The sequence below is a fragment of the Perognathus longimembris genome, chromosome 5, assembly GCF_023159225.1.
Source record: "Perognathus longimembris pacificus isolate PPM17 chromosome 5, ASM2315922v1, whole genome shotgun sequence".
Lineage (NCBI taxonomy): Eukaryota > Metazoa > Chordata > Mammalia > Rodentia > Heteromyidae > Perognathus > Perognathus longimembris.
Window position 1 is genome coordinate 80,947,966 of NC_063165.1, and position 274,387 is coordinate 81,222,352.

The 274,387-nt window shown below is 44.4% G+C and overlaps 1 protein-coding gene across 1 annotated transcript; it reads right to left on the reverse strand.

Annotated features, from left to right (window-relative positions):
* Positions 1–36,532: 36,532 nt before the first annotated feature.
* Positions 36,533–152,969, reverse strand: Iqcj (IQ motif containing J). Its single transcript, XM_048345858.1, has 4 exons — positions 152,898–152,969; positions 48,778–48,842; positions 42,977–43,057; positions 36,533–36,776 (listed from the first exon to the last, which is right to left on the reverse strand). The coding sequence occupies exons 1-4, from the start codon at positions 152,904–152,906 to the stop codon at positions 36,533–36,535; spliced, it is 399 nt and encodes a 132-aa protein (XP_048201815.1). The 5' UTR covers positions 152,907–152,969.
* Between the last annotated feature and the right edge of the window lie 121,418 nt (positions 152,970–274,387).

A 274,387-nucleotide genomic window follows, 5' to 3' on the forward strand; every position in this document is an offset into this window, starting at 1 on the left:
AGAATAAAGGAACCACCTCTTGTCCTCCTACTGTATCCTCCAGGTTTGGGAAGCAGGCATCCCTCTTTGTCTGAGAAACTTTCTGACCACTAATTTGCTTCTTTTGCTTTTCTTTTCCTTCCTTGCCTCCCATTTCTACAGAGGCTATAAAACAGGATTCTATTTCTACCAGAGTCTCCTTGCACAATGTAGAACCATAAACCATGGAAGCAGAGTTATTAAAACCTCACGGGAAAATATATGAACAAAGTATCAGCCTGATTCATTATGAACAGTTATTATAAACAGTGGGATGGCTAGCAAATGACAGGAAAACGAATTTGCATTTGCAACAAAATTATGCCACACACATCTCCTGCAACTCCCTTTCCCTGATCCAGAGTATCACTGGAATTCGTTAACTGGAGAAACATTGCCAACATGGAAGGCTTTGGGGTCTGTGTCTGCTGGTCATGAGGGCTTGACTTCAAGTTTTTGCCAACAATCCAAGAACTGCCTAGGTTTCCAGGTGAATAGAAAGTCCTCTAGATACTCAAAGGAGAAATCACTAGGAATTTAATCCTCCCCCTCCCGCCGGCCGAGGAACCTCTGAGTATTTTGACTGGGCATTTCTATTTTCATTTGGCCAAGGAGGAAGAGGCCTGGTGGTATGGTCAAGGTGCACGTTTTTGCTACTCTACTTCTCTCCCTTCTATGGAGTCATCAGTCTAGCAATGCACTGCTTCAAGCAGGCAATTTTCTTTGTAAGCGTAATTTTAAATGTGATCCCTTTTTCCTTTATGGTCAAATGTTTCTTTTAAAGATACCTTTAAAGATATCCTTCAGAGCCAAGCACAATGGCTTAAGCCTGTAATCCCAGCTACTTGGTAGGCAGCGAAGAAGGATCACAGTGTGAGATGTCAGTTCAGGCATAAAAGTTAATGAGGTTCCCTCTGGAACCAGGTCGTTGTGCGGGCACTGGCCTGACATCCCCGCTATCCAGGAAGCACAGTGGCTGGGCCCCGTGGCATCTAGCTGTCACCCTAACAACACAGGGTAGCGCAGGCGGCCTGAGCAAAGAGTAAGACTCTGCCGTGAAAATGACCAATGGGAAGGGGGCTGGAGACATGGATCAAGTGGTAAAGCACCTCCCTGCCAAATGTGCAGCTCTGAGTCTAAACCCCAGCATTGACCAAAACAATTACAATTTAAAGTTTTTCTTTTCTATGCAAACATCTCCAAATCTCTACAATCATCTTAAAGGAGGAACTCGTGATCAGAAAACTGTTGTTGGGCTTTGCTGTAGGTGCAGGCTTGCGGGTTTGCTGAAGTGAAGCCATGCTTTCCGGGAAGCAAGTGGAAACAGCTGATGAAGGGTCAGGCGACACTGACTTGGTCAGATGTTCACTCTGAGTCCACCACTTCCATCCTGCTTCTCAGCTACCATTGAGTTGCCTGGGAGGTTTGATGAGCACAAATGACTTGAAAAGGAAATCAAAAGCTAGTAGAAGAATTAACTGGAAAAAAAGAAACTCACTGCTTTATACTCCAATCCTTAGGACAAGTCTTTGGGATGACTTCTTTACAGGCGAGTATTTACCTGAACAGAATGTGCTTCATTAAAAGAAGCAAAATATAGCTTTATGTTCAATGCCTCTGGAATTACATCTTCATTTCTCAGATTTCAACCGCCACATGGCACCCCAAGTCATACAGAAAGGTAGGGGGGTGGTAATAGCCCTGAGCACCCAAAGCATGCATGAGGGAGAGGGTGGTTTCATGAAATTGAGATAATCACCAATGGTTGGGTGTCCACTTTTGTGCCGGGTGCTTGGAATTGGTTGTATCTAAATCTGCAGAACCTTCCTGGATAAGAGGCCACCGTGTGTGTTTGTCAGATGGTGGAGGAAGAGTTGGTGCATCCCTGAAGGCCACACAGTTGGTAACAAGGAAAGTGTCAGCCAGCAGGCTGGCCTGCCCTGGGCACAGATATTCCGCTTCTAGCTTCCATAACAAAATGCCATGGGCCGGGATGGCTCCTAAGTGGCTTACTTCTCACAGTTCTGGAGGCTGGAAGTGTGAGAGCAGGGTGCCAGGGCCGGCTGGGTCTGGCATGGGTCCTCTTTTGATAAAGACTGCCAACATCTGGCTGTGTCCTTGCGTGGCGGCAGGGGTGAGAAGCAGCTCTCTCTCATGAGGACTCTGCTCTCTTCACCAAATCATCTCCCAACGGCCAACTTTCCAGCACCATCCTACTGGTGATCAGGTTGCGACACAAAACTTTTAGGGACCACAAGCACCCAGGCCATAGCACCCAGCAAACCCAGGCCTCTGTATCTGCGAGGCAACGTGTTGCAATGACAGTGTTAACAGCACCAGCCTGCAAAATGCTACAAGATTTAATTGGCTAACATTAAATATTGCTTGACAGGTTCAGATGGAGAGTAAATCATGGTTATAAAAAGACGAGGAAATGCTTTTATCATTAATTATACTAGAAACCAACACGGGGATGGAACTTTAACAAAAAATGAGCAACCAACTTCAAATCAAGTAGAAAATGAAGGCTTAATTTCAGAGAAAATACATGCTTATTCAATTAGACTTTAAATATCTACTGGATAAATGATCTGGCCTAGTTCTCAGCCATAATCCATAATTATATAAGCACACCCTAGAAAAGTGAGTGGGATTGCGTAGACATTTGTAAGAGGTATTTCATTTATTTAAGTACAGAGACTTCAAGTATTTTTGAGTTTAAATAATTATTTGTCTTCTGGTTAGTTCTTCTTAAATACTACAACTAAAGATTTTTCTGCTTCAACATTTGTAGCAATGGCCTTTACTACTTCCTACCAGTTTGAGTTTCAGAATAACGCATAATGAGTCCTTTGCCCCCGAAATGTGTTCATGCCTCGTATCACCCCTGCCCACAGGCCCGTGAACCGAGGACACACTCCTATCCGGGCACTCGTTTCCAGCTCACACTCAACAGTGCGAGCCTCAGGGAGCTCTTCTGACCTTACATGTGGTCTCAGAGACCAAATGAATCTCAATGACAACTGCACTTGGATCGAAAGAATGCAGATGAGTCTAGAACTAGTAAGTGACTCAATGGGGCCCTTTCTGTCCACGAGCCTCTGTGTGACTGCTCTAGGCAGTTCACCTCACTTCTCACCTAAGTTGCTGCCATTGTTGACATTAGTTTTAGGTTGCTTTTAACTGTAAAAAATAATCCATATCCTTAAAGACAGCCCAGCACAGATTTAAAAATATTGGTTAGGGCTTATTCATAGAACAACACGCATTCTAGCTTCATCTCCTTTGTTTCCGAAATCGAAATGTAAGGACAGCAGTAAAGACTTAGAGTGTGCAGAAACGTGTCGTTTCCCAAATGGTTTCCCAACCATTTACAATTAGGCTGCAACTCTAAAATGAGAAAGATCTATACATGGATGCAGAATGTACATGAATATATAAATATGAGTATACTCATATAATAAAGGTCATCTATCACCATATAATCTCCACTACATACACCTCAGAGTTCCTAAACAAAAAGACAATAGCACCAAGGGTTGGCAGGGACATGAACCAGCCCTCAAACACATTTCTGGCAGGGTACAATGTACTAGGAGCACACTAGAAAAGCATTGGATGGCATCTACTAAAGTTGAACATTGTTCCTAACTGAGCAGCTTTGCTGTGGGATTCACACACAATGGAAATGTGGTCATAGCCATGGAAAGACATCAACTGGATTATTTATAGTCGCACTGCCCCTCAGAGCTTAAACTGGAAATGTCCCAAAGTATCCATCAAGAACATCATGGATAAATAGACCCTAATACGTTTATACAAACACACACTTCCCTTAAAGTTAGTGTTATCCATTATAAGACATTGGACATAACTAATTGAAATAACAAGGATCAAGGCTGTTTAATTAACAAAGAAATTACTATTGTACATCACTAGAAATCCACATATCCGCTCAGATCTGGTGTGGGTTGGAGCAGTGGCTCAGGAATATTGCCAGATACCCAAGTTCTTTCTAGTTTTTGTTCTGCCTTCATGGCTGGCTTCCTTCTCAGATCAGAAACCATGGATCTGTGTGCTATAGCTAGACATAGCTATGTGTGAACTGTCTGCAATTAAATAAAATAACTATTCCTTAGAAGAAGAAAATGCACAAATTTCCCTCCCAGCTCATTCTAAAAGCCGCTGACATACTTCCAGGAGTGGCTCGAGAGATGGGATCCCTGAATTTGGAAGAGTGGCTTTCTAGAATGGAACAGATTATAGGCTACCAAGAGAGCTAAGGCAGCAGCTAACATGAAGACCACTTACTTAAATCCTACACAACGGACTTTGTCTGCCTGCTGAGAAGGAGAAACAGTGCTGTTCTCACACAGAACAAATTTACAGGGGGCAAAAAAGACATGTTTACAAATGATCACTTACCATCAAACCACTTTCTTCTATTGCATGGCAACCCTCTGCCCAGAATCAGAGAAAAAGATGTAACGTCGATCCCCAAACCAAATACCTCCTCTCTAGATCTCCATGGATTACCAAGAGGAAGAGTCCCTTCAGCCAAGTAGTCACAGATAACATCACACTGGGAAGCCAGTGTGTCCCCAACCTTTGACACCAGGCAGGAATTTCTTCCCCTGGCTGCCCCAAGCCCATGAGTTCAATGTTATCCCAAGAAAGCACCAGAAAACCTATGTCAAGGATATTCTGCAACAGGATTCTTCAGGGAGTTCAGGTAACAGAAGACAAGGTAATAAAGAGGAGACTTGGGAGGCATGGCAGGGAAATGCAGGTGGGATTCTAGATCAGATGCTGGAACAAGAAGAGACACTCATGGGTATATCATAGTAAAGTCTAGTAAAGTTTGTACTCTTAACTAACGAACTCCTCCTCTAACTTCTCCCCTTCCACCCCTCTCTCCTCTCCTGTCCCTTCCTCCTTCCCTCCCTTCCCCTCTCCCTCCTTCTCTCCCTCCTTCTTTCCTATGTTGAATGTGACATGAGGAGAAACTGAAAGAAGGATGACTAGGCACACAGGGTGCATACATTGGCCCGGTGGCCTGTGGCTCAGGGTACAGGTACACAAGGTGAACAGAGCATACGAGAACCTTCTGCACTATGATTTATGACTCTTCGCAGTATAACATTATTCTGGAATTAAAAGTTTAAAAATTTGACTATTCACATGGTGTTCTCCTATTACTACTTCAGGACTTAAAGTCTTCAGTAAAGATTACTAAACTTACATATTTCCCTGGTTTGCTAAGGCAGTGTCCTTTATGTCAGCAAAATGATGTGAAAAGTCATGATACCTAGGCACTAAACACAAAACAAAGGACCCGAGTTTGAAGAGGTGCCAGAAGCCCGTGAACAGCCTGAATCTCAACCAAGCCAAAGGTCTATGCTCTAACAATCCCGCTTGTTTTCCTTCCTTCCTTCCTTCCTTCCTTCCTTCCTTCCTTCCTTCCTTCCTTCCTTCTTTTCTTCCTTCCTTTCCTTTCTTCCTTCCTTCCTTCTTTACTTCCTTCTGTCCTTCCCTTCCTTCCTTTCCTTCCTCCCTTCCTTCCTTCCACCCTCCCTCCCTTTCTTCCTTCTGTCCTTCCCTTCCTTCCTCCCTTCCTCCCTCCCTCCCTTTCTCCCCTCCTCCTTCTCCCTTCCTTCCTTCCTTCCTTCCTTCCTTCCTTCCTTCCTTCCTTCCTTCCTTCCTTCCTTCCTTCCTTCCTTCCTTATCTTGCTTCAGAAGTAATTCTCTCAAACTCTTTTTGAGCTCATAAACCTTCTTCCATAATCCTTATAATCACTAATAAAGAGGCTTCTCTTTTCCTTAAGTCCATTGAATGCCTTTAATAATAAGAATATGGTAGAGGATTTTGCTAAGTAGCTTTAAGGTAGAATAATCTGAGCTACAAGAGCACAGATTTAATAGGTCCTTCCTATGCTACAAAAACTTCGGTGATTCCTCGAGAGGAATAACTGTGAACAGACAAGATGACATTTGTGACTGAAACTAAAGATAATGCGATCTTCTGCAAGGTAGGAAAAATGTCTTCTACCGAATATTCACTGTTTCACCTGCAGGAAATGTCTACCCATTCCACCAATTCTCACACGAGGAGCGGAGAGCTCACATTTCTGGTTCAGAGGTCTTTCAGTCCTAGGGAGCCACCTCTGAAGTTATGAAAAGAGGCTGGGCCATTCCAGAGAGGATAGCCTTAGAGCTATGCCCAGGGGTTCTGAGATTTCCCTCTGTGAGTGGAAGAATAAAAGGAGGGATGGATTTGCTGTGCATCCACCATAGCCTCTCTGGCCTCTCTCTCCCAGGTGGACATCCAGACCTCAGACCCGGGCATCCTTGCAGCCAGCTGGGGGGTTTTGTTTTGGTGCTGGTCCCACGGCTTGAACTCAGGGCCTGGGTACTGTGGCTGAGCTTCTTTTGCTTAAAGATAGCACTCTACCACTTGAGCCACAGCCCTACTTACAGCTTTTCCTGGTGGTTTGGTGGAGATAAGAATCTCACAGATGGTCCCGCCTGGGCCAGCGTCACACCATGACCCCCAGATCTCGGCCTTGTGAGTGGCTCGGAGGACAGGCATGAGCCCCAGGTGCCTGGGAGTTCTAATGGAGTTTAGGCCCTGGAATGCGTGAGGAGGTGACACGTGACACTTGCAGGCCTGGCCCATGAGCAGAGCTCGGCGCACCTTTCCCCTCTGGAGACGGGAGGTTATGCCCACTGCCTTGCTAGTCCTGAGTCTCAGAAGGGAGGCGGGTCTGCCGAGGTTTCTGGGCCGTGCCCTGGCCCCGTCAGTCACCATCCCCTCAGTCATCTATATTGGACTGCGGTGGGAACGAGAAGCATCTGTTGTCACTGGAATTCAGAGTTCTTTATTGTAGCTGTTAGCCCACCGTAGTACAGTATTCCTTCTGATTGTGGGAGGAGTGGCGTGACTTCCCCATCCGCTAAGAGGTATTTATTGTGTCTACACAGATCAAGGAGCAGGCGTGCAGTTGTGCGTACATGATTTTCCACCATTTCTTTGACTTTTTGCCTTGTTGTTTAAGCTGTGATTTTATTGTACTTGTGGTGGGTTTTTTTTTCTCCTGTTTTAAAAAAATGTTTTTGCTACTACCAGGACTTGAACTCAAGGTCTCTTAACTTGCTCAGCTTGCTTCCTAGGTGCGTGCCCTTATCACTTGAACCATACTTCCAGCCCTGCTTGGGGCTTCTTAGTTTGGAGATGGAGTATTACAGACTTTTCTGCCCAGGTTGGCCTGGAACTGTGATCCTCAGATTTCTGCCTCTTAGAGTTACTACGATTACAGGTGTGAGCCAGCAGTGTCCAGCTCAGATGTCATTTCCTCATCACAGGGATCAGGAAAAACACAAATGAGGATCCTAAAGAAGACAATGCGGAAATTCTTTCAGGGGCTTAGAACAAATTACTTTAATAGATGTTAAATAGCCTATTACAACATTTTCAGTCAGGACTCTGATTATTAAATATGACTACTAATAAAAGCGTGATGATGATAGTTTGAGATTAAAAAATCTACAAATAAGCTTATGAGTCTCATGAAAAATATGACTAGAAATGTGAATCACATATCATACCTTAGTAGCTGGGAATTTAAGATTGCTTTAGAAGCTATGCATAAAAAATAATTCCATGTGAATTTTTTCCATTAAAAAGAACTTCAAACTGATAAAAAAATACTTTATTGGAAAACTGGGGGTGATTCTTGATTTTCTGCATCATTAATTGCAAATAGATATTTCTTCACACTCTGTAGAGACAGTTTTAAGAAATCACTTTAACTTAGACTATTTTTCCACAAAAGGTTTAAAAAAATACAATGAAAAGGGAGTTTTAATGATTATGATGATGTTAAGGTTAATTAGAAATTAACCTTAAAATAGCATCTTTTAAAACAATTATAATGAAGAAACTTCTTTTTCAGGAAGGAAGTGTGGCAGTAGAGGAGGAGCTTTAGCAATTATAAAATCATCAAAATCAGCATGTCATGAAGAGGCGACGAAGGTACAGGTCAAAGATCCTCTTTCCAGATAACCCTCCATCTGAATCAAAGCCTGGCCATTTCCAAGGTGGGTCACATCTCTGTTTTAATTCTGTCATGCAAATGTTATTGACTTTATTCGAGTTACCACCTGAACCTCCGTTACTGAAATCTCTCTCACCTTAGCTCTAATGTATTATAAAAAATGCCACTCAGTGCTCAGGAGAATTAATCATGCGAGATGCCCAAGTTTTGCGGTAGCGTCTGTGCCCGCGACCTTATGCGAACCATGCTCTCCCACATCGAGTTTCTGTCTGAAATAGCTGATTTAAGCCTCTGACAGAGGGGCGCTGCGCCCACATCCATCGTGTTCTCATTTTATACAGTCTGTCCATAAAAACCCCAGGAGAAGAATGCACTGTCTGTCCATGAAAAATAACCCACCATCTGCGGCTTATAGAAACAACAGTAGAATTTTAAATACCTTGGAAAAGCAAGGCATGGCCATTTGCATGATTTTTTAAAAAAATTTAATCTTTTCTTTTGGCCAGCTCTCTGGCTGAAAGGCAACATTTAGATAAGATGAACAGAGGAGCACAGATAAAGATGTGTTATAATGAAGACGGGAGAACTGAGATTTTGGTCATTTTTCAAAAACAAAAGCTTCCAAATTTAAAATAATGAAGTAACATGGCTGCTGGAGTGGAGAGAGAAAGAGAGTCGCATTTTTAGACACAGCAGTAAATGTCATATATAATATACTACCGCAATATTCTTCAGTTTGACTATGGCTTTTTTATTCCTTGGTCCTATGTATCTCCTGCTGTTAACTATTCATTTTCCACCACTTTTATTCTCATCAGTAACTGCTGTGGTCAGGCAGAAAGACTCTCTTGGTTTAATTAAATGTCCTCTTAATATGAAGAAGCTCGGCAGGCAGACTCGGGCAGGCCTGAAGCACCAAACCAACCATTCAAGCAGGTCCCAACAAGCCCTGAGCACACACTGAACTCTGGATTTTATGTCTGCTTGAGTTGAAGACTCAGAAAAATGATTCTCTCTAATGTGTCTCCCAGTCTTGAGGCCCTATAGTACAACGTATTTCATACCACGGTAATTATGATCGAGTCTTGCTCCATGGAACTCAATCATGATGATTCTACACACAGGAAGTATATTAATTCTGCTTTCAGTCACACTGTGATCTGAACATCGTACCGTGGCCCTTAAAAGTCATCATCACCTAAATAAAATCTACTAGAGGTCGAAACATGCCAAGAATTTATCAGCTGTTTTTAGACAAAGACATAATGAAGTAGCTATCTTTAAAGTTTAATCATGTCCATGTTGGATGTATGAAAAGGAGATGCACAAAGCGGGAGAAGAGAAAAAGAGGTGCACAACCTCATAACCTGGGAGGTTACAAGACACCATCCATAAGTGAGCAAGAACTAAACTAACCAGGCTGTGCTGTCATCTTCAACGAGCATGATTGTGAATCCTTGACCAGGAAAAGGAATTGAATCTGAAAAGGAATTAAGTCTGTTAGGTTGAAACTGGGTAAATCAGGGGTGGGGGCAGAGCCTCAGGAGTTCATGATCAACGGGAAACGGCAGTCTGGACCATGACAGTCCTTGGAACTCAGGATCTTTAACTAGTCACCTGCATTTGTTTGGATTGACATATCCCTGGACTGCAGATCAACCTAAGTTTTCTTTTTCCATCGCTTGTTATTTATGGCATATGAACAATATAATTAAAAATTATTTTAAGTTAGTATAAAAAGTCTTCTACCGCAAAGTATCCATTTGTTGTTGCTGTTGTTGTTTTTAATTCTTCTCCATATTCCATTTCTTTCCCTCCTTGCCTCTACGTTGGTGACAGGTACTGTCTTAAACATTGGCAACAGTCTTTGATCTTTCAGTGACTATGAGAGCGATGTTTCTATTTTAAAGGGGAAACTGAGACTTCAGATGTAGCATCTTGCCGTAGGTTGCAAGGCCATTTGAAATATCCTGCAACTGAGTTTTGTTAGACTCCAATCTCAAGTCTGTCCCCTGGACCCTCTGCAACACGTTGCTGCCTTGACTATGAAGACTTTTATATTCTACTTTTACATTTTCACTTTGCTAAATAAACTTCCTCCTATATAGATTATTGGCTGCTCAAAAGTCATTTGAAGAAATGTATTATAATTTAACTGCTTCACTATTCCAGGATATTTATGTCTATCTCCTTTTTATGCTTATAGAAAGAATCAGGATTAAACACTTTTGTACCTAATTTATTTTTTTTGCCTTTAGAATTCATTCCTAAGGATAAACTCCCTGAAGTTGTATTATTGTGTCAAGGCATATAAACATAAAATATTTAATTATTTTAAACACATTTACATACCTTGCAGAGGTTTTATGGAACTTTTAATAAGGGGGATGAGAAATATTACATTCTTTCGACATTCCTGAGCTCTGGCTACATGCTGAGCTCTGAACTGCATGTTAAATATACTAAAATACCAGAAGATCAACTTCTACCCTTCTTAGTGCTTTATTCTACCGAGGTACAAAATTATTAATTTAAGTATGTATTTTCCGATCCATTAGACAGTTTGTCTTTCAGATGTATTTCCATTGAATTTGTACTTGGATATTTGTACTAAAACATCCCAAAGCCCTAAGTGACAGCAGCATGTTAGTTAATAGGAAATGGTTCGGCGACATGCAGTAGAAGAACTCTGGTTCCAAATTGACAGGACCCCATAAGTACAGCCAAATGCAAGTCCTACACCCCATGACTTTGCTCCTGGACTTGAGCTTTGCTCTCCTTGTGTTCTAGTAGAGTTCTGTATTTTGATATGCACACCAAGAGGTGACACGAAATGGATGTTGAGGTATCACAGTGCATGCTGGAAACCAAGGAGAGACTGCAGTTCTCAGCTATCACCGGTGCATGCAAATGGTTGGTGAAATCCATACTGGCCTAGGTGTTCCAACCCGGAGGGGGGAGCAAGGGGAGGGCGGGGAGAACAGTCAACAATTTCCAAATAACCCATGGCTGCAGGACATTACCTCACCCAACGTATATAGATTTTCCTCTAACAAACTGGCTGTAAAGCCAGCTACGCAGAACTATGAGGTAGGAAGATCTTAGTACAAGGGAGATTTAGGCAAAAATTACAAGACTCTACCTGCAAAATAACTAAAGCAAAAGGACTACACCAAGCATGGCTCAAATGGCAGTGTTTGCCTAGCAAGGAAGAGGCTCCAAGTTCTAAACACCAGTACCACAAACAACAACACAAAACAGACTCGGCCCACAGGATCTCTCTACATCTTGATTTGTTTAGCAGAAAAAGATGGAGATAAAAAATCACCTAACTCATAAAACTGTTGTGAGGATTGAAGAGTCTTAAGTGTATTGGGAGATGAAAGGAGGAAACAGAGGAAAGAGACCATAACAGGATGGATGGACGAGATTTCAGAGGAATCAGGATAGCACAGCCTCTGGGCGGTGCAAAGATGAGCTTCAGACCGGAAGAGGAAGGACGCTTCTTCAGAGAAGGGAGGGAAAGTAGTAAATGGGATTTAAATATAGGTAAATTGGCCGACATGAAATGGGAAAGCCAAGAAGTTCACCCCAACAGTCTCTGTTTTTCTCTGCAACGCTACATTAACAGTTATTATTTAAAAGCCGAGTTAGAGAGGTAGGTGGTCAGGGGCCATTAAAAACCCGAGGAATCTCTGGGAGGAGAGCCCTGTTGGGCAGTCCTGAGGACGCAGCTAGCTGCGTCCATGAGCTCCTCAACTCTGGAAACAGAAGGTGGGGAAGGTACCCAGGTGGACAGGTCGGGAATCAGAATCGAAATGGCAGGGCCACAGAAGTGAGGTGGGAGAGGGTGGTACCTCGAGAGGGGTGAGTTGAGGGGCATAGCGAGAGAAGCGGGGAGCCCAGGTGGCTCTAAAATGTGAAGGAACAGAAGGAGTCTGGTGCCTTTTGATCTCAGACTGCTCCACGAACAGCAGCAACAGAAGGCTGAGGGGAGGGAGGCAGGAGAGTGGAGTCTCAGCTGGCAGCAGAGGAATTTCAGAGGTGAGAATCTGGAGGGGAAATCTGGTGCTAATCAAGCCCTGGTGCATCCTGCCAGGTGACAAGACCAAATAATTTAATTTAGGAATCTAGACTAGACACAAAGTACATTTCTTGGGCAGCAAAAGATGGATCTGCAGGACTCATAAAGGAGGAAGTTATTCTCCCTTTGTAATTCCATCGAAAGTTCACAGTAATTAGAAATGTCAGTGAAGTCAGTAAATATTTCTCCAAGAAAATACATCTTGCTCCTTTAAAGGAACCCACACACACTTGATTGTAGTAGCAAGATCATGTGTTGATAAGAATACATTGTAAATCCTAAACTCACCTTATCAACTGCTAGATTTCCTCCCAGCCTTAGAAGCCTATGAGATTTTAATTAATCATGTCTGTAATATAAATTGTTTCTGTGAGTTGAAAGGGAGTATTTTTTGGCTATACCAGGGTTTGAACTCAGGACCTTGTGAGGACTAGACAGAAACTTATCTACATGAGCCGTATCCCTAAGCCATTTCTACTTCAGTTATTTTTCAGTGGGGTCTTGTGCTCTTTTGCCTAGGGAAGACTTCGAGAATGATCCTCCTACCAGTGCTATCCATAGAGATGGGATTACAGCTGCCTCAGCATGCTCAGTTTGTTTAGACTCCCCTCCCCCACCCCCAAACTGACCTCAATCCATAATCCTCCTATCTGTGCCTCCCAAGGAGCAGCAAATAAAGAGAAAAGCCACTACATCCATCCACCCCCGCCAACTGCCTCCTAATTGCTTGGAGCTGAGAATTTCTTACCCCCGAGCAGTGCTAGCCAATAGAACACAAGATAGAAGCAACTAATCATCTTGACATCACAAGCCTGGCTCTGCTCATTCCTCCTAGCAACCACCATGAAAGCCTACCAACAGCAGCTGGTGCACCGGAACAGCATTGTTTAAAATAAACACCCTTCCCAGTTGGCATTTGCACGTGATCTTCTCATTTCCAGAATTTAAGACGTACGTGTGAACATATCTTAAGAACACGCAAACCAAATGAAAATGAAAACTCCTTAGAAAGGTATGCAGGAGCAGTTGTGAGAAAAATGCTAACTTTGGAGTCTTTAAAACTCTCACTTCCAGCATGAGATGGCAGGAAATGTTTTTCTTTTTCTCCTTTCTCACTACGTTAACCCTGTTGTATGGAAATAAACCCTTGCTAAAATGCTAACTTCCCAAATCAGATTTGTGAGCTACCCTTTATCACTACCAGAAATTCCACTCTCAAGTAACAGAAAGTGTCTTCCCAACGACTTTCCAGATTTAGAATTCTCTGATTACCTCCAAAAAGTCATCCCATATCGTTCCTCAAGTACTTGGCAGATGACCTCTGTGCCAGGAACCAGAGATGCTGAGATAGAAGAACTGTCACAAGATTCTGCTGCCAGACTAAGCAGATTCCAGTACGGTGGATTTGTTACTTTTGTGACGGAATATGTGCCATAAAAATCTTAAAGGGAGGCTGTGTTCCGGCTGCTGATGTATGAGGTCTCAATTGTGGTCACGTGGCTCTGTGGACTTGGGCAGAAAGAACATATCATGGTGGTAGGGGTGTATGCTAGAGGAGGTTATTCACCTCATGGTGGACAGGAGGCAGAAAGAGAGCGACAGGGAAAAGACAGGGCCAGCCATGCCCTTCTGAGGCACACTTCCTGTGATCTACTTCCTGCAGCCTGACCCTAACTACTTCCTAACGTTTCCAGGGCCTCCCCAGGTAGCACCACTAGCTAGAGACCAAACTTTCAAAACGTCAGTCTGTTGGGGACATCGCTTATCCAAATTCTATGACATTGTATGGTTATTGACTGAGCAACTCAACACTTGGGGTTTTCATTCTGTCAACTGTGAGAGGATAAAGGAGTTAATTGACATAAAATACTTGGCATGGGACCTGACGTAAAGCAGAGCTATCTATGTATGTCTCGTGCTCACTGTGAGAGAGATGAAGTCAAAAGGTAGGTAAAATGTAAATAAAATAAAGGGGATAATATAAATCAAATAACATGTGGGGCACGTAATGTCTGACACATGAAAAGTAGCTTTCTATAAATGTATTATAATTATTAATCCAGGTTTTATAGGGCGAATGCATTATTTGTGTCATTTTTAAAAACTAAACGAGGGCTTGAGTTAATAACAGTAGGGAAGATGAGCCACTTAGTTTCTAATCCTGCTGGTAAACAAAAGTCAACTCTGACTAAATGGCTTAAATAAGAGAAATCTGTCTTGCGTTTCTGAGACCGGAAGTCCACTTTCCAGCCATCTCCAGGGTGAGATCAGCTGAGAACTTCTAGGGGTGAAAAAACAATCTGTTGTTGCTTCTCTCCTGCTTTCTGGTGATTTTCAGGCAACTCTTCTTTGGCTTGAGGAGGTATCACCCTCATTTCTGCTCCCCTGTTCGCTGGGTACATGGGGACACTGGAGCCCCAGGGGAGCCCTGGCCTGGTGCAGGAAGTATAATGGTGGTGGTGGGGGAGAGGAGAAAGCCTAATGCCTGCATGAAACTGCTGGTGGTGGCGTGCTCCATCCTGTTGGTGAGCAGACACAAGATTCTGCGTGCTTGGCATTACACAGTGGTCCTGTCTGGAGTCAAGATGAAGGCCTGCTTTTTTGTGGGCCTTGCCTTTACTACATCTTGGTATTCTGTCATCTACCTGGTGGAATGGGCCTACCTTTTGATCTTCAAAGCAAGACCATTATGGGCTGGGAATATGGCCTAGTGGTAAAGTGCTCACCTCATATACATGAAGCCCTGGGTTCGATTCCTCAGCACCACATAAACAGGAAAGGCCAGAAGGGGCGCTGTGGCTCAAGTGGTAGAGTGCTAGCCTTGAGCAAAAAGAAGCCAGGGACAGTGCTCAGGCCCTGAGTTCAAGTCCCAGGACTGGCAAAAAAAACCCACAAACAAACAAAACGACCAAAGCAAGACCATTAAAAGCAGAGGATGGAGGGAAACACGTCTCCAGTCCTCTTTCTCCACTCTCATGGTGTGGGCAGAATGGATTCTGATACGTGTGTGTGTGTGTGTGTGTGTGTGTGTGTGTTTGTGTGTGTATGTGTGTGTGTGTGTCTGTGTATGTGTGTCTGTCTGTCTGTCTCTATATCCAAGAATGTCTCTTTGATACAAATTTTGACCATATTGCATAAGGACTCATTTTCTACGTCTTCGTCTTAACTGCATTGTCTTCAAGGACCCTACTCCAAAGAAGTTCATATCTGCAGGGGTTGGGACTTTTGACACTTCTGGGAGTGCCATTCAATCCATACCGTTACCTAGGGAAGCAAATTGGAAGTTACTGGGACAGTAACGGGGACAGGTTCTAAGTGGGTGCTGGGTGAATAGATTTACCAAAGGGAAATCACCATGACACTTGTTAACGTGGCCCTCAGTAACCATGTGCTTCCAGCCTAAACTCTCAATGCAGAAAGGAAGCCACATGGAGGCCCTGGAAGCAAATAATTGCTTTTCTGGGTCTTCCAACTGCATGCTGGATTGTATGTGGAGGTTTGAAGACCCCCAGGGAGCTGGTGGCTGACACGAGGGCATGATTTTCTGGTGGGCGGCATGTGCACACAGTTTCCCGTGGGTGGCATGTGTGCACAATTGCCGGTGGGTGACACGTGCATGATTTCCAATGGGTGCCATATGCACATGACTTCTGCTGAGTGGCATGTGTGTACAATTTCTGGTGGGTGGCATGTGTGCATGATTTTGGGTGGGTGGCATGTGCGCACGATTTCTGGTGGGTAACACGTGCACACAGCTGCTGGTACGTGGCATGAGTCCACGACTTCTGGTGGGTGGCACGTGTACACAATCTGCTGCCAGGAAACTTGCAACAAGTAGTAACACTTCTGGATCTGTGTAGGCAACTCATGGTTTAAAGGAGTTATAAGAAGGGGTTTGGGAAGGAGCGGAGTGAGCCAAGACAGGATCTTCTGGAAGGCAGGACCATAAAGTGCTGGGAGAAAGGTTCCAACTTTTTCCGTCCTGTGGATCAACAGCACGAGTTGGGAATCGGCGAGGGAAATGAGGCACAGTTCTGTCTGGGTTTGCTCGTCTACTCAGTACACATGTCCAGATGTGTCCATGTGTCCCAGTCCTCCTCCAGACCGGGGCAGATACTCTCAAAGATGTGCGTGTATTGGGTAGAACTGGGTTTGAAGTCAGGGTCTTGTGCTGCCCTGGTCGGTGCTTTGCCACTTGAGGCAGTCTCCTGTAATTTTGGACTGATGTGCGAGGTAATTTTTGGTCCAATTTTTCACCTCCAAAATCTGAAAAGGGACCAACTTTTATAGTAGCTCACCTCACCATGTACTAGCTGTCTTCTTCCTTCCTCCTTTCTCAGAACACAGATTGCTCTTTATGGAGCTTGAGACAATGGAACAGAATTGCACAACCTGGTGCAGAAAGCAAACATGAGAATCTCTGAGCTTTCTGCTCATATTACTTTCTGCTCATATTTCTGCTCATATTACTTTACTCAAGGTTTTTCTGTAATTGATATGTACAGTCACATTATTGGTTATATAAGAAGAATGACGAAGCCAGGGGAGATTGTTGATTCTTATAATTCACCCAGGAGGATCAGAGCTCAAGGTCAGAACAGGAAAACATTACCAAACCACATCTCAACTAATAAAATTCCTGGTGTTATAGTGCATGCCTGTCATTCCAACGATGTGGGGAACATAAATAGAAGATCAGCCCAAGCAAAATAAAACGTAATACCATATTTAGAGACAACGTGGCTCAAGAAGTAGAATGTCTGCAAGTGAGTGCAAGGTCCTGAGTTCAAGACCCAGTACTGCCAGGGAAAAAGAATGACTATGTCTAAGTGAATTTCATGAAAATGATGTACTGGCTGTTATGTGTAAATATCACAAGACAAACACAGAGGTCAACACCAACCACATCTGTCTTCCAGCCCACAGGCCAGAAGGAAGGACAGGGTAGTGGCGACATGAGCAGACATAGTGAAGTGACTCTCAGGGCTGAGAGGTGGGAATTGGAAGTACACCTTCTCCTTCCGGAATCCTGGGGGTTGAATTCGAGGCCTGCCACTGGGGAGGCGACCCCTGGACTCGTTCCCTGCCTTCAGCCTCTTTTAGTTCACTTTTTTTTCCCCCGTAAGTCTTTGCATTAACCTTGCCTTAGCTAGCCTAAAAACCAAGATCTTCCTGCCTCAGCCTCCTGAATAGGTTAGATGACAGGCACGCACCACCGCTCGGAGGTAGAAATGGAAAAGGAGGCGCTTGAGAAAAGATCTGAAAGAGGCAAGAGAGAACAAGGTGCTGAGAATAATATTTTAGAGTGGTCAGATCCTACCAGTCATTTAAAATCAGAGACTACATGGAATGAGAACGGTTCCAGGAACAGTCGTAAACTCCCCACGGAAGTCCTTAGTCCTTCACCCGGCACTGATGTTGACCGAGAGTCATGAAAATCTGAGAAGGGGAGGACCCAGGGAAAACTGCCTTCCTCCCCGTGCCAGGGGTCTGGTTTCGATCCATCCTAGGATGCTTGGAGCGTGGGTTCCTGATGCTCACACAGCAGCTTGACGTCACGTACGAAATACTCCTGGCAACCAAGGAGTCGCGAGCAGCGATTGTCAGCCCAGCCTCCGTGTCCCTGAGACTGGCCTCTAGCTTGCAGGGACAGACAAAAGTGAGCACCTCACTTCCACTCCTTCTCATCTTTGAAAAGTCGAATTTTGATTCTCTATGAAGACTTTAAAATGTTCGGAGGAAAGGGTTTGAAAAATGACCACAAATACCCTTGGCAGGCACTGAATAATTTTTCAACTTTCTGCAGCCTATACAGACAATAACCAAATAAAATCATAAATCACGGCATGCCTCTTGCGAGTTTTGATGAAAGAAAAATGTCATCTCAAATCTCAACCAAAAGACGGGCTATAAATAAGTGTCAGCACGCTCTCCCACTACAGATTCTGAGGCCGTTTCCTGCACGAAAGGGGGTCTGTTTGCAGCTTCCCACGAATAGTTGGAGCTTGTAGCACTGAAACCCCACACCATCAACTGGGCCGTGTTCATACTTCTCTTGTGGATACAGAGGGGGGACCATACGCACATTGCTTCTGGTAAAAGGGGCTGACTCCATGTCTTTCTTCCACTGCTGAAAGGACTATTTGTGGGTCTGGCAAGCATGCCCTACTACAAAGACTTGGAGCTTCTTGAAGCTCTAAGGAACAATGAATCCTGCTTTCCTGGCACAGGAATTTGAGGACTAAGCCTGCCTCAAGCAAGGGCAAAACCCGTCTACCCCGGGGTGGGGGGGGGGGGGTTGATGCTCTGGGTCCTTTTCGTAGCTCTCTCAGATCTCCACAGATTAACTTCTTCCTTTCTTGGCTCTCTTTTGGAAAGCATTAGAATGAACAATTTTCTACCACATGACTAGAAAAACGCCCATAAAATTGAATAGAAGATTCATTTCAGTTGAGTAACCGGACTCTCTAGTTCACCAATGTGTTTAATAACCAATGTGTTTAATTTTCTGGGAATTTTTAAACATACAAAAGGAGACATTTCAGTAAGGCTCCATGTATCCATTATCCAGCTTCAATTACTATTAAGATTTGTCCATACTCCACCTTTCTCCCTTCCACCAACCATCTTCTCTCTCACTTTCTGGTTCTATTTCCTCTTTCCCTTCACCAATCATTTTAAAGTAAATCCTAAACATCAAGTCATTCACCCCTAAAATTCAATATGCATATCTAAAATAATATGGAAGTTTTCTTAAAAAATTATAGCCAAATCATAAGGTCATTATATTCCAACTATAAACAGTAATCTAATAATAAAGTGTTGTCTAATATCTAATCATACTCAAATTTTCCTTATTATTGCAACCAGTTTATTTGAGTCAGTGGCCAAACAAAGTCTCCACCTTCATTTGTCGGTTATTATACTCTTTGAATTTCATTGGTTATAGCACAGACCCCTTCTTTCTCTATTTTAATAATATTTTTTTTACTCCACTGAGTTAGCAAAGAACCCGAATCCATTGTCTCAAATATTATGCATTTTCAGTTTGTTCTGTTGAGTTCTCTATGAAGTCATTAAATACAATTTCTCACTGGACCTATTTTCCAGGAAATAGAAATTAGCCACAAAGCCTTGATTCGATTTGGAGAGGTCATGGGTAGCACTAGCACTCTGAACTAGATCAAGAGAATATAAATAACCTTAACTATGACAAAAGTAACAAATCGGTGAGTTCAGGAGATGACAGCCTGGAATTTCCTTTGTCTACCTACCTATCAACCTTGCAGCTGTAGTTTCCTCTATATATGGTTGTTTAGATCATAATCTATTATTGCCGCCATGTTGTGTAAGACCATGATTTTTCTAATTATATCATTTTTCCCATGTGCATTGTTTGGAACTTTGTAAAGAAATTCCTCTTATTTGCTAGATTTATTTGTCCAAAAATATAGAACATACCAGAATAAAGCAGGCCCTACACTTAAATCTTCCACATTAATGCCCTGTTTTGGAGTAATAAACTATGGCTCTACTGATGGTGTATAATTAGTTTGCTTTTTATAGCTCTTTGTTTCATAGTTTTTCTATGAATGCATAAGTTTATAGTTTTAATTCTGTTTCTAATCAGAGTATCCTTAGGTTCGGGCCAGAGGGATTTGTATTAGAGTGGATTTTAGAGTTTTCTCTCATGTGGTGAGCTTTGAATTGTCGTTGTGAAGATTCGGTTGGATGCCATGCATGGCACTTCCCTTTTTTCTTCCTCTTCATTTTCCTTCTGTTGGTAAAGCGGTACGTTTATCAAGCATGCGATGCTCTGACTGCTCTCGGAAATTAATTTCATGTATGAAGCTGTTTCTGACTCTACTGAGAGCCAGTGACTATTTCCATTCACGTTCTCACTTTCACATTGGAAAATTCTAGTTTATTAGTTGGATAGGCATCAGCACCAGGAAGTTAAGACACAGGATGGAGTGAGGTTGCCTTGTAGCTCCACCTGTTATGAGCCAGGTAACCAGAGAAAGTCATGTGACTTCTCTGAGACTGAGATGGTTCCCCTGTAAAATGAGAATAAAGTTCACCACTTCATGTAATTGTTGGAAAGATAAAAGCGTTGGCATCCATGAGGACTTGTAGTAGAGAATACAGCGAAGCTCTTTTTTCCTTGTTTCAGCTATTGTAATTGTTATAACTTAGTAATATGAAATGCAGTTGACTCTATTTAATCAAAATAATACAAAATTAAAATATGTGTTTGCCTCAAAATTCTCCTCTGAAGCATGAAATATAGTGAAAAAATGACTTTACATTCTATGACTCACGAATTCTACGCCTAGCCCAATTACAATTTATACAAGCGCCCTACAAAATGCATACTAAAATATTCAAGTCAATATCAAATTTTTTGATCCTCTCAAAATCAGAACAGAATAAAAATTCAAATGGGGAAAATTATAGCATCAACATTGGCAAAAGTGAAATGAATAAAAAAATGAAGTCCAATTTGTTGTTAAAATGTTACAAAACTGAATGTCACTATCAAAATGTAGTTTTTTGAAAGAGATGATTTAAAATATTGTTAAGGAAGACATAGAAACAAAAATTTGGGTTCCACGGTTCAGATTAGAATGATAAAGGCTGTTTATACATTAAGAAATAACAGGATAAGGGAAATGCTCAAGAGGAATGGCCTTTCCCTTCCTTTCTTTTGTGTTCCCAACTCCAGGCCAGCATCCAGCAAGGAGGAGTAGCTCCTCGGGAAATGGTCTATGAGTAGGTGAGCACTGACTCATAGTATTGCAGAACAAGGAATTCTTATGTGTATATACATATATATATACATATATACACACACAAATGTGTATATGTGTGTGTGCATAAAAAACAAAACAAAATGGAATCTGCTTTCATTGTGAGAGAGAGAGAGAGAGAGAGCAAAGGTGAGCAAGGTGACACTTGAAAGGCCTAGAAAGCTCTGGAAAACTTCTGTGACCACCAGCAGATGGAGTTTCTTGGGCACACATGGCCCTGGGTGGCACAGGAAATTGACATAACTCATGACTGTTGTGGCAAAGATTGCTTCCCTGGCCCCCTTTCCTGCTGGCACAAGGAAGCAGTGTGGCCCCCGTGTGAGGGGTGGGAGGGAAAAGCCATTTTCAGAGCGTGTTTTGCTTTCCTGTGGCCACCAGGGGCAGCTGGCACCGTTCCTCCTCACAAACACCAAATGTCATCTCTGGGGACAAGAATATCTCCAGCCCAGGAAAGCACAGCATTTAGCTGCTTGGTGCTAAAAATTTTTCAGGCAAAATTCCAAAAGCCCTCGATGCTAATGTCAAATTGACAAAGTGCCCAAAAACCTCTCTGGCATTCAAGTTTCACTCTTCATTGTCCCTTTCAGGGTAACAGCTTGTGAAGATAATCATGTGATCATGTCACCCTGGACTCCTGACATCTCCAAGCACCGTCTTGTTAAGCCTTGGTGTCCCTTTGAGCTCCATGGGGCTGAAGCCAACTTTCTCCTTTTGCTGATGAGCAAAGCCCCCAGGAGCTGGGTGGATGCCTGGGGAATGGCCAGGCGGACTTGCCACCGAGTCCTGGGTCTGAATGAAGTCCTCACACAAGGCTGGGCGTTGCAGGAAGATGCCTGAACGGCTCGGCTGGCATCAACAATGGCCAAAGCAAGACGCTGTGGGATGTTAGCTAGACTGGGGCAGGAATAGGTAAAAAGCGATCAAAACGCATCTGAGGAGGGTATGGAGGTTTCGGCTGGGCACAGCAGCAAGGTGTGATGTGGGCATTAAGCCAGGCCAGGCCTCACTAGACCTAATGGGGCAGTCAGCACAGTGGCCTGGCATTTTGTGTGTGTGTGTGTGTGTGTTTCGGTATGCACACTTATGAGCTACCTTTCCTCTCATTACAAAAGACATAATTATAGAAACCATGGCAAGGAACAGACTCTCCCTACTCCCTGACTAGAGCAGTAACTTCTCCTTCCAGAGAAGAACTGTGGTTGCAGCACAGTTAATGGCGTGGTCCTGTGAAGGAGAAGCAGTGGAGGATGGGATCATGGCCGCTAGATCTCCTATCTGGTGAAACCAGCCGTGCTTCAGCAGTGCTGTTGGGGGACAGAAACAAGCTTCTGATCCTTCCTCTCTTGTGTGTGAGGTCGAGTCTCGAGAGTTCCTGTCAATGCAGTGAGCTTTCCAGTCAGTTTCTAACCAGTTATTTTATAATCTGGGAAGTGTAGGGTCCAGTTCCGGAGTTTGCAACTGGGAAGATGGAAATCTGCCAATATTAAAGAGAGCGTAATATCAAGCAGGTCTAGGATCCTGAATAGAAGACCACTTAGAAATCCGTAAATTCTAGTATGTTACTTTCCTATACACTCCAGCATCTCCATGCTAGATGTAAAGAAGAGATCATTTGGTTTTTAAATTTTTTATCCATAAGTAGTTGTACAAAGATGTTTCAATTCAACACTGAGGAGATAAATTAGAACTCCTTTGCTATATTTTTCTTCTCTCACAGGTATGCATCTGTTTTCCCCCTGACTCCTGAGGTTTACAACAAAAGCTGTACATTTATTTTAGCTCATTTTCCAATTCCTCCCTTTCCTATTCATTGAATGCATGGGTTCAGGATGGATGGAAGAATCTTATCGGCTGCTGAACTCATGCCAGGCTGAATCGAGGTCTGATTTTTCAGAGATGGTATGTCCTCTTCATGTAAATGTTGGAACGGTGGAGTGCTTAGGGCCTTTGGTGTAACATTCGTGCATGCGTGCACACACACACACACACACGCCGCAATAGGGAATCACTCTCTCAGCATCTCCTACGTGGTCATATTGTTTGTACATGCGTGTATCTGATGATGGGAAAGTCACTGCTTCAGGAAGAAGCTTAACCTTACAGCTAATTCCAAGGGTCGAAAAAAACAACACAGAACATTCCAAGCCGGTGCCAGTGGCTCACGCCTGTCATCCTAGCTACTCAGAAGGCTAAGCTCTGAGGATCATGATTGGAAGCCAGCCCAAGCAGGAAAGTTTGTGAGACTCCAAGCTGAGGTTCAAGCCCCATGACCAGGACAAACACTAAACAACACAAAGCTGTGCATTTCTTCAGGTTTCTATAAAATGAAACCTGTGTCTCTTACTGATCATGAAGGAATTCCCTTGCTTGACAGTCAGAAACTCATTTTTAGCTCAGCCTTTGAATCCGAAAGGCTATCTGGGCTCAAGTGAGTTGTTTTCCCACTTATGAATAAATTGTCCTCATGTAGGAAGTAAAAAAATAGGAAAGAGATTATTTAAGATTATTGATTAAAAAAATAATGTTCATAACGAAACCTATTGATATGAGAGTATTTACTCCATGCTATTAGTTAACACTACTTTGGTAAGACGATTTAGCCAGACAAAAACATATTTATATTGATATTATTTTCTATCAAAAAACAAACAAACAAAAAATCATCCAAGTCTATCCCAATGCAAGGCCCGCGCTGGCATTCCCAGTAACCTGGAGCCGTTGCAAACACGGAGGGAGCTGGAGGACTTTCTCTACAGGCGCTGAAGCCTGGCAGCCATAGCTACCCGCTCCAAGACAGCATCTCAGAGAGAGGCCGCTGAGTCGTGGTGACACTGGAGTCTAAGTGGTGATGGAACTGGGCACCGTGCGACGCAGTGCGTCAACTCCATAGGTACAGACAACATGACGTCAGAAACCCAAGGAGAGGGGAGAGCTCAGAGTGTGGACAAAGGAGGCCCGGCAGAGACACCGCACAGCTGGAGTCTGATGCCCAGTCTTCATCCCCATGGCGGGCTGCCTATGCTTTGGACTCTCTGAGCTGGTGCTTATTGATGACGGGAAGGCAGATTCATGCAGAGGACCTGGGTTTTGAAAAGCAAATTAAAATGAGAAAAAAAAATCTGGTATTCAGACTAATTTCTTTTTGGAAAGTATCTCTGAACTCTTTTCAGTTCTGTTCCTGGAAGCAGTTCCATCTTTTCTAATAATATTGACTATAAATCAGCCCTCCCATGTTGCATTAATTACGTAAGATAAAGTAAAGATGTCTCTGATGAGTGTAATTGAGTTAGGGAAAGAGCAGTCAGCAACACGATGTTGTAACTAAGGATAAGGCTTGAGCAATGGTAATTCCAAAGTGAAAAGCCCAAAATATGAAAATTTTTTGAGTGGCAGTATCACATTATGAATAGAAAATTCCACAGCATGGAACTTCTGGTTTATGCACAAAATTATTAAAGATATTGTATAAAATCATCTCCTCGGGCTCTGGGCTTACGCTATATGAAAGCATCCATGAGTCCCATCCCATTCCTAGGAGACCTCCCTACATATATGCAACTATTTCAAAGTCAGGAAAAGTACAAAAGTCAGAACATCTCAGACCCGGAGCATTGCAGATCATGGATGCAAGGGTTGTAGAAAGCTCTATGGAGAAGTATTGAGGCAGGATGCGTCTCTGAAAAGCTCAGACACCACCTTGAGCATCCTATGGTCCACTGAACCTTGTCTGGGATGGGGGAGGGGGCATTCTAAACCGAACCTGCTGACAGGAACCACCTCCAGTGCCCCTTGCCATGCAACAATGTACCTGCTAGGGCCCATTGCAACCATCCGTCTCGCAGGATCTCCCCTGTAGGGAGCGCCATTAGGACAGCAGCAAGAGGTACTGCTGTAGAGGACGCCATGATGGAGACTCTTCCAACAGAGAACAGTCAGTGGGCTCTATGGATGCTAGGACCACCTACAAGGTCAACTTCTCTTTCTCAGTGCCAAAAAGGTGGAAGTGAGCAGTAAGATCGGCATTCATCACTTCTATATATCGAGCTACCCTGCAAAGGATCCCGACTTCAGAGGTTTTTCAACCGAGCAAACAAGCCCCTCAGTCTTCTGTGGCCAAAGGTTATGAAGCCTGCAAGGGTGGGAGGATCACACACACACACACACACACACACACACACACACACACACAAAGAGATCTCTGGGCATATTTTAACACTGGCAAGGAACACAAAATGTCAGTCAACTAAAGTTAAGATGGTTCACACACATCTGCTACCAACAGAATGTCGTTGAAAAAAAATAAAGCAAAACGAAAATGTGAAGATTTCATGGCCTTAGTGGCTTTGAATGTTTTCCTATTGTTCAGGTGACTTGTACTCTTCCAATAATGATTGAAAATCTATCAAACCAGAGGCCAACATATCTGTAAAGCAGCATCAATTTCTGGTGAAGCAAATACATGGAAAACCATATCTCAATTAAGAAATGAATATACTAGATAGTCATGCTTACAAATATATTAACAAGAGCTTGCAGAAAATTCAACAAATATAACATGCTACACTTCCGGTAATATCTAAGTGAACGATGTCCTTGAATGAAATGATAGAGAGAGAGAAATGTTGATAAGGATCGATTTCTGAATCTGGCCCCATCCCTCTGTCCCCATCCCAGGGTATGAAGCAGGTGCATAGTACAGAATGAGTCTTGTTTCTATGGATTACACGCTTGCAGTCTAGTCAGCAAGAATGACTTATCCAAAATCCTCAAGCAGAAAAGCATGGGTACAGCTGAGGAAGGAACAATCAAACTTTAAGTTTACAGAAGTACATTCAGTGTGTGAAAGACACTATGTGCCTGTAAAATTTCAAGCAGAATGATAAACTCTGGGAAAATAAAAGGAAAGGAACTGGAATTACCAGTCTACCTCTTATTCTTTTTATTTTTTAAGAAGCCGAGCTCTTTTAAATTTTGACATCAGTTGGGAAAATCATCATTTGATCTACTGAGCAAAGCTGACAAAAATGTATAATAAGATCTCAGTAATATAAAATTAAGTCACATCCTATAAAATTATACACTCTGTGCACTGTCAAAATGTAAATAGCATTTATCCAAAAATCAAATGCCAAATTACTGAGAAGTGAAGTGCTATGGCAATTGGCTTGAAAATTGCCCATAAAAGAAAGAATTGGCTATATTTGGATTAGAGGTTTTACAAAGTTAATTGCATTTACTAGTAATTTTTAAATAAGGGAAGAACTATTGGGGGAAATATATTTTATCTTATGATAATATAAAATGATTGATAAGATTTTAAAATAAAAGTTTCAGTGTAAATAAGTGTCCCAAGCTATGCTCTGAACTGGCCTGGAAAAGATAATTATTTCTTAAGTTATTTTTAAAGTGACACTTTGTTCTCTCAGATAAATTTGGGTAGTTAGTCAAAATATCTGCTGGGTCACCTGGGTAGTAATTCAAAGCAATCTCTCTACATTCACTGTGTTATCATCTTAATATCCTAGAACTACATAGTCCATGGTTTAAAAAAAAAGTGTAAAAGGTGATTTGAGAAAGGAACATTTAAAAATATTTTGGTCCAAAAGTTAAATCGGACTACTTTGAAACTAAGTAAATGCTTCTAATGATGCTACCTGACCTGCTTCTGCTGCCCACAGCTAAACATTTTGTCAAAGAATCTGTCTGCTCCATTTCCCAAGGCGTTTACTTTTATGCCAATAAATATAAAGGTTCATAAAAGCCCCTATGGGTCCCCACATTAGAACACCTAACAGTTGCTTTTTTTTTTTGGCAATTGAAAGTATAATCGACAAGAATTTGATTTCTCAAAATGAGAATGGACACGAAGTGCTTTACAAAGAGACGCATTTACAGAGAGCAACAGCGTATACATCTTAAACTATGTACATGTGTATCTGAAAATGTTATTTCCAAAGGAACTCATTTGTCCAACTGCCAGGAGACTCATTTTTGATTGATTTTTAAAAGCAAGCTTCTCAAAATTCAAAGCACCCAGCAGTCACTTACGAGTGAAGCCAAAACGAAAGCAATTTTAAAGTAATATATTTACACTCTCGAAAGCCGTATTTTAAATGGTTAATCCTGCCACTCTTCTAGCTTCAATGTAACCTGACTTGGAGATTTCTCTCCTCCTGGATTAACACGACAGGCTTACACTCCATAGCAGGCACTGGAAGAACTTACACTGTCGGAATGCTTGCCAGGGTCACGGTCCCAGGAGGTCACGGGCTGCCCGGAGCTGTCCATGGTGCTGCAGAAACACTCCGGCCCATTTGAGAGAACAGGGTGGTTTGCAGGAAGCCGCTTTGAAAGAAATCCTACAGGGGCGGCCCGTGTTAGCAGGTAGGATTACCTGAGAGTTTTCCACCCCACATACTACCAAGGAAACGCTTCATGCCTTCGACTCTCAGCCATGCTCAGGCAGCTCTGGGAGAAGAAATGTATTGGTGAGAAAAGGAAATAAAGTTGGCTGTTTTTTTCCCTTCTTTTTTGCTCGTGTTCTTCACAATGAAGACAGGAGAACAGAGGAGTCCAGGTAAAGTTCTTGATCTCAATATGTTAGTCAAACGCCACCAATCCACTTCCCCTTATCGTGGCATCTACTTTTTAAAGCGAATCATAAATTTTATTTTTTTAAGTAAAGCTAGGAATTCAACAATGTGCATATGCACGGGTCTGTCTCTCTCTAGCCCCAGGCTCCACTGCTGAAGATTCTCACAGCACAGATCAGGGTCTCCTGATTTGCACAGATTATCTCCTTCTGAGCCTGCAGGGAATAAAAAACCACATGACACCCAATGATGTCATCTCTGAAGCAGGTCACAGTGCCGCTGGATATAGATGAAGTCCTTCCATTAGGAACTTAGCTGAGAGACTTTCTTGAAAATCCGTTTGCATTAAATAGCTTGGTCTTCTACCCATTTACTTAACCCTATCAATACAGGAGCACATGGAGCAGATCAGTTCGTAGCTCCCCCGTGAGTGAGTCTCTGTTAAACTAGAATCTGTCTGGGTACAGCTTTAGGGGGAAAATAATTATAACGATGGCACAGCCATAGAATGCAAAGGAATTTCCCTTCCAGATGGGCTGTGGGAGCTCAGAAACGCCAACGTCTACGTTTAAAACACCTTTCCCAGATTTTAGCATGTGGAAAATGTCAATCCACAATGATTGCAAAATAAAAATGACGGCTACTGTGCTCCGGGATTCTAACAACATTTTGTGAAGTGGAATAAAACCAGTTTAGACACATAAAACAGTCTCACTAATGCCTTGCTTTCTCTGAAAGGATCTGAAGATGTTTTCAAAAGCTGACAGGAAACCTCATTATGTTCAGATGCTTTTAAAGCTCTGAATAAAATGACGAGTAATATTTTAGTTGTATTATAATTAATCTGCATACCTGGTTGACAACAGATACTGTGGTTAGGGACTACTGCAAAGAACGTGTTGAGAAACACCTGCTTCTATTCTGTGTGTCATCTTTCATCTTTCCCACACTTATGCGCCATAATTAACAATTTTCAATCATAATTGACACTCTGATCAGCTAATACTTAGATTGCTTACTGCTTCTCATAGCAACTAAGTAATTGTCATAGCTACAGTGAAGAATAATTTGAAACCTATCTAATTAGTGCTCATTGGATACATTTCTTCCACAGCTAAAACCCAAGTAGCCGACTACCAGTAACGTTGCTTAAAGAACATATTACTCTATCATACCCTGATCAAAAGCAAACCATAAATACAACGAAAAACAGAATGTCTGTACAACTGGTGTCACTGGACAGAGGGAAATCCATGAAACAAAGTGGAGACTGTTTTGGTATCAGGAAATATTTCCCCTCAGCTCCTCCCCAAACCACATCTACATAATGCCAAAACACACCACCAAGAGAAAACCAAACTCTTACATGTTTAGGTCATGTAAATTTCCAGAAGTACCAACACCAATAAAACCATTACTTTTCCAATTTCTAGCAGTTGGTCCTTTCTGTTAGACATCAACAATAATGAAGATGATCTGGGACTTTTTTTGTGCCAGTATTGGGGCTTGAACTCAGGGCTTTGGCTTTTTCACTCAAGGCTAGTGCACTACCACTTAAGCCATAGCTTCACTTCTAGCTTTTTGGTGGTTAGTTGGAGATAGGAGTCTCACAGACTTTTCTACCCTGGCTGGCTTCAAACCACAATCTTCAGATCTCAGTCTCCTGAGTAGCTGAGTCCAATTATCTTAAGAATTTCTACATACAAAATTCCAGGCTCCTTATCTCAGATATTTTGGAAATATCTGAGAATCTACACTTTATAGGTTTCTATATCCTTTTTTTTAAAAAAAAGTTCCCAAAGTAATTCTTATTTAGAAAATGCTGAAATTATTAATACATTATGTTTATAATATAAAAACTAAAGTAAAATCAATTATGATCCTTTTCAGGATAAAAAGCCAAACTACAGTCCTGTGAAGACACCCTCCTCCCACCACCTCCAGTTTGCACTGGAGGCACTTCCAGAAGACCCCTGCCCTGCAGCCTCTCCTCCCCCCTTCCCTCCCCCCTCCTCTCGGCTCCATGGAGTTGCTCAGATGGCAGGATTAGGCCAAGGAGGCCTCTGTGGTCCAGGGTCCATCTTCCTGCACAGGATTCACTTGGCCTGGCCCTGCATGTAAGGCTGGGCCTGTAACTTTCCCTGATCCATAAGCCAAAAGGCTTAATGTTGCCATAGTTAGAATTATACCCACCGATCCAACCTTGACAGGAAGTAGAGCTGAGATTTTAATCTCCTTTGACCTATTTCTCTTAAGAAGAAGGAAAAAAAAAAAGAGAAAATCTCCACCTTTTACTAGTGTTGTTTCATTGAATGAACTTGGAATATATATATATATATATATATATATGTATATATATATATAAATATACACACACACACACATACATGCCCTACCATACAGTTAATGTAAGAAGTTTCAGAGGTGAGCTTACTTATTAAAACTTTTACTTGCATAATAAAGCTCTATAATACAGCCCTATAAAAAAGAGGCATCATGTGTAAAACTTTAACTGGAAGTTTTATACAATGCATAATTCAACTCCTATTAATTTTGTTATTCAGACACTAAAGAAATTCCAGCTCTGGGAACTTTTTTCTTTCATAACGATTACAAGAGAATTTTGGCTCCCAAAGTGTATTCCATAGATAACCGTTCAATAAGGCATGAAGGATGAATCAAAGGAGCTTGGAAATGCAAAAACAGTATTCTTGCAGGTGTAAACTTTGCACTCACTTAATAAGAAGCTAAGAAGCCTTGGAACGAACAAGGTGATTTATTTCACCTCCCTGCCAATTACCATCTGTTAAAATTCTATAAAACGAATATGCCAGAAGCTGTATTCTAAGACATTCTGCTACAGCCGATAGCCATGCTAGCAGCTTGATTTTGTTAATAACAATTCTTGCTGCTTCTGTACAATGAGAGGAGTCAGGGCGTAGCTCTTAGACTCTGCTTTGGTTATAGGAAGAGCCTGTAATACCGGGCCAGTGGCATGGCTCTGGTGTTAAGGGAACCTACCTCACAAAATGAAGCCCTGAGTTCAAACTCCAGCACTGCCCATATAAATAGCAAAATTCTGTGCTTTTAGTGTCATCTGCTTTGGCTGGTCGTTGACTTCCGTGTGTTTGGCAGAGCCTGGCACACAGAGAACATCAGGTATTTGTAGAATGAGTGACTCAATGATGTGGGCTACTCCAGGATGGAAATCTCTGTCTTTCCTCATCAAACATGACTTGTTTATAAGAGGAAAGGGCAAAAGAGCCTCCGGCTTCCGAGCCTTCTAGAGAACACAGAAGCTGGTATGGACCCCACTCCAGCTTCCCAAATCCACATTCCACTTTGGTACATCATTGCACGCAGCATGCACTGCACAAGGCAGTGCTCAGCTCCTGGGAACCCCGGCTCTAACAACCGCTGACTGCCGGATGCTGCTTCCCAAAGCGGGTCACGCAGGCCAGGAGCCCAGGAAAACAAGAGTTATATGACATTTTATACACAAGTGTGCAAAAATCAGACAAAGAGGTGTTTTGATACAAAAATGGCTGCTTTCAACCCTGTCATATACATTTATATATTACTCATATAACTTCTGAAGCTTCAACAAAGAAAATACTTATTTGCTAAGACTTGGGGTTGTTGAGAAAGAGAGAAATTTATCGACACCTAGGTAGATACCCAGAAGTATTATATATAATATATATATATATATATATATATATATATATAGACTTTAATCTCAATTTTGAGACAAATAAGGTGACAAAATTTGTGCTACTTTGGGGTCTGAGAGGCAAACAGAGCACAAAGTTGGGTGCTGAAACATTAGAACTTAAGGGATATAAATTTATAACAGCTGGGCATAAGGCCGTAATTTGTTCCTGACCTGGAAAATCTGGGTTATTGAATTATTAAGTTGCACGAGGCTCTATAATTTTACAGCTTTCCAGCTTGCATTGGAAAGGGTCCTGAGGACTCCTCTTTCAGGGCCCAGCTTCCCACCAAAGAGGCCGTGACTGTGTAACAAGAGGCCATCGCTCTGCTCAGCAGATTCCTCCAGATGTGCTGTCAATTTGGGAGGTCGGCATCTCAGAAGGACCTTACAGACCGATGGAGATGGAACATTCTGGATGCTGGTGCCAAGTGTCATGTCTGGCTGCAGGGCAGGCCTGACTTCCAGTGGGTGGATTTGGACAAGTTCAGCAGATCGTACTCCATCCATCAACCAACATCCAGCCACTGTGCTGAAAGCCAGAGCCCCCCCCCCACCAAAACCACTCCTTCAACCAGAGTGGCTGCAGTTTTCTCCCCAGGCCGTAGGCTGGCCCAGATCCCTGCCCTGGAATGCTCTCAGAACTGTAATCCTGCGTGGGGGATGGGAAGGAGGCCAGGCCTTGGTGAGGGGCTGGAGCCAGTTATCCCGGTAGAGTGGGGGGTCCCCACACTTCTCAGCTCTGCAAGGAAGAAGAATGACCTGGCCTCCCCTCTCCACTCCCAGGAGAGACCTATTTGTCTTGCAGCAAAGGTGTAACTTTTACTTTTATGTGTTCATGGTTCTGAGGATTGAACCCACGGCCTTGCAGAAGCGAGGCAAGCGCTCCACCACCTAAGCCATCCCACAGACCAAACCACTTCCAGAGATAAGGTCTCGCTAACTTGGCCTAGGATGGCTTTGACCTCCTGATCTCCCCACCTCCACTTCGGCCATGGCTGGGAGTACCCTTAGGTACTACCATGCTTAGATTAGAACCAAAGCAGTTGTGTCTTCAGAAGTGGAAAATCAGGCTCTCGTGAGAGCGATAGGAAGACGAAAGCCTAAAGCATTCATTTTGGGGTACGCCCTCCAACTTCGGGGTATCAATACACCTATTTGTTCGGAGACACAGCGGACTGTGGGCACATCAGGGAATCACGACCAGGCACCGGGCCTCAGTCCCAATGGAGTGAACGTTCCACCCTCGCTCTCCCTGCTTCCTAAGGCAGCTTGAGCAAATGGAACTGAGGATTATCCAAAGCAGACACTGCTCTCATTTGTCGGGAAGCTCCAGTGTCCCAGGCTCTGAGGCACAAGTCAGGTACATTTCATAACATGATTCCATTCGACCTTCCTGCCACTGCCAGGCCACCTGGGGTGGGGGTTGGGAGGACAGTGGTGTCCAGTTGTGTATGGAGAAAGACCTCACTCCCACAGAAATTTGGCAGCACTGTTGTGTTTGTTTCGTGATCCTCGGGATCTCATGCTTGCGCGGCAAGTGAGCTATCCACTTGAGCTACATCCCTTACTCCTCCCCCGCCCCCACACTGACTTTTTAGGTAAATTTTATTCTCTGTCATTCTACCTGTGTCTTCTGCATAGCTGGGATCATAGGTATTCATCACAGCCCATGACTTCCTGGTTGAGATGGAGTCTTACTACCATTCTGCTCAAGCTAGCTTTCTGCTAGAATCCTCCCAATCTTTACTTCCCAAATAGCTGAGATTCCAGGCATGATCTACCATACCCAGCCAGTGGGGATGCTATATTGTCATGTCCTCTCACCAAGCCGAAATCTTAGTCCATGAGCCATAAAAAAAAGGGACAAGGGGAGTAAGTGGTATGGCCACAGAGGAAAATCACTGAGGCTAAATGAGAACTAGAAAATCCTTCAATGATTTCCAAGTGTTTCCTGGACTCATTGGCCAGGCTATGTGAGTGACTTCTGCAAAGAAGATTGGTCTCAGAGTTCACAGTTTCTGTTATATCTCATTTAAAAAATTATAAATCTCTCAGATTTGTGAACTAAATGTAAAGGATTTTCATCACCTGAAATTTATTTACAAGCAATTCATATTCTCCTCTACTGTCCTTTGTTTTATCACTATATAGATACACACACACATATATATATATATATACATATTTTTTTCTTTTAGTTTTTGCCAGCCCTGGGGCTTGAACTCAGGGCCTAGGTGCTGTCCTTGAGCGTCTTTGTGCTCTACTACTTGAGCTACAGTGCCTCTTCCAGCTTTTTTTTTTTTTTCCTGAATAATTTACTGGAGATAAGAGTCTCACAGACTTTCCTGCCCCTGCCGGCTTTGAACCACGGTCCTCAGATCTCAGCCTTCTTAGTAGCTAGGATGACAGGCGTGGGCCACCAGCGTCCAACTACTAATACTTTAAGGCAAACAGGTTAGCTGGTAAGGTAGAGACTTGCAAGTCTCCCTTCTTCATTCAAAATTCCAACGTTCAGTCATCGCGGGATGAATTAGAATATTCAGATCGCTCATATTGTTTAATTCGCTATTTCTAGATAGAAAGTGGTGAAACCGTCTCAGAAATGCACTGGCTGCTTGCTGCCCTTCAGCCGCTCGGTGCCTCCATGTGTCTTGCTCGCAAGGGCTAGAGTTCCAGGCAGAGGGCGGCGCGAAGCTAGGCCGCGGGGGCAGCCTGCGGAACGGGACTCATCTCTGCACATGGCCATTTCATCCCTGTAATGGGGGAATGGCAGTGCCTGCCTCCTTCATCCCACCACGGAGCGGATGGAAGGAGATGAAATCCCCAGCGAGTCCTGGTGTGGCTCTGCTCTGGTTCATGCGAGGATGAACCTGAGAGCTCAGATCACCAGCACGGAACCGTGGTTACGTGTTTCACTCTGCCCTCTGCCAGGAACTTAACCACTAAGCCAGGCCCGGACAACCAACACAACGCGCCACTCAGCGCAGGGACCCTGTGGAAGCAAGGCCTCCCAAGTGGCTAGGCCTGGACAGACAGGAGGGCAGGTGGACAGGAGGACGGGCGGTCATTTGAGGGCCTCTGGCAAGGCTGCAGAGCTCCCCAGGTGGTTGGCCTGATTCGATTCTAGAAGACTGACAAGTGCTCAAAGCAAGGAAACCCAGGTTCCGCATGCGAGACTACACGTGAGTCAGGCCCCCTGCCGTGATCGCGGCCTTGGAGTTGGATGCAAGCCTCCCTGTGGGAGATGAGCAGGTAACACCGGGTAGGTGTGTGGTGTCCAGCAGAGCGGAAAGCTTTACACAGCTGGCTTCCCATCCCTTCCAGACAAGCTCAGCCCCTGTGGGCCGGGGCTGGCGTCCTCCATGCCCAGAAACTTAAAGTCCACCTACTGGAAGACAGGGGAACCGAACCTTCCCCACTGGGGTTTCCTGGGAGATGAGTGAGCCCAATGGGCCTGGCTGGATGTTGAGGTGGGAGAGAATCACCGCCCCCCCCCCCCGTCCTTCAAGCACCTTTGTCCCCACGTGGATGTGAGGACGAATCTTCCTGAGTGGAGCCCCAGGAACGGGGACCCAAAGGGAATTGAAGGAGCTGAGCTGTCTGTAGCAACTTGCAACAACAGGTGCAGAGTTGATGAACATTGTGTCTTGGGTTTGGGCACAGTGGAGTCCCAGCCTCCCAGGAGGTGGAGGTAGGAGAATGGAGGTCAGCAAGCACACAAATGGGAGGTCTTAGCTCAACGAAACCAAAACCAAATAGAGTAGCTTCCTAGCAAGTTCAAAGTCCCCAGTTCGAATCCCAGCACCTCTCCCTCCCCTCTCCGATGGCATGAGCCAACGGGGAAAATGTGTGCTCACAGCCAAAGCACTCGAGTGCTGGAGTCCACGCGGGCAGCAGAGATGATGCAATTCTCCTAGGTCTCCCCTAAAGCCCAAACATCGAGTCCAAAGCACGGCTGAAAGCACCCGGTCCGATCGGGGGCCTGTTCAAAGGCAGTAAAGCCAAACTTTTAACTGGCTGGCAAAAAGATTTCTGAGGCTGAATTTCCATCCTTCAAATAGAATCTTCCAGGTCATTTAATCCGCACGTTCTGTTGGCATTTACAGCACGCTTCCTAAGCACCCGATTTGCAGTTTATTATTTTTTACTCACAAATCATGGACTACAAGCAAATGCCAAAAGCCCAGGCATTTTTCCAGCATGGCTCACATGCGCCCTCTAGTGCCAGGAGGTCTACGCAGCAGCCATGCCACCAAGAAATTGTCCATTCCTCCAATCAGTTAAAACAAAACAACAACAAAACCACCAAACAAACTTCTACAGGTATAAACACATGCTATTCCCCCTCCTCAAAAATGACATCCCTACATTAAAAAAATTAAAGAATATACAGTGTAACCATCAGAGCACACTTTACAATGTAACTTCTGCTGCTTGATCCCAAGGAGAACATACTATTCTGAACGTCCCAAAGCCGTTCAGCATTTCAGGGACTGTTTAAACATCAGCACCATAGCACACGCCACCAAATTCGACTTCAGAAGTGCCCGATGGCTGAATTCTCCCCAGCTTTGGTGTTTACTAACGTACGCATTTTCACCAGGTTCCTTTCTTCCTTCCCCATGTCACCCCAGGGCTCTGTAAGCGGTTGAGCCGAGGGTCACCGGGGCTGCGTTGTGCCGGTGAGATCCGTTTACCTTTCAGATCTTAGTAGCCAACGCTTCACAATCTTCATTCCCAGCTTCTCCTGAAGGAACAGCACCGTAGGCAGGGACCGTGCCGTGAGCACCCCACGATGCGCGTCCAGCAGCCGAGGAGGTGGCCCTTGGGTGGGGCCTTGTTCTCCTCAGCCCCTGCACACTGGGCCGCCCCCCACCCCAGCCTTGTGGACTGCTTATCTGACCCTGAGTGCTGACCCCTTTCTGTCCTTGTGAAAGGTCTCTCCCTAATTCCAACAAGTATGACAAGATCAGCCTCTCCCCCCACAAGCCACACGAGGCCCACAGGAGGCCCACAGGAGGCCCACAAAGCCTGGGTAAGGCCCACGCAAGGCCCACAGGGTCTGTCTACACAAGGCCCCCCCACAGCCTGCACGAGGCCCACGCGAGGCCTGTCTGAGGCCCACGCAAGCAGACTGCTGTAATGAACAGAACCAAAACCCTACCTGAGTCCCATAGGCCGGGCAACCGACAAAGGAGGAACCCAGGCTGGCTTCAAAGGCAATCGATCTCTCTAGACTTAATGGAGTCCCTTTGTGCTCACGAATCATCTCGGTGTGGAGGCAATAACCTCAAGAAGCAACCCCGCACCCGAGCCAGACCCGGGGGGAGGGGGAGGGGGGAGGGGGGAGGGAGCCCAGCACTCACGGGCGTGCTGCTGTCGGAGAAGGTGTTCATGCTGACTGAGCTGCTGAGCTTGTCCGAGGAGACGGAGGGCGGCGACGGGCTCCTCTTCTCCACAACATCTTGTCTCTGTAGGTGCTCCCGCCACGCCCGCTGAATGCTGCAAGAAACCAGCACACCTGTCACCCGTGCCCAGGCCCCAGGCTTGGCACAGCTCGGGACGAACTGGCCCTGAAGACAAGACAGGAAGTGTGAGCACGCGTGGAGTGCGGGCTAGGACGGCAGGAGGCTGGCGTCTCCCTCCATTCTACCACTGGACTCTGGTTTACTCTGCTGATCTTCACATGCCTCCCCTGGCCGACGCAGTCAGGAGAACTCCACTTGGTCCGCACCCACGAGCAAACCTTCCCGTCTCTCTTAAATGAGAATCATGAGCCAGCGGAAGGCTACGTATTCATTTGTCCCATCCAGGATCATCAAGGTGACAAGGTCAACTCTGGGCTCTGGACAGGGACTTCAGCCCACACCTGCGGGGCTGGCACTGGTTCAGACGTCCAGGTGAGGGTCAGGCATCCACCATGCAGTGACCTCTGGGTGACCTTGCTCTGGGAACAGGCATGAGATCACTGTGGGTATGGATTTTTACACTTGATAGGAGCAGGAAGTGTTTGGGGGAAGGGAGGGAGGGGAGGTGAGGAGGGGATGGGAGGAAAGGAGGGAGGAAGGGAAGGAGGGAGGGAGAAGGAAGCATCAAAAGAAGGAAAGTGCTAGGAATTACAAGGCTCAGGGAAAAGCCTAGAAGCTGCCATCAGAGACCAGACACTGCATTTTGCAGCCGAGAGGCTGGTTCCTTGAAGCGCTGGCAGGCTTGGCTCTCCTGCTAGACTGTGTCAGGAGTTGTGCAGTTTGTGCTGAATTGAGAAGAACGTTAAGGCCCTTCCCTCCGGAGTAAATAGATCTCAAACCCCACTGCAGGAGGCTCTGGCTCTGCATTGCATTGCATTGTACCACTGTTCAATTATGCAATGCTTGTTCTGACTTCTACGTTTTCTCATTGGCTTAAAGATCTTGCAAGTCCTGAAAGGTGCCCTACTGGGCTGATGCTGCCATTATTTCTTCCAGGACTATTTCATTAGAGGAAAGCAAACATTGGAAAGCTGTTAGTCAAGCGCATGGTCAGAGGTTTGGGGTCTCCTGGAGTCCAGCTAACAAGTTCTGCCCCTCAAGGCTGACACAAACACACACACACACACACACACACACACACACACACACACACACCATTCTTCCAGAGCTCCAAAAGTACACCACTGTAAATGAAATGAGAAGACATCAACACAGGCTTGTGTAAGACTGAGAGCCATTCTACTCTTCTCCTCTTATGAAGTTCCTGTGACGACACGGAACATAAAGAAAACTCAGTGGCCTTTTCAGTAGTTTTACACTGTGACCTCACTGAACACCAGGGGCGGTGTCACACTTTTAAAGAACCAAAAACAGTGTAGTGGGCAGTGGGAGACATGTAAAGCGGAACTTGCCTAAGCCAATCCCCTTTCCCTTCTTAGTTTTATGGAATCTGGAGATTGGTGTATCGATTTTCCTTCAGGCAGAGATGAAGAAAACAACCTTCTAAATGAGGAGAGAACACAGTATCTTTAACACCTCACCAAAGATGTGTTAAAAATATTTCTATACCCATCTGATTCCATAATTCAAGTTTTGCCTGTGTTTTAACATTTTCTGGTGGAGAGGGAGGGAAGTACTGGAGTTGGAATCCAGGGCTCTGTGCTTGCTAGCTGGGCACGCGACCACTTGAGCCACAGCTCCAGCTTTTAGCTCTGGTTGTTTTTGAGTTCAGGTCCTGTTGTTTTTTCTTTGTACAGGCTGACCTGGCCCTCAAGCCTCCTCTTTACCCCTGTCACCATAGCTTAGTGACAGGCATGCATCTGTCGAGATGGGGACGCGTCAACTTTCTTTTCTTTGATTGCCCGGGCTAGCCCAGAACCACGGCCCCTCCAGCTGCAGCATGCTACGTAGTGGCCTCGATGAGCCCAGGCCACACCCCCAGCTATTGGCGGGCGATGGGGCTTTCACAAACTTCCTATTTTGGCCTGGTCTGGCCTTGAACCATGAGCCTCCCAATCTCAGCCTCCCAAGTAGCCAATGGCCTGTGCCACAGACACCCTGAACGTTATTTTATTTTGGAAGACTTAATTTACAGCCATTGTCCAGATATATGGAAATAAATTTACTTCTATGTAATAGTTTATTTTTTTCTTTAACTTAAGATGAAACATCTTCTACCTACCCATTGTCTTTCACAGTTAAAGTCTTAAACACGGCAGGGCAAGATAGGCATTGAGTTAGCATTATGGTTAAAAATAACAGGTCTCATCTTGGGAGCAAAGCCTGTAATATACAGGCCTGGCTAGATATTGCACATTCAAACTATGCCTTAGTTTCCCCAAGCTGGACACTGTTTCAGCGACTCAGCCCAGGGACAAGAGCCACCTCCAGGGACGTGGAGAGAAGGGTCTGCCTGGTGCAAAGCTCACAGACTGAGCATTGGAAGGGAAAGTGGCTGCTAGAACCAGGCAAAAGGAGAAGAAGTTAATACTAGACAGATGAAACCAGCTGCTGTAGTAACGAAGAACTCGAAAATCATTGACACCGAGATGCATGTGTAAGGACCACAGCTCCCTTCCTGGACAGAGAGCTCGATGCACCCATGTTGCTGGATTTGCTTATCTTGTATTTGGAAAAAGTCTTTAAATAGCTTCATAACATCAAAGAACCATTAATGTGGGGCTGGGAGTGCTCGTTTAGCAAACACAAAGCCCTGGGTTTGATACCCACCACTGCCAAAGCAACAAAACCAAACAAGAACTAGCGACTTACACACAAAATCCACATTTCTGGTTATAGACAAAAATTTGAAAATTCTGGTCAGAGAATAATCTTTTCTAGGTTATATAGATTCATAATATCATGGCTTCATCATTTAAAAAATTAAGTAAAATGAAGTGATGCCAGCTATAAGGAAGCTAGCCTGAGTTGAAACTCCAGTATTGAAAAAATAATAATAAGCTAAGTCCTACCAATTAGTTTGCATGTCTAGCTCAGCCCCAGGAAGACTAGGTGTGTCACTGACTACCCGTTCAAATATAGACATTAAAGTCAAAGCCTAGGAGCCAGTTGCTCAGTATTGCTACCACTGAGGGGTCTTTGGAAATTTTCTACAGGTTTCTTCACCAATCCCAAGGACGAGAATGGGGGCAGCTTGGGTGGCTTGTGTATTAATAACACTTTTACTTCGGAAGAAGACACCTCAGAAATGAGGCACGTGGGTGGTCACTGCCTCTAAGCAAGAAGAGCCGTACTGAGATGCTACTAAACATTCAAACTGAAGTGTGTCCAACACGGCCAGCCCCAGGCCTTCACCTAAGTGAGGACTCGCTGCCCGCAGCGCCCCCTGGAGGTGATGTGGTGAAGACGAGACCCCATGAGGCTCTCTGGTCTCTATTGCTGGGGATGTGCTACGCATGCGATTGCAGGTGTGTTCTCTCAACACGGAGTTCCTCCACGAGCTTAAAGACAAAGATGCACTTGTGAGAAAGGGCGTCCACAATGGCAAATGTCCCTGCGGGTTTTACTTCTCATTTGCTGTGGCGTTAAGCAAAATGCTAACCAACTGGCCCACGTGGTTCTCATTCACAACAAGAGAGCCACAATGGCTTTGTAATGCTTGCAAGATGTGAAAGAAATAGCAAGCAAGTCAGCCCCACACGGGACACATAGATCCTACATAAATGATTGTAACACTGGAGAAAAGGCCAGACCGGTATGCTGGTGGCAAGCAAAAATCTCAGCTACTTGAGAGGAGGAGGTAGCACAATCGCTGTCTGAGGCTAACCTGGGCAAAAGCATGAGACCATACCTGGAAAAGAAACCAAAGCAAAAAGATCTGGAGCTGGGGCTCCTGTGGTGAGACTTGAGTGGAGCGACCCTGCCTAGCAAGCATGAAGACCAGAGCTCACCCCCTAGTGTGAGACAGAGACAGACAGAGAACCAAATGCTTCAGATATTCTGACTTAACACATGCATGGTATATACACTGATAGGATGTTCTGGATTTCTGAGGACCTCTGTTGGAACCCAAATGTTATTACTAAATGTTATTTAAGATGTTATTAAAATGTTAGGAGAGGTTCACTGGCTGGAAGTCTTCCCTGGACTTCCTTGTGGAGAGCTCGGGACAATCCTACAAGACAGAAGGGGCGTTCTCATTCTCCAGAGGATAACAAGGCCTGGAAGCCACCAGTGCTCCCTAGGCAGAGCAGGGATTCGAACCTGGATCACTCAAATTCCACACTCTGTACTCTCACCCATTCTTCTCTCACAGGTTCCAACAATTAAACTATGTACTAAAGTAGATTAGCATTGTGGCCAAACAAATGCAGTGTAACGAGGCTTTATTAAGAGATAGCAGCAAAGTTTAAGCAATTGTCTTCCTTCCCTAGAGTATTTTTTTTCTCTTTACAGAATCGAAATGTTGTCTCGTCACAAAATTAAAAATATTAATAAAAAAATCAAGAGGGGAAATGGTAGCATTTAATGAGCAGACTTAAAGGATGGTTTGCATTCAAACCACCAGCAAGTTATTCCGTCAAAAAGGAAAAAATCCACTTCTAAAGCCTAAGGAAAGAGATTGCCCACAGCTTTCAAGTGGTGGCCTGCACAGGGAAGTTCAGCTGAGCTCTTACCCCAGTACCAAGAGTGGCCACGCAGAGAAAGGCAACAGCTCCATGGAACTGGACAGCCTGGCCGTCATCCAGGCTCCCCTGCTGAGACGGGACAGCCTGGCCCCCACCCAGCCCACCCCAGCCTTGCCCTGCTGTGCTGTCCTTCTTCATACTGACTCGCACCAGCCCCGGCTCCTGAGATGAATAGGAGTTCCCCATTGTCGGGAAGCCTGGGTCACCTTGGTTCTCAGGCACAGGGTACAGGAGAGGGCACACCAGGAGAGGAGAGAAAGACTGGAAAGAGCAAAGGGAAGGGCATCGGCTTGCTACGCAGCTGCAGCAGTTGCCTCCTGTGTGGAGGGGTGGCATGCATTCTGCCATGGGAGTAACAAATTTAATAACCAGATTAGACAAAAGTCACTGAACTGGAGTGAATTCTCTGGTGGGACTCAGATTGCATTATTGGGCAAGATTAAGTTCTGCCTCCCTCATCCCCCTCCAGTGAGTGGAAATGGGGGTTGGAGTTATTAGAGGAGATAAGAAGCCATTTGTTTGCACCTCACTGAGCTGAGACTCCTCCATCAAACCAGCAGACATGAAATAATGCAATGCCAGTTATCCGAGTATGCTGGACTTGGGCTCCGAGACCTTTTCTTCTGCCTCTCTCCTCCATTCCTGCCCCTCGGCTTCCACGCATTGGAGGTGATGAAAGCTATTGAAAGGCCACCGCATTCTCCTAACTGAATTCCAGCAGCATTCAAATTGCATTCTAACTTTTCACATAGCAACTTTCCTTTCTGGTATTTTTTTTTTTTTCCACATTGAACCAGACCTTATCTTAATGAGAAAATCCCTCAGGATCCAGTGACCTGCTCTGTGAAGCTGACACACACTTACACAAAGGATTCCACAGCCTGATTCACACGTGCTCACAGGTGCAGCACCCAGATTCCTGTAAGGGAACTTCTTTTTTTTTTTTTTTTTTTGGCCAGTCCTGGGCCTTGGACTCAGGGCCTGAGCACTGTCCCTGGCTTCCTTTTGCTCAAGGCTAGCACTCTGCCACTTGAGCCACAGCGCCACTTCTGGCCGTTTTCTGTATATGTGGTGCTGGGGAATCGAACCCAGGGCCTCATGTATACAAGGCAAGCTCTCTTGCCACTAGGCCATATCCCCAGCCCCTGTAAGGGAACTTCTTAAGAGTGTTACAGACATAGAGACAGAGACACATACAGAGAAACAGAGACAGAGACAGAGAACACACAGACAGAGAACTAGAGAGACAGAGACCCAGAGACATGCCATCACTGGCAATTTGTTGTCTCTCTAAGCAGAATGAAACGGGGAGAAATCACAGTCATAAACCATTGTTAATTGTCTTTTCCCTACCGCGGGATATTTTCTTTGACGTTTGAGAGGCGGCAGTGAGGTGGTCCCTGCCCTGACCCACAGGTGGCGCTGTGGCTCCAGGCAGCTTAGTGCTGCTTGGACCCGGGGGAGGAACTGTATTGCTCTTAAGTGTGAGATTAAATTTTTTTTAATGTCTTAAGGAACTCCTACAGTCCAGATCCCCCACCCCACCCCAAAGCAATTATTTAACACTAACTTTATAATAACTTACATTTTCACCTTTGATTCCAAGGGCTGGAGGTTGAGGGGATATTTTTCAATATTATTCTCCACATCCATGGCCAGCTGGCGACTGGAAACAGAAATAACATCTCAGTCTCTCTGAAACCAGGAAATTAACATGGCTAGCAATCATACTGGTACATCATCTATTTGGGAAGAAGCTAATGTAGACTCAATTTTTATTTATTTGAATCTATTAACGGAATCCTAAAAATGTGTAGTAGATGACCACATATTAGAAAAAAAAATGTTGCTGTGCTTTTTACTTCTCTCCTTGGGCCTTGGTCAGAGCTAAGGCATGGAGAAAGACAAACTCGAACCCAGCCTCATTTCAGGTGGAGATGAAATAGCAGACTGGTTTGCACCTCATAATACCCCCAAGTGGTAAGTAGGAGTATCCTTTATTGAGCCCTCCTCTTTCCCCAGTCCCATCCCCATTCATTCCCAGTGGAGTCACTGCTGGTACCTTTCCTTCTCCATTCTAGAAGCTGTTCCCGGGTTCCCACTCTGAGCAAGACAGCTACTACTACCTCGTCACATCAGCTACTACTACCTGGGACTACAATGGCCAATGACAAGTTAGACTGGGGCTGGGTTTTAAAGAGTGGACTGGAAGTCGCAGGTTGAGAGTAAAAGGTGTTGATGAGGAAGTCAAGAAACAGGGAAGCAGAAATGGAAACATTCTAAGGCTATTTTTTAATTGTTTATTGTTTGTTGGTCCTGGGGCTTGAGCTCTGGGTCTGGGTGCTGTCCCTGAGTTCTTCAGCTCAAGGCTAACACTCCACTACTTGAGCCATAGTGCCACTTCTGGTTTTCTGGTAGTTCATTGGAGATAAGAGTCTCACAGAGTTTCCTGCCTGGGCTGGCTTTGAACTGTGATCCTCAGATCTCAGCCTCCTGAGTAGCTAAGATTACAGGTGTGAGCCACCAATGCCTGGCCCAAGGCTATTTTTTAGCCAGCTAAAAGTGACTGAGACAAGTGGATAATAAAAGTGAGTGGTAAAAGAAGATAAGTTTGGATGACCATAAGACTAATAGTCACTGGTTACAAAATGTGTACCAAACACTGTCATAGGTATTTTACATTTATTATTTCATTTAATTATTTCAGTAACTTTTTGTTGCTTTTGCTGTTGTGTAGCTCAGAAATCTGAGGCTCAGTGCTGGACAAACCGTAGCAAAACTTGTGCCTTGCGGCTTTCTCCCTGCAAGATACTGCTTAGAAGGTTGTTTCTAGCTCCTTAATCCTGTTATCTGCAGTGTGTGGAAGTCATATACTTTATATTCCAATCCAATACACACATGGTAGGGTGTGTGTGTGTGTGTGCGTGTGTGTGCGTGTGTGTGTGCGTGTGTGTGCGTGTGTGTGTGCGTGTGTGTATGTAACCAAAGTTTCAAGAAAAGTTATTTCTCCAATTGCATACTGATGCATTTCGATTCGATTTTGCAAGATTTTTCAAAAGCCAATGGGGACCTATCAAATTTAGTTAACAAAACATCAATGGATTGTGGCCTACGGCATGAAGAAAGAGCATTAGTACAGGAAACACAAAATATTGGAGCCAGGTGAGGTGGTAAATGGTATGTTTGAGGTGGCTTGCCACGGAGTAAGCAAGGACAGTGGAAGCTCATTAGAAAGCTGTTCAACTTGGCCAGGCAATGAGAACCAGAATTATGGTGGCAGTAAAGAAAAAGAAAAGATAAGCAAAAAGAAAAAAAAATGTCCAGAGCTGATTCATCAAAATCATGACTTTCCTCTGCAGAAAAAGGATTTAGCCAGCCAGGAGCCAGGGAAAATACGGTTGAGCAGATAAGTTCCTATGTCACCACTAGGTGGTGCCATGAGCCCAAGATCGCTTTGTGGGCCACCAGCCTGATGACTGGAGAGAATGTGTTTGGTATTCAGGGTTTGTTATTAAACCTCCCTTATTCTCTCATGCTACAAAGACATTTAATGTCACGAGTGGCGGGAATAAAACAAGGAATGGGGGGATGAAATGATGAAAACTCTTGACAGCCTACTGTGTTGATGATTTTACAGAATCCGAGACAAAGATGGGTACTGGATTAGCAACAGGTGTGGTTAGTGGTGTCAGAGAAAACACAGGGTCCTATGTGAGCATGGAAAGTCCATTTTTATGATCCTAGGGTCTTGTAGTTACAACAGCCTTCTAGAAGAATTCCTTAAGATTCTGTTAATTATAGCCCATTAATTACAAATGAGCAAATTGTCAACCGACATATATGTAAGTGTCTCATAGAACCTATCGTTACACAACGACCAGTAATAATGGTGTCATATATTGAAAAAGAGAATAATAAAACATTTGTATTATTGGGTTTGATAACTTGGAAGTATATGTTGAGCATTCCCAACCAATTCTATGCTTCCAATACCTGCTGGTTTAAACGGGCTATCATTACTCCATTCCATGAATGATTTGTTGTTTTTAATGATGTGATTATAGGTTAAGAGAACATGACCCTTGCCCATGTCTCCTACAAGAAATCCAGGCAGACTCAATAGTTACCAAAAAAAAAAAAAAATGGCTCTCAGCTTAAGGTCTTCCTCAAATCAATAGATGATTATCATAAACAATAGAGTCCTAAGTAGCCTCCTCATTAAGGGCCTTACTAATCTCTAATTTTGGACATGTGCCAAGCTTTAAATAGATTGTGTGTGTGTGTGTGTGTGTGTGTGTGTGTGTGTGTGTTCAATTGCACTCAGCTGGCCCTACCTATGGCCTCCCATAGCAATGGGCTTGATGTTTTCTCTCCCTTTACATTGTCTACCTCAACCTCCTGCTGAGCATTTAGAATAAATGTTCCAAGGGGGAATTACAGATCAGCTGCCATGACACCACGATCACTTAACGTACGGTTACTTCAGGGGATGGCGATCAGCACCTAAGTCAGCCATGGTGATAATGGAATGCCTAATATGCTCACTCTTAGCACAACCATTTTTCAATCAAATCTGACAGCTTTCAAGGACACAGCTCTGCCTAGAAGCAGACAAGAAATCCATGCAAACGGGTTAACCACTGATGCCGGTGTCCACTGCTTATTGTTCAGGACAAGCAGAAAAGGAAAGGCTTCTTTAAAGCCTTTGAAAAGAAGACACCGAAATTCATAGGTCGGTGAGCTCTGAGAGGAGGCCATGCCTACCCACCCCCCCCACCCCCGGGATTCCTCTCTATCAGGATTGGAGAAAAGAAGCATGCAAAACAGCCTTGCTCCTTTCCAGAAGCTTTTAGCCTCCCAAGGCCTTTGGATGTGGGTGGCCAGGGGAGGGAGGGGCGAAGCCACAAAGGAACCACTACCTTCCATGTGTCTTCCTGAGGGTGGGAGCGGGGTGGGGGTGGGGAGGTGTGGGGGAGGTGGTGCTGCTTGGGAAGACCCACAAAAAGCTGTGGTCACTTAGCAAGAAAAGAGAAGAAGACTCGGAGTTCATTTCCTACGGTAAAATCAATCATGAGAAAGCAATGGAGGCAGCATAAATAAATAAAGAAATGGATGGAGCCTCCCAGAGGTGCTGTGTGCTCAGAGAACACAGGTAAGGAACCCCCCACCCCCGCCCCTCTCCCCATCTGCACAGCTGGCTTTGAACTCTTAGAATCTCCTGAAGGCGTGGGGGGGAGGGGTCCTCTGCAGATACCATTCTGCTAGGCTTGGGGGGGCAAGCCACAAGCCGGGCACTTGCATGAAGCTGACAGAGGATGGTAAGAGCAGCAAAGATGGAGAGCTCTGATCGGGACCTAATGTCATCCCAACACTGACTCTGAGCCAGCTGAAACTCCTTCGGTATTCTTGTTTACCTAGTCCTGGTGCTGGGGATGTGGGATTAAGCTACTTGTTTACTTTTTATGACTTAACTGTACTTTCAACAGGTGCACAAAAGCCTAGAAATCATACATATCCATGCCCCATTCTCTCCCAGCCTCTGGTAACCAACCATCCGACTTTCCGATCTCTAGATTCCACCCATGAGTGGAATCACCTGCCACCTGTGCATGCCCGGCTTTGTTTCCTTAACGTGACATCCTCTAGTTTCACCCATGTTGTCACAAACCACAGTGCGTCATTCCTTTTGGTGGGTGAGTAGTATTCTAGTGTGTCAGGGCACTACATTTTCTTTTTCCATCCGTCAACACTTGGCTTGTTCCCGTGTCAGTTATTGTGCAGGCAGTGAGCACAGGAGTTGGTTTGTTCAATGGACTGACTCGTTTCTTGCGGGTCTAAGCCCAGGATGGGATTGCTGGATCCATGGTAGTTCTAGTTTTTATTTTTTGAGGAATCTCCTTAGTGTTTTCATAATGGCGGGAAGATGTTGTTCTTCTGTATGCTTATTATTGACCACAGGTATAATAGGAATAAATGAAATCCGTAGCCAACGCTGAAAGTCCATTTGATCAGAAGGCTGACTGTGACAGGTGGTGAGTTTGTAGAACCTCATGGAAGGAACAGGCCTCAGGAGTTGTGTGGCCCAAACCTGCCCAGGTGGAAAGGGAGGGGCAGCGTGGATTGCAAGGCCTGGGTTGCCTCCATTTTCTTATTTTCCATTTTAAGAAGGAACCGGGGGACCAGAGTCGTTGAATAATTTGCTCAGACCCACAGAGCTTGGGAAAGGCAGAAAGAGCCAGCCAAGGCCCGCCACTTCCAGAGATTTATGCTTTCATTGTCTTCATTCTTCTTGTAGGCTTCCAATATGCAGCCCAGACTGACCTCGAACTCGCCACCCTCCTGCCCTGGTGTTCCTAGGGCTGGGGCTCCAGGCATGCATCACCGTAACAAGCTCTGCTCATTTCTTCATTCACTTTGTTTTCGAGGAGGCTGGAGTTTTACAAAGGTGATCACTTTTCTGGGTTACAAGGCTGTTTGTTCATATATCCTACTCATTAGTCCTTCCTCTGCTTTGTAGAACCAGAATAGGTTTGTTTCTTTTCTACAGAAACATTCCTTCATATCTGTCATGCTTGCTCCTTTTGGGATTTTGTTTGTTTTCTGGCTACATGTTGTCTGTTTCTACAGTACTTAGCACAGTTGTAGAATGCTGCTGGTTTCCATTGCTTCCTCTGGTACCTTTAGGAAGGTCAACCTCCTCTTCTTCCACCTCCTCCTGCTCCTCCATCTTTTGGTGCAAGGGTGTGAACTCAAGGTCTCATGTTTATGTGACCTGCCTCTACCACTTGAATCATACCTCAAGCCCTGCTTTTTGCTGGTTTTGAAGTTGGAGTCTAGGAAACATTTCTATCTGAGCTGGCTTCATATTTCATTCTGTGGAGTAGGTAGGATTACAAGCATGAGCCACCCATGCTCAACTGCCATCTGCTTTTTAAGGGTGGTGCCCAGAGGCAAGCGTGGCCCCACACGAGCCTGTGACAAGGACTGAGACTGGGCAGTGGCAGACAGCGAGGACACTGGGGATTCCAAACCCAAGCCTGAGTTCTATCCTCACCCTCACTAGTTGAACTTATTTGGACAAGTTTCTGAAATCTCTCTGAACCTCTGCAACCATCTGCAACATGGAAACAGGAATGCTTGTATCAAAAGGCCGTAATCAGCATCCCTACAAGGAAAGGTTCGGACGTGTTAATGGTACAGAGTGCGCTGTAAGTCTTCAGTAGATGACGACCATTTTCTTCCCCTTACCGTCACAACGTAGGCCTATGTTTTCACTCTTGTCTCCTCTACTCTAAATTCTCTGTTGAGCAGCTAAACTTGAAGTATGGTTGATTTTTATGCAAGCTTTTCAGCCTAGCAAGTAATTTCCTTTAATATCTTACTTACTTTTCAAGCAAATATTTTCCATCATTAACTTGTTCTAAAGGGTTCTGTAATCTTTTCAGTTCTTCCTGTAAAAAAAAAAAAAGGGAAAGAAGTGTCTTAAAATCGGTACTTTGTACTTCTGGTAATGTTATTTGAGAATGATTATTAGCAAAATGAACATAGTTTTAAGAATTATGGACTTCACTGTGTTCTGTATTTAATGGAATAGATTATTTAGGGAGTGTTTCCTATTGTTGTCAAAAGTATTACTAAAGTGGTGATGCTGTTCAAAATATATTGTATTCATAAACTGCTTTGTTACATGGCAAGTCCTTTGTACAACTACTTAAATATAAGAATAAAATGTATTATTAACAGTATTGTTGGTTGGTTGATAGATAGGCGACTCTTGATAAACTTGCCTCTTGATAAATTCTTCTCTGGACCCCATCTGCTTACACACACACATTCACACACACACACACGGACACTCACACAGCCTTCCTTTGAATTCCAGTCACCCATATCCTTTATAATCCCATTTCTCTTATTACATGTTCCTGGTGGTGATACTGCCCATCTTATCAATTACAGAAGATTTAAATAAAGCTCACAGAACTTTGTTCCCAGACAGACCACAATTCTCTAAAGCCTCGTCACCAGAAACTGCTGAGGTGCCTCACAGAAGTCACAGTGAGAATTACAGTTGTGTCTTGCTCTATGAGCCAAAGATTTCTCTCACTTGCTTAAAACACTTTCAGCTGAGCTTGGGGGTTGTTTTTAGCCATTGAAAGAATTCTGAGAGGTGAATGTGAGACACGACCCAGACCTCCTGAACTCAAAATTCTAAGCTGAGCTGCAGAAGAATGAGTTTGCACACACACAGGTGGTTGCTTGTTTGGTTTGTCTATATAAAAACATTTTCCATAGAAAACAAATGGGTAACAAGAGGCAGTCTTCACGTCCTCTTTGTATACCATGAGACTTCTGTGTCAAATGTCAGTACAATAAATCTCAGCTCAAGAATACTTTTGTGTGTTTTGCAAGTTATTATTTTCTTGTAAGAGAATGTGTCTTGATCTATCCATCACACCACTGTTTCTTATTACATGTAAGAATGAAAATTAAGTTAATTTTAGAATTTAGTCAGAGGATATCTGTCCCTTTTGATATATGTGTATATGCCTTTTCATCAACAAAGGCCACGTATACGTCTTGCAGAAATTACTTACTTTGAGTTGGTAGTTAGGAGCTAAGCTAAATTAGACATTTATTTGCCATTTACTATTCTTTGCAGGCTGCATCTCTCACTTGACCTACTATATGACATGTGAACACCTTTATGTATTGTTATTTTAACTTTCTTTTACATGTATGGTTTGCACAGCAGGTGGAAGCAAATATTGCTAGCTAGAGTATAGATAAGTAGGTAGGATTGTAGACACAATATAGATAAAAGATAGATAATAAAATAATGATTAGATAATAGAATAACAGATGAGAGATAGATGGAGGAATGGAGGGATGGTTAGATGTTGGAGAGGGAGGGAAGGAGGTGGAGCCTTAAACGAAGCAGAGTCTTCATTTCTGTCTTCTTTCCCCCTCTTTCTCACCTACTCCTTTCTCATTTCCCATTAAGCCTCCAACAACATAATCAATAAATCCAAATTCTAAAACTGATTAGGCTTAAAGCCACTCTTCCGAGATAAAGCAACTAATTTTAGTGAGCTACTTTGCACATCATCCTATAAGGAATAATCTTGAGTGTTCTCAGAAAACAGAGTTGGATTTTTTAGGTTGCAAACGTTCCCTTTTTCACCTTCTACATTAAAACTGGTAGAGATTCAGCTCTCCGCACCCCCAGGCCCTGCCCGTGGCGGCTCCCCGGGCTGGGGCAGGGGTGGAGGGATTTGCACTGGGTGCCTGCACCTCGCCACACTTCCATCCTGGGAGCTCCAGTGGTGTGCTACTTTCTTCACACTGACTCTCCACGCTCTAGGAACTCATATTAAACATAAGGTCTGTGACTAACTCGAGCTTTCTGAGCAGCTGTTCCGATGAAAATTTGGAGGGCTGATTTCATCATTTGGTTATTTAAGCTAGCTATACAAAACACCCAGTTCAATTGGCCTGAAAGTTCTGGTTTTCTCAGAGACAAATAAGGAAATGGGCTAGCTCAGCGGGCTCACTGGGAGTTCCGCCATGGAGGAAGTTCTGTCTCACATGTTTTATCTCTAAATTTCCAAACAAACTGGTCTCTACCATGACTGGTTTTGCCCTCTGGTCCTATTTGTCTGTAGTTCCATGTTGAGCCAATGCCATTTTCCTGCTGGAAATCGTAAGCAGCTCCCTGTTGCTGTTACAATGGATTCCAGACTCTTCAGTCACGGTCGTGGGCAACATCCTGACTCTGCCTTGTGCCTCCTATCAGAGGCAGTGTCACACAAACCCAGAATCCACATGCTCTTTCATGGGGTGTCCAGTGACAACCTGTGCTTAGCATTCCCTAGGAAGACCATCTTTCCTCTGTGTACCTGTCTTCCCAACACAACAGGAAGACCGGGTACCTGCCCTGCTTCTTTAGCTCCCTATGGAGATCCCAGGTTTTCATTTCTGCCTTCCCTTAGGCTCCTAAAGGCCAAGGCCACCCATTTATTTACTCCCTGTTCCTGCTCCTCCCCCATGTAGGGTGTTTAAGAAGTGTCTGTTGCATGAGTGAATTCAGTGTGCTGAGTATGAGGAAAGGTAACAGCCTAATACCCACCCCACCCTCAACTCCTAAGAAGGTTTGTGGTGCAGGGGGATGGTTCTCTATCTCTTCTCCACTGTTATTGGGTCCCAGGAGCTCTACCTTGGGGCTTCACCTCCCAGACCCCTTTGATGTCATCGTCGGGGAGGATTTCAGCTGAAAGAGGCCTTGGATGAGCCAGAGAAGGTGGAAGAGAGAAGGTGGGAGGCTCAAGCTTTTATTTGAGCTCAGCTTTGCAGGGCTGAAGGCCATAGCTCCCTCCACCTCCAGGCTCCCAAATGAGAGTCCAGGTCATATGCTCATATTTGTTCTCTTCTCTTGCATTTGTAAGGCCTTTCCTTCCTTCTTCCTTTTCCTGAGGTAAAAATTCCCTTGCTTTGTCTTCCCCTCCTTCTCCTCCCCTTCCTTCTCTTCTATCTGCTTCTCCTGCTCCCCAGTTTCTCTTCCTTTTCTTCATCCAACTATTGGCCATCCTCAGGGCCTTCCAAACTCCCTGGGGCTCCCCACCCACAGGTTCCCACCTTTGTTGACAGTTGCTTCAATGTAAATCTCTTCAGTCACCCCTGAGTGTATGTGTGTCACCTCTCTCCACCAAGGACTCTGGCCAATGTGCCCCAAGGCTCTTCCATTGCTTTGGTTTTCCCTTGCTTTGCAATTCCTTTTCTATAATCCAACAAATTGAACAAATCACATGAATAATCATGTGAGTTGAAGGGAGTGTATGTCTAGATGCTGAGTGTCCCCTGCAGGAGAAGCTGTCCCACCTGAAGGCTCAGTGTGACTTGCCAATTATTAGGAGAGTCCCATGTTCTACTTCGTCTCTGTCTGTTTCAATATTTAGGCCCAGCCTCTTGGTGAAGTCCAAGTTGAACTACACTGGCACCACTCAGCATTCCATCTTCTCCCAGGTGATATCCGGTGACCCTGTGTGTGGAGTGGTAAACGAAGATGAGCCGCATTGCCAGGGCTGATGCTCCTGGAACAGCCCTGTCCCACGGTCCTGAGTCGCCTGAATGGTGGCCACCACATTGTGTCTATGTCTGTGCATCTGTGTGTCTGTGTGTCCCCTCTGCCTTTAATCCTGTAGGTTTTTCTCTTGTTATAACACTTGATGTGCCACTAATTCCTTGTTTGTACACAGGAACAGAAAGGAGGTAGAAATAAATGTTAAAGCTACGTTATTTTTAATGAAACACTTTAATAGGTAGTTTGGACATGATTTGTTGACGAGGTTTTTCTCTAAAACTAGAAGTGAAATGCCTGCTTTCTAACGATGTTCTGGCCTTGCTAATTCTGTACAATACTTTCCATGGAAAATAACCCATAACAGTCTCTGCCAGTCTGAACACTGCCAAGTTCATCTCGAGAACGAGTCAGCCCCTTGACATGATGATGCATTCTCTGCCTCTGCCTGCCTCTGTCTGTCTCTGTCTCTGTCTCTCCTGTCCCCTCTACTTCTGATGTCTAAACCAGCAGGATGTGTTCTTTGGACATGATTAAAATCAACATTGCTTTCCACGTAAAGAGCCCTTATGTCTAAATGCAATTGTTTTAACTTTTCCAGCTTCCACCTAGGCTGCTTGGCACGCCTCATCCCCACAGTACTTAAGTGAACTGGAAATGGGGACACAGTCGGTCATTCGTTTCACTGCACAGTTCTGGGTGGCAAAACTTGTGACATTCACATCAATCAGTTTTGCTGGGCAGGGGGAATCATTCCATATTAACCTAAGGGTAACTATTTAACAACGTGAAACGCTGATATTACTTCAGATGCTTTTGACTATTCAATCATTTGATTAAATATGAATAGGCCATCTCTCTTTCCTTACCACCCACCTTTTTAGAAATGGAAGTGTAATAAGTTCACTAAAAAGAGGTTACTAATGTTTGCATAATTTGAGAAAAGTGGAAGACATAAAATCTATACTAATTTTAGCTCTGCATCATTAAACATGAAATATTGATTATTGCTCTTTGTAACAGGATTGATGAAGCTAGCTGGACTGCTACGTCCACATAAAGCGATTCTGATGCTTTGCCCTCGGACCTCAGAGGCTGTAAATGACGGCCCTTGGTGACACCCCGGAGGCCACCATTCTGATCCACAGCCTTAGGAGATACATTTCCCAGATTAGATCCACAATGACCCAGCTGCACAGCCCAACACCAGAAAATTAAATTGGAGGGAGTCCAAACCTCTGTTGAAATAACTGTGTGAATTACAATGCTTCCACAGGCCTGGTTATAATGTAAATGTGCTTTACAATTTACTGCCATTTCCCTTCTCCCCCTGCTGTGTGTATATGGGCATTAATAGCCATCTCATATACTTAAAGGCAAAAAGGCATCAAAAATAAAAATGCAAGGTTCACAGGTGCTCCTTTAGAAAGGAAGAACTAAATCCATTATTTCTTTCGCCACTTTTGGCAAAACCGGTGTATGTTTAGTTTCTATATTATGCATTAATGTGTTTTTTTTATGGCTGGCAGACCTGTAAATTTCACACAGGGAAGTTACCTCATAGCTGAACAGGATTCTCTTTGAAGAGGGGAAAATGTCTAATAGGACCCCATAGCTCATTTAAAGGACTCATCCCGGTAACTTACGGACACATCAAGTAGATGTGAAGCAGTGGCATAGAAAGAGATTTGCCTGTTTCTGGCCTTTTGAGGACATATTTGTTCATATTTCACCAGTAATTATACTGTTAATTCTAGGTATTTTTTTGTTGTTAAGATGATGTACAAAGGGGTTACAATTACAGACTTAAGGTAGTAAGTACATTGCTTGTCGTATTTGCTACCCCCTTCCTCATTTTTCTCCCACCTTTCCTCCCTGCCAACACCCCTCTTATCCCTCCCTCTGCTTTCATCATTTTTTTAACCTTCCCAGTGGTGGACATCGTCATTCTAGTCTTCAATGCTTATGAACTCTATGAACATTAACAATAACACAATTTCTTCCAGGTTGGGTGAGGTGATATGTACATTTCTTTCCTTTTGCTTAGTAAAATCTGTTCCTCTTTTTCTCTCATTTCTTCCCTCCTCCCCACTGTCCTTGAGTTGCTTAGTTCACTTTCATCCGCGTCCATCGCAGCTGTTGGGCCCCCTCTACTGTATTTTTTCCACCCACTTTCCATTCATTCTGTGCCTTCCTCCCGGCTTTCCTCAGATGTGCTCATGTATACACCATATGTGAGGTAAAGAGTATAGGGTCCTCTAAATACCATGTAAGACCATAAATACCATATAAGAAGCGGTCCTTTGCTTCCTTATCTTTGGAGTTCTTTTCAGTCTGTATATTATTTTAGGTACATATGAAGAGTGCTTGGGTCTTACTTTTTGGTGCATTTCTCCCAAGACTGTCCTTTTTTTTTTTTTTTCCCCAGTCCTGGGCCTTGGACTCAGGGCCTGAGCACTGTCCCTGGCTTCTTCCCGCTCAAGGCTAGCACTCTGCCACTTGAGCCACAGCGCCACTTCTGGCCGTTTTCTGTATATGTGGTGCTGGGAAATCGAACCTAGGGCCTCGTATATCCGAGGCAGGCACTCTTGCCATTAGGTTATATCCCCAGCCCCAAGACTGTCCTTTTTTGGTCTCACGTGTATTGGTATCTTGGGTCCTGTTTGCTTTGTCATGTCTCTTTGCAATTTGATTCTGACACCCACATATCAAGGAAAGCATGTGCCGTTAGTCTCTCTGTTCTTGGCTTGTCTGGCTCAACATGATTTGTTAAGGACATTTTGATCCAAGGAGATTCAGGGGCTGAGACTGGGTGTCAGCAAGCTGAGCCAGGTTCAAGCTGGACCTCACTGGGCTGGTTCACAGTGGAGTCACCATTCACCACCTTGTACACAGTAAACGTGAGATGCAAGGATGACTATGAGAGTCCATTGTTCATTCTTGGTCAACCAACCAGACTATGCATAGATAGGGGAATACAAATGCCTTTGACTACTAAGTGCCAGGTACCAGAACTCATTGGAACAGATACCAGGGAACCACTGATTAAGTACAAACTTAGTCACAGGCAGTTAAGGCACCGTGCTTGGCCATCTTGGACCTGGGACCATTTTGGTGCCTGAGATTCTTCCAGAACAGATGGGAGTTCTGGAAAGACATTCCCATATGACATCACCCAAGCCACCCCTCCTCCCTTGTCTAAACAAGCACCTGCAAGCCACAGCCCAAAGCACCACACAAGCAGGTAGCCTGGTCTGTGTTTGAAAAATACCCTTCAGAATTAAATGCCTCCAGTTCATGTTCCTGGGTGACATACTGGGTGACATACTGTACAAGCTCAAGAACCTTTTCTATTTTCAGATCATATCTATTCTAGAATGAAGACTTGGCTCATCCCAGAGTTCACTACCACCAGTAAGTCTAGGATGTAAGACCTTGAAATCATACTTGAGCAATAATTTTCAGGTGATCATCACGATAACTTAAAGTTGATTAAGCTTAAAAGCAGATCAACCATGAAAAAAAAAAGTCAACCAAGATTGAAATACTAGGTGTGGTTATTTTTTCATTCCTTTTTTTTTTTTTTTTTGGGCCAGTCCTGGGCCTTGGACTCAGGGCCTGAGCACCATCCCTGGCTTCTTCCCGCTCAAGGCTAGCACTCTGCCACCTGAGCCACAGCGCCCCTTCTGGCCGTTTTCCATGTATGTGGTGCTGGGGAATCGAACCGAGAGCTTCATGTGTAGGAGGCAAGCACTCTTGCCACTAGGCCATATTCCCAGCCCATATTTTTTCATTCTTATATATTTCTGTTTCGCATTCTGAAAAAGCCAAGGAAAGAAAATCTTGAAGATTATGCTTCAAACCAAGAATCCGAATGTAAATAAGCACACACACCAGTGACTACATGTTTCTTGGAATGCAGACAGAATAGCAAAGTGGGTAAGGAAATCTACACACCAACTCCAGATTTCCTGTGCCCAAACCATGAGAAATCTCTAACCCGATTCTACATGCATTTCTTTGTAGTGTAGGAAACCGGTAAGATTAGATTTTTTTTTTTGCTTCGTTTTATTGGAAGTTGGCAGTCCTTAGTTCCCAGCAGTGCTGAGCAGTGAGAAAGTAGCCAGATGCATGCTGGGAAGAATTCCTTTGACACACTCTACGGCATCTTCCACCTGTGTCTCCTCCTTTCCCTTTCCTCTATTGCAACTCACTCTGCATCTTGTGGAAAAGGTCCATGTCAGCTACACAATTACAGTGGTCTACTTAACTGCCCCACAAAAAGCTAGAGGTGTAATTATTATTTCCTTTCTTTTCTTGGATAAGAAAACAGATGCAGAGAAAATCTATAGCCTGAATAGTCTTGCAGTAGGATTGAGATATGTCACCTGACCAGCCAGGTTCTAGCATCTGAATTCTATCCTCCTGGCTCTTCCCCACGAATGTCACGGGACGTGCAAAAGCATGAGTGCCCACAGCATCCCACCAATGGCACTCGTAAAGGAGACATGCGGTGTTCTACAAAGGACTCCATTTTATCAGAGGAGAAAAGACGAGCTTTCCGTAGTCCGGGAGCTATTGAAACTGGTTTACACATCTTGCAATGCCGATCAGAATACGGGTGAAATAAGCCTGACTCTCCTCCAAATGACAGTGGAGTCTGGAGGAAGCATGGCGTAGAGGCAGCAGAAGGTGGGTGGCCTCATGAGCTCACACGGCAGCAGCTCCTCACAGAATGGCCAGAATGGTGTGACCGCAGAAGGAGTGTGGGAAGGAGGATGAAAATGCCACTCAAGTGGAAGCATTAAGTTCCACGGTGGAGATTAGGGGCTTATTCAATAAGAATGGCATTCATTGGCAAACAAAGACTCATACACAAGGGAACAAAACATAGTGTGTACAAATCCTGTTGCATGATGAGTCATAATATCCTTACTCTGTGTGTGTGTGTGTGTGTGTGTGTGTGTGTGTGTGTGTGTGTGTGTGTATGCATTCATGCACTGGTACAAGAGCTTGAAATTAGGGCCCAAGTGCTGTCCCTTGAGTTTTTGTGCTCAGCACAGGCATTCAACAACTTAAGCCATACCCCCGCTTCTGGCTTTTTGCTTACTAGTTGGAGGTAAGACTCTCAGGGACTCTCACGCCTAGGCTGGCTTTGAATTGTGATCCTCAGGTCCCAGCTGCCTGAGTAGCTAGCATTACAGGGATGAGCCACTGATACCAGGTTGACACAACACCACTACTGTGGGTTACACCCTCTTCCTAGTCATGGGGTTCAGAGGACTTGCTATTTCTCCCATAGATTCATCCACTCCAAAGCAAGCATTAATTTTCCTGACTAGACAAATGCACATAGAGAAGGACATGACACTAGGTGTGCATAAAAGTAGCATTATTTTTCCAAATGAAGAAATTCTCAGCAGGATGACTTTACAGCAGAATATTCTGAAAGAATGTCTGAGTCTCAAAGAAGACATTAAACCTCAGTTGAACTCTCTGCTATTAAAACTACCATCACATCTTTTAGCCCTGCAACCTCTATGTGCTCAAGACATTGACATAAGTATTAGCTAAAAAATTAAGAATCAATATACATGCAAAGGGGACTGTGGTTTTCTAAGGGTGGGAGAGAGAAAGAGGAGAGAAGATGAAATAGGAATTTATTGAAATGAAACACAAAATAATGTCTCCCTGAACTTCTGGTTCCCCATTTGACTCCCTCTGTTCATACCACATTGCTTTCCTGACTAATGTTTACTCCTATTTAATATGGATTATTATGCTCCAGGTGTGTGAAGTCTTCAAATCAAGGTTCACACCCTAAATTCTCCAGTGCCTTCAGATTTCTCATTGACTTCTCAACAGTATCACGGTCCCAGTGGCACTGGAAAAGCTCTTCTGAAAATGCATTCCTTCATGGACAGAGTGTCTTATACCACTTTTCCCTTTGCTGGGTGGAAATCTATTAGCATTGTCTTTGAGGAACAATTCTAGCTAAATTCAGCATGGCAGCTCCGATGTATATACAGCCTTCATCTGGCTCACCTTTGTTGAGGTCCATGCTAGACCTAGCCATCAACTTTGAAGTGTGGAGGTGAGGAGACAGCCACCAAACCCCTAAAGACACAATCAGAAGCCATTTTTAAGACCTTCTTACCACTTACCCAGCTGTAACTTAAGCAAAACCTTATTGTATTCTGGGACATTCCCTCAGGAGAAAAAGTCCTAATATTCCACCCCACAAAATAATAAAAATGAGCACTATAGGTAAGAGGTCTCAAAAATATCAATATAAGTGGTTGTGAGCTTTTCTAGGTCTTGGAATCCAATTTCATAGTGTCTAAATAATTTATAGCAATTGCCAATTCATTAGATTATATTTCACCAGAGCCAAACCTACCTATGGATTTCTTTATGTCATTAAAACACACATTTTCTAGGAGAAGCATGGGATTTTCTGGGTTTGTCATTACCCACCAATTGAGAATGCATCCCACTACTTAAAGCTTGATCATTAGGATGTTTTCCCCTGTGACAGAAAGGAACATAAATGTAAGGACAATGTCCCAACTCATTGTCTCTGATTCCAAGGCTGTCTGGTATTGGCTGAAAGCAATTCACTGTATGTGTTGTGCACCCCTGCTCCCCAAAGAAAACCAAACCCAAAGATGCCAGGGCATAGCCACAACACAACACAGCACACCACATGCTCCATGCACACAAAACCCACAGAGCCTGGGGCAAGAGTGAGCTACTCTAGTCGTCATGCAAGTCAACAAGTAGATCAAAGCTTGTTCACATGGCCCTGTCTCCCGTATGTCTCCTCCATTCCTTCAGAGTCACACACACACACACACACACACACACACACACACACACACACTTGCTTCCTTCCTTTCTTTGTCTAGTTTCCTAACTCAGCAGTGTATCCTGAAATACCACTGTTTAGCTTGCTTATTTCTGAAACTGATTTTGGGATGACCAAAGACACACAGAAAGTTCCAGATACAGGCTGGTGGCATGCACCCATCAGTCCTCTGCCCCTATGTCAGCATTGTATAAGATGTAGCTATAACACAGCTGTATAAGATGTAATAATGTAATACTCTGATATCACACTTGTAATATATTGTTAATACACACATGGTCTCTGTTCCTAGTTCCTGGCACAAAGCTCCTAAAAACCTCGTCATTTCCTGGGTTGTAAGTATGATGACACCTTTTCCTCCTCGTTTCTTGCGTTAATGTTTGTTTTAGTTGAATCATAGCAGTTCGTAAACATTGCACTTATTTCTGGAAAGCTCGGTGACTTCAGTGTTTGACCTTCGTCCCTGGCTCCTGGCACCAGGCTTCTCAGAGCCTTGGGATCTGGGTGGTGGGTGGGAAGTTGGGGGGACGGCTCCCCAGGTTCCGGGAGGGGCTGCTTATTTCACTCCACAGCCAACACCAGCCACCAGTCAACGTAAGCAATGGGCCGTGACCCCCCACACCGTGGGCTCCAAGACCTGGAGAGCAGGTGGGGGGCCGGGGCGGGGGACCCCCGGAGGGCCTTGGAAGCCTCACACCTTCCCGCAATCCCTCCAACCGTGGGCGCCTCCCATGTGGCTGTTGCTGAGCTATATCCTTGACAGTAAAGCACCGAAATAGGAATTAGGTTACTCGGTGTATGGCCCTCCCGTTCTCCCCTTGACTGCTGAGTGGCAAACCATGGGGCGTGCAGACCCCTTGATGGTCCTCTGGTGGAGGAGCACCTGGCTCCAGTCCAGTTTCCAGCTGTTAGGATCACGTTTTATATGAACACAGCTCTTAGTTATTCTGAGATTGTCAGAGAGTACCTTCTGGGTTGTATGCTTAGCACAGTTTTATTTGAGAAGATATTAATAGACTCTTGTCCACGGTACCTGTATCATTTTACAGTCTCATCAGCAGGACAGGAATGAGCTTCCTCATCCGTCCTGCATCCTTTCCAGTTCTTTCCGGAACTGGTCCTTAAATCTCTGATTGCAGCAGCTATTGGAGCTCACTACTGAAATCTATTGGTTTGTGTGGGAGGAGGTATGTGTTGCATTTATCATTCATGCTAATCATTGTGTGTGTGCACGTGTGCGTGCGTCATACAGGGGCCTGAACTCAGCCTCACATCCTTGCACAGCTTGCTGGCATTCTACTACTTGGGCCACACCTCCACTTCCCACTTTTTGGTAGTTAATTGGAGGAGGAGTCTCATGGATTTGAACTGGGCTCCTCAGAGCTCAGCCTCCTGACTAGCTAGGATTGCAGGAGTAAGCCATCAGTACTTGGCTTACTTTCGCTCTGTCTTTTAACTATTTTTATTGTTATTATGAAGATGATATACAGATATTTTATTTCTTATACAAAATAACTTTATAAAGGGAATTTCTTGCCTCTGTCATGTGTTAATCGAATCCAACCTAGTAGTGCATCTTATTTTCCTTCACCAAATTTCAAAAGGACATTGTTGTCATTCCGTGTGTCCAATTCTTATTTTAAAACATCACTAGGAATTCATAAATATTTAACCAATGCAATTTTTCTTATTTTTTTTCTTCTTATCACACATGAGGCATTTCTACTAACTGTTGCTTTTCTTACTATAAAAACTCAAATCATCCCATTTGGGCACAGAGAGAGCTCTGCCAAGTTGTCTCCTGGGTCTTTAAAAAAATATTATCTTCCTTGGGTAGTTTTACAAAAGAGTTTCAAGTCAATATGCCAGTCTGTGAGGGTAATGCACTTGGCTAAAGTCACTCCTAAAGTCTTTCCAATAGGATTTTTTTTTTTTTTTTGGCCAGTCCTGGGCCTTGGACTCAGGGCCTGAGCACTGTCCCTGGCTTCTTTTTGCTCAAGGCTAGCACTCTGCCACTTGAGCCACAGCGCCGCTTCTGGCCGTTTTCTGTATACGTGGTGCTGGGGAATCGAACCTAGGGCCTCGTGTATCCGAGGCAGGCACTCTTGCCGCTAGGCTATATCCCCAGCCCTGCAATAGGATTTTTTGACACAAGGTCTCTGGCACCGTGTTGGCTGAGTCCAACAGAGTGACCAGGGCTTGCACACTTCCTCCCACAAACTCAGAATCAGTCAGATCTGAACTCCCTTACCCTCCCCCTGGCTCCTATTGGTGGGAAATGATCTCGGTATTTAGGTGGCTTTGAGTTTTAGAATGATTTTAGCATTTTTGTTTCCTTGTTTGGATAGTCTTCTTTAGAGCTGAACATATTGAATCTTCCTTGTGTTTAATGTATATGTGACATTTTCATCTCTAAACTTTCTCTTCACTTCTTTTTTAATTAACTCATTTTCCTCTTTCTGCTTTTGTCTTTTATTTCTTTTTACAGTATTATCTGTACTTTTTGACTCTTCAAGTTTAGATGATTCATTTCTTGAATCTTGAATTCTCTTTGGGCTCTGTCATTTCCTTGGCAGTGAATTTGAACGTAGGCTAAGCCCAAAAGATTGGAAGAGAGTATATGGAACTGAAATGAGTTTGAAAAAACATTTTTGAAGTCTGGCTTAAGGGGCTGAGACAGCAGGTGCTTGTTTTGAAACCTAAGAACATCTGGACCGTGGGAAAGAGGTAGAAAGCCCACAAGGGCTCCATATCCAAACCTCGACGGAGCCACTGGACACTGGGCAGGATGTCATGTGCCTTTTAAAGAAAAGCGTTTGTCTCTACTTAGAGGAAGTGGTTGTAATTTATAATGACTTACTTCTCTGCAGGAAAGCACTCGTGGGCAATCGCCTTCAGGCCATTCCCTCCACAGTCCTAAGACCACAGCAGAACCTTTCAAGAAGAGGTTTTCTGCAGAGTGTTTCTTAACCCTTTAAGGATTTTCATTAGGCACCTGTGCGGTCAGGAAAAGCAGCCTAAACCAGGACAGAGCATGTCCCATCATCAGCCTCAAGCACACGCACTATTTGATTCATCACCATTTTAACAAATGAAAAACTAAGACTCCAAATTGCCTGCCTAGCATCCAACAGAACAATAGGGATCTGAATCCAGTCCTGTTCTAACTTCACAATCATCCATTGCATTGCTTTCTGTTTGAGAAACACAAATCATACAGACCAATGGAACAGAATGTGGAACCTAGAAGCAACGCCACACATTGGCAGCCAGTCATCTTTACAGGGTGCTCAGAACACCTAGTGGATCCGGACAATCTTGTCAATAAATATGGCTGAGATTTATTGGATATCCACATGCAGAAGAATTAAACGAGATTTCTACATTGCAACTTACCAAAAAAGTACACTAAAAATCATTAAATATTTACACTTAAGATCTGAAACTATGGATCTACTAGAAGATAAGAGGGAAAGCCAGACACTGGTGACTCACTTGTAATTCCAGCTGCTCAAGAGGCTGAGACCCAGAAGTCTGTGGTTAGAAGTTAGGTCAGGCAGATGAATAGTCCATCTCCAAAAATAAGCAGCAAAATTGGACTGGAAGCATGACTCAAGTACTAAAGAGCCAGTTAAAAAAGCTGAGTGAGCAAACCCCAGTTCCACCGAAAAAGAAATGGATATTGAACTTAGCAGCTTTTTTTTAGAACCTTACCCCCCCCCAAAAAAAACCGTAAGAAACAAAAAGAAAATAATTCAAAGAGATAAAAATAGATGTGAGGAATTGCATTAAATTTAAAAGCTTTCACAAAACAAAGGAAACAACCAACAGCGTGTAGAGATATGGGAGAAAATATTTGCAAACTATATTACCTAACAAAGGGTACATAGCTAGAATGTATAAGGAACTTAGAAAGCCCAAGAGCAAAAAACCCCAACCCAATTGAAACATGAAGAACAGATCTAGTAGACATTTCTCCAAACGAAACATACAAGTGGCCAACAGGCACACGAAAAAAATAATTGCAGCATTACTAATTATCTGGGAGTTGCAACTAAAACTCACAAACAGCTAACATCTCACCCCAGTAAAAATGACTAATCCCAAGGATACTGAAGATGAAAGATGTTGACAAAGATGTTGACAAAGGGTAATCCTTGAATGCTGGTGAGGTACATGCAAAGGAGCACAGCCATTCTGGAAATCTGCATGGAGGCTTCTCCAAAAATGGGAAATCCAATGACCAGGTGACCAAGCAATTCTAGCCCTAGTAAAATATCCAAACAAAATGAAATCTGTACTTGGAAGAGACATCCACATCCCGTATTCATTGCATCCCTAGTCATACTATCCAAGAAATGGAAACAACCAAGTGTCCAACAACTGATAAATGGAAAGAGATACACTGACATGATGCACTACTATTCAGCCATCAGAATGAACATTTGCTATTTGTGATAATGTGTATGACATGCTGTATGATGTCGCACATAATGGAATCTAAGAGACTTAATCCCAAGGAAACTGAGAGTAGATGGTGGTCACCAGAGGCAGAGGAAGGGGCAGGAAGAAGAGGAAAGATTGGCCAGTAGACACCAAGTTAGATAACAGGGGTGGTTTGGTCTGGTGAGGTACTACTCCCAGTAGGATGAATGCAGATAAGAATAATGTACTTTACATTCCAGAAAACTAGAAGCCACAAAGTTTTCACCATAATGAAATGATATGTCAGGAGACATGTGTATATGGTGATTTAAACATGATGCACTGCACATATGCATTAAAACCTTTCAAACATCTTACTAATACGTGCGATTCTACAAGATACTGCCCTGGCTCTCCACCTCTTCTTAATCTGACACTAGTCTTGTTGCATTGGAGACCTACTTGAATGCCTCCAGTTATCCTTGATGGCCTCGTCAAAGGTCTTTTCTCCAGATGCAGCGATGTCCTGTGATGTTAGCGTTATAAGGCTTCAGCATGGGTGTTTGAAGGGGAAACAATTCAGTCCACAGTGGAGAACTGTGAGTTGACTCTACCACCCTCCTCCCGCGGTAGCCCGCTGCAGATGCTGCCCTTCCAGGTCCTACACAGCTAGAGTGAAAACTAAAAGGGCTTATCTAAGACTCTTCAGGGGAGCCACGGCATAGAAACCTGTGCTACAGAAGAATAGAGGCAGGCTGATTGCCTTCTAATGGAGGATTTTTTTTTATGCCTCAAACACATAAAGGGGAATATGAAAACTGCCAGGCTTCTGCAAAGATGACACTGAGTGTGCAGAACAGTATTGCACTGCAAAGTTTGTTTCCTCCACTCCCCCAGGGCCTTCATCAGGTGGGAAGTATTGATGCAGGCTTGGAGAGGAGGGGAAGACTGTGGCACCATTTCTTCCTGGGCCAGAAGTCATTTCTCAAGGATGGGTCCATGGGTTAGCGAACATGCACTGCCTTCAGGCCGGCCCTCCATAGTACTAAGACAGCAGCGTAAGTCCACAAAGCCAGAAGGAAAACATTAGAGTTTACAGCAGCAGAGAGATCTTCAATGCTTTAGCACAAACTTGGCTTGTTTCTTAATGGCTATGCATGCACCACCCTGGCACTTCCTATTGGTTGAGTGAGAACCCAGGGAATTATGGGAAGAGGAAGCATTTGAGCAGAACCCCACAGCATTGTGGGAATAAGAAGTATTTCTAAGAAGTGATCTGTCCCAGTGCTGATTCCGATTTCAACCCAAATTTGTTGGTCAAAAATATGAGAGCTGGGGGCTGGGAATGTAGCCAAGTGGTAGAGTGCTTGCCTAGCACACATGAAGCACTGGGTTCGATTCCTCAGCACCATAACCAGAAGTAGCGCTGTGGCTCAAGAGGTAGAGTGCTAGCCTTGAGCAAAAAGAAGCCAGGGACAGTGCTTAGGCCCTGAGTTCAAGCCCCAGGACTGGCAAAATAAATAAATAAACAAATAAATAAATAAATAAACAAATAAATAAATAAATAAGAGAGCCAGAAGTAGAGCTGTAGCTTAGAAAAAGCTCAGGGACATCACCCAGACTCTGAGTTCAAGCACCACAACCTACAAATAAACAAACAAACAAATAAATGAGCTGATTAAGCTCTTCAATTGGTCAAATGGAAGCTGCTACATCAATGACTGAATTCATGTTGTGGTGTGGACTGTCTTTGTAACTTCCATATATACCCTAAGTCAGGTTACTGACTTCTGTTGCTTTTAGGTCCCATTATTTTGTTGATAGAGATAACTCTGGGGTTTGTTTTGATAATGTTCCCCTGATGTTTTGTTGTCTTGTCAAACTGAACACGTGGTTAATGGGAAACAGATTGGGTGCTTCTATGTCCTCATTTATTGTGAAAGGAAGAAGAAATGCATGTATGCCTGCCAAGAAACAAGTCACAGGCTGCAGAAAAATGTCCTGCTGAACAGAAAATTAGACAACGGACAGGAAACAAAGGGCACTATAAAGGAAGTCTTTCAAGCCTGAATTAGGTTACTGACTAATAAGGATCCTGTAGGGAGTAGTGATGAAGGGGCTGGATGTTTATTAAAGAACCATCCATGCAAATTGCCCGACGGATGGTATTGCCAGCAGAGCCTTGAAGATCCTGGGATAAGGCAGGACCTAAGGGCAGCAGCCATTAAGCAATCTGGATGTGGAGGCATCTGCAAAGAAAGTAATTAAGAATTGTCCTTACCTGTATGTGTATCCAGAAGGAGATATAGCATTATTTATCAAAAGAAGGATATTTCGGCAAGTAAGCCTTAGGAAATTATATCTGGTGGGCAAATGGCTTAACAGGAAAGGTCTTTTGTTTGCTGTTCACCCCCAACAGTGTGATGTGTTCCTGAAGAGATGGGGGGGCAGGTATTGGGTACAGCCAGGGAAATGCCACAGAAGGGCTGGGGTTAGCCCATGCAGGACGTGGAAGGGCAGGAGACGTCCACGGGTGCTTGTCTGAGTCTCCTCCTCTTCCTCCTCCCCCTCCTCCCCTTCCTCCTCCAACTACCCCCTTCCTCCCTTTGCTTCTACTCCTCTTCTCTCTCTCTGCTCTCCTTTCTCTTCTCTCTCTCTCTTTCATATGCAAGAATTTATGCAATATACACATGTTTCCTTTTCTTTTCTAAAATTTTTCCCTCTTGGAAGGTGGGGGGAAAAAATCCTTCAGTTTCTCCAAGAACATTTGTAGCATTCATTTCCTTCGCAGTCAGTGAGACAGACACTTCCGAGCGACTAAGCCCTGAGAGCCTTTGCAGGCCAACCGCATTGCATGTGCCCTTTCCTGCGTGCAGCTCAGCCTTCCGTGGGCAGCAAAGACAAAAGGATTCCAACATTCTGGAGGAAGGAAGTGAGCCTCGTGGCGAGCTGTGCAGTGCAGTACACTGCCGGCATCCCAGAACATTCTTCGGGGGCAGCTACCCATCATCGCCTTGGAGGCATTTTACAAATCGCACAAGGAGACCCCTTTTCAACCCGTAGTCTGGCACAGTGATTGATGTGCACCTGTCATCCCAAGCTTCATAGGTGGGTAGGACTGGGAGAATCATGGTACCAGGCCAGCCCAGGCAGAAACGTCCCCCTGAATGGAGGCTGGATGCCCTGGCTTGTACCAGTGATCGTGGCAATAAAGAGAAAACTGAAGTAGGTGGATTAAATTCCTGAGTTGGGGGGGGGGTTGGCGGATAAAAGAACCCTTTCCTAAAATAATCAGTCAAAATCACGGCTGGAGGGCTGGTTCAGACGTATCACACCAGCCTCGCAAGCATTCAGCCTTGAGTTCAAACCTTAGTACTGCCAAAATTATGATGCCATTGATCATCATAATAAGCTAAATGAAATCTTTCGGGTGTTCAGTTTCAGACCTAGAAGAGGGTTACGGTTTTACCAACACTAACCCCCAAATACAACACCGTGCCATATTGAAATTTCTGTGCCGGAAGAGTTTTAACCAGCAGGGAAGACCTTTCCATGCTCCTGTGAACACCTCTCCAAACTCGAAGCCCTGCCACACCAGGGACAGCACATCGTGTGCTGAGCACACTCAAGTGCAGAGGCTGCCTTACTGCCTTACTGCCCTGGTCCTTAGGGACAGTGCTTGGCCTTGAACCCAGACACTCTGCATCCAACATCTCTGTTTACAATCGTCATAGTAGGCTGTCTGTCAGCATTTGTTCAGTGAATGAGACAGACGGGTGTTAGTAATCCACAAAAGGACTTCCACAATGACAGAGATGCGGGGACAGCCATGGCACAGTTACAGAACTATCATCTACAAGTCCTCCCTCAGCCCCATGCCTTTCATCATCCCTCACCTTATCTATGATCTAACTCAGCTCATGATTTTTATTTCAAATTCAGGCTATCAATGAAGTCTCCCAACAGTCACTCACCTACTCCACTTCAGAACCCTCAGAACCTACTTCCTCTACCCGTGAATCCCTCTGCCTCTCTCAGACCTTGCATGGTCTTCCCCTCTTTGCATCCTCCCTGGTTTGGGTTGAAATGTCACAACCATGGTCGCCGAATGCTCGCGAGCTTGGGCTGGTGATTGCCGATCTGGCTGCTTCCTCTCTCGGTAGAAGGAAGAAGGCACAGGGAAAACATGAGGCATTTTCTCCAAGAACCCAGGGAGGGGGGAGGCTGAGAGCAAAGGCTGAGCACAGCACAATTATTCTTGAGACAGCTCTGGCTTGAGGAATAATCTGGGTCCTTTTCTATCATCTGTCAGGAGCTCCCCAGAAGCACTAACGAAGGGCTCTTTCCCAGGGAAAGGTCTCTAGACTTGATGGTCCGTGAAGACTCAATGAGTTCATTTTTCCTCCCTTTCTAAGTTTCTCCACTCCCACTCCGGCAAATGCGCATTCATTATCTTGTCAAAACTGTGCTAAAGGATAAGTTTTAAAATAATGGTGCTCTGCTCCACAACCCTAATTGCCTCCCAACCATTGTATATTTGCTTTCTTAGCATGTGTACAAATGAAGGCAGATCTGGCTGCATTTTTTTCTCAACTGTTTAGCTGGGAATGCTTACAGGAAAAAAAAAATCAACATGGTTTCCAAGTGCCATGAAGGTTCAAGATAAAGTTAGTTATTACCCTTCTCCAGGATCTTATAAAGTTAGTTATTACCCTTCCCCAGGATCTTATAACTTCCCCCAAAATATATTTTCAGAAACAACATGCTAGGCTTGTTTTGCCATATTCCCCAAACAATGAATGCCCCTTCTCAACAGCTCTGGATAGATGACTGGAAAAGAAATTTTCTTTACAACTATCATTAGTGAGAGTATCAGGCTCACACCTGTAGTCCTGGCAGTTGAGCTCAGCTTAACTCCAGTGACACCAGTAGTCTTGAAACTCATCAATGGAACAGTCAAGTGGTTTTTCAGTCACCACTTTATTTATTTACATTTTTTTTCAGAATAGTGTACTGGACCTTTAGTTTTCTCTCTGATCGTTTTAGGGCACCTTGAATTCCTCCCTAGATCTTCAACTTCAAATGCCATAGCTTTTACCTTTCATATTTTATTAATAAGGAAAAAAAGTGATGAAAAATAAAACAATGAAGCCTTTGGACACAGTTTATTCTTGGCTACCCACAGGTGGATGTTGTAACCACCAGAGTTTTCCAGTAAGCTTTTGAAGGAAGAAAAAAATGATATAATATCAACTATGAGGTTAGCCATTTCACTTTATAGCCTGGAAGTAAAAAGGAGTTACAAAATAGAGCCTATAAATGATACCCTGTATAAACAGCTTCCCACCACTGCTGATGAAACCCAGGCTCTAAGACTCAGGCTTTCAACAACCATTATAGAATTTAGTAGAAGCCCTAATGGAACAATGACTCTTGGGTAATCATTTCCCAGAATCTTAGAAGAGAGCAAGACAGTGAAGCTAAAGTGTTAGGATTCAAAAATTGAGAGGGGGGAGGGGTAGATAATGGATGCCTCAAGAAATATGGAAATGATAAAAAAAAAACCGTGCAGGACTTTGAGAAAAGAAGCACAGCCTTTCTGACTTCAATTTTACTTAAACAAGCTAAGTAGGAAAAGTCACTCTGCAAATGTCAGTGTTCTGCCTCCCCCCAATACTTCGAAAGATCAACGGAGGATGAAATAAAAAAGCGCCACCATCATGGGTCTTTGATTGCTAGCCACAGAAATTGGCTGGCTAATTTAGAAGACAAGGAAGTAGGAGAAGGCAGTGAGCACAATTGGGGGCTGCTGGCTATGTTGCAACAGAAGGACACAAACTCAACTGAAAAACCTAAGACACAAAATGCCCTGTCTTGTGTTCCCCAGTGTGAACTTGGGTTTTCCTCACTCCCTAACCCTGAGTTGCAACGATATAGTCAGAACCATCACCCTGCAATGCCACCCTGCGAAGCCTGCGGCCTCCTCAGGAATTGTCCTTTGCCTGATGAGCTTGTGAGAAGAACAGAACGTACTGGTCACCTTACAGGTGTCCAGCGTTTACAGAAGAGAGGAGGAAAGGTCCTCAGACTCTAACAGAAGTTTCTGAACTCCTTGCTACAAACAAGCAGCCAGCAGAAAGGGATTTAGATAAATGACACGTTTCTGAGACGGCTAGATCTCCTAGCAGTTTATCAGGTATGGGTCAGAAAGGCAGTTAGAAATGGCAGCACCAATTAAAATCCCATTGGACCTTATCAAAAAGGCATCTGCGTTGCTTGTCTGTGGGCTCAGCTGCGATCATTGAGCTGAAAGGAAAGCTGAGTGAGGCTGTTCTCCCTCAAAAGGCACACACAGCAATCTGCAAAATTGAGCGATGCCTCCACTTAGCCCCAGAACAAGTGCGGTGATTGGGCTTTGAAGTTCGCTTTGCTTGCCTCCGTACTGCGGCAGTTGAGGTACAGGGTGGAAAGAGTCACTAGGGCCAAGGGGGACAGGGCCATTTGTCCTTGTCCTTCAACCTGGGCCTTGCCTGAAAAACTGGGAGGAAATCTCCAGTAGGCACGTGGCTCACATGGACTCGGATGGAAACTCTCTCCCGGAAGCAGGAACCCAGGAGTCTGCTGTTGAATCACATCTATCTCCACGTTTCTGTCTGCTTCCGTTTTGATAAACCATCTGGTCCTTTGTTTGCATGCTTAGGAAAGGATCTGATTTTTTACCTTCCTCGCAGCTTGCGGACTGGCAACTGTTCATGTTTTAGAACATTCCAGAAGGAAGCCAGAGGCTTACAGAAATAAGAATTAAGTTTTAGCCAGTACAGTCTTCAAGGTAATTTCACATGGCCACAAGTTTTGTCTATGACCCCAGGTCAGCTAAGAGTCAGTATCATTGGTTAGGCAGGGAGGGGGCTGGTATAGAGTCACCCACATCTCCTGGCTCCGCGTTCGGTGTGTAGTTCACGCTTCTGAAAGCCAGACTCCCTACTGAGTCAAACTGAATAGAAGCTCCATGAGAACAGATTGTCTTTGCCAGTCCCGCACTGAGTTACCATTGATGGGTGGGAGTTGAAAAGGAAAGAATGAAATAAAGAACCACTATAAATCATTTTAATGATCTCTTTTTGTGCCCTGTTCATTCCAGCGGTTTACTTTTGGATAATGTCTTTCTATGCTTCCAACTCTTGGCATTTTATAAGTTCCAAAGCAAAGGGCTTGAAAGTATCCGAAACTCATATTTTTAATAGTAGTGTTTCTAAATCTTCTCCCTCCCCCTCTTGTTTTCTTCCTTCCTTCATTTCCTTTTGGACTCTTTCCTTTCCTTTTTTTGCGATTCTGGGGTTCGAATTCAGGACCTCATGTCTGCTAGGCAAACATTCTACCACTTGAGCCGTGCCTCCATCCCCGAATCTTCACATGTTGAAAGAATTTTGGAGTAGCCTTAGTTGTGTGGAATTGCTAAGCCAGGCTAAGATGCTTTTCAGTTTTAGGAGGTGTATACCTCAAGAAGCACAAGTCCCTATGCAGTTATTGTGTGTGACTGCCCTTTCTCTCTTCACAAGAGGGAAGATTATTAGCCTTGTGATGGCTGGTCATTTCTCTCTCTTAGCTTTGACCTCATTCTTTCTTCTCTTTTTTATACTTGCCTCTCTTTCCGTATACATATCACACAAATGGACCCTAAGAGCCTTTTCATCAAAACACGGAACTCACACTATTTTTTTTTTCCTGTCAGTTGTGGGGCTTGAACTCAGGGCCTGGGTGCTGTCCCTGAATTCTTTTGCTCAAGGCTAGTGCTCTGCCATTTAAGCCACAGTGCCACTTCAGGTTTTGGGGTGGGTAATTGGAGATAGGAGTCTCACAGGGACTCTTCTACCCAGAGCTGGCTTAGAACTGTGATCCTCAGATCTCAGCCTCCTGAGTAATTAGGATTACAGGCGCGAGCCACCAGCTCCTAGTTTACCCCACGATTCTTAACCACATCTCTCACAACCCGACATGTCTCCCTCCCTCCGCTCAGCCAGGAAGGGGACCCCCACACACCTAAAGGCCTTCTCTATCTTTAGAAGTCATCAAGAATCATTAATGTTGCCTTTCTTGAGTGTAGTCTAGATGTGATGTGGAGCCAGTGGACAGATTGCCCTCCGGCCCCAGTACAGCCAGGGCCACGGCTCAGCCCAGGGCATTAGATCTTTAACCATGACTCTTACTCAAGCAAGGACACAGGGGTAGAAGATTCTGATTCAGTTAGTGATTGCCCCTCAACTACTCACCAAGCTCTCTGCTACAAAGTGGTGACTGGGGCTCTGACTTCCCTGGCTTCCAGTTTTCCCATCCATCCAGAGAGCCAGAATCCCTACTCTCCTCAATCAGTTTCCCCTTACGTGTGCCAGCTCAAGAGATTTCTGTAACCAACTCTGATTGATTCACGAAAAAAAATCCGGGGAGCAGATGTTTCTTGAGGTCACACTGCCTTACACAGAAAATAATATTTGGATAGTGGTCCAGACGGTGCCTGTAGCAGCTGAGGCTCTGTCCACTCACCTTCTATGGAGCAGGTGATCATGATTAGAACTTAGCTTTGCACTCCTAAACTATTCAATAATTATTCTGAGTGCTTTATAAATGTGATCTTTACTCTTAAAGTAATATTATGAAGAAATTACCAGGGCAGTGAAAGGGTAAATATATTGGGTAAAGCCACGCAGCTAGGAAGCACGTTGGACCTGGACAATCTGACTCTAGGATGTGTTCTCCAAGTGTCTAGCCTTCGCTGCCCAATGGGTTTTGATGTCCCTGCCTCCCAGTGCTGAAGACTACATTGAGGATGTGTCACAGAATGACTTCTTGATTCTATACTTAGTAGACTGAAGTCTCAGATTGGGAGAGACTGCCTGTAATTGTAGGAACCATGGACTCTGCGTACTCAGCATCAGGGACCCAGGAATTGTTTCCACATGACTGAACTTTTATCTCTTTCTGAAGGGCCTTCATCCCTCCCTTCAGTTCCAATGAATGTTTCTTGTAAGTTAGGCCCTCGGAGCCCATTTAATGAAGATACAAGATAGAGAAAATCATTCCGCGTCTTGACTTAGTAAATGTCACATCCATGGATAGCTCCACACAACTAGACCTGGAGATGGAAACCGGGGCCTCCAGGATGCTGAGCTTGTTTTCTGCTACCCAGCCACATGTCCAGCCCACAAACTGTCCCCCTCCCCAATAAGAAAAATGCCTTTTTAATTTTGTTTTCTAATCTAAGGACCAATATCTAAATATCAACGCCAATAGCTTTGCATTATTGTCCTAACATCAGTATGTCAACACACCCAGAGAAAGCGAGCACCCCCCAGTACACTTTTATCATTGCAGGGAGAATTAGATGCTGCATTGACTCTAGCTTGTGGCATGCTTTGCATGTACTAGATGCTCAGTAATGTGAGAGGCCATTATTTTCTCCTTTCTTTTTCCAGTTGTTTAGAGCCAGCGAAATTTGCCTTTGTGAGGAAATAGTGGTGCAGAAAAGAGCCTGGCACACAGGCTTTTCCACTTGATTAAATTTTCACAGTCCATCTAACTACCCCATAACTGCTAAGGAAACTTCTCCATTTCTGCCATACGTTCTTTGTTTAATAGGATAAAGCTCATTTCAGAGATTTCTAGAGAGCACTTTTCATTAGGATTTACAGGACCTACTTTTAAAATTCATGGCCACAGGGCATTTACAATTCAACCAAGGAGTCAGAGTACATGGAGGAAAAAACAGCATTCCCTAGACCACTGGCTGCAAACTAGAAAGTGTGTCACACACCAGCCCACGAGCTGGATTTGTTTGTGCTGCAACAGTAAAAAAATCTGACTTTGTGTCCAACATTTGAAACACCCTAAGATACCCCCATTGCATTTGGATTTCTGGCTTCTGGTGAGGAATAGAAAGTCGGTCCACTGTGCTGCAGGATAAAGAGTGTTGCTACTTCCATTATCTAGCACCAGAACACTCAGGTGCCTCAGTTTCTCTACTTCACTTAATGCTCACACTTAGCCAAGCTATAGGCAATTGAATTTGTGACACCTGTTGTGGAACCTGTGGCATTTGAGGTAAAACCAGGAATTTTACTTGCATAGCTCCCATTCCTTCAGGAGAAAAATCACATTACTTTCTCAGTTTCCTGATGTTCTATGCAAATCACTCTTGTATTAAAGGATATGTGTCTTGGCCACTGACCTAGGGTAGGCTCACATGCTGTGATTAGACCTGTATTTCAGCCTACTCTATATGGGTCAGAGACAGATACAAGAGAGAGCAAACAACCAAAAGCAAGGTCGATTGTTTAGAAGATGGAAAGGGTGTTTTGAGCTAGGACAGTGGCAATGGCAGTAAGAAATGAGAGGTGCAGGAGATTTACGGAATGATAATTAATAGGAAGCATAATCAATTGATTCAAATTTTATGTCTCCTTACTCTTCATCTCTTCCATGAAAAACTCACTGGACTTCCTATCACCTCCCACTTTGGTTGGCATCTATTTCCCCTAATTTTCTCTCTGCCTAATAGTCCAATAGCTTGCTTAAATACAAGTGCCAAAGGAAGTGGAGAAATCATGGATGAACCTCAAATTTCTTGTGGAAAGATGAGCCAAATGCCTTTCATGAAGACCAAGAATACAGGAAAATAGACGGCATTCATTTTCTTTTAGGACAATGGTGTACAGGAGAAGGCTGGAGAAAGGAAAACTGTTTTGTGTGACCCATGAGACTTAGCAGTGGAAGGAGAAGTTCAGGAAGTGGTGATATGGCTTGGGGCTCACGCACTTAGACTCAAGGACAAAAATGCCTGATTTTGCATTCTGGCCATATTACTTCTGAGCTATGTGACACTGGGTAAGTTACTTAACTTCCAAGTATTTTGATTTCCTCTGAAAAACAGGAATCTGTAACTGTACCTCATTTGTAATGGTAAAACAGGAATGAGCCAGGGGACCTGAGAAAGAGACATGAGCACTCACATATGTAGGCTATGAATATGTCCCCTTCAGATGACCCAAGGAGAGAAAAGAAAGCCAGCTCACAGCCTTGCTGTGCTGCAGAGCCACGTGGAGCCTAGAAGGTGGCTTTCAAATGCAATTGTATTCTGTAATCATATGGACAGCTTCAAGACAACTCCTGTCTCCCACCTCCACAGATGCTCCCTGAATGATTCTGGCAGGTGTTCCAAGTATTGGGAGTTTTAAAGGCTACTCAGGTGATCCCAATGTCCAGCTCATTTGGGGAGCCAAATTCCTAAAGAAGACACATATATGACCTAGGATTTCTCAGCTTTAAAATGATTTCTCAGTTTAAAAAAAATCTCCATAAAAATGGAGATTGAAATGTAAGTTCAAACAAGTCCTTTCTTATGCAATGGCTATGTGTCAAAGACACATTAGAAGAGACCATAAAAATAACAGCTTCCATTTACTAATCATGACAGCAGAATAAAGCAGTGATGAGAAGTTCAGAGTCTGGGCTTGCATCAAAGTCATGATTCTACCACTTACCTGTGTAAATCTGAGAAAGTTACTCATCTCTTGGTGCTTTGCCTTTCTGACCTGTTCCTACAGAGGGATAACTTGATATTTGACAACAGTATGCTTAGATGGTGTGTTGCTTGGATCACCCTTCAGGACCAAGAAACAGCCATTCTCCTACGCACCCGGTGTTGGCCAGGGATGTGTACACAGCGATCTCTTCCAGGAACTGATCTTGGCCGTGAGTGCTTCCTTAGCCAAAGCTGCTATCCTCCTGTCTACAGGCAGTCCATAGGCAATGGCTGGCCAAAAGCAAGCCCTTCTTACCTCAACTCTAGAGAATTCCGAAGGGCTTTTCTAGAAAAGTCCTTCTAGCTGCAGAGTTCCCAGCGGGTCTGGCTAAAGCCTTTGTTACAGGCAAGTGTGAAGCTCTGTCCAGTGCTCTTTGTCACTCTGTCACACTCATGGTTCACGAGACCACTCCTCACAAGTTCCCTGAATGCAGATGCCCACCTGAAAGTCTGATGGGGTGCATCCGGAGAAGCATGAGAAAGGAGCCTCCTCCCTCCCAACTTTTCCCTTGAAAGAATTGAAAGGAAGCTCGTCATCCCCGAAGCATGGAATTATTATCAAAAACAGACCGTCTAGGAGTATAAGTTGGTGGTAGAATGTGAGCTTAGCAGTCATGAGGCCTGGGTTCAATCCCAGGTACCAGAAGCAAATACATAAAGAAAAAATAATGAGGTCACGGAGATGATATATCTAAAGAAACCAAATACCCAAAGCTTTTCAAAAGAGTTCATCTACAGAGATACATTTGACAGCAAACACAGCCCCAAACTTCCAACCTTCCCTCAAGTGCAAACTTCATGCAAAGGGAAGATTTGCTTTTGTCTCTGGACTAACGGAAGCCCAGGATCATTCCTCTAGGGAGGAAGACCAGCTTCCCAAAGGAAATGATTTTCTGCGAACATGTACAATAGGGTTCTGGTGGCGTCAATGGTCTCCGGGACGGAGAAACGTACCAGAAGCCAACAAGAAGAGTGAGGAGATAGGAGTCTCTTATGTAGTCACTAAGTCCCTAATGGGGAGAGTGGGGGTGGGAGCTGTGTCCAGCTGCCTCTGTGTACTGAATAGAAATTTTAACCTTGGCCAAGGCATTTTCAGAATGGCTTTCTTCTAATAAGTAATGGAGATTTTTTTTTAAAATCTCCCTGTTTAAACACCGGCACTGCTATCTCCAGATGTTAGAAGTCAGCCTGGCATCACGACGTTCCACGATCTGCTTCTAGCAGCTGTCGTGTGTGTGTGCATGTGTGTGTGAGTGTGTACGCCAGTTGTGGGGCTGCAATTCAGCTCCAGACACTGTCCCTAAGCTCTTTCACTCAAGGCTAGCAGCGCTAGCACCTGGGCCACAGCTCCACTTCTGGCTATCCTCTGGTTCACTGGAGATGAGGAGTCTCCTGAATTCAGTGAGTATCTTGGGCAGGCTTGATCAGGAGGTTTAGGCCTCGGATGCTGCAGCTGCTTCTTTACCATAACTGACAACCGGAGGTGAGCGTGCGGAGAGACACCAGGCTCCTGCCTGAAGGAGGCAGGCTGAGGAGCCCACGGGCTGCCATCCCCCTCCTCCCCCCAGGACAGACAGGGCGGCCCCTGGATTCCCACCACTAAGTTTGCAAACGTGCAGAGTCTATAGGCTGAACTGCGGCCACAGGCTGAGCAGCCAGCGCAGGCCGGGCCAGGAGAGGAGCCGGGCTGGGCACTGAAGCAACAGGAAGGACCCGGACGCCCAAGAGCAGTGGATCCTATTTTCATTCAGAAGACACCAAAATGCAAGCGATCTCCCAGTGTTCGGCCCATACCAACATTTTCAAAGGAACCTCGGTGGATTTCTCTGAATTTCTCTGTCCTACAGAATGCTCTTCCCCTGTAGGCTTGCTTTTCATTCTTAGCAAGAGAAAAGAAGAAAGTAGCCACTGGACTGCAGAAAGCTTTACAAAGATGCCCAGGCCGACATTCTGTGTGTCCCTCGCCAGCAGCATGCAGGAAAGGGCTGCTTGGACCTGACTTGCTCCTTCAGATGGAGGAGTAAGAAATGGGCTTCTCTGTGGTTAGTTGACTTCACCTTGCTGGACAGGAAGAGCCAGCCTCTGAACAGTAGAAAGGAAGTCACGAGCCCCGACGGTAACGCTCATCTTCCTTACTCTTAGTTGAACGTGAGGCTGAGCACCATTTCTGCCATGGCCGTCTCCGCAGTAACACCCCAAGTGCGTGGGGCTGTCGGCCTGCTGTTGACTGCGGCTGCTATTTGTTGATTGCAAACATTGAACACCAGACACACCGGGATCCAAATGGCCTTCCACGATGTTTGGGTCTTGTGATGTCTTCTTGTCAAAGAAGCAACTCACAGAACTGCATGCAACTAGAAGTGCCATGTTGGGAAATGAATTTAATTACGGTTTGGGATCCTAATGGTTGGAATTCATATATGTAGATCTTGTCCGCCTTTTCGAACAATTCTTCTTTCCATATTCATTAGGCATCTACCATGGGGGGCGGGTAGCATGGACACCATGCTCGGTGCTGGGGATTACAACTGCACGGCCTGACCTAGATCCCTCAGATCCAGCACAAACCCCAAGTCCACCCCTCACTGACTCAACCTTCACTTGTCCCATTACGTCTGTCCCAGCTGTTTGATGGGAACAGGTAACTGTGGTGATTTTATATAGGTGTGCAAATTCTACCGTACTCTTCTCTTCAGAAGGTGTAATCTAGATGCTGGTAGCTCATGCCTGTAATCCTGGCTCCTCTGGAGGCTGAGATTTGAGGATCCTGGTTTGAAACCAGCCCAGGCAGAAAAATCGATGCGACTCTTATCTCCAGTTATCCATATAAAAGCCAGAAGCAGAGCTGTGGCTCAAGTGGTAGAGCACCAGCCTTGAACAAAAAAGCTAAGGGACAGAGACCAGGGAGGTACACCTCAGCAGGTGTCCTGAGAAGCACCGAGGGCCATGATTCTGTGATTTTGAAGTCAGTGGCTGAAGTGGGAACTTCTGAATTAGACAGGTAGTTCTATCACAGAAAAAATAGTGTTTCCCTCAGTGTTGGGACTCAGAGGGTGCCCTTCGGATGCAGTCTTGCAAACTCAAGTCTTGTGAATGGGCTGCTTTTCAGCCTGTTTAAGTGCCATTTCTACTCAGTAGGACGTGCCTTCCTACAGATATGAGCTGGAGACCATTTTATTCTCTGAGTTTGAACCAATATACCTGGTCACTACGGCAATTCCTCACATACATGTACCTAAGTTAAAAGGTCATTAAAGTGATGGGTTCTGCCATCAAGAAGCGTAGAATGTACTAGAAGTTCACCTGTGAAGAAATGTGCAAAAATAATTTCTCCTTTGCTTACTAAATGTACATTGACTTGAATCTCCTATATGTCTGAAACTATTCCAGCAATGGAGAACACAGCTGTTAAAAAGGCGAATGAAGTTAAACCAAATGAAAAAGTCATTGGTTTTCTCAAGTTTTCGTTCTAATGGAGGAACAAGAGAGAGATCACAGACAAGCAAACAGATCCCCAACTAAGATCATTAGGATATTGGGGTCAAGAAAATGGGCCAGGGGCCTGCATATGAATGAGGAGAGCGAATGTTTCACAAGAGGACACCCTGCCTACATTGTCATATAGAGCCAGACATTGTCTAACAACTAGCATCACTTGCATTACTTCACTAGCATTACTTGTTTGAGTAACATGGAAAGGTCAGAAGCAGGCTGAGAAAAGCAAGCTAGGGCTCAATAATGTCAGATGATGCTGGAGAGATAGGCAGGGGTGAATCACGTGTACTTCAAGCAAGCAAGGGACATGGCTTAATTTAGGCTTTACAAAGATCCCTTTATGCCACAGGGCAACCAGACTGTAAGAGACAATAAGGCAAATGGGAAACTCGGGGGGCCATCTGGACTTCTAGTGGGAACTGGAATTGAGTGGCATCTGTGAGGATGATAAGGAGAAGCACAATTCATCCCTGCACTCTATATTGATGTCAGCATCTTAATTAAAATGAGTGCATCTCTGAGGATTACAGGGTAAGGGCTGGAAAGTATTGTGGCCGACAAGCTAGTCGTAATGAGGTCTGCAAGGCAAGACTGAACCTTGACCACTAAATCCACTTTAATTATAGTGGCCAGTTTCCTGAAAGAATATTCCCAGTCCTACATTGGAGTGGAGAGAGTGGGCATCCTTGTCTCATTACTGATTTTAGAGGGAATGGTTTTTACTCTTTACTATTAAGTATAATGCTGGCTGTAGGTTTGTCATATACAGCCTTTGTCATAGTGAGGAATGTCCCATGGATTCCTAGCCTCTCCAGAGCTTTCGTCACAAAGGGGTGGTTGGATCTTGTCAAGTGCTTTTCCTGCATCTGTTGAGATGATTGTGTGGTTCTGGTCCTGAAATTAACTCCAAGAAAAGTAAACAAGAAGTATTTTTAGTTGTTCTTTTCATTTTCTTTTCCTGTTGTTTTGTTTGTTAGTTTGTATTTGGGAGGGTACGGGAGCACAGAAAAGGTGGAACAAAGAGTCAACAAATACAACAGTGGTACTCATTGGACACTACATGAAAATTAACTAGATCTCTTGTCGGTGGGAATGGAAGGGAAAGAGTGGGAGAGAGCAAGGGAAGGGGAGACATAGTTCAAAAAGAATTGTACTTATTACCTGGCTCTTGTAACTGTAACCCCTGTGTATATCACCTCTATAACAAGAATAAACATGAAAATAAATTGAAAATTAAAAAAAGATATTTCCACTTATGGAATTTGATTGCAATATTGTCTTTTAAAAAAATCAAACAATTCTCAATTCCTCTATGGAACCAGAATTGTTTTTCCTATAAATCCCATAAGTACTGCAGGCATGGTGATGAGCCATGGGTTTCCTTTCTAGGCTCCATCCCTCAGTAGAAGAAGGGAATGTGGACAGCCTCCTCTCAGCCTCAGGCTCCTCACTGAACAGGAACCTGCAAGGTTCTGCCTCACCTCTGAGGTCACTGGTGTCACTCAGAATCTGAGCAGGAGCTGTGATGGACCCAGGGGCTGCTGCTCAGGAGAAGCTGAGGTGAGCATCTCCAGGTAAGTGTGCAATTCTAGAAACGTTAGCCCCAACAAAGTCACGGTATCCTAAAGACCCGTGTGTACATATGTGGTAGGTATGCGTGTATGTACATGTGTATGTATGTATATGTGTGCTTATATTATAGATGCACATATAGTGAAGTTGTGTGGTTATAACTACAGTTATAAAATTGATAAACTCGGCCCATATATTTGAAAACTACAGTAAGAAAGTGGAAAACAATCCCATCATGGAAACGTGATACTCACCACTTTGTTTCATTTTCTGCACGTACTTTCTCATGGTTTTAATCATAGAGCACTTATGTAAATTTCAGTCAGAGTTCAGTCACCAACACTTGTTCATGCTGCTAAGAGCCATAGCTGTCATTTTAATGACTATTTCCTTATTTGGATGTATGGATTATATGGATGTGTTTGGATTAACAATCCCATGCTCATTTTTGTCTGTATTTATTTTGACTGCTATACCAATCAGTTCTGTGAACCTCAAAGCTTATATCTGTTTTCCAGATATAGCTTATTTTCTCCTGCAGATTTCCCTACATAGGATGGCTACATATAGACATGAGAGTGCTTGGGACCCTCATTCCTACTGCACTTTCTAAAAGTAGGGAGGCTTCATGACCTCATAGAAATGTTAGGGTTCATTATGTCTCTTCTCACACACCTTCAAATGGCCAAACTTAAAATGGTATCTCTCCTGGCGAGTGTTCTTCCTACACCAGAACCAGCACCAGCACTGTGTTAGTCATCAGGGTCTCTAGCCAGCCCCTGGTGTACTAATCAGACACCAGGGCTGGAATCAGACACGGTGGGGCAGGGGGAGGGGTAGTGCAGAGAGACAGGGAGCACTGAGGAAGGGATGGGGGGAACAAGCCCTCCAGGAGACCCAGCTACACATCCAGGTCTTGGAAGCAGAAAAGTCTAAGAGCAATGACGCTCACTTCAGCTGCAGCTAACAATCCGGTGTGTAGTTTCTGAAACCATTTGAGGTGGAGAAGAGACCATCTGATTGGATTGTCTGGTGGGGGAGGAGGCATCAGGACTCTTTCCTTACAGGATTCTCCGCATGCACAGCCCAGGTTGGAAGCAGGAATCTCCAGCAGTGCTGCTTGCATAGAAGACTTGAATCCAGCAGCACCTGGGAGCAAGTTAAATCTTTAGAACCCACCCCTAAGCCTCTGGAGGATGCAGAAATCTGTTTAACATGCGGATAAATGCTTGGATTTGAGAACAAGTCATCTAATAAGTTGCCTTGTTTAGATAGGATAGGGTCTCAGTGCACAAACACGCATGCAGCAAGGATTCAGCTATGTGTCCTATGTGGCTGTATCTATCTACCTAACATCTACCTATTTTTCATAGATCTATCTATTATTAAATCTATCACTCAGAATCCTCAGGGGAGTGGCTACCAAAATTCATGGGTTCTTAAGTTTGCTATGTATAATGGTATAGTATTTGAACATAACCCACTTGCATCCTGTTAGATACTGTAAACCATCCCTAGAGTAGCAGTAATAATACAGGGCTGTGTAAATAGTCATTATAGTCCTATGTTTAGAGAATAACAAGAAAAGTTTCCATGTTTGGTTCATATGTAACTAAGAAGTATTATTAATCTGCATTTGGTTGAACCCAAGATATGTGTGTTGTGTGCATATTATGAAGGTAACCTGAAATATGTCTCTACATATAAATATGTATATATGCATAAATATCTATTCATATAAATCTATATAAATACATATTTAAATAAAAATCCATATACATTTATATGGATTGATTTAAATAGAGACATTGGCCAATTTGCTGACAGGAGTATTGATTAGTGTATTTCGCTGTTGGTTTTATGTATTTCTTTAAGCTGAGGGCAACTAAACATTCTCCATAATCAATAACCTTCTGACTCCCACTGTAATAACAGCATTGATGATGGATATACATTGGCTGTTCTGATCTGTAGACATTTCTTTTAGCCTGTGGCCACCGAACCTTGAATGTGCTTGGTGTCCTCTGGTCTCAGAAGCTACGCAGGGGAAGCCTAGCTAGTACTTGGACTGGAGACTTCCGTTACAAAGGACTGGCTGATTACTAAATCACTAGCTTACAGAGAAGAAAAAAAGAAAAAGACAAAACTTTCCTAAACCATAAGGGCAGATCAGGAAAGATATTTAAATCTAATCATGAGGATGACTAAGGAAAACATTGCACCTTAATTAGCTGGGTGGGAATGGCAAGCTAATATTAGAGCTGAAAATGGCAGGTGACATCACCACTCTCTATTTAAATTGGGTTGTGAGCGAGGAACCCAAAACCCAAGATTGAGGACACGGCCAAGCTGTCCATGCACACGGGATACCTGAGGAGCTAAATCCATCACTTCCCTTGCCCACAGTGGTCAGAGGCCCCACCGTGGGCTCGGCGGTCTTCATCTGCTCAAGATCTGCTTGTTTTCGAAAGTTTAGTTTAATGCAATAAAAAGTATTTGAAAATAACAGCCTGGCCCAAACTAAATACCAGCGTGTTCCTACTCTTTCAGAATACCTCAGACAAGTCATTTACAGAAGTGTGCTGTGTGGGTGGGAAAGGGAGAAAACCTACTGATATCTTTTAAATATGTTATTGAGTTCCAGGGCTGAGGTGCAAAGGTTATTGATAAAGACCAATACTTTAAGCTAAGAACTTCATTTGTTGTAATGTACAGAGCGGTCCTGGCTTTGCACTCAGGACTTTGCGCTCGCTACGCAGGTTCTCCATAACTTGAGCCGTGCGTCCAGCCGTTTTGTCTCTGCTTCCTTGGGAGACTGGATCTCACTTTTTACTGGGGTCAGGCTGGGTTGTAATCTTCTACTTGTGCTTTCCTCTGTAGCTGGGATGACAGCCTTGTGCAATCACACCCAGCCTTTTCTGTGGAGTGATCTCCCAATCCTTACCCCACTCCCCAGGATGACCTGAAATTGCCAGCCTCCTTACCTCAACTTCTCAAGTAGTTAGGATTGCAGGCGTGAGCCACCAGCACCAGACCTCACCCATTTTCCATACACAGTACCATACTTCCTCATAGCCCTACGAGGTTTCAGTGAGCTGCAGCTTTCTATCAGCCACACAAGCCCACCTCTATTCTACAGGGTACTGCATTACTAAGATCAGGAATGTTAAATGCATATCCGCTCTATGATGCTCTCAACTTACAATGGATTCATTAACCAATCATGTAGTAGAGCCCAATTGAAACAGAAGTTACAAATCGGAACTTTGTGAACACAGCCCTACACTGAAAGCAGGAAGCTCTGGGTTCCAATTTCAGCTCCATCATGTACTACGACCTAGCTTCCTTATCAGAAAATGAAAATAAATTTTCCTTTGCCTTCCTGATAGGGTCACTATGGGAAAGAAGAGATAAGGAATGTGAAATCTCATGATACTAACAGCTAAAGTAATACAAACTCAATCCGGTGGATTCATGTGCTCAAATGGCAAGAGAAATTTGTGCTGGCATTCCAGCACAGAATGTCAGCAGAAGACAGCTGAAAGGAGGACCCAGGAGAAGAAATAGATATGGGCCAAAGACAAAATTGTCAATGTCTTTGTCAGACGAGAGACAGCCTTCCTATTCAAGGCCAACAGTCAGGGTGGGACACAGGGCATCGCCTCCCACAAGACTGAATCGCATGGCTAGGGGAGGGTTACGTTTCCAGCATCTGTCACTTTTTGCAATTTATTAAAGCCCACATCCCATAGTAACAAGGAGCCAGCCTTCCAGGGGGGTCATGTCCCAGGATCCCAGGAAGCCAAGTGTAGGGGAGCATACTACAATCACCAAGCTCTCCCCACACCTCCCTCTTGGCAGAACTGAGGCCCCAGTGGGTTTGGGGGTCAGCGATAGATGGACTAGAGGAGGTTTCTGTCAACTTTCCCTTTGCATAAAGCACCCCCTAGAGCTCCTGGGAGCCCCCTGCCCAGCCTCCACGCAGCTGCCAATCTGATCCTGACGGCCGCATATACCTAGTGCCAGAGTGTTGTGTTGTACTGTGAGGGAAAGGATTTCTGAATTCAGGAACTCATTCTCTCACTTCCCCGAGTACAGAGCCAATGTTACAGTTTAATTACAATCTAGTTCCCACAAAGAATCCACTTTCCTGAAGGACCTCATACGTGGACCGACATCAGTTTAACTCGAAGGACATCAAAAACAGGCAGCAAGAGTCCTTGTGTCAATGCATCTCAGAATAGCAAAGCCATGATTGAGAGCAGGCCAGGAATTCTAAGTGTATTTTTGCTACAAACCACGGTTAGCTTGACCCAGCTCTAAAATTGCGTCCTTCAAGATTGTGCCATCTTTGATCTGAGTCATAACAGGGAAGGAAATAGGAAATACATATATTTTTGCGAGTTGCACAAGTTCATTTACAAGTTTATCAGATAAAAAGTTAGCTAATTTTTCACATGCTTCTGATATTTAAAATGAAGATTTGTGTGGATTTTTTTCTGACACTGAAAATGGTTGCCTAGCAACCCCTTCCTTTGCGGCATGATTCTGCTATGATTTCCACCTGCTAGAGGGGGAAAAAAAAATCTATAAAATTATTCCTTTGCAAATCAGAAAAAGTAGGAAAATGAGCCAGTGATTCAAATGAATGCATGCTACATTTGCAAGATTGTAGACTTTCAAAGACACATATGCATTTACTTTAAAAATGTTACATTTTACAAAAATGTACCTTAACAAAGGTTGACAATAGCCCGGGCTTCCCAAATGCAGGCTGTTTCCATACAGTCCCATTGTAACAACGTACAGACTCAGCGTTGTGTTCCAACAGAAACGCAGCTGCCTGTGTTGAAGCATCGGGAAGAAACCCGGGTCCGTCTCTCCCACACCTCTCAATGACACAGGGTACCTGCGGCACTCCCATTGCTCGTGGTCTCAAGTGCAGTGTGTGCATTCAGAGGACACTATTCATTAGCCTGATGTGCAGCAAGAGGACTGACACTAATGCATTGCAGTACCATGCCGTGACCACACGTTATAATTAGGCCTGCAGACTCAATATTCAAGACATTTGTTTGGCTCATTAAGCAACTGGGCTTGAGGTATGCAGCCCTCACGGTGTAGCCCTCCTAGTTAAGGGGTCCAAGGATCCCTCCTAATTAAGGGGTCCAAGTAGCATGGCTGGTTAAGGTTACCAATTGCATATTCGCTGCCTCCATCTCCAGGACAGCCCTGAGTTCTTTGTTTTTTTTTTTTTTGTTTTCAGTATCCTTACCTAGATAGGATCAAATTAGGCTTAATGTGAGCCACTAAGAGGTAAGTGCAAATCTTGTGATGGTAAGACTTCTTCAAAAGGACCTCTTGCTCTCCTCCTCCTTTTCTTCGTGAGGGCTCATGACATGAGGCTGCACTGTTTGGCACTCTGGTAGCTACATTCCATCACAATGTCAAGGGACCAACATAAGGACAGCGAGAGTCAGATATGGGAGATGGCGGGTCTCGACGCACCTTACAAAACAGTGCTGGAACGTACAGGCGAGGTGGGTCTCCATGGCATCTAGGGTACCATTATGTGGAGATTTCCTAAGCCAGCCCTAATTAGAGTGGCACAGCTCACCTGAGGAGATAGCAAGTATAGGTTTCCTTGCAGTTTTTAAAACAGTAGTTCAAAGCAGTATGTCTGAACTTCAGTAATAAAGAAGACACAGCCACTCCCTACATAATGAACATCTGGTGGCTACATAGCCAGCTTTGTATGAGCAAGCTTGGTGGGCGGGGACGGAGAGTAAGAAGTCTGCTCTGAGACCTATAGAGGGAAGGTATTTCAACAAGGGACATTCCACCGTGTATGCAAATAGTATAGTGAGACCCCAGGGTACAATTAATTTCACTACTAAAACAAAAGACAAGGAGGAAATGCTGTAGTTTGGGTCACAAAGCAGGACCTTTGGAGTATTTTGATATAGACAATATGATGTGGATTGTGTGCCGTACTAATACATCACATTATGAGACCATCCACCATTAGTTTGTATAATCAGCATGATTTAAAGACTAATTCGTCATAAGAAAATTACATGTGTAGTTGTCATGCCATTTGTATTGAGACACAAATACACAGATCCTGTGACGTGGCCACTCACCCCTAGGGATTTATGCACATGTCTGCCTGCACAGGTGTCCAGAGGTATTCACCATGGCATTGTTTGTGGTATGGAAGGTTAAGAAATAGCCCAAAGGCCTGCCAGTAGGAAACCGACTCAGTGAACTGTGGTCCATTCACACAGGAATATGATTTCGATTTTTAAGAAGGAATAAGTTCTCTGCACTGAAGCAGAAACATTTTCAGAGTATGTAAAAAGAATACCACGCACACAAAAATGTGTACATAGCCTGCTACCTTGTGGGTAAGTAAAAAATTAGAATGTCTATTTGCATGTGAAGGGAGAAAGAAGACCCTATTAGAAGTGAATTGCCTATTGGTATGTGAAACCAGGGGAATCCTATAGATGTTAAACAAGAATGGAAAGGGATTTGCTCAATTTTGTCTTTATACACTCCTACATACACACACACATACACACACACACTATGTGTGTTTATATACATATATATATATATATATATCCAAAACATATTGAGGAGAAGGCCTCCTTCATTTTACCTTCTACAGAATAATAGGCTAAGATGATGTCATTGCTTACCATAGGTAAAAATGAACAGTTGCTTATCCACCAATACTGCCTAAGCCTTACCTCTGACGGGAAACATTATTAAACGTCAGCTTCTTTCTAAAGACAATAAAAGCAATCACCAGAAACATGTGGATGGAAGACAAAAGCAAGAAAGAGGAACTTCACACTCTGGGCCTTTAAAGAGAACCACTTACAAATACCTGTTTGTATCAACACTCCTCAGTGTCTACAATGGTTATAGTCAGTGATTGAAGCATGGTTGACGGTGGTTACCTGTGCGGGGATTGTGCCCAGAGGCCGATGGCACATGGCAGATCCCAGCCACTGAGCTAGCTAGCTAGCTCCCTGCACAACACTACGCTTGCCTTTCCTGTCTTCTCTACCGTTTCTGCCTCCCTCCCACTGGCCAGAGGGGCTCAGAGCCTGTGCATGAAGGGCAACGTTCCCCAAGCCACACCAAGGAAGGTCACCGTGTGGATAAAGCGCAGGAGCCCAGCAGAACCGACTTGGGGTGATCTGCCGCTGTGGAACACCGGGTCCACCAGTGCAGAGCCAGGTGTGGACTTAAGAACGGGAAGGCCCTCGGGCGGCTGCCTTCTGCTGTCCACCAGGGGAACTCGGTTATTTGTTACCCATCTCGCATTTCTGGTGTCTCCTGGCCTGTGGCTCCACCTGTTGTGCTTCCGTGGCCGACTGGGAGGGATGTCGGAAGGAGGCTTCCACGACACCTGCCCGGCTTCTTCAGCCGGGGTGATGGCCCAGGCTCCCGGGGCCCTGGCCCCTGAGACGCGGACGACGGACAGACGGACAGAGGGCAGAGGGAGCCGGGCCCAAGCGGGGAGGGGGGGACAGGAGACAGTGGTGGGAGGGCAGGGTCAGGGGTCACCAATGGGCCAGGGGGTACGGGGGGTGGGAGGGGTCGGGGCGCGGGTGGGTGGCCACACCGAGTCCGCAGTGCGAGGGGACCCCTTGCAGGACAGGGGGACCCCATGTAGGACTGGGGGACCCCATGTAGGACAGGGGGACCCCGTGCATGGCGAGGGGACCCCTGCAGGACAGGGGGACCCCATGCAGGACGAGGGGACCCCGTGCAGGGCAGATGGGAGCCCGTGCAGGACAGGGGGACCCCATGCAGGAGGAGGAGACCCCATGCAGGACGAGGGGACCACGTGCAGGAGGAGAGGACCCCATGCAGGGCGAGGGGACCCCATGCAGGTCCGGGGGTCCCCGCAGCTCGCGGGGCCCCGCGCTCCGCACGCACACCAGGGCTGGCCTGGCACGCGCGCTCGGAGCGCGGCCCTGGCGCGGGGCACCGTCCTCAGCCCCACGGCAGGCCCTGCCCTGCGGGGGCCCCAGCCCGCCCGGGGCTGCCCGGGTTCAAGCCCCACTTGCCCACCGCAGCCAGAGTCCACAAGGGACCCCGGGGAGTCGGCTGGTCCGGTGGGTGCGCCCCTGCTCTCTCTCTCTCTCTGCGTGTCGACCTGGAGAGGCCTGGGCACGCTCCACCCGCAGCCCGGGAGTGTGCAAGCGTGCAAGCTCGCTGACACGGCCCAGTGTGCAAGCGCGCAGCCCGGTGACGCGGCCCACCCAGAGCCACCCGAGAGAGCGAGCACGCGGGGCGAGCCGCCTCCACCCCCAGACGGCTCCACCTACAGAACGCCCGCAAGAAAATCAAAGCCGAAAGACCTGGATGCCGCCTGCCAAGGTGTGCAATGGCCACGGTTCGAGCCACCGCGGATATGAATAATTCACCAACAGCCCCAGACAAATGATCCTGGGATGAGACGAAGAGGAGGAGAACCACCCCCCACCCCCCCCAGCCCGCGGCGGCGGCTGCTGCTGTTATTAAAGCCGGGCTCACTCGGAGCACTGTGCTCTCTGGGGTTATTTCTGGTACAAATGATCAGTCAATAAGGCAGCATCTACCGGCTATGGGGCCCACGTGAGCTGAAAGAAAAGTCATCCTGGTCTTCTATTCCTTTTCTTTCTTTCTTTTACCTTGTGAATTATTAACTCGTGCAGGCTGGGTAGAAATTAAAAGTCAGCCAATTAGTCTTCATTTATTTGTTTTAATTATTTAGTGGGGCTCACGGGCTTCACTGGAAAATATACAGGAGGGTGAATCTTGGCCTAAATGTCTGCTCTTGCTGCGGAGAGGAGCCTCGGGAAGAAGTATTAAATAAATTAAATTAAAACCGTGCTTCTTCAGTGGCTTTGGGACGCCGAGATGGGCACGGTGCCCGAGCCTGGCTGGCGAGCTGCCAGTGTGAAGCACAGCCCGCTGAAGGCGTGGATGTTGGGCATTAGAATTCCCCTGAAGCTGAAATTGCATGCAACCTTTGACGAGAGCCATCTGAAATGAAGGCACTTAGGGGGGGGCTGGGGAATCCATCTCTTGCCATCACGTTTGGCTCTGCGTGTGTTAATAAAACCATTAGGTAGAGGGTTTTTGACAATGTCGAAAGGAATGACTTTGACAGTGGCGGAACCCGGGATGAAAGATGTCACTGCCATCAAGGACTAGCTAGCTCCCTGGGAGAGGTGAGCAGGATGGCTTGTCCCCACGTGATTCGCTGATGGGTGGCCGTGTCCTCCAAAGATGTCTGCATGTGGGAGACCAGACAGAATGAGCCCCCAGATAGAAACCTACGTCCTGAGGAGTCTCTTGAGAAGATCTCAAAGATGCACACACTTCCTGGCATAAGATAAACAAATGAAGAACTGATGCCAAAAGATTGCATCCGAAGTAGTCATTATTACTTAGGCCAAAAAAAACTAGTTTGTCGGTTTAATGCATTGTCTGTCTCAGAATACACACAGCGTAACAACTGTGGGGAACGATGAGGAAATAAGGTTGAGGAAGAAACAGACTGAGGAATAAGGGGCCTACAAAACACAAGGGGCCTACAACTCTGGCTGGAAGGTTCATAGCCAAAAATAAAGAGAAAACTGTGTTTAAGAGTCATGGGACCCGCAGAAAACACAGATCGGAAGTGAAAGTAAATAAGACAATATTGCTACGTTATCTACATGCCTGAAGCTACATGCTATTTTGCTGTTGGTGGTGGTGGTGGTGGGGCTTGAACTCAGGGTCTGGACATTGTCCCTGAGCACTTTTGTTCAAGGCTAGTACTTTACTACTTTGAACCAGACCTCTACTTCCAGTTTTCTGGTGGTTAATTGGATATAAGAGTCTCAGGAACTTTTCTGCTTTGAACCACAAATCTCAGATCTCAGCCTCCTTGAGTATCTAGGACTACAGGCATGTACCACTGGCCCCTAGCCTACATGCTACTTTTCACTCAACACATGAACACACTAGGACATATACAAATACTAGAAATGTATGCCTTTCAAGATGTAGCTTGCATTTATTTAAATTCACCAGAATGTCTGGTGAAACATTGCTTGTTGCATTTTACTCAGAAATTCTGATTCGATAGGTTTGGGGTGAAGCTCAATAATTTGCAATTCCAGTACCTGCAGACTCTACCATTGCTGCTGCTGTTTTAAAGATTACTTTCAGGCCACTGGTTTGAGTGAATTTCTTGGCAGAAAGCTAGTAATAAGGTTCCCAGTTCTATACTTCTCTCCTCCTAGTAATCATCCTTAGAATAACCTTGTCAGGCTCTTCCTGAGCTTTATGCATAAAAATTACATAGAAAGACAACCCAGAAAATTCATGTTACTTATGTCAGAATAACATAAACACTTGACCAAAAATTGAGCACCAGTAACAGTAAGTAGTATGCTATTTTCCTATCTGTAACCTGCCCTTTTCTCAAAGAAAGAAGATCTGAAAGTTTCAGTGAAATTTTTCAAGGCCATGGTCAGTTTCTAGGATGCTTTAGAATCTAGGTCAAGTTCAGTCCTTAAGTTCAAGTGTGACATGGAATTGATCCTCCACCCAGTCTTGTATTTTCTACTTTCATGTAACAGCACGCTAGATGACGACAGGAAGGGGAGGAGTGAAGACTGTAACTGAAAAGCAACATTCTGATCAATTCCATATAATATGCTGAAAATGACCTTGTATCTCCAAGACTCAGTTTGAATTCCAGGAACAAATTTAAAAATTCATTTCCCTTTGCACTGAATGAGTATGTCTGTCTCTGTCTCTGTCTCTCTCTCTTTCTCATCCGTAAATTAATAGAGCCTCGTTTTGACAGGAATGCTTGAATTTTGCAAAAATTTGCATAAATTTCACATTGACATATTAAAGGCAAATTACACAAATGTGAAAATGAATAAAATGTTCTCAAGGAGACATCCTGGCACTGAATAAGGAATGTGACTTAATTCATAGATGGTGAAAAACAAGGATATAGACTTGGTTCATTTAGCTTAATAACTGACATTGATTTTAATTATTCACGATAATTCATCAAAGTATATTTTAATAGTAATGCAGTCTTAAGCTGAACCCGCCTAAAAGCCCTCCACTATTTAATCCAGGTTGTGAAGGAATCACAAAGTTCTCAGCAAGAATGGTAGTTTAGGGCTGGGGATATAGCCTAGTGGCAAGAGTGCCTGCCTCGGATACACGAGGCCCTAGGTTCGATTCCCCAGCGCCACATATACAGAAAACGGCCAGAAGCGGCGCTGTGGCTCAAGTGGCAGAGTGCTAGCCTTGAGCAAAAAGAAGTCAGGGACAGTGCTCAGGCCCTGAGTCCAAGGCCCAGGACTGGCCAAAAAAAAAAAAGAATGGTAGTTTATAAATTAATGAAGTGAGAATTAGCACATTTCCTTCACATCTGAACGTTTGTTTTCATATTTAAAACTATGTCTTACACCATTACAATCCCTTTTAGACTCTAATTCCATGCTCTTGTGGAATATTTTTAGGTATACTTTTTCTTAGAAGATATTTTGTCCTGATTAATATAAAAACCTGAGACTCCTCAACGTTAAATGACTCGTCAGATATTAGACAGAGAGTAATACCAACATCAAACGAATGTGACACACTCTTGACTTTTGTCCTTTTCCATGGAAGGCTCCAATTCTGCATAAGGGTGGGGGAAGGGAACTGTATTTTAAAGTGAAATACTTCAACACTACTTCTTAATTCTTTGCTGAAACATAAAGCAAAACTTTGAGCGGTCAGTGGCTCAGGCCTGTAATCCTAGCTACTTGGGAGGCCAAGCTTGGGAGATTTGGGATTGGAGGCTGACCTAGGCAGGTCTGATGAGATCGGTGGGATCCAAGTTCCTGGCCAGCCAGGAAAAAAAGTAAGATCCAATCTCCAAAATAATAAGCAGAGCAAAAGAATAAAAAGCCCCAAAGCAAGGTGTGTGATTGAAGCACTAAAGCACCTGCCTAGCAAGAGCAAAGCCCTGGGTTCAAGACCCAGTACTGCCAAGGAAGTTGGAGGAGGAGGAGGAGGAAGGAAAGGAGGACAAAGAAAAAAGAGGAAGGAGGAATAAAGAAGGGAGAATGGGAAGGAGAAGCAGAAGAGGAGGGGGGAGGAGAAATAGGGGGGAGGAGGAGGAGTGGGGATGAACCCCAATGCCCATGGACAGAGAAGATCTGGAAAGGAGAGCCTGACACTGTGCCTCCTTGGTATTATTCTCTTATTGAGTTTGTGCTGCCCCTTTTTTTCCACTCTTCAATTTAGAGCATCACCAAATGTTTCCTCCTCAGGTTTTCCCAATCCCACCTCCATCTAAGCCAAGGACATGGCCTCCCCATACATCCACAAAGCTAAGCCACGAGTCCCCGTGTCCGCCAAGTCCAGCCAAGCTCTTAAAGGCCATGAGGCAATGGAAGAATGGAGAAGGTTTCCACAAATACCACCCAGCTCCCAGGCATGGAGAGGCTGTGCCCTTGTCCCAGCCCGATCACATTGTGCCTTTTCACGACTCTTCTCATCCTATCTCCCCCCCTACATCCATACCCACTCACCCTGTTGTGAATGTTTATCCAGTTGATGACGATTCACTTGATTTAGAGCCAGGTACTGGTGGCTCATGCTTCTAATCCTAGCTATTACTCAGGAGGCCGAGATCTGAGGATCACGGTTCAAAGCCAGCCTAGACAGGAAAGTCTGTGAGACTCTTATCTCCAATTAACCACCACACAACTGGAAGTGAAACTGTGGCTCAACGTGGTAGAGCACTAGCCTTGAGCAGAAAATGTTCAGGGACAGTGCCTAGGCCCTGAGTTCAAGCCCACACCCCCCCCCCCCACAATTCACTTAATTTATCATTGTTTAAAGCCTAGAGTGACAGGCAAGTAAAATCTGTTGAATTAAATAATTAAATGGGGGATAAAAGGCTTGTTTCAAATGAGAAAATAAAATGGATTGGTTCATTTACTTTTTCTCCAGTAAGAATTTCTACAAGTAGGGCTGGAATGTGGCCTAGTGGTAGAGTGCTTGCCTCATATACATGAAGCCCTGGGTTCGATTCCCCAGCACCACATATATAGAAAACGGCCAGAAGTGGCGCTGTGGTTCAAGTGGTAGAGTGCTAGCCTTGAGCAAAAAGAAGCCAGGGACAGTGCTCAGGCCCTGAGTCCAAGGCCCAGGACTGGCAAAAAAAAAAAAAAAGGAATTTCTACAAGTATTTCAGAAAACATATTTAATAAAATACAATAAGGGAATGCTTTTAAGGATCAACATGTTTCACAAAAGCTTCTTTTGCAATTTTGCAAATTTATATTGCAATTTACATTTGCAATTTATATTCATTATTCCTGTGGGAAAAATCTTTAGGAATTTTAAGGCCACTTGTGGTATTTTTTTATATTCATATAAAAAAAATACTTTCCAGTACTGGGATTTGAGCTCAGGGCCTTGCACAAAGGAGGTAGACATACTACCACTTGGTCCTTTTCTGCCTTAGTTACTTTTGAGGTGGCAGCTACTGTTTTCACACAAGCGGACTTCAGGCCCCAATCATTCTATCCACACCTCCCACACAGCGGCGATGGCAGACGCACCCTACCATGTCTGGTTTGTTGGTTGAGATGAGATTCTGGATAACATTTTCCCCAGTCAAAATCATGATCTTCCCAATCTCTGCCTCCTGAGCAGCTGGGATTACAGGACTGAGCCACCATGTCTGATCATTTGTCTCAAAGTACATATGGTTGGCTGTGATCACGGCCGATGAGTTAATGGTAAACAGATATTTGACTCCACTGGTGGGCGAGGGGTCACAGACACTTGGACAGATCTTGCCTTTTCCTGTTCTGACTCCTTCTCCATCAGCCCCCCAACACACGCTTTTCTGTCTCCTACTTTCTGCCTATATTGGTAGAGAATTGCCATAGCAACTGTGTGAAATAAATCAATTCAGTTCCTATTTCCTGGATGTTATAGCCTTGTTCAGAGGTCAAATTTCAAAAAAAAAGCAAAAGACCGAAAGCCCCTGACAGATGAAGGAGGCAGAATTTCCTGCGAACTGAATACAGCAGTGAAAGAAAGGAGAAGGTGATCTCATCGCTTGGAGCTCAGCGTGAGACAGAGGCAAAGAAAAAGAGGACTGGAGTGTGACCTGTGAGCAAAGCCAGAAGAAACAGTAGAAACCATTTCCGGGAATTTGAAGACAATGAAATGATGCAGCCGATTGCTTCACGACAGATAAGCACCTGTCCTGTAATGATTGATAAGAGCCACTGATCTATTTTCTCCTATAGGTACTGAGATTGTCTTTTCTACCCAAAGTACCAATATCTTACAATATCTGACCCATTTTGATTATGATTTTGAAGTGCAATAGAAAGTGTGTGTGTGACACAATACAACAATAAGGAAGAAAAGTAGATAAGTTTGAGGAATGAGGAATTTGCTGTAGCTCAATTGTTTAGACTTTTTATAAATAATGTGACCAGAGACTGGAGATTTGGTATTTCTGATGCTTATCGGTGAAATATCTTTCCAATAACATCTGGTCATTTCACTTAGAGGATTACTGTGGAATAGATACATGGCTGGCTGGCTGGATGGATGGACAGATGGACGGAAAGACAGAGTTACAGAGATAAAGATATATTCCCCTTGTCGTCTCAGCAGGGAAACGCGACCTCTAGTCCACACCTGTTCTACTAGCTGTTCTGCGCCCGCAAACCCGTCTACTGCGCATGCACACACCTGAGGCCTCTTTAGATCACTGAGGTAGGAATGGGTCTAAAAGCAAAGGGCCGGGGCTTGGACCAGTTCTAACGCAAGTGATAAAAACACAGGCTGCAGTGGGTCACCTCACCTGGAGAGTCCATGATCTTCCTATTTCCACTAAGTCTTACTGCGGCTTGCGTCCCCTGCAAAATTCGCACTGAGACTTAGTCCTTGGTGGATTGGTACTCAGAGATGGGCCCTCTGGGAAAGGGTCACTAAGGCCCAGGTACTCTCTTGGTTCTATTAACAGGAATGGAGTAAGATCTGACTCCAGGCTCTAGTATTCCTATACTGCCCAGTAAAACCAGTTGGATTAGTATTTCGAAGTAAACACTTTTCCCTGATTATGTGGAGGGAAGTATTTACATGTGGGGTTTCACCACCTTTTCTCCTTTTTCTGTTGTGGTTCCAAAAACATACATTTCGTTCTCAAGAAAATCCTGGCTATTACTGTATTACACCACTTTCTTGACTATCTGCTCCTATGTCGGCTCTCTTCATATTTCCTATTGCCTTGACCTGACTCCTCAATAGAAATGACTGGACAATTCAGCACAAAAATTTTTAATGCGACTTCTTCCATTTGGTACTTGTTCAAAAACTACACGGTACCTCGTGCCTTCATTTCCCATCTTGCTGAAGCGGGTGGCATGGAGGAGAAGGATGACACCGGAGTTCAACGAAGAGGTGGTCTTTGAGAATTCTCTACTTTACCAGTACTTACAAGATTTAGGACATACAGATTTTGAAATATGTTCTTTGTCACCAAAACCAGAAAAATGTACAACAGAAGGACAACAAAAGCCTCCTACAGAAGTCCCACCAAAACAAGGCATCCTGGTAAAACTGGCAGAATCCATCAAAAGTTGTATTTTTCCCCCCGCATTGCGGTAAAGAGGATGAGTTACTTCCCAAGTTGGATACTGGATTCCGACTCATTGAATACCATCCTGCAACAGGAAGTCCTGTTACAAGAGGATGTGGAGCTAGTTGAGCTACTTGATCCCAGTATCCTGTCAGCAGGGCAACCTCAACAACAGGAAAATGGACACCTTCCAACACTCTGCTCCCTAGCAACGCCTAATATTTGGTACTGCCCAGAAAACATCCTTTGGCTACTTACATGTAGAGTATTTTCAGAAGAAATCTATTATCATGCTCTTTATTGTAAATATATCATGAGTATCTCATGTAATTAGCATTGCAATAAAGTAATGATATGCCAGAGATTAAAGGGAAAAAATTGCCTCTCCAGGGCTGGGATGTAGCATAGTGGCAAAGTAGCAAGTGCAACGTCCTGGGTTTGATCCCCAGTACCAAAAAAGCAAAGACAAAAAAAAGCCTCTCCATAGTAAACACTATTTAAAATGAAACTGGAAAAAAAATCCAGTTTGGTTATTTTATACTTCCAACTTAGTATATTAGTTCCAAGTTTTACAACCCAACAAATGGTTAGAAATTAGCCAAATGAAATCTCTTATGACACTTGTACACATGGGAATATTGGCCATTTCTTTATATTTTATGTCTTAGGCACATTATAGTGACATCAAGGATAGGTTGGGACGTGGAGATAAGCAGTCAGCTACTGCTAGTTGGCTGGGAAGTATTTATAAGGAAAAAAATTGGTGAATGAAGCTCTACTAATATTAAGAAGGCTGAGTCCAGAGAATCATTGCAGTCTAGGATTACCAGACTCCAGTTAATTACTCTTCCATGGTTTCTTGTTTTCTCTGTGCTTTCGGTTGACTAAATGCTATTTGCCCTCATTAGTATGTTCATTATTCTTCCAACTTGTGGATGGTCTCTCTCTGGATGATATGGGTAATTGTCCTATATATTTATTTGGTCATACAATCTTTGAAATCCATTATGATTCACTATCCCTTCTTTCAGGCAACTTTCTTGAGTTGGTCTATATGTTGGTGTTGTATTTCACATATCCTTGAATACATTCTTCTACATTCCCTTCTTTCTTACATGTCTTTCACAATTCCATTCAAGTTTTCATGGCTTAAAAGAAGCATTTTAATCAATTAGATTTGTAATTGATGTGAAAGAAGAACAATATATACCTATTGTTACTTCACTTAATTGTTACTTGCAGTGCTAAAGTGCAAAGCTTGTTCAAATTATTTCACATAATAGCAATTTTTAATTAAATGACTTTATTCACAATAATTACTCACAAATTATTAGCTGTTTCTAAGTGAAAAATATTTGCTTGATGGAATATGTGCTTGTGCAAATAAGGTATGATTTTAGGCGTGAGGAAGTCATACTAGCTGAAATCATATTTTTACTTTTAAATCTGTAAATTAGAGTTTTAAATCTATAATTTTTGTAGGTTGACTTCATCCTTTTAAAAAAATTGTTTCAAATGGTAGTTATCTCTAATGTTCTTTACATAAAGTTATACCTATTTTGTTATTCTGGGCTTGAACTCAGGGCCCCTTACTCTTCAGTCACCTTATTTGGCCTACCATTGTGTAATTGCTGTATATTTTAAAACTATTTCACAATACTTTATTAAATATCATTTTTTGTCTTGCTCACAAAGAAGCTAGTATTTTATCTATTTTTTGTAAAACCAAATTAACTATTGGTTTTATTAATCAAAGCAGCTAATCTTTCCTTTCTTGTTTGATAACTATCATATTTTTGTTTCTCTTTTTCTAGGGATGTCTCAGTGCTATTTATCTTCATTAGTTTGCTCATTATGCTCCCCACTTGGTGGATTGTCTCTTCCTGGGTGATATGGGCAGTGGTTCTATTTGTTTATTTGGTTATATGAGCTTTGAAATTGTGGAAGACAGCCAAACTGCAAGTGACCCTAAAAAAATACGCTGTCCGTCTAGAAGATATGGCAGCAAATAGCCGAGCATTTACTAACCTTTTGAGGAAAGCATTATGTCTTATTCAAGAAACTGAAGTCATTTCCAAGGGCTTTACACTGTGAGTTCATTTTTTATTTTTTGTAAATGCTTCCTCTCTGCCACATAGTTTAAAGAAATTATTTACTCCCCATTTTTGTGTGTTGCATTTTAGGACAAAAAGAGTGATCCTTTGGCATTTATTAAAGTCTATTAACTAAAGGGATAAAGACATAGTTGTCATATGTAGCATAATCTACTTTAACAAATCAAAATATTAGGAAAATCATGATTATTTTCTATAAATGAGAAATAGAGATTGCTTGGCACTGAATTTAGCATGCAGTAGGTACTGAAATAAATGTTTATTCCTTTTATCCCCTATGAGATATCTTGTTTTCCCAGTTGAAGTGCTTGATATGTCTCACATGAATTCATTTTGAAAGGTCTCAACATGTTTTAATAATACTCTTTAGGCAAACATGACAAACATTATGGCATTGGTATTTTCAGAAATGTTTGATATTCCTGCTATATACTCACCAGTCTAGCTGTGTTTAAACTACAAATAAACATTTTTTTTACAATTAAAAAAAGCCCACTAAACGGTACTAAAGAGCACCCACAAAGTAGACCCACAGACCCTCTGTTGTACTCTGCTCACACTCTACCCCGCGAGCCACAGTTCTACTTCCAGTATTTTGCTGGTTAATTGGAGATAAAAAGTATCACAGACTTTCCTGCCTGGGCTGGCTTTGAACCATGGTCCTCAGAGCTCACCTTTCTGAACAGCGAGGATCACAGGCGTGAACCACTGGTGCCTGGAGAAAATTAACATTGGATGGGACACAATAGGCAACAAATCTTTGCTAGAACACCTTCATTTAAAACACGGGCCTCATGCTGAATCCCATACCTGACCCTGCCTGCCTTTGGAGCCACGATGGAGCTGTGGATGCTGGCTAAGTGTGCATTCACCAGCCGGGCTCATCCATGCCCACCTCTCCATCCACACTCGTCCACGCCCACCTTGTGGCCTGGTGGCTTCGGTAAGGGGAGCAGGCCCCCTCAGCAGCCCCCGCCCCCACTCCTTTGCAGCTTGGCTGTCCGAGCTCCCCAGCAAGCCCACAGGGCGGTATTCCTGCCCCCATCTTCACAGCCAGCCCCCAACCCCAGCTTCTGAGCAGCCCAGACTAGGGGCAAAGTAGAATTCAGCCCTTAGCAAAGCGCCCAGCCCAGATCTCATGACAGAAGACCGTTTGCTCCATTGGCAGTAAAGATCGGTGTGGATAACGACAGGCAGGGAGAAACTGCTTGACACCCGGGGAAAAGGTGGGGTGCAGCCAACTCATTCTGTCTCCCGGGAAAGGACTAACAAGACGCCTTTACAGAGTCTGCTGGTCGCTTCCAAGTGACATGGTTTTCACATATCGTTCTGTTTGAAAAAAAAATAAAAAATAGAAAGGAAAGTAATCCCCAAATAATCAATTCATTTTTAAAAATGTTGTTTCTTCAGGACCATCGTGTTGACAGACCTAATACAGGCGTCATAGGACTTCATCAATGCACAGGGGGAAATAGAAATTGAACACCCATACTTGGCCGAAATCAAGGAGGAAAATGTATTTCTTGGTTTCCTTTTTGTCTTCAGGAAGCAAAGTAAGTTACACATACTTAATGTAAGGTCCGTCCCTGGAGGGCTCCGTGCAGATGCCCCCACCTGGTTAAGTCTCCACCCAGTTACCCGGGTAACCCGCATACCTGGAGACAGTTACCTCCCCCTTCCCTGAGAGGTCACATCCTAATCCACCTGGCCACCCGCCCCCCCCAGATAAGGCAGGGCCAGGCAGGTCGCCCCCTCTCTCCAGCCATACATCACCTGGGCCACAGGCCAGAAATTCGGTAATAAACTTTCTCTCCTGCCTGATACCACGTGGAGTTCTCCTTTATCGGCTACCTACTTTAAAAACCTAACACTTAGATGTTAGTTTGGTTTCTTGGGGGAAATAGAAGTATCTATTTCCCATTGTCAAAGAGAAGATATTAATTGTTCAGTTCTGGGCCAAGTGAAAAATAGCTTCAGTCTTGGCTTCAGGATATCATTATTGGAGATAATTGCTTTTCATAAAAGAATCAATTTGATACCAAATTTTAACACTGATGCTCCTCAAAGAGCACTACAAATAAATCTGTAACCAAAATTAAATACCAAATTGCAAGCTAGGGGGATCAGTTCCACACACTAAAGGTAATGGAACCACCTGTAGAAACTAGACATCCCCTCCAGGTAAACCAACGCTTACAAAACATCAGCTCTGGAAGCCCTGTGGACACTGCTACCCACAAGGCCATGCGGCAGTCACGGTCTCTCCACTCAGGCCCAGGTCCAGCCCTGCCCAGAACCAGAGCTGCTGACACAGAACCTCTGTGTAACTCAATCGAGGAAGGTCTAAGCACACATGCAGAGCATTAAAGGTTTTGCTTGGGAAGAAATACAAGAGAAGTACAGACTTGTCATCTAGAAGAAGAGAGGCTTACATCCCATTTTCACTTGTACTAATCATAAACTCTCTCAGGCAGGCATTATAATCTTTCTAGATTTCATGGTTTTCTTTCACCTGTTAAAAAGCACAGTAACCCTTCTCTCCGCCCATGGATCATCTAGGCTACAGGCCAGCAGTTTGGGAATATATTTTTCTCTCCTGCTTGGAAAAAAAATAAAGGACAGTCACATAGACTCCAAAAGATTACTGTAAGGATAAAGAGTTTTAGCAGGAGGGCCACGTGACCAGGACATTTCTGAGAACATGGTGAAGGCCTTCTCTTCCTTTGCTGACTTCGACTGACTCCAACTGTCTCCGTAGACATATTCCCATTAACCTTTGGTCAGCAGGAAGAGGCGGATCCCCGGTCTCTGTGAACAGACTGGCCTCCAGCTGCTGTGTGGGGGCTGCCAGGCACAAACAGGTCAGCCAGCAGTGCAGCTGGAATGCAAATGAAAGCTATGCTAATTTGTTCTCCTCCCTGTCCTGGGGGGCAGACAGTCCATGAAAAGATGCTTATGGAATTAATCTCTAAATCCTGAAAAAGTCTAAAATGTGCCTTTAGTCTATATAAAGGACAATGGGAGAGAAACACAGAAATACATGTGATGCTAGGATGATAAATATCCTATGCTCCTTTGTTTTGCTCTATTTTTTTCTCTTTGCAGTCTTGTAGTTTTAACAACACTGTGTCCTTTTTAATATCAAGAGCATTAGAGAAGAAAAACAGACTTCTCAAAGCAGTCACTTGTTGCTGATCTGAGAATCATGTCATTTATAGAGCCATCCCTAATGAGCTCATCACTCAATCCAAAGAAATCAAGGAACTTAAGTAGGAAGGTTTAGAAAGTCAAAAATACAGAACAGATGGGGTTGTGGTATTATTTGATAAATGTGATTAAAGTGCTAAAGCACAGCTTCCGTTCTAGTTTTTTTTTTGTTGTTGTTTATGATTTTAAAAGACACCACTGTGCTATGATAAATGTGATGAAAATCTGAAAATTCAGGGCAAAAGTTGGGAAGACATAGCTTTAGTTTTTTTTCATAGACTGATAAATGAAGTACAAAGGTCAGATCACTGGCTGCGAAATATTCTTTAATATTCTTTGTAACCGTCACTCCTAAAGAAGTTTGAAGGTCACATCGATGGCTCTGTGTATTATTTTTCAACAATAAGGAAGGATTTTCTAAAGCTTACTGCATTTCTTAATACCAGTGGCTTCTGGCATGACCTCACACAGAAATAGTCTTTGTATTTTTGCTGTCAATTTGGACAGTGCTTAAGGCCCATGGCAGCTTGAGGGCTGTGGTAACAATATCAGAACTTAACTCACAGCCCTGCCCTGCTCTTTTTGGACAGAAGGAGTTGGTAGAGTTAGAATATTCGTGTACATATTGAAATCCTAACCACCAAAGTGATAGTTTAAGGAAGTGAGACCTCTGTGAAGTAGCTAGCGAGCTGTAAGGATGGAGCAACTGCGAGAGGTTGGTGCATTTTATAAAAGAGACGGTCTTCTTCCACGCTGGGCACAGTGAGAACCCCTATGGGCCTCTCATCAAACAGCAAAGTGTATTGTTCTTCGACTTCCCTGGATGAAGAATGGAGAGAAAGAAATATCTGGGTTTTATAAGCCACTCCAGTCTTCTGCTTCAGCTACAATAGGCACATGTTTACCCATAGAGTAGCACTCAAAGAGTCTCCAGAGGGGGCGCATTTAAAGCTTCACTAACGGAAGCCAGATGTGACCCCGAGGAGCACTCACCCCAAATTCCAGGGTCGTTTACTGCTCTGGTTTTGTGATTTCAGGTAGCACTGCATGATCTGCAGGATGTGAATCGTACCATCTGCCTTCTGAAGCTGTTCCAGGACAGGATTTCCTTATCCACGGAAAGATCTGATTCTGAGGTGTCATGGTAATGGGGAGGCTGGAGGTGCTCTTCCAGAGATGCTAACTCTAGTCAGGATGTCTAGGTTCAAATCCTCACTCCAGTCATATACTGGTACTATTACTATGAGCAATATACTTAATCATCGCTGTGTACCTTAGTTTTTCCTTCTGTAAATAAGGATAATAAAGGCACTTATTCTATTAGATTAAATAGGTTGAACTGACCTAAGTGTTTCAAAATTGCTTCTAGCAGTATCCAGAACATATTAAGAACATTTATTGAACATATGAATGTTCACTAGATGATGTTATTAACTTTTCCTTCAAAATTGTTAGCCATTAAGTTTGCCTGCCACGCATGAATGGCTGCCAAAAGCATGCATGTATTAGCAATGGCTGGCTAATCTCTCCTTCTCCCTGGCCACATAGACTACATTTCCCAGATCCCCCTGCATTTCAGTGAAAGTGACCACATGGACTACATCTCCCAGATTCCCTTGCATTTGAGTAAAAGTGGGAAGTGATAGTAGACAGTATCAATCCATGCTCTGCCTAGAAATCTTCGTGCACAGCCTTCCATGACCTTTCTCCTTCTGTGGCGTGATGCAGGTAAACACAGTAATAGGAGTCACCGATGACAAAGATGGTAGAACCACATTAAAAGGAGTCTGCATTCAGCCTCATGCCTCCAAGGGAGAGCTGCCTAACCTGGAACACATGAACTAACCTTTTGTATCAATAAGAAAGAAAATCTCACTGTGCTAAGCTCCCTTTACAGCAGCTAGCAGTATTACCTTAATCACAGTCCAATATCCCCTACCTGGGGATAAAGTCACTGTAGCCAGCAGTGCCTAGAGTATCGTTGGTCACAATTGGGGTTAGGCTGAAGCTAGATGCCAGGAGATTGTCACTGATGCAGAAAAGACTATCCACAAAGGAAACCAGGCCACAGGCAGATATTAAGTAAGCCTTGCAAGAAACCTGAAGTACAACAGATAAGCACAAAAATCTCAAAGTGTTGAGCTGAAAGATGGTGCAGTCAGCACAGCTGTTGAAAGAATAACCACAGTTCTAGTCCACTGGCTTTAGAGTGTTCCTAGAAAATAGTGTTCCTGCTCCCATTAGTACAAACTGCCCCAGGGGTAATTTCCTAGCCCGGACACTGGGTATTTTGACCCAAATATCTTCCCAAGTGACCCGGCTTCAGTGATGATATTTCTTATAATCTGGAGCTGATAGAGTGCTGGACTCCACATGTGCAAGTACAGTCTGTGTTGGATAACGAATAGAGACACCCTCTTACCCTGAAATCCTGAGCTTTCATTGCCTTGTAAAAGTAGTGTCCCCATTGCTTATAAAGATTTAAAGAAGAAGTGAACCATGCTATGGTAATTTTTACTAGTCTTCTGTACAAGCAGCATCTGAGAAAGGCAGGCTGGGTCTCAGTTTTGGGTTGTTTTTTTTTGAAGACATGCTAGCCATCTGGCTAGTACCATCTGCCCAAAGTTCTAGAATGAGAGAAAAGGACACTAAAGGAAGATGTATATTTTTATGTTTGTATCAATATGGTTCTGCTCACTTGGGGTTATCCCATGCCTTTCTAAGCACTGTCTAAATTTTCTAAACGCTTTATCAAAAATGTGAATTGATTCATGCTGATACATACACCCTTAGGATTCTCTGAACATTGTACAAACTGACAGGTGGATCTGCCAGGATCTTACCTCGTGATGTTCACCCTGCTGTAACGGTCTCTCCTGGTGCGGGGAGAGGACGTCTGATGGCGCACCATCCCCATACATACATTTGGGTATTATAAGACACTGCCTTACTAACAGACTCTATACATAGAGCTTCTCCCTGCTGATGGTGTGGAGGAAGCGGCCACCACGGGAGGCCAGCAGGACGAGGACTGCAGGCTGCCTCTGGGAAGCAAGGGCAGCTGCCAGCTATGCCTCATCAAGAAAACAAAGCCCTGGGTGCTACCATAGAGCCACGAGAATGTTACTTCCATTGAATGCTTAGTGAGTTCCTAAGTGATTCCCCCCAATTGAACCTCCAGATGAGAACACAGCAGATAGACACTGTCACAGCAGATGATAGACATTGTTACTGAAGATAGACATTGTCACTACAGATAGACATTGACATAGCAGATAGACACTGTCACAGCGGATAGCCACTGACTTTGCAATATGGAACACCAAACAGAGGAGCCATCAATCAGTTGCTCTGGCTCTTGACTCACAAAAGCTGTGGGATAATAAATGTGTTGTATATATCTGCTAAGTATGTGGCACTTAGTTCCACAACAATGGCTAAGAGACTCAGTGACAGCCCGTGGTTTCTGTGGTAGGAGGCCACTGTTGTAACATTATTCTGGTAATATTCACATGTGAACCCTATTCTAGAAAAGTATGAAGTGCCTCTACCCTTTCTCTGTCATCCTCCCAAACAGGGTAAAGGTTTAAGCAGTTGTTGTTGTTTGTTTGGGGGTACTGGGACTGAAGCCAGGGTCACATACAGTTAAGTGCATGCTGTACCCCAAACAGCACCTTGGCCTCCTCACAGGTTTGAGCCCCGCAAAGACGTCATGCATTTTCCTCTTGGAAGCCTCAGCCTACGCCACATGAGCAGTATCATTTACAACATGCATACAATTTTCTCCACAGGAAAAACAAAAATGAACATTTTCAGTTTCCAGTTTTACCTTGAAAATGAGGGGGCTCACGATCACATTGGGCTTAGAATGTCGGCGATTCTTTGGTAAGTGCCATATGCACTTGGAAACTGGTGAAAGGACACCATCACCATCCCACCCCCAAATGTTTTTCCACCATAATGAAATGTCCACAAATGCTAGATGGAAGAATTATTGAAGCCGATGTCATGCTAATTTAGGAGATGATTAATTAAATATTTATTAATCTTATTTCTGAAGGGTTCTCTAGGAATTTGGGAGTTAATGGTTTCTTATTCAGGCCTCAATCTGTTTAGTTTTCTCCTGAGAGCCTCCTGTGTCCTGGGCACTGTGCCAATAATTCCTAGCGGATAAAGGGGCCTGCTTTTTTATTGCATACTTCCCTTCCTGCTTTATTAAATGTATAATTTTCCACACAAGCAAATGTCATGCATAGGTCAAAGATAGCACCGTTTAAGATAAAGGAAAGGAGAAAGAAAGCACACAGACATGCAGGGGAAATGAAAACTGGAGATTACAGTTCTCAGAGCATGTTAACAAAAAGAAAAAAGATCTCTCTCTCTCTCTCACAGACACACAGACACACAGACACACAGACACACACACACACACACACACACACACACACAGAATTTTTTCTTTAATTTTAAACTGAAGATTCCATGAGAACATTGTCAAGCTTGTTTTTCTTTCCAAATGACACAGTAGAAATAACCATACTTCTCTCTCAGCATCCTACAAGTCAACCGCAACACATAGATGATGCCTTTGAATTCATTATCCCTAAAATCCAAGAAGACAACATCTTTCTGAATGAGCCAGTCAGTTCTGAGCTCTGAGCTTCCCTCAGCTGGCTGTGTCCAGTCATGACACTGACCTGAATTAGACCTTGAATGCTGGAAGCCAGATGGTTTTAGAGCACACACCTCATTATTGGTCAATTTTCTCCTGGAGATTATATAATAAAAAAAAATCATTCTGGCTGGGCATCAGTGGCTGATATCTATAATTCTAGCTATGCAAGAGACTAAGAAAAGATTGGGGGTCAGTTCAAAGTGAGGCCATAAATGGAGTCGAGGAGACCTCATTCCCCAAACAACTGTCAAACAAAACCTGGTCAGGTTGGTAGAGTACCAGATGTGAGTGAGTGAGTGTAATGTCCTTGAGTTCAAATCCAGCACCAGGGAAAAAAGTATGATTACAACAAGGATATAAAATTAATAGTGTCCACACAATCATTTAAAAGGGAGGAGAAAAACATTTAGCGAGCAAGGACTTCAAATGGCAGTGTTTATCCATGCCTAGATATTATAGGAAATATGTTTCTTTTTTTTCCCTTCAAATTGCATTTTTTTGTTTTACTTGGGGAGAAGAGATGGAGCAACTGCTGTTCTTTGTCTGCATTTGTTTGTGTACTTGCTTTTTTGTGGTTCCTAGAACAGAAATCAAGGCCTTGCACATGCTACACAAGCAAATCACATTTCTAAATCAACTAGAGATTTAAGGGCTGCACTGTGCAGAGAAAGGACACATGGATAAGTTTTAATTTGGGTCCCAGACCTTCAAAACAACAGCAGAATTCTCTCGACTGAAAAACAAGCTTTGCTGCTGAGCACAAAAGCTTCAGTACTTAGTGCAAAATGTATATAGTTTATGAAAAGATAAGGATGCTATGTTTCCAGGAAGAATTCAAAGACAGTGCAGTCTCTGTGGGGGTCAGACTGTGTGTTTGTGTGTGTGTGTGTGTGTGTGAAAGCAGATTTGGAGCAAGGCATGAGGAATAAAACAAAGTTATTCACCACATAAAGATAAAGCAAAGAAAGTCATATAGACAAATGAAGGCCTGAGAGTTCCTGCTTGTTATTCCATACTAGATCCAAGGTTAAATGATGTTCCTGTGTATTTAAACGAATCCCTTCACAACTGTGCCAGGTGGGGTCTTGGCACAGCTGAGTCAAAGGAACAGAGGTTAATGAAGGGGCACAGAGGTGAAGAGCGAGGCAAAGGAACAAAGGTTAATGAAGGGGTACGGTTAGTAAAGTACTAGCTATGAGCGAGTGAGTGTTAAGTCCTTGAGTTCAAATCCAGTACCAGAAAAAAAAATTTATGTCAGGAAGCCCAATTTAAGGCTAATAGGTATCCAGGAAAACCTAGAGAAAGAAGTTAATGGAATTGGCAACCTATTTAACAGAATATTAGCTGAGAATATCCCAAATGTCCAGACGGATAGGCCTATCCAGACACAAGAAGCATTTAGAACCCCAAACCGACCACACCAGAACAGGACATCCCACCAACACGTTGTGATCAAAACAGGATCAATAGAGACCAAGGAAAGAATCCTTAAAGCTGCCAAAGAGAAGAAAACAATCACATATAAAGGAAAACCAATCAGAATTACCCCCAGACTTCTCAACAGAGACCATGAAAGCAAGGAGAGCCTGGAATGAGGTATGCCACACCCTAAAGAAAAATAACTATCAACCAAGAATACTGTACCCAGATAAACTCTCATTCAGAGCCAAAGGTCAAATAAAAGTCTTCCACAGTAAGGAAAAACTGGAACAATATATCTCCACAAACCAGCTTTACAGAAAATCCTCAAGGATGTAGTACACATGGAAAATAATCGAGATCACAATACAGACAGAGAAATGAACCCTAAATAGAAAACCGGAATATTAGATCAAGAATAAGGAAGACAGGGCCTTTAACAAGATAGCTATAAAGAAAGGAACAAACGATCATCTCTCCATCTTAACTCTCAACATTAATGGACTTAATTCTCCAGTTAAACGACATAGGCTCATAAGTTGGATCAAAAATCAAGATCCATCTTTCTGCTGCCTCCAAGAGACACTTCTATCCAGCAAAAGCAAACATTTTCTAAAAGTGAAAGGCAGGAATAAAATCTACCAAGCAAATGGCCCATCAGCAGGCTGGAGTTGCAATCCTAGTATCAGATAAAATTGACTTCAAATTAAAAATGGTAAGAAGAGACAAAGAAGGTTACTACATACTAATAAAGGGATCTCTCCTACAGGAGGATAAAACCATCCTAAATATCTACACCCCCAAATACAGGAGCACCTACCTTCATCAAATAAACACTACTGACTCTAAAAACACTCATAGATCCAAACACATTGATAGTTGGAGACTTTAACGCTCCATTGTCACCTCTGGAAGATCAACATGGCAAAAACTGAACAAAGAAACCACAGAACTAACAACTGCATAGACTAACTAGACTTAACTGACATCTACAGAATATTCCATCCAGCAACACCAGAATACACATTCTTTTCAGCAGCACATGGAACATTCTCCAAAACAGATCACATCTTAGGGCACAAAGAAAATCTGTACAAATTCAGAAGTATCGAAATCATTCCCTGCATTCTCTCAGACCACAATGGAATAAAATTAGAGCTCAACGCAAACAGCCACCACAGAAAATCCTACAATTCATGGAGACTAAACAACACATTGCTTAACCACCAGTGGGTCATTGAAGAAATTAAAACAGAAATTCAAATGTTTATGGAATTAAACCAAGATGAGCATACAAAGTACCAGCTCCTTTGGGACACAGCAAAGGCAGTACTCAGAGGAGAATTTATATCCCTGAGTGCCTACATTAACAAACAGGAGAAACATCAATTCAACAACTTAAGGGAGCACCTTAAGCTCCTTGAAAGAGAGCAACAAGCCAAACCCCAAGCCAATAGACAGAAGCAAATAATTAAAATCAAGTCAGAATTAAATGACTTAGAATTTTTAAAAAGTTGAAAGAATCAACAAAACAAAGAGTTGGTTCTTTGAAAAAATTAACAAGATAGACAGACCCCTGGCAAACCTGACCAAAAAACGAAGGCAGAACACCCATATAAACAAGATCAAAGATGAAACAGGTAACATCACCACAGAAGCAACCAAAATTCAGAACAGAATAAGGGACTATTTTGCAAACCTTTACGCCAACAAATTCGAGAACCTGGAAGAAATGGATGATTTCCTAGCAAAAATTGGTATCCCCAAACTTAACCATGAAGATTTAAACCTTCTAAACATACCCATATCCAGCATTGAAATAGCAACTACAATAAGAGATCTCCTATCCAAGAAAAGCCCAGGTCCAGATGGATTCACAGCAGAATTCTACAAGGCCTTCAAAACAGAACTCCCACCAATATTGCTCAAATTCTTCAATGAAATTGAAAGAGAAAGCTCGCTACCAAACACATTCTATGATGCCAGTGTAACTCTCATCCCAAATCCAGGCAGGGACTCATCAAGGAAAGAAAACTATAGACCAATTTCCCTGATGAACATTGATGCAAAAAATGATCAACAAAATTCTGGCCAATTGACTTCAACAGGTCATCAAAACAATCATACACTATGACCAAACTGGATTCATCCCCAGTATGCAGAGCTGGTTCAATGTACGCAAGTCAGTCAATGGAATCCACCACATCAACCTGAGCAAGGTCAAGAATCACATGATTATTTCGCTAGGTGCAGAAAAAGCATATGACAAAATCCAGCACCCATTTATAATAAAAGTTTTGGAGAAACTAGGATTCCAGGGAACATTCTTGAATATAACAAGGTTTTCTACGACAAACCCACAGTGAACGTTACTCTTAATGTGGAAAAGCTAAAGCCATTTCCTCTGAAATCAGGAGCAAGACAAGGTTGTCCACTCTCCCCTCTCCTCTTCAACATAGTACTAGAATTCCTAGCCAGAGCAACAAGGCAAGAGGAAGTCATAAAGGGGATCCAAATAGGAAAAGATGAAGTCAAACTTTCTCTCTTTGCAGACAACATGATCCTGTATCTAAAGAACCCCATAGACTCTACTCCCAAGCTACTTGAGCTGATCCAAAACTTTGGCAAAGTAGCAGGATATAAAATAAACCCTCCTCAGGCCCTGAGCCCAGGTCCCAGGACAGGCCAAAAATAAATAAAATAAAATAAAATAAAATAAAAATAAACCCTCAAAAAATCAATGGCTTTTCTATATGCCAGTGACCTGAAGACTGAGGCCAAAATCAGGAAAGCAACTCTTTTGCAATAGCCTCAAAAAACATGAAATACCTAGGAATAACCTTAACCAAAAAAGTGAAAGACCTCTATGATGAGAACTTTAAAGGCATGAAAAACAAAATTAAGGCAGAACTAAGGAAATGGAAAAACCTCCCATGCTCCTGGATTGGGAGGATTAATATTGTCAAAATGGCAATATTACCAAAGGCTATCTACAAATTCAATGCAATACCCATTAATATCCCAACACCATTTTTAATGAAATAGAGGAAGCAATCCAGAAATTCATATGCAACAATAAAAGATGCGAATAGCAAAAACAATCCTAAGTAGAAAGAACAGTGTTGGAGGAATTACAATACCAAACTTCAAGCTGTATTACAAAGCTATAGTAATAAAAACAGCTTGGTATTGGCACAAGAACAGGCCGGAAGACCAGTGGAACAGAACTGAAGACCCAGAAATGAACCCGCAGAACTATGCCTACTCTACTTAATCTTTGATAAAAGGAGATAAAAAAAATAGGATGGAAGAAAGATAGTCTCTTTAACAAATGGTGCTGGCAAAACTGGTTCAACACCTGCAACAAATTAAAACTAGATCCTTATATATCACTCTGCACCAAAATCAGTTCCAAATGGATCAAAGACCTCGAAATAAAAACAGATACCCTGAAAACACTACAAGAAGAAGTAAGAGAAACACTTGGGCTCCTTGGCACAGGACAAAACTTCCTTAACAAAGGCCCAGAAATGCAACAAATAAAAAAAAAAAGGTTGGACAAATAGAACTGCATCAAACTGCAGAGCTTCTGCAGGGCAAAGGACATAGCTTGCAAGATAAACAGAAAGCCCACAGATTGGGAAAAGATCTTTAGTGGCCATACAATGGACAAAGGCCTCATATCTAAAATATATGCAGAACTAAAAAAATTAAGTTCCTCCAAAACAAAACCTCAAAGGACCAACAGCCCCCTCAACAAGTGGGCTAAAGACTTAAAAAGAGACTTCTCTGAAGAGGAAATGAGAATGGCCAAGAGACCATGAAAAAGTGCTCTACATCACTGGCCATAAAAGAAATGCAAATCAAAACAACATTGAGATTCCACCTCACCCCAGTCAGAATGTCCCTTATCAGGAAAACTAACAATAACAAATGTTGGAGGCCATGTGGCCAAAAGGGAACCCTACTTCATTGCTGGTGGGACTGGAAACTTGTTAAGCCACTCTGGAAAATGGTGTGGAGATTCCTCAGAAGGCTAAACATAGAGCTCCCCTATGACCCAGCAGCCCCACATTTGGGCATCTACCCAAAAGACCACAAACAAGAACAGACTAAAGCCACCAGCACAACAATGTTCATCGCAGCATAATTTGTCATCGCTAAAATATGGAACCAATCCAGATGGCCCTCAGTAGACCAATGGATCAGGAAAATGTGGTACATGTACACAATGGAATTTTATGTCTCTATCAGAAAGAATGACATTGCCCCATTCTTAAGGAAATGGAAGGACTTGGAAAAAATTATACTAAGTGAAGTGAGCCAGACCTAAAGAAACATGGACTCTATGGTTTCCCTCATAGGGAATAATTAGCACAGGTTTAGGCTAGTCACCGCAGAGGATCACAAGAACCCAATAGCTATACCTTTATGAACACATAAGATGATGCTAAGTGAAATGAACTCCATATTATGGAAACAACTGTTATATCACTGTTGTAATTACTTTCAACATGTGATGTGAAACCGTAACTTCTTTCATTGATGATCCTCTTGTATCCCCTTCCTCTGGTTGTACCCGCACTATCACTGTACCTCATATGAGTACCCTGGACACTGTATATACTGGTATTAGAACTAGGAAAGTGAAAGGGAATATCAAAATCGAGAGACAAAGGGTAAAAAGACAAACAACTCCAAAAGCAATACTTGCAAAACCATTTAGTGTAAACCAACTGAACAACTCATGGGGGGAGAGGGAAAGGGGGAGGGGGGAGGGAGGAGGGGGGAATGAGGGAGAAGGTAACAAAACGTATGAAACTGTAACCCCTTTGTACATCACTTTGACAATAAACAAGTAATTATTAAAACAAATAAGTTATGATTACAAAAGGAGATATAAAACTAATTGTGCTACACTACACAAAGGAAGAAGCAAAATTTAACCAGAAATGACAGTGTTTTGATATATGCCTATACATCATGGGAAATAGCTGGAGCTTAATGAAGGGATTCGGGGTGGAGAGCAGGTTCGGGGTGCAGTAAGGGATGTTGAGGGGCTCATACTGGCAATCCTGGAAACCACCACCAACCCTGAGATAATCCAGCATTTCTAGAGCCCAGTGGAAAGGGTGTCAGAAGCCTGAGTTCCAAGGGGATAGAATTCTTGCAGGGAGAGCCACTGAGACAGGGAGAGCACAAAATATCTTGACTTATTTTTCCACCTCACATTCACAAAGCCTTTGCTATTTACTGAATCTTCTACATATTTTATCTTATCTGTTTCCTATAAATAATCGTTGAGGGGAAAGAAAGATTTTAGCTTGGTTTTACGGAAACTTGAGTTAAGGATCAAAGAATCAATTAACACTTTTCTCCTTGAAGGCAGGTGATAATTAATTGCAGAAAGGAATATGACAATAAAGGATGGGGCTTGCTTGGTACAGAAGTTAGCAAAACAGAAAAGATTAAGTAAGAATATTTAAATGTTAATCCAAAGATTCTAGAAGATATTTATTATGAAAATCCTTATTAAGTTTAATCTTTCATTGTTAGTCTAAATTTTATACTTCCATGAGTATTTATAAGCAGAGACAAGAATTAACATCTAGCTACTTAAGAGTTGCATTTGAATGGAATAACTTTTTGTGTAATACCGGCAACTGAACTCAGTCCTTGTGCTTGTAAAACAAGAGTTCTATCACTTGAGCCATGCCCCCTGCTCTTTTCGGGTTGGTCATTTTTGTGGTTGAGATCTCAATTTAAGGTGGAGTAGAGGAATGAAGGAGGGGGGGGGTGAGGAACTCAGTCATATTGTCCCTTATTCCTCTCTACACCAAAGCCATAAATTCAAAATATTGAGGAGAGGGGTTGGGTTGGGAGTGATGAAGGAGAATGAGGAAAGGGGCAATATCACTCAAGTTGCATTGTACTTACACACTGCTCTATTGAATGGTAATTCCTTTGCAACTACTTACAGAAAAAAATATGTTGATTTATGACTGGGCCACCCTGGATGGGAATCCTCCTACTTGCGTTTCCCTGGGTCAGAGGGGATGAGGCCTGTACCACCACATCCCACCTTTGAGGGTGACGCAGTCTCCGGGACTTTAATGTCTAGCCTTGCCTGGCAACACAAGCTCTAATCTCTGCCTCCCAAGTAGCTAGGACTACAGGTGTGAGCCACCGTACCCTCCTTGAGTGGCTTCACTTCTAAAGACTATCACCCCCCTAAATCTATAGACTGGATCTTAAATACATGCTGTACAACTATTTCCCTTTCTCTAGCACTATAAGAACATAGGCTTTCAGTCTTTGCTGAATGGATTACTAAATTGTAACCAAAGTGGGATAATTTTTAGTACAAGTGATTTTGTGGAAATGTGGTTTTACTAATGAATAGACTAATGTATAGACTATACGGTGCTCAATTCCCGCTTCTGTATGATATCAGCACACACACAACCTTAATCAAATGTGGGTATTTTCAACAATTGCTTGACCTTTGTTCACTGTATATGGAGATGACACCAGCATTCACAGCATACAATACATGGTCTCTATGTGTGTGAAATTAATCCACGTCGGTGGAGCTACGATGTTTCAAACTCTAAGTGCCAGGCAAGGTGCAGGATGGGTTTCATCTCTTCCTGCAGCCCTGTGGGGCTGATGTCTTTCCATGCCCGTGTCACAGATGCAGACAATGTGTGCGCATACCCAGGCAGTGTGGCAGGAAGCACCCTTGTCCCTCGTCACTGGTTCATCGGAGACTGAGTCTCACAGATATTTCCACTGGCTTCAAACTGCATTTTTCCAGGTCTCAGCCTCTTTAATTGCTAGCATTAGAGACATGTGCCACTGTGATGTTTTGGAAGTAACCAAATTCTACAACAGGATAGCAGTTCCTGGAAGCTGGGGATGAGACGGGGAGGGAGCTGGCAGGAGGGAGTTGGCAACGCTAAGGATTCTGTGAGGGAATTCATCCGTGCTCGGATGGCAGTGGGGGATGGTGGTGGTCACATGATAAAATTGCACAGAGCTACGTACACACGGGAACATGTACGTACATGCATTATTTGCATGTTTGCACACACACACACACAGAAGCGGATGCACGTTGGTACAACCTGAGTCCAATCAGTAGACTTTGGTTCTTGTCAGTTTTCTGGTTGACTGTAGCCAAGATACATTCATGGGGTGCGGGGTGGAGCTCAGTGAAGGCCCACAGGACCTCTCTGTATTCATTTCCACAATCACATATGAATTTATATTACCTCAATACGAAGTCAAAAGTGTTAGTGTTTCTCTGTGCTGACACCTTCTTTATTCGGAAACAGTGCCTTCAAAGCAGCTGTCTGCACAGTGCACTTCCTTTGGGCTCTCTCTCTTCTCCCCAGGATTTTCTCCTGGGAAGTTCACAGCCTTTCTCCTTATACTGTGCCCAGGAACTCAGAATTTTACTGCACCTACAATTGAAGACGCACAGCCTGCTTACAATGGTGCTGGGGGAAATAAAGAAGTCTGCTTTGACTTAACCAGGGCCATCGTCTCTGAGAGCTATCATCTGACTCCATGGATTTGCACATGACACTGAGGGGGACCTGGCAGCTCTGTGGAGTTCACTCCCAGCTTCCTGATCGTTGAGTAACTACATGGAGACAGGCACGAGAAGAGTTGTGTCTGACCTCACAAACAAACACAGTTTCGTTAGAGACGAATGACAGCCCCCACTTCATGCTCAGGACAAAAATGTGTGACCCCAGTCAAGTTACTTCACATATCAGAAATCATTTCCGTCATCTACAAAATGGAAATGTTAGCGATTACACCAGAGACGCATGCTATTTTTCTCTTTCTCAACTTAATGGCAATAATATTGTATTATTTTTAAAACTTCAAGCAAATACGTTTTGTCATTGTTGAGCCTGAGTTGGTGCCTGAGAGGAGAGAGCAGATGATGTGTTCAAGGTATGTCCACCCCAGTAAGACAGATCTCACAGGAGGACGCGGGACAGGCAGGTGGAGATAAGATGAGCCAGGCAGGCTATGTCATGAAAACAGGAAGAAAAATGGCTCTCAAAAAACATTATAGGAGCCAGGCACTGGTGGTTCATGCCTGTTATCCTAGCTACTCAGGAGGCTGAGATCTGAGGATCACAGTTCAAAGCCAGCCCAGGCAGGAAAGTCTGCAAGACTCCTATCTCCAATGAAAGTACTCCGAAAAAGCTGGAAGTGGTGCTGTGGCTCAAGTGGTAGCGTGCTAGCTTTGAGCAAAAATTGATTCAGGGACAGCACCCAGGCCCTGAGTCCAAGCCCCAAGTCCAGAAAAAATAAAATAAAATAAAAAACATTGTAGGAACAAAAAGGTGGACTGTATTTGGGGGAGGAAAGGGAATGAGTGGTGGATTTAGGGCAGATCACTGGGGATAGGGGCTGGCCAGTGGGGGAAGGGCTGGCATGATTGTGAACAAGAACACAACAGTGGCAGCATTGGGGGCTCCTCCTGCCTAGGGACAAGACATGCAGGAGAGGGAGGTCCAGAGAAGAGGAGACGGACACAGAAGAATGTGGGGTTGGCCGGTGATGACACTTGAGAAGGGAATTTCAATAGACATTGCAAGAAAGGCATTTGGGAACTCTGTTTAACAAGCGAGGCAAACACCTATTTCTAACTTTCACTCCATCCTCAGGCAGATGAGAATATTCTTGTCTTTATTAGGTGAAATGACACCACCTGTCTAAAATTAATTCCTAGATTCTTATTCATTTTGAGGGTTTTTAGATAGACATATCTAAACCCATTCTAATCCCAGTTATTACTAATTTTCAGCCCTAAAATGTCCCTCAACGTCACAGCATCTCAAAGTTCTCTTGTGAATTTCCTATCTAGCAATCTTGTTCATTGTCCCATGAATTTTAACATAGGTATTGCCTGATAATAAAAACCAAACCACCTTGCTTGACTGTGGCTCATTCTAGTAAAATGAAATAAGAAAAAAAAATATAATCTGAGTAGCTTTAGAGGTTTATGAGGACAGGAGCTAGAAACAGCTATTTCAGATATTTTTTTCTCTCTCTACTGCCTTTTAACACACACTATAATAAAAGTGACTGGGGTCTCTTTTTAAATCGGCAGCAGTAATAATGTATGAGAGATCAGTGATGATCGTTTATCACATAAATAAGCACTGTGGAATCACAGAACTCCCAGATTAAATGAGAAGCATTTATTACATTTCTGCTTTGCTGCAAGATTTTGGTACACATTGCACAGAAATGCAAAGGCACCCCCACTGGTTTTTAATTAAGTGTCATTCCCACTGAGTTAATAAGCACACTATCAATATCGTGGCTTTCTTTTACCAATTTGATAAAGGTTCGTGCTACATTTTGTAATTACTGATAATAGATCTGATTTAAAAAAAAAAAAAAACCCTCTCGGGCTGGGGATATGGCCTAGTGGCAAGAGCGTTTGCCTCGTATACATGAGGCCCTGGGTTCAATTCCCCAGCACCACATATACAGAAAATGGCCAGAAGTGGTGCTGTGGCTCAAGTGGCAGAGTGCTAGCCTTGAGCAAAAAGAAGCCAGGGACAGTGCTCAGGCCCTGAGTCCAGGACCCAGGACTGGCCAAAAAAACAACAACAAAACAACAAAACCCTCTCGTTTCTACCCTCTTCTCAACCCACATTACTGAATGCATTCCATATACTGCCTTTTCATTTCTAGAGCTTTTCATTTCTAGAGCTTTACTGAACACAAGACACATGCAACTGGTACACGCCCAGAGAAGAACATGCAACTGGGAAGTTCATTCTAGAAACACAGATTGCTTTATGGCAAAAAAACAATTAAATAGGTAAAATAAATACTGCCTGGAATAAAAAGGTCTAGTGTCCTTGTGTGCGGTATTCACTGTAAATATGCATCAGTACAATATTCAGCATCATGAGGAGGCAGAGATTGGGTCCCTGGCCCAGGCTTTCCATACCTGATCAGTGGAGCCTGGGCCCATTTCCCTGTGTCTGGTGAAGGCTTTGTCCACTCAGTGAATGAGGAAGGCTGTAAGAGGCTTCACATAGCCATGGCTTGGATAAATCATATCCACTTGGCCATGACGCTCACCAACAGCCACCCCTGAAACATGCTTGCAACTGCCCTAGGATTTCCTGTGACCAAGCGGATGGAAGCATGTCCACATTGTGCCCATCTGCCTCACCCCTCTCCCCTCAATGTTGTGGCACAAGGGAGAGCCCGTGCCCAGGATGGCCATGACCACTCTAGAGGTCACCTCTCACTGGCCAGCCTGCCTATGTCAATCCCAGGTGTTTGACTTTCCCAGGGTGCTGGCCTTCACACAGGGTCAGCCAAGGCTAGGATCGGCGCAGGGCAAATTCAGTGGGGGACAGCTGGCCCCAGGCAGCTCGGAAACACTGTGGTCAAATATTATGAGGCAAGTCCTTTATGGCACGTGATAACAAATGTCAACACGTTTCTGCTGAGATCATCTCTATCCAGGGAGACAGAACGCCGGTGGTCTCCCAGGGTCTTCTCCAGTGCTGGCTACGTATCACCTAGAAAACACTCAGCCTTTCTACTCCACTTAATTCAGTTCAGTGACACTGGTGATTCATCTATTCAGAGCCTACTTTGCTCAGATTCACACACTGGGAATGCAAAGATGAATGAAACCCCACCACTCCCCCCAGGGGGTTTGTGATCTCGTGGGGACACATTCACAAATGCAGAATTTGACAATCACACGAGAAATGTGACTCCGGAGGGGTCAATGGGCGTGAGAGAGGCCAGACGCTCACTGAACGTCAGTTACACGCTCGCCAGGTGTTTTCACATCCGCCGCTTGGTTATTTTCTTCATGACGATCCTAAAAGGTAAGAATTACTGCCCCGGAGGTTCTGATGAGTAGGTTGATGTCCCCAGATGTGGAACATCTCCCAGGCCTTGACTTGGAACAACTGGACTCAATTTCTTCTCTTACTGATCACTCCCATTACTACCATTCACGCGTAGCCATCCATTCGCCAGTATCAACACCTTCTTATTAACGACAGTCCTTTCTTCGTGTACCAAGTTTCTGAGCTAGTGATCTCATCCAGGATGCCACGTGTCTTTTACTCATGACAATGCCACAGGCTCCTTTGAGCTACGCTATTTTCTCAGACACCCCTTAACAGCTTCCAGCAATGCTGGGGAGGAGTTTGTCAAGTGGCTCTCCAGTGTTTGATGATGTTCTCTGGACTGGTGCTCAGGGGAGGAAGTCCACGGAGGCGCAGCACCTCATTCGCATCCCCTTCTGTCGACATGACTTATTGCTGTGGATGCTGGCTTTGCCCGTCTAGCTGAAGGAGCATTTGTCAGAGTTACCCACCACAACGTATCATTTCTGTATGGTAGTGTATCTGTATTCCACTACTTGAAAGACATTTGCATGGGCAGCCCACACTCAAGGAGGGAGGAGCCCGTCTTTCAGTGCCTCGGTTGGCTCATCTGTGAAACTGGACAGGATCAAGACAAAATGAGCAGTGTAGGAATGTCCTGCTGAACAAGTCAACAAACGTAGAGCATCCCACATAGCCTTGGCCCTCGATAGATGAGCAACTCTTGTTGTCATCCATTTGTGTTTTCCTTTTAGATCATCTTCTCTGTGGAAATGCACATCATGGTGGTCATTCATCTACTTATTCATTCACTCAACAGACTTCTTTAGGGCATTTATTCCATGCCAAGCCTAGTGCCAAACCATGGTGCTTTAAAGAAGAGCAGAAGCAAACACAGAACCTCACAGCGCACAGGATAACCTAGAACAAAAGAGAGCTGCTAATCAGGGATCTTCCAAATGACTAAAACATACACTTGAGCCATGAAAAGTGCCAGCATGGAAAGTCTCCTAGGGCTCTGATGCATAGGAAAATGGAACCCAACAAAATAAAGATAGGTTGAGGTCTAAGTACGTAGGACCCTGAAGGCCACAAGGAGGCATGTGGACATCCTTCTGCAGAGGCTAGAAGAGGACAGGACTGACTTAAGCAGGGCTAACACAAATGCTCTCAAGGATCTGGACAAGAACCTACGTGGGGTTCTGGCTTTCATATGACTTGAAGTTCCTCCTCAGCCCACCGACTCAAGGATGGGCAGCCTGTGTCTTCCCAGAGGCCTCAGTGTCTCCTCCTCTCGGTCACAGCTGCCCTTCCTGCTACTTTCACATAGCCCAAGGCTGGACAGTTACGATGTAGGATCATCTAGGACTCTCTGGAGTTTGGTCCTTGAAGGTAGAGGTGTGGGGAAAGCCAGCCCTTAGCGCTTGGCCCCCAGGCCCTGGAGATGTTGTGTTTTACCCAGGATGTCTCCCATGTCATGACAAGCACCAAGTGCAAGCAGATGGACATCTCACCAGTGAAGCCCTTAACCACCATTACCATGCCACCATCCTCAGCCACCTGGACACTTGGCTGCTGGTCCTGGGAGCCCGAGCAGGCAGGAGTACCCAGGGTCTGCAGTCGGGGCTGCAAGGGAGAGGCCTCCATTCCAAATGGGAGATGTAAAGCCAGATCCTGTGGAGAAGACTGGGTCACTGGGACTCGAGTGCGGCTCCCTAGACCCGGGGACCCCAGGAAGACCCCTACCACTCAACTCTGACTTTCAGCAAGGGGGGATGCAAAAAATCGAGCAAAGAAAAATCTTACCCCAAACACAAAGATGTGCCACCTAGTGTTCATTTGATTTCAATTAGGTTTTCCAGAGCCACCCCCCCCCCCGCTCCTTGGGTAGCATTTATTTACCATCTGCCACATTTCTAATTCGCTATTTTGAAAGAAGGGGGCAATTTAGTGCTCTCATGGTCCCCAATTCAGTGAAGGACTGAAACAGAAGCTGTCTCCCTCTGAAAGTTCAAATAAAAGAAGAACCATTATGCTCACCATCACCCCCACCCATCTTGGTAGTAATTACCCATTCACCACAACCCTCTTCAAGATTTGAACTCTACTCAAGATGCAGAAAGATGAACAGACCGGAAAGAAAGGAAGCTTATTTATTTACTTTCCCAAGCCAAAGTGCCATTCTGCCACCCATGGACTTGAAGACAAATCTGACCAACTCCATTCCTCTCGCCAAACGAAATGGCCTTGCTAGACCAAGACACCCAGAAACCATCTGGATCTGTCTCCTGTATTTGCACTTATTTATTTATCACCTCAACACCACCGATGTTTAAAAAGGAAGCTTACAACAAAAACTCATACACCGCAAGGCAATTAACAGCAAAGTGAAGGCCAAGTATTAGAAACTTTATAGGCTTGAAGGAAACCAATTTTATCTGGAATCTGATCCAGGCATTGCTTTCCTGAGGCATTAGGGGGTGGCTCTGTCATAAGGGTGGGGCAATCAGAAATGGGATTAGCACCCCGATGAAAGGGGCCTGGAGGTCTCTATTTACCACATGAAGACACAGCACAACCCAGCTGTCAGCAGCCCAGAAGAGGGCACGCATCAGAACCCAATGGTGCTGGCTCCCTGACCCTGGCCTTGCAGCCCCCAGCGCTGAAGAAATTAAACTTCTATTCTTTATAAGCCACCAGCCCCTGCTACTTTGTTATAGCAACCTGAACTGACTAAGTCATAGGCTCAAGGCCTAACAGATACACGAGGACCTCAAACAAGATTTTGCCCATGGATATTCGGCAGAAATTATGTACCCCACTTCCAGGATTTGCCTGTGGACTCACGTATGCCATTCTTCATGCTTTATCGTTTTCTATCCATGTGCTGACTGGAAATGAGGCAGCAAAGATGATAGACCAAGCCAGAACAGAAGCTCCCCTCAAGATCGCCCTCCTTCCCGGCCCCAAATGGACATTGGACAAGAAGCAAACGTATATTCTAAGTTTGCTTGTCAGCTAACAGCCTGTCTCAGGAAGGCCGCTGAAAGGCTTTTTTCTGTCCCAGAGTGAAATGTCACCACAAAGTGAAAGTGGACAACGCTGGAGTCGTTTGAGCTGATTTTGTCCTATTACATGGCAGCCTTTCTCCAAAGTGCATGGCCTGGGAGACCTAAGCACCTGGCTTTGTCTGATTTCACTGCCAACTTGCTTCATCTTGAAGCTACAGGAACCGATTAGAGGAATGGAAGCTCAGGAAATGAGAATACTGGCCCTCCGTTTAGAACAGCAGAGAGCTTCCAGGTCTCCCGCTTTAACACAGGGCTCTGGATGACAACTGTCCCCAGGTGAAGAGTGCACAGGATCTCAGAACTTAGCCCGAAGAAACAACTTAAACCCACTGAGAAGCAAAAAGTCTTGTGTGAAATTAAACCTAGATTGCTGATAAGTGAGGAATACAAAGGGATGCTTCATACAGCAAAGAATGCCAGAAAAGACAGCATCCTGATTCGATGAACAAACCATCCTGACCCGCGACACACCCAGGGAACATGGACACTCTGCCTTCAAGCCACCGAACTCAGAGCAATGGCGTCAGCAAATTAACCAGTATCCACCTGCACAGGCTGCAACAGATTTCTTCTTCTCCTTCAATGTGAAGAGAAGGGAAAGACCATAATATTACCTTGACAGCTAGGAACAAAGCTGAAAAGAATAATAACTAGAATTGTGATCTGCTTTTCTGTTGTATCTAGTAATATTTGTGGTCAATACTTGCATCTGTTCTTAAAGTATCCTAGCCACTGAAGTTTTCAAAGTATAAAAAAGAGCTGAAGATTCTTCTTGGGGGAGGGGAGAGTGGGGAAATCTTCCTTCCAATTATAATCATCTTTCACCCTTTTCATTCCCTCAGGCTTCGTGGAGTTGGGTCACATTCTGTCTTCAAAGATCACCAAGTGAACAGCAGTTGCAAGTTGTCCATCCTGGGGAATTGTCAGGATATCACTTCCTCTCGCCACTGTTGGAAGGGCACAGCTATCTTTGAACTCAGTGCGCTTATTAAATGAGCATAAAGGCACTCAGAGGGCAATAAAATGCAATTCTTGAAGTAGAGTGTTCCCATGAGAATATTCATTGGTTTTCAGTGACAAATGCTGTCAGGCTGAGATGCAACTCTTCTTTTTTCCCCCTCCCCCTGCAGAGGAGAAACAGCCAGAGATTTTCTCTATGTCAGGCTGTGGGTCCCATCTATCATCTTCTTGCCTCTGTTTTCCTTCTCATAGTCCCAATTCAGTGAGGAACTTGCTTCAAATCAGAAGCCTATGGAGAAACTAGATTTTAATTTACAGACATGCTACAGCTAAATATTTTTGTTTTAGGACTATATTTCATAATAAAGATGGGAGCTTCAGGGCTTTTTATACCAAATGACAGCCATAAACATTTTATTTTCCTGACATGGTTTTTCCTTTTGCTTCTAATCAAACTCGAGCTCACCTATAACCCAGCAACCAAAGTTATTATAAGATTACATTCTCCTTTGTCCAATCTGCTTCCCAGCTCACTAGTAGCTCAAATTAATCACACATTACAGAGGATTTATTTACTTATTTTATTTTATTTGCCGGCCTGGGGCTTGAACTCAGGGTCTGAGCACTGTCCCTGGCTTCTTTTTGCTCAAGGCTAGCACTCTACCTCTTGAGCCACAGCGCCACTTCTGGCCATTTTCTATATATGTGGTGCTGGGGAATCGAACCGAGGGCTTCATGTATGCGAGGCAAGCGCTCTTGCCGCTAGGCCATATTCCCAGCCCCCAGAGGAATTTTTTAAATGGGCTATATCTGTAAAACAGTATCAGAGGCTGGGTGCTCGTGGCTCAAGCCTGTAATCCTAGCTACACGGGAGGCTGAGATCTGAGGATTATGGCTCAAGGCCAGCTTGGGCAGTGTGACTCTTATCTCTAATTAACCACTCAAAACCTGGAAGTGGTGCTGTAGCTCAAGTGGCAGAGCACTAGCCTTGAGCACAAAGAGGCTCAGGGATAGAGCCCAGACCCTGAGTTCAAGCCCCACAACCAACAACAACAACAACAAAAATCACACATTGATTTGGGCCTCTAGTTGACCGTTTCCGAAGTGACCCGTCTCACTCTGTAGGTAAAGGGCTGCTTGCCTGTTCGTCCTCCAGCTCTGCAGCTGCAACCCAGAAGAAGAACTACAGAAGCTAATCACTGTGTGCCACACGGAAGTCACTCAGACCAGCACCGGCACTGTCCTGAAGGACCATGGCTGTGGTGAGCATCACTGTATGTGAGCATCCTGCCTCACCCCGCCCCCCTTCCTCTCCCCAAGGCACCAACACTTCAAAGCTGCAAACGAGCTCCATCTCCGGCAGGGACTCCGCGCCAATGAACAGAACCCATGGCTCCAAAATCAGGGACTGGGAGAGACAGTTAACACACCTTAGGTTTCTTTCCAGCAGCCTTTGTCAGAGATAGTCAGGTTCTTTCTGAAGGGATATTTTTGTTCTATACAATCTAAGGTCTGGGAATGTGCTTTACTTTCATTTCTTTTCTTCCAAGGGTGTACAAGAAAAAGAAAAGACTTTACAGGGTCTCACAAGAAAGCTAAGTTTGTGTTTCAAGAATCAGGTTTGGGTGAATTCAAATGTTGGGACCGTTGTGGCCGATGTATAAGAAATTGAAACAAAAACAAAGTCCAATTTTCTAGGTGAGGCTAGGTAACACTGTAAGGCTGAAAAGTGAAAAATGGCGGGAATTTGTAGAGATTATAGACTCAAATTTCAGAGATGCAAGCTGTTGAAGACATCTCTAATGCCATGCTGGTCAAAGAAGGTAGAAACTTGCTCCCTTTTGCACATCAAGAATGTGGGAGAGGGGCTGGGAATATGGCCTACTGGCAAGAGTGCCTGCCTCGTATACATGAAGCCCTGGGTTCAATTCCTCAGCACCACATATATAGAAAACGGCCAGAAGTGGCGCTGTGGCTCACGTGGCAGAGTGCTAGCCTTGAGCAAAAAGAAGCCAGGGACAGTGCTCAGGCCCTGAGTTCAAGCTCCAGGGCTGGCAAAAAAAAAAAATGTGGGAGAAAGAGGGCAAGGAGCAGGTACTCTCCTCTCCTGATTAAGCATATATTGGGCACCCATGGGATACAGTACAGGGCACAAGCAACTCCCAGGTCACCAAGAGCTCTTCCAGAAAAATCAGCATCATAAGTATGACAGTAGTTCTCAAATTTGATTAATTGTATGGTTTGCTTTCCAATAATTAGGGGGGGGGGAACCCAGCCCAAGACACAAATGTTGCATTGCCTTAAAAAATTATGTTACTTAAATATGTGCAAATGTAAAACTAAGCCCCTTATGCTTATTATCCTTTGAAGCAACTCTCAAACTAGAACAAATTTTGGAATTAAGTGCAAATAAAAACTACAAAAACCAATTAGGTCCAATTAATATCATTACTTTAATGTGACAAATGGATGGATGTTTGCCAAAATGGAATCACTGCTGGGAATGGGACATGATGCTGACTGCTAAGGCCCAGTTCCGGGGGGCTGAGAGCCCCTCACTGTGGGAGGCTGATGCCATCTGGCCAGCTCCCCCTCTAACGAGGAATCTGGGACCCTTGGTACCAACCCAAGCCGGCTGTAATCCTAGGATAGTCCACAGGATGCTTAGATTAAGTCTCAAATGATTATTCAAACCAAAGCTCTTTTCAGAATCTCAGCGAAAACCCAAGACGATAGCCTCGGACCAGTTTGAGAAATACTGGTACATTTATTACTCAAACTTCAGGTTTCTTCTTTGTCATTCACAATCATATAACCCAAGAGCAGAAAGCGCGTTTACACTCTAATAGGCTGAACATGATTATCATTATAAGACAGCAGCGTTTTATTGGGACGTTTTGCATCATTTCAAATTACCGCATCGTTTTAAGACTTGAGCTCCATCCCACACCACAAATGGACTCTATTTATTTGCTGGTAAGACATGAGAGCACACACCCTCTGATTTCATAAAAAGCTTTGTTCTCCAGCTGAGAGTGCTAAAAGCATACATGAACGTCACAGCGGCATGGCAATTACATAGAGCTAGGGCCTCCGCCTCCAGAAGGCAATACTCCAAGACAAAGCAGGTGCAGCGCAGCCCAGACCAACATTTGAGATTATGCCTTACAGGGCCCCGTGATGCTCAACTCTGAGTCTCTTCTGAAGTCTTTCCTATGCTCCACGGTGTACCACGTCACGATCATGTTTCCTTTCATCACCATTGCAGATTGGATTATTTTTCCTTTGGTATTGGTTAGGTCCACCTGGGGAAAATGGCTCCTTCCCTTTGTTCTTCCTCGCTGTACATGTGGCCCTCCTACGAAATCCCCTCCCAGCACCTGTAACCATGGTAACTGGTGTTCTCAGGCAGGGGGAGGCCAAGGCTCTGACATCACTTCCACATCCTCTGATGTCTCTTTTGCATCTACTGCAGCCATCCCTCCTCCCCACCCTCTCCCTATCTAATCAATATCCATCATAAGTCCCCGTCCCCCCCCCCCATGTCAACATCTCATGTGTGGACCACAGCTTTGGGTCTCCTAAAAAACTCCCTTCTGCCTGAACAACCATGTGGGGGTCTCTTTTTGAGGTTCTCCTTTGGATGAACCTTACATATGGTGCCCAAACCCGGGAAGGCATAGTGTCAGCTGTTGCTGAACTTCCCTCCCCTTTGTGAAGGTCAGTCCCTCTACTGGTCCCTCTCCACGGACCTGAGCTGTGGCGGGAGCCCCACACCAGACCTCTCGCTGTTCCCATCGCTGACTACGAGTGACTCCTGGCCAGGTCTCTATGTGCCCTCCCGCCCTCTCTCTCTTTCTCTATCTTTCTCACACTCCACACCTACATCACTTGGCCTACTTCCTATGTCCCCAGAGACTCCTTTCTACATCCTCACCGGACTCCTATTCAAGGGCTCCATAATGCCTAATTTTTATTGCAACAATTCCTGCCAATACAGTGGTAAATGGCCACAGCACCTATTCAAGCTTTCTGTGCGCTCCTTGTTCATCCTTCTCCCTGTCTCTCTAATGTCTCCTCAATTCCAGCCAAAAGTCCTTTGGCTTGTGCCCTTGAGGGTGAAGACCCCTCTTTAGGTTTCTTCATGGAGGCTAGCCGTCCTGGATCAGCTCTCCTCTCTCTGTCTCTCTGTCTCTGTCTCTCTGTCTCTCTCTCTCTCTCTCACACACACCCTAACTCTCTCTCTCTCTCTGCTTTGCCCTTGAGAGTAAGGTGCAAGCTGGGCCCAGGGATGCTCCCCCCCTTCCAGGTTCCCTTTAGAAGCTAGCCATTCCTTCCTTTCACTTGTCTATCTGCTTTTTTGGCTGCTTATCTGCTTGCTTGCTTACTTACTCAATAAAGCTCTGCCTCATTTTCTCATCAGCTTCATGAGTTGTCCAAAAATTTGCCATCTTGGTCACATGGTGAGTATCCATGCGACTCCACCCTTCTAGCAAGTGTTCAAAGGTCAATTTGTATGCTGGTCTCTTTACCAAAATTGTTTTAAAAGTTTTCTGGCAACCAAGACTTACTGGCTCCACAAGCTAAAAGAAAATGAAAAGGGCAGGTTTAAACTCAAACCACAAAGCTCATCCGATTTGGGTGGGAACAAATGTGTCTAATGTCTGTTCCCAAGTGCGTAAGCCACCTTGGACACAGAGCTGACAATGGTTTCAATCTTAAGTAGTATCCTAAGGTACAATATTCAGTTAAAAAATAACTAGATTGCTTAATCAGTTGCTGTTTCGAAACTCTCATCATTTCTACTGTTGAGTTTTGTCATTACAGAGTCTAGCCTCTGCAGCATTTAGTCAGACCCATAGAGGGATAAATAACCCTTACAAGCATTTATTGGTCAAACTTAACTTCTATTCTTAACAAGTTCCAGGTAAGGCCTGCTTAAAAACTATTTCTATTGATCTCTTTGTTGCTTCACTTGGAAACATAAAAGGGGTTTGTGGCAAACTCATTTAATCTGCCGCACACCTTCCCCTCCAATGTGGGACAAAAGCCAGCAACAAGCAAAATCACCAAATGGGACATTATCCCAGCAAGAAGCAGACACTCCTGGGACAAAGCTTGTTCTGCAAATGAGAGTCCATCTATCCATAGACAGATAAGAGGGAATGGTTTCAGATCCTAAACGGAGTCACTTTGTGCTTGTCCTTTCAAAAATTCACCAGAGCCAGGAGGCCAAAAATTAAAAAAACAGTTAATAAACATGCCTATTGAGTGTTCATACCTGTCTTTCTTCTAACTGGACAGGAACTTATATTCTTGGCTTGGTCCCTGCTATTTCTACTTACAGTGAGTCTTGGACTCAGGATAGTTTGCTTTGGCACCTTTCTGTGTCTTCCATCCAAACTCTGTAATCCAGACATCTATGGTCCAGACATCTATAGTCCAGTTACAGAAATGATCAAGGCCTCCTACCACTCCAAGCCAGGCCCGGCTTCTGACTGGTTATCCTTAATCAGCCCACCATGCTCTCCCCTCTCCAGTCACCAGATGTTAGTCAGTTAGGAGTAGGGAGGGACAGGATCCACCAGTTCTAGAATCACCTGGAATGCAAGAGACAGGAACTAGCCAAGTCATCCAGTTTTTTCCTTTCCACCCTGAATGGATACGTCCCTTCTTTCTACCATTTATAGGCCCACTAATGTTTTTTTTTTCCTTATTGTTCAGCCCCTGCTTCGTAAGGCTACTTTCAGGTTTCATCCAAAGACACATAACCGTGTTCACCACCAAGGAACCATTACCGTTGCCTTCTCCGCCACCAGATGACATCTCCACCTTCTACCCCTAAGGTCGACGCCCCTTGTCAGCAGGAAGTAGCCAGAGAGAATCGTGCCCTTTAATAACTATCAAAAGTCTGGACTGTTAGGTACACTGGGGGAAAAACGGCCCTTTCCCTTCGTTCTCCCTCCATGTACACGTAGTCCTCCCTAGAAGTCGCCGCCTAGCACCTGTAACCCTGGTAACTGGAGCACTCACCCGTGGTCCTCCCTAGAGGTCCCGGCCTAGCACCTGTAACCCTGGTAACTGGAGCACTCAAGGGCAGTGGGAGGCCTGTTAGAGATGCAGCTGAGAAGTCACATGGAGCCCTGTCTGGCGGGCACTGAGCAGGGATGAGGATGCAGGTGGGAACAGAAAGCAGGGCCTACGGCCTCTGGGACGGATAGCCTGGGAAGAACCGTGATGACGCAGCCACCAGGGGAACAAAGCTGTGTGTGGGTTACCTTCGAGGAAATGCTTCCTGGAGCAATGATGCTCTTTGAAAATAGGAAAGGGAGTTTTCTGGAAAGAAGACAAAATGAGAGGTGGTAGGGAGGAAACAAGTTCAAAAGGAATACTAGGATGAGGAGAATCACAACCAGCCATCCCTCGCCGAGAAGCTCCCTGTTCAGGGCACTGCGCTGGATTCTGGTGTACTATTTCATTGACTCATTATGCCCGATTTTCCTTCCATTTTCTTAATTTTAAAAAGTGAACCTTGGAGAGGCTTGTCTGCTCCAGATCCTACAGATGACGGGCACGGCTGAGGTCAAACCAGCCCGCTTGTCTCGCCTCTCTGCTGCTAGGAAGGCTATAAATAGCAGGGGTGCTAAAGCACACAGTCACATAAAGAAAAGGAAGAATGTGGTTGCTACAACTCTGATTCTATGTGTAGTCACACACATATTCACTACTGTAAAAGCCTCTCGGGTCCAATGCTTTCCTCATTACCCATGTTAATCAGTATGACCTCAGTCCTGTGTTTCATCCTTCTTTTGCGTGTTTTTGTTCAAATACTGCCTTCCTAGGACATTTATCTGTAAACAAATTCACAGATCAGACCAAACCGTGTGTGTGTGTGTGTGTGTGTGCGTGCGTGTGTGTACTGAATACTAGGTCTTGAACTCGGGGCCTTATGCTCATATTCAGCTTTCTCTCATGTGTACCACTTGAGCCATGTCTCCAGTCCAGCATTTTACTGCTTAGTTAGAGATGGGATCTCATGGACTTTTCTGCCTGGGCATGGATTCTAACTTCAGTCTTTAGGTAACTAGGACTACAGGCTTACCATGCTGGCACCCAGTCAGGTTAGATCTCTTATCAACTTTTTTGTCCTAATCTTATGTTCATAACTCAGACACACAGACACACCCACACTCAGAGCAGCTCTACCAAAGATAAAGTCCAAGGCTGTTTCTAGAAACTAGAAAAATAATAAGGAATATAAATATGTCTTACCGGATAGGTAGAACATTTAACTGGCAAAGCAAAACAAAATAAGGGCAGCTACCCCATGCAATTTTAGATGGTACAATTTAAAATAGTCTACAACCTTATGAACCTTGAGGGATTTTATATGCTGTGTTTAAAAGTTGGCTTTTTGATGGTTAAAGTACAATTAATTCTCTCCTGAGTTGAGACAATGTTAATATGGTAAACTTTAGTAAGCCAAGAGTTAACTTTTGTGGACTGTGTAACAATTTCTTCCTCAAGTGAGCCTCACGGAGTAGATTTACATATTCAAATTGTTGGCACATAATCAAATTACCATCAGGGAAAAGCCTTGTGGGGCCGTTAATCCCTTCTTCCCTGCACAAGGAAAAATCCTAAGAAAACCAGCAGCAACGACTCAACTTTCCATCACCGTACTCAGGAAGTGCTAGGTGCAGGATGCCTTCAGCCCAGGCTCTTTTCAGCTCAAGGTCACCATGAGACAGGAGATCCCACATCTTGGGATTCTGGTGGGGGAAATCACAAGCTTTGTGCTTTTCATTGATACATTTTCCAGTTGTGAGGATTAAATTGGGTAATGTGCTCAGTGTAGAGCACAATCTTAGGACCCAGGGGCATTTGATAAGAACAGACCCAATCCTCATTCCCACATAAACCCAAATCACTCCTCATCCATCTGGAAGAGAGCGCCATTTTCCACTGTAGGAGTTTCTGAGACAGCTGAAGGCGAAAATATAAACAATACAACACAGGAGTTAATGATATAATTGTTTAATGTTTGGGAGACTTCAAAATAACTAAGTAGCAGCTGTGTGTCAGGCAGATGGAGATTGAATGCTACGTCCATCTCAAGGGACAAAAGCCACCAAGAAATGACTGGTGCAGTTTCTCAGCTAACAGAGCCATGGGAATTACTGATGGAGTCCTCCTTCCTACCTGCCTGCCTGCCTACCTTCCTGCCTTCCCTTCCTTCTCCTTCCTTCCCCCTGTCCTTCCTTCCTTTCTCATTCCCTCTATCATTCCTTTTTCTCCTCCTGCCTTCCTTCTTCCCTTCCTTCTATTCATCTTCCTCCTTCCTTTTATCCTTCCTTTAATCCTTCTACCCTTTCTTCTTCTTTCCTTTATTCCTTCCTTCCTTTTATCTCCCTCCTTCCCTTCCTCCCTCCCTCCCCTCCCTCCCTCCCTCCCTCCCTCCCTCCCTTTCTTCCTTCCTCTTTCAGGACTCAGTGTCAGTAACCAACACGAGTGGAAGTATTTTGACAGGCAACATCTCCTCACAACTAGGAGCAGTGTCCACACCCATTTTGGCTTCACTGATTTTTTCAGTATGTCTCGCGTTTGCCAGCAGTCTTCCTCCCGGCGGGCCGAGGCGAGTCAGGATACTGTGCTTGGCTTGTTTGCTGAGAAGGGAGTCTCATTCGCTTTGGGCCTGTGCTGGCTGCGGTCAGCGGTCCTCCGGCCTCCTGCCCCCGAGCAGGGTGATGGCAGGGATTCACTACCATGCCCGGCCACATCTTCGCTTCTGCCCTTTCTGTCCTTACGACCTTCTTTATGTTGAAAGAAGACCCCCCCCCCCATCTCAGGGCATTGAAGGCCCTAGAAGGCCAAAGCACCGCATTTGCTTTGGAAGCAAAACTATTCTAAATTTGAGCTTTTATATATTCTAGAGCTGTTGCCACACCTACAATGTTTTGTTCCTCAAGGTGGGACAAACCCTTCAGCTTTTATGGAATGAATAATTAACAAAACGTATGCAAACCAAGTAATCAATTTTAGTCATATTTTCAGTGTCCTTATTGCTGACAGCAAAGGGGAGCAGGGAAATTCAATCTCAATTTGTCAATATTTACAGTCTTGAGAGCAAGCCGTCACAATGGCAGTTCCTTGGGGCTCCTGGCAGGCCTTTTACGTTGTGTAAACTCTCTTTGCACTCACATAATCCAGAGATTAATGTCCCCTTCCTCCCCTGAATATTAAAATTCTTCTTATGCACCCTGGTGATTTTTTGAGACTATTTTTGCACCGACGACTCCCATTTTGGTGTCTTTATTCCCCTACTCAACACACTTCCCTTGTGCCCGAGCACAGTCATCTTCTTCCTGCTCACAATCAACAAAGCAGCACACCTTTGCGATCCCTGTGAACTAAATTCAGACATGACCACTCTTGTCACCCCTCTTCTAGAGTTCCCGGCTGTCATGAGTCAAACTGCTTTTTGTAAAGCATGCATCCACTTAGGGAGGGAAGGTCGGGTAAGGCACCTGGAATTTGCTCACACGGAGGGGGAAATCTAAAGGACGGATCCTAAGAGGTGCTGCTCGGGCAAGGAGCACAGAGTTCACCTCGGAATTGCAAAGATCTGCTGCTGCTTTAGAGGAACAGAAAGAAGCCAACATGGCCACAAGAGGATGGGTAAAGAGACATGGTGGCAAGGCCACGGAGGTAAGCAGGATCTCCCCGAGAACAGCAGCTAAGTAAGGCTTAGCGGGGTTACACAAACCACTCTGCGGCAGGGCGGCGATGACCTAGCCGCACACACGGACAGGTATTTAAACGTGCGGAGAGGAAAAGGTAGGGAAGTGAGAACTATAACAAGTCCAACACGCCTACAAATCTGAGCGCAGTGACCATCCATTTCACCAAGACCAGTGCATTATCATTCTCCTATCATGCACATTCAAGAGGATGAAGGACACGTGTGCTCACAAGAGAACGAGAGCAAAATAAATCGAGAGAGAGAGAGAGAGAGAGAGAGAGACATCCTCCATGATTGGCTGAGCAGTGTCCTATGACCTGGGAGCAGATGAGCTCGTTCTGAGTCTGGATTTAAAGGAAGGGGCAAAGGAATAACTAAATGAGTGGAGTGGAAGGAGGTCAGACACTAATCAGCAGGAATCTGAAGCTCACTTAGGCCAAGTGGAGAGAAGAGCGAAAGGACCATGCAGCTTGACGTCCTCTACAGACCCCAGCTTGCATTCGCTTTGATGACTTCTGAGCCATCCGTTTCCCACTCCTGCCCTGTCCCCAGCCAGACCCACAAGCCAAGAATCAGAGGTCAGAAGAAGGATCTCTTGGCTTTGCCAGCTCCGGATGAAACCAAAACACCCACATATGGGTAGATGTAATTTAAATAAATATTAAATTAAATCAGTGCAGGGTTCCCATTTCGAAACAGTGCACGAAAGTTACTGAGTCTTGGTCCTTCTCAAAAAAAAAAAAAATACATAGCCACTCGCAGTGTAAGCCTCGGAAATCATTAGAAATTTAAAATGCCTTTTCAAAAATAAAGAGAACCAAATGTCATTGCTGCCTCCCAAGCCACAACTTCATGACAAAACACCACAGACAGTGAGTAATTAAATGTCAGCAGGCGAGATTTCTGAGAAATTTCTATGAGAAATGAACTACATTATGGAAGTGCAAAACTCCGACAAAGAAAATCCAAAACTTGGTCTATAACTATTTCACCTCAAAGTGATGAGCTTCAGTTTGGATTTTTTTTTTTTTTTTAGTCCTAAAGAGCCCTAGAAGACATTTTTAGACAAAAAAAAAAGAATGCAGACCTAAGACACCTTTAAATCAAGTCATAAGCAATTAACTCCATTTTGTGTTTAATTAGTCAACAAGTACAAGACTGGAATATGACACATTCCAGGAAGTTTTATAAATGTCTATTAAATCAGTAAGGAAGTATGTCAGTTTGCCTACAAAATGTAAAATGAATATCATATGGATTTTCAGGAAGTATACAATGGAGCATTAATTTTAGGCTAACTTTAAAGTAATTTCCAGAACTGTTCAGAATAAGAGTAGATATTTTTCTCAGTGATATGAACCACAGACATACCTGAAACAAACCATTAATGTATAGTAGCTTGACCTTGGTGTAAGAATAAAAGCCAAGTTAGTATGGAGGCTAGTGCAAGACACAGAGCTGTTTGAAAATGCACTTTGGTATGAAACAAACAAGACTATAAAAGGAACTCCTGTGGAAGCACAAAATTATGAGACTTTTTAACATAAATGGTGTTAGATAAATGCACGATCAGGAAGGAAATTAAACATCACTGCCACTGGTTCTGATGGGGGCGGGCACTCACTGAAGGCAGAAGTGTCAGAAGTCAGAACCAGTTCATGCATTCAACAGAGTCAAACCTTTATGACTCTGCTTGTACATCTCCTGTCAAAGCTAATTATTTATTCTTTAAACGGTGGTACAAATTTCAAGCCATCAGTACAGTCGAATCATAGTATATAATTTGTGGCAGTTCCTAGAAATACCACAGGTGACTGACTACAGGCCCATCTGGACACATGCGACCAATGTGGAACATTTCTGTAGAAAAATGACTTCATCTTCAACCAGAGGCAAAACAGAAGCATAGCTCACAAGTTAACTGTTATTCTGTTCTGCTTAGCATTAGTTGCTATTCATTCCTGTTTTTGCTATACTTGCTCAATTTTTGAAATGATCCTTTCCAGAAATTTCAAATACATTTGTCTTTTTATCATTCTTCTCCCTGGGTGCTTAGAAGGATAAATACTATTATCAAGAATTGCTGTAAAAGGGGGAGGATACATTTTAATAGGATTATGATAACAGGATCTTCATCCATTGACTGTTGCAAGAAAGAAGGAAAGGAACATCTATAAGATTATAGACTTCGAAATAAAAGGTGGATTATCTTATTAGCTTAGCAACTGACATACAGCACTCCAAGTCAGGTTTCCTCTTTGTAAAAGGAGACATCACTGGTGAACGTGCATTGGACTGGTGACTGGCACAACATTCATGACAGAAAAACAGAAAGACAAAATGCAAAGAGCCGTTCTGCACATCTCACGCCAGCTGTGACTTTTTCCTGAATCTGAAAGGCAATCAAACTCGTCCACAGCTAGAAACATGCAGCTGCTGTATGCAAATAGGAGATGAATGAAATTGTATACCGAAGTGTGCTCGCATGCAGAGCTGGGTAGAAATATTGTTACTTTGACTGCAAAATAATCGAATGAGTTTAGCCTTTCCTAAATTTAAGACCAAAATGTTTAACGGAACATGAAGACATTAAGACAATGTCGATCCCAGGAATCTTTAGAGCTATGGTGGGTAAAGACTGAAGACAAGAAAAGCCAAAATCTAGAAAGATTCCCAATCCATAATCCAAGAGGGGCCGTGGCAGGGCTGCGAAGTCAGCTCTGAAGAGGCCGCTAGGTGGAACTGTGTTGGCAAAGGTGGGTTCCAGAGAAACGTCAGTGACCAGAGAAGCTGCCACCATCATAGAACACAGCAAGATAATGGTCCACACTCCCTGGCAGCTCGCGCCTCCCTGTGGGGCCACCAGGAGGCGCCACTCACTCAGAGAGCACCGCCCCCCTGCCCGCTGGTGCTCTTGATGCCATTGAGATTTCCTTGACTGTTTCCAGACTGGAAAAGGAAGCGGCTTCCCCGGCATTCATTCAGGGGTAAGAACATGGTCTATACACACTTACTATTTTCAATTCAGAGTCATGGGTAGGATTCTGAGTTTCCACTTGATGTCATGTTTGGGAATGTCGCCTTCATGTCCGTGTGCAAAGTTCCAAGATGTGAAGGAATGTTAAGAAGAGTTACATAATCAATTAGCAAGAAATCTGGGACTATGATAATAGCTGGGGAAGGGAGAGAGTTCAGAGAGGTAATAGTTTCTCCTCTGTGCGAAACATCCCTCGTTTGGATGCTGGATTTGGAGAGTAGGTAGGGGGGATTGAAAGCTCTAAAAGGTAGAGAAAGTGCTGGAAGCGTGAGGGTGAGGGTTTCATGGGAGGCAATTATTACTAAATGATGTGGAATTACAACCTATTGTAACTACTAGGAAAGGGCATAACAGTTGCATCAACTTGGTTCTGATAAAAATCCATTTATGGCTGAGCACTGGTGGCTCACACCTGTAATTCTAGCTCTTCAGGGTCGGAGACCTAGAGGACTGTGGTTCAAAACTACCATGGGAAAAAAAGTCTGAGATTCCGTCTCCAATGGACCAGCAAAATGCTAGACTGGAGGCACAGCCCACATGGTAGAGCACCCGATATGAGTAAAAGAGAAGAAAGCTGAGTGAGAGCGTGAGATACTGAGTTCAAACCTCAGTACATGTGCAACATACACACACACACGCACACACACACACGAGTTCATATTCTATAACAGAAACACTCTTAAAATACCATTCATTGATTGAGGTATGCAACATCAATTTTTTGTTTCCCAAAATACAGCTCTACGTAGTACATGTGTAACAGAAATCAAATGTCATTAGACACTTTCATTTCTTTTTCCTCTTCTAAAGATTCTGACATTCACAGGAATTTCCTGCCAACTCTCACCCCTCCGTGAACCATCCACCAACCCTCACTCCTGATGCCCCGAGGGTTCCACGTTGGAGATACAGCCCTTCCCGGGGTCCACACCTGGGTCTGGAATCAGAGAAGTGTTGGGGTTACATGTTCACTAAACCATCCAGTGAAAAATACAACCACCACCGTGCTTATATTACTCTATCAGGAAAGCATAGAATGAACATCTGAAGACCTGAAAACCAGAACTGCTTCTGAACAACTTATCCACCCTTTTCTATTACCCATAACCTCGGATACTTACTCTAATGTCTAATTGGTGTCACAGCTAATGTCTCATTCTTGTGTCACACAGCAGTTACTTTGAGTCAGTATTTGTAGATCCTGGCTGGACCTTCACAAGTGTCTCCGTTGTTGGTTGTGAGGGAGAACATGCTGTTATTAATAGGAGTGGCTGGGAGTATTGATTTTTGGGACACTACCAAGAAGATCTATGCAAAGGAGAAAACTCTGGGGTGTAAGCCGCAGGAGGCTCAGGCTCCTGCATCCTCCAAAGGGCAAAAGCCCTCCCCACTGCACCCACCCCCACCACAGCCAAGTTCCATTTGGAGGACAGGACACCACACAGCTTATTCTGGGTTTCAAAGAAGAGACATTTTATTAAAAAGTGGAGGAGTCAGATTTTAATAAAAAGATAAGAACTCTTCATACATACCATGTATTATTTAAAAAATTAGTTAATAAAAGGAGTTAGGAATGGGAATAGAAAAGCTCCTGACTTTTCTCTTTTCTATAATGATTAATCCCTGGGAAACTAATGAAGTAGATTCATTTTTTGACAAAGACTTGCTGGAAAGAAAGACATAAAGACCTAACTGGAAAATTGTTGTAAGATCTAATAAAATTGAAGGATCAGACAGGCCTCTGTGTTGGCCGACACCTGCTGGGTGTGACCGGAGGCTCTGAAGGACACAGCAGCTTCATACAAATCCAGGCATTTGCTCCATGGTGGCTGAACTGTGACAAAGGTAACAGGAGCCAAAGAAACAGATAAAAATGGGAGACAAAGTGTGGGCTCCCATTGAGGGATTTCAAACAATCTGCTGAAGCATAGAAAGAAATGTCCTCTTGAGTGATCGATACATTAAAGCTCTAAACCAACTGAATCAGACAGTAAACTCACTGGAAATGTAGTTATTTGAAAGCATGTTCTAGAAACTACGACCTAGCACCACTAAATATTCCTTCATGCACTTCCTAAGAGTAAGGATCCAGTACAAATGCCAGCAAAGAAAAATCAGTGCATCCAATGCTGTTTTTCTTACCGAGAGTCTATGTTTCAGTTGCTCAGGTTGTCTTTGAAATATTTCCTATGTCCTTCGCCACAATGGAGCAGCAAGAAGAATGGAGACTCTAGCGCTAGTCCACACGGTGCAGCTAGGCAGCGCAAGACGCGCGCATCGCTCTCTTTTGCCCATCTGCTGTTTTTCATGACATTGACTTCCGTAAAGACCCCATCCTCTTGCCTCCTAGAGCGTCTGATGTTCTGGGGGTGAAGAGTTGCTGCCTGAGATTGCGCGCTGATCTAACATTGGGGGTCCAGGGCGGCTCGCAGGCCATGCGGGCCTGGCCTTCCGAGAGCGTTAGGAAGCGGAAACGTCCCGTCCCCTTGCTCTTGCTGAGCTGGGCTGGGGAAGATGCTATTCTCTGGCTGGCCGGCTCCAGAGGCACTTTTCCTTTTAAGTCATCTGAGGGGCGACATCTGAACAGAACATGGGTGTTCTGCACCCTGACATGACTTTAGCATCCACAGATAGTCTGTGCTTCACTTACTTATTAGAAACCTTGAAGACGCGATGACCCGATTCCCTCGCTGTCTCTTCACCTATGAGCGGATAGTCTGTATTATGAACTGCTGCCTGTGCACCCCTCTTTCCTCCTCTTCCTTTGTCATTCCAGTGTGGATTCAGGGACTCAAAAACCTTCAATGAATTGTCCTCTTTGGGTGCCATTTTAGATGTTCAACTTGTCTCGAATGAAAGTCATTATGTACGCGTGTGCAAATAGCCTGGCTATCAGGCCCTGTCTTCTCACTAGTAGATAAGATGTGAATCTTTGTGGCTCCTCACTCTCCCCAGGGCAAATATGGAAATCCTGATTCCTAGGATGGGAGGTGAGGGTAAATCCTCACTGATCAATCAGGCTGGGGTCCTGGAAGGGAGCCCCAGGGTTCCCCTTCCAGCTTCTGCTCTGTGTAGGAACATGGGGGAGGGGGAACATGGGGGAGGAGGCTGTCACTCAGGACAAGGCCCGCCCCAGGACCCACTATTCGGTCTTAGGATATTTTTTTCTAGCAGTCCAAACCGACTAAGAGGCTCACCCTGGTATTTCCTAGTGTCTATTTGAATCATTTAACTATTCAGGAATATCCTTTCTAATCAATGCTATTATAGCAAAAACTTATAATGAATTATAAAGAAAGCAAGATGTAGCATATTCAGAAATACATGAGAAGGATTCAAAGTCACAGAAAGGTACAAGGCCTATGTGCACCTGATCATACAAAATGGTATTTATCAAAAAGAATTCCAAGATATGGAAACAAGAAGTGTTTTTTTTCTTTTAGCTGTTTTTATTTTCTTTCCTTTTTGTTCTGTCTGTTTTTTTATATGTCTTTGGGAGTGTAAGAGGCACAGAAATGGAGAGACAAAGGGTGAGCAAACACAGCAGTGGTACTCATTGCACACTAGGTTGAAAATGAATTATACAACTTGTGGGTGGGAGGGAAAAACTGAGAGAGTAAGGGAAAGAGGCAACATTGTCCAAAAAGAAATGTACTTTTTAACCTGACTTCTGTAACTGTAGCCCTTCTGTACATCACCTTTACAATAACAATAAGTGTTTTAATTCGACATTGAATTCCAGTGTGCCACCATTATTTGGTTAGATAATTTTGAAAGTTTTTCAACTGATACTTTCCCCAATACTTTAAGAAGTTGGGTTTTAGCTACCTCTACGGGAGTAGATAGAAATCAATCGAAGGAATCAGCGCAGTATGTGCGTGTACACACACACACACACACACACACACACACACACGCATTGCTCTTGGAAGCAGGTGAAGCTTTTGTTACAACCACATGGACCCACACAAGCTGATCCATTTCTCCCAGGTGGTTGATACAGAGAAAGGCAATCTGCAGACTTCCGGCACGCGGGCGACGTGGGTGCCGCTCTGCCCGCGAGGGGGGAGGGGATGCCATCCTTGTCCTGGGGGAAAGGGCAGCCACTGCGGGCTCGCTCGGGCCTGGCCGGCTGCCTGCACCCGGTCCGCTTACACCTGGGCTTCCTTCCCGTCCTCCGTCCGTCCATCGCCCCCGGGCCAGGCCCTCGCATGGGACGCCCTCCTTCCACGCATGCGACTTTTCAGCCCTGAGCAAGCCTCACATCCCCGCCTTGTCCACTGACTCCACGATCGGGGACCCCCGGACCAGCTCCACCCGCAGCTGTCCGCCTGCCTGCTTTCGAGAATCAGCAGCCCGGCCAGCTGCTCCCCTCCTGCACACACAGTCTGTGCGTTTCCCTGGGCCACACGTGAGTTCTAGACTTCTGAAACCAGAGGGGCATGGCAAAAAGAAAAGCTGACTACCTCAAGGTCACCCTACAACGCTGGGTCTGAATGGGGAAGCCTCCTCTGTCGTTTACATGCCCTTCTAATTTTTCTGTCAAGGCATGAAATCAGCATCTCCTGTACCCTTACTCTGACCTCTCCTCTCCTATTGGGAGTCAGGTAGACAAGTGTCTCCGGTCACCTGTGCAATAATAACAGGGGCCTCAATGTAGGCCTTGGTGAAAACTGAAGTAGAAACATATCTAAAGAGACTGCGTGATGTCTGGTGCTCAATGATAGAAGGTCAATTGTGTGTGTTCTTACTATTACTATTATTATGGCTTTACTCTCACTCCCTAGGAAATCTTGTAACAGATTTCTCTCATTTCATCCAGACAACCAACATCCCTTCATCCTACCATGTATTCTTTCTTCCTTCCAGAGGAAAAGATTTATTTAACATGGATTATAATAAAGTACCAGGAAGACTGTTTCCTTGAACTTTCCATCTATAAAACAAAGTTGCTGGTAAGTAGTGCTGTTAATTCATGTCAGGAGTAACTGAGGCCATAACTAGTTCTTGATGAATTAGTTATTACTGAATTTACAAGCATCACATACCTCTGCTATAGTTCATGGGGTATTTATTATAGATGCTTTTATTGATATTAATTGTTTACTCTTCTTGGCCAGGTTGTCTAAGACTTTCTATGGCACCCCTTACTTAGCCTACTAGAACAATAAATCATAGGTTTAGGAAAACATTTGTTGAGCTGTATTGATTATTTCAACTCAATTAATAAATTAGCTCAATGAAAACTGAATTGATTGGTTTTTCGCTCAAATCAATAAATTGCTTTATTGAATTAACTGTCTTGGCAGTCAGTATGCATCCCTCTATTTCAATTTTTGTTTTAATTGTGTTAATATAAGCATGAAAGCTAAATGGCTTGCTAAAATGAAAGTTCATACAATAGAAAAATAGCTTTCATCTTTTTAAATGCTCTCCAAGAAGACCCTTTTTTGTGATGAAAAACTGGGCTAATTCTAATAGGCAAGAGTTATTGGGCCCCTCTTCACATCCCACAAAATCTTACTTTACCTGCATTTTTGGGAAACACTACTTGAACATTTTGGTTACAAAAATAAGAATGTGGAATTCTATTAGAGAAAAGTGATGAGAATGGAAAGATTTGACAGACCAAACTGGAGAAAAAAAAATGTTTGTTTGTTGAGCCCGTTATATAAAAGTACAGCTTTCCAGAAAAGCAGCAGTATAGCTTTCTACCGCCGGAAAGCCTACAAGTGCACCATCACTGAATACAAAAAAGTAATCTCACAGTGTTTGGTGCAAAATTACAGTTCAGCCAAAACAGTCAGTGGTGATGTTCTATGACACCCCAGAGGGACTATCGTTAACCACAGTATAACATGTATTTCAGAGTACCTAGTGGAGAGGATGCTGACTATCTCACCATAAATAAAGGGTGAGCTTTTGAGGTGGTAGATATGCTAATCCCCTGGTATGATCATTACACAATGTATAAATATATAAAAAGGTAGCATTGCACCCCATAAATGCATACAGTTACTATATACCCATCAAAAATAAAATAAACACACAACACATCACCATCTCTGGTACGTGGGGCTACAGCAGTGTGGGTGGCCCCTTCCCGCCAGAAAACCTGGATTCGGGGTTCACCCTCCCCAGGCCAGGAGTGGACCCTGGCTAAGACACACAAGGGCTGGCACTTGGCTTAGGAAGGGGCCTGTGGTATGTTCTGGGCAGTGAGGCATGAAGGACAGTCCATAGGGAGTTTGTTGGGCTGGGGATATGGCCTAGTGGCAAGAGTCCTTGCCTTGTATACATGAGGCCCTGGGTTCGATTCCCCAGCACCACATATACAGAAAATGGCAAGAAGTGGCGCTGTGGCTCAAGTGGCAGAGTGCTAACCTTGAGCAAGAAGAAGCCAGGGACAGTGCTCAGGCCCTGAGTCCGAGGCCCAGGACTGGCCAAAAAAAAAAACAAAAAAAAAAAACCATAGGGAGTTTGTTTGACTCTTCAAACATAAAGGTATTTTGGGAAAGGGAGGGGCTCCACTTTCCCAGCTTTAGATGTCACATTATGAATATGTCATTTTCCAAACTTTTAAAGCCCCGCTGTTGCTCCGCTGTTAGTATAAAGGACACCTCCAAGCCCGCAAAGAGCATGCAGGACAGCAAGACGGAATGGACTGGCCCCTGAAGAAATCACACACTGCCTCCCAGACAGCCAGGAATCCTGCATCACGTGGCATTTTATTATCTAAAACAATGCACTTTGTTTCTCTGGCTAGGTTAGTGGACTCTATGTTTCTGGTCCTATGTTTCTGGTCCTAACTGATACAGTTTTACAGGGTTTCTAAGTCTGATTGACAAGCTGATTGTGTGTGTGTGTGTGTGTGTGTGTGTGTGTGTGTGTGTGTGTGTGTGTGTGTGTGTACTGGGGCTTGAGCTTAGGGCCTGGATGCTGTTCCTTAGCCTTCTCACTCAAGGATGGTGTTCTACCACTTGAGCCATGTTTCTACTTCCAGCTTTTTGCTACTTAATTTAGAGATTCGAGCCTCTCTGATTTGTCTACAACGGTTGGCTTCCGACTTTGATACTCAAGTCTCAGCCTCCTGAGCATCTAGGATTATAGGTATGAGGCTGATTTTTAAGAGGAGACCTTCAGTTTAACTGATTAAAATGTGTTCACATTTCCAATGAATATTCTAGGGAAAAAATAGTCAGGCTTATTGCTTATTGTGTACCCAATGAAGAAAGACAAAGGACAGATACCAATCCAGGAAAGTTAGGTTCAAACCCCAGCTACAGCTCCGTGGCATTCAGTGTGATGCTTTGTCTGGATTCCATTCCTGGGTTGTAAACACCCATGGTAATACAGGCCCTGCAGGTTGTAGGGAGCATTCAATGCAATAATGTAATAATAAAAGGCCTGTCAAATAGGGAACGGAATAAATGTTAGTTTCTTTTCCCCCTAATTAATCCTTTGTCAAGATGAAACACTAACTCAGTTTATTAGACCATTAATTCCTAGGCTTTCTTTGTAGCAGGGATTACTCTGGCGGCAAGGCTGGTGTCACCGGGACTAATTTCTGCTGAAAGGGTTGCACCCCTGTGGTCTCCCGTGTGAGTCCCGGGTTGGGGTCGAAGGGCTCAGGAAGGGCTCCTTCCAGCCCTGGAAAAGACGCCCTGACCCTAGCCACAGTGGAAGGGCTCTGCTCTCTTGATTGGCTTATTCTCCCACGTGACGAAGAATATGTGGTTTGCGGAGTGGGGTGGGCATTGCGTGGTTCATTCTTCACTCTTGGCATCACAGTGTGGGACTAGTGAACATATTCTACCTCTTACAATAAATATACTCACTTAAATAGACATCAATTTGATGGCTTGCTTATACTAAAAGCATGGGTAAAATAAGCGAAAGTGTAACTGGAAGATAATTGGACATAAAAATCTTGGAAAATGCATTTGGACCTTGGTCTAGAAGCCCTACTTCTAAGAATTGATGTTATAAAAAGAACCAAGTATCTGTACAATGATTTTTTTCAATAATTTTTGAGAAAGAAAACAATCTAAACACTGAAGATGAGAATTTTGGCTTAAGTCTTGGAATGTCTACCTAGTCGAATACTACACAAGCTTTGAAAATGAATTTAAAGAAAAGTATCTGCTGATGTGAAAATAGACAGGATACATGTTAGGGTTTATGAGAGGCCATATGCGTTATAGTTTTTGCCAACATAAATGTACTTATTACGTTTTGATAGCTACAGGACAAAATGGAAATAAACACTGCTTCTTCCTAAGGATTTTTGTCTTCTTCTATTCTGATTCCATGTGTTTTCTGTACTAAGCATAAGTTAGTTGTGTATTAAAGAAAACATTTTGTAAAACGCAAGAGAAGAATTGGCCAAATATTTTACACTAAGTCACAGTAGCATATAGATTTTCAAGCCTGGGCTTTCCAGATTTCCACCAACCTCTGACTGGAAGAAGTTGAAATCTTAGACGGGATCAGAAGAATCTCAGGGGCATGTTCTGAAGGAAGACTACATGCCGGGTGACGTGGCTCTTCTGACCTTTCATTGTCCTCAAGTACCCTGGAGTGTTCAGAAAGCTGGCGGGGGGGGGGGGGGGGGCGGGGGGGGCGCTGACAATCAAGGGCTGGAGCTTCTGCACTTAGGCTCCTCCTGGGCCCAGCTGTGCTCACAGGAAGTTTCTTTCTGTCGCCTCCTAGTGGACAAGGCTCTGGGTCTCCCCACCAGAGCCTGGTCTGCTGCCCTGGCCTGGACTCGGAATTCTTTCCGGTATTATTAGTCATCCCTATTGTTGCTGTTTTCTGTCGACCCTCTGCTCCACGGCATGCACTCTAGCTAGCACCACGTTGTTGCATTCCAGCCAACTCCTGAAGCGACCTGCATGATTAGAGCGGCCATGTTCTACACGCCAGCAGATTGCTCATCTGTGATGATGTTAGTGAGTCAACACGGGGGAAGCTGGGGTGTTCAGATAGTTCAGTATTTAAATGAGGAGCAGGTGTGGGTGGCTAGCCCAGCGTGAGGGCGACGCCAAGGCAGCCGCGAACCCATTTCACAGCTGTGGAGTGCGGGAGAACACTAGCGGCTCCGCCCTGAGTGGCTGGTGACGAGGACAGCCAGGAGGTCACCCCGGGACCTGTGTGTCCACTGAGTACTGGCCTGCTCTCACACAACCTCGGTAAACCTCAGAGCGCACTGGAGAAAATGAGCTTAGGAATAACTTGTGCTCAGTAGCACATCTGTGAGCATCAAACGAGACGGCGGCTGTGCAAGCATTTTCACCGCACGAAGCCCCATCACTGCTGCACGCCGACGACTTCGGCCCTCAGTAGCCCCTAGAGCAATGCAACTTTGCTATAGCATTTTGCAAAACATTGAGCAAGAGGCTGTAGAAATATAGAGAAAGCTTAATGTAAAAAAAAAAAAAAGTCCTGCGTGTATATGGGCTTAGAATTAATAAGTCCCGGGAAAAGCCATCAACTTAGTTTTCCCTTCTCCCATCTAATGCTTTTGATTTAATGTTTACTCTCTAAGTGCATGAACTTTTGAACAACAGGAATCGTTGCCACAGGACTTAAGACTCTCCTGTGGCTGGTTGTTAGAAAATCTCCTTCCTCATTTCACTTTCTGCTCCCTAGGAGCAAATTAAGAGCTTGGGAAGTGAGTTAATGCACATTCTGTTTTAACTTAACGCGGTAGTTGGCTCAAAGATTCGAAACTCCTGTGTCAAGGCCTGAGGATTTGGGGAACTAATCATTTTAAAAACAAATTATCATGGGATTCGGGAAGAAAGGGATTTCTCTTGACCCTGTTTTAAAATTATCATCTCTAGATGGTACAAGCAATGTACACTGGGGTTTAAAATTCAACAGTACAGCCAGATGCCAGTGAATCACGCCTGTAAATCCCAGCTACTCAGGAGGCTGAGATCTGAGGATCACAGTTCAAAGCCAGCCCCAGCAGGAAAATATGTGAAACTCTTATTTTCAATAAATTACCAAAAAGACAGAAGTTGAGCTGTGGCTCAAAGGGTTGAGTGCTATCCTTGAGTATAAGAAGCTCAGGGACAGTGCCCAGTCCCAGAGTTCAAGTCCCAGGACCAGCAAGGTGAAAGGCAACGCAATACATTCCCTCTTCCACATGGTTGATAAAAAAAATTACTGATTATGACTCATATCTACATTGACATCGTTTCTATGATTACGTAAGCAATATTTTACAAACACAGGCTGAGATCTGAAGGGTGATGGTTTGAGTACAGTCTGAGCAAACAGTTTATGAGACTTCCATCTCAGCTAGAAATCCATGGGCAGAGTAGTGCCGCCTACCATCCTGGCTAGGGTGGGAAGTGGAAACAAGAGGATCAAGGCCCAATATGGCTCAGACACACAGCAGGACTCTACCTCAAACATAACCAGAGCAAAAAGGGTAAGAATTTGTGGCTCAAGAGGTAGAGTGTCTACATAGCAAGCACAAAGCTCTGAATTCAAACCCTACTACTTCTTTAAGTATTTTTCCTCCGGATGGGTATTTTGCCACATGCAGATGTTTAATATGGCAAACAATGCTACATGCAGCAAATGCACTACTCAATTATGGGAATATTCTTAGAAGTAAAGAATTGACAGGCTAGAGGAGATGAGCATTTAAACAATTGAACGGCATTGCAAATTGCCATCCAGAGGTAGCCGGGCTAATTGGCTCTTCCCCACCAATTATGAGGTGCATACTATATCAGTGATTTATTGGATTAGAACAAGTGGTTGCAGATGGCACGGAATGATAATGCCCGTCCTCAGGGACACTGTGTATTCCTGGGCCTTTCACTCTAAGAAACAATGCTGAAGACAAGGGGATTCCATGGAGGAGACATGGATAGGCAAGGAGTATTTTCCGCAAGCTGAGCCCCAGTTGGGGCACACTATGCCCATTGTCATCTATTCCTCCCAACCACACAGCTGTAGGTAGAAAGGCACCGTTAGGATGCGCATCTGACAGCCAAGAAAACCCAAATCCAGAAGAGTAAGTTTCCCTCTGGCACCCCGCTGATGAGCCGTCGGCTCGCTGGGGTGGGGAGCTGGGTGCTCTCGACCTTGGAGGCCTGCGGCCTCTCTGCTCCTGAGGACGGGCTGAGGACAACGCACACGTCCTCTTATCCTCGGGGCAGCGAAGGATTCGGTTTCCCACTGTGCGTGTGGAGAGTTGCGGGGGGCAGACAGCACGTGTGGCCAGTGGGTCCCTGCGTGGTGCAGACCCCACTGCGCCGCGTTTGTCCAGAGCAGCGCAGGGTCACGGAGACGCACGGCCGGATGAGCAGGCCCTCCTGCGCTGACCTTGCCCAGCGTGCCTCGCCGGGCCTCCACCGCCGGGCCTCCACCGCCGGGCCTCCACCACCCCCTGAGTCCTGGGCAGGAGGAGCCTGCCAGGAGGGACCAAACCACATAGCTGTAGGACCCAGGAGAGGAGACGGGCACTCTCCTTTCTTCCTTCCATTAAGGTGAGCTCGAAGTGTCCAATTGGATGAACCGGAGGACAGACTTCCAGTCTCCCAGTCCCAAGTGTTCACTAAGCCCACTTAGACGAGTGGGCTAGCGAGGGGACTGAGTGCACGAGGTCCCTTCTGCCAAGACTTACTACTGCAGGACTACAGCCATATGCGTTTAACTTCAGCAGGCAGCCCAGTAGCAGTCCATGAAAACAGGGTGAGTGCCGGTCTTGAACTTGCTACTTCCGGGAAGTGAGAAGAGAAGGAGGAAAAAGGGCTATGAGAGTTCCAGGCTGGGAAGCCAAGCCAACTACTGCTCCTGCTCACACTCACTGTGCCTGCTGTGTCTGCTCACACTCTCTGAGAGACAGACAGACAGACAGGCAGGCAGGCAGAGACAAGACAGACAAGAGACAGAGAGAAAGTCCTTGAGTTTGAAGTTGGGGCTTGGGCTCTGTCCCTTAGCTTTTTCCACTCAAGGCTGGCACTCTCACACTTGAGCTATACCTCCCCTTCTGACTTACCGGTGGTTAACTGGAGAGAAGAATCTCACAGATTCCCCTTCCCTGGGCTGGCTTTCACCCACAATCCTCAGTCTTAGCCTCCCAAGTAATTGGGACTGCAAGCATGAGCCATCAGCTCCCAATAGTACCTACCTTATCAGACTCTCACAAAGATTAAGCACGTACACTGTAGCTGTCTACCCCGAATTGAAGGATTGAGCACAGAACCCCCAAATCCACATAGGAAGTCACACCTCCTTTCTCATTCCTGAGATTTCATTTATTTCTCATTTTGACCCCACAAAGGAAACACACTACATCTGTCTACAACTGAGAAGAAGATTTCTTGTCATCAACTTGTGAAAACCCCATGCTCTAGAAGCTAAGGTGTTGGGTTTTGCATTTCTGCAGCCTGAGTTTGGATTGGCTGTCTCTTCATAAAAGAGCAAATATGCAAGTAGGCAACATGTTTTCATAGCTTATTGGGCACAAGTCAGCATCTGCAGCTATTTAGTAGATGTTGTTTTATTACTGTATTTGCCTCTATTAGTGTGTATTTTCATGTGTATGTGTGTGTGTGTGCATGTGTTACGGCTACCACTGAGCTACACACTCAGCCCTAAAAGTTTTCTTTTTTTACTCTAAGAATGCTATGTCATGTTACCGCAACTTTCTTCATGAATTGGACAGTAAACTGTGACAGCCTAGACAAATATTTAAATTGTCCAGTTTTAAGAACAATTAAAATATTTGCCTTGAGAACCCCCACATCTCATTCCAAGTTTTCACAAAATGTATTATTCATTTCTGTACATGAAATGTACTTCAGCAACAAGGCTTTGCCATCATTTCCTTTTCATTAAAAATTTTGTTTGCAATTACATGTGACTACCTTACATGTTTTCACATTTGGAAAGATAGAGAACCTAATTTTTTTCATCAGAATGATTGGTGTAAATATGAGTCACATTTGTTTTCTATCTCTTATTTAAGAGATTAGAGTCAGAATCTCTCAATGACAGTAAATTTGAAACCCTGTAGCACGAGCTGTGCCTGAGGTGAAGAAGGAATGGAAGATGTAGCTGGTCATCACTCAGGGAAATATGCCACCTGCAGCCCTCTCTCGAACTCTTGGCATCTCTCAGTAAGAACCTTCTGTGACTCCAACTGCCTGTTCATCAGAATGGCTAGCTCAAAATAAATAAAATGAAGCTGGAGGGAACACGGAGGAAATTGGAGCCCTGTTACAGTGAGAGAGGGTATGGAAAATTGTAGAGTTGATATGGAAAGAATATAGAGTTGCTCAGAAAACCAATAAGCTTACTTTATGCTCCAGCTCTACCACTCCTGGCTATGTATATAAAGGAAATGAAGGAAGCACTCCTGTGAAATACCTGTGCCCTTGTGTGCGTGGTAGCACTATTCACAATGGCCAAGGTACCCATCAACAGATGAATAGTTGAAGAATAATATGGAGAATTCAACAAAGTACTGGACTCGACTCCGGAACCACGCCTGCTAGAGGCTGTGAAACACTGTCACTGGTGGATTGCTTCATCCACAGCTCTACTTACAAAGGACTATAACTAATAGTCATACTGGCTGTGTCATTTTTGTCCCTGAGAACAGGTACCACGGCAGCATCTGCATTGAACGCAGCTGAGAGGAAAGTAAACATGAGAGAGGAGGAAAGGAAATTGGGCAGGACTTTTTAATATAGTCCACCGAATAATATTCAACCATAAAGAAGGGTAAAAATTGCTTTCAGGAAAACGGACAGAACTGGAGATCTTCAGGTTCAGTAAGATAAAGTCAGATGCGGGACAAGCATCCCACGCTTTCTCTACAATGTGGAAGGTACAATTAAAATTAAAAAGCTTGCAAGCAGTGGAGAGATTGTAGGGAAAGGTAGGGACTGGAGAACGAATAGCGAAGGACAAGAAGGAAAGGAGAGTTGAGAGGATGGATACCATCAAAACGTGATATGTGCAGGCCTGGAAATGCCACTGCGAAACCCATGAATAGGTGCAATTAATATGCATAATTATCATAAAAGATGACTTCAAAAACAAGTCAACTGGCATCCGCTACAGAAGCTTCCAGTTATGAATGACTCTGCAGCCAGCTCTGTTCTTCCTAGGACCCCACCCAGGGACAAGGCTGAGCTGCTCAGCCTGGCCATTCCTCTCCAGGCCCTGGTGGCAGCCAGTCTTCCTGGGAGAGGACCCACTCACTGGGTTGTAGGAGACTTTGTCAGACCTCCATTTCCGGTCCCATCTTCCCTCCCATCTTTACTTCCCCGAAAACCATTCTCTCTACTGATGCTACCTTTGAACCTTTTTGTGGCACACACACACACACACACACACACACACACACAGCCACATGCAGTGAACAACGAATCGTAGCTGTCTGTAACTGCACTGGGGATGAGGGGATATGCTAAGGGATTGTGCCGTGCAGTGGTTTGAAGGTCTGGCTCTGGGATCCAAATCCTAACGGTTCCCCTTGCTCAACATGCAGCTGTAGATGCCCTTCACTCCTCACATCTCCCTGAAGAAAGCAGGGTCTGACCAGGAAGGCTGAGCTGTGGGAAATAAAGCATTTCTTTAGCGGAGGATCTGGCCCACAGCGAATGCTCACAAAACACGAGTTAAAAATACGTGCAGATTTTAAGCTGTTGCTGAAAGAACTGTTGATGCAAATAATTCCCCACCGTGTCTAATCAGTCAAATGAAGTCAAGAACATTTAAGACTCATTTGTTTTTGAATTTCATTTCCTATCACTTCCAATAGGGCTTCTCAGCTCCAAACAATGGTGCCACCCTCTTGGGCTGTGATTTGTTTCCGCCTCTCCACCCTAAATATCCATCATTTCCATTCACTGCTATTAGTCTTAGCTTGGCTGAGGGCTCTGCTTCTCCAAGGTTATCCTGACCGGCCTGTCCTCCTGGCGTAACTGGAGGTGTTCCTCTCTGCGGACCACCCCCTCAACCTGTGTCATTCTACAAACAAATACAACCTAGGAAAAGGAATGGAGTCTCAACCCACAGACAGCAAGGCATCTACCTGTTCATGGCAAAGGAGTGGGGCCAACTTCTCCAATTTCTGTAGCTTCGACCCCCAATCGTCCTACCCACCTTGGTTCCACACTAGGAGACAGTTTTACAATGTGATGCTCTAATAAAAGCTTAAAGCATGAATGTTTCCAGCTCTGGATGAATCGTAAGATTACAAATGATAGCTTTAATGTCATTCTTTGGGTGAGCCGGAAAACATGAAATGTTTGGTAGCACAGATAGTCATAAAGTGAAGAAATATAAGCAAGAGCACTGCAAATCTGTTTTAGCAAAGAAAGGCCTGGACTAGAACACGCCTAAAACCTGGCCTAGAATACATCTAAGAGCCAACAGGACACCATAATTAGGGACAGATGGCAAATGTGGCACTCTTTCCTTTTGACTGGATAGTGTCTACAGTATTTCCTGAAAAATAGTGTTGTCCTAAATCATATATGCTATGAAGACTCAGAAAAAATAAATTAAATTAAAACCCCTTCTTTATGCCTACGAAATGGACTTCAGACAACATAAACTTCAAAAGTCCAGGGAAAGTGTTTTGTCATGTTGTTAAGTGCAAGGAACATTTTTCTATACCTCAATATTTTATCTATGCATTATTGTATATTCTCACATCCACAGAAACGCTAGGACATGGTCACCCATCCTGTGTGTTCAACCTTGAAACCTTGGCAAAATATTTACAAAGCCAAGACTTCCTAGAAAACAACCTTAGGTGTATCTAAATATCTAAAGTAAAAAAAAAATCAGCTACATACAGAGCACTACATAACATTAATAGATTTTCAATGTTTCTTCATTTTATATACCCTTTCAAGGAGTTGTCTCTCTATATGATTAAAATGCATTTTATTGTGCTACTTTTAGTGATTGTGTCAGGGTTAATATAAGCAGCATTAAAAGTTACATAATTTTTAAAATAGGTAGTTATCTATGATCACATGTCTATCACAGACACGGTGTTAAAGCTTGAACAGTAAAATAAAAAGCCATTTCCACACTCTCTTTCCAGAGTGCTCACGTTATTGCCACTTCTCAATCATTCTCTCACAGAAGTTTACCTCTGCCCCACTACAAAGCAAACCAGCTGCTTCACAACCAATATCATGAAACCAAAAAAATCACAATTAGTCATTATAAAATAATTAGCCGATTTACTTCCACACACACAAGCATAACAGGATGGCATTAATACTAACCTAATCTGTTCCACTTAACAGGTTAATATTTAAGCTACTTCTATTTTCAAGTAGCAACCACCACTGTTCATTTAGAAAACCCACTTGTGAAAATCTAGTTTACTTAATTGCTTAGAAAGCTGCTACATCAACTGACTTCCTTGGTGACTTTTTTACTTGTTACCTCATTTCTCATCTTTTCAACAATTAGTAAGTATTGATCTGTAAAAGGACGAACACAACGCAAAATGGGGGGAAAAAAAAAACCTATGATCTGAAGACAGAGAAGTTTCTGCTTCCCGAGTGAGCAGCATGCAACACAAGTTGTTTTCCTGAGCACACCACGGATTAGAGACATCACATTTACAAATTCACATACACATCCTTCAAACTAAGCCTCTTAAATAAAATAAAGCAAGCATCTTTCCAGCTTCAGGATTTGAAACAGCAATTAAGGCTGAACTTTAAATCATTCATCTCTGTAACTAGAAGAGCAAGTCCCATCCATGTAAATCTCATCCAAGGAGACAAGAGATGCTGAATGTATTATTAATTGCTAGATAATTCCTTAATTTTAGAAGCTAGCTCACGCCCAATGCTGGCAAATAAATAATGTGATTTATGAGCAGGCGGCATCCTGCTCTTGCCTGGAGTTCAATAAGCACACATACACTGAATGTATGGTGTGAATGAGTTTCTTCTGAGCCAGGAGACAACATAGCAGGTACCAGCTACAGCGAAGCCACCCATCCACTTAGCATTCGAGCACGAGTATTTAAAATACCTAAATTCCTCTGGCTGCTGCAGCTAGTGTTCCCTGAGGTCTCTCCCAAGCTTGGCCACAACCCCATCGCCCCCGTCCCCCTGTGAATTGTAGGAAAGCAGCTGTCATGGGTAGAGATTCTCAAATAGCAGCAAAGTAACTCTTCTCTCCAAACTGTCAACACACACACACACACACACACACACACACAATCACTTTCTTTAAATGCATATATACAAAGGAGAGTTTTTTTAAATAGGTAGCTAAAACACGCTGTTTGCGTGGGTTTAAAAAGGCATTTTTCCTCTACTTGCTGCTGATGTGTTTACAGATCTGATTAGAAAACCTGCTTGAGCATAAAAAGTATTCTTTCAACAATATTCCTGTAGTGAAGTCTGCCTGCACAGACCTATATGCACATAAATAATATGTTTATGCATGCATGCTTGCCTTACCAAGGACACACACACACACACACACACACACACACACACACACACACACACACACACACACCTTGGCCAATAATTAAGCCACGCCATTCTCTGAGCCTCCTCTGACATTATTTTTGCATGCATGTTATTCCAAAGACAGATTGCTTTATAAATATCCTAAGCAACCGCATTCAATGCACACCCAAGTGGCATGTTTCGAGAAGCCAATACGTTACCAGCCGCATGTTGAAGTTTCGGGGAGCACCTGCAGGTAAGAGGAGCCGGAGAAGCAGCGGCAGTCAGGCGCTGTCCCTCGGAGGCACGGAGCTGGCTGCGTGTGTCCAGGAATGCGAAGCAAGTGGAAGCCTGGGAAGCTGAGTTGAGCTCACTCACTCTCGGCATCGGAGAGCCTCAAAGGGAGCAAAGAAAAAGGCAGCCCTCAGACGGCTAGATGAGAAACTTCTGGCACCTCTCCAGCTCGGGGATGAAGCCTCTGTAATTTGGAGATGCAGAGCAATAGGAAGGAAGAGACACTCGGATTGAAGGGTGAATTTGCTCAGCCGTGCAGAAATGGGCAGGTAACTGTCTGGAGCTCATTTGAAAGCAGCCATTCAGGAATGCGACTGGATTAAAAAAAAAAAAAAAAAAGGAACAGAAATCCTCATTTGAAAAAAAAATTTTTTTGCAAAAGGCTACTTCAGCCAGCTTCCCCAGACACATTTACAAACTTCAAATGGATCATTCCATACTTATTTGTTGCACATTTTATGAGTGCCAGTGCAGAGGTAAACTGGAAAATCTAATTCCTTTTATGTGTAAAACTGGATTTATGGCTTCTTTTTATAATGCACTTTAGACATATAAATACATAGATTTACTTACAGAGTTCGCAGCTCTTGTGTAAAAACCATTACTGTTCCGTCCAGATAAAATGCTAAAAGGCTCTGAGCACTGTTCTCTGGAAGTGGAGGGAAGATGTCTGAGTGCTGAAGCTGAGCTGAGCATTGATATTAAAATGCAGAGTTTGAACCAGAGAGGAGACAGGGGAACAGCCCTGAGCCGGCGCACCGAGAACTCAGAGCCCCATGGCCACACGTGGGCTTTGAGCAGGTGGCTCAAGCCTATCAATAGATGCAGAATTAAGGACAGGAAGGAAAAACGCGTTGGCAAATTAAGTTCCTAGGGACAATGGCAAGCTCACAATTCCACGTGGGTTCACCTTGTGCTGAAGAACTCCCCAAACGGCCCCGCTAGACAGCAGGTGGGCCGGCATGGCACACTGAAGAGCTGTACTCAAATGCAGTGAGTGAGAGGACATCAGCGTGAGCCATGTCCTTGTGGGGCTTCACTACCCGTCTAACCTTGCGAATGGCCGTCTGCCTAGCCTCGGTGGCAAGCAGGGTATTGACGGGAGGTAGGAGGTGAGGGGTGGAGATTTGTTTGATGCCACTCACCTTCGGGAGGCTGGGAGAAAACGTCTGCACGAGCGCGGGAGGAAGGAAATCTTCCCACGGCCACGCTTGCCCATTGTAAAGTCTAAGCGGAATCACTGACGGCCAGTGAAGCTCTTCATTACTTTAACTGCTGAGGTCAAGGGCAGCCCAGGGCGCGTGTTTCTTGATAGGGAGCCGATGGCCAGACCCCCAATCCCTCCGCAGGCTCCGTGAGCCCCTGCCCACCCCACCCTGCGCCCCAGCGCAGTCCGACCGGCCCAGGGCTTCTCTTATCTCTGCTCTGTGGGGTGCTTCCACTCACTTATCCTGAGTTGCACACCAGGTGTGCACACCAACACCATCCTTCCTCCGTCCTCACCGCGCTCCATGAGGGGCCCGGTGGATCCCACGCTCACCCCAGCCCTTCGTCCAGCTCCTGCCGTCGGGCTTGGCGTTGGCATCAGGAAAAGGAGCCGGCGCTGTGTGCTGGGCGAACCGCTCTCTGGGTGATCCTGACAGCTGTTCCCCCCTAGCCCAGATGTGAACGGCGACGGAGGACACCGACGCCCCGTGCTCTGCCCTCCGGCATGGAGCCAGCCACCCCGTGCCCCTGCCTTCCGACTGCACCACCCCACGCGGGACGAGGCCCGTCATTAACCAGCTTGACCCAAAGCCTGGCTCTACAGCTCCTGGATGGATTTGGAAGGCAACGCCGAGGGCTAAAAAAAAAGTCCAATCTTGCCAGGCGTTGGCGGCTCATACCTAGAATCCTAGCTACTCAGAAGGCCGAGATCAAAGGATTGTGGTTCAAAGCCAACCCAGGCAGAACCGTCCTTGAGATGTTTATCCCAATTAACCACCAAAAGACGGGAAATGGAGCTGTGGCTCATGTGGTAGAGTGCTAGCATTGAGAGGAAAAAGAAAGCCCAGGGATAGGGCCCAGACCCTGAGTTCAAGCTCCCCTCCACAGGCCACGCCCTGCATATGTAAACCACCTCCGGTATAACTCTTCCCCTCCTCCCCCAACAACAGATGCTTTCCCTTCCCTCTTGGTCTCTGTGAACAACATGGGCAAGCCTTGGCCTGGAAGCTAAGGACAAACAGGATCATTCAACTGCACACTGGGACAAAGAGACTCTAATAGTCACCAGGTACATCTGGGTCAGCCACATAAGTCCCTTCACACTCCTCTTTGGGTGAAGGAATAAGTGGTCTGCCTTATCAAGCGGTGTTGTGACGTCAAATCCCAACGCGCCCTGGTACCTCAGAAGTCACTGCACCACCATGCTGTAGCCATCATTTGTCTTGGCCATTAGCATGAGTTCCAGGAGGGCAAGGGCGGGGTGATGTCTCCTCCCTCTCATTCTCCTTGGAATATCACTGCCCTCCACAGACACCACGCTAGATTTTTCTGAGCACTACTCCAACCCAGTTCTGGACTAAGGTTTCAAGGACATGGCACGTGGACAACACAGCTGTGGCTCAGGTGCTCCTGTGGCTCACAGTCCAGTGAGGGAGATGAAAGGTAAATAGTGCCAAGGATAGCTCCGAAAGGTAAATGAATCCACTAATTGCTCAATCATCATCATCATCATAACGAGCCGGATAACTTCAAGGGCACACGTGGAAACAATTCTGTGACTGCTTGCTTTAATTGTCTTCCAACCTAGGGACGCCTGGCTGATGGGCTGGCCCTCATTAAGCGCAGATCTGTCCCCGGGAGCTGTCCTGTGAGTCCCCTCACACTAGGCCAGACAGCCCTTTGTCCTCACAATCCCCAACACCCCGCTGGCAGAAACGTTCTGGTTCCTGGCCTCCCTGCTTTACATCCAAGCTGTCTGAAATGCAATAACATGTTTTAAAGAGCAATCAGGATTTTAATTAAAGTTCCAGGATCCAGCCAAGGATATTTTTCTAGAAGAGAAGTGATATCTGTCTTTAGAGACAAAACATTTCATAACAGAGATCTCATATTCCATGGTGAAATGATGGTGACACAGGTTGTACCCTCACTCGAAATCAAAAGTGTGTGTGTGTGCTCACGCGCGCTCTGCATGTCCGTGTGCGTGTGTGTGCATGCACATTTAATGTTCATCCTGCTTAATGAGGACAGAGACAAGGAGACAAATGCACTCCACTTAAACCATTCAGATATTTAAGGCGGAGAGGTAATGGAACTGCGTAAGGGTCTGCCTCTTCGGGGTGGGAGATTACCTTTTGTTCTCCTTGATGATTCTCTTTTATTTAAAAGTCTTGGGCTTAGACTCCTAGAAAATAGCATTTGATAAAAATCCAAGACGCAAGGATGGGAGGGGGAAATCCGGAGAATGATGGGAGCGGTGACACTGATCAGAACATGTTGTACTCATACCAGGACTTATGGGATTATAACCTCTTTTGTACAACTACTTAGTAATTGATTTTATATATATATATATATATGTACACATATATATACATACACATATATGTATGTGTATACACACACACACACACCCATATATACATAAAATCTCACTTCTGTAAGTGCTGCTCGGCATAAGTCTACCACTTACCTAAATCCAGAATGACCCCGACCCGCCCACCGTTCCATGCCGTTCATTCTCAGCAGTCAGCAGATTGCCACCCCAGCCAAGGTTTCATCTCAGAGCTAGTGAGGGGGCAAGATGACCATCCCACCTACGAGTTTTAGCAACCCAGGGCTTGCAACATGGCCGTTCCTAGGTAAGTTCCTCTCGTGGAGCCACTGGGTGGTTCTAGAAAGTGAGTCTCGAAGTCACCCAGGTGTCCTGGCCACCTTGAGGCCACCGCCCGCGCGCAGCCCTGCGGGTCTCTCCCTGGCCCCCGCGTCCTACGAGATGGAGGAATGACGAGCCTGGAGCTGGCGGCCCACCGCGGGCAGAAGGGCTGGGAGCACGGGCGCCGTCCGCGGAGGCGGTGGCAGCAGAGGTTTGCTGGCGCAGATGCAGAAGGGCAGCCGGCCAGGGGTTCTCCCACGAAGCCCTTGCCAAGGAGCTGGCTGGCGCTGTGACCCGCGTCCTGCCGTGATGGAAACCGCTTCTCCCCACCCGAGGGACGCCATCTTAGGAGACGGGCATGGACGTCGCCACTCCAAGCCCTCCTTGTCCACGGAAGACGGTCTGATCCCCCTCTCCTCCACCCCGTCCGTTACCGGCTGCATCATCCCCAATGGAGCGCCTACTTCAACTCTAGCTGCTGGTAGCAGATCTAAATTCCACCCGGAAACATAAAGACATGCATGCACACCATTTGATATACTTTTTGATATGTCCTGCTTTAAGACAAACATGTTTTTATGTCGTCAAGTGACAATGGTTCATGTGAAGCGTACATTCAAGCCTGGAAGAGATTTAAGGGAGCGCCATGTCTGAGCACTTCCCACGGGACGGAGGCCTGGAAAGAGAGGGGCTTACCCATGATCAAGAAATGTCATTCCCAAGTGTACATAGTACACTGGGGGGGAGGGGGGAGAGGAGGACAGGTGCCAGGAAGAGGGGGGCAGTCATATAAAGGATCAGGTACCATCTAGAGCAGGGGACAAGCAGTGGGCACAGTCCCCATCATCTCAGTCTCCAGAGGTGCGGACGAGTCCAGGGTGGAACAGAACAGTAAACCTCCCCATTGGATCTGCAAAGGGGCAGCCTGCGTCACGCAAGGCGGCCTAACTGCCAGCCCCCTGCCCTGTTTCATTCACATAGCATTGTAGCAAAAGGGAACGTTGCCTACCGGACTTCCAGGAGTGCGTGCGTGTGCACCAGGACGAAGCAACAGGAAAAGGAGAGACAAGAAAGTGGGTGTCAGTGCAGCACGGTCATTGGCGGTGCGTTTCAAAGGAGCCCCGGGCTTCCAGAGAGCCTGCAGGTGGACTGGCCAAGGCCTTGCTCCAGTGAACTGAAACCGTGCCAAGTGGCCACTGCCAAGACTTGCCAAGGCGCGCAGCCTATAAGCAGCAACCGATGCCAATTAACCTTTGTGAACATGAAAAGTGAGTGGGAAGGTGGAGAAATTAACAAGAAGACAAACACAGATGTCAGATGCACACGTGTTACTGTAAATGTGCCATCACATGTGTTTGATTCCAGTATGCTCGCGCTGACTCTGATAAGCCCTCTTTTCTAAACACCAACGTTCATTAAAAAATAGGGGATGAGTCTATTTTTCCCTACAGCACACTGCTGAATCTCACACTTGCAGTGGGAACACAAATATTTATGGATGGTACCATATTGATGTCTCCTGCATGGCTGACGGCTCTGTAAATATATTGCATTCCTCCGTGTATCATTCAACTTCCTTAATTGAAGACTCACGCAAAATTAATTAAATTCATAAGTTATGAAGACATCTCTTCCCCTTTGGGGGAAAAGGGATGCACAGATATCGAAGGGACTGACAATATCCTTGAGCTCAGTCATGGGACAGCAGCGTCTGGCCTCTCGCCTCCAGAAAGGACCAGAAGAAACCTGCATTGTTGTTAAGATACCATGGGTAGCAATCGAAAACGAACCCAAAGGCCAAGACTTTCAAAGCCTTCAGACCAGTGAATATTTGACATTAATCTTAAATTCTCTGCTTAAATGGATAAGGAAAAGAAACTACACTTTAAAAATTAGCTTGTAGCGAGAACAAGCAGGGCATCGGTGGCACGTGCCTGTAATCCTAGCTACTCAGGAGGCTGAGATCTGAGGATCAGGACTAGAAGCTAGCCTGGGCAGAAAAGTCCCTGTGAGACTCTTATTAACCATTCAAAAACCAGAAATGGTGCTGTGGCTCAAAGTGGGAGAGTGCTAGCCTTAAGTGAAAGAGCTCAGGGACAGAGCCAAGGCCCTTGAGTTCAAGTACCACAACTGACCGAGAGAGAGAGAGAGAGAGAGAGAGAGAGAGAGAGAGAGAGAGAGAGAGAGAGCGCAAGAATAACAAGAGCAGCAACATCAAGACCTAAACAGGAATCCATTTATTCCAAGGGGTGGAGGTAGGGTAGCCATGGAAAAGGACCTGAAACTCAGAAAAGTTATGGGATTTAAAAATCTGGGGGGTTTTTGGCTGCCGCGTGATGAGGTAGAATGCAAAATAACATGAAATAAGTTAATAAGAATTGTCTCAGCGAAGATACACCCCACCTACCATACACACGTGTGCACACTCGACACACACAAACATATGTGCATACACATACATACACTCCTGCACCAACATACACATATACCACACACATGCATGCATACACACATACCACATACACACGCACACATTCATGCACACACATGCACACATACACACACACTACGTTGCATGAGTGTCATCTGAAGTGCTAGTGCATCTTTTCCTTTTAAAAAGAACAGTGTAATATTTCCTTGAAGTTCTGATGACAAGAGGCATTGTCGTAGGAATAGCAAGCAGGTAGATGGTGACAAGGTTGAAATGAACTGTTCCCAGGGTAATGGCAACACTCCAGCTGTTCATTCTTCCATCCACATGGCGGGGGGGGGGGGGGTAGGGGGGCGGGGGATGGGAGGGGGCAGGGACCATATTCGTCATATCACTAATGTGCTGGAGTTGAGTTTCATTCAGCCTCTTAATTTCCATATCTAAATTCTACTATATTCCACTATAAATACGACCTGCAAATAGACACTGGGCACAATAAATGCCGAGTAAGTAAAGATCGCTCACACCAAAGACTGCCATTCACGCTGATCCCAACAGAGTCCAACAGGCTGAGTCCTAAACTGTCAGGGCCCCTGGGAAGCCTCCCACCTGGGTGATGTCAATTTCAGGCAAGGATTCAGGGAAAGATTGGGGAACGGGAATGCATGCCCAGAATCAACCCCGTGAATCTAGAAAGAGAACCAAGGAATTGCAATTTATCAAAGTTTGGGAGCCATGTTAGAAGTAGATGGATGGGGCAGTCGGAAATATTGGATTATGCCGAACTTCTAAGTAAGGAAAGCATTTTCTTTACACTACTTTAATTTCTTTTTCTGTGAAGGTCAAGGAGACAGCCTCAGCTTGGCGCTAGTGCAGACTTACAGATCACTCATACCAGGAAATCCCCTCTGTGAACACAGCAAGAGCCAGGCTTTCATTGAAGGCCTTCCAAAGGCAAAGTGTCATGCGAGGATTTAAATATGGCTTTCTCTGTATTCTATTTGATTCTTTATGCATAGCATGTATGACTGTTTTCTCTCCTACTTATAGTATAATATGGTTTATTTATTTTTAATGAGGTTTGACTAGCATGCGGTAGTTCTATGAAGCTGGAGCTCACAATGTGTCCCAATCAAACTCACCCCTCTATTGCACTCCTTACGTCTCCCTTCGAAAACAATTGCAACCAGCGTCACGGTTTTCTTCTCCTACATACACACGAGCAACTTCAACCACGTTCATCCTCACTCACCCTCCCAGTTCTCTTCCCTCATCCAACACAACCTGTTTTGCACTCTGTCATTCCACTCTGGGTAGGTATTAATTGTTCCAAGAGACTTCATCATGGTGGTTCAGATGTGCATAGATGATATTTTGCTCAGAATAACTCTTTTGTCTGTTTTTTTCTTCCTCTGCCTCCCCCACTTCTTATTGATCAACAGCTTTCAGTGAGATTCCTTATGCCAACTTCATTCATCATTGCAACATATTTCAAAGTTATCCACCCTTCATCATTTTTCGTGCCTCTGTCCTCTTCCACTTCCTCTAAATAGTCATGAGAATTGTATTCCCCATTTACAGAAATACTTGTGTATTTATGTACACAAATACACACATGCACACATCCATGGAGAAGTACGTCCTTTAGGTCTAGCTTCCACAAATGCACAAAAACATGTGATATTTGTCCATGAGTGTTTGTCAACTTGTTGCAGTGTTTTGTTTCATTCTGCTTTAGAGGCCCATCTGAGAATAACGGGAGAAATGATCTCATTATTGAGATAACATCTTTGAAGTCAGAATGTAGGTATTATACAAGTTGATGCCACAGCTATAGATTTTTCTATTAAACCATTTGAAAGGATTGAAGCAAAAAGCCCAAATCCAACCCTGAGCTTTTGCCCTGGATGTTAATGTATTTTTCCAGGGATATCTCAGATAATTTCTTTTGAGAATGACAAGCACTTCCCTCATCTTCCCACATAGCCTGTGGTGCTAAGCTGGCTCCATGCACTAAGACTCCTTCCTGGGTGTCACTGCTATCCTGAAACATCAAAGTCTGCTCGAAATGCCCCAGGTACGATAAAGGTGTTAAGTTCTCAAACTTGCAGGTACGAGTAAGAGACATGAGAATTCCCATCTCATGAAAGCATCATTCCATACAGAAAAAGAAACAATAGGAAACCCTTGCCATAATGAAAAATAATGTCACATAGCACTAGAGAAGGCTGGATATTTTCTAATTTTTATAGAAATGATTTATAATGACTGAGCTTGTTAGAAAAGTAAATATCTTTACTGTCTCAGATATTAAGCTCATTTTAAAACAATGCCTTCTAAAGCAATGCCTTTGGAAGCTCACATGTCAACGAAGAGTATTTCCTTTCTTTCCTCAAATGAGACTGGGTGTTAAATCCATCCCATACTGATTTTGCTTCCATGAATTAAAATTGTAATCTGTCAGATCAATTCTTGCAGTACTAAGTAAGGAGAATGGAAAGAGGTATGGAACTGGTGAAGCCAGGCCAGGCAGACTCATCAAGGGCAGGAAGTAGGCCTGATGGGTCTAGCAGAAGACCAAAGGAAGCAGAGAAAGATTGGAGGCACTGTGAACTATGAACTTGAAAAATCTAGACCTTTCCTGCCCTTTTGGACAGAAATTAGGCAATTCCTGTACAAGACTAATTGAGATCCTGGCTGGTTGTAGGATGTTGCACAAGTTACTCACTTTGCCTTCAGTTTCTCCAACTGTATAAGCAAAGGAACTTCTCATGCTGGACCGCTCCATGAAGTCTCTTAACGTGAGTAGACACCCATGGACACAGTTGACCCTTCCATCCAGTCAGTCTCCTTTGTCATCTACCACCATGGCCCTACTAGGTTGCATAGTTTTGCTGAATTAATTATACTTGATTCATTCCTATTTCCAAAACCTCCAACAGTCCACAGCACACAGTGGGCCTTTGTGTTGGATGACTGAATATGCACGTGTTGTTACCGTGTAACTCAACACACCACAGCCCAAACCCTTGCAGCATGCAACCATGACAATTAAAAGGAGGGAAACCAGCGAAAGGGCTGAATTCATCCCAACAGCGCTTGAAGTTATTTTTTATGGAACTGAAAAATAAAACTAAATTAAAAACACATACTGTGCATCACAGAAAAAAAATAATAATGTAGAAGAAAGTGTAGGGGATGGCACAGAGCTTTAGCAACTGGTGCCAAGAGTTTCACAGCCAAATCTGATCTTTCATACACATACTGCAGAAGATAATTTTTTTCAATAACCTTCTCTTTTTCCCCCAACATTGCTAATTAACCTGATGAGAGACTTAGCCAAGCTGGCTAGTCCAATACAGAATTTGGATAGAAATTTGATGAGGGATATTATTTTCCAACAGCAGGCTGAGAGGCTTTCTGCCTACATGTTGAATAGTCTCTCTATTTTTATTATGCTGCCTCTGATTTCCAGAGACCAGTTCCAAAGACAACATAACACTGGGACTTAACACTTCAGAGCTATTCTGAAAGCTCATGCCAGATTTTTTTAATACATATATGCATAAATATGAATTCAACCTCATGATTCCAAAGCCTAAAGGAGGGCAGAATGAGATACAGTAATCATAAAGAATAGTCTGTATTATAATATATATATATATATGGACTGTTATATATTAGTTTTCTCTCCTCTTGGCCATATTCTTGATTAGTGATAGGGAGTGGAGAATTGTAAACCGTCCTTCCTCTAAAAGCCAATGGATGGCTTACTTTGCTGTTTCATTTTGTTTAAAGCTGAACAGAAATAGAAAAACAAAAACTCTCATTCCCCTCTTGGGAGCTAATTAGTGGGGAAACTTGCATGCTGAAAAAAAAATAATAAAGTCATCTGCAAGTACCACATACACTTCATTTGGAGCCATAATTTACCTCTCACATTTAAATTCATCAGACAGTTCTAAAAATGTGCCCATTTGTGGTGGTGGTGGCTGGAGATTAGCATGGTTTAGTAGCTGCTGAATGTGGCTTTCCAATTCAGTCTGCAAGAATTTTCAGCCGTGGTTAGGGTGATGGCAACAGAAAAAAATGGCTGCTTTCTCCTGCTTGTCCCCATTTGCTTCTAGAAAACAAGCTGCGAAGCTTTCACTCTACCGAGCAAGTCGACAGTCACTCAGAACATATCTTTCTCTTACACTGTTCCTGCCGTATGAATTAATTGGTCTCTGTATTAAACATGACTGGACAACAAAGGGGTAATAAAGCCCTTCATCTTGGCTTCCATCATGGAAAACAACAACAGTCTTGATACGAAGTTAAGAGCAGGTTGTTGGGTTTTGTTTGATTTGGGGGCTTGAACTCAGGGCCTGGGTGCTGTCCCAGTGCTTTTCTTGCTCAAGGCTAGCACTCCTATCACTTGAGCCACAGCTTCACCTACAGCTTTTTTTTAGTAGTTAATGAAAGGTTTATTAAAGGAGGTAGCTAATAAAGGAGAACACCACGCAGTATTCGGGCAGGAGAGAAAAGTGTATTCCCAAACTGCTGGCCTGTGGCCGAGGTGATGCCTGGCCCAGAGAGAAGGGCTGAACCATTGAAGAGCCATGCTTTATCTACGGCAGGGGCGGGGCGTGTAGCCCGATGGATTGGATGTGACCTCCGAGAAGGGGGAGGTAACTGCCTCCAGGTGTGCTAGTTACCTAGGTAATGCAAGGACTTAAACGGGGGTGGGGTAGGGGGTCTGCATGGAGCCCTCAGGGAGAGGACCTAACATTCCAGCCTTTTAATAGAAAAGGGCGAAGACTCTCTCTGGCTACTTCCTGCTGGCAAGGGGCATCAACATTAGGGGCAAAAGGCTGAAACGTGGCCCCTCCAGGAGAAGGCGAGCAGCAGCTGTCCCTTGGTGGTAGATGCAAGTCCTTGAATGAAGTCTCATGAGGCAGGAGCTGGACAATAAAGAAATACATTAAGAGAGTATGCAAAAGGCAAAAGGAAGGATTTAGGGCGGAAAATTAAAAATCGGATGACTTGGCTAGTTTGGCTAGTTCTTATACTTGTCTCCTGCATTCCAGGCTGTGCTGGAGTTGGTGGGAAATGTCCCTAGCTACTTCTGACATCTGGCAACTAGGTAGGGGAGAGTATGCTAGACTAGGCTGGATTGGAGACTATAAATTCCTGTCCAGTTAGAAGTTAGACAGGTATGAACATTAGGTGGACAAGCTACTATTTCTTGGTCCCCCAGCTCTGATTAACTTTGAAAGGGCAGGTGTAGAGTGACTGCACTTAGGATATGACATCATTCTCCTCCTAGTCCTCTCCATGGTCCCCTGTTCCTCTAACTGGCTGAGTCCCAGGCTTCTGGGTGCTTGTTGCTGGGATGGCTTGCCCAGTTGGCATTTACAGGGTTTGAACTCAAGGCCTGGACATTGTCACTGAGCACTTCTGCTCAAGGCTAGTGCTCTACAACTTTGAGTCATGGTGCCACGTTCAGTGTTTGGCTGGTTAATTAGAGATAAGTCTCTTGATCCATGCTTCCAGCCTGGTTCTTCATTGGTTAGTTGGGAGATGGAATTTTAGAGGGATTTTTTGGCCTGGGCTGGCTTTGAACTGCAATCAAAGGAGTCTTTGCCACAAAAGCCCTTCCCCCCCCCCCCCAGTTAAAGCAACAAGGAGACCAAGAGGACTAGAGTTTACCTGCACCTTGTCAAGAATTGACCGGCAAATACTTGCCAGAATTCTGCAATGGCAACACTCCATAGATGTGATGAGAGCTTTAGCACAGATTTAGTACAGCTGGATGGACATAAAGAATGACATGCTGGTTTTACATCAGTGTTTAAATCATACCTCACTTAATTACATACCAATTTTAATAAGCTTTATCTTAAAAGAATTGAAGATATACTCATACCATCTTCCCCCCTACACTGTTTCCTCAATTCCCATTTTCAAGCCTTTCTTCACTAACAAATGACTTGATTACAGTGCCAGATAGTAAGTTTATACAGACACAGACATGCACACCTATAACACACATACACACTGTGCACATAGGTTTAACAGCGCACGAAAATGAATTGGGGCCATAGACTTGGAATTCCAGCAGTAAATAACATTGTTTTGCCCAATATTTTAGAACCATGTGGTCAGTTAGGAAAACAAACACTTGCCCGCAAACAAAATTTTTCAGATTACAAAATGGAGAAGCCACGTTTTGATAAACCAATCCAGCTGAAGTGGGGTGCCATGGTGACTGGAGAGGGGCCAGGAGACAGGGCACAAACAGAAAACACATGGTGCTATTATGCCAAGATGGTACTGTTAAACTTAATACCCACCATGGTCCATGCTAGAGAGAATAGGCAACCTTTAGATATCTTTGCTGACAAAGCACATTGGACGGCAGCTTTGTTAGCAAAGCACATTGTCAGGATGGCATGACTGGGAGTTTTATAAAGCAAGCAATCAGGCAGCAGACAAGAGAGGGGCAGAGAGAGGAAGAAGGAGAGAGGAAGAGGAAGAGAAAGAGACACAGAGAAAGAGAGAGAGAGAGCAGAGAGCAGAGAGCTTGAATGTAAATGACTTTCGACTATTTACCGTTAGAGACAGAGAGAGAGAGAGGGGGGGGGGGCAAGCCTCCAAAGCCCCAGAGGTGACCAGGCCCTGAGTCTGGAACGTTCTCTTGCATGGCACCGGAGCAACAGGGAACCTGATCAGCAGTCTCACTCACCATAGCAGAGAAGTGGTGTGGACCTGGATGTGGAACCCGGTGAGGCTATGGGCGAAAAGTCGCGCATGGCGTCTCAGCAATTTGGTTCGCCGGAAAAGGGCCACCAGGACTGGGGACACTCCTCAGAAGAACAGAGAACAGCGAACAGAAGAACAGAGGGGAAATCTGCCTGTCCTGACTCAAAGCCCTTCCCGAGGTCATGGCAACCATATGTAAGGTCTATTCAATTATGTAGGCAATAAAGGAGAACACCACACGGTATTCAGGCAGGAGAGACAAGTTTATTCTGAACCGCGGGTCTGTGCCCTAGATGATGCATGGCGGGAGAGAAGGCCTGAGCCGCCGCCCGGCCCTGCCTTATCTAGGGTAGGGACAGGAGGTGTGGCCAGGTAGATTGGATGTGACTCAGAGAAGGAGTTGGTAACCATCTCCAGGTGTGCCAGCTACCTAGCTAATGCAGGTACTAGGCACAAACAGGTGAGTGGGCATCTGCATCGAGCCCTCCTGGGGGTGGACCTTACAGTTCATTAAAAGTAAGAGGCTAATGGGCTTTCCTGCCTGAGCTGGATTCGAGCTGTGATCTTCACATCTCAGCCTCTTGAGTAGGTAGGATTACAGGCATGTACCACAAGCATCCAGCTATTTTCTCAGTATTCAACATGACTTGATCTTTAAAATCTGGTAGATATAAAGGTAGCAATCTCCAAGTACATTGCAAGCAACCTTCAGTTTATAAATAGAAAGTTCATGTAAACACTATATTATGTAATTTGCAGATATGGTGAACAATTCATTGATTGGCTCCACAGAAATTTCAAATTGGCTTATATTTGAAGTGCTTCAGATATATCAATTACCTTTATGAGAAAAAAAAAAAACATTTGATGATTGTGATAAAGTCAACGTCAACCAAAGTTGACATACTCCCAAAGTTCGATGAATCACTGTATTAAATGAAAAGGCATCTCAAAATTTTTTCCAACAAATCTAGAAATGTCAATCTGGGTAGACATTTCTAAGAAGTGTTCTTATGAAAGAACTCTCATGGTGTAATTCCTACCAAGTGTAACTGGAAGAGGCAAGCACTTTCATTTTCCTAATTAACTTCATAATCAAGAAAGTGTCAGCTGGGTGCCAGGGACTCACGCCTGTAATCCCAGCTACTCAGAAGGGCAGTCTGAGGATTACAGTTCAAAGCCAGCCTGGGCAGGAAAACCCATGAAACTCTCATCTCCAATTAACAGCAAAAAGCTGGAAGTTGAGTTGTGGCTCAAATGGTAGTCAGCCTTGAGCAAAATAGCTTGGAGACAGTGCCCAGACCCTGAGTTCAAGCCCCAGGACTGGCACACACACACACACACACACACACACGCACGCACGCACGCGCACACACACACTCGGAAGACTAGTGTCATGCCTTCTGTTTTAATTCTACTATTCATTGTTTAAAAGCCATCACTCCTTCATCTAGCAGGAGATGTTTTCAAATAGCGATTTTTCCCTGAGGTCCTCAGCCCAAGGGATTTTCCTTTTCTTTCATTTTTCAAAGGGAAATTTGGGTGATATCAAATTCATTCTCCGTGTTGAGTCTCAAAATGGCAAGCATTTTCCAGAAAGGTGCCTGGAAATAATTAAGATCCTCAAAACCATTATTTCTGGGGGTCTCAAACTCCTGCCACTCAAACTTTTAATTATAAGCTGACATCTAATAAATCCAAATGTCAGGAAGCCACGGTAAGCACACTTGCCGTGAAGTTATACGGTGGACCTCACTTTATCAAAAACCTGCCTTGCCGATCACTTTTAATTAAATAAAAGTCAAGCCCTCCCACAGCAAGAATTACAATGAAAATCTGCTTGTCAGTGGAGCAGCTGTGTAAACGAGTTCTAAAATTAGTCATTTCTAAGCTGTGTTTTACAGCTTCGATGTGTCTTCCCTGGTCCATGTCCAGATGAGAAAATGAATTTCCTCAGAAGAACAAGCCAGTCACCTTGGGTTCCGTCCATTTTAATGGTGTCACAGCTAACTCAAATCTCTTAGCCCTGAGCAGTCTGAGCCCAGAGAGACATGATCAAACCAGCCCTTTCAGTAAGAATGTTTGCTTTAATCTAGATGGTGTTGACGGAAGAATGGTACTGTAATAAATTCACCCAGCCTCTTGCCCAGGGGATGTATAATCTAAACAAAACAAACAAGAATCTAATGAACAACTTGAGCTGGCAGGCAGGAGAATTTCAGACACCACACTTCCTGGGAAATTTATCCTCGGACAGTAGGAAGGACTTCTCCATTTCCCAGCCAGTCAGTGCTTTATCCTTCCTTTCACTCAAGAAGCAAGCCAATAGAACAAGTCACCAGAGGTGGCTTTTATCTGCATTGGTGTCTTGGATAAGTAAGAGAGAAAGGTGCGGCAGGGAGGAGGGCACTGGTAACCCAGGCCTGGAGGAGAGGAGACGAAAGGAAGGAGAGTGAATCTGGTATCGCCCTGGGGAACATTAACAAGAACGCGATTTATATTTCTGAGGGCATCCAAATCCATAAATAAATGTTCATTTCGCAATAAATACTTGCCTTCCTGTCTTGTCTTAGCACTATCTAACATTGCTAACGCCAGTGGCACCAGGCTTGGAGGGCGGGGTGGGGGAGGGTGGTACTAGGCATGGGGCGGGGAGGGGAAGCATGGCACTAGACCTTGAAGAATAAGAATCGCAAACCTTTTTTTCTTCTTTTTCAGTTCTACAGAAACACATATTCTAAGGCAGAGCATCGAAGATTATGAACTCATCTCCCCCCTGGGCAAGAGAATCAAAGAACAATAAAGAAGAGTGGAAGCAGCATATCAATAAAATAACATATTTTCGGGGTACAGTGGCTCACAGGAGGTAAACGTAGGAAGGAGCCAGCCTAGGCAAAAGTATGAGACCCTAGCTAAACACGAGCCAAAGCAAAGAGGTCTGGGATGTGGCTCAAGTGGTAAGTTCTTGTAAGAGCCTCGGTTCAAACCCCAATACCACCACGATAGTAATAGTAATAATAATAATGTTTTTCTAGGGCTGAAGCTGAAACTGGAGACTTCGACCTGGCCACTCAATTAAACCACAGCACACCTCTGAGCTCCCCAGACATTGTGTGGTTCCAGAGACTCTACGCGGTGCCTTTTGAGGAGTAGGGAATTACAGATCGGTCGTTTTGATATGACTGGTGATCCTTGGATACGAATTTGAAGATCTTCTCGCAAACAGGCGAGGTGTTTAATTTATTCTCTGAGTGGCCTGGAAGTGGTGAGCAGAGGCACGTCCACAATGGGTGAAGGTTGGGTTCATTCTCCCTGACCTGACCCTGGAACTAAGATGCCGGTCTCCTGTCTTCAGTGTTCCTGGCACCTGAACATCCGGCCTCCCACTGGAACCTGCACCCCTAGCTGTCCTGGATCTCCAACTTGCAGGAAGCAGGTGGTGGGATTTCCTGGGCCCCGTAATCGTGTGCATCCGTACTTCATAAGTCCCATCCTACAGAGTCGGGTTTAATATATCCCATTAGTTATGCTGCTCTATAAAACCCTGCCTAGTAACATGCCTCCTTTGCACCACGGTCTCCTCATCTGTAGAGTGTGACCATCACACATGTAAAATGCTTAGAGCAGTGGGTGTCGCAGAGCAAGCATTACTTTGTAGCTATTTTGTCACTGCGGTCATCACTAATAATTACTGACTGTTTTAGTTGTTTCTTCAGCATATACATAAAAAACATTTCTCTTGTGAAACTTATTTTTAATCATTAAGAACAACAGGTATGACTGTAAAAGTTTCATTAAAAACTATTTTGAGAATTACCTGATCCCTTCATAAAGACTTCAGGAGAATAAACTAAGAATTGAGCTCCATGTAACTACAACCTGCCCTAAAATGAATACTCTCCAACTACAGTCGAGATAGAAATGGCTTATGAGGTTCTGAGGTCCCAAACACTGAGAATATTCAAGATGAGTCTGGCTGCTCAACAGCACAGGCTGTCCCCAGGTTCTTTGTGTGACACAGGACTTGGCCAATGGCTTCCCACCTCACAACTAATGCTAAGAATCTGTGTGGCACAGTTCATGAGCTGGGTTCAAGCTCCACCTCTGCAAAAAGTAGGCGGAAGAGGATATGGAGGAGGAGATGAAGCAGGGGAGAGGAGGAGAGAGAGTCTACGTGAATGTCACTCGTAAGCAGGACATTCTCCTCCACATGACCGCATAGTCAGCTCTTCGCCCTGCTATGGGGAGCAGGGGGAGCAAATGTCATAGGAGACACTCAAAATTCACAATAGATGGGCATTGGTGGGTCATGCCTGTAGCTCTAGCTACTGAGGATTGTGGTTCAAGGCCAGCCCAGGTACGAAAGTCTGTGAGACTTACCTCCAATAAACTACCCCGAAAAAGCTGGAAGTGGCCCTGTGACTCAAGTGGAAGAGCACTAGCCTTGAGTACAAAGAGACTCAGGGACAGAGCTTAGGCCTCGAGTTCAAGCCACAGGACTGGCAAAAAAAAATAAATTAATTAAAAATAATTCACAAGTGCATAGGACTTACCAACATTCTCTAACCTTACAAACGTGAAACCATTCAAAGGGCTCCAGAACTTTGTAGGAAGAAAATGGTTTGAATATTTAATGTGCCTTGCAAGGTCTTTGTTGGACGAGATTAATGTGATTAAGAGGCAGTTTGTTTGTATTAAAGTATTTAAATGCTATGCATTTAATTTAAAACACATATCCTCACTTCCTCCCCGACGCAAAAGCGCACTGGGAATTATGCGAGCGTGTGTAATTTGTTAAATGCAAATCACAGTTTAAATATTCATATACCATATTTGCATTTGTTAAAATCGGAGGTTGTGGGTTTTTTTTTTTTCCCAAAGGGAGAGCATTCGAAGCAAAAGATCTAAAATACATTCTACTGAGAATCCTAAAGGAAAGGAATTAATATGTGGCATAGATTTCTACAGCTGCTGGCAAGACAACTAGAAAGCCATGCAGAGATTTGAAGTACGGAGTTCACACCAACAGTTGCCTCATGACCTTGAAGCCAAAGAAGACCTAGGGAGGAGTTAGGCCCACCCTTGTCCTTCATGAATCGAGAAACAGATCACCACGCTCCTACACTTTAATAGACGAAAGGGGAACTGACACCCGTTAGGCTCTGAGAAGCATGGCCACACCACTGAGATGTCCTCGGCCCTCTATCTCTTCCCTTGCCTCTCAGCCTGTATCTCTCTGATGCTTCATTGAGTAGACTCAGTAGATTCCAATGGCAGAAAATTCAAAGCCAATATCACCACTGATTGCCTAATAGATACGACAACGCTCAGTGCTGGCTTGAAATATAGTCTTCCATTGCTGGCAACAGTTGGAATTACAATCATTTTCTGGAAAGCAAGTGTGTATTCATATCTTTCCAGTAATTCCAAATTTAAGGAAATCCAAACACTATTAAAACTGTAAAAAAAAATTCTATTCACAGAAATCCATTATAGTACTATGTATCATAGCTGAAATTTGGAACTGGGTTAAATGTATGAAAAATGTAAGGGATGGCTGGGTACTGGTGGCTCATACCTGTAATCCTAGCGACTCAGGAGACTGAGATCTAAGGACGGTAGTTCAAAGTCAGCCTAGGCAGGAAGGTATGTGAGATTCCAGTTAACCACCTAAAAAAGCCAGAAGTAGAGCTGTGCTTCAAATGGTAGTATGCCAGCCCTCAACAAAAAATAATAAATAAATACTAAGGGACAGTGCCCAGGCCCTGAGTTTATGCTCAAGTTATAGCACCCCTTCCAAAAAGGAGAAAAGGATGATACTATAATCAAAATAGCAAGGACACAAAGAGGCCATAGAACTTGTGAAACTCAATAATGTAATAAAAATATGTTGGTTTGGCGTATTATCATCAAGGATGATTGGTTTTTTTTTTTTTGGCCAGTCCTGGGCCTTGGACTCAGGGCCTGAGCACTGTCCCTGGCTTCTTCCCGCTCAAGGCTAGCACTCTGCCACTTGAGCCACAGCGCCGCTTCTGTATATGTGGTGCTGGGGAATCAAACCTAGGGCCTCGTGTATCCGAGGCAGGCACTCTTGCCACTAGGCTATATCTCCAGCCCCCAAGGATGATTGGTTTGAGGAGCACATGGTCGCCCTGCACATAGCTGATGAGCACAAGCGGAGGCACATCGGCGTATGATTCCTCCTCTCTAAGGAATTCCCGGCAGTCCTTAGGCCACCTGGGAAACTTCACGATGACCAGGTCCTCACTCCGAAAATGTGTCAAAAGCTTAGCCAGCAGCACCTGACTAGGGGGTCCGGGATCCTGTTGAGGAACAGACATTCTTAATGAGACATTCCTGGTCTTCACAAGCCAGTGGGCGGGGCTCTTCCTGCTTCTAGACTGTTCTCCTTCCTTTAGGTGGACACCACATCACCCAGCAATGTAGCGAGACGAAAGAAGATGCAGTAGGTTTGCAGTACAGGAAGAATGCCTCCTATTTGTAGATTATGTGGACATCTACAAAGAACCCCTAAAAGAATCTACAGGCATAAGAATAGAGTTGAGCAATGAATCTGAATATAAGAAAAATATCTAAAAAAATGACTCGCCTTCATATGCAACATCAATAAAGAGGGAAAATACATTTAAAAAAAAAAGAGGAGACAAGGTCTTTCTATGTAGCTCAAGCTTTCCTTAAACGAGTGAGGCTTTACCTCTAGGATGCTGGGACTACTGGAGTGTACCACCCCACTGGGCACAGAAAAATGCTTTCTACACAGTGTTATAGTTCCCATATGAAGTAGCCCCTTCATGGCTTCCTTGGAGGTGACTGGATCACAAGGCTCTAAACTCACCTCAGGATTGGCCCACTGGTAGACTGATAGGTTGTTGTACTGCTGAGTGGTGATGGGAACTAGGAGGCGTGGCCGTGCTGGAGGAATTGGGTCTGTGACCATCATGAGGTGAGCAGCTCTGCTCCTCCACGTACCCTATGCCCTGATGGTCAGCCTGGGTTCAAGCCCCAAAGGGATGGGACCCCGTGGCCATGGGCTATCAAACCTCTGAAACTGTGGGTGAATGCATATCCTTCTCCTGTTGCTGCCTTTCTCAGGTGCAGGGCTACAAAACCAACGAACATATACAATATTAGTAAAAATGGAAAATGCCAAAAGAACACTGAATGATCTTTACAGCTAAGATACTCTCTCTGTGTGTCTGTGCTTGCTGGTACCGGGGCTTAAACTTGGGGCTGTGCACTCTTGCTTGGCTTTTTCACTCAACGCTAGCACTCTACCACTTGCGCCACTGCTTCACTTCTAGCATTGGAGATATGGACTGGCTTTGAACCATGATCCTCAGATCTCAGCCCCCTGAGTAGCTAGGCTGACAGCAGCATGAACTACCAGTACCTAGCTTGATACATTGATATTAATTGATAAAATAACAAGTTGACTAAGAGAGTCCGTGGAAGGCTGATGATTCGAGTAACTTGGACAGTTGTATGTTTTGCCTTTAAGAAAAACAATCATGGAATTGTGATTCCTCTGTACATCACCTTTATAATAACAATAAGGTAAATAATAATTTTTAAAAAGAAAAATACGTGGAGTTAGACAACCAACTCCTCAAGAAGTAGATGATGGAAACATTGTCCCACCATGTATTAAGGTCAATTGCTAAATAGTATCTCACTGACATAAATAGTACACTACCAGAGAGATAGATAAATTAACCAATGGGACAGATAACAAGAAGCTATCAACTATCTCAGATATGTGGAATTTTTATCCATGATGGAGGCAGCATGACAGGTCAGTATAGTAGATTTCCATATAGAAAAAAAAATGTGAGGTATATTTCATCTATTTCATATGCACAGGAAAAAAAAGTTATTTCTGAAATTTTTAACCTTAAATTTTTCAGAATAAACAGAATATCGTTATGATCCCAGTAGATAGAAGAATTTTATCATTGGATACAAAATAGTTCTAATCACTAAAGAAAAGATAGATAAATTTAACCACAGAAAGATTAATCACTTCTGTTCACCAAAAGACAAAAAGAGAGAGAAAAGTCACAAATGAGAGGATGTATTAGCAGCATTCACGAAGGAAAACTGATCATTTTAAAGAACTATGAGTTCAAGGGAAAAACGCAAAATTAAATATCCAAAAAGAAATAAACAGGCATTTCCCAGAAAAATAAAAGTGACAATATGTTTTAGTATGCCCTGTTATAGGGAGCAAGGATGAAGACCCACGCAGTGGATAATGAGTCATTGTTTATTAAGAAATCAGGCATTTCTAATGTTTGCTGAGCTGTGGAAAAACAGGAACACACATACCGCACTGTGAGCACTGTACAGTGAGTAGCCATTTTGGAGACACAAATTGGCATCATCTTATGAGGGTGGACTTTAATATCTGTCCTATGACATCACACTTCCAGGAATTCCTGCATATGTACACCTGCTACCTTGTGCAGAATTCTCCACAATCTAGCTCACAAAAGCAAACTACTGGGAACCACATAGGCCTCTGTGCCTAAGAAAGCATAGAACATGCCTCAGTGCATTTGCACATGAGCAAACTCACCGTGATGAGAAGGAACAAACCTTAACTTCCCAGCACAACATGAGAATGTCCCGGGAACCACTTCCAAGGCCACGCCCAGGCTCATGTTAGTTTGTATAATGTGCAACATCGGTTTTAGATCAAAAAAAAGAAGAAGAAAAAAGGGGCTGCGGGCAAATGCAAAACCCTGAGTTCAAACCCCAGTACCATCAAAGAAGGAGGAAGGGGAAGAAGAGGAGGAGGAAGGGGTGGAGGAAGAGGAGGAGGGGAGAGGGGGAGTGAGAGGAGAAAGAAGGAGTGGGAGGGAGATAAGGAGGGGGTAGGAAGAAGAGGAAAAGAAGGAGGAGGGGTAGGGAAGGAAAGGGAGGAAGGGAGGAGGAGGAGGGGGAGGAAGAAGAAAAAGAATTCAAAGTACACATAGAAAGCATAATAATATTGGTCATGCTCTCATTCCCAAGCAAGGAATTTGCTACATATTTCCAAACTTTGGTTTTATTTTACTTTATTACTTTGGTGGTACTGGAGTTTGAACTCGGGCAACATTGTTGACTGGCTGGTACTTAACACTGAGCCACACCTCCGGGCCTGGCTGTCAGTGGTTATGTTTAGGGTGGGGTCTTACGTCTCACTAGGGCATGTCCACTGACTGTCACTTTCCTGCAGTTGCTGGGATAATAGGCATGAGCCACCTACCGTGGCCAGCATCCTTCTCTCGAGAGCCTCCTAGACTTTTCTGTCTGGGCTGGCCTCAAACTACAGTCCTCCCAATCTCAGCCTCTCATGTATATAGCATTACAAACATAAAATCGTTTATACAAATGCTCCTTATACAAATAACCTATAAATAAGTATATTCAAATCCAGCAAAAATGAATTTATAAAACAGCATAACCAGCCGGCTGCCAGTGGCTCACACCTGTCATCCTAGCTACTCAGGAGGCTGAGATCTGAGAATCATGGTTCAAAGCCAACCCAGGCAGGAAAGCCCATGAGACTCTTATTTCCAAATAACCACCAAAAAACCTGGAAGTGGAGTTGTGGATCAAGTGGTAGAGTGCTGCTAGCCTTGGGCTGAAGAGCTCAGAGACAGTACCCAGGCCCAGAGTTCACGCCCCACAACTGACACAAATAAAATAATCTTCATGATCAACCATCACAATAAACCACCAATGGAAACTTGAGGGTTTCTTTCACTCACCTAGGCCTAAAAGGAAGTCTGTACTTACTACAGGCCATACAATAATAAGCAGACACCGCGCGCGTGTGTGTGTGCACGCATGGGCACTTGTGTGTGTGCAAACACACATATATTGGCAAGTAAAGCAAGACTGAAAGTTGAGTTCTCAAAGAAGTTGCTTAATCTCTTGGGAGATTAGAAAGATTTTATTTTAGAACGAAAATTGGCCTGATGTTTGGAAAGCTAAGCCAATTGCTTTTGAACCATTTCTCAAATGTAGGACTGGAAGGCAGCCTAAAGAAATGGCAGTTTTTCTTGTGGGTTAAGGCAAGTACCAAGGCTCTCATAATTAGGGCTGGCATGGTGCCCCTCAAGTCTGCTCCTCCCCATCTGTGCACTCTTTTGCTAGCCAATCTCTAACTCCTGGTTGAGAAAGATAACCATCCAAACTAATGATATTTTGAGGCATTGACTGCTGAATCAAATGGGTGAGAAAAATGAGGGTCCTATCCTTGGTTTTTGGTTTGGGGGAAGAGAGAAGATAAAAAGGCATGGGAAGACAAAAGATGGACTACTTGGTGATCACCAGAATAAGTGTGTCCTGCCTTTCTCTGAAAACAAATAAAAAAGCACATTCGTAGATAGATACACACAAAGACCTAGATGCCACAAAGCTACCATCCATCCATCCACCCATGTTTCCCTACCTCACCTGAGTTAGGAACATTTAAACAATCTTCCTATGGTGCCACTGGCGGGGGTCTCCAGCTCCATTTTGGCAGTTACCATTGTTGTACATCAATCTCTGCGATAACACAAATCCTTGGCTGAACTTGGTCCTTATGGGTTTACAAGGTGAGTGGAAAAATCTATACATGAAAGTGCAGATAGATGCTTGGGATTGAAAGCACAACTCTCATAAAATTAATATCGTCGGCACAGATCTAGAAATCACTGTGTGTGCTGAAAGCAGTGAATCTTTGAGCTTAACTGGAGCTCCCTGGCCTGAAGCCAGCCTCCTGTGTCTTCAACTGTGAAGGCAAATAAGAAAATTAAAGAACATGCATGAAGTCTTGGCACTGTGAATAATGAAAGACAATGTCTACAAGGTAAAAGGAACTTCGAGATTTTGTGTGGGCTGGCTCCTTTCTGGAGTAGCAGCCGCTGTAGTGGTGATCACCAGCCTTATGATGGTGCAATCGTTGGTTCATTCCTTTCCAGTGTCTTCCTTATTCCCTAAGACATCATCAACCTGTGGATCAACCCCCGCCCTCCATTGAAACCTAATCCAGAAACATCTATCTCACTCCACTGCCGCCGTAGACATCCTGGTACGAGACACCATCCTCTCTTGTTTCAGAAAACTAGCATGAGCCTGTACTCATCTTCCTACTTCCACCAGCATGAACACGTTCTATGTTCTAACTCTCCTAGGAAGCTTTCATGAGTATCCATGACCAAGACAGAAAACACACAATGAGGACTCGAACACTGGGTAAAACCATTCACTCAACCAGAACATGGCACTGGACAGCTTCAGCCCCTGCCCCCCACACCTGTATTTTCCTCTCCATTGAAAAAACATACTTTGAGGGAGGCATATCGTTATTATTATTATTTTCCTTCTAGTAACATTTTAATTGTCACAAGATTTCACAAAAAGAAAGACTAAGCAAGGAAATGGGTAGAGGGCTATTAATAAACCAGAGAGCATTCTAAACTGTCCTGAGTCCTCCACCCAAGTGGGAACAGGGTGAACATGCCCAGAGACATACTCCGTGTCCTCACAGTGCCTGCTACTCAAGCAGGGAAAGAGCTACATTCTCCCCAGGAGGCAGAAGGCAGAGCAGAGCTGGCACCAAGGCGACCCCACTAAACAAGATGGATTTCTTTGGCTGAAGGATAAGTCATCTGAAATCATGTCTGCAGCAGAAATATCCCTGCCACCGCCCCACCCCAGGGCTCCCACCAGATGCTGTAACTCTGAAGACTACCAATCACCTCATGATAGAATGAAGCGCCATGACCGGCCTACAGTAGCCGAGCTCAGGGCGTGGAGTACAGGAGAGCCCCCAAGGCTGAGGCCCAATGCTGTCTGGCCACAGGAGTGACAGTGCAGGCAGCAGCAGTGGGTTGGGAGGCAAGGAGACAGGCGGGAGGAAGGAAGCTCGGGGTCAGCCATGGGCCAGCTGCACTGTCAACATGTGTCCCCTTGCTGTGGCAGTTTACTTCCCCCCTCATGCCCAGTACCAACTTCCCTTCAACTCTTCTCCAGGAAGTCCTGCTGCCAAGCTGTCCTGTGAGTGAATCTGAGGAGGCCATTTGATACAAATAACCCCATGCTGCTGCCCACCCAAGGTGACCCTTCCGCTGAAAGAAGGACAGTTCATACAAGTGACTCCAGACCCACAGAAGGAATGGAGGGCAGATGGAAGCCCTTCCTGGGTATCACACAAGCCCCGCCCCTAGCTGTCTCCTATCAACAAATGGACGGGTCTGCACAATGTAAGCCAGGCCCAGAAGGACAAAGGAGGCATATTTTCTCTTGTATGTGGACCTTATTCAAAATACAACCTCCTAATGAAACACGCACAGCAGCCTCTGCTTCCATACACAGTTCAGTCAGCCACCCAATAGTGGAGTTGCATAGTGTAACCCCTTTGAACAATGAACAGTTTAACAAAATAAATAACAGAAACTGAAACAAGATTGTAAGGGGTGAGGGGCAGTGGAAGGAGGCGAAGGTGTGATAAAGAAGACCGGGAACAAACACAAACAGAACACTGGATGCACATACGTGATCCAGGAAGTGAGAAATGTGATAAGTATCTGAAAGGAACAGAAGGGATAGGGGAGAATGGTAGGTGAAGAAGCTGAACACTTGGAGGATCATGTTAAATTGTAACCTCCTTGGACAACCTTGTGAAGTTCATAGACTTAAATAAAATAGGGCTAGCACCTCTCTTGTTCCTAGACACATAAAATGCACCATATGTGTGGAATGAGTGAGGGAATGAATGAAGTAGCAGAGATCTGAGAGAGAAAGAAGTCTCCCTTGAAGAAGGGCAGCACCAGAGAGAGTGATGAGGTGTTGGAGCCCAGATGCCCTACAACTGGATGGATCGAGAAAATGTGGTCTTTGTACACAATGGCATATTATACAGCTGTAAAGAAGAATGAAAATAGGCCAGAGAACTAGGTAGATCTGAAGACGACCATATTAAGCAAGGTGAGACAAGTTCAGAAGGACAGAGGTTACATGTTTTCTCTCCTATGCAGACACAAGGCCTAAAAGATAAATATATACACACACGCAGAATGATACATGTATGTATATATCATGTATATATAATGTGCATGATGCTTGTACAACTCCCCTGGGCAGTGAATCAATGCTCATGAAAACAGGGCTCCCTGGAAGGATGAGTAGGAGTTGGGATAGGAAACCGTAGGAAGCAGAGTGTGCAGGCTGGCTGAGGACATCCTTCCCTGGCATGAATTAGCTGTAAGGTCAGAGCTGGACCTGGAGGGCCATTTTCTCCAATGACCCATCACCAATGCAATGCAGTGCAGCACAGGCCTGAAATGCACCCCCAGCCCTGCCCCCCCCCCACACCATGGAGGTTCCCCTTGTGAAATAAGAACATCCAAAGCCGTGTCTCCAGCCAACGTCTCCATGTGCCCAGGGACCCATGGTCAGTGCGCCCCCAGAATGTACATCCCTATTATGGGATGCCCCTCAATGGGATTCCTGAAGAAACACAAACTATTCACCTTCGGATATTTTAATTTTCTTAGAGCTGGCAGAGTGAAATTGTGACCACAGAGCTAACACGTCCCTACCTTTCTGAGCCTCCAGGAGGATGACACGGGAGTTTATTTTCCAATTAGAGGCCATCAAAAGAGCAGTTAACCTAAAAGGTAAAATATCTAGATCTCCTCTGTGACTTAATGACCTGGGATCCAGTTAAATAACAACCTGAGCTCCCATTCTCCCCAGCCACGCCCTGAAAGAGATCCCCAGAGACTCAAGCCCAGCACCTTCTCCTGACAGGAGTGGGGGAAATGTGGCCACTTCTGCTACTATTCACTAATCTTCAGGTAAACTGCTCTTTCTAGTAACTGCTTTGAAAAGCAACAAGGGCACTGTAATAATACCTTTTCCAGAGAATTTTCTGGTAGTAGTTCTCCCAAGGAGTGGGGACATGCTATCGGAGGCCCTGGAACTGACTCGTTTTCTGAATGACAGGTGTAGGTGAAGGAGACAGACAGCAGGGCCACCACCGGAGATTTGCAGCATCCTTGTTGTGGAAGCAAAAGCAGCACCTCACCTTCTTCAGGTGACAGCCACCTGGCCTTCTGCATGTCACTCGAGGAGGGACAGGGAAAGTGACTCCAACACCAACCTCACGTGTTCTGCTCTGTCGTGTATAAAAACGTCCTTTGTTCTCATCCGGCCATCTTGGGCCAGCATCATTGAACTTTGCTGCACCTAACAGCCTGGCTTACCCCCCTCCACCAGGCCAGTGATGGGTGGAGAGTCACACCCGCCCACCAGTCCGAATATTTGCGTCTGTCTCTTGATGGAGCAGCGCAGACCTACCATGTCGCTCCTGATGTGCCTAGCACCACGTCTATTGCTTTGGTTTGATTTGGATTTTAATGCCTAGAGGCTCCAGTCAGGCAACATCACCCTGTCATGTTCCGGGGTCTTTCAGCTCACCTCTGACTGGAGATGGCATTGTGACCTGAAATGGCGCCTGCTCATCTGTTCTTTGTAAACACTAGCGCTGTGGTACAAACGATTATTTAATCATTGTTAAGAATAGACTTATATTTATGTGTATTTCATATATTCGTTTATTTACTACTTATATTCAAATAGGTATATTTGGAGTTGCACACCCCTTTAACTGCCTGATAAGAGGACTCCATTTCTCAGCAAGAAGAAAAGAAGATACAAAAACACCGGAAATGTTGAACTTAGAATTTCTTTTCTAATTTATTTATTTCTTTATTGTCAAAGTGATGTACAGAGGAGTTACAGATTCATATGCAAGGCAGTGCATACACTTCTTATCCATCTTGTTACCTCCTCCCTCTCCCCTCCCCCCCGCCTTCCCCTCTGCCCATTTCCCTCCCCAACATGAGTTGTGCAGTTGGTTTATAGCATGTAGTTTTGTAAGTATTGCTGTTGCATTGGTTTGTCTTTTATCCTTTGTCTCTCCATTTTGATGTTTCCTTCCCTTCTGAGTTCCAATACACGTACATACAATGATTTTGGTACCCTGGGTATTATTATATATACATGTATTGAACTTAGAATTTTATGTTACTTTATTTCAGTACCAGTACTAGTCAGAATTTCAATAGTAGATATATCTATATGACCTTATGGTAGAATTACAGCTTCTCTTTTTTTCTTTTCTTTTTTGTCAATTAATAATATGTGACTTTCTAACACAAGCCTGCATTACATTGTATAATGCTTTAAAGCAAAGTAAAAAGGCTGGTTTAAAACCTTAGATTCTCACCTACCCAGATAAGTCCTGACTGGTGGCTTTGCCAACATGAAAATAATCCCTTGGATAATGCCACCCCCTGCCTGTCTCTGTTCCTTTCTTCCTTTCCTTACTGGGGCTTAGGAGTGAACAGCCTGCAAATAACTAAATATTAAAGTAATATTTGATCACTCAAATTACTCCAGCCAATCTAACCTTTTCAGGATTTTTAGTTGAAATGTATGCAGAGTCTCACCAATTCTGAGCATCAATACGGATCTCATTTAAATCATCTTGTGTTTCGGCTACAGCCAAAGCAATGACAACCCTGTAACTCCCTAAGGTGACATCAGAAGTGCACTGAACGACATATAATCGCCATCTCCCAAGAAGAGAATAAGCAGCCATTTATGAATGTAGGAAGACTAATGTGTCTATTAAAAGCAAAAATGTGAACTCCAGGTCTTCTCCCTGGGGAATGATTTCAATGCAGTTTTGCTAAATTAGCTGCAGGAGGGAAAAGTGAAAGGAAAGACTACCAATAGTCATACAAGACAGCACATCCTTTGTTGGAATAATTTATATGACACAGTTCTGGTTCCATGCAGGTAAATGAGGTTAAGCAACCTTTTTAAAGGTGTTACTCTATGTAGAGAGAAGCCTTTTTTTTCAAATCTCTATCTCCTTAGAAATGCTTTTAGTGTTCGTTCTATCATTAAAAGGGATAACTCATTTTGATAAAGTCAACCGTTGATGAAAATTAACTGTACTTTGAACGTGGGATGATTTTTCTAAACTCCAAGTGACATTAACCCTGCAAGCCAGCTTTAACAACCAACATGAAGCAACTTCTAATCTGTGACTTTACAGCTCAAGCACTTGGTGTCTCGAGACCTTCCCTTCTATTCTTTCTTGCTTTCCCAGTATCGAGGACACGTTATTATGCATTAGGTGCCATTTTTAAATATATGAAATATGTGTCCATCACTTTCCCACTTTGCTTAAATTCAAGCTCATTTCTGGCTGCTAAGTAACTACAAGCATCTACCAGAAGCACGACGATTCTCCCTTAGAAGCCAGGACATCTTTTCCTCACAAATGACAACAGAAATATCATTGCCACAGTCCCCATTTCCTCTTTATTCAGCCAACCCTCTCCCACTTTTGACTTTAAAAACCTATAGATAACTAACAGGGTGGAACTATTCTTTTTTTTTTTAACCAGGGAGCATATAATTCTACTCTGTACAGGAAAACAAGAACATCTGTTCATCAGCTCCTGTCTGGTTTTTACAGTGAGGCGGCGCAGAGGTTCTGTAGAAAACAACAAAAACCCACCCCCAAAGGCACAAAGGGATGAGCAAAGCAACTACTAAGCAGGCAGCAGCAACAGCCGGTGGAGAAGGTGCGCAGGGCTTGAGGCAGCTCATGGCCTTGAGTGCTTTGCAAGGCATCAGGCTGAGAGGGAACAGATGTTCCCCTGGCCACCAGAGAAGCTTGGGTACCACGCATGCCCGCATGCCCAGTGAAGGAAACACCACAGCACTGAAGAATTCAATCTGCTCAAATCTCCTGCTCTCTTCCTCCTGAGAGCTCCGCAAAATTAACAACGAAGGGAAGGCAAATGCAGCCGGTAAGGGAGAAGATGGGCTCTGTCTGTTCTGTAGGAACATGGCCTGCTCTGCCTTCGTGGGGGGAACTCACAGAGAGATGACCTCATAATGCGCCCCTAAGAGCAGGGAGAATGTTACCTGGTAACAGCCAGGGAAGAATGGATTCCTGTCATTTAAATGGACTACAAACAAATCATCTATTTGGCTAACAAACATTTATTGAATATGTATTTTGTGAGTGCTGAAGCTATAGCCTAAGGTGAACAGGGAGTTTCTGCCTTCCAGAAGCTTCTGGGGGTAGTGGAAGAGCAAGAAAATAAAGCTAGGAATGAATAGATTGGAGTAGTGTAAAAAACAGATAAACAAGAGAGAGACTGGAGAGAGTGGGGAGGGGAGCGGGAATGAAGGGAAACTGGGGGATATTTTAGGTGGGGGAGCCGGAAGGGACCTACACACTCCAAGAGGATGACAGCAAGGCCCCCCAGAAGCTGCCTGTCTGGAGGGGCTACTTTGTCTGCTCATAAGAAACATGCTGCCCTGCTCACTCACTCCAACACACCCTGGACAGACTAGCCAGGGCCAGACACTGTCCTGGGCACCAGAAATGTAAGCGGGGGGGGGGGGGGGGGGGGGGGTGGGGGGGGAAGGAGGCTTGCTCTCTGCCCATGGAGGGCGGGAGGCATTCTTCACCCAGTAAACATAAAACGACAACAACAAGAATAAATACCCAAGCTGGAGGCCTACAAGCACAGAGAATAAAACTCCACACCCCGTGCGGACACAGGTAAGCGCTAAGGCCTCTGGGAGTCTCCCAACTCTGACACACTGCCACTTTCTTGCCAAACCAACATCAGGTGGGGAGGGAGGAGCGGGGTGGGGACTAGAAACACCCGGGGAGGGCGAAGGGCAGTGGGGTGTCCAGCTCCAGCCGTAGGGTGCTGAATGTCTGGAGAGGTAAGAGCAGCCCACGGCTTTCAAGGGACACAGAAGAAGATGGGGGCTGAGGTGAGCGCATGGGCTTGGGGTGGCTGCGGGGCTGGGGGGCGGGGGGAGCTGGAAGGTGCCCTCGAGGAAGTCCATCGAGGCCCATGCTCATTGCGCAGGTGGTAACTGAGGCCTAGAGGACCCAAGTGACTTGCTCAGGGCACAGAGCCAGACAAGAGGCAATCCACCAAGGGAATCTCAGTCCACGCGCTAGACCCCGTGTTTAAGTCAGGGTGTAAGGGGAGCTCTGTGCTTTTCTATAATTTCATGAGGAAGAGTCTCAGGCAGGAGGAAGAGTTGGGAGCTGGAGTTTCTCGTAGACTGGGAAATGGGGTGAGTATCAAGGGCCAAGAGCCCTCCATAAGATGAATCAGGATTTGTACCCCCCAAACCCAATCCACCTCCGCCAGGCAGGGATTCGCGGGGGGCTCATTAACTCCGAGCAGGGCTGTTTTCCACCTGACGTCCTTCAGTGTGTGATCATTTTTCTTGCTTGTCCTTTTTGGGCATGGGGCCCAGTTCCATGCGGCTCCTGGGCTGCCAGGCCTGAGCTCTGGAGCCCACCCAGGGCTGGGAAAGAAATGAAGGCAAGCCGCGGTTGGTTTCTAGGTGTAAACCATTTGGGTACTTACAAGGGGGAAGCTCTCCAGAGCGGGAACGGTCTAAGTGCTGACTTCCTTCATTCTGCTGAGATGGAGGTGTGGGCGCAGCCTGCCAGGCGGGTGGGGGGGGGGGGGGAGAGGATGGGGGGAGTGGAGGGGGGAGGGAGCCTGGCAGAGGACCAGGACTGAGCAGAAGGGGTCCCAGCATGAATGAGCCACAACCTTGCTCCCCCCAGCACACACACTGCAAATGATGGATAAAGAGGGGGCACTTAGCCACTTCTCTTTGATGCCTCCCCTTTTCCATGGCAAGTAACTAACCTTGCGGGCTCACAGATAAGCTTTAGGATGGCTGGCTGTTTCCTTCTGGAATTCCACACTTGATCAGTTGCCAAGCCGGGGAGCACCAGGCTCTTAGAGAAGGCTAATACCTTCCAACCTTGCTGTTGCCAAGGGGATTTGTTGGTAAGTAAACAAAAGAGGAATGGAGCCATTGCGGTCCTCACACTGGAGGTGCGTATGTGAAAATGGAACCAGGTAGCTTGAAGGGGGTGGGGTGGGGGGGGATTAGAGGAGAGCTGGGGAGAGGAGTGGAAGGGGTGATGTTGATCAAGATGTATTGTACTCACAAGCCGACTTGGATTGAAAAACACTTTGTACAACCGCTTAGAGATAATCAAAAGAAACTCAAAAGGAAGTAAAAATAACCAAACAGCCCTCCTCCCCCGCAATTCTTTTTTTTTTTTTTTTTTTTTTTTTTTTTGCCAGTCCTGGGCCTTGGACTCAGGGCCTGAGCGCTGTCCCTGGCTTCTTTTTGCTCAAGGCTAGCACTCTGCCACTTGAGCCACAGCGCCACTTCTGGTCGTTTTCTGTCTATGTGGTGCTGGGGAATCGAACCCAGGGCTTCGTGTATACAAAGCAAGCACTCTTGCCACTAGGCCACATCCCCAGCCCTCCCTCGCAATTCTTTCACCCTGTTTTGGGGTAAAGGGCTGAAGGTGTGTTGTCCAAGAAGGTAACCCAGGCTCTGGGGAGGGGTTCCTCCAGGTCCTGCAGCAAGAGGAAGAGGAGAAGCCCCCCCCCCCCTTTAATGTGGGCCTCTCTACCTAACATTCTGCTTCTTCCCACCTGCAGAAATCAGGACAGAATACTGTGGCACCAATTTTTATCCCCCTAACTTCCTTGTTTGCCTTCCTCCCCTCCCTCAGTGCTCCAGGGTAGAAAAAGGCAGTCTTATCTCCCCTATCAGAGGCTGCTTCCAGCGTGGACGGACAGGAAGCCAGCCCCGGGCACTGCCGTGTCCTTTCCAGTCCTTTCCCACGGTGAAGCAGGGAGATGAGGGGGCTGAAAACTTTGCTCTCAGCTGGAAGCCTGGCTTCTGAAGCTCTCACCTTGCTGCGATTCCTCCTTTTGTTAGACACTCGTTATTCCCTTCTCCCAGGCACATGGGCTGTTCCGCCGAATTGGAGACACTTGTGGACTCCAAGAGCGGAGGGGAAAGCACGGTGATGATTCTCTGAATCTCTTCCCTTTGGCTTGTAGATGCTGTGTGGGTGAGAGACATTTTCACTCTTTCTCTTGCTGTTACAGAGAAAGCTGGAAATGGGCATGCCTGCTCACCTGGGCGTGTGAGTTTGCCAATGTGATCAAATCTTAGACTTGCTTAAAACTTGGCATCGATGGGTGTTTGCACAACTTCCCAACCCCAGGTGGAAAGTCAGGAAGGTGAGCAAGTGGAACATGCTGCGATCGTGTAGGAGAATAGACTGATCCTCAAACACTGATTGATCCCCAGCTCACCCTCATTTCTCACACCCAAGGAACGGCAATTGGATTGCGGCCCCGGGGTCCCTGCTACTCCATTTCCGCAGGTCAGCTTTCTCATTTGCTTTCCCACTCAGTTTTAGTTCCAGGCTATTCTGGATCAAGATCGCTTGCCCTTCATATTTTCTTGCTTTAAGAGAACTGGAAAAAATGACTAGTGGTTTCAGACTCTAGGTCGCTGGTTTTCATGTCCTCCAGTCCTATGGCAGTATTACCACAGAAAAATAAATACATAGACAATCATGATGGGGACATATTCTCCTAAAATTCATTTTCTTCCCAAGCACATTCCTTCCTGTTTCTGTGTGTGTTCTGCCATGATAATTATGAACATCAAATTATAATCTTCTCTACTTTACCGCTGGGCGGAATGGTCACCTCCTTTTCCGTGTTCAGATTGCTTATGCTCACCTCTTTGTTCACATTGTCACTCCCTCGGTGGCTTTCCTTTCTCCACACTCTGCTCGCTGTTCCTTGTCTGCTCGCATCCACTGTTCCCTCAGCAAACTCCCACCCATGTTACCTGTCTTCTCCCAGGTGGAATTCTTCAAATGCCCAAACTATAACTCCTCTTCCATTCCTCTAGTCTTTGCCCCAGTAACTCCTCCTACCCATCAATCAGTCATCATCATTTTACCCATCAACACTACCTATCAAATGCAGTTCTGCACCCTGACTTTCTGAGGAAATTTCATAAGAAAATGTCCTGTAACATTATAGGCAAGGAGAGGGACGCACAAGAAAGCAAGCAAGGCCCATCCTAGCTCTGATTAAGTAGCTAAGCCAGAGAAATACTACATTCAACCTTCTTGGGAACCTTGTTAAGATAATGTTTGTATTGCTCTCGTCCTTTAATAAAAAAGAACAGTTGAGTCTACTTTGAAGAGATTGTAATGACTCAGCTAGGTCAAGGGGATATCATTCTTGACGTACAGATGATAAATATCTCGTGATAAACAACCCCCACCCCCCAGCCAGATGGCCTTGCAACTGAATTTCTCCAGAAACTCAGAAACTTATCACAGGAACCACTCTGCGTTCCCCGAAGAACACTATACTTTTCTACCAGAGCATCAAGTCTCACAAAAGTCTAAGGGACAAGTTTTTATGCAAGTCAAGTCATCATAGACTACAGACTCTGCAGGTCCCTCTCCTACAAGAACACTGGAGGGAAAGATCTGTTTGATGTTTCCAAAAGAAGCCCTGAGAGTCAGGCACTATGGCCATACCAAGGAATCCAGGAGAAAGATGACTAAAATAAAATCCTCCCAAGACTCGGAGACTGCAGCTACGTTGACTTCAGATAAAGCAATCCTATGTAGCCTCTCTTCACCACCATCTTTAATCACCCCAGTTCACAGGATTCCATGCCAATCTCATCTCTTAGTCTTGGGAGGGCGTGTCGTGTACATGTTGCTTTTTCCAGGCATTTTCTACAACATGGTGTGGAAAGTCCACCCTCCAGGACATGAGAGCCCATATGTTGGGCCCCATGAGATGAACAGCCAGTAACTCAGGCCAAAATGATTAACCTAGCTGCTGAAACAGGCCAACAACCTCACACTCACATTGAAGTAGAACAAAGAGAATGTACTCATTCAGAAAGTGTACAGCTGTCAAGTTTGGAGCACCTCATGCTTGAAATCTTTTACTTTCATGGAAGCTGGAACAGAGTCACTTCAGTGCTATTTTCCCTACCTCTAGGAGCAGTGGCTGGGACAGGAAGTGACTCGGACAGGAAGAGGCTGGAGCGGGCGGGGTGCAGGAAGTTACGGATCAGCTGAGCTGGTGTTAACAGGTCTGATGCTGGCATTCAGGCTTCTCCATCAGGATCAATCATATGCAAATGATTTTATAACTTCATGAGAGGTGAATTTTTGTATATTGTCTTAAATTTTTATTGAGCAGTATCTCTGATCACTAATATTTTTAAAGACCTAGGCTTTTGCATTTGTTAACAAATAATTTGGGTGATGACCTTGTGTGGCTATTCTGTCTCTGTATTTTCATTATATCTAATTTAAAAGTTCAAATCTTTTCTGTCAAAGTGGCAGCCACTTTGGTAACCACCATCTTACATGAAGCTATTTAAGTTCAGCCATATTCTAGTATGCGACTTGTTTTTCTAGAGATCGGAGGCATGGCTCAAGTACAAGAGCACCAGCTAAGTAAAAATTGTTTTTCAGAGTTCCCATTTGGGCCAGGTATCTTGGTTTTGATTGATTTCTCCAACTTTTAACCCCTTTCAAAGTAGCCAATTGCCCAACATTGTGAACCTAGGTTCTGACCAATCAGCTGAAAGACCCCCTCAGCATTAGGGATGAAACCTGGGTTGACTGCCCATTCACTTACTTGGCTTCCTGTCAGAGGCACACCCTCCAGCCGGAGTAAACTTCGCATGCAGAGCTCCTTTTGAGCTGGTGTCCTTATTTCTATGTAACACCCCAATCTCCCAAACATTTCAAACAACCCAGGGTGAAACTTTTAGTTCTGTTCTGCTTTATTCAGAAAAAAGGTTAGAAATACGTAATGTGAAAATCCCAAATCACAGCTTCTCCCTTGACATGTATAGGACAATTGTCAAAAGAACAACTCAGATCATCTAATACATAGCAATCCACGCTTACGGAGTACTCCCTCCCAACAATGTAACAGACACTGTCAGAGCGTGCTGAACTCTCACAGGACACTACAAGAAAGACTGTTTTGTCATCTCATGTTACACCTGTGGTCTCAGGGCCACTCTGTGTCCTGAGTGGATCTCTGACCAGAGCCCACTTCCCAAACTCTACATTTGTGCTGCTTGGTGGAATAGAAAGCAGAGCACAGAACTGTGCCACAGAAGTTGTGGAGTTTGTATGTCCAGGTAAATCTCTTCTATGCCAAGTTGAAATTTGCTTTGTATCTGCTCCAATTACACGATCATGAAATATGCGGTGAAATGTGCACGTGACCATGTGCCTCTCGTGGACAAGACCGACAAGTTTGGATAGTGTCGTAAAAAGAAGTTTATGATAGAAATCCTAAAGGACTTCAGACCATGTGCCTCTAATAAAAATCAGTATTTACCCTATATATTAAATGTATACCAGTTTCCTAAAACAGGTGAGATAAGAGGCCCCATGTCTTGTAACCAGATTCTTTTTTATCTTATCAATGGACTGATAGAGTGAATGAGAAAGAAATGAGCCCAATTTTCATCCTCTGCATGGTGGAGCCCATGCATGGAGCTGTGGTTCAGTCTTTGCTGGCTGCATCACACTGAGGTCCCATGGCTCCGGCTTTTCCAGCACGCTTCCATTCTGCCGGATCACTGTGCCATGTGTTCTTGTTATTTCTTAATTTTGATTTGTTTTCCAGGTCATCACTTTAATTTCCAAGTGATTTGCAGTCTTTGGAATTCTCATTTAGACAGTGGCCAGGTCTATTAATCACCAATTCTATGTCTTCACGTGAGGTCTGCCTCATCCATCCTGAAAGAGAGCTGGTGAACTTTATGTTCGTTACACTTATTCTTGCCCTGGATGCCTTTAACCTTTTGCTAATATCTTAGCATGTCTGACTCAGAGAACATGAGAAGAACCAGAGCCTTTATTGTGTGATGCAGATTTATGACAGTTCTGAGCGTGGCTCTCCCCCTGAATCAGTTACACACACACACACACACACACACACACACACACACAAACACACACACACTAAAGAAAAACTAGATCCCTGAAAATTCATACCAAATGAATTGAGGCCCAAGTCTATGGAAGTGAGATCCAAGAATCTGCAAAATCAACCCAGCAGGGGAGGAGGCCAGTGGACTCACCTGTATTGGAATGATGTTAGAAAATGAATGAAGTGAATCTTTAGGTGAAGAAGTAAGCAGTGGGCATGAAGCTGTCAGAAGAGAATAGGTTATGCTGTGCTATGGTGACAACCACTCTCCTATTCCAGGGGCTTGGTTCTTTGCTCACTTTATATGTCCCAACCACCTGGATGATGATACCTTTGAAAGGAAGAAAGATTTGTTTTCAAGGTTCCCAAGATTACAGCCTATGGCTATCCAGATCCATTGTTCCAGGGCCTGTGGAGAAGCAGAACATCATAGAGCAGAGCTTGTGAAGCGAAGAGGAGGAAAGGAGAAGGGGAAGAGTGAAGGAGAGGGAGAGTGGAGCAGGGAGGGAGAGAGGGAAAGAGAAGAAGAGGGAGAGGAGGAGAAGGCCACAGTCCCAATATCCCTTTCTAGGATACTCTCCTGTAGTACTACCTCCCAAGGCCCTACTCCTAAAGATTCCAATAGTGCTACGGGCCAACAAGGACGCTTTTAACATGTAAGCCTTGGAAGGTACTTGCGCTCCAAACTTACAGCCCATGAGGGCCGGTGTAGGTGAAAGCAGAGAGACAAAGTTCTGCTCTAGTCTCCTCACTGCTACGCAGGCTGATGGAGGATCCACTATGTTGAGCTCTCCAGGATGGCAAGAGAAGATGAGGAGGGAGCAGTAGTAGATTGGGGAGTCCAGTGGTATGAGAATGTCCCGGTGGGAGGGACCTGCTTTACATCCACCACTCTTGGATCAAGGCCAGCCTCCTGATCCCATCAAACTGGAAGATGGGGCAGAACGTGCAAAGGTCTTACAGCCTCAAAAGGTAAACCACACCAGGCTCCAGTGCGCTAAGGAGTAGAGATTTCCACCACAGGGAAACATTTGTCTTTCAAAGCCTACGTTTGAGGAGCCGTAGACTGAAGCTTTCTCCACAAATCCATACCGAAGTCAATACAGGGAACCCTGCTCCCTACAGAAATAGACATTGAACTCCTATTTCAATCGCTTCACTCAAGTGCTAGCCTTCCCAAAAGACAGCCCGTATTAAGAATTTAAATGTCACCACTGTCTTTCTGCAGCAGATTGCCTCATAGCTGAATGGAGAACAGAAGTCAGCTTGCAGCGAAATGAGTCATCAGAAAAATGTATCCTATAGAGCATCTATCAAGTGTTCCAAGACATGCTAGTCACCTTGTAATGACATCAGTAGAAGAAATCTACCAGCCCCGCAAGCCGGCTCCCCTGTCTTGGAGAGAGACAAGTTGCCATTTTGACAAACTCCTAGCTGGTCAGTCATCCACAGCCCTCTGCGTACCGGCTAGCCCGGCATCATGGAGGCGTGAGCCACTTGGTAAAGCTCCCAAAGCTTCAGACAGAGCTGGATGGTCTCTAATTCACGAGAGCCGGGCCACGCCACAATCAGAAATGCCCCGGCCCTGCACGAAAACAGAGAGACACGGGGTGTTCCTCTGGTAGGTGGGATATCACAGCTTTGACGATGACTTGAAAGTAGATGGATTCTATTTCATTTGACATAAGAGTCACAGGTACTTAGGAAGAGTCGTGAATGGCAGTCAACGATGGCCTCTGCTTTATTTTTAGATCTACATAGTTTTGCAATGAAAACTGTTATTCTTTTTTTTCCCAGTGATTCCTGAAAGTAGAAGAGTTCTTTTTTTTTTTTATTAGCCAGTCTTGGGGCTTGAACTCAGAGCCCGGGCACTGCCCCTGGGCTGGTTTCACTTAAGGCTAGCACTCTATCACTTGAACCACAGCGCCACTTCCGGCTCTTTCTGTTTATGTGGTGCTGAGGAATCAAACCCAGGGCTTCATGCATGCTAGACAAGCACTCTACCACTAGGCCACATTCCCAGCTCCCAGAGTTCTTAAGGTATCTGATTCTAGTCATAATCCTTCACTTGTGTGCATAGATACGTCCCTCTCTGTTAGGAGCTTACAGTTCAACCTGAGTTTACTTCTCAGCCTTCAAGATCTCATGCTTTCCCATATTTCATCTAATGACTTTGGATGAAGTTGACATTAGCATCACAGAAGTATGAACATTAACCACATGATTTTTTAAAATCAAGTAAAGAGTTGTATCTAGACACTGCTATTCTATTTCCTTTGAGTATAAAATTTTAGCTTCCTTCATTGGGAAAAAAAAATGTGACTGTCACACTATTTCTTGTTAATACAAGCTTCTGTGATCTGGGTTCTAGGATGTTTCCATGGCGAGTTCAAGCCTTGCTATCATATGGCCCTTGACCCAAGACAGAGCACAGTACTTCAGTGGGGGCGGAGGGTTGTCAGCACGTCCTCCAACAAAGTCTTTATGTGCCTGGTTCCTCAGAAAGGCTCCAGTAAATGTCAACTAAGCAGCATGAAACACACACTATGCATCCCATTACTTCCGAAATCATTTGTCTTGTTTCCTTTCTAATAGCCTTTGTGCCTGCTTTCCATCGTATTAGAGGCTAGTACTTATGTGAAAATGGAGGAAAAATAAACCAAGGCATTTGTATTGATTTCTTTTTATCTGGATCCTCAATCAAGCTGTAGACCCAACACTTGCCTTTTCAATATGCTGTTTAGCCCCTGACTTTTTTTTTCTTGTCTAACCCTATTCTATGAATCCTGGTTCCTTCCTTTCCTCTTCCATTAAAAGGCTACATTACCTACTCTGTGTTCTGTAAACCAGAAAGTCAGCAAAATCTTGGAACATAGTTTCATTTCCTTTTCAACTAAATTTAGACATGAGATAAACGCTATTATGACTTTGACCTGAAACCACCATGAGACCTAGAAACAAAAAACTTACATTTCTGTTTTGCTCTGGACTCTATATTAGTGCCAATTGAAAAGGCTAAATTTATTTTCCTCCCAAAACAACTTTTTTCACCAACTTTTCTTCATAAAGCCTTTAAAAGTTATGAGCAGATTTTTAAATTTTTAATATTTTATTCAAGAAATAATATCCAGCATATGTCATTGCAATATATTTCACAGAAAAAAAACATTGGGATATGTGATATTCTATCGATCTTGAATTCTATATTCTTTTTGGACTACAATTCCGTACTCCATTTGGTGTTTTACAACTGTAGTGCATTTCCAATTGTTCTGCTCACATTCTCTTCTTTTCTTCCCAAACATTCATCATTAAGAACCTTTTTTTTTGTCTCCTACAACTTGTATTATCTTCTCAACTCAATATCCCTGTTGTGGTATTTTAGTATTCAAACAAGGAAATTTGCTATTGCTGGTACAGTTTAGTACCTTTTGAAAACACAAATGACTGTACCATGAATGTACCAACATATGACACAAAAATGATTAATATAACATATACAATACCGTACTATAAAGTTTTATATGAAAATGAAGACGATACTGTTATGACATTAAGATATTACCATATTAGGGGCTGGGGATATAGCCTAGTGGCAAGAGTGCCTGCCTCGGATACACGAGGCCCTAGGTTCGATTCCCCAGCACCACATATGCAGAAAACGGCCAGAAGCGGCGCTGTGGCTCAAGTGGCAGAGTGCTAGCCTTGAGCGGGAAGAAGCCAGGGACAGTGCCCAGGCCCTGAGTCCAAGGCCCAGGACTGGCCAAAAAAAAAAAAGATATTACCATATTAAACTATGCCAAAAATAATTACTATCACTACTACAAAATAATAACGTAAAATCACAGCCTCGATGCCTACCTTCCTTTGTGAAGAACTGACTCTTTGAGGGGCAACCCTCCCCTGCCCCTTCCCTGGAACCCAGGACTCTTAGGCACCCCTAGAGTTTGGCCTACCTCCCAGCAGCCTCTGCTCTGCCTAGCCTGCTGTTACCCTTTTCTCCAGCAACCCCATTAGAATTAAGCTGTCATGCCCCAAAGTCTGTTCTAAAAGATAGCAGGGGGAGGGGGCCTGGCTCTCCAGCTTCCTCAGGTCCCCCCATATGTTTGTGGGTTCTCTGCATGCTCTAGGACGGTCTAGGAGTCGCCTCCTCACCCTTCTCTTCTTTGCTCACTCCTTCACCTTCCCTAGAGAAAGCCAGGAAGCTCATCTGGACCCGCACTTGTGCATTCTCGTGTCTGGTGAGTTCCAGGCACTTCAGAGCGCCCTGTAACTTCTCACTTTCCATCTGGGCCAACTTGCGCTGCACCTGCTCCTGCCCCGCTGCAGGTGCTGCTTCAGGGCCTCCTTCCCTGGGGTCAGCGGCTGCTTGGGGGCCCTGTGCGGTTCACAGGTGGCTCTGAGCTCCTGCCCCTGGGCTAGGTACTCCCTGTGGAGCTCCTGAGTATTTTGAGCTGCTCGGCGGCGCTGTGACTCAGCCGCCACTTTCCGTTCCTCTAACTTCTCCTCCATCTTCTCCTGCAGGCTCGCCTTCCGCCGCTGCTCTGAACGCAGGAGGCTGGCGAGCTCCTCCTCCTCAGCCTCCGCAAGGCATCCTGCCTCTGGCCCAGCTCATCTTGCAGCTCCTGGCTGCGAACCACCACCGCGTCTCATGGTTTCATGTGCCTTCTCCATCATCTCGAGGATCTTATGCCACTCCTTGGCATGCTCATGCCATTCCTTGGCCTCTTCCTCCCTCCACGGAGAGCTCTCCACCCTCAGGCTCCCTGCAACGTTACCTTTCCAGCTCTAATGCTGTCCCCGACTCCTTCATGTAGTCTAGTTGTCTTTCCAACTCAGCCTGCTCCTCCAGTGCTTGCTGTGACTTAGGAATGTTGCTCTTCCTATCCGCCTTCTGTGTTAAGCGCATTTCCAGCCTCTCCTGCAGCTCGGTGTTTTCTTCCTCCAGGTCATCATAGCTTCTGGCTTTTTTTTTCCCCCTGGAACTGCAGCTCCCTGCAACTCAGGGCCTTCATGAGCGCTTGGTTGTTCTGGTTGGTCTCATTCTGCACGGTGGAGACTGCAGACGATGTCATCTCTAGCTCTGTGACCCACAGCTGGGAAGCGCGGGCAGGCGCGTGGAAGAGCTCCTGCTCCAGTGCTCTTCCGCTGGCCACCTGCTGCCTGGGGGCCAGAGCACATTGTAAATCATATTTTTCTGTATGGATAGCCTGTGGAGCTCCAGCTCTGTTTTTGGTGCCTCATGTGCACAGGGCCATCTTCTCATTCTCTTTCCCGTTGATCCTGCAGGTCTTTCTTTTCCCATTTCCGTCAGTCAAGCTCATCTCTCAGCCGCTGGTTTTGTATTCTGCTGGCGTCCAGGGCAAGCACCGTTCCAGATCCTTGACGTTATTGGGACCTGTGACCCTCTTGACCTTAGCAGCTCTGACTGTGCCCCATGGAGGGAGAGGCCCAGGGTCAGTATGATCTTTGGCCACACCCTTGATTAACGTACAGTCCCCCGCGGTGTTTGTCTTGACTTACCTGCCTTTTTTAATGTTCTTCTTTTTCTTTGATTCGGCGGGTCCTCCAGGACAATCCCACTACAGGTATTCTTGAAGAGTAGTTTCTTTGCTGTAGCTAATTTTTTTGGGGGGGTCTTGTTTGCTCAGAAATCCCAGTGTTGTGATAGGGAAGGTAGGGGGCACATTCCCAGGCTCTCTGAAATCACCTCCATTCTCACAGTCACCTCCAACTATGACTACTTCCTCCTGTCTCTCAAAGTCACCTTGATTCTCTAGCTCACAGCACCTCTACCTCCCTCCACTGCTGGTCTTGGTGTGAGTCAACAGCGGGAATACCAGTGTTACTAGGTGGCATGGAATGTGGGTGTGGCCTTAAGTCTTTCATCCTATTGGTCAGAATGAAACATGAACAAATAGGAGGCGTGGCCAGAATCTTGTGGTCCAGCCAGAAGGGGCAGAGGTCCAATGACAGCTCGACCTGCAGCTCCTCCCTATGAAGCTCCACCCACAAAACAGGAAGGAGCCAGCTCAAGCTGGGTGCCTTGCTCTAATCCTTCACTGCATATGGAGAAGCACCTTCTTGTTGCTTTCAATATGGCCATCTGGAAATCAGGGACAGGGCTGCAGAGTTCCCCTAACAGAAGGCATTCAGATGTAGACTGAGTTATCTTTAGAGTTCTATTTTGCACTCTGTCACTAGATGTCTAAATGAGGCACCAGTCTCTGTGGCTGGTGCCTGTCTTTCTAGCCACTCGGGATGCTGAGATCAGGAGGCTCTTAGTTCAAAGCCAGTATTCTCACCCAATATTCGCACTTATCCCTGCTGATGGAAGCTGAGTATTAAGCTTCTTTTACATGCCTGAGCCATCCAGGGCAGAAAAAAATCTGGAAGGCTCCATTCTAATGGAAGCAGTTTGGTATGGTGAGTCATGGATGTAATCTAGCTGCGTCCTGGCATTCTTCCAGGAGCCCTTGGCCTCTAGCAGCAGTGGCCACACTCTTCTGACTGTGAGCTAGATCTTCAGGAAAGTCACTCACAAAGAGATCCCAGCTCTATCTGAACAGAACGCGTAATTCTCTAGCTGGTAATGGCTTCCTTTCTCTACCAAAGATAAAACTTCTCTCATTGCCAAATACTGGATGGCACAATGGCCTTGCTATCTTCCCAATACTCCCGACTGGTTCCAGGAGCTGGAAGATAGTCGGTCCAAAAATGGAATCCCTGTCCAGATCTGCCAAGGCCTTAACAATTCCACAGCTATGCCTTCCATACATTCTGGGAGGATGGAGAGCAGCAAAGCTTGACAGAGGACACAGCACCAGGAGGCCACGCTGATACTTGCCACTCTCCGGTCTCATTAGGACGTTCAGATTCCTCTGCCACGTTGATCCACTGGTGGGGCATGGTCAGGGGCTGCATCGGGGGCCGCTTCTACCTTCAGTTCCATGAGCAAGGATCTGTGCCATTGGGCAGAACCAGAAGTGGCTGCCCTCCACACTGGGCAAGACCAGAAGTAGGTAGAATCTAGAGGGTACACTTTTGATTCTCAAAGGAGGACACAAACATCCAGGCCTCAGCAGCAATTACATTTCATTTAACATATGGTATAGCTAGGAATGGTAGCCCACACTTATAATCCTGGCACTTGGGAGATTGAGGCAAAAGAACTGCAAGTTCAAGGCCAATCTGGCCTACATTGTAAGACCCTGTCTCAAAACACCGAAAGGAAAAAAGAAGTGCTACTTATGTTGATACGTAATTAGTATATTCGTGTTGCTATAAAAATAATAAGTATAACTTCTAATAGCAATTATGAACAAATATAGCAACCATATTGTAACTAAAGCTCTTTGAAGTCCTCAATAATTTTGAATACAAAGGGATCCTGAGATTAAGCAGTTTGAGAACCATAGTTTTAGAGTTTCCACTAACCTTAGTTCTGATGGAGTCAGGGGTCTTTCTTTCTCTGCAAAATCAACTTAAACCAGGGAGACACCAGAGTGTCTATAATGCTGATACCAGCCAGGGTCAGCCAGGATGGGAACAGTGTGGCTATTTTTCCCATTCATAAGCATTGGTAGATACATTGTGTGGGAAGAGGGAGAATGAGAGAGAGAGAGAGAGAGAGAGAGAGAGATCCTTACTTCAGAAGATCCTCAAAAGCAAGAGGCTCCTGGCTTTCCTTGTGGGTCTTTGGAGTTTCTCCACTATTGGGTATTTAATAGAATAAATACATGATTGGCATTCAGAGGTGATTCATGGTGGTTCACCTAATATTGACATGAGTACAAGCTGGATTGTACCCTCCTGCCCACAATACATGTTCATCTTTCCCCTTCCCAGGATGGCATGTCCTATGTCTCCCAGGCTTCTGCTTTCCATGAAGAGAAGAGATGTGGTTGTAGCTGAGACACCCCCTCCCCTTGTGTACTCATGGGACACCCCCTCCTCCCCTGTGTGCTGAGCATTGTCACGGGCAAGAATCATGTTCCCTGTTAACCAGACCCAATGTGAACTAGATGTGCTTCTCCCCTTGTTATTCATTGGTGTTTAAGGCATAAAGCCACCCATTTTGTCATCCCTGCTTACCTCTCCAGTACCTTCCACAAAGGATGCTTTCACTCTGTGATAAAATTGTGCAAGTACCTGCAGAAGGTACAGGAAAACTGAAGCAATCGTTGAAAGCAGTCCTTGGCGCTGAATGTCTTGTTTACTCATATGAGTTCTAGAAGATGGCCAAGAGTAGCATTCTCATTTTCCTCCTGGAAGATGGAATGTGGGGCACTAGGGCACCCAATCCAAATTCACCAGGATCAGGAGGATTTGCAGTTAGCAATCAGTAAGCACCACCGTGAGTCGTCATGACCAGGTGTGGTGATTCTGATGATGAACGACATGGAGTCCACCCGGGAAGGCAACTGCGCAGCAACAGCCAGGACTCCTGCAAACTTTTCAAGAGGCACCACTGATAAATCTCAGCTGGCATTTTTCTCCTAGGTGGATTTCTGCCCATCTCTCACAAGTATAGCCATCTATTTCTTGATGGAAACACCAGGAGATATTATGCTGCCACTTTAAGTTCCACTCTTTGCTCTCTCTCCTTGGCCTTAATTCAATGGCAGGGTGATTTACTCCCACAGGAAACACACACTCTTCCGTGTCAATGCCATTCCTACCCTCTCCTAGAAAGATTTAGTAGACACTCTATACTAGAACAGCAATTATCACAGAATGTCAGCACATTAAGCATTTTACATTTTCCAAACAACACATGAATAATTTGAGCCCTGTGTGTACACAGCCCTAATAAATCACACATTTAATTTTCAAACTTCTGAAAGCTCTAAAAAGGCATCTCTTCTTCCTAACTTTTAAAACATACCCTGGACCATGTCCCAGAGCCTTGATTTATCTTTCCATGGATTTGCTATTAACTCCTGATCCACAAATATTTGTACAAGCACCCTGAATTTTTAATAAATTAGACTTATTTTAAACCACATTCTAACATCAGAATGCACTGAAAATTATTAAAAACACTTAAGTTGTTTATAAACACAAAAACATCAACTTTTTGGGCAAAAGTCAGCTGTCCAGGTGCTAAGATAGTCATGTGGTCAACCAGACAAAATTGGACTGTGACAGTGGTAATTAGTTTTTTTTCATGGAAGTAGTTAAAAAGGAATGAAAACAAATCTCAGCCTTCGCAGTTGGGTCATAAAAATTGAGTGACAAAGGGCTGGGAATATGGCCTAGTGGCAAGAGTGCTTGCCTTGTATGCATGAAGCCCTGGGTTCGATTCCCCAGCACCACATATATAGAAAATGGCCAGAAGTGGCGCTGTGGCTCAAGTGGCAGAGTGCTAGCCTCGAGCAAAAAGAAGCCAGGAACAGTGCTCAGGCCCTGAGTTCAAGGCCCAGGACTGGCAACAACAACAAAAAAAAATAGAGTGACAAAATTTGTACTTTCTGGTAGCACAGAAAGCCATGTGCACTAGAGATTTCCATTTTAGTTTCATTTACTTGCTCTGGTTCTTAGAAGATGGCTCAGCTTGTGATGAGCACCAGTGCTATAGTGGTTTTCATCTTTCTGCAGATGTCACAGATGTGCAGATAGGAATCACTGCTAAGGAAGAAACATGAAATGTCCATTCCAATGGCTTCTACTTGGTTCCTAAGGGTCACAAGTTAACCAACTATTTGTTTGATTGAAAACCAAGTAAAATCTACCATGGAAGTTCCCTTTATCCAAACACTGACACTTGATCACCAACAATATTTTACCCAAACTCATACCCAGGTGGGTAAATCACTGCCAAGAACCAGGTAGAAGGTGGGCACTGGTGGCTCACATCTGTAATCTCAGCTGCACAAGCTGCTGAGATCTGAGGAGATCTGAGATTGTGAGTTGAAGCCAAACCAGGCCCCAAAGTCCACAAGATTCCATCTCCAAAATGATCAACAAAAAGCTGAACTGGAGACATGGCTCAAGTGCTAGAGCTTCGGATAAGCAAACAAGTTGTGTCAGTGTGATGCTCTGAGTTCAAACTGGGAGGCAGGGGGTAGTGTTACAAATCAAAACCCATCCAGTAGGAACATCGGCCTTAGTTTACATTTCTAAGATCCTAAGAAGGAATGAAAAGGGCCGGCAAGGTGGCTTAGTGGTAGAGCATTTGCCTAGCATGCATGAAGCCTTGGGTTCAATTCCTCAGCAACACATTAACAGGAAAGGCCAGAAATGGCGCTGTGGCTCAAGTGGCAGAGTGCTAGCCTTGAGCAAAAAGAAGCCAGGGACAGTGCTCAGACCCTGAGTCCAAGGCCCAGGACTGGCCAAAAACAAAAAAAAAAGAAGGAATGAAAAGAATAAGCTTTGTAAGTTCCTCAACATAGAAAATCATACTCTGATATAATAAGAGTTTAAGTTGCTTGGGGAAAAAGACAGAAAATTGATATGCAATCTAACAGTGTACTTTATCACAAAATGCAGAAGCGTAAACAATCCCAAATATTATCTTGGGGGAAAAAAAAGGCTTTTAAATATGACTGTGAGGATTTTTTTCTTTCTGGGTTCATATAAAAGCAAATACCAAAGCATAGCTCACATCGGCTGTCGTAATCCAAGCCATTCATCCTGTGTCATTGCCAACTACCCCGAAACCACCCAGGCTGTGGAGAGGTGGGCGCGGTGGCTCACACCCGAAATCCTAGATATTCAGGAGCCTGAGGTATAAGAATCTCCATCCAGAACCAACTTGGGCTGAGAGACTCTTATTTCTAACTAGCCAAAAACAGCAACAACAAAAACCCGAAGTGGAGGTGTAGCTCAAGTGGTGGCACACCAGCCTTCAGTACAAAAAGAAAATTGAGCAAGAGTACAGGTCTTAAGTTCACATCCCAGTGCTGAGAGAAAAAGAAAACCACGTGGAAACTAAATGGGGACGAAACTCACAGGAAAAGCCCAGTGCTTCTCCACCCATCCCCACCACCCCACCATCCGCAGATGAGGCTCCCCGCTAAATCCTTCCAGAATTCCTGACCTGCAAAATCAGGAAGGAAATGTAATGTTGTTGTTTTTTTTTGTTTGTTTGTTTGTTTTTTGTTTGGTTGGTTTTTTGGGGTTTTTTTTTGTTGCCAGTCCTGGGCCTTGGACTCAGGGCCTGAGCACTGTCCCTGGCTTCTTCTTGCTCAAGGCTAGCACTCTGCCACTTGAGCCACAGCGCCCCTTCTGGCCATTTTCTGTATATGTGGTGCTGGGGAATCGAACCCAGGGCTTCATGTATAGGAGGCAAGCACTCTTGCCACTAGGCAATATCCCCAGCCCTGTAATGGGTTTTCTAAGCCCTTAAATTTGGGAGGATATTTGGTTCACAGCAACAAAAAGCTGAACTGTGATTAAATGCTAAATAGTGGAAATGGTAATTACTTCTTTTATTTGCAAGATATAAATACTGATATATAACAGAAATAAAAGAAATAAGATCGTCCTTCCTTGGTTTTGAACTTGGGGCCCTGGGCTTGCTAGGCAGGTGGAGGAGCTTGAGTGGAACACCCAACCATTTTTTGTTTTAATTCTTTTTCTCAGGTAGGATCTCATGTTTATGCCAAGGTGGGCCTCCAGCTGTGACTCTCTGCCCACGCCTCTTGCATAGCTATGATTACAGATGTAATCCTAGATTACACCTAAGACTGGGAATGTGGCTGAGTGGTAGAGTGCTTGCCTAGCATGCATGAAGCCCTGGGTTCGATTCCTCAGTGGAGAGAATACAGCAGGACCTCCTGGCACTGGCAGGACTCAGGCCAGGCTTTCTGGCACCTTTGTGCCTATCACAGAGAGGCCCTGCCCCCAGTATCACATGGGAACAACCTTGGCATCAATTGAACCATTAGTGTGTCAGGCACTCTTCTAGGTAGATGCAGCACTGAGAGTAGCAATACAGCCTCTCTCTCTCTCTCTCTCTCTCTCTCTCTCTCTCTCTCTCTCTCTCTCTCTCTCTCTCTGTCTCCCTCTCTCTGTCTTTCACTGATTGTAGTAACTATATTTAAATTAATGATGATTCACATAAGCTGACGTATGACTTCAGTAATGCTGATAGAGTAGCTCTAATGTCTGCTGCTCTTGGGTATCATTTGGTGGAAATGGATGCTGCTGCCCTTTACCGTTCACCTTACCTGCAGAGAGCCCAGCTGTTAGAAAGATGGGGTGCTCAGAATGGGGTCGCCGGAATGCATATCTACCTACAGTGCCCAGCTGAGTAAACACTCCCAAGCACTGACTTTGAAAAACCCAAATGGAACCCAGATGACAAAAGCCTGGAAGAGTTCAGAAAGGAGATATCAAAGGGAATAGCATGATGGGGAAAGAAATCAAGGCAGAGACCAGGCTCAAAGTTAGAATGGAAGGAAGGCTAGGGATCAAATGACAAGGGGAGTGGGGAAGGCAGAATCCCAGCAGGCTAGGACCCATGGCTGACTAGCTTCCCTCCATCCATCCTCCAACACTAATGTCTCTGGGTCATATGCATATGTGGAGGAAATTGAGTATTTCCTGTCAGATGCTGGCTGGTACCTGGAACAGCCCCACGGCAGGAGGAGGAAGACAAATAGGCACACCTTACTGCAAACAATGCCAGCCCAGAGTCAGCCATCTTATTAACTCCTGCCTCTCCAACTTGCTCCCTGAGGGCTGAGTGTCAGGGCCTAGTGGAAACAGAAATAATGACTACAGATAAAGACTTTCTCTTTGTAGTGAAGAAACGGGTGTTGTACATGTTGGTAAATATACCCAAAACCCACTGAATTGTACAATTTAAATATATGAATTACATGGCATGACAGTTGTTTTGAAATTTTTAATAAGATTGAAAAAGCTATAGTGCCCCAGGAATTGAGAGGCTTTTGCTCTTATTTGATAAGTAAAGTTTTATTTGTAAGTATTTATACCTGAGACTCAACTGCCTTTTATTTCAGTGGTACATTTTAGCATCTTCAGAGGAAATTAAAATCATTTTTCACAACATTTTATAAGTTCTCTAGTTTGTTTTAATTTTGTCCATTTGGTATTCTCCACATAGTGCTCAATTGTTATAGTAACTCATAAAATGAGCTTTTAAAAATAAGTCTTCTTAAGTTCATGCCTATAATCCTAGCTACTCAGGAGGCTGATATCTGAGGATTGCAGTTTAAAGCCACCTTCAGGAAGGAAAGTCTATGAGACTCTTATCTCCAACTAACCACCAAGAAGACAGACATGGAGCTGTGTCTCAAGGGGTACAGTGCAAGCCCTGAGGGGGAAAAAATAAAAAGCTCAGGACAGTGCCCAGGCCCTGAGTTCAAGCCCCAGGAATGGCTCTCAAGAAAAAAAAAATCGAGATGTATTGTACTCATGCATTGACATGCTGAATTGAAACTCCTTTGTACAAGTACTTATAGATAATTTTTAAAAAAGTAAAACACACACACAAATAATCTTTCAGATGTTGCCTGTAGACAGCAGGCATCTCCATGGAAACCACTTATTTTCTGGATTCCTCTAGAAGGCTGTGGATGGTGCATCTGTCTGCCCCGCTCTGGGCTACACTTCAGATCCACAGAAGGGGAGAGTCAGCTTTCTGCTGGTAGGAATTCTCCATCAAAGCCCCCCTCCTCGCCCAAAGGCAGAGTTTGGGGATCAACTTCCCATCTGGATGCCAGAATGCTAAGAGTCCAGCAGAGCACAGAGCGTCTGCTCAGAGGCCTGGGGTTGATGCAGTTTGGAGCTCTCCCCACGAAGTGACAACGGAGCCCACTGGCACTGTCCTGAGAGTTGCCTGGTGGCGGGGGGGGGGGTGGGGGGGTGGGGGGGGTGGGATGGGGGGGGAGGAGGGGCGGGCATCCTACCCGACGTGGCTAAGTGAGCTCATAGCAGGCCAAGGAAGATAGGAGCCACCAGGAATCTTTTCAGAGGCCAGTTATAAAATTTATATCACAACCTTTCTGGAGATTTGAGAAGAAAACTAACATTAAACAAAAAGAAGGGCTGGGGATATAGCCTAGTGGCAAGAGTGCCTGCCTCAGATACACGAGGCCCTAGGTTCGATTCCCCAGCACCACATATACAGAAAACGGCCAGAAGCGGCGCTGTGGCTCAAGTGGCGGAGTGCTAGCCTTGAGCAGGAAAAAGCCAGGGACAGTGCTCAGGCCCTGAGTCCAAGGCCCAGGACTGGCCAAAAAAAAAAAAAAAAAGAAGAAGAAGAAGAAAACTAAAACATTAGTCTTATATTCCCACAACTCAAGCCTCATTATTTCTTATAATGTACCTGCTTCTTATCACTTTTGCTCAGCTTCTGCCTAGGTTTATTTTCCTTTGGTTCAATATCTCATGGGTCCTCAGAGTCGGATAAGGCTATCAAATAAAATGTGGAATGCCCACCCAATGTGAATCCATACCGTGCCTTCGATATGTGGGGAGAGCTGAGACACACTGTAAGAAGATCCTTCACCTCCACCTGACATGATGCTTCCTTCGTGCCTGCTGACTGGAGAATGGGCACAAGAACGCTATCTCACCCCAAGAAGGGATGCACTTGGCTTCCGATGTGCCCCCCAAGGAGCAGGGTGGTCAGGTTCTCCCGTTCTGTTCTGTCTCAGTGGAAGATGTGTGCGAAAGAATTCCACCTTTCTTTTGGAGGAGCCTGGCCTTTGCCCTTGGCTTTCACGCGATGTCCTTAGAACATCGGGGTGATCAGTGTGTCTGTTCCGCTTGGCCTTAGAACACCCAGACCCTAAGAATGTAATGCTGGATAGGTACAAGATGGTCTTAGAGGAGGAGCCGGCCACATCAAGTGGCAATAAAATGATTTAGAGCAGGACTTAGGCATCCATGGGGCCAGTCAACCCCCAGAAAGACCACGGAGTAGAGATGGAGACAGCCTGTGGTCTCCTGATAGAGCACCAATCAAATCCCTGAAAACACAAAGGCTCAGGTGCGAGTCCCGCCTCCTCCGTGTGCACAGTTACCCACTGACACCAGAAGAGCGGGGCTATCAGGACTTGAGAGGAAAGGTGACTGGGAGCTTCGAGTTTGGTGCTTTGTTCTGGACTGTTCTATTCATCTCGTCGTCTTCTTTTAGTGATAGACTTTCCCTGTCATAACACGCAACCAGAAGAACAGTTTCGGTGAGTTCTGTGAGTCTCTCTAGAATAGTTTAGTCAGGGGTGGTCTGGGACCTTTGCCCCCATGCCAAGTTGGTTTCAGGAGTGGAGGGGGTGGGCTGGGCGCGCAGCGAGGGACTCACACAGCAGTGGAGCGCGGTCAGCGCTGACGACCAGCTGACAGCAGGTGGATCCGGCCATGCCTCCGGCGCTCCTCAGCACTGAGTGGCCCTTTCCTCATCCTCTCCGCTAGGCTCTTCACAGATCCTCGCTCTGTACTTCCAATGTCACTGTCATCTCTTTTTCTTCCTCATTTACCCAAAAAAAAAAAAAATCTGCTCTAGGGCTACCAGGGACCATGTATTTATTTGAAGGTGTTTAAATGGATACCGACCTGAGGAATCTAGGCAGGCCAACTTGTCAGGCCAGGGGTACAAATGGCACAAGTGGCATTTGCTCTCATCCCCAGAATGTTCCTCTTTTGACTCGCAAGCAGCAGCTAGCACCACACTGCTCAAGTTTGAGTTCTGCTTTGCCAAGTGAGTCCTATTAGCCAAGTGATCTTGGGCAAGTTCATGAACATCTCCAAGATCCAGTCTCCCACTTTAAAAGTGAGAATTCATAGTAGTACCTACCTCTTAGAGCTATTACCAGAACAATCAACTTCGAAAACCTAAAGCAGTGCCTGACATATAACAAGTGTTTCGTAAACAGTAGCTAATGCCACTATTTTAAATCGTATCCTTAAGCCAAAGTGCTCACATTATCATTCATGGAACTATAGAGTCAGACTCACCCGAAATTTGGAATTGGGGTTAACTTGGTAGTAGAGTGGCTAGTTGGTATGAAGGAGGTTCTGGGCTCAATCTCCAGCACAAAAGAAAAGAGGGAGGCAGGGAGAGAAGGAGGTAGGGAGAGAGCAAAGAAGGGAGGGAGGGTGGAAGGGAGGAAGAAGAGAGGGAGGGAGGAAAAAAGGAGGGAGAGAGGGAGGGAGGGAGGGAGGGAGGAAGGAAGGAAGGAAGGAAGGAAGGAAGGAAGGAAGGAAGGAAGGAAGGAAGGAAGTTAGTTCCCGGGAAGGGGAGGGGAGGGACGGACCATCCAGCTGGAATGTCTGCCTATGTGACTAATCGTAGAACCCCTAAAATTGGAATCGCATTGAGGCCCAATAGATCAAGGGAAATGAGACATGGGAAAACCCACTCAGGAATTCAGAGACAAATACTGTATTGATGAGAAGCCTGATTAAAACCACAGAAACATACTTTTTTATTGTAAGCTTTACATGCTTTCTCAGCTATGATATTTAATATAAAGGAGGAAAGAATATCTCTGTCATTTTGAACTTTCCGGATGCCCAGCTGATTAGCATGTTGTAATTACTTTCAACATGCCATGTGAAACTGTAGCTTCTTCTGTTGATGATCCTCTTGTATCCCCTTCCTGTGGTTGTCCCTGCGCTATCACTGTATCTCATCTGAATACCCTGGATACTGTATACACTGGTATTAGAACTATCAAAATCGAGAGACAAAGGACAACAAGACAAACAACTCCAAAAGCAATACTTGCAAAACCATTTGGGAAAGGGGGAGGGGGAGGAGGAATGAGGGAGGAGGTAACAAACAGTACAAGAAATGTACCCATGGCCTAACGTATATAACTGTAACCCCTCTGTATATCACTTTGACAATAAATAAGTAATTTAAAAAAAAAAAGAACAGAGATACTTACTCAGGGAAAACAATTGCATTGGAGTCTTTATTCAAAAACATTTACCCCTGGGGTGGACACCTGTCTTGTAGACAGTGTGCGACCAAATCCATCCTGTCTGGAGAGATGTCCTACCATGAATGACTCAAGGCTGAAGAATGATCCCAGGGACCTGTTTTGATAGACTAACGCTGGGGCCTGAGGACCCAACTCTTAAAGCAGAAGAACAGCGAGAGCAAAGGAATGTACTCAGTCTTAGCACAAAGGACAGTGCTCAACCTGAGGTGAATAAATGAGCAAGCCTCAACCTACTTTTCACTACAAATTCCCGTGATGTGTAAGCATTCGGTGCACCTGAGACCAGCCCCCCAGCCTGGGATCTGGGCTGTGTGCTGTATCTCTATCTTTCCCTTTTCTTTACCAATACATCGTCTTGGTCTCTACCTGAGTGTGTCCTCAAATTCTTTTGGTGGGGGTGGGAGGTGGGGGTGGGGAAAGGGTCTTGGTATCCAAGGGCCAGGCAGTGGCCTCCTCCCTTTTGGAGACCTTCTGAAGCCGCAGCAGCAGCCTATCCAGGAACAACATGGCCTTGTGTATCGGATTCTACGGTGCAAAAAGTAGATCACTCCACATGAAAAAAAAAATCTTGCCAACTTTCTCAAATCTGTAGCTAAATGTCTGAAGCTTCTCATTCTATTTCCCACGTTGACACCATATGGAAAAGAACAAATTCTACAGCCAGGGATGGAATCTGACAAATCAAGAATGTGGACATTCTTACAGACTTGCCTCTCAAAGGATGGCTCCCTACCTCTTCCGTCTCCAGCAATGTCAACATCACTTGAAAGCTTGCTAGAAACCTGGAATCTCAGATCCTACTCTGTCCACACTGAGTCCAAATCTCTATGTCATCAAGATCTACACACAATTCACTTATTACATACATTCAAGTATGAAAAGGTCTGGTCTCTCTACGTACCACTGTCATAAAGAAAATGAAAACCGCAACGGAATAAAGAGACTTGAGAGGTGCAGCATCTAAATGCAATCTGCAGCCTTCATGGAGACAGATTAAATCAAACCAACCACAGGAAAACACTTCTTAGATAAATCATGGAAATTTGAATATGAACTGAATACTGATATTACAGAATGATTTTTGGAGTGTGATATGCCATAGTGATTATGCAGAAATAGAAAAGATGCATACTTTATGCATACTTAAATATTTGCTCACAAAATAATCTGATATCTGGCCTTACTTTTGAATACATAAGAAAAAATAAATGTAGGAACAGATGAAATGCAAGATATTAGTATGTATTTTGGACTCCTTTGTCAAATATTAAATGTCTAAGTATGAACTTATTTCTGGGTCTTCTAGTCTGTTCCATTGGCTTTCGGGTGTGTTTTTGTGTCTGTAACAAGCTGTTTTTGTTACTCTGGCTTTGTAGTAAAGTTGAAGTGTGGAATTGTTATACCCTCAGCATTGCTTTCCCCTCCCCCCTTGGTTGCTTTGGCTACTCTGGGCCTTTGGTATTGCATATAAATTTTTGGATTGTTTTCTCTAGCTCTGTGACAAATGCCATTGGAATTTTGATGGGGGGAGTAGTGGGAAAGGGGTGAATGAATAAAAAAGGGAACAAGAGACAAATATCTTAAGAATACCGCATGTACATATGAGAAGGAGGAAGTGGGAAACATGTCATGAGTTGGGGGAAAGGGCAGAGGGCACGGGGAGGTGATGGAAGGCTGACTCTGAACAGGAAGCACTGACTCTTCAATGGGCATGTTGAATTGTACCGCCCTGGCAAAAACCATTTGAAGTGTGTGTGTGTGTGTATGTGTGTGTGTGTGTGAGAGAGAGAGAGAGAGAGAGAGAGAGAGAGAGAGAGAGAGAGAGATGGAATCTCATTATTCAATTTTATTTAATTTTGTGACCACTTGAAAATGCAGAACAAGTAGAATGAATAATAAGTAACAAATAATCAGTTAAAGATCATAAGCCCTGAGTTAAAACCAATGACTTAGAATGTCTATCTATTTAAAAATTAGAGTTTCCCACCTCGCCCCACAAAATGAGGGAATCCGAATCATGAAATCACACGTGGGTCCAGACATATTAGACTGTAAGGAGCTTGTAACCCAAGCCCAGGCCAGTAATGGCAGCCTTGGCCATCTCCTCCCCTGCTTAGGAAGAAAATGGAATGTGCTCTCTCTATGAGCGCTTACTTCCCAGGCACGCAAAACCCTTATGAAATTCACTTGACTCATGAGGCAGATGTCCCTTAGGAGCTTGACCACTGTTGTTTCTGTAGGGGGGGGAGGGGAGGGGAAGGGCATCGAGAGAAAGGAAAAGGAAAGAGGAAATGGCAACCCTTCAGTGTTTATCCCTGTTCCACACAGTGGATCCCAGCAGTTCACACCACTGTCTATCCTCCGCACCATCCCCGTCCCCCAGGTGGCCCCAGGTCTCCAGCTACCGAGAGGAGAAATGGACGTTCTGCTGGAAGGATGAGAATGGTCAAAGTAGCGGCAGGTGGATCTTCCTTAAAATGGAGGAGCCAGTGAGGCACACTGGCTCAGTCTTGCAATCCCAGCTACATCAGAAGGTGTTGATAGGAGGATCGAAGTCGGAGGCCATCCAGGGAGTGAAAAGCCTGCAAGACTCCATCTCAACCACTGGCTGGCCAGGTTCAGTGGCATGAGCCTATTTCCCAATGGCAAGGGGAAGGAGGATCACAGTCTAAACCAACCCTGGCACAAAGTGGAGCCCTACCTCGAAAGTAACCAATGCAAAAAAGTGTGTTGCACATAGTTCAACTGCTTAAGCAAGAACAAGGCACTGAGTTCAAACCTCAGCTCCATATAGATCACTATATTTATCATATATATACACATATGATATACTATATATCACATATCCCACCTATATATCTTATAGGTGATCACATATATTAAATATGTTCTAGAAGCATCTCCCACCCCACTCAGATTCAAACATCCAGGCCAACTTCCTGGCTGAGATTTCAGGCAGACTTCCAAGCACAAACACATGGTTTGCAGCTTTAAAGTGATGGCCATTGCCTTTCATCAGATTTGATGTCCTCTGAGAAGTCCCAGTCACTGACACTTGCTATTTCAGAAGTGCCTTCAGGAGGCTCCCCGCATCTTCGGTGGAAGACACTTAGAAAGCCTCACCGTAGCAAATACAGCAGGCGGCCCTGCAAGTCTCCAGGACTGCTGAAAAATGAAAACTGTGTAGACAGAGTGAGACACAGCAGGATAAATAGCCCCCTATGTTGATATCTAGAAAAGGTAAAATTTAAATGCTTGTCTCTACTGGTATATACCAGTTGACCTTTCTGGCTTAGTCCTAAATGGATTACTTAAATCTCAAACCTTCTTTTGGAATTAAACTTCCTACTTGGACCCACATGACAGGACAAGTGATAAAACTCCCTAATCCTTCTGCAGACTGAGATTTGTCTTGGTGGGCAGCAAAAAGAAAAGAAAGGAAAAACAAGCAAGCCAATTCCCCATCCTCCAGGAAAGCCAGTGGATGTGCCTGGAGGAGACTGTCACCCAGGAGTGGCAGGCCTGGCGCCCGTGTCCACCCGTCCTCTCCATTGCTCGCCTGAGCCGGGCCAAGAGGAGAACCGTCCATGACACCTTGCTTCTCCCTCTGAGGCCCCCACGAATCTGAAGTCTCCATCTTAATCACTGTGATTTATCTTCTTTTATTTTTAGCTCTCTGTTTGAATGCATGTTTGATTAGCAGCACCTTTCCTGCTAAGCTTGAGGCTCACTTTTGAAAAGACAGTCGCTCACTAGCAGAGTGGGTGGGTGCACGTGGGCAGGACGACCCCGTGTTTATTGTGGGGCTGAAGAATGCTATTAATGTCTAGAATGATTGAAAGAGAGGGCAGGAAGAACTGTTTCTGTGCGTTTTAGGGAATAGTTTCCATTGCCTGGATGCACTGATAGAAATCCAGCCCTTCCCCAGATGGTGATACCACCTCGCCGCCCATGACCGTGGCCCTCCTGGGACCGTCTCCACTGAGAATTCTCTCCTGCACATTCCACACACCTCAAGGCCTCTGTTAAAGTTCACGTTGATTCTTGTTACTATTCTGTGGGTTCTTTTGTTTTTGTTTGTATATGTGTATCTTAATACCTACCTGTTCACTTGTTTTGATATGGATATTTGTTTGGACATTTTCTTTTTGTTACAGTCAGAAGATAAAAGACAAACAAATATGTCCCTCCCCTTGCTGCAAGTCTCTGAAAAGTTTTCTTCCAGATCTCCAAAAAAGTTGGAAGGAAAAAATTGGGAGGTGAGGGTAAATGACATTTGCCTGTAAGGTCTATCATGACAGAAGAAGGCAGAGGAAGAGTTCTGTGGCAGAACACGGAGGAAGGGTAGGACTCTATGGAGGGCTGAAGAAAGAAAATCGAGCTGGGAAGATGATGTGCAAAGAATGGGAACAGAGGAAAACATATTGGAATTCAGTCTTTATCCAAGATGGTACAGCTTCCCATCTCCTGGGCCAATGCCATTGTACCTCCCTCCAGAAGCATGGAACAATAGTCTGGCCTCTCGCTACTTGCCCTCACATCTCCCATGAGCATACTCAGGGAAACCGCCCCAAACAGCTGCTTCCTCACATGTTACAGGACCATCCTTCCTCCCATTCCAACCAAACTCTAAATCCTCTAGGTCTTCCACAAAGCCGTGGGGGTAACAGGCTGTGAACACCCACTGAGGGGAACACCATAAAGGCCAGGAGAGAATACTGACTTAACGGGCCTGAGATCTCTCAGGAGCAGTGGCTGGCAACAGTCCCTCCATTACGTGCAATGCCCTAACCTGACTATGAGCGTAGGACCATGTCCAATTCACCTTTGGTTCCTAGGACAACAGCTGCAAGTGCCATTAGTACTTCACAAATGTTATTTGAGGTGATATCTAAAAGAAAGTCAGGGGCTCTGCCCCTATAATAAAGATCCTTCTGTCCTAAGTTAAAGTCAAGAAGGTTTTTCTGTACCAAGCACTTGTTTTATTAAACATTTATCTGCCTAACATCTACCAGATACAAGGTGGAGAAGAGGGAAGGGGAGGGAATAAATGAGAAGCAAAAACTGACCTGAGGTGGCTCAGAATTTGCAAGTAATTGTTTTTACAGAAGCCAACCTTCATCTTCATAGTCAAAAGATTACACTGTTGACATAACTGTGTTTGTCTTGAGTTAACAGAAGCTGTGGGTTGCAATGGGCATGTGTAAGGTGAAACATCCACGCAGCTGACCCTGCAAATCCATGTCAGTATTATCCCAGGCTGTGTGTCGCAGAAGAGGACTTAGATGCTGCCCACCTTGTCCCATCAACACGGATAGCAGAAGGCCCAGAGTGAGCATGTGGCTACAATACCCTACTACTTACTGTCTGTATTGCAGTGCAGCGTGAAGGCAGGAATTGGAGCTCCAGGAAAAGAACCTCATGAGATCTTCCTCTGCTTTTCTTCACACATAGGATTTTAATCATGCTCGCTGACAAGGTAAGGCAACTAGCATGTGATTCCCAGATGGCAGTGATCAAATACATAAGCAAGTCGTGCACCCATGGCTGAAAGATCAGAGGAGGGCTTGGAGACACATAGCACATGAGATCCTGAGTTTACATCACAGCGTGCCAGTAATAACCGTCGGCTAGACCCAACCCTTCCCTGCTCTCTTCCACCCTAATTTCTCTCTTCCTCCTCCTTTCCCCCAGACCCTCCTTCCTCCTTACTGTTGGCACCAGGTATTTTCACCATTTTCAGGACTCTAGGGGCAAGCATAACCCATGCCCCAAGAGGAAAATGCACGCGCACCACACCCACTCACCCTGGCCAAGGCAAGACTGTTTCCTTCGTTCCTTCCCATCTCCCTTGCTGTGGTGCTGCAAGCTTGTTCCTATCCATCCATCTTCATCTCAGGAGGCCAGTTTCCATCCTATGTGGGTCCATAGAGGCAGCCATCCCTCCCCTTGGCTTTCTCCAGGAAGCTCCTCACCACCCTCCCACCCCCACCCCCCCACACCGCCCTGCAGCCTTGTGATACCTGATCTAGACGAGACCTTCCTAACACAGTCTGCAGAAGGCAGGGATAGGCTCCAGGCAGCCAGGGAAAAGAATTCGGCTATTCAGGTGAACACATTGGCTGGTCTGTCAGGTTGGTATCTGGTCCACCAAACAGCTAGCTGTGAGCTAGGCTCTCCCTTTCTAGCCAGTAATTTGGGAGAATCAGACAGGACAATAAGGTTGTTAAAGGATTAAGTACCAGATGGGCTATCATGCAAAGCACTTCAGTGGGGGGAAAAAAAGTGATCATTTAGCAAGTAAGAGGAGTGAGATTACATGTCTATCTAATGGCTGAAAACTCATTTCTCAAACTATCAGTGGCCAGGGCATAATGACGTAAGCAAGAGTCATTACACAAGGCAGTGGGCCAGGACACTGCTGAAGTAATAAGCTTTTCCAGGAGTCAGTTTAATACATTGTGCTGCCCTTCTGAGGCACTCGGATGACATCCTGAACCCAGGGCCCTCATACAAACGCTGGATGAGCCAGGCAGATCCTAAAGCCAACGTTTCACAGGGAGAGACAGAGCAACAGAAGGGAGACGTCATCCACGCAGACACGGAAACGGAGACTGGAACCACGCTGCCCCAAACAAGGAACTCTGACGTCATCAGAAGTCGGAAACAGCCAGAAGAGATCATCCCCACAGGCTTTGGAAAGGAACCAAACCTGCAGCCACAGAGGGGTTCTAACCACCGGACTCGGGACTGGAAGGCAGGCAGTCTCTTTTGCCTTCATCTCAGCTTCTAGGACTGCATTACAGTTGCCCTCGGAAATGAATACAATCCAGGTAAATAAAAGAGACGAAGCTGGACACGGTGGTTCACACTGATAATCCTAGCTCCTCGCTACTACACAATCAACACCACTGAAGCAAACTGAAGCTCACAGTCCCTGAGGCTCTGTCTCCAAGTAACTAGCCAAAAGCTGAGCTGGAAGTCTGGCTCAAGTGGTGGAGCACCAACCAAACTCATTCAAGGACCTGAGCTCAAGCCCTATTACCAACAAACAAAAAAATAGAAAAAAAACAAACCAAGGGAAAGAAAATGATAAACATTATCCATTGTTTCCAAATACAACCACCTGTGTTTTCTCCTGATAAAGGAGTGGTTAACTGCAAAACAGTTTTGGGGCTTTCCCCCCCACCCAGACTTATGTCCTATAATCACACCCTCTTCCCCTTATGTCCTAACATTATTTATTGCTTCCGTGACCTTCTAGAAATCTGGAATTGCTAAATTCTCTGGAAGTTTTCGAAGACAATTAATTCATCAAGGAAGGTGCTGGGCTCTGCATAAGGAAATTGATCAAGTACATGTTCTGCAAAGATTGAGCTCTGACTTGGAAAATGGAACCTGATGGCTTCTGCCGAGGAACTAAGAAAAGCTTTGTTACATGACGAGTAGCACAGATGGATTTTCATGTGTGAAATGATTTTATACACTTTAAATTTACATGACATTCTCTAGAACTTTTTCCTAGAGATTAAATTAATGAGTCTTATAATCGTTAACTTTTATGTTTCATAAACAGATGAAGGATAGATTATAAACTTGGTATTTTTTTAACCCCTGGGTTTTGATGAGCTCAATTCATAAATAGACATTGTGAAATATGCTTCTAAATAATCCAGAAAATTCCAGTGACTGGAATTGCTAGTGGTTGCAACTAGCCGTGGGTTTTAGTGTCACTTGATACGTATGTGCAACTAAAACAGATAAACTAAGCTAAAGGATGGTGTCTCTAACCCCAGCCCTTTGCCCCAACTATAAATAGTGTCACATACTTTATGTTCAAGGAAAAATCCTTCCAAAATTTCTGTCGAACACTAGGATTTTATCTCTATCAAGTTATAAGCCTGAGAATTCTAGTAAACCATCCTTTGTCCAAATGAACACCTTAGTGGAACCCAAAGGAGTCTCACAACAATTTGCAGGTTGAAAGAAAAGTTCCATCTCCCTCACAGGAATAATATGTGCCTAATGCTGTCATGTCGGGGAAGATTCTGGAAAAATCTTAGCTGGCAGGTTTAACTACTTCCTTGTCTGTCTTCAACCTTTTCTCCCACTGTAAAACACTTTGTACTATAAAGGAATGGTAATGTTCTTTCCTAGACTCTTTCTTAGACTTCTACCCCAGTTGCTCTTTTTATCCTCCAATCCGGGGAGCAGAGCCAGTTTCTCTGGCGTCCAATGCCAAGAAAGCGTCTTTCAGCAGGCGGTGCCACAAATCCCACGCGCGCCTCCCCGCAGAGCCAGACAGAACGAGGGTGCAGGTGACAATGTTCTCATCCGTCCTGGGTGTGTATCCTAGCTGCTGAGCAAAGCAGCAACCAATGACGAGTTTGTCTTCAGAAATCAAAACATGAGAATTATGAATGTAAATTTCGTTTCCCTTCTCCAATAACATATTTGACAGCTTCCCAGAAAATAGCAAAAGTTGAATCCGAAATGCAGGCTTAGGTATGTTTCTAGAACATTAAGAAAGGATTCGTGTGTTCCTATCCCAGAATCTTCCCATCAAACCCTGTTTTTCCTCCAGTCTCCCCATTTTAGCAAACAGCCCTCCAGCCTGCCAACCATTTGACTCCAAAAGATAGACTTGTCATTCGTTCATCTTTCCATCTCGAAAGCCCCCAAATTCTCAGCCAGGCCTGAGAAACACTCTCTCAAAAACATAATTCAAGCGTCTTTGTTCCCTCAAACCGCCCTCCTTTCCTCTCCAATTCACAGCCACCGCCTGGTGCTTGATCCCAATTCATTCCCCACCCATTCCTTGGACAAGTCACTCTTGAAAACATGCGGATTGTAGTCCTCCCTTTCGCAAGCCCTTCCAAAGCTTCTCCCTTGCCCTGAACACACAGCCTCGAACCTTTCAGTTTGCCTACGAAGCCCTGCCTCAGCTGGGCCTGCCCACCCTGCAGACTCCTGCCTGCCACGTGGGGCCTGCTATTGGTGCTGCAGGCCATCGGGACACATGAGGGCATCTGAGTTTGCAGGCTGCTGGCCTCCTCTCCTCCTGGCTGAGTTTGCTCATCCCTCAGCCTAGGTCTCCATTGATCAAACCCTCACCCAGGAGCCCTCAGACTGTCCTAACATGCACCTTTGTGCCCACTTCAGTTTCTCATTGTGCCCTTTAAACTTCCTCCCTAGATCTTATTAGAGGTGAGGGGTGTGGTTGTACACGCACGGTGCGCTGGGCCTGGGGCTTGAACTCAAGGTCTAGATAATGTCCCTGAGCTCTATTGTTCAAGGCTAGCACTCTGCCACTTGAGCCACAACTCCACTTCCAGCTTTTTTGGTGGTTAATTGGAGATGAGAGTCGCGTGGACTTTTCTGCCCCCGCTGAGGATCCTCAGATCTCAGCCTCCTGAGTAGCCAGTAAGACAGTCATGAGCCCTGGCGCCCAACTATATGGAGACATTTCCTTGACAGTGTTCATTTCTTCTTTATCCTTCCATTGGCCTCTGCATTTCATGAAAGCCTGAGTTTCTCTCTTGCTTGGCAGGCACCCCGTAATTATTCCTTAATATATAAAGAGCAAGCACTTCCACCTTCAGGACCAAAAGAAATATTGCCGCTCCTTTCTTCCTGCGCTCACTCCAAAGTATTGAGTGGTGGGTGTCACAGTCAGTGTATTAGCTTGACATCTTGTGAACCTCAGGGAAGGATCTGCACATCCGGGAGCTGCCACCCACTGAGAGGGAGCACAAGTCAGACTGTGTGCTGTAATAGAAAAGGAGGCATGAGTGTGCCAGGTGTTCCTAACAACAGACACTGTGGAGAACCTTCTACTTCCTCCTTTGATCATTCATGGTTAGACAACGTATGTTCAGTGGAGATGAAGCTATTACCACACGCCGTTTCCTAGTTAGGTATCTATCAAAGAATGGCCTAGCAAGCTCAAGGTTCTGAGTTCAAACTCCACTACTGTCTCCAAAACTTACATTGGCAGCCACCCACTCAAAAAAATATTAAAGCAAATAATTTCACAAATCAAATAGCTAAATCGATCACGTAAAACTTCTCAGCCAGGCACCAGTGGCTCACGCCTGTCATTCTAGCTACTTAGGAGGCTGAGATCTGAGGACTGTGGTTCAAAGCCAGCCTAAGCAGGGAGGTGCATGGGATTCTTATTTCCAAGTAACCACCAAAAAGCCAGAAGTAGGGCCATGGCTCATGTGGTAGAGCACCAACCTTGAGTAAGCCAAGGGATTTAAAAGTTCCTCGAGGAGTAACCTTGCTCTTTCATTCCTTTTTTAGTTATCCACTCCATTTTTCTCATAGGCCAAGAAGCAAGCTAGATGCTGAAGAAGAAAAACAAGGAGCCAGACTTGTGGCGACACCCCAGCGCAGCTGCGGGACAGGCAGGGTGATTCTGTTCCTCCCACTCTAGAAAACCCACCCAAAAGACTCAACCTGGCTGGTGTCACCGCAGCCGGGGGTCAGCAGCCGTCCTTCGTGCCGGCTGTCCGGGCTGGCGAGGATGCTTGCAGCTGCGGTTATGCCAGCATCTGACCCTGGGGGTGGGGTGGGGGTGGGGGTAACGAGGGCGATGAAGCTGCCCCACCCACCCACAACACATCAAAAACAAGATCACACAAAGCGAATCACGGGACGCAAATTCTAATCCTGGTAGAGTCAAGGGATGGAAATGGCCAGTCACCTTCTATGACCCGAGGAGGAGAAGAGAGCTCTGCACAGGAAGCAGATGGGACTCACTTTAGAAGCACAGACTCTGACACAGATGGAAAGCCAGGCCAACTGGCTTCTGCGTTCTACCTTATCAACCCACAATAACAAACACAAGGCAGGAAATGATGTTTTTTTTCCTCTTGCTCAAATCACCTGGAGCTGCTTCCTTACAGTGGTTTGAGCTGATGCTACTGAAATTCCTTTCCGGTTAACACACAGTCTGCTACATTCTGCCTCCCAGAAAGGGAGCCAGTACGTTCTCCCTGAATTCAGTCCCTGCTCCCTCCAGGGAGAACATGGCTCTTCCAGAGTTGAAGGTTGAAGCCTCTGCCCCTGGGATTTTTCTGCTTGTCTCTCAGAAAATGGTGGCAGAAAAGCCACTTCTAGGTCACTAGTTCATGCAGGAAGCCATGGGCGGGGGGGGGGGGGGGGAAGCAGGGGACACACAGGAGATTTGTCTTCTTCTCAAAGGAAGAGGCCAACGCAGACAGCCTGGCTCCTTCTGGCATCAGCAGAGTGACAGGTACTGAGGAGCTGGAGCAGCCGGAGGGGTGAAGATGGTGTGGACATCAGGAAAAAGCCAGAGCAAAACAGTTGAGCACATCTGGTACCATGCCTTCAGCATTGTCTATAAAAAGTTCTATTAAACCGTGGTGTGCAAAGAAAATACAGTTGCAGAGCGAGAAAGGAGAAGGAAGCAGTTAACTCTGGAAGCCAGGCACAGTGGTCGATGCCCGTAACCCTAGCAGCTCAGGAGGCTGAGATCTGAGGGTGCTGGTTGGAAGTCAGCCCAGGTAGACAAATCTGAGAAATTCTTATCTCCAACCAACCAGCAGAAAGTCAGAAGTGGAGGGATGGCTCGAGTGGTAAAGCAGTAGCCTTGAGCACAACGGCCTGGAGTTTGCCAGATGTCCGTGGCTCATAACTAGAATCCTGGGCTGGGGATAGCCTAGTGGCAAGAGTGCCTGCCTCATATACACGAGGCCCTAGGTTCGATTCCCCAGCACCACATATACAGAAAACGGCCAGAAGCGGCGCTGTGGCTCAAGTGGCAGAGTGCTAGCCTTGAGCGGGAAGAAGCCAGGGACAGTTCTCAGGCCCTGAGTCCAAGGCCCAGGACTGGCCAAAAAAAAAAAAAAAAAATACAAAGAGTGCCTGCCTCATAACTAGAATCCTTGCTACTCTGTAGGCTGTGATCTGAGGATTGTGGTTCAAAGTCAGCCCTGTCAGGAAAGTCTGTGAGATTCTTGTCTCCAATGAAGCACCAAAAAAAGTCAGACCCAGAGTTCAAGCCCCAGCACCAGCATACACTCACGTGCGTGTACACACACACACACACACACACACACACACACACACACACACGGGGAACACTGAAATTAAGAGAAGTTCCTAAACTCTTTGATTTTCTTGTATGCACCATATTGTTAGATGAGAAATTATAATTCTCCAAACTCCTTTTTGAAAAGCCTCTCCGTCAGTAGGCACGGTGCCCCAGCCAAGAATGTGTCAAACCACACAGACACTCACATGCCTCTCACACGAAGCCGGCCTGGCAGGCAGAGGAAGACTTTCCTTCGCTGCAGGGACTCACCATCTACACACTGCAACATTCATCCCGAGAGCAGAGAAATTCTGTCCGGAGGGCCTGTCCCTCTTTACCTGGGAGGAAAATCCATCCCTGAGACCGCCAGCTAACTCCCCCACCAGCTAACTCCCCCACCACCCCCATCTATGTAGCCAAAAGTAAGCCATGGTCATGTGACCAGTCAAAAGAATCTGGGAAGCGGAACTTCCCAGGCTCAGTATTGGGGCTACATCCTCCTGCCTCCTCCTCCAAGAACTCTAAACCCAGTTGTTCATGGAGAGCACGGAGGCTTCACGGTGCCGGGTAAGGAAGGGTGATGGACTCAGGCGAGTCTGCGCTTTGCATCCTGTGCCCAGGCCCCACCTCATCCCCACCCCCACCCTTGTCTGTCAACTTCCCCTTCCTGTCTCTAAGAGACCAGAGATGAGCCAGAAGGAGTGCAGATCACCAAAGACACACCAAGAGATGGTTTCTGGCGGGATAAATACAATCTTGGATGAATGGATAAAATAAACAAACATGGATCTGGAAACAAGGTCTTCATCGGTACCAGCTAGACAACAAACCCTACAGCGGGCGGTATCTCCGCTCTGACCAGGGACATTCCAGACCCAAGCCCACCCAGGAAGATGTGTTCTGAGAAGTTCCAGTAGCTTCTGAGCCCTTCTGTCCTGGGGAAGATGCTCTGAGGCGAAGGGACTTCCCATTCCTACAATTATCTGGAATCTTCCTTTGCTAGGACCTTTCTTCTGGGAGAAAAAAAAAATCCCATGCTAAAACCAAACATATGATTCAACCTAGGTCATAATGGGAAGGGTTCTAGAATGTTGACTTCCCTGCAGGTGAGCTGGCCTAGTAGTTATGGCACTGGAATTGCTATTTTTACATCTGCTCATAAATGTGTTATTGTATTACATAAAAAAATAATATAAAAGATATTATTTAAAATTATATAAAAATAACCTCTCCCACTTTATTCTGTCAAAATGTCTGCTTGCTGGGTTATGGGTAACGGTTTAAAAATTAATTTGCAATGAAACACGTTAGTACATTTTATAGTTAGCAAAGAGACGTACAAAGACACCATTTCCAGGGTGCCTTTTCTTAGGCCTTCATTCCATGAGCAATGATAGGTACCAGAAAGTAACTAAGTCTCCCTTTTTCCATGTGGTATTAGCATCAAGGTCTCAGCCGTGCAATTGTCACACCCGAGCTCCTGGCCTTTAAATAAAGGGAGTGTTACAAATTTTTTAAAGGTTACAAAAGAAGGTGACTCCTCTGAGAACTCAATAGTGAAGCTTTTTTTGCCTTCTTAGAATTCTCGAAGTCAAATTCTGTCTGCCTGGCTTCAGGAAGAGTGACCAAACTGAGCTCATGTTTATTAATTGGCTCATTATATTTGTTAGGCAGGAAAGAAGCTTGTTAAGGAAAAGGTTTAATTCTTTTATAAACCAGAATTAACCTTTCCTGAAGTCAATTTTTATGGAAATCACGCAAACAGTATTTCTCTCAGACCCCCAGAGTTCTAAGGGTGTTTTGTGAATCTAATTGTGAAGAAAGCCACTTGACGAGTGGGAATTCAAACCAGGTACAATATCCATACCTATTTCTGAACGGCTGAAGGCATTTGCATTGAACCTGAGCTGATCTGAGACCAGGCTGAGCAATATTTGCATAGCTGCACAAAGCCACAGCACAATGAGCGCTCGCCTCCAAGGCACACCGAACCGTTCCTGTGATTTCCTCTCCTGGAGTTCCTGGAGGGCTCTCACACCCTGCACAGACTTTCCCACGCTCACTTTGGAGTGCAATTTTCCACACGAGTTCTGCCCTCTGTGCATTATCAGACACATCCAATAAATTTAAAATAAAAGAGATGGAGAGATTGGGCTCTGCAGCCGTGTTTCCTGTGGTAATACCCCTGAGGTGCCGAACTTGCGTGTTCTCTGAGAGAAAGCCTGAGGTGGGGGCCGGAGGGAACAGGGCCAAGTGGAGTCAGGAAGCCCCAAGTTCAAATCTGAAATGAGGAAGCTTGGAGAGGTTCCACAAGCTCCCAAGGAAAACAAACAAACACCCAGCAGGCAGTGATGAGACTGAATGACATGGTTATATGTCAAATGCCTGGAACTTACCAGGTGTCTAATAAACAGATAGTTCCCTGGAGACACAGGCTCTTTCGCCTTTGTGACTATTTATCATCAGAAAATTCAAAAATGGAGTTGTCTCTTGTATCCTTGACTTGGACTGCCCTGAGATTTATAGCAGCTACAGAGGCAATAAACTACCAGCGCGGAGGTGGGCCAGGTTCTAAAGCATCTGTTCCTCCTCCCTCCAAAAAGCCAGTGGCTCTTTACTCAATAATGCTTTTGCATGCTGAATATGTAGAGGCATATCATTGAGTTGAAAGCCACCATATTATATTCGAATATTTATAACTACATGTCAATAGTTACCTAATAGTCTGATAGCATCTTTGTTTAGTATTTGTCATATGCCTGACGAAGCTTTATTTCATTGGCTTATTTATTACAATTCATTATAGTAATGATAGAATAATAAGCGAGAGGCTCACTGTTTCCATTCCAGAAGTTATAGGTCATCTGTCAAGAAGACCAAATAATTAGCCAAAACTTTTGCAAAAAGCGAAGTGACAAATTCCAAGCTTTTCCACTGTGTTTGCCTTGGCTTCCTTAGAAGTTTCCATACCATAAGGAAGGGACAGCCAGTGCTTTAATAAAGACATGTACATTGAAACAGCAATGGGTCTCATTTTATACTTATGAGATGGCAAAAATCAAATACTGGACAGGGAGCTGGACCAGCTGGAGGCCTGGGGATGAGGACAGGGACAGAGAGTGGCAGAGTCACTGCTTCCTCTACCGAGAACGTCACGCGTCCCCTCAGCCAGCAGGCCTGCTCCTGGGACTCTGTCCAGAGAAATCTTCCTACACACTGTAAGGCAGAGAGTTTCACCATCTGGGCACTCCTGGCTTTTGGACCTTGGGACAGCTGTCCTGGCCAGCAGCACAGGGGGGGTGAGTCACATTCTCAGTTACGATCCTCAGCTGGGATAAGCAAAGTCTCCAAGTCGTACAACAACTGTCTTTAGGGTTGAAAAACATCCTGAGGTGACACCGCGGCCAGAAGGCAGCCAGTCCCTGAGGAATGCCAGCCACAGACTGTGAATCTCACCAGGGTCCTGAGTTCCAGCCAACATCAGCACCGTGGCAGGTGTTGCTATTATTCTAGAGGTTCCTGGGGCTCTGTTGAACATGGGTCTTGGGAGCTTCGTAAAGGGAAGCACTGCTCAGGTGTTGTGATGGACAGGCCACTGTCAACGGGTGAAGAAAGAGCAGCCGCAAGGGCAGCTGTAGCCTCTCCAGGTGAACAGCTGTGGGAGAAAGCAGCATCTGTGCAGTCCGGAGCCAGAAACAGGAGCTCAGGGGGTTTCTCCCGGGTGCTCAGAGTGTGTCCCAACTATGGATCTTCCTTGAGGACGGTCTCCTGCGAGCGAGAGCTATGCATTCTCAGGAGTACGACGGAGGAGCAACTGCTCTTTCTGATCCAGCTGAGAAGAGATTATTTTTCCCTGCTGCAACCTCTGTGGGGTTTAATCCATAGAAAGACAATTCAGATTATCCTGGTGACCCAGGATGGGAAAGAAGAGGGGAGACGGAGCAGAGGGATCCACGCCAGGGCCTTGGACGTGCAAGCGAGCGCTCTACCCCAGAGCTGTTCTCTACCTCCCTGCTGTGGAATGGGACGTACTTAGCCACTGTTTCAACTTAGAATGCTAAAATTTAAGATTTAACAAAATGTGGCTCTATGTACTAAGAACTCCATGTAATCGTGTTGCTAAATAAATCTGTGGTTGAATATGTTCTTTGTTCTCCAAGGATGTGTGCCCTGAATGAACTGAAATCTGAGTGGCTCACAGCGGGACAGCCTGGCTGTGTGTGGATAGGTGACACAAAAACCTGATCCCCAGGTTGGGGTGTGTGTGTGTGTGTGTGTGTGTGTGTGTGTGCGCGCGCACACACACGAGCACATCTATTCTGGAGCTTAAACTCAAGGCCTGGCTGTTTCTCAGCTTTTTCGCGGAAGGCTGTCCCTCTGCCGCTTGATCCACGGCTCCTCCTTTGATTTTTGCTGTTTAGTTAGAGATAGGAGTCTCACAGACTTTGCTGCCCTGGTGGACTCCGAACCATGATCCTCATATCTCAGCCTCCTGAATAGCTGAGATTACAGGCGTGAGGTCAGCACCCAGCCCGGTCCTCAAATTGTTGAGCACTGATAGAACTCTAAAAGGTGTATGGGACCAGGACCTTCTTGGTCATCTCTTGCCTCGGCTATTTCACTCCCCTTCCCGACTGCCGCCTTGTCCTTGGGTCAGGGCCTCACCTCCTGCTCAGCCTCTTTCTTCTCACCACCTTCTCACAGGTGGCTGAGGCCGACTGGATGCCCGCTGCTGCTCTTCCCTTCCTCTCGTGACCATGGCTGCACCGAGCAGCTCCCGGAGCCTGCGATGGAGAAGGGCGGCCTTCCCAGGACCACCCGGGGCAGTGCTGTGATCTGAGGCCGGTCATGGAAGGGGACCCAGACAACCAGAACACAGCATGGCTCCCGCCCGCCACAGGCCCCCACCCGTGTGTGCGCGCTCGGTGCGGGGCTGCAGGTTAAAAGCTCCACCGCCTCTCAGAAATTCAGAGCGCAAAAGAGCTGCTTAGGTCCTCGTGCTTCCCTGCTGGGGCCGATGGACTTTTACACACACACACACACACACACGCACACACGACACACACCACACACACAGTGGTCGAATGGGATTAAGAGTACAGAAGGCTCCGTGAGCGTTGATGTGGTTCTGGCAGCCACGCCCTAGAAGAAATGAAATACAGTCCACAGGAATGAATCTGGTGGGAGCTGTAACTTCCCCACACAGGAAAAAATACTACACAGACCAACAAAAGTTTGCTTAGAATGTGGGGGATACTGAACTCCCGGGTCCCCTCTACTGGCTTTCCAGGAGCTCCAAACCCAGGCCCTGAGTCAGGCAGATATTTGCATCTGGGGCTGCTACATTCCACAGAATCTACCGAAGACAGTCTCTGTTATTCTCAGAAATCTCTCTTAAAATGTTGAGATAACCCTGTGTCTTATACGTATGTTTATCTGAATTGGGGGAGGGAAAGAGACCAACAAAATGGTGAGACAAAGGACAAAGGTAGAACCAGTGTAACAGTGATACTCACAAGACAATATGTTGGAAATGAACTTTACAGTCCTGGTTGGGGGGGGGGGGTCTGGGGAAAGAGGGACAGTGGGAGAAAAACAGGGGAGGGGGGTAACAATGTTTGACAAGAAATGTATTCATTACCTTACATATGTAACAGTAACATCTCTGTACATCACCTTGACAATAAAATTGAAGTTAAATTTTTTGAGGTAACAATTGCCCCAAACTTGCTATAAACACCAAATATTAATAGAACTAATAAGTTAGAGATAGATAGATGATAGACAGATGATAAATAATAGATAAATGATGACAGAAGATAGATAGATAGATAGATAGATAGATAGATAGATAGCTATGGTGATATATATATATATACATATACATTTTTTTCTTTGAGAGATGTATTCTTAAATTTCAAATGGCCAGGCACAGTGGGTTATATCTGCAATCCCAGCTATGAAGAAGTGCAGGTAAGAGGATCGTGGTTCAAGGCCTTATCCAAAAAATAAGTAAATTTAAAAAAAAATAGACAGGAAAGGGGCTAAGAGTGCCTACCTACCCAGCATGAGACTCAGGGCTGAAACCCCAGTGCCATCACCCCCTAAGAACAATAATAATTCAGGCAACTGACTTTAAAATCCCATTTCTGAATTGTAAATACTATAAAAAGAAAACTGATTCTATTGGGGCTAAGAAATTTCAAACTCCTATCGTAAATGTGCATACCACTTGAATCACGGGCCAAGGATAGAGTAAATCCAGCCTGGCAGGGTGCATTTTATGTATGGGATAAATTACTGAAGACCTTGTATAAATCAAAACTTGCATAATTCATGACTAATTTTCACACTAGAGTAAATATAAAATCTGAAGATGCTGATGCATAAATCTACAACTGTTGTAGCATATTTTGTTTTAATGCAGTCTTTTATCTCCTCAACATTATCTATAATATTTCATAAAGTTCTTTCTCTGAAATTAACAACCAGAGTACAATAGCTCATAGTTATCTCAATAGTTTTATTATGTCTTCCTTTTCAAGCTATTTTCAGAGTGAACCCCAGGACCTGTACCATAAATTAATAAACACATGTATAAAAAGCTGGGCACTAGTGGCTCATACCTGTAATCCTAGCTACTTAGGAAGCTGAGATATGAGGACCAAGTTCAAAACCAGCCAAGACAGAAAAGTCCATGAAACACTTAGCACCAATTAACCACACAAAAAAAGGAAGTGAAGGTGTGCTTTAAATGGTAGATTCCTAGCCTTGAGCACAAAAACTCAGAGACAGCACCCAGTTCCTGGGGTTAAACCCCAGGACCAGGATAAAATAAAAAATACAATTAAACATATGTATGCCATTACTTCCCAATTTGAAAAATGAACCCAAGTTTACTAGCACTGAATGTTCCAATAAAGATGCAACAGATAGCTACGTGGGAGGCCGAGATGAGAGGATCGCAATTCAAAATTAGCCAGTGCAGAAAAGTCTTCAAGACTCCCTCTCAGCCCATATCTGAGTACAGTGTCATAGCCTGGCATCCCAAACTAGATGGGAGGCTGAGAGCAGGAGCGTCGTAATTCCAGGCTAGCCTGGACAGAAAAGTCCTCAAGACTCCATCCCCAAACAGGGATGGGCAGGGCGACACATGCCTGTCTGTCATCCTAGCAACCACAGGAAACATGAAGACAGCCGACCAAACAATGTACACACCCAAGCAGAAAGTGATAACACTACTGCAAAAAAATACAGCATAAAACAGGGCTAGATGTGTGGCTCAACTGGTAGAGCACCAACCAAACAAGCACAAGGCCATGAGTTCCAACCCGAGGACCGCTACCACCACTCCAGAAAAGGCAACAGTGACCAGCATAATTTGCAAGATTCTTGTTCTGACAAAGAATGGTTGGTTTGACCATTTCCAGGGCCAAAGTGGAGCCTCCATAAAGAAGGTAAACACAGCTACATATCGCTCCAGCTTATTTATATCTGGAATGTTAGCATTACTTCATGGGTCCATTGTGTGCATATATGACACAGGTGTATGTTCGTGTGTATGTAAGACACATTCGCGTGGAATCTGAAAGAAGAACAAAGGAAAGTTGCAGACTAGCTCACAGCTTTAATTAGTGAATCTATCAGCAACAGACTGCATGTATGATGTCTGCTGGCTGTATTACCTGGGGTGTCATTTGCACTGATATTAAGGAATAGAAATTAACAGATGGCTGCAATTTCATGGAAAAGAAACAGTCCTGACCTTACTTCTCAGGGCTCTGGAGAGCATTTGTGCTTGAGATTCTGGGAATCTAGAACTCCTACACGGATGCAAAGACAGCTGGAAGACCGCCGCCAGGGCAGGGCAAGCAGTCAGAGAGGGCTCCTCTGAAAAAGGGGAAAAGGAATGAGAAGAGAGACTCATTCTTCAAAATGTTGAACAGAGCTTCCCAATGAACTATCTAAACCATCTTTCTGGCCAAAACAAAGTTGAAAATCTCAGTGGAAGTTATTAAAGGATTGTTGCATCCAAGCAAAATTCCTAGTGTGATATTTGGCTACAGACGTTCCAGGTGTGACCTTCCCATTGGAGGCATAAGAGTGTTCCTCCTATAACTGCATATGAATCCACGGTTAGCTCGAGAAACAGGGGAAATAGGAATGGGGGAGAGAAGCGACTCAGATATGTAGACAAGGATTTTGCTCTAAGGATGTTCCTCACAGTGCTGTTTGTGTCAGCAAAGTATTGCACGAATTATCTGAATATCTAATGTGATAGAAGTGGTTGGTTGTCAAAACGGTGACATGGAGACAGAAAAAAATACCATGCAGCCATTAGAATAATGTTACAGGGCGGAGGACATAGCTCTGTATGAGAGGTGTTGTCCAGCATGTGAAAAGCCTTGGTTCCATCCCTAATAGCATACAAAGGAAGAGAGGGGAGGGGAAAGGAGGGGAAAAGCAAAAAGGATATAATGTTTGAAAGAATATTTATAGTATATTTTCATGAAAGGAAGTTGTAAAACATTATGGCCGCCATTTTGTCAATGGTAAGTGTGAGTACACTTTCTCATACAGAAAGGGACAGCGAAGAGAAAGAATCCATAATGCTTGCCACAAGTGAGTGGGTGGGGGCTGATTTTTCTTTCTTTTCTGATTTGTGCGTGGAATTTCTTCCTCGAACATCAGCTCACACATGGAACAGACGAAGAATATCCCAAACTCCTCCACCTGCCAAGCAGTGACCAGTGAAGACGAGTTGATGGATCGGTGGGTTCTGCAGTTGTCAGCAATTCTGTCCATCCCAAAGCTCGGTGCCTCTTCTCAGTTGGTGTGTAGGCATCCTTTGCCGAGCGTGGCCTAGATCTATCGAAGCAGGAGGGGTCCATTGATTGATGGATGGATGGCTCTGTCAATCCTCCCACATTTCAGTTGAAATTCTCCTACAAGAAAATGTCCTTCACAGACAAGACAGGATGAAATGCTGGCCTCTTTCCTTTTAGTTCATCACTTAGTAGTGTTCTGGACAATTAATTGGTACTCAAATAATCCTCAGGAATGAGCAATGAAATTTACTTTCGTATTTTGTCAGTGTTACTAAACCTATAGGTTTTTTACAATGTGTTTATTCAATTGTAGTTTTACAGTCATAATGCTATGTATCATAAATATGTCATGTCTTATTGATAGTTGTGGATCAGTTAAAGCAAATCTAACCATAGTGACTCTCTCCAGATTCCCTACAGTAAGGTTCTCATGGCTAACATAACTTGAGAAGGTCTGTGTCTTGAGGTCTAGGAAGAACTACTCTCATAATAGAGCAATAACTTAAGAGAGAAAGTATTCCAGTTTCTTGGAGATGCAGCTTTGCAAACAGAAGATGAAATATTTAATTAGACATGACTCACTTAGCGAATGCATTTAAAAGCTTTCCAGAATCCAATCCCCTCTTATCACCATTGCCACTGCTACCTTGGTCCAAGCCATTCACAGGAAATTGGAATAGCTTCCTAGAGGGACTTCCTGTCCTTGGAAAGTACTGTTGAGACCATTTGCAGGGTGATCCTTTTAAAATTAATCCATGCCCTTTACACGTCACACCAAAGTGGGTAGTTGGTAAGCTGGTGATTCTTACCTGCAATCCTACCTACTTAGGAGGCTGAGACACAAGGACTGTAATTCAAGGGCAGCCTGATCAGAAAAGTTTTGTAGGCTCCATCTACAAAATAATACTCCAGCAAAACACTAGGAGGAATGGAGGAATGGCTCAAGTGATAGAGCACTAGCAAAGCAAGCACAAGTCCATGAGTTTATGAGAAAAACTGTCTTTTTTACCAAAGTGTGTGGCTTTCAAGTTCCTGCTTCACAGTTCACAGGTGGCTTGGCACCTGTGAAGACCAAGAGGAACTGCTATGGGATAAGGAAGGATTTTTGAAAGGTAAGGTTTTTGTCTTAACTGGTTTTTCCAAGATGGAATTCAGACAGATCTCGGAAGACACGTTCTTGGAACGGTTCAAGAAATAGCAGAGGGTGTGGGTATGTTTTGAGATTACTTGTGTACTGTTAATCTTGTTTCCAAGTCGTTTACTGGTCACCTTATGTAAATGTAGCTCACCTTATTCAAATGAACAACTGGAGCAGATTGTGAACCTGAGATCAACCAATCAGGGCAGAGGGGTGGGACCTGCTGCATTGAGGATAAATTGCGGGGGGGGGGGGGGGGGGGGTCGGGGACAGCCTGCCTGCTCTGATTGCCAGATTTCTGGATGATGGTCTATTCTTCTGTACAAGTAAATTTTGGCTTGCTGAGACAATTATTTCTGTGTCTATCAGTGTGACTCCAGCGGTTTTTGGAGAACATATTTGTAACAAATTCGAACCCAAGCACCTGCAAGACATTCAGTAAAGTGGGCAACCACTTCTCATGTTATTAGTTGCAAAAGCCAACTCTGTGCTGGGTCTGTCAGACACGTCCACCCCTCCACCCCAGGCCCCTGCAACCTCCATGACCTACCAGACTCCTCCTCCTCCATCCCCTCCACCCATACTGATGGGCAGCTCCTTAGAGAGTAATTCTTCTTCCTCCGTGTCTCTGCACTCAGTTCCCTTCCAATGCCTCGTGGCTCATCTCCTCTACACTTCAGGTCTGAGCTCAGTCCTCCACTTCTCCCAGGCCCCTACCCCACACACCTTAATGCCTCTTTCCAGCTTTTCCCTACAGCAATCATCACATCCCTGAACTGCACGGTTAACTTATTTACTTGCTTTTTGTTTTGTTCCTTTATTTTGTGGACTTTTTTCTCTTCCAGTAAAATGTAAGCTCCATGGCTTTGAATCTTTTTCTCTCTGGCTATAAACGGGAGCTGCCTCTTGAAAGCCTTGAGTTATTTTCCAATCACCCCTGGGTTAGTCAAATTTATATAACAACAACAAAACAATCACGTTATGAGGAGACAAAATGAATTAGGCTCATGGTTTCAGAGGTTTCAGCCCATGGTCACTTATCCCATTGCTACAGGCCTGTGGTGGCACAATGCATCTTGGGAGAAAAAGAAGGGGCAAGGGGACAGGGAAGGAGAAAGGAAGAGAGAGAGGGAAGGAGACTGAACCCTATGGTTCATGCCTATAATCCCAGCTACTTAGGAGGAAAGCTGAGATCTGATTATTGCAGTTGAGCACTTGCCTTCAGAGAGAGGGAGAGAGAGAGAGAGAGAAAGAGAGAGAGAGAGAGAGAGAGAAGAAAGGCTCACGAACAGCACCCAGGCCTTGAGTTCAAGCCCCAGAAAAGACAAGGAAGGAAGGAAGAGGCAGTGTCTCCCCGGGCTCTTCAAGGACACGCCGCAATGGCTTCACTTCCCCGAGGTCACGCCTCTCAAAGTCCCACCGCCTCCCCCACACATCCTGAGCCTTCCACACATGGGCCTTTGAGGTTCACGGAGACGCAAACTGGCTCTAAGTCACAAAACTTTCCACAGCCCCCTCTCATGCTAGAATCCAATAGTCCAAATATGCCTTCACTGAACGCTCCTTAATCCGAAGCTCATCCTTCCAATATGTGCATTAATAAAATTAATGAAGACATAAAAATACTAATCATTTTAAGTAATGCTGTCTATACACATTATGGCATTTCATAAAGGTATTTGCATAAGTTTATTTTAGACTTGGGGATTCTTACAGCTCTCTCATTGTCTCACTACGACTGAAAGAATACTTGAAAATTATGATGTGAAGACATTTAATTAACTTTTAATTGAAATGGTTCCAGGAAGAAAATTATAAATAGCGCGTTTGTCTTCATGGTGTTTTCATTAAAGACACAGAACGTGATGGATGAGAGAAAAATAATGAGACTTGGTGCTCACTGACAACAGTCTACAAAACCAGAATCACAAGACTTTCCAGAAGAGTGGCCTGGTTGCAGGCATCCGCTGTGAGTCCGGAGTTCTAGGACTGAGCTGCCTGGTTCTCCGAGCATCTTCAAAATACCCAGCATGCCGGGCTGGGGATATAGCCTAGTGGCAAGAGTGCCTGCCTTGGATACACGAGGCCCTAGGTTCGATTCCCCAGCACCACATATACAGAAAACGGCCAGAAGGGGGCGCTGTGGCTCAAGTGGCAGAGTGCTAGCCTTGAGCGGGAAGAAGCCAGGGACAGTGCTCAGGCCCTGAGTCCAAGGCCCAGGACTGGCCAAAATAAATAAATAAATAAATACCCAGCATGCCCAGTGTTTTATTTTTTCAGACACTGTAACTGACTTATACTGGAAAGGCAACGGCCTGCAGGGGCTGCATTCGGGCGATTTGTCCTTCACCATGAAGGGTAGAAGGCCACCACGGGCATAAGCTGCGTGTCACCCATCAGACGAGGGCATGGAGGTGAGGTCTGGGCATCGAGAGCCGAACGGCTTTGGTCCTCACTCACGCTCCACACGACCCAGTAATGAATCACCTTAGTGAACTGCTCTTTTACACTAGACCCAGGATCAAGCCATTGTTTCCACTCCATTACCATCTGGGTTCATGCTACCATCATCTCTCACTTGGACAAGAGGCTCCACGCGGTTCTCATCGCAACGAGCTAGCGTTCCTGGGTGCCCCTCCCACACCTCCTCATTTCATTAGGCTCATTTGATACAGCAGGCGTTGATGAATAAGAAGAATTAAGATGAGTGAATCCTCTCTTTGGACACATGATCGGGTCTGGTCTTGGGTGAAGTGTTATAACTGGCTAACTCCATGGAGACAGGATGTGGAGAAAAACAGAAAGGACCAAAGTCAAAACTAGTGATGGTGGGCTGGGAAGAAGGTCTAGTGGTAGAGTGCTTGCCTCATATCCATGAAGCCCTAGGTTCGATTCCTCAGCACCACATAGATAGAAAAGGCCAGAAGTTAGCAGAGCGCTAGCCTTGAGCAAAAAGAAGTCAGAGACAGTGCTCAGGCTCTGAGTTCAAGCCCCAGGACTGGCAAAAAAGAATAACTAGTGATGGTACTGTGTGTATGTAAAGCTGCCTAGCTGTCTATTTGTTTCCTTCTTAGCTTCCGCTGCTTTAAACCAATGCCCCCCAAATTACAGCCTCTGACTAGATGACACATAAATTTCTGACTTGAAAACCACTTTATTACAAGCTTGATAAATAGCTTTTGTACTGGGTAGAGTAATTAAGGGACCAGTGTTGGCCATTGCCAGGCTGACATGACTTTCTTTTCAGTGTTTTCTTACCTGCCTGACAGATTTGGCAGAGCTCAGAGAAAGGCTCAGGGCTGAGTTATGGACATTCTTTCCTGGCAGGAGCTCTGTCAGGAAGATGTATCAGCCTCTCGCCCAAGCAGCCACTGAGTTGAAGGGCCATAGCAAGTATGGCTGGCACAAGGCACCAGGAACTCTTCATCTGCCCAGATGCCATCTGAGTTGGGCACCAGCAGAAACGGTGAGGTTTTCATACTTCTGTGGCCTTGCTTTACATGGCTGGGATATTATACAGAACTCAGCATAAATTTCAAAGCAGGTCCCTCAGAACACTAGAATCGCCATCTTGTAGAAATTAGGATAAGGAGCTCAGTGTACCTTGCAGAATACAATCTTGATGGGACATTCCATAGAGATAGAGAGTGAGGAACCAAAGAGAACCAAAGACTGAGGCTGACTCTAAGCTAAGGAATTTGAATGTGCTTTATTCAGAAGGCTAAGCTCTAAGGACTGAGATTCGAAACCAGCTCAGGCAGAAAAGTGAGACTCTTATTTCCATCTAACCTGTAAAATGCTAGACTGGAAGCATGGTGACAGAACGCTAGCCATGAGCAAAGAGTTTGAGCAAAAGTGTAAGTCCCTGAATTCATGCCCTAGTAATGACATGAAAAATAGTTTGACTCTATTGGTTTATGAATGAGGCAGCTGAGTCTCTGAGGGATGAAGTAACTTTTCTGTGGCCACACAGCTAACCACAGGCAGTATGACTGTATACGTGCAGTCATAAACTACTGAGGGGATACACTCTGACAAATGGGCTAGTACGTGGCATGGTCCAGCTGTGCACATCACAGAGAGAGAACTCACGAGCCCTCTCAGCCTAGGTCAGGCACTAACGTGGCCATTTGAAAAATATCAAAAGATATGGTAGATACAAGATAGAGTTCAAGCTGCCAGTGTGACCCAACCGTTTTACAGTAAATTTTTCCTCTTTAGAGAAAGACTATGACATCATTTAACTATTCTGTTTTTACTTTGTGTGTGAGAGAGACAGAGACAGAGACAGAGAGTAGTCGTGGGGCTTGACCTCAAGGCCTGGGTGCTGTCCCTAACTTTTGTGCTCAAGGCTGGTTGGTGTTCTACCCCTGGAGCCAAACCGCCACGTCCAGCTTGATGGTTGTCAACTGGAGTCTCAGCTGACTGCAAACCTCAATTCTGAGACCTCAGCCTCCTGAGCCATGGGCATCCAGCTTGTTGTAAGACTGTTGAGGAACCACTGTGGCATTTTCCAGAATGACTACAATATTATCTATTACCAACACTAGAACACAGAGGTTCATATTTCTCCTCCTTCTCTCTTCTACTTGTTATTTTACATTCCTTTTTGTTTTGATATTGATATGAACACTTTAAATGATGTGAGGTGATACTGTATCATGATTTTGACTTGCTTTTCCCTATCAGTGATGCTAAGACTCTATTTGTATGGATATCAGTGCAAATTCTTCTTTTTTTTTTGTGAGTTGTGGGGATTGAATTCTGGGCCTGGGCATTGTCTCTGAGCTCTTGAGCTCAAGGCTAGCGCTCTACCACTTGAATCGCAGCTTCACCTCCCAAAACTCCCTCTTTAAAAATGTATGCGCACGTGTTCTGAACAGTGAATTCCAGAGCTGTGTACTGTGATGCTCTTTAGATTAAATTCTACCAAACCCATGGGGCATCCTCAATATTTCAGTCTCACCGAGTTTTCCATCTGACATATTTCTTCCTTTCAGACTAGCTACACAAGCTACACCTATGAGGTGATCAATTGATTATGTGCATGTGAAAGGAAGTATCTGAAATCGCATAGAGGATATATGTATATCACAGGTATGTGAATGCATTTATATACATACATGTGTATGTAACTTTTTATCAGGAGGCATCTTCCTCCACAGTGCTTTAGAATATTCTTGCTTATCAATATGCACTGCTCTACGGAGATACATTGTTTTCATGGTTACAAGTCTCCTTCACAAGGGAAATGGAAGCTTTGACCTCAGGACTCCCTGACTCTCGGAACTGTGTTAAAGGGGTTTCTGCAGGAGGAGTGAACTTGCTAAACCAGGTACAGTGGGATTTGGGCAGGAATACAACTTTGAGGAACCTGGGATGGTAAGGACCCAAGTTCGGCAACATGGGACCTATCCCATGTGTGAATCTACTTTTCCTTCCTTCCTTCCTTCCTTCCTTCCTTCCTTCCTTCCTTCCTTCCTTTCTTCCTTCCTTCCTTCCTTCCTTCCTCCTTCCCTCCCTCCCTCCCTCCCTCTCTTCTTTTCTCCCTCCCTCCCTCTCTCTCTTGTTTCTTTCTTTTCTCTGTTGGATGTGGGGCTTGAATGCTAGGCCTGGGTGCTGTCCCTAAGCTCTTCAGCTCAAGGCTAGCACTCTACCACTTGAGCCACAGCACTACTTCTGGTTTTCTGGTGGTTAATTGGAGATAAGAGTCTCATGAACTTTCCAGCCCAGGTTGGCTTTGAACCTCAATCCTTAGATCTCAGCCTCCTGAGGAGTTAGGATTACAGGCGTGAGTCTCTGGTGCCCAGCTTATATTAAGTCTTTTAGAAGTCTTTTTCTAGAAGACATGTTGGTATGGATTTATGAATGTAAACTATCTCAACAAATGATGCCTCGTAACTACAAAAGGCCTTACTCCAGGCAAGGTACTCAAGTAAGGTAAGAAACCTGCACACACAGTGGCCCTTCCTAGGAAATGCAACTTCACTTTTTCCATATTGCATTTTCAGGAGAGCTCAGACTAATTCACATGGACATGTTAAGTTATTAAGTGTGTCAGAGGTGCACGCTCTCTCACTCTCTTGGTGTATTAACTTCTGTGTCCATATCTGCCTCTGTATCAACCTGAGTGGTGACAAAGGACTTCGCCTTGCCTTCCTTCCTCACGTGGATGTTCTAATCCCTAGGGCCTCTGAATGTGACCATGTTTGGGATATTGGGCCACTGTAGCTGTCATTATGCAAGATGAGATCACACTCAGGAGATCACATTTGTCTTGGTCTGTGACCAAAAGAATGGCCAGGTTTTAAATCAGTGCTCAAAGAAAAGGAATATGCAAACGGTCGAACACCTATGCAGGCCTACCTAACCCAGGATTACTGGTGAAGGCCCCTACCTGATCCGTCATGACCAGTGAGTCTTATAAGAAGGGAAACTTAGACACAGATAGCAAAAGTGCCAGGTGAACAGAGAGACGGAAACCAAGCGTCTGCAAGCCAGGAAGCTGCCGTGGACGGCAGCCCACCAGCAGAGGCAGTGCGAGGCCCTGCATTACCTAACCGCTCTCAGGTGTGACCAACCGCACAGGGCCTTGATCACTGACTTACAGTTTCCCGAATGGTGAGGCAATCAATGTCCGCTGGTTAAACAATCCAGTTTATGGTGCCTTGTTCCAGTAGCTTTAGATAACTAATAAACCCTCCTGTATTTATTTCACTGCATATTACCTCATAAAGGATACAATAAGATGTGGCTGGAATACCAGAGCTTCCTTCAGTTAAATTTGTCTGGGAACAAATGGTAAACCTACCTCCATGTGTGATTGTACACAGAAATCTCCCCAGACTTGATCAATAGAATTCCAAAAACTTCATTTAGTCTACGTATTGGCTTCCTGAGCAGGCTAATATTGAATATGCATGTTTTCCTTTGCTCGGTACCTCAATCTTTTATTAAGAATATATATATGTATTTATATGTACATCTATATATACATAAATATACACATACATGAGAACATGCGTATTAAGAAAGTTGAAAAGAAAAATCAAAGAAGAGGTGGCAAATCTAAGGAAGATTATTTGGCAGGGTTGTTTTACTTTTGATCAACCCTCCAAAACTCTATCATTACTGTTCAACAATGTTTCTGAATCAAACAATCTCAGGCTGCCTGGAAAGATAGAAGATATCAGTTTTTCCCATCCATCAGACACAAGAAGTAACTGACTCACATCGATCAGCTCCTACAGAAATCTTCTTCATTGCCAGATATCCATTTTCTTGAATACCAGCATTGCATGTAGAGTATCTGTTTGTGGTTGATGTATCCAAAGGGAATATGAATCTGTCCGTTGGGCTGGGAACATGGCCTAGTGGTAGAGTGCTTGCCTAGCATACATAAAGCTCTGGGTTCAATTCCTCAGCACCACATATACAGAAAAAGCCAGAAGTGGTACTGTGGCTCAAGTGGTAGAGTGCTAGCCTTGAGCCAAAGCAGCTCAGGGACAGTGGCCAGGCCCTGAGTTCAAGCCCCAGACTGGCAAAAAATATATACAGCTCTAAATTAGTTGGCATTTATATTGGTAAATGATAAGGAGGGTTGTCAGGTTTTTGTGTTTGTTTATTTTTTTTACCAGTTTTCAGTAAGTGAACTAGATCTCTACTATTTTGTTTACCTTCTGGACATATGCTTTTCTTCCTTCTCCCAATTTCCTTATTTCTTCACTCGTCACCTAATTATTTTTACTATCCAATTTTAACTCCTACACAAATAATCTATTCTTCTTGATAACCTTCAGTATCCTGTAAGAACTCTGGGTCCCTTTCACAAACAATGTGAGCAGTGGTAGAGATTATTTTGCTGGTGCTTTTTCCCTTCATGAACACATCTGGTTTGGTATTCTAGAACTGGAGTATTCTTTATCGCTGAGTTAAACCTCCAGGTCAATAATAAGAAACAGCATATTAATCCTGCCACTGCCAGTCTTCCCAGAACACAGAAAATATTTTCAACTGAAAGGCTTGAGGTGAATAAAGTCACCAATCAATAACTTGACTCCAAATGAAAAAAATAGTACACAAATACAATATAGAAACGAAAGAAATATGAAAAAGAAATCCAACAAATACCTCAAAGGTAAATAATTGCACAAAAAAGGATTAGAATGATAGAGAAGTGGATTAAACAGAAACTATTGAACTCAAAGAAACGATAATAAGAGCCATCAAAGAGCTGAAAGAGGACCTGTGAAAAATACCTGAATGAAATCCGAGAACAGAGCCAACAACAAAAATTCAAAGAGAATGCAAAGTTTTAAACTAAATAAATTCACCCAAATAAATACTAAATAAACATGTAGAGAATAGAACTAAATAGGTACGTTATATAAGGCATCAAAAAGGAATTGAATAGGGATAGAAACATCTTGAAAAAAATAAAACTGAAGTTCTAGAGATAAACTATATCAAAAGAAAACAAAAGAAAGCTGTACCAGTCAAAATGCAGTTGAAAACTCTCCAACAAAAGAGAGCAAGTGAAAGGCAGAATATCAGGGCTTGAAGACAAGGTAAGTGTCATAGAAAAATCAGAGGAAGTAAAGAAAAAAAAGGAACATGCAAGATCTCTGTCAAAAGACCAAACCTTGTAAGTGAACTGAACACCTCATGGGGGGAAAGGGAAATGGGGAGGAAGGAGGGGGGTATGAGGGACAAGGTAACAAACAGTACAAGAAATGTATCCAATGCCTAACGTATGAAACTGTAACCTCTCTGTACATCAGTTTGATAATAAAAATTTGAAAAAAAAAAACAAAACAAAAGACCAAACCTATGAGTGGATGGTGTAAAAGAAGAGATGCTAGCTAAAGGCACAGGAAATATTCTATAAAGACACAGAAAATGTCCCAAATCTTGAGAAAAAGATACCATCCGGTTAAATCTCACCCAATGAGTGGATACGAAAATGAAGAGTAAGAAAGAAGCAAAGACTAAAAAATAAATTAATTAAATGGCATACCTATCAATAGTAACAGAATGTTAATGGTCTCAGTTCTCTAATCAAAAGATATAAAATGGCAGTTGAATTAAGAAGCAAGACACAACCATCTGTTGCCTACAAGAAATGTATCGCAGTTACAAAAACAAATTTTGACTTAGGGTGGAAGGTAGGAGAAGAGATTCCAAGTAAATGGAACTTGAAAGCAGGCAAGAGTCATTATACTGATAGAAGATAAAGTAGTCTTCAAACCAAACTCAGTCAGGGGACAAAGAATGTCACTTCATATTAATCAAGGGAAAAATCCACCAAGAGGAAACAGCATCCATAAATATAGTGGTGCCAAATGGTGGTGCACTTAAGTACATTAAAAAAACACTTCTGGAATTTTAACAGCTCAGACAGACCATGACATATTAATTGTGGAAGAATTTGACTCATTACTCTTACCAACAGACAGGTTATCTAGTCCAAAATAAAAACCAATCCTCAGAAGTAAATGACAGTATAGACAAAATGGACTGTACTGACACCCAAAGAGTAGTTCAGAAGCTGCTGTACAATACACATGACAACCTTGGAACTTGGCATCTAAAATAGATTATATCGGGCCACACTTCACTCCTCAAATGGTGAAGTGTGGTCCCATGTGGTAATAAAGACTCCTAGCCCTAAAAAAATAATTATACTGTAGGAAGCAAAGCAAGTCCTAACAAATATAACAAAACTTGAAATAACTTCCTGTTTTCTGTAAGACCACAGTGGAATTAAACAAGAACTTGACCACAAAAGAAACTACAGAAAATATCCACATTCATAGAAACAGAACAACACATGGTTGAAGGAACAATGGCTCAATGACATAAGGGAGAAATGCAAAATCTAGTGAAAATAAGAATGACATCTACCAGTCAGTGTCTTTAGAATACAGCAAAAGCAGTGCCAAGAGGAAAGTTTATAGTTAGTAGTGCCTATTTAAAACTACAGATAGGTGGGGCTAGGAATATGGCCTAGTGGCAAGAGTGCTTGCCTCGAACACATGAAGTCCCAGGTTCAATTCCCCAGCACCACATACGTAGAAAACGGCCAGAAGTGGCACTATGGCTCAAGTGGCAGAGTGCTGCCTCGGGCAAAAAAAAGCTAGGGACAGTGCTCAGGCCCTGAGTTCAAGGCCCAGGACTGGCCAAAAATAAAAAATAAAAATAAAACTACAGATAGGTCTCAAATTAATATCCTGGTGACATACCCTAATCTCCTAAGAAAATAAGAGCAAGCAAATCTTAAAACTAGAAAATAGAAATAACTAATAAAAAAGTTAGGGCCAAAATTAATAAAATTGATACCAAAAGAAACTACATAGAATTGACAAAACAAGGTAGCTTTTTGAGAATATATAAGATTGATAAACTCAGCCTATCTGACTAAAACAAGAATGGAAAAGATCCAAATTATTTTCTTAAAGATAGTATAACAAATATCAAATGAAATCATGAGAGAATACTTTGGAAACCTATGCTCAAGTAAGCTGGAAAATCTAGAATAAATGGATACATTTCTAGATGCTATTCACCTACCCAATTACACCAAGAGGCCACTTACGCAGATCTGTAACGGGCAATGAGATCAAAGCAGTAATAAAGGATCTCCCAGATTCTGTATTGTGCAGCAGGATTTGCTGCACAATTCTTCCACGTCTTTAGATAAGAACTTCTATAAATATTTCTTGAACTTTTCTATGAAAAAAAGGAATACCACCAAATTCATTCTATGATGCCTGTATAATAGTCACTCCAAAATCAAAAAGGGACACTATAGACCAGTCTCCCTGATGAACACAGATGTGAAAGTTCTCAATTAAATGCTTGCAAATTGACAGCAACAGCATACAAGAATCATACACCTTGATCAAATTAATTTCCTCCCAAGGATTCTAGGACCATTCAACCTACATATCTCCATAAATGTGTTACAGCAAATAAATAAAAATCAAGGATGAAAAAGCCACACAATTATCCCAGTTTGATACAGTAAAAGCCTTCAACGATATTCAATATCCTTTTATGATAAAGGCTCTGAACAAACTGAGAATAGAAGGAATGTTCTTCAATATAATATAGGCTATGCCTCCCATGTTCATGGGTTGATTAGATTAATATCATCAAAATGGCTATGCTGCTGAAAGCTACCTACAGGTTAATGCAATGCCCATCAGTATCCCAATTTCATTCTTAATATAAATGGAAAAAAATCAATCCAGAAATTCACATGAGAATATAAAAGACTCTGACTAGCCAAAGTACAAAAAGAGCAAGGCCTAGACTTCCAATTATGCTATATAACCATAGTAACAAAAACAGCATGCTACCTGTACAAAAACAGACACAGAGATGGGTAGAAGACCCAGAAATAAAATCACAAAACTATTTGATTGTTGTCAAAGGAGCCAAAGTCATCTTTGGAGAAAAGACAATTATAAATGCTGGGAGCAAGAACTTCTTTAATTATCCTGAACATAATAGTGATCATGCCTCTAAGACTCTACCCACTTTCCCTCTGCGATACCATGTTCAGGGTATTTGTCACTATCTGAATACTGCAGACTGCACTGGTGTTGCTGGTGGTACTGGCTAGAATACAACCACCTTAAAGGCTGTCTTTACTGAGCTGGCCTGCCAAGAATAGTCTCTGGCAAATAGTAAGCAATCAACAAATAATTGCTTGATAAATGAAGCAATAAATATCATCAAGTAATGAGGAATAAAATCTGCCAAACTGTGATGAAAAGAAGTTGAATTTTTTAGCGGTACTAGACTTTAAAAGCAATTACTGCATGTGAGGTATTAATGACAGTTGTGATATCGTAGTTTACTATAATTGTTTCATTGAATAAAAAGCTTGGGGCAGATCTTTTTATGAGTTGGTCCTCACCGTCCCGTTTTAAGTCAATATGGACAATTAACTTAGTATAGTTTATATTAAAATTATGTTTTAACTAAAACTGCTAATGGTGGCAATAGTTTTATTGCAGAGCTAGGGAATAGATTAAATCTCTAAAGACAAAACTGTCCTTTGATTCCAGTGCAGGCCTTCGGATGAAAGTGAGGCCTTGGCAGGAGTCCCCCCCCTCCCAGCCCTGCCCTCCAGCTGTCAGGGGGTTCTTATTGGCATGCACAGCATGGGTAATGGATGGCTTATTTCCCTGAAGGCGGTGCTTTGTTTACAAGTCACCTTTGGAATCTGATTCCTTCCTTGGGTGGCCTTTCATTGTTCTCAATTCATTGTTCTCACCTATCCATCACCCCTGTCAGGCTCTGAGTGAGGGAGCATTTTAGAAAATGAACCTCTGGTGTGTGTTGTACCCATAGATTACATGACCCATAATTTCCCCCTGTGTCCCCCAGGGCCCAGCCACTCAGCGCCCTGCAGGGATTGGGAAACGCCTTCGGAGGGGGCGGGGCGCCTTGCAAACGCATTTTCTTCCTGCCTAAATTATACACTTTTATCACTGGGCTTTTTATTTTGCTGTTTTATAAATTATATCTATTTGTTTGCGTATAATCTTAATAGGAAATGGCCATCTAGAGTAATACCACCTAGAACTAAGACTTAATAGCATTTTTTAATTGTTTTATCCTAAGGTAACCAAAGAGTTGTGAGATCTCTCTCTCACACACACACACTCACACTCTTTCTCTCACACACATACACACTCACTCTTACCCACACACGTGTGTCTGTGCATCTGTGGTTCAGTCATCTCCATTAGACCAAGGATCATACATAACAATAAGCTTTTCTCCAAACTAGCAAAACCCTCAAAAATGACAAGAGGCTCTGGTAAGAAGCTCACTGATGCCAGGCACTGGTGCTCACACCTGAAATCCTAGCTACTCGGGAGACGGAGAGCTGAGGATCACCTTCAAAGCTGGCACAGGCAGGAAAGTCCACAAAACTATTATCTCCAACACACCACCAAAAAACAGCCAGAAGCAGAGCTGTAGCTCAAGTGTTAAGAGCACTAGCCTTGAATAAAAGATGTTTAGGGACAATGCCTAAGCCCTGGGTTCAAACACTAGAACTGCACATAAAATAATAATAATAGGGCTTGGAAGCATGGCTCAGGAAGTAGAGTGCCAGCCATTAAGCAAAAGCATCAGAGCAAGAGTTTGAGTTCTGGTCTCAGCCAAAAAGCAATAATAATAATGATGATTGCACAGGTTTTGATTTATACCCTGTTATTCAGATATGATATTGTTCCTTGAAACTCTGCAAAGCATTGATGTCAAAATAAGACAACAAAAAGCCTCTAAAGATGGATAAACCATAACCTATGATCTGCAAAGTAAATACCGGTAGTAACATATTAATAGAAAGAGGAATATTCTTGCAAACTCTACAAAAGTACAAATAATATTTTGGAAGAAATGTGGATTAACTTCTATTCATTTCACTTAGTGGGTTGAAATGTAAGTAAATGGCATATTCCATTCTTTTTTAAGTGGAAATGATTAGGAATGATATGAAATAATGGCTATGAACTAATTAGGAAGGAGAACACCAGTAATGTTTCTCCCATGGGACTCTACACCACGCTCCTCCTTCCTGCCTCCTTCATATTTCTCTGTGCCTTAGAGATAGTGCCACATCAGCCCTAACCATGATTCCTTTCCAGCTAGCTTTCAGTCTGCTTCCCCTGGGCAGGGCTCCAGGAATCGATGGCGATGGGCTGTGTGTGATAAGGATTATATAGACCAATGAGAAGATAGGATTCCAGATAACGGACCACTTTAATAATCCAATGCCTGAGACTCAAACAGTCCCCATTATAGAAATGTCATGATCCGAAAATCCAAACAAGGGAAAATAGTTTTACCTGATATATGATGACTTCCTCGTATTTTTTAAATACCACACAACCTTCTCCAGTGTTTTATTACTCTTGGCAAGACATGTCACATGCTGATATCAGCTGAAAATTGGGAGAAAATGCAAGGAGTGGGAGCAGTGGGAAGACTTACATATCAAGGAAAGAACCCAGCCTAGAAATCTAGATTAGCAATCATTTCCACTTTGTAATGAGTTTCTGGATCAGCAGGGGTGAAATTGCATGCCAAAAATCACAATAAATTATTCTCCATTTGAACACAGACCAACCATATCATTGCCTAGTTTCAGGTTTAGAAGATTGAACTTATCAAGTGCATTACTGAACAAAAGCTTGCCCTCATTTCCAATGCAGCTGACTATGCCTGGATGATTGATGGAGCGCAAATGCAGGCTCAGTAACATGCAACAATGATCAAAGGTCATATATCAGAGATCAGGCGTGCAATGCCGTTATTAGGGTGTCAATCAGTAAGTGCCATCTTTTAAGACTCTACTAGCAACACACAAATTTAGGAGCTGGTCAGGTCTGATCTAACCTGTGGAATTACTGCTCCTCTGAGAAATCTATGAGAGGCTACCACTGCTGCAATGGCCCTTCCCTTAATTCACATCACACCATTCTCAGGTAAGCCGTCTGCGCCTCCATGGTGCTTAAAAAAAGAGTTTCAATGTTCACTCCTACAGTGTTCACAAGTTGGACTCCTCCCTTTGTTCTTCTTCTGCTGCTCCCGGGCATAGATAAGCACTTCCACTGCTTAAGAAACATATAATAAACTGCACGTGGTAAGCTCCTGGCTAGCCAGTCAGAAAAAACAAGAACACAGGGTCATTCATTACTTTATACTTCCTAATGAGTTTAACTCTAAATGGATCAAAGGTATAAATCCAAAATCTCAAATTAAAAAAGGCACAGGGAGAAAAACTAGGAGTAAGTTTTAAAATCTGAGTCAGAATAACCTAAGTATAACACCAATTTCAGAAGGATTAAAATCAGAAGAGCGATAAGTATCACCAATATTTTAAATTTCTGAGTCATTACAAAATAGATGGTATAAACATATCTGCCATTCGTATTCCAGACAAATAACTGAAGTCTTTGATAAACAGATCCTTCAAGCAATAAGAAGTAAGTCAACAAATACAGACTAGGAACAGAAATAGGAACAAACCCCTTACTAAAATGGAATATGATCTGGCGCCAGGAACTCACATCTACAGTCCTAGTTACTCAGGAGCCTGAAATCTAGGTATCACGGTTCAAAGCCAGCCCAGGCAGGAAAGTTTGTGAAACTCTTATCTCCAATTAACCACCAAAAGGCCAGAAGTAAATCTGCAGTTTAAGTGCTAAGGTAATAACCTTCATTTAAAAAAAATAAAACACCCTCAGGAACAGTGCCCAGACCCTGAATTGAAGCCCCAGGACTGCCCCCCCACACACACACACACTAGAGTATGGTGGGGTTAAATATGAATAAAGTAGTTTATATGAAATATGAAAATAGAATAATGAGACTCAATAAAACTGAAAGAGAAATAGAAGGATGAATTTGATCCTAATACATTGCATGCATGTGTGGAAACAGCACAATGAAAGCCCTTTGTATAATTAATATATGCTGATAATGTAGTGAAAAAGATAAAAGAAATGCAGATAAATCTATTTTAAAGAAAACAGAATATGGACTGTTTTTAGACACTCAACCTCTCATATCATAAAAACAAAAGAATTACAAATTAAGGCTATAATTTAACATAGTAGGTAGGCAAAGTATTTGAAAACAAAGAATGCAGTTGACCATGTAGGTTGGAAGAGAATCTCACACATTACCAATTAGCATATGCAGACACACACATGAGCAAGGGCATTTGCACTATCCATGAGACCTTACGTGTGCGAATCTTTTGCCTCTGAAGTTCTACTCCTAGGTGCTCACTTGCAAGGAGCTTGTAGTAGTAAAGTTACAAACAGCCTAATGGCCCACAAGTAGGTCAGTACCTTCTAGATTATTGATACAAGGATAGGTATGTAGCTATTTAAAATGCAACAGCATTGTGTACTACATAATGTACCAAGCAAATGAATGAGTGATGTATGAAATAATGGAAAGTGCCCTGTCATTTCTGCAGAGATTAACATGCACATTTGTAAGCTGCATAAATTATCCCGGGATGAATAAACAAGAACAACAAACACTGAAGCCTTTGAGCATGGAACCGAGAGACAGAAGACAGGAAAGTCACTTTCTATTTTATGTTATTTTGCATCTTTACAATTGCGTGCTGTGCACTTGCATTACCTATTCAAATTTAAAGTTAACTAAAACATATCTCACAATAAATATGCACCATGTGTTCTAGTTATGTGATACCAGTTAGTAGGAGATATCTTATTAGGACACAGATTTTCTCTTTTGTCATGAACTCTAAAGGCTGTGTGTCTATTTTCATTATTCATTGCCAGCATGTGTGCCTGGAAATTTAGAATAACCTTTGGCCTGGCTTTGAAATCCAACACGTGTAAAATTTATGAAATAATGTTGGAACCAACTTCCAGAGACAACATAGGAGCTGAATAAATGAAGTAAACTCTCATTAGCAAGCGAATTCTATAGCTATCATATTCACATTACACAGGAAGATGCACGGAGATTGAACTGATTTAATCTTAAGATGTGTGTGTGTGTGTGTGTGTGTGTGTGTGTGTGTGTGTAGAGAGAGAGAGAGAGATAGAGAGAGGTTCTGATGTAAAATATATGCTTCACAAAAAGCACTGAAGTCATGAAGGACATTTTTAATTAGTTAAACTATAAAATACTGTTTCATTTAGAAGAGTCATTAAGTGTATAAGACCTTTGGCCAGCAGTGTAGCTCAAGAGTAGAGCCCTTGCCTAGCATGCCCAAGGCTCTGGATTCAATACCAAGTTCTAAAACAAAAGAAAAGAAAGAAAAAGAGGGTAAGATCTAGGTGAAGTCAAAGTCTTCTCAATTTCACTAAATCCTATCCTTTCTTAAAAACACACACTCTACATTCCAGGCAACCTGCATCCTTACCCCGCCCCCCCACCCCCTTCCGTCCTGGCCAACATTCCCAGCCCCTTCTCAAGTTGCCAAATCTTCACTCTGGAAAACTAAAATTGTGGTCATTATTGGTCCCAGGCGCCTGTTTGATCCTTAGAGACCTCCGGGTAATGACTGGTTCCATCTCCTTGCCTGGAGGATGCGCTTACTTACTTCCAAATCAGAGCACTGCATACGCTTTCCTAGTCCCCTCTAGCTCTTCTGGGTAGAAATGAACCCCAGGGGCCGCGAAGCCCCTTTGCTGACCTCCAAATTATTTCACAGGGTGAGAGAGAGGTGATCCCCACATGACCTGGGCTGGGGTCAGGCTTGTCCCTTCCCCTCCAGTGCGGATCTCCTACGCAGTGGAATCGTGCGCGCAAAGCCAGCGTGGCCGCGACGCTCTACGGGTTTGATGTCTTGGAGCTCAACTGTCTCAGACACTTGCTTGACACAGGTAACAGACTCCATCATAAGGCCTTGGCCTTGCCCACTTTTCTTCATAGTTCAGATGATTAAGAGATGATTTCACTTTCCCCTTTCTGTCGTTGAGTTTGTTTGGGTTTAGACATTTGGGGAAACAGGGCCTCCCTGTCCCTGGATGCAGGAGAGGGGTGAAGTTTCCCTCTAGAAGCAGGGACTCTTCACTTAGGCTCCTTGTCTTTGATCACAGAATAAGAATTTCTGGGCACGTTACGATGGTAAGAAAACTTGGCCGAGCTTTATTGAGTAAGCAAAGGGCGAGCAGACAAAAAGCAGACAGGCAAGCAGAAAGGAGAGGCAGGCGCACTCTAGCACAGTGAGGGTGTCCTCAAAGGGAGACACTCACAGCTCTTTGACATCAGGGGTATTTACATGATAAAGGCAGGGGTCTGACTTCAGACTTACACTAGGATAACTTTATCTTTGCTCTTCATCACTCTAGGTATTGTTACACTTTGTGAGTTCCTGGCTCTTGTTTGGGAATGCATCCTGCCGTGAAACAGACGCTAATTCTTGAGGGAAAGAATGCATCTTGTTGGGGCTGGGGATATGGCCTAGTGGCAAGAGTGCTCGCCTCCTATACATGAAGCCCTGGGTTCGATTCCCCCGCCCCACATATATAGAAAACGGCCAGAAGTGGCGCTGTGGCTCAAGTGGCAGAGTGCTAGCCTTAAGCAAAGAGAAGCCGGGGACAGTGCTCAGGCCCTGAGTTCAAGGCCCAGGACTGGCAAAAAAAAAATGCATCTTGTAGTGCTTCACTGTTTCTAGATACCTTGTTTCTAAGCCGCCTTCCCCAGGCTTCATTTCCCCTAGTTTATCCTTCCTCATCATGATGGTAACCCAGACTGGCCTGAAAATCAAAATCCTCCCATACCCACCGCCCAAGGGCTGGGATTACAGGCGGATGATGCCGCCCGTGGTTGCTGGTGCCCTGTCATCGTTTAGACCCACTCGGCAAGGCTGTACACTCTCACCCTAAGCCTGGAGAAGACTTGCCAGGAAAGCGGCCCTGCGGCCCTGCGTCTTCCTGTGACTGCTAACGGCCACGGGTGTCGTAGTGAAAGGGTCCTCGGGCCCCTGGACAGAACCTGGGCCTAGCAGGCCAAAAGCAGATGCAAAAGAGACATTATCGCAAACATCTTGTCTCTGCCCCTCCTTAGCTCCTTCTTGTCTCGGTAACCTCTCTGTGACCTGGGGATAGGGTTTGCAGAAGAGACCTGATTGCGAATTCATAACCGTGACCGGCTGATAATTAGAGAGGCGGCCCATCAGCGCACAACCCAGGATATAAGAACCCGGTGACTCGCCCACCCGAACGGTGATGAACTAGAGACATGGCGAAATCGTTCACCATCTCTGGTAATGATAGAGACCAGACTCGAGAGAGAGCTATCAAGTTGGCTCACTCTCTGTCTGTCTGTCTGTCTCTCGCATACACACACACACACACACACACACACACACACACACACACACCCCCCTCTGTCTCTACCTCTCACACACCTACCTCTCCCTCCCCTGCCTCGAGTCCCTCAGTCCTCTGCACCCCCTTTCCCCCCGACTTGTACTTCCTTCTGCTTGCTCAGGCCCGAGTCCTCCAGCCCTGGGTACTCAGGGCCTGCTCTCCCTCCCCCCCCCCCCGGGGGGACGTCCCTTGTCACTCTCCAGCCCAATGTAGGACTCCACTCCCCTCAGTGCCCACTCTGGATTGCCGTGAACCCCCCCCCACACACACCAGTCTGCTGGGAATCAATCCACTGGAGCCCAAATCAAGATCTCCAGGAAAATCTCCACAAGCTCAGCGCAAAGGCCAACGTGTCAGTTCCTCTTGCATGTGTTTATCTCTGCAGCAAATCGTGGAGCAAGTCCCCTGTGACACCACAGTGTCAGCCAGGACCCACCTGAAGACACGCTGTCAATAACGCGCACGGGTGGGGACGGGAGGGCCTGTGGCAGGGACGTGAGGACAGGGACACCCTCCCTGCTCAGGGCCCGGCCGCCCTCTGTGTTCCTTTACATTCCTCCACCCGATCACACTCTCGGCTTTCTATCATGTCCACGCCTGCATTACTGGGCATTAAGATAAATACCCAGACATACTCACATGACACCTGGCTGACAATTAGCTACCTTCTAAGGAAACATGGGAAGGTGTTCTTTTTTTTAAGTGATGGAATTTCTAGAATTATTTCATTAAGAATTGGTTCTGGGCTGGGGATATAGCCTAGTGGCAAGAGTGCCTGCCTCAGATACACGAGGCCCTAGGTTCGATTCCCCAGCACCACATATACAGAAAACGGCCAGAAGCGGCGCTGTGGCTCACGTGGCAGAGTGCTAGCCTTGAGCGGGAAGAAGCCAGGGACAGTGCTCAGGCCCTGAGTCCAAGGCCCAGGACTGGCCAAAAAAAAAAAAAAAAAAAAACAAGAATTGGTTCTAACCCAGTCACTCAAGTGGGTAGAAATCTGTGGGACAACAGTCCATGAAATCAATGACCACATGGTATAAATAATAATCACAGGTCGCTTTGCTTTCTTTCTTTTTATTTTTGTCAGTCATGGGGCTTGAACTCTGGGACTGGGCGCTCTCCCTGAGCTCTTCAGCTCAAGGCTAGTGCTCTATCACTTTGAGCCACAGGGCCACTTCCAGTTTTCTGGTGGTTAATTGGAGATAAGAGTCTCACGGGCTTTCCTGCCCAATCTGGTTTTGAACCACCATTCTCAGATCTCAGCCTCCTGAGGACCTAGGATTACAGGTGTGAGCCACCATTGCCTGGCGATTTACTTTCTTAAATGAGAATGAGAACGTTCCATTCGAGTTCTCCCATTAAGAAAGAAAAAAAAAGCTTTATCAGAGCATAAAACCTCATGCTTTCAGTTATATTTATAGCCAGCAAGATTGCCAATAATTTTGCTCAGACCCTCAAAAATAGGTGTCATGAAATAACATTAAATCAAAAACAAGTTGATTGTGTACAATAATCTCAAGGAATCTGCTAAATTAAAGAAATCTCAAGCAATAAATATACACTAACCCCCATGGCTTACAATTCACAATGACAAATTTATGACAAAAATACTACATGGTCTACTATGCCCCCCAAATATCCAACAGCACACACTATCTTTCCTGGACCAGCTACAGCTCACAAACTATAGGAACAAACGCTAACGGATAGGTGCCCTGAAGAACAACAGGATTTATTTATATTTTAAGGGCAATTAGCAAAAGCCAAGTGCAATGGGCATGTGACAGGTTGTGTCTGTGTGAACCGGTACACATTATTTAAAGCAGTGGACTTTATTTACTGCTCAGTATTATTAGACAGTTGGCCTGATAAAGCGTGCTCTCTGAGGCTTGTATTTTAATTGCCTCTTCCTCTCCGCCTATCTGAGGCAGAATAAAGACAGCATTTAAATGTAAGTGGGAAAAGTGATTTGTTTATAAATGGTACTTTGCACAATTGCTAATGTATCTGGAAGCAAAAAAGGTAAAGTTCTACCTCATGTCAAGAGCAAATTCCAAATACACTCAATATTTACCTGAGAAATTAGCAGATTAATCTAAAATGTTTAAAACACACGCCAGAAAAAAAATCATTATAAACTAGGAGAAAAATATCTCTAAATTAGACAGAATAGCTTCATGCCATATTGAGAAATATTATATATTTAATGACAAGTAGTAAATAGTATAGTTTAATACCATGGAAGGCCCAATTGGACCCCAGTGAAAAAGATTGCATCCAGTTGGTCAATGAAAGATTCTTGTTTAGAAAAATATTAGGCTCCTACATGTTGATAAGACAAAAGGGAAATTCAATTCAAAAAATAGGGAAGAGGTTATGTATAACTAGATAAGTGGAAGAGAACAAGCTACTAATCTATTTGGGTGGTACTTGGGCTTGAATCCATGGCGGCATGCTTGCTGGGCAGGCCCTCTACCATTTGAGTCACGCTCCCAGCCCTTTGTGTTTTATTTACTTTTCAGATAGGGCCTCACGTTTTTGCCTGGGTCAATCTCAAATGGAAACTTTGCTACCTCTGCCCCCCTTGCGTGGATGGAATTCCAGGCATAAGCCAATACACTCAGACTCAGAAGAACACATGTCAAAGAGGAGTAGAGGCAAGAGAGACTTGGGAAAACTAGTCAGGAAGTAAGATAGTTGGGAGAGAGCAAGGGAAAGGGCGATACTATCCAGAAAGAACTGTGTGCATTACCTGACGTATGTATCTGTACTCCTTGGTATATCGCCTTTATAATAAGATTATATATGTATATATGTGTGTATGTGTACATATATGTATGGAGAGGGGTAAGATGATGCGATCGTATCCAGGGAGCACCCTTTTCGTACCAAGTGTGATGGAAACAAAACAGACGCTTCCAGGTTCTGCTGGTGAGAACAGCAGCAATCCAGTAAGCCTACAATTCAACCCACAGTTAATCACACTTCTGACTCTTTATTTAAAAAATAATCACCTGAAAACTCTAGCATACAAATGAGAATATGCTAGAATTGTTTGAAGAAGCAAGCACCTACATTTCCTTCAACAGGAACTACCGATAAACTGCATCAAATCCCTTCTTTATAGTAAGCGAAATCGCTCCTAAATTATTAACAAAATATTTACAAGACATTCACATATATGAAAGTGCATGCTTATATAAACACATATTTACATGAAAAATGGCAGAGTCTTACCTCAGCGAGAATAAGCTTTGATGTGAATGTTTTAAAATTCAAAGTCTATGCAAATATTAATAGCAACACTGAGCTAAATCCAACCTCCAAAATAGAGTTTCCCAAACCAGGATAATCCTATTAACTTGTCTCAAAAGTCATATTTCTTAACATGAGAGAAGCTCATCTTCTCCATTTGTCTTGTTTGTTTTAAAGTCGCCCATCTAAGCATCAGGGGGGCCAGGTTTCTAATTCAAATTAAGACTTATTTGTTTGATTAAATCCCACACAGTAACCAAATTACTCCCCATAGTAATTCTGTATTTGATCATTTAACAGTTGGGGCCTTATTGGAAAGCAATTTGAGCCATGGAGGAGGTAGCTTACACAGGCCTGCACTCCAACCAGTCCAGGGTGGGCTGGCCTTCCTAGAAGCAGAATTCATTTCGGTCTGCTCTTCGTGCCCAAAGATTAAAATATAACCTATTGCCGCTACAGCATTTTATTTTACATACTGGAAACGTAATTAGTGTTCGCAACAACAAATTTAACACATGGAAGTTAAAGGGAGGCAGTAAAACTCACCCACAGTCCCTACATGCAGACATAAATTCTATGAGCCCTCTGGAAGGTTCCCTCCTGTCTGTTCTAGACCTGTGATTACAGAAACAGGAGGCTAGGGAGAAAGAAGCTATAGTAAACCCCAAATCATAGTTAGATAGGAACCAGAAAACTTGGTAAACTACAGAATCCATCTCACATTATCTCAATCTACTTGCTCTGGTTTTTAGTTTCTCCTCTCTCTGGCTGTCTCTGGCTCTCTGTCTCTGTCTCTCTCTGTCTCTCTCTGTCTTTCTGTCTCTCTGTCTCTCTGTCTCTCTGTCTCTGTCTCTGTCTCTGTCTCTCTCTCTCTCTCTCTCTCTCTCTCTCTCTCTCTCTCTCTCTCTCTCTCTCTCTCTCTCTTTCTCCTCTATGATGTTAGGGAAACACTTGACCACTTAGCTACCCTCCCAGCCCCATCTCTTTGTTTCACAATTATGTGCACTACCTGTTTATCCATGAGTGAAATCTCCTCTCTTTCCAAAGAATCCATGCAACAAAAGCCAACGTTGGCATAACTTTGTCTCTATCCACTGGCCCCAGGTATCCCCACCCATGAGCCCCACCCATGAGCCCTACCCTCATTTCCACTCCGCATCAGTGATCCCTCAAGTTGTCTTCTGTCCTGTCCATCCCAGGTCAGACTCTATCCCAGGGTTAACAGGAAGATCGGCTCATTTCACTTTGTATGCATCCTGGTCACCCCCCTAACTCATGTTATTCCCATCAATTGCTTTACTCTTTGCTATGTAGTTCCAAAAATAAAGGTCCTCTAATATGCTCATGATGTCGTTTATTTTAGAAATGTTACTTTCTAATTAATACATTGCTTATTGTTACTTCTATCACTGTGCTAGTCCAAAGCCCAACTGATCGTTCCTAGATATGGAAGAGGTTTTATTTTGCTTTGTTTGAAGAGAGAAAAATAATTAGGATTAATAGGCCTTAATGTTCATTATTTATAATCTTCTCACTATTTCTTTTCAAAAATAGGTTTTGTGTTTACTATTTTGGAACCTGTTAGGTTGATTAACTGAAAATAGAAGTAACTTGCTCATTGGACAAGTCCCCTGGACATGGTTAAGTAAGAAAACCAGGGTTTCTGAGAAAGAACTTTTTCACTCATCCGGATTGGCCTTCAGCAAATGAACTCAAGGTTTTCAACTTACCTTCAACAAAACTCTTTCTATTCACTTTCACCTTGTTTAAGAATGTTTTCTAAGAAAATCTCTAGGGGCTGGGGATATGGCCTAGTGGCAAGAGAGCTTGCCTCATATACATGAGGCCCTGGGTTCGATTCCCCAGCACCACATATACAGAAAACGGCCAGAAGCGGCGCTGTGGCTCAAGTGGCAGAATGCTAGCCTTGAGCGGGAAGAAGCCAGGGACAGTGCTCAGGCCCTGAGTCCAAGGCCCAGGACTGGCCAAAAGAAAAAAAAAAAAAAGAAAGAAAATCTCTACTTACATAACACAGAACACACTCAACTAGGAGAAGCTATTTCACACCAAGGTTTATAGCTTCCAAATAAGATGATGAGAAGTAGACAATGCTTAGCCCCAAATAGCAAATTCCATAACTTCAAGTTTTAGGCACCTAAGCATGAAAGAAAATATCTCCACTGAACACCCACAATGCCTACAAGGAAATCAAACTCTGTCCCCAGGATCTGAACTACACTGCTTGGAATTCTAGGGAGTGTGTCCCGCCATCCCTTGGTCCACAAAATAGTGGTCATCAGTACAGAACCTTCTAGAAAGCGAGTCTTCCTTCCCAAAGATCCACAGGCACCTAAATTATGCACAATACTAGACACCAGAGAGCCACAAACACACACACACAAGTTACTAAGCAAGAGAAATGCCAGAGAATATCGACTACATTTTCCTTGTTGAATACAATTCATTTGTAGGTCACTGAAGCAAAAAATTGTAATGGCTTTGTGTTGTTCCACGTAAGAAAGGTGGGTATATGTGAATTCTTCTACAATTAAGCTATGGGTGGAAGAGTATTTTGTAATCACTGAGGTTTGCCATGATGCACCTAATGTTCACAATTACATTTTTGAAAAACCACATTTACAGAGAGATCAGGTCTTTGAGAGGGAAAAAAAAAAAAAGTTCAAGCTTATAAAATGTTCCATTTGCCCTTTTCTCCCTATTGCATTTAGAGCTTAATTTCTGTGCTAGAGAAAGTAGTTGAAAAACCCAAGTGGCTTTTGCAGAAATTCTGAAGGTAGTGAGCCACATTCCCTCAAGTGGAAAGGGTCTTTTTGATAGCACTGATGAAACGCTAGCAGCCCAGAAGTAGGACGCGTGAACAAGCAACAGCCTCGCTCATCTGAGGCAGAAGGCCCCGCCCTCCTCCTTGAGGTGGGACCATTTGCCACCCCAACACCATGTCACTTACTTTGCTTGTCATCTTGTTCACCACACTTGGTAAGAGTGCCACGGGTGGTGTTCTGCAGGCAATTAAGCTTTGGGGATAGAAAAGGATCATTTCCTCTAGGCCTATTTAGTGTATTTTTCCATCTATCTGCAATCTGCAGTCGTTTCTGGGAGCTAATTCTACACACCTCACCACCACAAATGTAAGACGAATGGTCACACCTGGAGCCATTGTCTAAAAGCGACAGAAATAAAACATCACTCCCAGAACTCTCTGGCTATTCCACGGCGCAGCGGCTCATCTTTCTTCCTTCCTTCGGTTATCGGATCTCAGCTCTGAGAAGCTGACAAAGACAAAGTTGTTTTAACCAAAGATAAATATATACACAAGTAAAATAGTGCATAATACCTTAGTCATTTGGAAGGCTGGAGTTATACTTATCAATGCCATCTCTATTGATTCTCAGACACTTTAATACAAGGTCTGACTATGAGATAACTGCAAGGCTGTTTTCATTTGAAATGTCAGTCTTGAGAGGTTTTTAAAAAAAATCGTCGCTAGGTTGTACATTTGGTATCTCTTAGGAAATAAAGATGTGGGAAGAATTTAGTTTTTTAAAAAGCTAAATAGTAAACAGGTAGGGTGAATGAGCTTCCAGCACACATACGTGTACATCAAACATGGGTAGGTTTCAGTTTCTGTGAAGTTAGACTTGCAAGGAAAGGGGGAAATGCACAAATTCATTTCAAGGCCGCTGCAAACATAAAATGAAAGGGCTTTCAGAGGAGAAAAAAAAATCATTTCTCTTTGCTGCTCATAAAACATAGTCTCTTGCACTTTCTCTTAGGATGTTCCCTCTCAGAACCTTGTGAGCCCAAATGGCTGGAACATTCCAGCATTCTAGAAGAGTCAGTTCCCCCTGGCTTCAAAGAAGAGCCTCCTCATGAAGTTCCCTTTATGTCTTCCAATTCCTTCTCACGATCACACAGAGCCCTGGCCTGCTGCGGGGGGGCTGGCAGCCACTCTCCCGCTGAGGCCCCGGCTAAGGGAGGTCGAGGTGGGCTTCAGAATGGACGGTAATTGCTCATCCCTTGATGTAGCCCCAGCGAGGGCAGTCAGATGTGTTTCTGCCAACGGGACCCCTTGTGGAAAGAGAAGCCCTTCCATGAACACGACTTCTGGTGAAGAAATGATCACTGGGTTTTTCTCTTTGAGTTGCGTCTTTCAAGTTGAAAAGGAGCACTTTCAGTGGTGATTGGGATGAATCTAGAAATCTGATTGCCAACTGCTTACAGTGGAAGTATGAAATGTGCACGCAGACCCAGGGGTTGTGCTTAGTCCCCAGCTGGTGGCGCTATTTTGCGAGGCTGTAGATGGGAGGTGGGACTTACATGGAGGAAATCAGTCAGTAGAGGCAGATCCTTGGAAGCAACTTGTCCCTGACCCCTTCTCTACTCTCTCCTCCCTTTCCTTTCTCTCCCCTCCCTCCCCCTTCCCTCCGCTCCTCCCCTCTCTTCTCCTTTCCTCTCCACCATGAGGGGAGCACCTCCTCAACCACATTCTCCAGCCACCATAACACTCCAAGGGCCAAGCAGCCATGGACTGGATCCTCTGAGCCTCTGAGCCAAAATTCACCCTTCCTCACTCCAGTTACTCTGTCCTCACAGGTATGTGCTTCACAGCAAGGAGGAAAGTGACTAGTCCAACCACTGATACGTCTGCATATGAAATGTATTTGTAAACAATATGTCAACTTCCAGACTCATTCAGTCCTTCTTTACATGTTTTCAAAGATGGTACACTGAAGTTAGTTGAGTTTAAGAACTGACTAGTGGGAAAAGAACAAACAAATACTTGTTAACTAAAATCCATGTGCTTAGTACTTACACCAACTTCTATAACGGCTACAAAATGAAGCAAGAGGGAAATCCTCAAGGAGCCTGCGGGAGAGGAGAAAATGAGCCAAGTACTGCCGATTCCAGACACAGCCAGTCCGTGGCGATCAATCCTGTGTCCCATCCTCTCCCAGAGCTGGTGATGGGCTTGAATGTCACGCTGTGACTTCGGCTGGGCCCAGCCGGGGCCCCCCTGCAACTCCAGTTATGGGGACTTGGCTGGGGTTGGAAGGTGGAAGGCTGATTTAGTTGAGCCTTCAACCAGTCTTTGTTAGATAAGTGCCATGTCAGGTACTCTTTTAGGTGACAGATGTAAGACACCCCAAAGAAAATAAAAGAGGGACAGAAGCAGACAGCTGGGATGCCAGGGTGTGCCTGGGCCACAGTTACACTGACCCACCCACTTCAGTTTCATAAATCGACAAATCTCCCTCTCTTTAGCTTGAGACAGTTTGAGTCAGGGTTTCCCCTGTTTGCAACCCAAGATGTAAACTAAAATCCCAAGTTCTGACAGTGTAGTGGAGGTAAAGACTGGCCTCCTTGCACCTGCTCCAGCTGTGGTTCCAAGCCCCGGGATAGTTCTAGGGAGCCATTTCCTCCTCCTTCCTAGAATTTCTATACTCAGTTGGGGTGACTCTCAAAGTCTAACTTAAAGTAGTCTTAACAATGTTAGGGTAGCCAAGCTCCAATTGTCTCTTTTCCTTTGGGTGAAAATTAAGCCTGCTCCTTTCCCACTGCCTTGTAGAGACACCTGCAGATGCATTTCTATCATCATAGATGAGGAGCTGGGGTTTCCTTTAGACCTCAGCGCAGGAATGCTGTCTCATCAGCCCTACCCAAGAACAGACAAGAGACAGGAAGTTCACTACCTCCACTCCACTGATGGGCAGGAAGTTCACCACCTCCACTGATGGACAGGAAATTCACTACCTCCACTCCACTCCACTGATGGACAAGAAGTTTAATCACCTCCACCCCACTCCACTGATGGACAACTTCTACATCAGAAGCACATCATCCTTAGACAAAATTAAACACTTCTCTCCCTGAAATTCTGTTGCTTTGTGCTATTTCCGTGAAACAGAATAACAGAGTAAGCCTTTTTCCTTGTCTGTCAGCTCTTCAACTATTTGAAAACAATAAGCATGTCTCCTTTAGTGTACATTTTTGTGCAGTTCCTTCAGCACTTTCTTAAAATACATGACTACCAGATCCTTATACATCCTGATTTTCCTTCTTTGAACTTTAGTTTGTCAACATTTGAAATGAAACCTTCTCACCTACCCTACCCCTGACCACACACACCCCTGTGCTGGTCAATGAACCTCCTAAATACTGGTCAGGTCAGGTCCTATGGGCTGACGGTTGAATTTGTGATGACAAATTTTAAGATGTCACGGGCTCTTTTTCTTTTAGCAAACACACCACATATTTGATTGACAAACCCCAATAAATAGTACTTTTCCAGAATGTTTGTGGCATAAAGACCCCTGATAAGAGCAGGAGGTGTGGCTCAGTGGTAGAGTGCCTAACATTTGTGAAGACCTGGACTTGAACCCCAACACTAAATGTATATGTTCCTGATGATCAAAGCTCTCCAAAATTGTTTCACAAAAACATGTTGCATTGAGCGTCTCTCATTTCCTTTCCTACTGTGGTATGGTTGTGGGCATGGTAGTTTGTTGGTTTTTTAACAAGCTCCAGGTAGGATTGGATTTGTTCAACACAGTAAGGCCAGTCCCCAGAATGATGTCCAGAATATGGTAGGAGCATGGTAAGGGATGACAAACAAACAAAAAAATCTAAATACAGGAATCTCCATCCATTTACTTAATTTTTTAACTACAGCCTTGAGATTCAATTAGTTGAGGTCATTTGAAATCTATATTCAGCACTTATTATACTTCTTAATTCATGTTTCCTCTAAACTTAATAAGTGCGTTTTGTTCAGCTCTACCTAAGACATTGATGGAACCCCTGGACAGGCTGGAGCCAAGGCGGGGACACTTAGACCTGAGAGCCACCAGTCCAGGCCCACTCCACCACCTCCCTTACTCTAGCCAAAGCAACACATGCAGCTGGTTACAGCTCATCTCACTCTCGGGAGGCTTTTAAATGTCTTGTTGGAATCGAAACATGGTATTTAGTAAGCAACGCCATGTGAAATTATCTCTTTTCTTAATGTCAAAAGTGGTCTAATATTAGTAATTTCATATGGTTCCCCCCTAATAGCTAGCCAACATTGTGTCTGTTAATTTACCATGACTTTTCTTAGAGAATCTATAGTCCATTCAACCACACCTAGGGTCTATCATCTTCCACCTCTGAAAACCAAGGTGTTTGCTCACAGCTATCTCAGCTAACAGAACTCACCTTTGAAGATTCCTTCTTGATTTACTTTATCGTTTGTGCTAACCTACATGCTGAGACCCATTCAATGTAGCTAAATGGTATGGGATCCTACCAAGGCCCGTATGTATATATTTTGGGCCTCCTTCCAATAAAGTGTGTGTTACCACTTAGGATCTGAAGACAATCTCCCCGGAAAGAATTTAATCCTCATGTAAGAGTTCTCTAAACAAAACCTTACTCCTCTTTGAGCTAGGTAAATGGCATTTAAAATGCCTCAATAAAAGCGACTACTAAGGCATTTCTAAAAGCAAACGATGAGGCCACAGCTTATGCTACTATGTAATACCTGTTTCTACCCTCAACGTGTCAAATGACCACACAACTAATTAAATCAGCAGGCCCAAGAGAAGAGATTGCATAAAGCAGATTCATAAGTGACCTTTGTACATTAAATGTGATTGCCAGTGGATCCGGAAAAACCAGGATTGAGATAGGCTCAGAGCTTTAGAATACACAAATTTGAAATGAATGCATCAACACACTTGTGATAGCCAGAAATTATACCCGAGGAGATTAGAGGAAAATGCAAAGAAAATCATCTCTGGATGTTTATCATTTTTGAAAATGGTAATAACCTAGCTGGGCACCAATAGCTCACATCTGTAATCTTAGCTACTCAGAAAGTTGAGATCTGAGGATCGCAGATCAAAGCCAGCCCAGGCAGGAAAGCGCATGATACTCTTACCTCCAATGAACCAGCATAATGCCAGAAGTGGAGATGTAGCTCAAGTGATAGAGCACTAGCCTCAAGCCAAAAAGCTCAGATACAGCACTGCCCAGGCCCTGAATTCAAGGCCCCGCACAAAAATTGTTGTTGTTTTGATAACTAAAGCTGTATGTTGTAGTATTCTAACATGATCCTTGCTCATAAATATGTAAATTGTTTATAAAAGAGTAACATCCTGTGCGTCGCATACCAGCAATTCATTTTCCCTATTTTGTCCCCAATTTACTTGTTAGTTTGTGATTAATAATAGATGTCAAAAGTAGGGAGTAGAAGACAAGTAGTTCTAGAAACACAACATTACTAGTGGGCTCACTATTTTTAAGTAGTGAACAGTCCTTAAAAGCTACCTGTTATAGGCTTTAACCAGATAAAATACGCCAGAAGCATTAATAATTATAATTAAATTAGAGAAGGAGGTGAACTTGTAGCTTGAAAATTGCCTAAAATTAGAAGTAAGATTATTCTTATAAGAGGCCTTGGAAAAAAGAAAGGAAGGAAGGAAGGAAGGAAGAAATGAAAAAAGAAAGAAAGAAAGAAAGAGAGGGAAGGAGGGAGGGAGAGAGAAAGAGAGGGAGGGAGGGAGGGAGAGAGAGAGGCAGGGAGGAAGGGAGAAAGGGAGGGAGGAAGGGAGGAAGGAAGGAGAAGGGAAGGGAAGGGAAGGGAAGGGAAGGGAAGGGAAGGGAAGGGAAGGGAAGGGAAGGGAAGGGAAGGGAAGGGAAAGGAAGCACCATTGACACAAGGATTTCCAAGAAGCTGTTTTAAATAACTGATTGTCCCTAATGAGCAGCTCAACCTGAATGGTAAACGATGCTTGCAAGTAACTCCTAGGTCTCTTTTCTTCCAAGAAAGCAGTGCTATGATGTCTGCATCTGTACAATCAGGATTCTAGACTGGGGTTTGTGTTCCCTTAAACTACCAATTCCTTGTTTTGTTTGTCATTTCTTCAAAGTCCTTAGCTTCTCACTCGGTTGAACCCTGCACCTACTCCTGAACGATAATGTGTGTATTCAGAATGGTACTGGAAAGGTGTCCCTGGATCCAGGTGACCCGGGTTCTGGGGGGGAAGGGTGCACAGTTACACCTACAGTTGTCACCTAGGCTGGGGGACCAAGTGGTGACTTGGAAGTTCCCTAACATTTTGGAGCACCTTGCTCCTCTGAAACTGGTTAACACTTACATTGCAGACAGTTAGGAAGCGCATGCCTGGCTTTGCCCTAAGTTGTGTTCAAAGGCCACTCTCTCTCTCTCTCTCTTTTTTTTTTTTTTGGTCTACAGATACTTTAGTTTTTATTTCATCATAAACAATAAGACAGATAACAGGGTTTCTCAGAATCAGGTCCATTCTAGCAATAAAAAGTTACAATTTTCTCAATAAAAAGCTAAAGTTTTTTCCAATGCCTATCAAATATATTATTTCTTCTTTTGCTTTTTTTTTAAATACCAATATTAGGGCTTGAACTCAGCCACACATTCTCACTTGGCTTGGCTGGTGCTCTACCACTTTAACAACATTTCTTCAACCCATCTTTTTGCTAGTCAATAAGAGATTAAGTCTCAGCTCCCTGAGCTGGCTTTGAACTTCAGTCTTCCATGTCTCAGTGTCAGGGGGTGGGATTACAGTTATGCACAACAGCATCCAGCTTCAAACATAAGTAAGAATGGAATCGGAACTACAATTGATTTTTGATTGATCTCTCCAAATTAAATAGACAAACCGCAGAAGTTATGAATATATTACCTATCAATTTTTCCTATAAGCCTTCCAGAAAACTTCACAAATAAACAACAGTTCAAATCATCTCCACACGCAGGCACCAATGTCTCAAACCTGTCATTTTAGCTACTTAGGAGGCTGAGATCAAGGATCCTGGTTTTAAGCCACCCTGAGCAGGCAAAACCAGACTCTTATCTCCAATTAACTGGCAAAAAAAAAACCAAATCAGAAGTGGAGGTATAGTTAAAGACATAGAGGGCCAGCCTGAGTAAAGAAGCCAAGGAGTATGTGGTCTTGAGTTCAATCCCCAGCACTGACATACACACCAGAAAACAAACACCACCTGCACTATAGGAAGCTGACCTTGGGTTTTTCCTGTTTGACTAAATAAAATGCTTATACATTTCTACTTGGAGGCCTGCCACACATGCCTTGGATTTAGCAGCAGGCCTGAATAAAATTCTCTCTCCTGCCGGAAAAAATTCTGCCTCGGGCTCTAGCAGTATATAACGTTACACTCTGTATTCTGTATTAAAAGTATAGAAAAGATGTTTTTGACCAGTCTTGGTAACATAGTAAGACCCTGACTTAAAAGAAAGGGTAGGAATAAAAAATAAAGATAAGCAATGGGGTAATTCATGCGTGCACATACCTACTGCCGTGCTTTCTACCAATCGTGTTCTCAAAGGCCACTCTTAAGGGGGATTTGCAGCCAGAGCAGAGGCAACAAGATGACCTTGACTGGCCAGAAAGACCTTTGTCATCTTAGTCAGCTGCTTTCTGGTCTGTAGGAGAATGATTCTCTTGGCTTTCTTCTATTTATTGCTTCTAATATCAGCTCTGGATCATCATAAATAATTCTACAAGATTCTACAAGTCTGTGGAAAATGGGAGTGTGAGGGACGGCGCCCTTGGAATGAAAGCACCATGCTTCTTCCCGCTGGAAAGGTCAGGCAAAAGCAAGGTGGCTTCTCCTGTACTGTGCCTCTTAAAGAAATGTCACCCGGGCACTGGGAAGGTGGCTTAGTGGTAGGGTGCTCGCGTAGCATGCATGAAGCCCTAGGTTCGATTCCTCAGCAGCACATAAACAGGAAAAGCTGGAAGTGGCGCTGTGGCTCAAGTGGGTAGAGTGCTTAGCCTTGAGCAAAAAAGAAGTCAGGGACAGTGCTCAGGCTTGAGTCCAACCCCAAGGCCTGGAGAAAGAAAGAAAGAGAGAGGGGGGGGCAAGAGGGGAAGAGAGGAAGAGAGGAAGGAAGGAAGGAAGGAAGGAAGGAAGGAAGGAAGGAAGGAAGGAAGGAAGGAAGGAAGGAAGGAAGGAAGAAAGGAAAAGAAATGTTATCCATGTTCTTTGATGATTTACCTGGTAAAATAAAACTGTATTCTAACTCTGTGTACCTCCTAGCTATTTAAATTTGTGATGGAGTCTCCCTCCACAGTGACCACCTGTTCACTGTGAATTCTCTTGAGGGTTTTTTTCTCCCAAAGAACCTGCAGCCATTAACTACTGTGTTTGTATATTAGAAAAAAAACAAGTGTGCAAGTTTTCTAGAGACCACTAAACACTGGCTCTAAATGAACACTGATTTCTACAAAACTGAAATGTTACTGTGAGCTGCGGGGGGCTGTTGAGTAACGGGTCCACGAGGCTCCCTTCCAGTTGTTTCCAATCCTGAAGGCCTGGAGAATCTCAGAAAGGAATGCCACCCTGCAAGTCTTGAAAGAAGCCAGTGGTAATACTCACTACATATCCATGTGACCCACCAGACCTGGGTAGAGGTCTGATAGATTTGGGAGGATGAGCGCAGATGGTCACAGTCACAGCTGTTAGTCACAGCTGGTCACAGGTAGTGACCACAACTGCACCTGCTGACCTCGACGCAGCATCATTGGTAGAGCAAATGAACATGGCCTCTGGTGTGTGGTGGGCAATCAGCGCCGGCTTCATCACACTGGTTTCCAAGGACCACCACAAGGACTGCTTTGTAACTCACAGGAAGTGATGTATACTCATTCTTGCTTCAAAGCCATATCCGTTCTCCTGTCCTCTGCCATGAAAGAATCTTTAGAGATCTTGAGTGTCCTGGTGCCCACTGGTCCATTCCACTGACCACTTAGGCTAGCACTCTTTTCTAAGCAAGAAAAGTACTTAATGGCTGGAGGAGGTACTTAAGTGGAAGAAGAAAGTACGTAAGTGACCCACTGGCTAAGAAGGGGGCCACGTTTATAGAAGATAAACCCCCACTGAATCTCAGGATACCTTCCTCCAACTCAGTGAAATTTCTAGGGTATCCTTCTAGATCCTTCTAAATCTCTTTCTAAGCTATTTGGCTTTTCACGTAGGAATTCAGTATTTATAATCATTAAAAATATCTCTAGAAAATAAACTACTGAGTGAGAAGTGACTCGGAAAGCTATAGCTTTCGAACACAAGGGCCATAGTTAAAATTTATTTTATCATCCCAAGTCACTCTTCCTTTAAGGTTAAAACCTCTGTGATTCTTTAAGCTTTAACTAGAAAGCTTTCTTTCCTTTAAATGGCTTTGCCCTTTACTTACATTGTACATTTAGGGAACCTAGGAGAAGGAAACAAAAAGTGTTCCTTTGCCTAGGTTGCAGCTTATTATAGGAATTACAGGAGCTGCCAGGAATTAAAGGAATTGCCAGGAACCCACAATTCCAATATTGTACACTTTATGTATTACATATTCTTAGAAATTTGCAAGACTTCCTCGGTGTTCACGTTTGATTAGCATATTTGTGACTTCTGGCCTCCAAAAGTCTCTTCGTTTTTGGTTACTGCTACATTTATCACCTTACGTTACCATCTATTAGGGAAAACCTTTTCAGAAGGACAGCCTCACCACCCAACAAAACGCTGGAATCTTTGTTCATAGCCAGCCCAGGCAGACAAAGCTAGGATTCTCTTACCTCCAATTAACCAGTTAAAAAAAAAAAAAGCTGAAAGTAGAGGTATGGCTCAAGTGGTAGAGCACCAGTCATGATCAAGAAAAAAAGATAACAGCTTGAGGCCCTGAGTTTAAGTTCTGATAATGGTGTGCGCACACACGCGCATACACACGCACACACACACTCTTGTTTATTTCTAGATGGAATATGCTATTGATACATCTGCTCACGGTTTAGAGCTAAGAAGAGAAATGCTTTCTTCATTAAGTCTCGGGGCTCAACTCATATATTTCCCCAGAGCCACAGGACTACAGGATTTTTTTTTTCTGGTGCTGTTTCTTATTTATATTCAAGAATGTAGGCAACGGTTCTAGGTATGGTCAGACATTCTTAGGACCCCAGCACAGGGAAGGCTGGGAAAGATGGAGACTTCGAAGCCAGCCTGGGGGACAAAGGGATTTTTTTTTTTTTTTTTTTTTTTTTTTTTTTTTTTTGCCAGTCCTGGGCCTTGGACTCAGGGCCTGAGCACTGTCCCTGGCTTCTTCCCGCTCAAGGCTAGCACTCTGCCACTTGAGCCACAGCGCCGCTTCTGGCCGTTTTCTGTATATGTGGTGCTGGGGAATCGAACCTAGGGCCTCGTGTATCCGAGGCAGGCACTCTTGCCACTAGGCTATATCCCCAGCCCCGACAAAGGGATTTTTAAATAAGACCTAGACATGCATAAAATCAAAACTAATCAAAGCAACATGTAAAAACTTACTACGAAAACACAGAAGACACTGTACAAAAGGAAACATACTCATTACCTGACTCATGTAATTCTAATCGCTCTGTACATCACCTCCACAATAACAATAAAGTAAACTAATTTTTAAATGGAACTTTCATTTTCTAATCCTTCCAGATCCCATTAAGTCACACCATTATTGCTTTGGGTTCAAACCCTGAGGACTTCTCCTATGAAGGTGTAAATTTAATCTAATCTAGGAGACATCGCTGGGTACATAGGAGAAATGGGGGTAAAACTCCGTTAGTGTTCTGTTCTCATAACCTTTTCGATTCCATTCAATACATTTTAGGAAGGTACGTGCTGGTTAAACTTGAATTTGTGGCGAGCAAAAGATACAGCCCCTGAAAGCAAAAGTGGTTTGCGTTCTGAATTTTATGGGTTTGGGCTTCAGTGGAGTGGGTAATGAGTACACTTAACAATTGTTCTTAAACTATCTGTGAATTTCAAGGAGCACTAAGCAAGATCTAAGGAGGAGAATAAAGGAAGGTGCTCTCACTAGTAGGGAAACGCAGTACCCAGGCAAGCCAGGGACCAGGAAGCAGCCCCCCCCACCACCACCTCCAACGAGCTGTCCTTTGGCTTCTGTTGGAAAGAGAAACAAAACTAAAGGGGATTAAGTTCGAATTCTCTGATTCAGTCAGACTTTCTCCCACTGTGACAACACACCTGAGCAACACAATGCAGAGGAAGGACTTCTTCAGAGGCAGACTTCCAGGTATTTCCATCTGATTATTTCAGGCAGGAGGGGGTAAAGCAGAGTAGCTCACTTTAAACAAAGAGAGTGCGAAAGTGAGCGTGGAAGAGACAATGCCCGCCCTGCCCGACTTCCTGCCTTCTCCCATTTGTTCCATCTGGGCCACCAAACTACCGAATGATGCTGCTCACATTCAGGAGGGGTCTTTCTCCCTTAATTAATCCTCTCTGGAAAGTTCCTCACAGAAACCCACCCGTGTGCTTTTACTAATCTCCTAGGTGATTCTCAATCCAGTCAAGTTGATAGTACATAACGTCTTCAGTGGTGGCAAACTGTATAAAGTTCACTGGGTTGGAGGAACCAGAGGGCTAGCTAGAGTACAGAAGTTCAGCCTGGCGACCATCCAACCATATCAAGAGCAGATCTGGGGGGAGTGGCTGTCACTTCAACAGGAAGGTTTAAAATCAGAGTTAGACAGAGGTTGATAAGCATTAAACAAAAGTAAGGAAAAGAAACAGTATTCGGTAGATTCTATGTGCGGTGATTTTTTTTTTAACTTTAAGCCCTGTATTACTTTGTAAAACCTTCTTTGTTTGCTACTTATTTAAAGGGGTCAGATCAGGCAGATACTGGTGATTCATGCAATCCTAGCTCCTCAGGAGGCTGAAATCTAAGGATGGAGGTTCAAAGCCAGCCTGGGCAGGAACGTCTGTGAGATTCTTATCTCCAATTAACTACCAAAAAGCTGGAAGTGGTAGAGTGCTATCCTTGAGCAGAAATATCTCAGGGATATTGCCTGGACCCTGAGTTCAAGTCCCAGAACCAGCACAAAATAGAAAGAGTCAAATCATAGAAGGATGGACAACTCTTTGCATGTCCCCTCTCCAATCTCTGCTTCTACTTGATTGAGTGCCACCTCATGGCTGGTTCAGCACACTGAGACTTTTCTGGAGCCACCAATCTGATTTCTGGATCTCCGGTTGTTAGAAGTACCGATCGTGCACGCACAAAGCCATCTCAGTAATCGGCCCAAATGCTTCTGAAATAAAGCCAAGCCCCAAGCTGTTTTCCATGAGACAAACCTTTGAAACTAGCTCATGTGCGCCTGAGTCCTTCCTGTAAAGTTAGCGCAGACACCTGCAGACACCTGCCTAGTCCTGGCCTGGCTGCCCTGATTCAGTCTTATCCTCATACCTGAGCTACGACACAGCATTGAGAGGAAGACACACCGCCCCATGGAAAATACAGCGCTTGCTCAATGCCTGTGCTTGCCCTAAGTCAAGTCCTTCATTCCCAAGGTCTCTTTGTCAATAGTCACTTGTCTGTTGGCACCAGACATGCCAACCCAGCACCCAGCAGCAAGCAGGCTCTCCTAACCCAGAAGGCTCTGCATGCACAGTTCTTACCATTTGCATTTAGATGTGTATGAATGCAATGTATTTACATGCAATGGATATGTTCTTAACTCGCCTTTCTTGCTTAACACCAAGTTTTGTTTGTGCCATTAACTCTCGCTTCCTAAGTGTTGAACATAGTGTCTAATACACTACACATTGGGTGAATAAATACATGAATAAACACACTCCCAATCAGACATTCCACTTCCATCCCCGAGAAATGGGGGGCTCTAGAGCATTCCAGCACCTTCTACAGGGTTCCAGAGGGGCACAGTCACATGGATCAGCCCCAGCCCCTTGATGGGTGGGTGGTGCCCCTTGGACAGAAAGAGTGGTATCAGCTGAAAAAAACAACAGAGCTCTCCATACCCAAGTTGGGAATGGTTAGGGGAAACAAATTCTGAGCCAATAAATCCAGTAACTCTCCAGCCAAAAGACTGAATGTAGGTTCAGCAGCTCCATCCCCCTCACCAACTATTATTAAACTTCTTTTCCTAGAGTCAAGAATTTTAATGTGTTTTCTTCTACAACTGCATGCTTAGACAGGCAAAACCAAATTGTGTTAAGTCATTCTGAAACATGCTGTGGACTGATACTTTAAATACAGTTTCAATAGACTTTAGGAGTCGATACTATAAAGACTTGAGCTATATCTGCTCATTTAAAAGGAAAAAAACCAAACCCTCATGCTGGAAACCTTCTCCAGGGGCCAATCACAACACTGGGCTCCGTTGATTTATGACATTGGCCACTGTGGCCTAGCCATTTAATCTCGTTATCAACATCAATCACCAATTTTTATTACAACATTTTGCAGGCCAAGCAAAAATATCTTTCTCTTGAGGACAAATTAGGCGCCCCAAAGTGACTCTTGCAAATGCATACTGTTGGCTATAACTCACTGTGCTACAATTCACTCTACAAGTGCCACGGAAGCCAAATGCAATCGTACCGTTTTAAAAAATAATAATAATAAAAGAAATATCCAAAGTGATTCATACAACGTAATGGCTATCTGGTGACTAAGTGAAGGTTTTTACTGATTCAATGACATGTACTTTCATTTATGCCTCCAACAGTTGTCATCCAAAAGATATTAAGTGTGCCCAAATATCTTTCAAGACAGACCATAATTCACCATTAAGATGATGCAAGGCCCTATTAGCTTGCAAGGCAGACCAAGCCCATTGGTCCGGGGTGTGCTTCCCTGAGCCTGCGCTCAATGGTGAAAAGGTAATGGCCAAACAGAAGACACTGCGCAGAGTGGCTAATTGCCAGCTACGCCACCCATAAATCATCTGAGTCCATTAATATGGAATGGAGCTCAATTTACTGTTAATGCAGATACTCGCGGCAAAGCCAGGGAGCTCTTTAAAAGTAACTGCAGTAATAATTCCCCTTTATGTAAGTCAAATAAAATTAGCATTTAATCCTAGAGTTGTATCCTGAAAGAAATAAGCATTCTACTAAATTATTTAAATATTTTCTAGCACAGACTCCAGGATTCGGGATTCTGGAATCCCGGCTGTAGCCTTCCAGCTTGGCTATCAGACTACACAGCTCTCTCACTCTCTCTCGCTCTCTCGTTCTCTCTCTCATTCTCTCTCTCTCCCCCCCTTTAGTTTCTGATAGTGAGACAACTGTGGGTTTTTTCTTGCCATCTTTAGTGTGAGCAGCACATATTTTCCAATATTTGAAGAATATAGAAGAATGTTCAATAAGGAATACACATGAAGTGGGAAATCATTTTCTCTCTGCATCTTAGTGTTTCTTTGAAAAAGTATGTATATTATTCTCTGTCTTGTCTAGCTTGCTATGACATTGGTCAAAAATACAGTGAAAAATTGCCTGGTATTTTTGTCAGGTCTTCTCATGCCTTGTCAAGACTTTGGCTCAAAACAAGACAACAGTCTGAACACCTGGAAAGATCTCAACTTCCCTCCTGCCCTGTTGGGGGGAGCAAATGAGATGACCCGTGTAACTGCACCTCATTGAACACTAAAATGCCAGGCGTGTACTGGACATGTGTTAAAGATTATTCATGTAATTTAGGAATAGTGATAATATGCACTCAGACTCTCCATAAAAATAGCCCTCCATGGTCTATTAATCCACGTCCTGTCTGCAGCCTGGTATTTATACACGTAGCATATCCTCTGAGAACTATTCTGGGCCAATTGCATATATTTTAACAATATAATTGCTTCCAAATTAAACATTACTCTTATAAGACCACTATGGGCCATTAGAATGAGTAAACATATGTAAAAATAACAATAAAAGCTCTTCCACAAATGTAGTGAGGTAAGTTATATACCAGTGGCTCATATCTGTAATCCTAGCTCTTCAGGAGGCTGAGACCTGGGGGATTTCCAGCTCAGGCAGAAAGATGTACATGATGCCATCTCAAATCAATCAGCAAAATGCCAAACTGGAGGCATGGCTCAAGCGGTAGAACACTAGCTGTGAGAAAACTGAGTGGGAATGTGATGCTCTGGGTTCAAACCCTGGTACAAGCAAAGAAAGAAAGGAAGGGGAAGCGTGGGAGAGGAGGGGAGGGGAGGGGAGGGGAGGGGAGGGGAGGGGAGGGGAGGGGAGGGGAGGGGAGGGAAGGGGAGGGAAGGGAAGGGAAGGGAAGGGAAGGGAAGGGAAGGGAAGGGAAGGGAAGGGAAGGGAAGGGAAGGGAAGAAGGAAGGAAAGAGGGAAAAAAAGAAAGTAAGAAATGTTATGCAACCAAGTGCCAGTGGCTCACATCTGTAATTCTAGTTGCTCAGAAGGCTGAGATCATGGATTAAGGTTTGAAGCCAGCCCAGGAAGAAAGTCTTTTGAGATTCCATCTCCAAAAATACCTAGCAAAAAGCTGGACTGGAAGCAAAGCTCACCTAGTAGAGCACCAGCCATTAACAAGCAAGGCAAGCAAGTGAAAGGCCGTGAGTTAAAACCCAGAACTAGCAAAAAGGCAGAGAGCAAGAGCAAGTGAGCAAGAAAGAGAGAAAGAGAGAGAACTGTTATGTAGTGTGTTTTGTTGGTTTCCAAAGGCCCATAGCCCATTGAGATACCAGATTCTCGTCTTCTCTTCTAGTCCATTGAGCCTCCCTCCCCGCCGCCCCTGCTCTTCTTTCCCTGATGCGGATCTTATAGATGCTCCCTCTTTCCCTACCAGTATAAACCACATAGATAACTCAACTGATAAACTTAGTTCCCAGGAAGAAACTGGGATCCAGGCAACTTGAATTTCTAGCACATAGACTGCAAGAATTCCTGCTAGTCCTGTTGCTTTCAGTGCACAAATTTTTCAAATATATACATAAAATATCTGTCGTTTTCACCAGTACTTGAAATCAATTGTCAAAGGACCAGAACCTTTTGTTCCCATTAATAACTAGCTTAGGATGTACATAAATTTGCTTAATTGAGATCGAAAGGCTCAAAGTCTTACATATAAAATAAAATAAGTGAATTTGTGCTACAGCCCTGAAGTTCATTTAAATTCATAACCAAGTCCAGAAGAATGTATTTGTACTGCCCCTGGAACCGATCAAGTTGACATGGAGAGTTTCAGCCAGGGATGGACTGTGACTCACCCCCACACCAAGAAAATATGCAGCTTTGATGAAGAATTTCCAGAAGAATCTGGGACTTGGGAGACTTTGGGCATCAAATGGACTCAGCATGCCCCGTCTTCCCTGACTCGATGGCTCAACCATTGTCACACAGAAGCCTGGAAAACACACATGGAGCTCTGTCCCTCCACCAGTGGTTGTGTCACGTCTGGTGTTGTATTATATATAGTGCGCTTAGCCACAGCACTGAGGCCGAATGCATGCTCCTCGTGATACCAAACACTACACAACGCTTGCAGCGGCACGGACTGGGAGGAGCGCGCGCAGGGAGGTGAGTGCACTTTGCCATAACCTGTTGTGTGTGTACGAATAACAAGAAGAGTCCAAAGGCTCCAAATCTGAAATGACAATAAGGAAATTAAACTGCTAATTATCCTGATCTATCTGCATCAGGATAGAATACACCGTAGCATAAATTGTAAATGTTTATGGAAATAACACCCGAGACCTCACAAATCTGTACATGGTAAAGCAGAAAGTTAAATGTTGAAGGAACTGGAAATGCTAACTACTAGATGGTGTGTGTGTGTGTGTGTGATGTTGATTGGGGGGGTGCGGTTCGGCACTGAGAGACAGTGCTACTGTGGAACCCTGGCGGCAGAGCGTTCAAGTTCAGGAGAGGTTCCAGTAAAGAAGGCAAGCCTGAGCCAGCCTGGACGAAGGCGGATGGCAGCCATGCTCGCTTAGTGTGTGCACAGCTTAATTAACTGTGCGAAGAGCCTGTGTGGTTTGTACTATTTAACATCGTTATAAAACGAAACCTACCGGGAGAGGGGAGGGAAGGGTCTGGCCGAAAGGACAGGACAGAGTGTGCAGACGGGGGAGAGAGAAAGGACAGGAAACACACGACTGGTGGTCGATGGGGAGAAGGGAGGAGAGCCGGGGCTGGGGCACACGTCCTTCCGTCCTTCCGCACAGCCTCCTCTTTGTTCCATCTCCTGTTTCCCAACACGTGTGAAGTGCACACTCTACAGGAAGTCCTCACTGGAGTGCGTTTGACTGGAAGTCACCACAGTCAAAATAACAGGCACTGCCAGTTATGGCTCCGTCCTGAGAAGGTCCATCGGCCAGCCCCTCGGGGCACCCTGATAGTCCCACAAACACCAGAGCTCAGCTCCTCTGTTCCTCAATGAGGCCCAACACAGTCACGGGAGCTCCAGCAATCATCTCCATATCCAGTGAGCAACAGGGAAGGCATTGTAAAGGAGGGCCAAAGAAGGCATGTTAGAGAGGTTGTCAGATGGTTTCTCTTCCACCGTCTGGTCTTGGACACGGACCCCCCACCTAGCTGCAAGGGAACCAGGTACTCAGGTCTGGGGATTCGGTTACTGAGGAGGCAGCAGCAGACAACATTGGGGGAATATCTGTTACCCTCTGTCCACAATTGTTTAATCTCTTGTGCCCAGAACATTGGCTTTGACTCAACTAGGTTACCACTTCCTGGGGTGTAGGAGCTGCCTTCCGCTCTGCCCTGACGTCTAGCACATAGCAAACACCGAGTCATGATGTGGGAAAGGAACCAACGTGTGACAAATGAAAGGAGCAGATGGTTAAAGCTTCCGTGATGCCACTGTGGGCTGACGATCCTGCCACTGAGCTCCACACAGCTCGTGTGACCATGCGATCATAAAACTGACTTTTGTCCAGCAAGAATGAAAAGTTATGGGCTATTATTAAGCTACTTCCATAATGCCATTAGAAATGGGTTGGTGGTTGACTGGTTGATAGATTTTAACAAACTAGACTTTTTATACACAAAAGAAAATCTTCACCTTCAATGCAATAATCACTCTGCAAATGTTTTGACAATAACCAGCAGTGTTGAATCTTTCTCTCTTAAGAGGGCACTTAGAATTTAAAAAATATGATGTAGGAGGTGTTTGTTTTTTGTTTGGTTGTTTTGTTTAGCTTGTTCGTTGGTAGAGTTCTTGTTGTTTTATTTCATTTTATTTGGTACAAGGCCAGGGGTTCACAGTCTAATTAACAATGAGCTATACTCCAAGCCAGAATTTTGAAAATAAAAAAAAAAATGATCCCGGGCAGGGAATATGGCCTAGTGGTAAAGTGTTCGCCTCATATACCTGAAGCCCTGGGTTTGATTCCTCAGCACCACATCTATAGACAAAAGCTGGAAGTGGCACTGTGGCTCAAGAGGTAGAGTGCTAGCCTTGAGCAAAAAAAGAAGCCAGGGACAGTGCTCAGGCCCTGAGTCAATGCCCCAGGACTGGCAACAAAAACAAAAACAAAAAAAAATGATCCCAAATGAAATCTGATGAACAATAAGATAAATGATCAAGTTTATTATACCATTTCAGGATTTTACCATGTGTAACAATAAAGTAACTCAAATGCTTATGAAATTCCTACTAAAACCAAGGTCAGTCTATTCAAGAACGGAGAATTGTCCAAGCACCCTAATTAGCAATTACTGATCCTGCTATATGATTTCAGCAGAACAACACCACATACATAAGCATATAAACATGGCCTGTGTGTGATTATATGTCTACGTATGTTCATATCCTGTTACTTAATATAGAAGATGATGCATTATAGATACTTCTCATTATATACTTCAAATATTGTACACACTACAGAAATTATATACATACATATATACGATAGGCATACAAATGCACACATCTGTGCGCACGCGCGCGCGCGTGTGTGTGTGTGTGTGTGTGTGTGTGTGTATGTTGTCCTATTGGTGAAGAGACCTACTCAAAGAGGATGAATAAGCAAAATTACTACCAATACAAGCATTCCTTAACAGGAAAGATTTCTGGGCTCAAGTTTATTGCTGAGAGTTACTGACAAACAAATCAAAACAAATAATTAAAAAGAAAATAGTCTGATAAGCAAATAAAACGCAGTAACAACATGATCCATTTACATCATATAATAATGGGGATTCGTTTGTCTTTTCAGAGACACTGAAGGCATTTTTTAGACATCAATCTTCCTGGGACAGAACCCAGTCCTCTCTCCTGCCAGCAATTCTTGGGTCTTTATGCAATGCTGAGCCATTATCTGATGTGTGGAGAATTTTAGATGAACCTCAGGGAGAAAAAAACGAAATCAATAGGGTTGTTCAGAATAGACTTGGCCCTTGGCATCTTCCTGACAGCTTTTCCAGCCCCGGTGAGTTAAGCCTCCCTTGGTCCCTGGGAGACAGTCCTAGGCAGGGCGGTCAATGGAGGTCAAGGGTCAGACCAGGCCCGAGGCGAGAGCTCAGCACCCCGAGCACTTGATCCCAGCACCCAGCCTCTTGCTCTGTCTTTGAAGGACCGAGATCTTGCAGCCCTGGCGCCCCATTGTCTGAGGCCACGGAGAAAATGTGTTTTCAAGTCAAATACCTATCAATCAACACATATCGATTCCCGTTAATTAGCTCCACAGAGCGGACTTGATCCTGAAGGGCTTATGTGATTTGAAAAATGTATCACCTCTTTGTCAGACACATAAAATGCATGAGACGCTTTCATTTAAGATCTGTAGTCCAAAGCCAGCAATTTGTGAGTTATTAACATGTTATTAGATATACCCTATTAAGATCTGCAGGCCCACAGCCTCTTACACAAAAGCAAGAGAGAAACTACATACGTTTTCACTTGCGCTATTAAGCTAACGCCATCCCACAAATCCATCCCAAGGAAGTGCCTGGCACAATTAGACAATGGAAAAGAATTACCCTTCATTTGGAACTCTGCTTAGAAACAAGTCTGGTTCAAAGTGGGCTTCTGCTTGTTCCGGATTTGTCTGATTTCCTTCCCATGCACGGCTTGCCATCCTCACGGCAAATCAGCAGCAGTTCTGAAGAGAGCTTTCAACCAGCAAGGCTCCTCAACACGTGGCCACAGCCGCCATTTTGTAGGTTACTGGCTGAACTATTAGTGGGATTCAAGTCACAAGGCCATGTGCCCGCTATGCGAATGAAGTAATGTCACGTTTCCATCTGTCCGATGGCCTATGCTTGGAGTCCCTGGCTTGCTTTGTTTTCTTCCTGGCAGTATTAAGGCCTTATGCTTGCTAAGCAGGTGTGTCCATGCTGTGCCTGAGCCACGATCCACCTACTTTCTACTTTCTAGAGATAGCAGAAACACAGCGCCACTCAGAGTTCCTTCCATTTGGATGGACTCTCGCAGACTTTTCTGCCCAGGTTTGGTCTAGACCCACCATCCTCCCTTCCCACTGCCAGCCTCTTGCTTAGCCGGATGACAGGCCTGTGGCGTGGGGAGACA

Coding starts and splice junctions, on each gene's coding strand:
- Iqcj (XM_048345858.1), bottom strand. Junction 43,058..48,777: donor GGAAAATATTTGCTTGAAAA/GTAAGTAAGATA, acceptor TTCTGTTTCCAG/TCGCCAGCTGGCCATGGATG. Junction 36,777..42,976: donor TTGGAATCAAAGGTGAAAAT/GTAAGTTATTAT, acceptor GGTTTCTTGCAG/CATTCAGCGGGCGTGGCGGG.